General features: G+C 45.9%; 1 protein-coding gene across 1 annotated transcript; it reads left to right on the top strand.

The window, feature by feature from the left end:
• Positions 1–50,315: 50,315 nt before the first annotated feature.
• Positions 50,316–221,934, top strand: SFRP5 (secreted frizzled related protein 5). Its single transcript, XM_088482769.1, has 3 exons — positions 50,316–51,050; positions 120,390–120,467; positions 221,098–221,934. Exons 1-3 carry the CDS (start codon positions 50,534–50,536, stop codon positions 221,448–221,450), a joined length of 948 nt encoding a protein of 315 aa, XP_088338895.1. The 5' UTR covers positions 50,316–50,533; the 3' UTR covers positions 221,451–221,934.
• The last annotated feature ends 66,424 nt before the right edge of the window (positions 221,935–288,358 follow it).

Here is a 288,358-nt window from a genome sequence, read left to right as displayed (position 1 = left end):
CGCAGCGGAAAGTACAATGACTTTTTGCAGCTAATTGAATATGGACCCTAGCCTGAATACTGTTAAAGTTGGAGAGCGCTGCTACACATACTATACATTGGTTTCTACAGGGAGGCTTCAATCCCTAAACAATATAGCTGCCAACCCTACGTCTGCGCATTCACAGCACCATTTTGTTGGAGCGCCACTTAGTTAAGAGAGCCCTGTGTATTACTGCTGATCCATGATGATAGAGACGTTGGTACCACTTGCATCCTGCACAGCTAATTACATACAGTCACCATAGAGCTGCTGACCTGTATTCTCTACTCAAGCTCTGGTCCATGCAATGAGTGTGTATATGTATTGGGCAGCACAGACGATGTAATGGTTAGTGTTACTGCCTCACAGCGCTGAGGTCATGGGATAGCTTCCCACTATAGCCCTAACTGTGTAGAGTTTGTATATTCTCCCTATGCTTGCGTGGGTTTCCTCCGGGTACTCCGGTTTCCTCCCACACTCCAAAAATATACTGGTAGGTTAATTGGCTACCCTCAAAATGGACCACAAGTGTGTATGTGTGTGAGCATGTGTTAGGGAATATAGATTGTAAGCTCCACTGGGGCAGGGACGGATGTGAATGGGCAAATATTCTCTCTGTAAAGCGCTGCGGAATATGTGTGCGCTATATAAATAACTGGTAATAAATAAAATAATAAATAAAAATATGCTCCCTGTGCATGTGTGGGTTTCCTCTGGGTGCTCCGGTTTCCTCCCACACTCCAGAAAAAATATACTGGTAGGTTAATTGGCTCCCAACAAAATTGACCATAGTGTGTATGTGTGTGAGCATGTGGTAGGGAAAATAGATTGTAAGCTCCACTGGGGCAGGGACAGATGTGAATGGTAAGATATTCTCTGTAAATTGCTGTGGAATAGTGTGCGCTATATACATAACTGCTAATAAATAAATAAATAAATATGTATAACTGTGAGGACGGCTGTACATTTCACATTTCTGCTGAATATACCACCCCACTGGTTAAGTACTGGGCTGTTCATTGACTCACGGCATCCGCTGGTGTGTACCTACACTCTGCCTACTGTACACACATATTCCAACAAATACACTTTGTATATAGCTGTAGACTTATTAAGATGCACATTTTGAGCAAGATAGACGCCCAGGACCAGGGTGCACCGGGAGAGGCTAGTTGGCGTGACATTTGCTACAATGTATGAGTAAACATCTGTATATGGGAGAGTGTATATAGGCCCTGATTCAGAGCCGGACGCTCTGACCAGAGCGCTCGCTCTGAATCAGGGCCCACCTCCATAAGTATGGAGCGTCCTCCTGGACGCTCGTATAGCTGTGGGTCACCACCCACAGCCTATACGAGCGTGCAGGATGATGGTCGCGATGGTCTTCCCCATCGCGACCATCGCCAGTGCGAGCAGAAGCCTGCGGTTGAGTTTCTCAACCGCAAGGCCAGGAGTGATTTTGGCTCTATCAGAGCCAAAATCACTCCCACTGACATCACTAGTGATGTCAGTGGGGCCGGCTTCTGACGGTAGGCGTTCCCTTGGGAACGCCTCCGTCTGGCAGGCACGCCCCCGGCACGCCCACCAAAGGGGCGTGCTGTCAATCAGCATCGACAGCACGCCCCCTTTGATCAGACACAACGAGCGAAGAAAAGTCCTTCGCTCGTCGCGTCTCGCGCATGTGCACGACGGAGCTCCCTCTGTCGTGCGCATGCGCAGTGCACACCATCGACCCACTTGCGAGCGGACAGCCGCTCGCGAGTGGGTCTGAATCAGGCCCATAATTCATACATAACAGTTGCACAGCTATCAAGATGATTGCAATGTCTTTACACGTCAGTTTCTGAAGATAACACAACATGACAATGAAAATGCAACAATGTGTTTCTCTTTGTATGTAATCTGCACTGCATATTATATCTCTGCAATTGAGTTCTAGTGCAAAGTATCAGCTACTGTATGCGATCAATCTATTGTACACAATCAGTGGCTTCTGCGTTGGATTGTGTACTATACAGAGCGATACAGAACTAATCCTAACCTATTGCCCCTCATTGTAAGCAAGCCCTACATTATTAAAACAATGGATGTCACGCTTTATAAATGAGATGGTCAAAAGGGCAACCAATCTGATGGATTCAAGAAGCTTTGCTATCTTAAAAGGTTATCTAAACTCCTACAGTTCTTCAATACCGGTTTCCTCCTGCCTTTCCCCGTCAGACTTCATTTAACAGAACAGGAGACATCTTCAGTATTATAAACATCAGATGGCGAAACTTCCCGCATGAAGTTCCCATGAGACATGTATGGTCCTGCACAGTAACCGCCTACTTGCCACCCAAAAATGCCCATTTCACGCAAAAAGAGATTCGTCAACGGATAGATACTGTAAATTTACAAATGTTATGTTAAGGTGCATACACACGGTCAGATTGGTCAGATGAACCCTTGAACGATTTGAACGATTTGATGAATGATTTGACCAACGATTTGAACGATTTGAACTACGAACAGTTTCTGACTGCATTAAAATGAATGGAATCGTCCAAATCTGACTGCAAACACATTAGATGTCAGATATCGTTATCTGACAAGTGGGAACGCGCATCGTTCATCTGACAAACATGTCAGATATGTCAGATTTTCCTTCAGATATGAACAATTGAACGATTTTTAAAATCGTTATCGTTCAGATCTGAAGAAAAATCTGACCACGTGTATGCACCATAAGCTTTGTATACTTTTTTTTTTAGGGGGGGGGGTTATTTCCTGCCTTTGGACCCTGAGATGTCACGAAGATGACTTCTGATTGGTTGAGTGCTGCAATCAGCCAATCAGGGGCAAGGTATAATTTCTGTGTGTCTAATTCTTAAATATTTGGACAGAACTTCTTACTCGGTAATCCTTAAAGCAAATGAAAGATGTTGGTGCTGTATAAACAAGAGTGGAAGAGTACATCGACAGGCCCCATAGCAATCATTTGAAGAAGGGTCTTGCCAAGCCACTAGCCAGGCTACTGTACATACACGAACCAGCCTCTGCTTTTGCATCGCTGGACCTCCTTTATCTCTGTGCCCCATATTGCTCACCTGTCATGGTTCCATCAATATCTACAAATAAAGTAATGAATTGTCTCTGATTTGCAAAATAGACAAAAAATCGCCAAAAAAAAAAAAGAAAAACACCAAATCTATACTTAGTAAATTTAACACTAAGGGGGAGATTTAATAAAGCTTGGAGAGAGATAAAATTGGAGATAAATAGCACCAACTTATCAGCTCCTAACTGTCACTTTACAAGCTGTGTTTGAAAAATTACAGTTAGGAGCTGATTGGTTGGTGCTATTTATTTCCAATGTTATCTCGATCCAAGCTTTATTAAATCTCCCCCTATATCTCTCATCTTAAATCTTCCCCACCTGCAGTGCAAGATGGTTTCGCCAAGGTGCAAATTGCTCCTTTTTACTGCTTTTTTGATTGGCTTCTAACTGTGCATCGTGAGGAAATGATGCATAAAGTTGACAGATTTTAATTCAATCCTACATTACTTTATTACTTTGTCTTCCAACACAACAAATGAAAACTCTCATCTGTACATGCCATTAAAGCTACACTGCTGCTCAGTGCTTACTAATAAACATCTCGCTCTTCCCATCTAGCCAGAGAAGATGGCGTTGCAAATGCTATATGCAGATATTTTTCACAAGACTCTATTGGTTCTTTAATATAGAACTGAGAAAGTAATGCCTTTTTCACGCGTGCAAATTTGTCATTGCAGCTTGTGATCGGTCCTCTATCTTCCTTACTTATTGGCTTTTGGCAAGAGGGATGAGCTAACTGTATTAGTAAAATAAGTTTCAGTAGGTGGTCGTTCAGCTTTGTGATCATTGATATGGTGGTGCTGATTCTGTGTAACACATTGCTGACTGCTTTGGTGTCTTTTGCTAGTAGCACGTCTGCAACTTTATGCAAATGCTGCTGCTATCCCTTCCCTGGTGTGCACCCGTGCGTCTGAATGCACAAGGACTGAGACGCCCACTTTGAGTATCTTTGGCGCTGATATACAGCTTGGGGCGTCTATAGGCGCAACCATCTGTCACAGCATCGAAACTTGCACAAGTCCCATACTAGGCGCAGATTCTCCATCGGATTATGGCCTCCAGTGGAGATAGTTGTGCGTCTGAATTCGCAAGCACTGCGGTGACTCGCCTCTAACACACCCATAACACGCCCATAAAACAGAGCATCTTCGTGTGCCCGCTGAGCCATCTCGCTGTCGCTGCCACATACATTTTTAAGACATTTCTGAGACTGTGCGTCTCAATTGCGACTCTGTGTGCACGGACCCTGAATGCACGCGCAGAAGAAAAAAAATCATCACTGAACTACATCCATCATCGGCAAAACATCTGACTCACAATCAGGTCCTGGATGTACAGTGCTAATGTTACCCAACTCATTGCTAATTAACCTTAACAGTTATTCAAGGTTATGACAGGTCGATTGCAATGTTTTTCGATGGTTTTACCAATGTGATGTCGAAGCTGGATAATTGGCTGAGACAAGATCAGCTTAAAATTAGATCGTAAAGACGCCATCTTGCGACTGGCCGCAAGATGCCATTTTAGAAAATGAGATCGCAAGACGCCATTTTGCAAAAGGCCGCCCAAGCGCCATTTTAGGTAAACTCACACTTAAGTACATATGGCGATATTACTATTAGCATCATGTGATTGCATCTTTCACCATTTCTCATACACACATTAATACGCACAATTGCGCTGTTAACTAGTCGCATATTAGCGAATGCATAAGATCCTGTATGAAAACGCTGTTTATTAGCTTCATGCGCACGCATCTGCCCCAAGTTAACTAGCGTCTTTATATCAAACCCCAAATACTTACACAGTACATATTCACATAAAAGGTCTCATAAGCTTTAAAGTATAAGATTCAAGTTTGTTCATTTATTATAATTGCTGAGAAATAAAGGTTATTTGGTAGCTAAGATGATAAGTAAGTAAGTCATGTTTGATATTATACTGATCAGCACTCTTTCAACAGCATTTTGATATCGTCATTGTGAAGATCGCAACATACATTCTCAATTTATGGACCACAGAGACTTAAAGCACCGAAATGTACATTATATGACCAACTGTTAGGATGTGCATGAGGCAGGAAACCAGAGACAACCAGTTGTTTGAGGCTGGACTGTGTCTATTTGAATCAACCTGTTAAATGCTCTGCAACAGATGCATCCTCCTGGGAACCAATGGCATCAGCGACAAGACTCTCTATTGTGTTGTCTGTTTCTGTGAGAGTATAAACGTGTGTGTTGTGACCCCAGTCTGAGTCTTCTTGCTGAATGCTGATAGATGGGGGTTTCTTGCTGATGCCTACATCTGGCCCAGAGCGCTGCGTATGTATAACTTGGATCTGTATAATTCTTTGCGCTAAATTGTACTTAGATCATAGCATGTAACTGACTACTTTTACTTGAAATATCACTTTGTGCTTTGGAACCACAGGTAAAAGGTCTGGATTCTTTATTTACTATATGACGGCGTACGCAAAATAGCGTAATCCTTAGAGGTTTATATAGGCAGGATATTAGAAGGTATAGGCAGGATATTAGAAGGTATAAGCAGGAGTGTATAGAGGTTCTAATTCAATATCCTTAGTGAGCTCTGGCATGCATTGGGTAAAAAGTCTCCACTATGATGAATATACTCTCTGAAATATCTTTTGCATAAATACAGTAGGGGTAGATTTATGTAGCAGTGAAAAGGGTGGAGAAGTGTGCCAGTGGAGACGGGCGTCTTTAGAGAGGAGAGACCCTCCTCTCTTCCAGGGGCCGGAAGCCGACTGACCCGGCTGGCTGACCACCAAAGCATTAGTAGATTCTGGGCACTAGAGTGTGCCCGGAGTCTACAACACATGTGCAAAACGCCTGCAAAATGTCCGCCACGGCCATTTTTCCGGCTTTTTGTACAGCGCTGACACCTGGCGCAGAACCTCGGAGAGGTAAGTTTTAAACAATATGGGAGCAGGGTGTGCGGTGCGGGCCCCCCCTGAACCCGGGGACCCGTGTGTACCGCACACACTGCACCCATTATAGATACTTCCCTGAGTGGAGACGTTGCCCATGGCAACCAATCAGCTTTGAGGTTGCATTTATCAAGTACATTCGATAAAATAATAGGAGCTGATTGCTTGCAATTAGTAACTTCTCCACTGGCACGCTTCTCCATGCTTTTCACTGCTTCAGAAATCTACCCCATAGCCGGTAACAATATTTGCTCTTTTGCCAAAGCAATTTGCATTCTATGGTATTCTGGACCTCATTCAGAGCCGGACGCTATTTGCGCTCGCTCGTTCAGAAAAAGAGGCTGGCTATTTAAATTGAGCTCTCGCTCTTTGCGGTCTGTTGACGCCTCTATGTCTGAGCGAGCGTCCAAAATATGCGCTTGCTATTTTGTAAAGACGCCCCTTGGCCGCTCGCATCATACGTCATCTCTGCTATTTATTTGACTAATCGAGTACATCGAAAGGCGTATGAACTGCTCGCTATTCTTGTGGTAGCATTTTCCTACCACAATCATGCGAGCAGTTCAGGCTAAAAGACAACCAGGTGACGTGGTCGATGACGCTGCTTTGTTAATTATGCACACCCTTAAAACGCCCGTTTTGACCGTTTGGCATGTCTGCGTTCGGATCTCCACTCCCCGTTTTCAAGCTCCTTCCCCTGTTACCACTCACAAACGCCTCATCCTGTCACTCAAATTACAAGCCCCTCGCTATTTTGCGAGCACACGATTTCCGACCGCACTGACTGGTTGGCGCATGCGCATTACGACCCATACGCATGTGCAGATGTGCGAACATCGCTCAGAGCGAGCGAGCGGTCGCTTACGAGCGGCTCTGAATCAGGGCCACTGTGCTGACCGTCAAATCCAGGGACTTTGAGCAATCAATGGCTATTTAGAAAAATCCTAAGTATGTGGAATGGGAAAATCCATCAAACCGACCGTTACATTGCAGATTCTACCTTCTTGCATCTGACAATTTCTCATCTATCTGCTGTAAGCTGAGCACATCGCCAAACTACAGTACCACATACAAATAAATGTATTGCGTTTAAAAAGCAAGGCGAGGCTATATACATAATCAGACCCTGTATTAATGAAACGTTATTTGGAATGCAGTGTAATATAGCAGCTTGCCTTAGTCACGGGGAGAGCCTGATGCAATGAGTTTGTCATTCATCCATAGCAGTTGTTTCCTATATTCTGATTGCGAGACTGGAATTTAAAACTTTGTTACCTGCATGTTTCATTTAAATACATTCGAAGTAAACAGATGTCTCCCTGACAAACGATTCTATTATTCGGACCATTGGAGTCTGCAAATACACGTTAAAAGCAAAATTCAATTTTGTAGGTCAGTCTCCATTACTTTTCAGAGAAAAATAAAATAATCTTTCCCTTTTTTTATTAATCAAACCAGCAACATAAAAGGACTTTCACGCTGCATTTGCTTTTAGTTACAGCCAATGCAGTTTTCATCTTGTTTTTACCACCCACTGACACATGCTGTACTGTAAATAGTAGATTCTTTTACATTGACCGTTAAAGGAAAACAAAATCATAGTGTGATACATTATGTTTATGGGAACTCTTGCATGGGATGCTTTTGTATGATTTAAAATTATAGCTGTCTCATTGCGTCATGCTACATTCCAGTCTCTCTCCCAGTCTTACCTCAAGCCTAGAAATGTTGTCAAAATATTCTCTTTATTTAACAAAACTATTATCTAATCTCTCATCATCTCCCATCTTGACTACTGTAACTTTTTTCCTATGCCATCTTCAACCCATCTTAAATGCTACAGCAAAACTGCTAAAATTATCTTCTCTGCTCACTTCACATCCTCTGCACCACTTAGCAATTCCCTACACTGTCTCTTACCTACAAAACCCTCAACAACACTACCCATTCATACATCGCACCTGATACTTTAGGTTAGATTTAGGCTATTGGAAGGGGGGGTGGTTAGGGTCAGGCACCCCCGGGGGAGGTTAGGGTTAGGCAGCCCCCCCCGGGGGACAGGCTTAGGCTGCGGGGAAGGAGGGGGGCTAGGTTTAGGCACTTAGGGGGGGATTAGGATTCGGCACTTGGGGGGAGGTTAGGGTGGGGGGGGGAATTAGGTTAGCGAGACTTACCTTAGGGACGATCGGGATCTTCACCCTTGTCGGGCTGCCGCTGTCGGGATTTGAACCGCCGGCCACGCGGCCGGCGTTAATACCTACTACACCCCCCTCTACCAGTGGCGGGCTGGGCCGGGGGGCAGGGTGCCATGTGCCCCCCGGGCCGCAGCGTCATGCGTGCCGCGGGCTGGTGCAGTCTGTGTCACTGTGACACAGACTGCACCGCGTGTGTAGCGCTGACCGGACGGAGTTCGGTCAGCGCTACACAAGTGACAAACACACAGCCGCCAGCTCCGGCAGCTGTGTGTTTGTTGTAAGCAGCCGCCAATGAGAGTCTGTCAGACTCTCATTAGCTGCTGCTGCTGCGCCCACTGCGGGAGCCGCTCCATCTTCCGGCTCCCGCAGTGGGCAATGGGAGAGACATCATGATGTCATATGACGTCTCTCCCATAATGCAGAGTGGCCCGGCCCGGGAGGACAGACGGAGGAGCAGATGGCGGCGGTGGGAGCGGGGATTCGGGTAAGTGTTTTTTTTTATTTTGTTTTTTATATTATGTGTGTCTACTGGGGGGGGGTCTGGCACTACTGGGGGCACTACAAAGGGGGGGACTACTACTACTGGGGGCACTACAAGGGGGAGGGGACTACTACTACTGGGGACTACTACTACTGGGGGCACTATAAGGGGACTACTACTACTACTACTGGGGGCACTCCAAGGGGGATGGATGACTACTACTACTGGGGACACTACAAGGGGGAGACTACTACTACTGGGGGCACTACAAGGGGGAGGAGACTACTACTACTGGGGACTACTACTACTGGGGCACTATAAGGGGACTACTACTACTACTACTGGGGGCACTACAAGGAGGGTCGGGGACTACTACTACTGGGGACTACTACTACTGGGGCACTATAAGAGGACTACTACTACTACTACTACTGGGGACACTACAAGGGGGGTGGGGACTACTACTACTGGGGGCACTACAAGGGGGAGGGGACTACTACTACTACTGAGGACACTATAAGGGGACTACTACTACTACTACTGGGGGCACTACAAGGTGGTTGGGGGACTACTACTACTGGGGACACTACAAGGGGGGGACTACTACTACTGGGGACACTACAAGGGGGGGACTACTACTGGGAGCACTACAGGGGGGGACTTCTACTACTGGGGGCACTACAAGGGGGGACTACTACTAATGGGGGCACTACAAAGGGAGGGACTACTACTACTGGGCACTGCAAAGGGGGGGACTACTACTGGGGGCACTACAAAGGGGGGGGCTACTACTACTGGGGGCACTACAAGGGGGGGACTACTACTGGGGGCACTACTGGAGGCCTGCATAAGGGTGTTCTCTCCTGTGGCACATGGGGGCACTGCATATGGGCACTGCGACAGGGGGCTGCCCTAATCTTTATTTTTACCTTACATTAATCCCATATGGACCCGCCTCCTCCCTGGAACACTTGAGGGGGGGCGCCGTAGCACGCATATTCTTCGGACACCCTGGCTACACGCTACTCCTCTGCCAGGGCCGCCTGCATGCATTTGCCCCCCAGGCTAAAAGTTGCCAGCCAGCCCCTGCCCTCTACCATCTTCAATTCAATTCCTCTTATTGGAAAATATACATCTTTGTTCAGGCATCAAACACAAAGGAAAGATTGTGAGATAAACTTTATGTAAACTTCATAACACGGAGAAATAACAAACAAGGATCAACAATGGCCTGCACAGTTGGTGTAATGGTTAGCATTACTGCCTCATAGCACTGAGGTTTCATGTTTGATTCCCACCACAGCCCTGAGTGGAGTTTGTACAGTAGATTGTCCCTGTGCTTGTGTGGGTTTCCTCTGTGTGCTCCAGTTTTCTCCCACAATCCAAAAATATATTGGTAAGTTAATTAGTTCCTGACAAAAATTAATCCTAGCATGTATGTGTCTGCATTAGGGATGAGCGGGTTCGGATTTCTGAAATCCGAACCCCCCCGATCCGAGTCGTATCCGAGTCAGGCTCAACTTTTGCCGCCTGACTCGGATCTGAAATTGAGGCAAAACGTCATCATCCCGCCTTCCGGATCTCGCGGATTTTGGATTCTATAAAAGGTCCCCGCGTCTGCGCCATTTCTCACTCCGGCTGTGGACAGTGAAGAGGGAGGGTGGGAGCTAGGGCTGGCTGGGTTGTGTTGTGCTGCTGTTGTCCATAGGGGCTGTGACCACTCAGTCCATAGGGGCTGACTGGGCTGTGTTGTGCTGCTGTTGTCCATAGGGGCTGGCTGGGCTGTGTTGTGCAGTCAGTTGTCCATAGGGGCTGTGTCCACTCCAAAGTCTATAGGGGCTGGCTGGACTGTGTTGTGCAGTGTCTCATAAAGGCTGTAGTCCTAGAGGGGTGCTGTAGTGTTGTCCAGGAGGTAATCTGTGCATCAGGGGTGCTCCCCCAAAGTGCACTCCAAAAAAATATATATATTTTCCCTGTGTTTGTGAATTGTGTGCGCAGTAGCTGCACGTGCATCAACAAAGTAGCGCCAAGCGTGCGCCCGTGTCATAAGTAAAGGTCCGGCTGGCTTGTCCGTTAAAGGGTGCTGTAACCCCCAAAGTGCACTCCAAACAAAATAAAAAAATATTTTCTGTGTTTGTGAATTGTGTGCACTGTGGCTGCACGTGCATCAACAAAGGAGCAGCGCCAAGCGTGCGCCTGTGTCCCATAAGTAAAGGGCCGGCTGGCTCATCTCTTAAAGGGTGCTGTAACCCCCAAAGTGCACTCCAACAAAAATAAAAAAATATTTTCTGTGTTTGTGAATTGTGTGCACTGTACGTGCATCCTCAAAGCAGCAGTGCCAAGTGTGCGTCTGTCTATTAAAGGGTGGTGTAACCCCCAAAGTGCGCTCCAACAAAATAAAATAATCTTTTTTTCTGTGTTTGTGTGTGAAATGTATGTGCAGTAGCCGCACCTGCATCCTGAAAGCAGCAGCTCCAAGCGTGTGTCTGTCTGTTAAAGGGTGGTGTAACCCCAAAGTGCGCTCCACAAAAAATAAAAAATTCTTCTTTTTTTTCTGTCTTTGTGAATTGTGTGGGCTGTAGCCGCACCTGCATCCTCAAAGCAGCAGCGCCAAGCATGCATCTGTCTGTTAAAGGGTGGTGTAGCCCCCAAAGTGCACTCCAACAAAAATAAAACATTTTCTTCTGTGTTTGTAAATTGTGTGCACTGTACGTTCATCAACAAAGGAGCAGCGCCAAGCGTGCGCCTGTGTCCCATAAGTCTATTAAAGGGTGGTGTAACCTTCAAAGTGCGCTCCACAAAAAATAAACAATTCTTTTTTTTCTGTGCTTGTGTGCGAAATGCGCAGTAGCCGCACGTGCATCAACACAGCAGCAGCGCCAAGCGTGCACCTGTGTCATAAGTCAAGGGCTGGTTTGGACATCTGGTCCGGACTGAAGGACGTGCCAACAATTTCTGACATGTCTATTGTCACTGCATATGATACTGTCACCACTGACAGAATGGTGGAGGATTACATTGGTGACAGCATCCAAGTAGGGATGTCAGACAGTCCATACCTGTACTGGCAGGAAAAAGAGGCAATTTGGATGCCCCCCTCCAGTGTGTACTCCGAAAGAGTGTTTAGTGCAGCCGGGAACCTTGTCAGCGAAAGGCTTAGGAGGTTACTTCAACAAAATGTGGAGAAGATGATGTTCATAAAAATTAATTATCAACTCTTCCAGGGAGACCAGCCTCCAGAACGTACAGAGGGACCTGTGGTGGTGGATTCCAGTGGGTATGAATTAATACTCTGTGAGGATGAGGATGTACACAACACTGAAGAGGGTGAAGAATCAGAGGATGAGGACGACATCTTGCCTCCATAGAGCCAGTTTGTGCAGGGACAGATTAATTGCCAGCTTGTTTTGTGGGGGCCCAAACAAACCAATAATTTCAGCCACAGTCGTGTGGCAGACCCTGGCGCTGAAATGATTGGTTTGTTAAAGTGTGCATGTCCTGTTTATACAACATAAGGGTGGGTGGGCTGGCTGAGCAGTCCGGGATTGGTTATGCTTTTGGGGAGGCCCTACGTAATTTCTTTTAACATTTAACCATTTTTTTACAGCTACAACACACAAGAAGCCTTCACATATATCACTGATATGTGCAGGCTGCTTTTTCGGGAGAGTTTTGCAGAGAGAAGACACTCCAGTCTCAGGTGAGTAATCTCCTTCAAAACTTGATACTCGGGGGAGATATCTCAATCTGCTGCAACATCGTCCAACTCACTCTCAGCTAAACTCACTTCTTTGTAAATTTGTGAGTTTCAGGAGCCTCAAATCACCCGAGTTTCGGCGATGCTAATCAAGTTGAAAAAAAAAAAAATTTCAATCATACTCGATTCTTAGTATATTTACCCCATAACATCTACTTATTCCTGCTACAATGGGCCATTATCAAACTACAGATGCCTTTCCCTGGCGATCTATCAAGCCCGGACTTTTACAGACATAGGGGGAATCAACAAATCAGGGGTGTGGAGGTACTAGACCCAAGTATCATTAAGGTTTAATAAACTGAAAAATCACATTTGGGAGGATAATTCTTTAAACAATACCATTTTACAACTAGACCATCTGCTACACCATGCTATATTTTTTTGTACACCCCTTACATACATTATACAGTATGTTATCCCACACACCTAACCCCAGCAACGATGCCTCACTACAGTACATTGTAAAATTTTGAATCAGAACACAGGGGCAGGACTAGAGGCACACTAGGAGTGTGGCCATGTCAAAGTAGGCTTGACCACACCTCCTGTGCTCATGCTTAGCACATCTATTGGACACTCCCAACCTCCGTCAGCTCCTCCTAAAACACCCTTGACTAGCTGCATGCATCAGAGACAACTGCCTCCGCTGAGTGCTGCACCAGCTCACAACATATCTTTCCAAATTCCTGCAAGCTGAGACAAGCATGGACCTGTGTCCTGTCAAAAGTAAGATAGCTGGGAGGCAATTTCACCCCTTACCATATTAAAACTAGAGATGTGCGTGGACCTCCGTGTTTTGGTTTTAGCAAAACCACCCTCAAGTGTTTTGATTCGGATTTGGTTTTGGATTTCTTTAAAATTGACAAAAACAGCTAAAATCATGTCATTTGGACCTGTTTACATGCAATCCAAAACCGAGATTCGGTGTTTAAATCCAAGTTCTAAACTTACAGCCGACCCGAACTGGGACTCTGGCCCTGATTCAGAGCCGGACGCTCTGACAGAGCACTCGCTCTGAATCAGGGCCGTCCCTCTGAATTTAAGAGTGGCCTCCTGGCCGCTCGCACAGCTGTGGGTGACCACCCACAGCTATAGCGAGCGGCCAAAATGATGGTCACGATGGTCAAGCCATCGCGACCATTGGGCTTGCGATGAGACCCTTGTGGTAGGGTCTCGTCTGCCGCAAGCCCTGGAGTGCTTATGGCTCTATCAGAGCCAAAAGCACTCCCACTAACATCACTAGTGATGTCAGTGGGGCCGGGCCCAGATGTCTGGGCAGCCACAGTGGGGCTGGGTCCAGTTCCATCTGGGCAGCCACGCCCCCAGCACGCCCACCAAAGGGGGCGTGCTGTCAATCACCATCGACAGCACGCCCCCTTTGGTGCGAGACCCATAACAACGGCTTGGCCATCGTTATTCGGGTCTCGCGCATGCACACGACGGAGCCGCCTCCGTTGTGCACATGCACACTTGGCCAACATCGACCCGCTTGCGAGCGCTCAGCGCTCGCGAGCGAGTCTGAATCAGGCCCTCTGTTCTACTCGGAACCCCAAAAGTGATCCGAGATGGGACTCGATTCAACTCGGTACCCATAATTATAACCATGTACATACTCTAACACACTTATTATAAACCCTGCTACATAGAAACCCTGCTACGTCATTTCCATGCATTAATACCATCCTGCTTACCCCCTACACACTATCTTATTATAACCCATGAAGAAACTCAATCATTTCAATTGGAATTAATTTGTCTGTGCCTGTGCTTCCCACAGACAATCAGGCAGAATCCCCCTCTCAACATATGTCATTTGTCAACTTTATTCTGCACTTAATCAGACTAATAGTTCATCATTCTATTTTTACCTTTCAGCCATTGATTTACAGACCAGAAGGATATCTGTAATTCTAATGACGTGCTTTTGACAAAGGGACACTGCTCCAGGAGAGTAAGCTAGGTTACTTTGATTTTTGCTTGATTAAGCACAAAAAGAATAGGTTTTTAAAACAAGTTTTGTCCTTGCAATTGACATTTTAGTGATGATTAATGAACATTTAAATTTTTGTCTTCTGGCAACATTTCTAAATGCCATTGAAAAGGTTTCTGTGCTTGTCAAGTGTTTTATGAAAATTACAAAAAAAATAATAAGCAGATTAGACACAGAGCTCTCGGCTGGCTGCACGAGCAGATTAAACAAGCAAAAATATTCAAAAAGTAAATGTGTCAATGGTTCAGTGTATCTCTCTGAAAGTACCAGAAGGAGATTATGGAGCAGATATAACAAGATAAGCCTCCAGGACCACATGGGTGGCCCTCTAACCTTTAAAAAGGCCGCACATACCCATAGGGGTATATTTACTTAAGTGCAGGAAGTGGAGGTGTTGCCCATAGCAACCAATCAGATTTTACTTATCATCTGTCTAGCACCTCCTAGAAGATGATGAAATTGCAGGTTATTCAGAGTGGTCCAAATGCAGGGATCCGCCAACTTGAGATGGATCTCTTCAGAGCCGACCCTAGCCTTTTTGTCTGGTGCGCCTAGCAGATATATATATATATATATATATATATTGCTGCAGTAAATGGCAGCACTCAGCGTCTCCGGTGAACAATTTTTTCAATTTACTAAATGTAAAAAATAGTTCAGAGGCGCTGAGTGCTGCCATTTACTGCAGCTTGATGTTGGAGCTATATGCTCCTAGGAGGGCACCAGCGCACTGAACAAACATATGGAAGTGAGTGCCGGGGATTAGGACTATTTGTTATATATTGGATTAGGACTATTTGTTATATATAGGAAGGGGGGGGTGGGATTTTAGGGGGCCACCACAATCCAATTGACTGGTGCCCTCATGAACCCTAATCCAGGCCCTGCTGTTCTGCCTGTGTGTGCTAGCACTGTCCCTTTGGAAGTGGTAAGGTGTGACAGCACACGGAACAGAGGCGGTACCGTGCTACTCTGGGCATGATTCAGAATGGATAGCAAGTCTGCGGACGCACGCACCTGGCCGCTGCGAAATTATGTAAATGAATGCGATTGCACCGTGAAGGCAGCGCTATACCAAGACACCCACCATCTTATAAAGGGTATACAATCGGGGAGCCGGCTTCCCGACTGCTTTATCCCGGCGTGGGATAAATGACCGGCGTCTATATCTAGACGCCTGTCATTTCCCCGACGCCGGGAGACCGGCGCCCGGCATCACAATCGAAGGGATGAATGGCGCCGCAAGCAGACAGCCGCAGGGGGAGAGGGTTAGGTTTAGGGCACCCAGGGGGGACTTAGGGTTAGGCTAGGGGGAGGGAGGGTTAGGGTTAGGCACCCCCGGGGGGACTTAGGGTTAAGCACCCCCCAGGGGACTTGGGTTTAGGCAGCGGGAAAGGGGGGGTTAGGCACTTAGAGGGGGAATTAGGGTTAGGCACAGGGGGGGGTTAGGCACTTAGAGGGGGAATTAGGGTTAGGCACAGGGGGGGAGGTTAGGGTTAGGCACCCCTAAGGAGGGTTAGGGGGGTTAGGTTAGATTAGCTGCTACTTACCTTACCACGATCGGGATTTCCAGCGCTGTCAGGCTTCCGCTGCCGGGCTCTGCTGTTTTGTCGGGCTGCCGCTGCCGAGATTCGAACTCCCGGCCATGCGATTCCCTTCTAAAGCCGCCCACCTCCCATTACATACATCCGCTAGTCAGCGAAAACATTGGCAACATCGAGTAACATTGGACCCCTGTCGCCATCTATACCTCTGGCTGTGTATGCTGTAGCAGGGGCTTAATTATAAACGCCTCTGTAATGGCGTTCAAACGCACAGGCACGGCTGCGTTCCTTCGATCACCCCCCCCCTCTTCACCCCCAAACGGCACTTCCTGTCAATCCTTTCTCGATAGCTCTGTGTATCCGCTGCATTCGCTTTCACGCTCTCAGCGGCCGGTTCGCGCGTGCGAGATGTGGTGCATGCACAGAACGCAAACATCGACCAGGTGCGTGTATAGGATGAATCAGGCCCTGTATAGGATGCATGGAGGGCTTGTGAATTCTTCCATATCACTTGTCACCCCTTGCAGTCCTAGCTCTGGCCCCTCGTACACCATTTACAGTAGGTGCGCACCTTCCATACAGGCCTTGGGTTGCGAACATATTTATTATAAAGTGGCTCCGTATTTTGAAGCATGTGTTGTAATTTGTGTTATTAGTGTCCTATATAATATTACACTCACAGACACATGTATACAAATGCCAGACATTGCACCCACCCTCTGGTTATGTAGACCTTGCTACTAGCTGCAGACATGCCAATTCAGTTGCCAAGGGAGGAGCTGGGTGAGGGGTTGGAGGGCAGTCCTCCTTCAGCAGACCTACGGATGGACCTTTAGCCAACACTTAAAATATAATTTTGGGGCGGAGCTTAGCGCAAACCGGGGGCGGAGCTTAGCACAACTGAGGATGGACTGCCTGCTGATGGAGTTTCAAATGACCTAGGGGCAAAGCTTCAAGGTATGCGGGGCTTCCGGCGGCAAAGCTCATTACATTTCTGGCATGGCTGTCAATGACAGCCTCGGCCAGGCTGACCGCTGCGCATGGAGGGAGATGAAGAGCCATGGAATAGATGGCCTAGGCATTTGCTTAGAATGCTTATGCCTAGGGCCGGCTCTGGATCTCTTACACCAAGTTTAGGGCTGGTGAAAATTCCAGCTAATAATTGTGATGGATGCTTTCACCATGGGGTGGATGGGGGTGGTGTTACCACTGTTCCCGGAGCCTCTTCCTGGCCTTGTTACATGTGGACGCTATCCGTTTTCGATCCCCTTCTCCTTCCTATGGGAAGGAGTCCCGGGCTGCGAAGAGAGATCCATTTGGATCACTCCACACCTGTCCGGATCCCTCCGTCGGCTGCTGAGTTCTTTGTGAGCATGCATGAACCCAAACTCACGCATGTGCACTAGCACTGCGAGTCAGACTCGTCAGTGCTAATTTTCACTGCTGCGGAAGTAGTAGACAGTCATAGCGAACACGGGCACAACTGATCTTTGTATGTTGAATTGCTTCAGTATTTTATCACCCACCACTGTTACTCACAGCGAGTTGGATACTAAAGGGCAGTGCATTGTTGAACAGTGGCGTAACTAGGGCAGAGCTAGCGGGGCACGTGCCCTGGGCGCCGTGGGACCAGTGACGCGGGGGGGGGAGGGAGGCGGGGGATTGCTGCCGGCAACGGTACCGGCCCGTCCTAGTTAGCCAGTGTAGTGCCGACCGCAGTGAGAGCAGTCAGCACTACACATTTACACAGGACCGGCGCTAGGCTTCCCAGCTCCAGTCCTGTGCTGCACAGCCAAGCCCCTAGTTACTCCACTGTTGAATAGACCCCCAAAAAAGACCTGAGTGGTCCAAACGTGTTGGTATGGAGTGCCTGATGGTTTCATCTTTTATTGGTTTGTGAATTGTTACCATTATGTGCTGGTTACATTTTTAAGGATCCTATTCATTGCCAGGGGACAGGGGGCCTCCGATAATAAAGTATCCAACCAATTGTGAGTAGCAGCGGCAGATACTAAATCACTGGATCAATGCAACATTGCTCCGGTGCTGAAACAGCTGATCCAAAGATCAGCTGTCCCCACTTTCCCTATCACTGTTACTTCTTTAGCAGTGAAGATTAGTCTGACTCGGCAGTGCTAACACGCATGCATGAACTTGGGTTCCCATATACGTACAAAGAACTCTGCGCCTGGTGGAAGGAGCTGAACAGTGGGCCTCATTCAGAGCCGGACGCTCTGACCAGAGCACTCGCTCTGAATCAGTGCCCTCCTACCTTAAAATGGAGCGGCCTCCTGGCTGCTCGCATAGCTGTGGGTGACCACCCACAGCATATGCGAGCAGCCAAAAAGATGGTCGCGATGGTCAAGACCATCGCGACCATCGGGCTTGCGACGAGACCCTTGTGGTAGGGTCTCGTTGCCGCAAGCCCTGGAGTGATTTTGGCTCTATCAGAGCCAAACTCACTCCCACTGACATCACTAGTGATGTCAGTGGGGCCGGACTCAGACGGTAGGCGTTCCCATGGGAACGCCTCCATCTGGCAGCCACGCCCACTAAAGGGGGCGTGCTGTCAGTCACCATCGACAGCACGCCCCCTTTGGTGCGAGACCCATAACGACGGCTTGGCCGTCGTTATTCAGGTCTCGCGCATGCGCACGACGGAGCTCCCTCCGTCGTGCGCATGCGCATTGGGGGAACATCGACCTGCATGCGAGTGTCCTGCGCTCGCGAGCGGGTCTGAATGACCCCCTGTGTTTAATGCTCCATATGTTGGGTACAGGATCATCGAGTGCTACATTTGCTCACCACATCTTGCTCCATCTAGCAAAGAGCCTGTTGCCCAATGCTTGTCCCTGTTACTTGTTCTGTGGTTTTATAGTTATTTTTGGAATTATGCTATGTGTGAAGATAGCCAGTAGGACATCAAATGGAATCGGTATGAAATACCGACAGTTAGGATCGTGGCGGTCAGAATCCTGACGCCGGGATCCCTACAGGGTTAACATACCAACACTTGTTGGTCGGTATGCTAACCCTCCCCCTCCCTCTTTGGTGCCTAACCCTAACCTCCCCCCCTAGTGCCTAAACCTAATCTCACCCTCAACACACCCTAAACCTAACCCTGTCCCCTTAACGCATAACCCTAACCCTCCCCCTAGTGCCTAACCCTACTCCCAACCCGTTACTTACCTTAGGCATTCCGGTGGTCGAGATGCCGACGCCGGGATTCTGACCGGCACCGCTGTTCTGGCGCCGGTAATGTAAGCGTCGGCATCCCGACTGCCAGGATTTCGAACGCATTCCCATCAGATGCCCTGCATTGATGCTGTATTTATTGATATTCCCAGTTCCCCCCCCTGACTTGGGCATACATCCTCATAGCTTTAAGCTTTCATGCACAGGGCCCACCTTCCTCATGTTCAAACCCAGTATCTACCAGTGCTCTTTTGTCTCTGGTTTACTTGTCCCTTTCACCAATTCTATGTGTGCTCACCCTTCATTGGGCACAGAATCAGACTGGCCCACAGGTGTACAGGGACAATTCCTATGGAAATTACACCAGACTTATCCCTCCTGCCAATCAAAGTGGGTGGTCCCCTACTTTATAAAGCTGCCCTGTTCCGAGCATGACCTTAATTGTTGGCCAAGACCCTCTGTGGTGGCTACCCACACTCCTTAAGCATGGGCCCCAACCACTGCATTCCCTGGTGGGTCCTTCATGCCCCAGTCTGACACTGGTTGGGTAGAACTGCCTTCACCTCCCAGTGACCCACCTCCTTATGTCTGTGAAGGTACAGTGAGTTACCCTCATCTACGTCCTATCTAATTAATCGGTTTATTGCTCTATGTTGTTCAATTTACCTCTACTGTATGTATGAGATGTCAAGTTTTACAGTTACTTTGTATATTCCCTGTGAGCCATTATGTGGTGTCTTAAAAATAAAAGAAAATAATAAGTTAGAATATATGGATTTTTCTCAACGATAAGAATTGCCCTAAAATATCAGTGTATGTATATCATTGTGGAAATACCTGTGTTTATCCTGTGGCATTTGCCACCCAACTGGGGGTCAAGTAATGTAGACCCTGTGAGTCATCTGAGCATTTAGCTATACAGCATTTAAATTATATTTCTAAATACAGGATGTTAAATAGAGAAGTGTCAATATGCCCACATGATGACTTTGCAGGGTCCTACCCTTAAGAGATGATTTTGATACATTCCAAGACCTTGTGATTGACTCTTATGGTGGGTACACACTGGGCGATATTACTGAGCAACTGCACGATTACGACATCGAAATCGTGCAGTCGCTCAGTAATCGTGCACACTTATGTTGGAAACGACCAGCGATGCGCACTCCTGCTGGTCGTTTCCGACATTGTCCATCGCCTGAACATGCAGCACAATCTGACGATAACGACAGATTGGCATGTTCAGGAATGATGGACTGTGCCTGCACTGAATGACTGATTGTTCAGTGCAGACACTACAGGGGATCAGGAACGACAGTACAATTACGATGTTGTAATCGTACTGTCTTTCCTGATCGCCTAGTGTGTACGCACCTTTATTCGATTGTCTAGTTAACCAGAGAACAAAGGATCCTGATGATAGGTAGTTATCATTTGATACACATACTTTTGTACATGATAGAGAAATTATAATTTACTCCAAAAAATAAACTTTTTACCTCCGTCTCGGAAGTATGTGTAGATATATTTATAATCAGGGGACTTAGGTCTATTATGTGTAAAATAGAAACATTTATCATTTACAGAAACCGTGTAATAACTTATGACCTGATTCAGAGATGGACGGAACTGCAGAGCCGCACAGAAGAGGCTGCGCAATTCTGTCCATCTAACATGGAAATGCAGCAGGAGGTGTCTGTAGGAAACACGCACCTCCTTGCTGCATCTGCGATCCCAGCGCTGCGACCTTTGGCTAGGTTGCGGTAGCTGAAGCTTACCGCTGCCTGACCGGGCCCTGGCAGCTTGCAAGACCAGGAAATCTGCATCCACCGATGCAGACCCTGACCTCGTCTACGTTTCCAGGAACGCTGCCCAGGAATGCCCCTGCTCTGCCTCACAAACGCTGCAGCATGTCAAGCTGGGGGGCACTGCGAGTGGACTCGCAGATGGAGGGCAGTACATATCCTGCGCATGCACAGTTATCTAACCATTCAGTTAGCGTACATCTCTGAACCTTTACTCCCCACATTACACTAGAGATGTGCGCTGGGCCATTTTTGCTGGTTTTGGCTCTAATTACGTCGGCTGGTTTTTGTTTTTGGATTTTTTTCCAAAAATTGGCAAAAAAGCTAAAATCACATAATTTGAGCTTTTGTTTGTTCATAGAGTATTAACCTCAATAACATTAATTTCCACTAATTTCCAGTCATTTTGACCACCTTACAGCTCACAATATTGTTTTCATCCAGTTTAGGCTAAAAGGTTGCACCGAGCTAGCTGGCTGACTAAGCTAAGCGACAGCAGTGGTCGGCACAAATGTGGCAGTTCAACTTCAAACATGGCACATCTAGGAAACAGAGTTATTTTTTTGAACTTGCAGCTTGGTTCAAACTTCGTGGAGTCACAGGGCTTATATATGCATGTGAACAAAGGGTGTGATTAAGAGCTGCTCGCAAAAAGCGAGCGCTCGCTCAGAATTAGGGCGGCCTCTTTGTTTTAAATAACCCAGCCTCCTGGCCGCTCACTAAGCTGTGGGTGACTACACACAGCTTTAGCGAACGGCCAGGTGATGGTCGCGATGGTCGCGGCCATCGGGCTTGTGATGAGACCCTTGTGGTAGGGTCTCGTCTGCCATAAGCCCCAGTGAGCTTCCGGCTCTAATAGAGCCAGAAGCTCACTACTGACATCACTCGTGATGTCAGTAGGGCCGCCCACAAATGGCAGGCCTCCATTTGTCCAACCACCCCCCCAACCCGCCTACAAAACGGGGCGAGCTGTCGATCAACCACCCCGTTTGTAGCGAGCCCCTGAGCGAGAGAATTTCTCTCTCGCTTCGGGGCTTGCACACATTGACACGCCATTGACCCGCTTGCGAGCGCATAGTGCTTGCGAGCGGGTCTGAATCAGGCCCAAAGTGCACTAGGGTAAAGCGCACCAAACAGTACAAACAATAGAATTTAACTATATATTTTTTTATTTTTATTTTTTTGATAGCGCAGCTCAATTCAAACTGTGAGGAGCCACCGGGCTTATACAGTATATGCACATAATCAAAGCGCACTAGGGTAGAGCACACCAAACAGTACAAATAGAATTTAATTTATCTATTTATTTTATTTTGAGTTTTTGATGTCGTAGGGCTTATATATGCATGCGAACGTATTTACTGATGGACACAGCACAGCACTGCATCCCCTATACACATTGACTAAGAGCAGCACAGCCACTTGTGAGTCTGGACACAGCACAGCCTATACAGCAGAGTACAGCACAGCATACAGCAGCGTACACCCCCTATACACATTGACTAAGAGCAGCACAGCCACTTGCATACACAAATGCCGATTGAGCGATTGTTTGGCATTGCGCATACATATAAGCCGCACTGTGCATGCGCAGCTGTTGTATTGCGATTACGTTTGCACAGAGGATTTATTCACAGAGTGAGTGACAGGTAGTCAGCGTTTGGGGGAGGTAATGGGGGGTGGCTAGAGAAACACAGGCGTGTCAGGAACATTTAAACACTGTTTTCCGGGCATGCATAAATTAGCCACTGCGTTCTTGCTTGCAGCAGGAGAGCCCTCTGCGTGTCTGGAGACCCGCTGTGTCTGCGACAGATTAGACCTACTTATCAGGCTGGTGGCTGTCGGATGTGCATTCAATGTTTCCTATGTTTCCGGTTTTATGTGTGAGCGGCGGATGTGAGATGCTTTCGGTCTCTATGCGCTGGATAGCATGGGGAGTCATTAGCATATTTTCGCAATTGTGATCTGTGAAAGAGCACAACTGCTATTGCATTTGGTTGCACACATGAATCAGGCCCATTATGCACAAATCCGCCTTGCCTTCTCACACTAAACTGTGCTATCTCTACCTAATTCAATTCAAATAAGTGATAATTACCTCACATTTGCTTTTTTGCAATTCAATAACAAGTCCTCTCTGGGGGTTGGGTATGAAATACCGACGGCTTAAAAGCCGACGGTTCAAATCCCGACCTTGGAAGCCCGACAGATCAAAATCCTGACGCAGGCTGGTAAGTATATTTAGCCCTCCCCTCTCCCACCCTAACCCTCCCTTGGGGGGGGGCTAACCTTAAGGGCCATATTCAATTTGGAGCGAAAAGTCAGTTGCCGGACTTTTCGCCGTCATTGGAGGTTTTCCCGTCGAAAACTTATCGCACGCGTCCCCATGTATTACCGGATTCAATTCCAAATTGGCGAAAGAGGGGACCCGATGAAAACGAAATCAGCGAAAAGTCCTGTCGTTTTTTGGGGAAATCAGCCTGACAAAGATAAAGATGCTCTGACATGGGGGTTCACTATGGGTACCCCCGAAAAAGGTATTTGAGGTCTTTGAATGGTCTCAATATGAGCTATTTAGCGTCTTTGGGAGAGTGGTGAAAAATAGCATTTAGCAACTTTTTTGAGCCAAAATAAGTAGTCCCATCAAATTTGGGGTACATGAAAATGGGTGCAAGCATATGTAAAAATCACTAAAGTTAATCATTAAAAAGTGCCAAAAATGCACCTTCAGCCAACACCTGCAATAAAAAAAACCTCCCCCATACTTGCAGACCCTCCCAAAGGCTATTTCACTAGTTTTTTTAAGTTGTACAACCACTTTGAAATTTCTCACCCACTTTTTCAAAGTGCTTTTTTAGGGTGTCCTTTGTGGGGTTTGTTAGCGTTTTTTGACGCAGTTAGCATTAAGGGGGGGTGTAAAAAGGGTGCAGAGTGGTTTACGTACCTCTGCACCCCAAACCTGCACTTTTGTCCACCGGGTATTCATAGGCGAAAAACTTTATCGCCTATTACATTGCATTGCGTTGTTGCACCGGCAAAAAGACTCTAAAATTGAAATCGGGGATAAGTGAAATCTGCGAAAATTACGTCCCCCCGTGGTGCCTAACCCAAACCCTCCCCTCCCTGCACCTTAAACCTAACCCTCCGAGGGGGGGTGCCTGACCCTAAACCTCCCCCCTGGTGGTGCCTAACCCTAACACTCCCCTTCCCCTATCCTAAACCTAACCCTCCCAGGGGCGTGCCTAACCCTACGTTCCCCTGGGAGTGCCTAAACCTAACCCTCCTCCCGTGGCTAACAGCTCACAGCGCCCGGCATACCTACGTTCAGTATGCCGGTTTTCGGGATTTGGCATGGGGCTCATGATAGGCATCTGTATTTAGATGCCTATCTTTAGTCCCGGGCCGATCTTTCAGTGTGGGGATTCTAGCAGTCGGCATTACGACCGCCAGCATCTTGACTACTTCCCCTCTCTGGAATAGAGCAAAATACAGCTAATTTGTGTTCAGACTTTCAGAGGTGTTTTTATTTTCATACCCTATTAGATTATAGAGTATAGTCTTCTAGGGGCCTATTCATCATCACTTAATTTCTACAAAAGCAGTTGAAAATTAACATTTACAAATTAAGTTATCCGGCTGTTCATTAAGAAGGTAAAGAAGGAGATATCACAGATATCTTTTGCTTACCTTCCTCTCCCGGTATGGCCCGCTGTCCCCATACACTAGTATCACAGATATCTCCTACTTACCTTCCTCTGGCGGAATGGCCCGCTGTCCCCATACACTAGTATCACAGATATCTCATACTTACCTTCCTCTGGCGGAATGGGCCGCTGTCCCCATATACTAATATCACAGATATCTCCTGCTTACCTTCCTCTCGCGGAATGGCCCGCTGTCCCTATACACTAGTTTCACAGATATCTCCTGCTTATCTTCCTCTGGCGGAGTGGCCGCTGTCCCCATACACTAGTATCACAGATATCTCCTGCTTACCTTGCTCTGGCAGAATGGCCCACTGTCCCCATACACTAGTATGACAGATATCTCCTGCTTACCTTCCTCTGGCGGAATGGCTCACTGTCCCCATACACTAGTATCACAGATATCTCCTGCTTACCTTCCTTTTGTGGAATGGCCCGCTGTCCCTATACACTAGAATCACAGATATCTCCTGCTCACCTTCCTCTGGCGGAATGGCCTGCTGTCCCCATACACTAGTATCACAGATAAAACCTACTTACCTTCCTCTCGTGGAATGGCCCCTGTCCCCATACACTGTATCACAGATATCTCCTACTTACCTTCCTCTGGCGGAATGGCCCGCTGTCCCCATACACTAGTATCACAGATATTTCCTACTTACCTACCTCTGACGGAATGGCCGCTGTCCCCATACACTAGTATCACAGATAGTTCCTGCTTACCTTCCTCTGGCGGAATGGCCCACTGTCCCCATACACTAGTATCACAGATTTCTCCTACTTATCTTCCTCTGGCGGAATGGCCCGCTGTTCCCATACACTAATTTCACAAATATCTCCGGTTTACCTTCCTCTTGCGGAATGGCCCGCTGTTCCCATACACTAATATCACAGATATCTCCTGCTTACCTTCCTCTGGCGGAATGGGCTGCTGTCCCCATACACTAGTATCACAGATATCTCCTGCTTTCCTTCCTCTCGCGGAATGGCCCGCTGTCCCCATACACTAGTATCACAGATATCTCTTGCTTACCTTCCTCTCCCGGAATAGCCCACTGTCCTCATACACTAGTATCACAGATATCTCCTTTTTACCTTCCTCTGGCGGAATGGGCCGCTGTGCCCATACACTAGTATCACAGATATCTCCTTTTTACCTTCCTCTGGCGGAATGGGCCGCTGTGCCCATACATTAGTATCACAGATATCTCCTGCTTATCTTCCTCTTGCGGAATGGCCCGCTGTCCCCATACACTAGTATCACAGATATCTCCTGCTTATCTTCCTCTTGCGGAATGGCCCGCTGTCCCCATACACTAGTATCACAGATATCTCCTGCTTATATTCCTCTGGCGGAATGGCCCACTGTCCCCATACACTAATATCACAGATATCTCCTGCTTATCTTTCTCTGGCGGAATGGCCCGCTGTCCCCATACACTTGTATCACAGATATCTCCTGCTTACCTTGCTCTGGCGGAATGGCCCACTGTCCCCATACACTAGTATCACAGATATCTCCTGCTTACCTTCCTCTGGCAGAATGGCCCGCTGTCCCCATACACTAGTATCACAGATATCTCCTGCTTACCTTCCTTTCGTGGAATTGCCCGCTGTCCCCATACACTAGTATCACAGATATCTCCTACTTACCTTCCTCTGGTGGAATGGCCCGCTGTCCCCATACACTAGTATCACAGATTTCTCCTACTTATCTTCCTCTGGTGGAATGGCCCGCTGTTCCCATACACTAATTTCACAAATATCTCCGTTTTACCTTCCTCTTGCGGAATGGCCCGCTGTTCCCATACACTAATATCACAGATATCTCCTGCTTATCTTCCTCTTTCGGAATGGCCCGCTGTCCCCATACACTAGTATCACAGATATCTCCTGCTTATCTTCCTCTTGCGGAATGGCCCGCTGTCCCCATACACTTGTATCACAGATATCTCCTGCTTATCTTCCTCTGGCGGAATGGCCCTCTGTCCCCATACACTAGTATCACAGATATCTCCTGCTTACCTTCCTTTCGTGGAATGGCCCACTGTCACCATACACTAGTATCACAGATATCTCCTGCTTACCTTCCTTTCGTGGAATGGCCCGCTGTCCCCATACCCTAGTATCACAGATATCTCCTACTTACCTTCCTCTGGTGGAATGGCCCGCTGTCCCCATACACTAGTATCACAGATTTCTCCTACTTATCTTCCTCTGGCGGAATGGCCTGCTGTTCCCTTACACTAATTTCACAAATATCTCCGGTTTACCTTTCTTTTGCGGAATGGCCCGCTGTTCCCATACACTAATATCACAGATATCTCCTGCTTATCTTCCTCTTTCGGAATGGCCCGCTGTCCCCATACACTAGTATCACAGATATCTCCTGCTTATCTTCCTCTTGCGGAATGGCCCGCTGTCCCCATACACTTGTATCACAGATATCTCCTGCTTATCTTCCTCTGGCGGAATGGCCCTCTGTCCCCATACACTAGTATCACAGATATCTCCTGCTTACCTTCCTTTCGTGGAATGGCCCACTGTCCCCATACACGAGTATCACAGATATCTCCTGCTTACCTTCCTTTCGTGGAATGGCCCACTGTCCCCATACACTAGTATGGGGACAGATTTCATCAAGCTCCAAAAATGCTATATTTTCGGAGCTTGATTATGGGAGTATTCGCCATCTTCAGATGGCGAGTGCTCCCATCCCGGGTTGCGAAGAGGGATCCTTTCGGATCCCTCTGCCCCTGTACGGCTCCTTCCACCAGACGTCTGGGCTCTTGTGCACATGCAGGTCACGCATGCGCACTTGTCTCACTGGTCCGAAAGGAGCAATGAAGCAGCTCGCGGGGACAGTTGATTTTTGATGAATTGCTCCAGCGTTTGCAGTGAGTTAGGACCCCGATAATTAACATTATGAATAGACCCAATAGACAGGCTTTTATTTGTGCACAGATTATGGAATCTAATAGCATCTATTATGTTATGTTTCAAAGATAGTGGCACTCTAATCTCACAAAGTGTCTGCTTGTGCTCAGTGCACAGTAGTGAACCTGCTTTAAGTATATAGTATTATGGGCCTGACTAAGGGCCTGAATCACTACGGATTGCAATATTGTGTACACTGCGATAGCATGCTAATCCACTGTGATCACAATGCAAACTCAGCCCGACATAAGGACATCCACTTTACCTTACAGACATCCATAATGTTTAGCAGAATAGCGAAACCATCGGTACAATCGAGAACCATCGCAGCCTCACGCACACTTGCACAAGCTCTGACATTACTCAGAAATTGCTAACAACCACGCCCGCTAGCAGACTTCACACTGCGTATGGCATCGCAGTGGATAATTTATGCATGCCCCTGCAACGGCATGCGAACACACTGGCACGCCTTCATTTGCCCGACCACCCCCCACCCACAAACGGTGCTTGCTGTCAATCACTCAGCAAGGGGTGTGCGTAGGCTCTGTGATCACACAATAGTTTGTGCACGTGCACTGCAAAGCATACGCATGCGCAATATGACACAATCGGCCGATTGCGTGCATATTAGCAACTGCGATCCAAGCTGAATCAGGCCCTAAGACTGCGTGCAATACCAATTTTGTTGCAGTCAATCGATTTCTTGCGACAGTGCGTGCTCGAAAATCCCTAAAAACTTGTATTACACAGTGTGCGAATGAGATGCACTGTATCAGAAGTGTTTTGGAAAAGAGCCAGGCGTTCCTGGGCGGTGACTGGGAGGTGGCTAAACAGACGCGCAGAGATGGTCCGTCCAATGGCGTGTTATGGGGCTGGTGCAAGTTGAGATGTGCGAAGGATGGTGCCGTCTAAAGTCACAGCAGGTGGTATTACAGCGTGTACGGACACTGACAGTGGGCATCTCAGTCCTTGCTCATTTATATGCATGGATGTACATCAGGGAAGGGCTTTGTAGCTGCATTTACATAAAGTCGCAGATATGCAACCACCAATCAACTCAGCCGCTGCCGTGTCCACCTCTGTGTCAGGGCCTATGTCATCTCACCTACAGACTATGAACAAACTTCGACATCTGCAAATGTCTCTGCTCTGACCGCTCTGCCTGACCGCTCACCCAATGACATCATATGGTGCCCGCAGTCACGTAAGAGACAGCTGTCCACAACTTATTTTGTATTTTGATGTCCACATAGTAAAGATCAACAGATAGGATTTAACTTTAAAGTGGAGCTGTCTAAAAATGAAGAATAATAGCACAGCCTAAGTAAAATGCAATATACTGTACTGTACAGTCATACACACCACCCTGCATAGAACCAGCTATAAAGCTACATCCTTGGGTAGATGTACAAAGCCAAATATAGCATTCATTTCGGTTCCCATTTTATATCCATCGGTCAAAGCCGCTGATCATTGGCATACGCACCACTGAGCGTACGCAGAGACCACTGTTGTGTATGGGGTCACTCCCATTTGAGCTGGTGACAGAAAGCCATGGGCGTTACTGGGCTGTTATGGGAAGCTGCCTGAAGTGAATGCAAAAAAGAGGCCGTCTTATGGGCATGTTATGGGAGTGTTGCTGGCGTGTCAGTGTGCGTGGCCACGTTCTCAAACGCAGATCCCCAACCACAGAGGCCATGTTTAGAGGAGTTTCAGAAGTAGACACTGCGCCCTGATGTAGTAGCCAGCGTCTCAAAGTGCTAGGACTGATATGCCTGCTTTCCAGCATCTCTTCGATGCCATTGGCAATTCTTTAGAAGCCAACATCAGTGCACCAACATCGGTGCACCAACAACACTATGGCAGATGCTGTTTTTCCATCTGACGATGGCCTCTGTGGCTGCCGCTGTGCGTTTGGGAACGCAGCAGCTTTCGCTGACACGACCTCGACACTCCCATAACACACCCATGAGATGTTCACTTCTAGTCACCTCCCAGTCACCGCCCAGGAACGCCCATCACCTTATCACCCCATTTCCGTTACCATGTTCTGATGTGCAACACATGCGCTGAAGGAGTTTTCAGAAATTTTCACGCGTGCGCAGTTGCAAGTGATCGCTAACCTACGTGAGCAACGCCATTGCGTACAAATTGCGTGCATCTCAGAATCAAGCCCTAGGAGTTTTTTGTGTGTACATGCCAAAGTTTGTGCATATATAACGTAGTCAACTATTATAGTTTTTCTAAAAATCTTTGATTGGATTGGACGGTAAACTGTAATTATTTCGATACTTTAAATAGTTCCAATAGGACCCCCACATGTTAAATAATTGGGGAGAAAAATTCCCATATCAGGAGAATTGTTTATGCAATTCAAAAGTAAAAAATCCCGACAATAGAACAGATTTCCAGGTAGTGTAGTCATTGAGCTGGTAGAAGGTTAAATATGTAACCGATTAATAGAGGATGATCTCACTCCATTCTGCGTAACACAATCATATGGACCCCATGGGTTGAGTGGCTAAGGCCTCCTTATTAGAACCCTTTGTCTCCACAATGAGACAGGATTCCGTCTGCTCTATTTTCCATGTTACATAAAGTCCCTTTATATTAGTTCCTTTTATTTATATAAAAAAAAACTGCAGCTGAACCAATTGCTCCGTATTAAATTCTGATCTCTTTCTATTCGTCTCCTCAGGTTTGACCTTTTGTGAGATATTTGATGTTGAAAACTTTCTATCCATGCTCCATTCCGCCCCACCTTTTGATGAGTTTGACAGATAAATCAATGCGAGCTGTAAGTCTTCTCAGATTTCCACAATTCGGATATAAAACGCATCTGTGGTAAATTATAAGAGAGGAACGGCTTTGCCTGAGGAATAGCAATGGAATTCCCTGGAGGGCTGTAAAAAGCAATATCGCCGATACTGCAAGTTTGAAATAAAATTGCAACCCGGGAGATGTTTCTTTTTAAACTTCATTTCTTTAATGAAAATGTATTTGTAAGGGAAAGCGATGTAACGCCATGTGCTACTGCGACATAAACAAATGACTGCGGCGATCTAACGTTGCTCCAGTGTAAAAACACATCAGTTATGGTCTTATTGCAAAATATAAAATAAATATATAAATCATAAATCCTTAATTTGACTATTGCCACGTACGTTAAGTGTTAAAGGTCCAGTATTGTCACTGTCCAGTTATGGACGAAGGGTCTCATTCAGAGTTAAACGCTATGCCGGTTTTCACAAAATTGATCGACTATCAGTGGTCTGTGCATGCGCCACAGCCGAATTGCGAAAGATAAGTGAATGAATTGCGATCACACTAGCTGTGAGGATTCACTCACAATTGATTGACAGTAAGAGACCATTTTGTGGGTGTCTAAGGGGAGTTCCAGCCAAAACACGGACGCGTCGGGCTGTTTCCTGGGCGAGTACTAGCCAGCGTCTGCGATCGCGCACACAGAGAACAAAGCTCCAGCGTCTCAGTTACTGCGGCCATTCTAAGTGACCACATACTCACTCGAGGAGTCAGTGTTTTCAGGATCTGAGTCCAATACCGGGTTTGTGTACGCAGTTGTGGGAAGCTGTGGAGGCTCCGGTGAGCGTCTCAATGCAAATGTCGCCGGCTGATGCATTTTAGCAATTGTTGAACGGCAAAATTTGCAAATGCGCTTGCAGTAGCATACAACTCTGAATTAGACCTAATAAACGCTAAGCCCTTTCACACATATAGCTATAAAAAAATGTGCATTATAAACGTTACGCATTGGTTAAACACTCCCAAGAGATCATACTGCACCTTAGACCATTCAATACATTTACAGATGAAGGTTTTTTCGGCACCTAGTGATCCAGGAAATAAAAAAAAGTGCATTGTGCGTCCAATACGTGCGTTCACACTAGAGATGAGCGGGTTCGGATCTCAGAGATCCGAACTTAGCAATCCGAGCTGAGATCCGAGTCGGCTCGGGTTTTCCTGCCTGACTCGGATCTCAAAACGAGGCAAAACGTCATCATCCCGCTGTCGGATTCTCGCGGGTTTTGGATTGTAGAAAAGGTCCCGCGATCGCCGCCATTTTCATTCTGGAGAGTGAAGAGGAAGGAGGGGGCTGTGCTTTTACTGTGTGTTTAAGGGGCTGGCGACTGTTGTCACTTGTCAGGGGCTGGCTGCTTAATGTCCATCCATACTGCATAGGGGCTGGCTGTTGTCCACTCCGTGCATACTAGGGCTGGCTGCTGGGCTGGGCTGTGCCTGTTGCCCATAAGGGCTGTGTTACTCTATATACTGTACTAGGAGGAGCTGTGCTGTAGACAGAAGAGGGGGGCTTCAGTGGCTCCTGTGCCACTGCAGTCCATAAGGGGTGCTGCTGTGTTGTCCAGAGGGTGTTCTGTCCATCAGGGGTGCTCTTCGCCCCCAGTGTGAATAAAATAAAGAAATAGTTTTTTTTCTGTGTGTGTGCACGTTAGCCACACTTATCAGCAGCGTAGCTGCGCAGGGGTGTTGCCTGTGTCGTTTATCAAGGGACTGCTGCCTCGTTCAGGGTGTTCTCCCCTCCCCAAGTGCCAAAAAAAAAATTAATCCAATCAATCAAGGTGATTTTTTTTCTGTGTGTGTGCGCATTAGCCATGACATCACAAACGCCTCAGCTGAGATTTGCATAAACATTTTCAAATGGTGAAAAAAGAGGATATGGTTACAAAATGGAATAAAGCAGTTAAAACTGCGTTCTCTGATTATAGTGTCCCTACTCCCTACCCATGGCCCCTCTACCTGAATTTCAGCGAGTCAGAGGGGCAACTCCATGCAACCGTATTCCTGTAGCCCAGGTCAGAAGAGTAGTAGGGGGTGTAGTGACATGGGCTAAAATGGAGCTCACATCCACTAAAGTGGACAATGAATCCCCAATCTAACAGGGAGCACAGCTGTAATTTATACACAACACAGGATGGGGTGACGATATACAGTAGGCTTGGGTGATGGTATAATCTGAGGTGATGTATACATCATCTTCTTCACACAATATTAATTTGTCCCTGCTGGAATCCACCATTACAGGTGCCTCTATAATTTTTGCACCTAATTGACGGTAAAGGACTTTCTCGTAGAATTTGTAGCTCATGTTGATGGACATCATCTTTTCCACATTTTGGGGAAGTAGTCTCAGGCCAATCACTGACAAGGTTCCTGTGCTGAAAAAGGTGGGCAGTTCTGTAAAGCAAAGGCAGTTTATGTAAGGGCCTTCAAATTGCCTCTTTTTCCTGCCAGTAGTTCTTTACATCTCTTCAGATCTGTGTCCGTTGGGAAGACAAAACAATGTCTTCATCCCTTCAGGAATGAGAATCCACTCCCAGCAGCAGGCATAGTGCTCAAGAATTCTCAAGAAAGACACAACGTAAGACTTAAACCTTAAATCTGAAATGTTGCATTTGGTGCTCTGTTCCGCTTGTCCACATATCTGCTCTGTTTAAGTGGACAGTGGGTACAACCGCAGTTTGAAGGCCACTAAATGTGAGCATGTGGTAAGGAATATAGATTGTAAGCTCTACTGGGGCAGGGAGTGATGTGAATGGATAAATAAAGTGCTGCAGAATATGTGTGCGCTTTATAAATAACTGGTAATAAATAATAAATAAATAACTATGTTTTTTGAATGTCCCTGTACAGGTTGGGAAATGCTTTTCATGTGGAAGCTTTGCAAAGGATTATTTAACAGTCAATTGTTTTGGAAAGCAGTAGCACTCTTCCTGGTACCCTTCTGGGATGAAAATCCACTCCTAGCAGCAGAAGCAGGTGAGGGATTCTCAAGAAAGACACAACATAAGGCCTTAATGGGTAAATTTAATTTACTAAAGTGAGAGTTTTTAGAAGTGAGTTTTAGAAGTGATGCTGCTTGCCCATAGCAACCAATCAGATTCTAGCTATTATCGTCTAGAAATTGCTAGGTAAGTGTTAAGTAGAATCGGATTGATCGCTATGGGCAAAATCACTTCTAAAACTCACTTGTAAAAACTCTCACTTTAGTAAATTAAATTTACCCCGGCTTATGGGCACATTCAATTAGGTGCGAAAAGTCCTGTACTTTTTGCATGCCGGACTTTTCGCCGGCATCGCTGGTTTTCCGTGCGGAAAAGTATTGCTCTCATCCCCGCTAATCCCCGTATTCAATTACAAATCAGCGAAAATGGAACCCGGCCAATTCGAAACCAGCGAAAAGTCCTGTCAGATATGGGGAAATTAGCCTGACACCCCCCAAAAGATGCACTGACATTGGGGATCACTATAGATACCCCCGAATAGGCCTGCTGAAGGTATGTAGGGTACTTAAATGATCTCAATAGCTGCTAATTTGCGTCTTTGCAAAAGTGTTGAAGAATAGCATTTAGCAGATTTTTTTTGCAGAAAATAAGTAGTCCCAGCACATTTGCTAGCATATTTTGAAGTTGCTAAAGTGAAGTTTTAAAAAACTTTAAAATCCACCTGCCGCAAACACCTGCAATCTTAAAAACATCTGGGGCATACTTGGGGACCCCCCTGGAGTCTATTGCGCTAGCTTTTAAGTTTGTCCCCCAGCTTTGTTTTTTTTCGCCCACAAAATGAAAGTACTTTTTTGGGGTGTTCTTAAGTTTTTTTTTTACTTTTTTTTGACACAGTTTACCTTTGGAGGGCTGACCAAAGGGTGCAGAGTGGTTTCCGCAAGTTTGCACCCCAAAACCCCAATTCTGCAATTTTTTCTGCCAGCTTTCATAGGCAAATCTTTTTCACCTATTCCAATGCATTAACTTTCCGCACCAGTGAAAAGTCTTTGGAATTGAATACGAGGATAAGTTTTCACCTGGCGCAATGACGTCACCGGTGAAAACTTTTTGCCGAAAACGGCTTATCATGGTTAATTGAATATGCCCCTTAATCTTAAATCTTGCACTTCTCCACATATCTGTGTTGGCTAAGTGTCAGTTTGGAGGCCACTAACTAACTATGTTTGTTTATTATTGTCCCAGTTAGTGCTGTAACATACAGTCAGGTGCATAAATATTGGGACATTGACAGAATTTTCATATTTTGGCCTCTATTCACCACCACAATGGCTTTGAAATGAAACAAACAAGATGTGCTTTAACTGCAGACTTTCAGATTTAATTTGAGGGTATTTACATCCAAATCAGGTGAACGATGTAGGAATTACAACGGTTTCTATATGTGCCTCCCACTTTTTAAGGGGCCAAAAGTAATGGGACTATCAACTCAAAAGCTATTTCATGGACAGGTGTGGGCTATTCCCTCGTTATGTCATTATCAATTAAGCAGGTAAAAGGTCTGGAGTTAATTCTATGTGTGACATTTGCATTTGGAATCAGTTGCTGTCGACTCTCAATATGAGATCCAAAGAGCTGTCACTATCAGTGAAGCAAGCCATCATTAGGCTGAAAAATCAAAACAAACCCATCAGAGAGATAGCAAAAACATTAGGTGTGGCCAAATCAACTGTTTGGAACATTCTTAAAAAGAAAGAACGCACCAGAGAGCTCAGCAACACCAAAAGACCCGGAAGACCACGGAAAACAACTGTGGTGGATGACAGAAGAATTATTTCCCTGGTGAAGAAAAACCCCTTCACAACAGTTGGCCAAATCAAGAACACTCTCCAGGAGGTAGGTGTGTATGTGTCAAAGTCAACAATCAAGAGAAGACTTCACAAGAGAGGATATAGAGGGTTCACCACAAGATGTAAACCATTGGTGAGCCACAAAAACAGGAAGACCAGATTAGAGTTTGCCAAACAACATCTAAAAAAGCCATTACAGTTCTGTGACAACATCCTATGGACAGATGAGACAAAGATCAACTTGTACCAGAGTGATTGGAAGAGAAGAGTATGGAGAAGGAAAAGAACTGCTCATGATCCAAAACATACCACCTCATCAGTGAAGCATGGTGGTGGTAGTGTTATGGCGTGGGCATGTATGGCTGCCAATGGAACTGGTTCCCTTGTATTTATTGATGATGTGACTGCTGACAAAAGTAGCAGAATGAATTCTGTAGTGTTTCGGGCAATATTATATGCTCATATTCAGTCAAATGCTTCAGAACTCATTGGACGGCGCTTCACAGTGCAGATGGACAATGACCCGAAGCATACTGCAAAAGCAACCAAAGAGTTTTTTAAAGCTAAAAAGTGAAATGTTATGCAATGGCCAAGTCAATCCCCTGACCTGAATCCGATTGAGCATGCATTTCACTTGATGAAGACAAAACTGAAGGGAAAATGCCCCAAGAACAAGCAGGAACTGAAGACATTTGCAGTAGAGGCCTGGCAGAGCATCACCACGGATGAAACCCAGCGTCTGGTGATGTTTTTGCGTTCCAGACTTCAGGCTGTAATTGCCTGCAAAGGATTTGCAACAAAGTATTAAAAAGTGAAAGTTGGATTTAGGATTGTTTAGTTTGTCCCATTACTTTTGGCCCCTTAAAAAGTGGGAGGCACATATAGAAACCGTTGTAATTCCTACACCGTTCACCTGATTTGGATGTAATTACCTCAAATTAAATCTGAAAGTCTGCAGTTAAAGCACATTTTATTTGTTTCATTTCAAAGCCATTGTGGTGGTGAATAGAGGCCAAAATATGAAAATTCTGTCAATGTCCCAATATTTATGCACCTGACTGTAATTCTGTAACATTGCCATCATTTATTTTACAATACAATAGTTTGAAATAGTTTAAAAAATACTTATATTTATTGTATTTAATCACCTTTGCTACAGATGTTTTTCGTGGTCTTATGCTGAGGTCATTTATAGACTTTTTTTTATTTACTTATGGCTGAAAACACACTTTTCAAATGTGAATTCACTTTGATACATTCGATTGGAAAGTCCTTTATTATCACACGGTGAGAAGTGATAATTTTAGCATGAAAAATGCAATTAATAATTACAGAAGAGCAGTTTGGTTTTGCTAAAAACTGAACACACCCGAACTTTGAGATTCAAAGTGGAACGGGGTCCCAGCTCGGATCACTTTTGGGGTTCCGGGTAGAACCAAATCCCGGCTCGAGTCTACCTGTAAGTTCAGATCTTGGATGTAAAAGCTGGATCTGGGGGATTTGGATTGCATACAAGCAGGTGATGATTTTAGTTGTTTTTAATCAATTTTAAAGAAAAACAAAAGGGAACCATGGGGTTCCACACACATCTCTAATAATAAATTAATACATCTGCCTCTGAAAGGTCTGTTAATCTTTCACAATACTAATGCTTAAACTTTCTTTATACTTTCTTTATACATTACTTTGGCAAAAAGTTTGTGCTTAATATTTCATTAGTAGCTATGCTATGGGAGCCATATATACTGTAGGAAAACAGCACAGCCCTTGTGTTACACTGCTGCACCTGTCTGGGAGCTCTGTGCATGTACATCAGGAAAATCGATTTCCGAGGTGTGATATAGGGGGCTTGCCTGCCTCACTTGTGCCCAAACCATGGGAAGCTGCAGTACATCTAAGCAGCACTGCTTACAGCTGTCTCTACGGTCAAATCTAGCCCAAGTCAATGCTTACTAGTGATTCAGTATATTATGTCGAGCTTAATCGTGTCAATATTAACATGTAATAATGTTGACATGATGCCGACATAGCTGTCAGCATGTCGACACTGATAAAATGTCAACATGGTCAGAATGAGGTGGAAGCAGACGCGGCCGTGGCTTTATGCCAATGCCCCCGCCGCCGATACTGAGCATACTGATATGCCCACTTGCAGCGGTGCTGATCCGTCACGGTATCGTCAGACGCCACCATTGGACGCACCATCGAAACATGCATCCGCCCTATGGCGGGTGTAATTTCTCCATCTGAACATTCATAATGCCGACACCACATAGTCAAAACTAGAATGCCGACATGGTTCAGCATATGGACAGGCCCTCATGTGGACATCCTCAACATGTTCACTATGCCGATATCGGAAATGTCATTATGTGAAACATAAACATTCTCGTTTTGCTAATGTTTGGGCCACTTCTCCGCCTGTCCTCCTTAGAGGGTGGCTAGTGCTGAGCAGTGTGGATGACGCTGTGTTTCTCCAGTAAGGTATGAGAAACAATACTCGCGCTGGAGAATAACAGGTCACTCTGAGATAACAAGGTATTACCAAACAAATACCAAGGAATAACATCTTAGTAAGTAAGTATGTGTGTGAACCTCTTGACTGCTCTCTGGGTCTGAGTTAGGAATAGAGTTAGATAGAGGAAGTAAAAGTCCCCATACAGTACAATAGAGATGGATCGCTGCAATTCTGTAATCGGAAACGCCGATCCACCGGCCGGAAATGCCGACCGGCGGCCATCGATGTTCCGCGATCCATCGCAGGATCAGTGAAATTCTACGTGTTAACTTTCCACGATATGCCAATCACGATAATTTTTTGATCGTGATCGGCATATCTGTGAAATCCAGCGATCCTGCGCTGCCGGGTTGCAGGATCGCAACATTGCGGCAATCTGTCGCTGATGTATGGGGCCTTTACTCTGTACCTGGACAAACCATGCTGCAATACAAGGGGTGCAAATACATGTATTATGTTTGCATACAGGGTAAACACTGGCTACTTTTGCATGTAGCCCACAAAATGTTGAACAGCTTTATTTTTACACTGCCATTGAATTTACATTTCAGTTTGGACCCTCCCAAATCTAAATCTCTCTGCACGTGTTACATCTGCCCCCACCTGCACTGCAGAATGGTTTTACCAAGATGCACAGTCAGTTACTAGCTATTAGAGTCCTTGCATTTCAATCGGTCCTGCGACTCTGTACACACACATACTGTAGGATACATGCGCTGTGCGACTTTTTGGGGATTAAGACTAGAGATGTGCGGTTCGGTTCTACAGAAATCCGAATCCACCTGAATTTCGTGAATCCGGGTAAATCCGGGTCGTGGTTCTGATCTTTTTGCGCTTCGGAATTCGGATTTGAAATCTGAAATTCGGGTTTTGGATTGCATAAATTTACATGATTTTAGCTGTTTTTAAAACTTTTTATCTATTTTTTATTTAAAAAATCCAGATCCAAAACCAAAACACTTGAGGTTGGTTTGCAAAGCCAAATCCAGATCCAAAACCTTGAAGGAGATACAGATCCAAAACCAAAACACGGGGTCGGCGCACATCCCTAATTAAGATGCATACACAGCAAAACAGCCATAATTGTTTTGAACATCGCCATTGCGTGTGATGTGGAACCAGGCTCACAATCTCTTCCTGACATTCTCAGTTTGCCATGACCCACACAAAGTTTCACTTAAGATCTTGATCTACTACACTATGATTGTTTTATTTTCTTTATTTTCTGGTTTTCTTTTTCCGGTAAAAATTAAGAGATTGAAGAGAACAGCAGGTGCTCGACAGACTCAGGAGATCCACATTCATACTAGTAAGACGTTGGGGTAGGTCATAGCCTGTGACTTGTAGTCATCGGCCAGATCCCAGAGAGTCTGGCCAATGTTTTAGGGCCCTATATTATTTTTACTAAAAATAATAAAAAAATTGTTTTCACACCCTTTTCACATTATTTTAGTATCACATATACAGTATGTATTAATGGGCAATTGGAGGAGTTTTCATGAAAAACGACCCCAATCTCTTCAATTCGCATATTTTTAGTAAACAGATCGCATTTCCTATACTTTACTAAAAATCAATTGTAAAAAAATACTGGGTGAAGCCCTGTGATAATAACGCCACCTTCAGATGACATTATCCAGGACTTTCCCCATGTTCCCTGCATCCTGCTCTGACAGGTAATGCAGTGCTGGGAGCCGTCTCTCCAGCCTCATCCCCAACTGTGTCTCCCAGTCAGCCTCCAGTCTCTGCATCCTTACCTGTGTCAATCCAGCACCATCCCTGTCTCCAGCCAGCCACTCATCTCCCCTGTGTCTCTCAACTTAATCACCCCCCCACCTGTGTCTCTCAGCTTTATCTGCTCCACTGTCTATCTCAGCTTCATTCTCCACCCTGTCTCTCCCAGCCTCATTCCCCAGCCCCTATGTCTTTCAACTTCATTCCCCAGCCCCTGTGTCTCTCAGCTTCATTCTCCACCCTGTCTCTCCCAGCCTCATTCCCCAGCCCGTGTCTCTCACCTTCATTCTCCACCCTGTCTCTCCCAGCCTCATTCCCCAGCCCCTATGTCTTTCAACTTCATTCCCCAGCCCCTGTGTCTCTCTGCTTCATTCTCCACCCTGTCTCTCCCAGTCTCATTCCCCAGCCCCTATGTCTTTCAACTTCATTCCCCAGCCCCTGTGTCTCTCAGCTTCATTTTCCACCCTGTCTCTCCCAGCCTCATTCCCCAGCCCATGTGTCTCTCAACTTAATCACCCCCCCACCTGTGTCTCTCAGCTTCATTCTCCACCCTGTCTCTCCCAACCTCATTCCCCAGCCCCTATGTCTTTCAACTTCATTCCCCAGCCCCTGTGTCTCTCAGCTTCATTCTCCACCCTGTCTCTCCCAGCCTCATTCCCCAGCCCCTATGTCTCTCATCTTCATTCTGCAGCCCCTGCTGCTCTAAAATTCAGTCCCAGCCCCCTGTCTCTCAGCTACATTCCCCAGCCCCTGTGTCTTCAGCTTCACCCCCCACCCCACTTCATCTGCAGCACCCCACTGCCCGACACATGTCTCTATAGCCCAGCCCATACTTACATGCTGCCTACTGTTCCTCCTCCCTGGTGGCTCAGGTTTCTCTCTCTCTGCCTGTGCACTGCTTACAACAGTGGCAGAGACCAATTAGACACATGCACGGGGCACCCAAGGTTCATGAGGGGCCAGGGGCCCTCTAAATCTTGGGGTCCGACGCAAGTGTCCACTTTGTACCCCCCTGCCGCTGGACCTGACAGTGTATACTGCACAGTTGCTTATCCCTGCACTAGAGCAGTTTGCCTCTAGCTCAGTTGGTAGTTGGTACAATCTGAAAGTTTAGTGACAGGGAAGACATGTCAGGCCCTCCAATGTGACCCCTTCCACCAGGTACAATTCTCTGCTCCTGGACGTCCCACTTCCAGGGCCGGATTAAGGGTCACATGGACCAGGGGCTGAAAGTGTTCAGCGGCCTATTATGAAAAGCAGGGGAGCTGTGACCAGTGCTTTGTGGGTGTGGCCTGTAACCCCAAGGACGTGGACAATGTTATCATTTTGTGAGGAAAATAGAAATACAATTTTAAATATTTATGGTTTATGGCCGACCATGTGTCCAGCTGGTGGCTGATCAGTGTCATGCTGTCAGAATGATGGGCCTACTTTTATGTGAAGGCCTGGAGCTGGAGCTCCATCCGCCCCATTGATAATTTGGCCTTGCCCACTTCATTTCTGATTGCAGCCACCTGTGGTGAACTACCTGTAGTTAATTGATGAGAAGAGTGTTTTAATAAACACAGGTGACTGCAATCATAAGTGAAGTGGGAAGTCCAGGAGCAGAGCATTTTGCATATGGTGGATGGGTGTGCCATGTTCCTTCTAGAATGCTGCATATCACTAAAATAGCTTCTGAATGCTGCCATTCCCTGACCCGAGAAACACAGACGTTAGATTTGCTAGTGTGACACCTGGGTTGTGATTACACAGCCAGCAACACCTCTGACTATACGACTATGACTGTGTTGTGTACAGTATGTGATGTTAAGTGTGCGAATTTACACAAGGTAAAGTGTACAATATAATGTCTATAGCGGTTTAGTGTAAAATGCAGCTGGATGGCATACTGTACAGTAGCATAGAAATGACAAGTGGTGGGAAGTTGGGAGCAATTTATTGAGTTCAGCAGAGTTCCTTAAGAATATTGAACTTGAATTGCTGTGTCTTAATTTAATACTGGGTGTGCGTCTTTTGGCCAATGCTGGTAACTCCAGTACTACTGTATAGTGTAATGAATGACAGGTTCTGTCAGCCAATCAGCAGACGACACTACAAAAGCTTTGTTGACTATTTGACGCATGCGCTGTGCAGTTTAGGAAATGCGACATCTGGTGGACAGAAAGTTGTATTACACACTCCGGCTTTTCCAGCGCTTCAGTTTGTTATGCCTTACTGCAGCATGATGTGATATAGAACGGCAAGCAGCGGCACGGCAGGGCGAGCCACATGGCGTATGGAGCAAAGATGTAGCAGGACACATCTGTATGTAGTCATATTGACATTCAGAATGTCAGCACCAGAATGTCAACATGGTCGTAATGTTTACATGGGCATTATGTCGACATTGTACATGTTGACAGCTACAATGAAAATACAGGTTTAGGATTAGGGTTAGGCTGCAATTAGGGTTAGGGTTAGGCTGTGGTTAGGGCTCTAACACTAGAAAAAGGCTATGTTAACATTCAGCTCATAACGACATTCTGATGTCGACATTCTAAAAGTCAGCATAACATACCAGTGTTGGACTGGGGCGTGACGGGCCCACCAGGGGAATGCAGTGATTGGGGCCCATTCTTAGGGGTGTGACCAGCCTGCAAATTGGGTCTGGGACCCTTAAAATATATTGATATGGTAAATATTGCTAGTGAATGCATAATAATGTACCAGACTCAGAGCCGTAACTAGACTTTTTGGTGCCCTGTGCCAGAAAGAGCATTGGCGCCCCCTCATTTTTCAAAGGGACATAATGCACCCAAAAAAGGGCCATGGCTTCATGGGGAAGGGCCAGGGAAGAGATAGGAGAGGCCAGGAGATGCTGGGGATGATATAAGAGGAAGCTATAAGCAAGAATGATAATAAACAGAAGTTTGACAGGCCCAAACAGCGCCCCCTGCCCTGCGGTGCCCTGTGCGATGGCACTGGCCGCACTACCCTAGCTACGGCCCTGACCAGACTAATAACAGCAATACATTGTAGAAAATATACCAAAGTCCTGTGCAATAAAATACAAGTGCACAGTCTGGAACCTGATCCCTTGAGGAGGGGGTGGGCCCTCAAGCAGTGGGGCCCACCGGGGGTTTCCCCTGTACCCCTGTGGGCCAGTCCGACCCTGTAACATACCACACCTTACTGTACAATTCCAGAGACACTGCTGCTGTTACTCCCCCCCCCCGTAACAATTGGACATGATCATGATTCAATTAAATTGTATTGTACTACTCTCCAATATATTATGGTTGTAAACAAGCCATTAAACTGTATACAATGTATTTTTCTACATCACCATGCCTGAAGCAGCGATCACTACCAGTGCTGACGGGGCTGTGATGCTTCTAAGCTGTGGAGATACGAGTTATTGGACAGCTACGGTTGGAAGAATCGTGGACTTCGCCTGTACAGAAATGATCACCATCGGAAATAAGAGGGACAACTCACAGGGAAGGGGTCTGGGTCTACACGAGGGTTTATATTGCTATAAGTGTCCTAAAGCCCAAGGAAATAAAATAGACTGTGAAACTGGAAACTACAGAAGTATTGGCAACTTTTTGATGGTTGTAAACTTTTTTGTAGGTGGCTATTGCCATGTCCATATGCTACAGTAGGTTTTATAAGGTAAAAGCGTTTACGTGTTAGTTCTTTATAGCATCTGCCTAAGTGATCTCCCCCCATGTAACCTTTCAGATTTCCCCATATTCAGCACATGCATTTCCTCCCCTGGTCATGGATATTTACGCATTAACATGACTTATTAGCAATTGAACTTTTAGTGGTTCCATCCCTTCATCTGATGTTTTATAGCTTACACTTCTCTCCAGCCAAGAATACATCCTCACTTTGCCAAAAGAGTAAAAGTGTTTCAGCGTCGACGGTTCCTCTTAACCCCCAAACTAACAAATCAAGCCCAATATGATAATAGGTCGGTCTGCCAACAATGTCTCTCCATGTCCACAGCAAGAAACTGAAGATAACAGACCAATGGAAATTGTGACAAGTGAAAACTGATGGTAAAACAATAAGATGTTTTCTAATGTCTTTGACAGGCAGACGCATACTCCTAGCTAACAAGAGAGATACAGTTATCAGGGAGAGAGATTGTCAGAGATCCCAGGAGATAAAACACTCTTCTGAGTAAGTATCTGGAGCTTACCAGCAAAAAACCTTCCTGGCTGGGGTCTGAGTCACTACATTACGGCAGTCAGGTCTCTAATTGTAAGGTAGCTTTAGGGACTTGGAACATTCCCTATACATACCAGTATACAGATAAAGTCTTCCCAGCTGAGCGCTAAGTTGTACATGCTTGATACTGATTGGAATGTAATCCTAGATCATAAAAGCTTCAGTAAAACGGTATTGTACAGTAAATTGGAATTATTTCCAAATTAATTTCTCCTCAATCTTGCTAAACTTTTCTCCGCATATATGTGAAGGCAACACCGACAATCGTATCATACTGTACCCGTTTTATCTACAGTATGGTGGTTATTGTTATTGATTATTAGCGTTATTATTAATATTATTATTGTTTGTATATATATAGCACCAATCATATTTCATAACACTGTGCGATATCTATATAATAATCGAGGATTGTATGTCCTGAGATTAACATACGTCATTGGAGGCGGGGGTGCCACCCTCTGTCCTCGGGCGCCCCTCCTGGTACAGTAATGGCTGGCACTACAGGGGAAAGAGAGAAGAGAGTTGCGCCCAGGGTAAATGTAGTGGCGAGGGCGGAGGGTGGAGGGAAGAGGATAGACCCTTCAAACCAGCATTCGCATAATACTAGTAATATATAATCATTCACATCAGTCCCTATCCCATTGGAGTTTCCAATCTAAATTATCTACCAGAAACACCAACACATACTCTAGGGTGTAGTTTTACACAAGACAATTAACTTAACAATATGTTTTAGGAGTGGGGGAGGAAAATGTAGAACCTGATGGAAACCCACCAAATATGGACAGAACATACAAACTCCCCACAGATAGGGCTCTGGTTGGAATTTAGCCCATGACCCCAGTACTTTAAGAGAGTAGGACTAACCATTATACCATCTACATGAATGGCAGTAATTCCCCTTAAATATATAATAGAAGACGACTATATTGTTATGTTTAGGCATTTTAAAGCCACATTGTGGCATGATTTGCCATAGATGTGTAGGGGGAAAAAAAATCAAAACGGCTGCAGACTTTCAGGTTTCACACCTCTGCAAACAGAATAATAAAGTGCCCGTAAGTGCAAAATTTTATACAGTTCATAGCTTTGTCGCATAGTTCCGGGCGAGGTGCCAAGTATCCGTGACACTGATAAATTATACCTTGCTCCGTATTATTTTGTAAAGCGAGGAAACCCCCAAAAATTAAACGTTCATTTATAAAGCATAAAGGTACACATTTATAAAGGAAGCAAACTAATGTGTGTAAATAAATCATCTGAATTGGAAAACATAAATCTGTATGACTCAAAATAAAGGCAAGCACAAACAACACTTGCCGGTATACTTACTGATGGTGGATTTTGTTAGATTTTGGGTTTTTGTTCTATTTGTAGTCGATTTTCATTCGTTTTTACAAATTGGATATTTACTTGATGCAAAACCTTATATAAAATCGACTCTAAATCTAATAAAACTATTACTGATACTGTAAATCACCCAAACGATAGACCTGCCTGAGGCAGAGTTTGGTAGAAACACTGCACAGATCACTATGATCTATGCAGGTCTCTCAGGGTTAAAAGAAAATGTTGTGGGGTCCCCCCGAAATCTGTAACCGGCACTGGACCTTTCAGCCTGGTCTGGTCATGGAAAATCAGGGGGAAAAACCAGCGTGGAGCTCCCTCTATTTTCCATTAACCATCACCGGGCTGCATCAGCCGGGGGGATTACACAATAGCAGAGAGACACACAATATGGGGTCCCCCTGCCATAATGTAATCCCATCCCAAAACTGGTCAGCCCGGGGCTGGCAATCCTCAGAAAGTGGGAACCTCAAAAATAAAAAGGGTCCCCCCTCCAGATGATCAACCAGCCTATTCCCTGCATTCCTGGTGGTGACAGGAGCAGGGTAAATGTGTTAAGGTCAGAAATTATATTGTTCTTTACAGTGGGTCTACAGGTCCCAACAAGCCTGCCCTGGCTTAGAGAACCACAAATACCAGCAGGGCCAGACAGTTAGTGGCCACTGACACCTGTACCCCACTGTGAAGGAAATATAGAAAAAAGACAGAACACACATACCAAATGATTTAACCCTTTATATTACACACACACTACAGGGCTGGTTGATCTTCAGGAGGAGGGTACCCAATTTATTTTTGAGGTCCCCACTTTCCAAGAATTGGCAGCCCTGCGCTGACCAGTTTGGGCTTGGTTTACATTATAGCTGGGGGACCCCTTACTGTGTGTCTCCCTGCTATAGTGCAATCCCCCCAGCTGGTTCTGCCCGATGCTGGTTAATGGAAAATAGGGGGAACTCCACACTGGTATTCCCCCGATTTTCCATGACCAGACCAGGCTGAAAGGTCCAGGGCTGGTTATGAGTTTGAAGGCGAACCCCACCACTTTTATTTTTTTTATTTTTAACTCTTCGTATGTCTTTTATATTTGTTTGCATTCGTGTTTTACATTGTGTTTGCAGACTGCTTTGAACTCTATGCATTTACACAGGCCAAATACGACTTACATCGAAATCGATATTTAAAATTGACTTCAAAATCGAATGTTAGTACAGTAAATGTGCGATTCGGACAGTGAAACACAAAGTCGATTTCAGTCGACTATGAAATAGAGTACAAAATCTACCTTGAGTAAAAATACCCCATAGGGCCTAATTGAGACCTGCACGCAATGTCAATGTTCATGTAGTGGAGCGATATTTTGTAACTGCACATGTGCAAAAATTTCTGGAAACCCCTGCTGAGCGCGCGTTACGCTGTGTGTGCCCACAAAAGGGCTGTTGCCATCGGGACAGTCGGTATGAAAAATGATGGGGATTCCTGGACGGTGGCTAATAGCACGCACAAAAATTGTCCGTCCAGTGGGCGTGTTATGGGAGTGACGCAAGCGCGTCAATGCAGGTAGCTGCGTTCACAGACGCAGGCATTGGGGGCCTATGAATTCTGCCCCCATACTAGCGTATGGGGATAGCCGGGCCATTCCACAAGAGGAAGGTATGTAGGACATATCAGTGTATCAAATTCAACTCACTATTGAAGTTTCTGCATAACATCAAACAATTTAGGTTTCCGCCTGCTGAATAGTGGAAAGTTAAACAAAAACCCAGGAGGATTGAAATTGATTAGATTACAAAACACAAAAACATTGTTATACATTTCAGGGATTAAATCTCTCACTAATAAACCCTTTGATTAGATTGATCTTCACCTTTCGGAGCATGTGGCCTCAAAATCAAGGCACACACTTACATTGTATTCACGTAACATGTGAAAAGACACTTTCTCCCTATGGGAGCAACATATTTTTTCCTGAAAGGGCTAAATCGGTATATACAGTATTTGCAGACGATAGAGTTCTTTTTACTTTAACCCTAAACAACAAAAAGTTGCCAGCAGCAAAGAAACTGCTATCAGCTGCAATAACCCCATTATATGGACTTTTTTTGCTGGCGTTCGCTGGATGCCTGCTTAACAAGTATTGTAGGATGGCGAACAGATAAAAAAAATTCTAAAAACATAATTAAAGAAAAAATAATATTTGAGTACAGCATTTTTTAATGTCTGAGATTTTTTTATATTTCTTGAATCTATTTGTAAACTTTTTTTTTACACGCATGATTAATTTATTTTTTAATAATGGAGGTGATTAGGATTTTTTTTCATTGCTACAATAAGCTAATAGTCTTACCCTGTACACACAGTAAAGGGAGCCGTTTTGATAATGCATCCTGTAAATCATTAGCAATCAGTGACGCTAGCAGTGTCGGAACTGGAGCATGGCGGGCCCACTGGGGGAATCCAATGGAAGGGGCCCATGTTTTGGGGTGTGGTCAGTTCCTACAGCGGATGAGGCCAGCCCCCACAGAGGTTTGGACAAACATTAGAGACCATGTAACTGACCCTCTAATAGAGTAACAGTGTTTAATTTAAGTGCACAGTCTGGAACCTGACATTAGAGCAAGTGGTGGGGCCCTCAGGCAGTGGGGCCCACCGGGGATTTTCCCTTTACCCCTGTGGGCCAGTCCAACCCTGGACGCTAGTGACAGACATCATGCTGCTGTACAGTGAGTTTGCAGTTCCACACAATGGCTGTCTCTGGGCCTGATTCAAGATTGTACGTAAAGCTGATGGTTTGCGTAGAGTTCCGGTGATTGAAGATCTGCGCATGCATAGGATCTGCACTGCGCATGTACAGATCTCCTTCGCCTCAGTGTCCAGATGCCACAGTCTTATTGACCTTTAACCTTCACTTTTTTTTATCCCTTCCCGCCTCATCGGCTCCCTTCCTCCTATCGCCCGTTACCATCTTACCCATCTCTTCACCATTTCTCTTCCATCAGGCTCCATCCCCTCTGCCCCCTTGTCTTTCCCATTCTTAAAACCACTGTTGACCCTGATGGTCGCTCTAATTACTGCCCCATTTTTGTCCTCCTCATTGCGCCCAAGCTCCTAGAGCAGATTGTCTACAACCGTTTTACCACCTTTCTTTCTATCTACTCCCTGCACAACATACTTCAGTCTGGCTTTTATCCTCTCCACTGTACAGAACATGCCCTCACTAAAGTAAGTAATGACCTTCTTGCTGCCAAATCTGAGGGCCACTACTCTCTGCTCATTCTCTTGACCTCTCCATTAATTTGGACACCTCTCTCCTGCCTCTCTAGCCACTCTTTCCCTGTCACTTCTAATTACTCTACTTCTCCTCTTCCATTACTAGTTTGTGCCTCCCCTCCACCCCCTCAAGTCTTCTGTTCTTAGCCCCCTTCTATTCTCCATTTATAGTTCATTCTTATAATAGCACATCAAATATTATGTCCTCCAATATCATCACTATGCCGATAACAGTCAGATCTACCTCTCCAAGGGGCCTATTCATCATGTTAATTATCAGACTCCGAATGGACCCCGATAATTAAGATCTTAACTGCAGCGGCTGCCGGAGCAATACATCATTGCTCCGGCGCGGTGGCAGCTGATGTGATATCAGCTGCCCCCGCAAACGGCTTCACTGCTCCTTTTCAGTTCCTTTCACTGCTCCTGTCGGAGCAGTGACGGTGGTGTGCATGTGCGACCTACAGGTCATGCATGCGCACAAGAGCCCCGATATCCGGCGGAAGGAGCCGGACAGGGGCGGAGGGATCCGAAAGGTTAGCACTGCAGCTAGTGGGCATCTCAGTAGGAAGATCATTGGCAGAAGCATTATCAGAAAGGTGCTGCCGCATCTGTGCGCACCTTTGAATCAGGCCCTATACAGTATGTACTAACAACTTATTAGCCATTTGAAAGAATAACGCACATGAAATAACTAAGTTAAATAAAAACAAACATTATTTTTGCTGGACATCCATAGTAGGGTTCACCTGGTTTGCCAGCGCTCACTGTAAAACACCACCATTGTATTTATTATTGTTTAGCAGGGTTTGGCAGCTTTGCTCAAACATCGTAGACACTTTAGGAGTGACCTGTGCCAATTGTGTCTTTCCCCACAAGATTATGGAGCCTGTGTCACTCAGCAATAAGACAGTATAGTGAATAGCTGGCCTTACCTATACCTTTTGGCGACGGTCATCTTTTGAGTGATATTGTCAGAAAGACTTTGCAGAAGGTGGCAAAGGTTCTGGCAATCTCCTGGAGTAGGAGCAGGCAGTGTCGGCAAGCATATCGAGGAGTTCATGCACACTACAGATTTGCAATCACTTTCTACCTGTATGACCACTGCAGAGCCCCATGAAGCCTGCCAAGCCTCAATTAGCCGGGTTCCACTGCATCAAGCAGTAACTGCTCAAAGCAAAGTATCAAATTCCGAACTTCTAACATGGTGAAATGTCCCGTGACGCACCCACTAGACTAGCACCAACCCTATAAGTGGGACAGAACAAACCCCTTAAGCTCCAAAATCAGATTGGCTTTATTCTCTCTATAAAGGCAACGCTTTCTGTGCTAGTGTACTTGTACAGGTATTTCAATTCTAATTAGTCTGTACAAATTTCTTGGCAACAAGTTGTCGTGCGGCCACATCGTTGTATAAATGGAATAAAGAAAAAAAATTGCAGACTGTTAAGAAAGGAACAAAATTCTTAAAACAGGAAGTAATTTGTCACGAAATCTGCTCCTAGAATGTGTAGAGCATATAGAATGTAAACTGAATGGGAATAAGTTGTAGAGGAGTCTGATGACTGCGTGATAGCAGCATGTGCACTACCCAGGACGACATACAATGCAGGACATAAGAAACCCGTGACAGAAGACTAGTGGGGAGGATGATTACAGGTGAAAGTGACTCCAGAATATGTAAGCCTTTATTGTAGAAGATGGTATCATCTGCACAGAAGGAGAGACCTGTAGGACTGTCAAATACAGTCAGGCTTCTGAGCCCAAGCAGCAGGCGGAGGCTTGGCCACTGTAGACAGGCTGCTGGCTAATCCTTCAGGGCTCACTTAAAAGATTAGAGGTGGGTGGTGCTAAGATTCCCTGAAATGGGTAAGGAGTTTGGAAGCAGGCAAACAAGCAGAGACTTAATTCACTTCTTGTGCAGCACACAAGCTCCAGCTGTCTCTTCTTGCAGCTGCACAGGGCAGAGAGAGAGGGTCTTACTCTAGGAAAGGAGTAACGAGAAAGGATAACTTTTTTTTTTCCCAATGTTTTTTTCACTCATTATACTTTGACTTCATCCTGGAAATCTAACAGAAAGCAGAAGTTCTCTTCGGGCACATTTATGAATTGAGTTTAAAGAGCTGTTTTTGCCAGTTTGGGTGCAGCCATGCGGTTCCAGTTGAACACTGTGGCTTGTGTCAACTCCTTGCTCTTTGGGTTCATCCTCTGGAGTTCCGCAGAAGAATACGACTATTATAGCTGGCAGTCCGACAACTTCCAGAACGGGCGCTTTTACACCAAGCAGAGCCAATGCGTGGACATCCCCCAAGATCTCCATCTCTGCCATAACGTGGGCTACAAGAAGATGCGGTTGCCCAATTTGCTCGACCACGAGACAATGCCGGAGGTGAAACAACAAGCCAGCAGCTGGGTGCCCCTGTTGGCGAAACGATGCCATAGAGATACCCAACTCTTCCTATGCTCCCTGTTTGCGCCCATTTGCTTGGAGCGACCGATTTACCCCTGCCGCTCGCTGTGTGAGGTAGTGCGCGACAGCTGCGCCCCAGTGATGGAGTCTTACGGTTTTCCTTGGCCAGAGATGCTGAACTGTAATAAATTCCCTCTTGATAATGACCTCTGCATCACTGTTCAGTTTGGCAGCAAGCAAGTTACTCAGCCACCAGGTAACCCAGAAATATTTACATTTACTTTTTGCAAAACATTTTTTTCCTGCTTGACTCTAAAAAGTTCTAATAGGTTGTAAGAGTAAGATTTAATGCCAATCTGTATTGCCTATTGAGGAAAAACTGTGACGTTGGTGTAGTTCCACCAATGAACCTGCTTTAACCATTAAACACTAGCCCTTGGAAAATCAACAATAATTCATTGATTTGCAACAATTGTTGAAACATACTCCATATCTCAGTTACCTTTGTCCTTTTCTCCAGACTGTGTATTCTCTCTGATAACTTGGAGGATATAGTTCTACTATGCAAAGATACAAGTGTTCAGCATTTAATAATGACACATTGTTGATAAAGTAGTCGCCACAGAGACGATCTGATATATATTTCAGTGCAAAATTGTCACATGTATACATTTATTTATTTATTATTTATCACCAGTTATTTATACAGCACACACGTATTCCGCAGCGCTTTACAGAGAGAATATTCACCCATTCACATCAGTCCCTGCCCCAATGGAGCTTACAATCTATATTCCCCAATTCATGTTGGTAGCTGCTCAATCACTTCAGTAATATCACTCAGGTGCATGTTAGGGAGGGGTTATTCTATACAAGAAACAACAAAAAGTAATCCCCCCAGCACTCCGAATGTAATCAGCAATAAGATTACATGGTGGTAGATAATTCAGAGATCTCAGTTGCATACTGTATATTTGCAAATATATTGCTAAGCCTCCAGGCCACGTCACGGCTTCTCAGATACTGGAGGTCCCTAATACTAGGTCAAAGTCAGGGGCGCAGAACCCCAAAAAGCCGACAAAGGCCAGCCCCAGGGAATAACACCAGTGAAAGACTAAAGTGTTAGTGTTAATAAGTTAACAGTTATTTATATAGCACACACGTATTCTGCAGCGTTTTACAGAGAGAATATTTGACCATTCACATCCGTTCCTGCCCCAGTGGAGCTTACAATCTATATTCCCTACCGCATGCTCACACACATACACACTAGGGTTAATTTTTGTTGAGAGCCAATTACCTACCAGTATATTTTTGGAGTATGGGAGGAAACTGGAGTACCCGGAGGAAACCCATGCAAGCACAGGGAGAATATACAAACTCCACACAGTTAGGGCCGTGGTTCCATGACCTCAGTACTGTGAGGCAGTCATGCTAACCATTACACCATCTGCGCTGCCCCACCAGACATCACCCCGATGTTCAATACCATAATCAATTTTTCTCTCATTTATCTGTGCCCTGATTGGATGCGCAGAAAAATTCGCGAAAATATTGGTCTTGTGCCTACACCCAACTTTTCCACCACCACTCCGAGCACACTGCCGAGAATTGAATTGCTCCCTAAAGAGTCTTGTTTTTTTATAACCAATTCTTTAAGTACAATACGGGAGATCCAATTAGTAACTTGTATATCACAGCTAGACATAGATAAATGCCTTTAATAGCAGTCTGCCTTGGAATTTTAGGATCTCTTACTGTTGCAAAACTGTTAAATAAACTTCATCTGTTTCTGTCAATGAAAGGACAGTGCTCCGTGGCAGGGATCGCATACAGTTAAAACTTTTTTTTTTTTCAATAATAATTGAAAAAATTAAAACCCTGCATTCCTGAGCTGACATTATTCGCTGGATAGATAAGCGAGCAGACAGCTCCCAGGAGACTCAGGCGAGCAGAATATTACAGTTGTACAGAACTTAAATGCAATGTCAAAACTTTAACTATGAACTATGCTTGTACTGCCCCCCCTCCAAAAAAAAAAATTTAGAAAAAAATAAATTAAAAAAAATCAGTGAAACCGCAGGAATTAACTTTGAAATGAAAAAAAAAAAAGCATTGCACGAGAAAATGTCACTTACACCAAACTTCATGTATAAGAACAGGGAAAAGTACTGTGGGGCTAAGCAGCAACATTTCTTATCGCAGCATGAATGGAGATGTAGGGTACGCAATGTTTGGACTTTATCGTCCATGTGAGTAGATACAAAAGTTGGATAGAAATTAGAAAATAATATAAATTAGACTCAAAACAGAAGCATAACACAAACACACAGCTGGGAAAAGTTTTGCTATTGAAATGATGGTCTTTCAGCAAACATTACCCGTTCTCTCCAGATATTAGAAACGTTTGTAGAAAATCCTTAGATAAACTCTGCAGAATAAAAAGATTTGAAGAGTTTCTTATAATACAAGTTTGGAGAAGAGTGCATTAAGCATGCAGAGATTTTCTCACTTCTTAAAAAAGCTCATTGGATTATTGAACATCTGTACTATAATTAGTATATACACTCTTTGTCATAAGCACCCTGAGGAAAGTGGGCGTGTTCCCGCTGAAACGTCGGTGATGTATAATGTGCTGAATATTGGTTGAATATATATATATATTTTTTTTTTTACATATGAGACCCTAAGTGCCATCTATTTTTGTATATATAAAATATATAAAACATAGCTAGTAATTAATGATTGTAAAATTACATGTTTCATTGTATATGTACTTCATATGTGCATGAAGCCTTTGGGCAGCTGGGTTACAGATATAAATATAGATTAGAATTATATAACAATAAACTAAATACTGTATTGTTAATAAGTGAGGTACCCCCAGAAACGTTCTCTCTTCCCTAGACATAGGAGAAAGACAGAATAGGAGAGACTTTGTGTATTATTATTATCACTACTGATATTCAGGCAAGTCAGTGCTTATTGTGACCTGCTCTAGTGCCGACCCAGATGACCGACATTGATGTTTTTAGCTCCATGACCGCAATGATCATTGTCATGTGTATGTGGTCATTGTTTGTCTGCACTGCAATGGACCCTATGTGACTTATTGTCCCTCTCCAAACAACCTGATCCTCCACATGTCGGGACGTACAGAGAAGGGGTCAAACTGCTGGATTTCTCTGCAACATTTAATAAAAAGTAGCAGTTCTACATATGAGACATGAAACTTGTGCCGACACTGCTCGGCACTATAGGCAGAATGTATTATAGAATTGAGGTGCGCAGGTGACCAGTAGATCTGCTGCTCCAGGGATATCGATTGGTCTCAGTGACGTTCAGCCTGTGTTGTTCACGCAAGCCAGTATAATTTTGCTTTGGTAACTTCAGCGCCACAAGTATCATGGTAATGTATAAATCCCCTTCATGGAGAGGACCCTGACGTTATCAGCCAATGTCCAACGTCATTCCCTACCATCCAAGTGGGCATAGAGGGGGGGAATATAACCATGTGGCAAGCGTAGCGAGCCCGAAGCGTGGCAAGTGCAGCGAGCCTGCGAGGAGACAAGTTTTTTTTTAAGTGGGGACAACTTACTTGTTTAGTTGGCCTTCATGGGCATGAACTGCACTTCCACCCTCACTCACATCACTTCCAGGTCCCTAGCATGAAGGGGAATTAAGCTCTACCCGAGTGTCATGGCTCAGCAGGTTTGTGATGAAAAGGATCAATGACTATATGGATATTGTGCAGCAGTTTTCTGTTGCATTTCATTTAGAATGCAAACGGAGAACTCTCATGTGACCGAGCATAGAGAACGTCCTCAAAAAATGGTTTGATCAAGCTTTTTTCATTGGGCTAAATACACAAACTATGATGAATATGAAATACTGTAGTTTCTCATAAGATACCAACTTACGGGAGATGCAGGGGTGAGTGGAAACAGGAGGGGGGCACAGCCTGATGATGTCATTTGTGTCATCAAGAGGAGCAAGGCTGTGATGCTGCTAATTATGTCATCATGCCTCTGCCCAATCAGGGTCCACTGTAGCTGGCAGAGCTTGAAGATGTCATTTGCGCCATCACAGCACATGCCAGCCCACCTTGTTTGTCTCACCATCATTTGGGAGTCTCGTTGACCTTCCAGAAGACTAGACAGCCATGAGATAGATTTGTCTGCAAAGTGATTCTTGCACAGCTTGCAGATTGCTCCAATGAAAATATCTCTGCATGTTTATTGTATAGCACCTCTAAATATTCTTATTATCTATCATATGTATGGCGACAGCAGGTGTCCTCAGCGCTGGACAGGGATTGCATCTTCTCTGTATAGAGCACAGTATTCATTGACGATTTAAAAAAAAAAAAATCTATATATATATATATATATATATATATATACACACAGTATATATATATATAATTTTTTTTAATCTAAACATTTTTTTTTTAGATTACTATTGTTTTATAACGTCACTTTAGACGGCTCACCCATGCATATGTCCGCTAATACCAAAACGGCAAAGTACTAAGTTGACCCTTTCCAAATTAGACCATTATCCCTGGTCTAATTTGGAAAGGGTCCTCTGTCTTGCTGAGTGATATTTAATTAATTGAGGTAATACAACTAAGTCATACAAATAAATCATTTATTGTTGCTCCCTAAAATTGTATCCATAGAGCAGTTCAGGAGCGTTTCAAGACTAAAGGCCCATGTGCAGATGCCCCTCCCTGAAAGACATCGCGCCAGCGCAAGCACTATAGAGTCTGGCACTCTGTCAGAGGCTACGGTGCATGCACTGATTATAGATACGGAGCTGGAGCAGTCCAGTGTCATATCCAACAGCAATGAAAATACACAATTATACCCGGTAGTTCTAAACATCCTGGTGCTGAGATAAGACAGGAATCAGGCACTCGGCAGTATATGTTTCACCCAAACTCCTTGTACAGGGAGAATTTGCATATTTGCTAGTGTGCAATTTTGCATACCTTGTGATGTTACCGACCCAACATTGTGTACTGTACACTTGACTTGCTATTCGTCATTAGTGTGCGCTTGTGCCTATTGTATATTTAGGGCCTGTTTCTGAACCAGACGCATTGCCGAAATATATGCAGTTTGAGCGATTGTTAGCCATTTCGCATGCTTGAAAGCCATATTGCGCCCGCGTAGCGATTGTTTTGCGATCACGCACAGAGGATTCCTTCGCAAAGTGAATGACAGGCAGTCAGCGTTTGGGGGAGGTATCGGGGGGTAGTTAGTGAAGCGCAGGCTTGTCAGATCATTAAAATACTGTTTTCTAGGGGTCCATAAATTAGCCACTATTTTCATCACAGCGGATCCCTCTGCGTGTCTGGAGACCCGCTGTGTCTGCGGCACCTTAGTCTTGCTCAGGAGGCTGAAGGTCACCGTATCTGCGTTTTATGTTACAAATGTTTCCAGGTTTTGTGCATGAGTTGCTTTCAGTAGGCGTCCCTTATCCCTGGACGGCTAGTGGGTCATTAGCATATTTTCGCAATTGCGTTCCATGAGGAATCTCAACTGTGATGGCATTTGTGTGAGGATCTGAATCAGGCCCTTAGTGCACAAGATACATCTCCAAACAGGTGTATCTAACCTTACTTGCAGGTCCGCGTAACCTGAATTGCGCTGAGACGCACCTCACTAACATTTGCCTACACAAGGATTCCCATTAACGCCTTTAGTCATAAGTGCTGGTGCGATGGAAATGCATAGTGTGCTCAGGACCCTGGACATGCTCCGTCAACCGGTATACGTCGAAGCCCGCGTCAGCCTCAGATTGCTTTATTTCCGTTCCTTTATATTATATATCCATTACTTAGCTCTGAGTCACATCTAAGGGCAATGAAAATAAAGATTTACACCCGTTAGATATAAAGATCTTGATGAGAAAAAAAAGCTAAAAGTTAAAAGTCGTTTTAATCAATGTCTCCTATATTTTCTTGCCATTGGTCACATTCCCTAACAAAGGCCAGCAGGAAGCAGTGATTGTTACAAGTTAAAACACTCCAGCTTATACCCCTTTTCCACCTAAATTCCGGGTCTGACCCGGAGTTGGAACAAAGGCCCTCATTCAGAGACGGTCGGATGATGCAAGCGGTCGCTCAGAAACTGGGTGGTCGCTTGCATCCTGACCGGCCGCCTCTGTTTCGGTCGTTAGGCTGTGAGTTTACACCCACAGCTCTAACGACCGCTAGGGTGATGGTCGCGATGGTCATAGATCATCGCGACCATCGGGGCTTACGACGAGACCCTAGGGTAGGGTCTCACTTGTCGTAAGCCCCGGAGAGCTTCTGGCTGTCAGAGCCGGAAGCTCTCCACTGACATCACTAGTGATGTCAGTGGGGCCTCCCCCAAACGGTAGGCGTTCCCATGGGAACACCTCCATTTGGGCTGCCACCCCCCCGGCCCGCCTTCCAAACGGGGCGCCCCCTTTGGAAAGAGACCCGCTACGACCGGCGCTGTCGGTCGTAGCGGGTCTCACGCATGCGCACGAAGGAGCCGGCTCCCTCGTGCGCATGCGCACTGGACAAACATCGAGGCGGCCATGCGGTCGTAGACCGTACGGCCGCCTCTGAATGAAGCCCAAAGTTCCTATACGGATCAGACCCGGAATTTGACCAGCGCCGACTCGGGATATTCCCGTGTCAGCGCCGCTCACACCGCAGTCGGGTCTGCATAGACCCAGCTTTTGCGGAGTGAAAGTGGCCGCTTGGAGATGATGTCATCTCCAAGCGCCACTGAAGCCGGACCAATCGGCCGGCTAGCAGCGCACTCCAGGTCATCGTGACCCGGAGTGCGCTGTTCTCACAGCAGGGTTTCACGGGTTACGCCAGTGTCAAACCCTGCTAGTTACCTGGGTTGGATTGCCGGCGATCCAACTCTCTCCCCTTTTACACCAGGGAGCTGCCCAGGTTAACCCTTCAAAAACCCGGGTTTTAGCTCCAGTGTAAAAGGGGTATTAGAAGTTTCTCTCTGTTCTCAAGAGACAATTAAACTCATATACCCTCTTCCTATAAAAAAAGGGAAAAAACCCTTTGTTTTAGATATGTTCAGTATTTATTCACTATTTATATTTTCACAACACAAATGTAAAGGAACTTTAGGTATTTCAGGGATCTCTCTGAGATGTACTGTACCAGCTTAATGGAATTAATGAGATAATGACCGTTCCGATCAGAACATCATCATTGTTAATTTATTTACCCCCTGCCTCCAATTTTCACATCTTAGGAAAGTTTTAGTGTAAAGCTGCATACACACACAACGATTTTGTTACCAACGATTTTATGAACGATTATCTGTCAGATTTTTTAAAGTGTAATGAACGATTTTTTTGAACTACAAACGATTTTTGCATATTAATTTAATGAAAATCGTTGAGTTGACAAGTCTGACGGAACTACAAACTACAAACGTGAACGCGCATGAACGATAATCGTTCATCGTTTAAGTCAGAAAGTGAACGATTTTTTCAAACGATTATCGTTAAACGATATCGTTTAACGATAAAAGTTCAAAAAATCGTTGTGTGTGTATGCAGCTTAATTGTTCACTCCTGTACTACTTTGATGTGGTTAGCTTGGTCGTACTTATCAACCCAATAAGTTGTGTTGATCAGCGTATTTCAAATGTATTGAAACTACAATAACATCATTGCAGGAGTGTAATTAATCAATAACCATGCTTTACAGGGCTGTGTCATATTGAGGAAACCCTCACTGCAGGTTTCTCTGCTAGGGGCATGTTTATTAATTAATGGGTCTCCCGATAATTAAAATTTCTTATCGCTGCTATTCGTGGCAATAAGAAATTAAGATTTGTCCTAATGTATGGTGTGAGAAAGAAGCCCTTCCCTGCAGTGTGTAAGAAGTGCTCTTCACTACTGCTTCGGGCACTATTACGCAAGCGGGAGTGAAAAGTGGCGGAGAGGGATCCCTAGGGTTCCCTCTCCTAGTAATTTTTGTGATATCTATGGGGGCTGCATTTGTGAGTGGAAATGGGAGACTGCAGCAGACATCTCTGATATCTGCGGTTTTTCCCTGACATTCAAGGGACACTTATTAACTGCCAGTACCCCCCTCTCCCCGAAAATGGGTATACTGTACTGTGACTAGCCCAGTCTGTCAATATAGCCCGACTGTAGCTTTTATGGAGGGACCCCACGTTGGTCTTCCCCTCCGCAACAGCGCAATAGTGGCAACCAGCTCAGGTTATGAACGCTGGTGAATAGATCGATTTGCTTTTTTTTTTTTGATGGTGGAGTTTTTAACTTCTTTGAGCCGTATTCAATATGAGCCGAGCCGCGATACTTTTTCACGGCCCAGACTTTCCGCCTACTTCGCCTGTTTGGCAGGCGGAACAGTATCGGGCGCGTGCACGCTTTACTCAGTATTCAATATGAAAGTAGGCGAAAACGGCACCCCGAGAAATTGAAACAGGTGGAAAGTGCTGTCAGATTTGAGGAAATCGGTCTGACACCCCCCAAAAGATGCTCTGATATGGGGGTCCAATTTGGCTTGCTGAAGGTATTTGGGGTTTTTAAACGGGCTTAATATCTGCTAAATAGCGTTTTTCAATACGTGGTGCAGAATAGTATTCAGGAGTATTTTTTCCTGAAAATAACTAATCCCAGCAAATTTGGGGTACTTGAAAATGGGGGTCAGCATATTTAAAAGTTGCTAAAGTGTAGTTGTAAAAATCATGAAAAATCCACCTGCCGCAAGCTCCTGCAATCAAGAAAACACCTGGGGCATACTTGGGGACCCCCCCAGAGTCAAGTTCGCTAGTTTTTAACTTTGTACCCCAACTTTTTTTTTCGCCCCCTTTTTTGGGGGGTCCTTAAGTGTTTTTTGAAATTTTTTTGACACAGTTTACCTTTTTCAAACATCAGCGTTACTTATTCTTGTGTTCTTATATGTATGTGAGGGAGTGACTATCCCAATTTATAGTAGCTGCTAGTAAAAACTCATTCCAGCACCTGTATATACCCACCAGGGTAATTTCCTACCTTTGGGGGACTGTCTGAAGGCTGCACGGGGGTTCCCGCAACGTTGCACCCCAAAACCCCAATTCTGCACTTTTTTCTGCCTGCTATTCATAGGCGAAACTTTTTCGCCTGGTACATTGCATTGACTTTCCGCCTAGGCGGAAAGTCCTTCAAACTGAGGGTCTCATTCAGACCCGCTCGCGAGCGAAGGACGCTCGCAAGTGGGTCGATGTTACCCAAATGCGCATGATGGAGGCTGCTCCGTCGTGCGCATGCGCGAGACCCGGCGAGCGACGGGGAAGCCGTCGCTCGGGGTCTCGCACCAAAGGGGACGTGCTGTCGATGGTGAGTGACAGCACGCTCCCTTTGGTGGGCGTGGCTGCCCAGACGGAGGCGTTCCCATGGGAACGCCTACCGTCTGGGTCCGGCCCCACTGACATCACAAGTGATGTCAGTGGGAGTGCTTTTGGCTCTGATAGAGCCAAAAGCACTCCGGGCTTGCGGCAGACTAGACCCTACCGCAAGCCCGATGGTCGCGATGGTCTTGACCATCGCGACCATCTTTTTGGCCGCTAGCATAAGCTGTGCGTGGTCACCCACAGCTATGCGAGCGGCCAGGAGGCCGCACCAATTTTAGGTAGGGCGGCCCTGATTCAGAGCGAGCACTCTGGTCAGAGCGTCCGGCTCTGAATCAGGCCCTGAATACAGGGCAAAACCAAAACAGGCGAAAATGACGTCACCTGCGAAAAAGTTTCGCCAAAACACGTGAAAATTGACTTTTCGCTCCAAATTGAATACGGGCCTTTATCTTTATTTTATTTTACTTCCCGCGTAAAAACTATTTGAAGACAGTGATTGGTGTGTTTAGCGCATGATAACAAGTTTAATATGGTAAGCAAGTAAGCAGAATTTTGCAAATGGTAATGAAAGGTCTTTACGTAACAAGATTTGTGTGCCATTGTAGGGTTATGACCTTACAATATATGTCTATACTGCTCTTCTGTCTGCCTGGGAAACGTGTGCAGGTCAGAGCTTCCTGTAGACTTGAGGCTTCTACATATTAGTAACAGATAAATATTGTTAGAGCTTCCCCATGGAAGCAGATACCGTTCCCTGTTTGTATCCGTGTTCCTAAACATCCGAGCACTGGGAACGCTGCTGAATTGTAAAGGATGCGGCCACGGGTCCCTGGTGTTAACAGGAATCTGACAAGCCCGGAATATTTACACTTTTATTGCTGAAGTGCCTGAATCATGCATTTTTCCCATCCAGAGAGATCTGTGCGAGATGCTGAAGGAAAACACAGACAAAGCCCAAGCAATATACTGTGTCATGGAATGCCTCCTGTGTTATACAGCCTAGCAGAACAGATGTGCATCAGATAGGTCATTCCTATTACCGTTTGCCAAATGTAGCCAAGGGAAACACGCAGATTAGATGCGACCTAGGCTACATTTCTACCACGCAGAATGACAAGCACGGTATGGGCCTGATTCAGAGATGGGCAAAGACGTGGAAAGCGGCTGCGACTCTTGTCGGTCGGCCATCTGCGGCTTTATGCAAATGTCGTTACAAAGTCCTTCCCCGGTGTCCACCTGTGCGTATAAATGTGCAAGGACTGAGGCGTGCACTTTCAGCAACCGTAAACGCTTTTATAGTATACAGCCCGAGTATGGCCACCAAAGTGAGCGATTGAGGGTCTGTGTAAGCAAACACTACAATGACGCGCTCGCTACACTCCCATAATGCGGCCCATAAGACTACTTATTTCCTTGCGTCTGTTTTGCCACCTCCCAGTCACTGCCCAGGAACACCCAAAGCTTTTCAATGACATTTCTGATGTCAATCGCAACAGCGCCTGTGTGTACACTCTGTGTAATGCATGCACCACAGGAGTATTTAGCATACTTGCCAACTCTCCCTCATTGTCAGGGAGACTCCCTGAAATAGTAGCAATCTCCCTGTCTCCCTGAAGAGTCTAGCAATCTCCCTCATTTCATCCTTACCCCTATTATGAAGCTGTTATATTAAAAAACAGAGATATATACAGTCAAATGGGATCATTAGTGTCATTTCCTTGCATTGATTATTATAAGACACAATGATCCCTATGAATTTCTGAAAAGTATTAGAGTGTTTTCATCAACAAACAGATCTTACTAACTGCTTTTGGGCTGGTTTACATTTGGATGTATGTCAGGTTTAGGACACACCTCTCAGATTTATCAGTACACGCCCATCACATGAATGACACGCCTCTCAGATCTATCAGTACACGCCCACTGTAACACGCGCTCATAGGTGCTGCTTTCACACTCTCCCTGAAATGCTTTTTCAAAAGTAGGCAAGTATGGTATTTAGTGGCTTTTGCACCTGCGCAGTAGCAAATAGAACTCTGCATATATCGCCATTGCATGTAGCTCTGAATCAGGCCCTATGCTACAACCTGCACTAAACTAAGCCTCATATGGAAGAGAAGCGACTAGTGGGACCGTCTTGGCAGTGTCGTGGGCATGTTGCCAGAGATACGCCATATTTGTGCGTATACTGGGCGGACATCTAATTCAGATGCATCGCTTGCACCCAGTATGGGGTAGGTGTAATTGCAGATGGGATGCAGTCTTATTACCGGCGGTGGCCGGAATGCCAGCTGTCGTAATCCCGACATGGGACTAAAGATAGGCGTGGAAATCCTACAGCCTATCTTTATCCCGACGCCGAAATCCCAACAGCTGCCATCACGCACGCAGGTAAGCAAGCGCTGTTAGATGTTGGCCGCAGGGGGGGGGGGGTCGGTTTAGGTTTAGGCACCCCAGGTGGAGATTAGTGTTAGCATCCCCCTGGGAGGGTTAAGGTTAGGCTACAGGGAGTTAGGCACCACTGGGGGGAGATTAGGGTTAGGCGCTTCCCCGGGTTAGGTTTAGGGCGCAGGAAGGGGGGTTAGGCACGACCGGGGGGAGGTTAGGGTTAGGCACCACCAGGGGGGGAGGTTAGGCACACTAAGGGAGGGTTAGGGCTGGGGGGGGGGGGAGGGGAGGGTTAAGGTTAGGCTACAGGGAGTTAGGCACCACTGGGGGGAGATTAGGGTTAGGCGCTTCCCCGGAAGGGTTAGGTTTAGGGCGCGGGAAGGGGGTGTTAGGGTTAGGCACCACCGGGGGGAGGTTAGGGTTAGGCACCACCGGGGGGGGAGGTCAGGGTTAGGCACCACTAAGGGAGGGTTGGGGGGGGGGGAGAGGGTTAGGGTACTGACCGGCCCCTAACGGGATTCTTCATGATCAGGCTGCTGGCGTCGGTGTTTTGACCACCGGCATCCCATCCATCAATATATCATACGGATTCCATAGCGGATACCAGGGATGACAGCTGAGCTAGGTGACGGAAACAACTGGGGTGGTACAATGCCTATGCGTTAAGCTGTACGTATAGTTGATATAGCATTCTGTTTGCAATCCATCCACATTGTGAATGCTGCCATCTACGGACCTACTCACAGCTCAAAATCAGGCTCTTTGTTATCACTCGCACTACTCAGCAATTACTGACAGCCATACAATACTACAAACTACACTACGCCCTACACAACATGACGCCACACGCACACACAACACTGACACACATAAAACATTACAATCTATAATGTACTCCACCAGTGTACCATACCTTTTAATAATCCTACATAAAACACTGTCACCAAATTGTGCATTATAATAACATGCCACGTGCCTTATCTATTAGGGATGTAGTCAGGAAGCCGGCAGTCTAAATACTGACGCCTATCATTAGCCCCACGCCCGGCATACCAAACATAGATAAGCCGGGCATCAGGAGCTGTTAGTCGTTAGGCACCCCCAGGGGGACTTAAGGTTAGGTACCCCGCCCAGGAGGGTTAGGCTATGGGAAAGAGGGGTTAGCATCAGACACCCCCGGGGGGAGGTTAGGGTTAGACCCCCCCCGGGGAGGGGTAGGTTTAGGGTGGGGGGGGAGATTAGGGTTAAGCACCACTAAGGGAGGGTTAGGGGGGGAGAAGGGTAGGGATAGGGTTAATACTTACCCCAGGGACGGGCTGGGCCGGGGGGCAGGGTGCCACCTGCCCCCCGGGCCGGTACAATTTTAGCATTCCAGGGCCGCCAGGCTGCGGCAGGCAGAGGATGCTTCTGCTCCTGCCCCAGCTAAAGAGAGATCCTTCATCCGAGTAGCAGGGGCTAAAAGAAAATGGCTGCCCCCATATCAGGCTACAAAAAGATGGCCGCTGTCAGCCAATGGGGAGCCAGGGTTCCCTACCCAGAAGCCCAAGAGGCTGAAGAATAAGAAAAGGGGGCGTGGCTTATCGGGGAGCGTGTGTAGAGGAGCTGAAAAAATTAAGTTTATGGCACCGCACCTATGGAGGACTCAGAGAGGGCAGAGATGAGGAGTGCCTCAGAAAGGAGGAGATCCTGCTTCCTGTCTTCTCCAGCCATACCAGGTAACTGGAGGTTAGAGTGGGGCACAGATGCATAAACTTTGCAGGGGGATGTTTTTTTGTTATTTAAAATATGTGTGTGCTCATTACATGTGTCTGTATTTTGTGTGTGCATGTGTGTATATATATATATATATATATATATATATTTGCCAATATACATGTGTCTGTATTTTGTGTGTGCGTATATGTGTATATATATATATATATATATATATATATATATATATATTGGCAAAAAAAAAATTGGGTGGTGCAGGGTCCAGTTAATCAATATTGTAGAATCCTTTCCAAAAGCTCCATCAGGGGCCCTGGTGCGGACAAGACCAGCACTCTCGTATGTTAGAATCAGAAAATTTCTTTATCTCCATTGTATTTTTTCACATAATGGAACAAAATGAGTAACCTGAGTGATTCTCCCTGGGGTTTCACCATCCTACCCAGTTACTGATCCCAACAGCTGTTTCCATTGTTAAACAGTCTTCAGGGGAATATCAACCATAGAATGCTGGTATAGTCTATATATACCATCCTAATTGTCCCAACAACACTCACCAGTCTGGTCATCGGGACCGATCGCACCCACCGGAACAAGTGGACATGTGCAGCTGAACCCAGGCACTGAAGTCATCCGCCGGAAGTGACGCTGGCGGTACAACAGCAGCGTCAGAGTTACCCAGCAACCAGGACACGCGGCACCGCTGGAGATGTCCGCCGGATGTAACCCCGGTGGCCCATCAACAGCGTCCATGTTACCCTGGCAACCGCATACCACAAGCCCGGAGGTAACGCGATCTAATCCATCAATGGTGCCTGATGGATTAAATAAAGAGCTCTGATTTTCTTGTTTTTTTTAGTGGGTTGACACTATACCGCCATAATATAATTTGACTATGTTTTATGCTTTCTGATTTCTATGTGGGCTAATGGATGTTTTTCCCTGATGTCTAGTTCCATGTGTATATGTTATATGTAATATTTTGATATGTATATTTTCTAATATCGGAGCTTTAGATATTTTGTGGCTTTATCTTTATGCCCTTTACTCTATATGAAGTGTATTAATTAAGGTTTTTCCATATATTTGTAGGATTAGCCCTTTATAAACTAGTGCACACCCATACATCTCTATGCACTAGAATGCTTGGTCTATTATTAATCGTTGCTCCGATATCTAATTAATAATATTTATTCCTTTATACTGTGGTTGTTTACATCTTTGCATTGATGTATATGCTGGTTGCCAGGGTGATAGATCGCGTTACCCTGGGCTTGTGGTATGCTGATGCAGTTGCCAGGGTAACGTGGACGCGGGGTTACATTCGGCGGATGTCTCCAGCGGTGCCGCGTGTCCTGGTTGCCGGGCAACGCAGACACTGCTGCTGTACCGCTGGCGTCACTTCCGGCGGATGACTTCAGTGTGCTGCCGAGTGCCTGGGTTCAGCTGCAAGTGTCGGCTTGTTCCGGTGGGCGCGATCGGTCCCCTGATGACCAGACAGGTAAGTGTTGTTGAGACAATTAGGATGGCATATATAGACTATACTAGCATTCTATGGTTGATATTCCCCGAAGACTGTTTAACAACGGAAACAGCTGTTGGGATCAGTAACTGGGTAAGATGGTGAAACCCCAGGGAGAATCACTCAGGTTACTCATGTAATGTATGATATGCTGAAGATTATTTGTATGCTGCTGGATGCTACATTTTGTTCCATTATGTGGAAGAAAATACACTGGAGATAAAGACATTTTTTGATTCTAACATAAGAGAGTGCTGTTCTTGTCTGCACCTGGACCCCTGATGGAGCTTTTGGAAAGGATTCTACAATATATATATATATATATATATATATAGATATATATATATATCGTTGGGTATGTAATCCCGGCAGTCAGGAATGCCGGCTGTCAAAAGACCGACAGCAGCATACCGATGCTGAGGATCCCGATGGGATAAGTATGCTATACCTGCCCCCTTCACCCCATAAACATAACCCTCCTTTTCTCTACTTGATCATAACCCACACTACCCTGCACCCTAACCCTCTCTACCCCGCACCCTAACCCTCCCTTCCCCGCACTCCAAACCTAACCCTCCCCCCTTAGTGCCTAACCCTGACCTCTCCCCCGCGGTGCCTAAACCTACCCCTCCCCCGCAACTTACAGCTAAGGGTGCCCATTGTACATACAATATGAATGTCAGCTGTCGAGATCCTGGCATCGGTATCTCCACTCATGTCGGGATTCCGGCACCGGTCTTCTGTCCCCAGTTCAGTATTCTGGTGCCGGGATTTCAGCAGTTGGCATCCCGATCGTAGGTTTTTTAACTACATCCCATATATATCTAATGATTGGTAAGTGCATACAACCTTACCAATTGTTCAGGCCGATGTGTCTGCGCTGGCATCACAACTTGGTGGATATTTAAATTTGCCCACCCAGTTGAGATGTCAGTCACTGGCGGACCCCTGCAGCAAGTGTAAAGGTGCCTACACACATAGCGCTGTACTCACAATCCCACGATGTGTACGATTTCCCCCTGAACTCTCCCCGGCAGCTCCCTGGCAGTCGCGAGCACGATTTGGTCAGAAAAAGCTGCCAATTTGACACACGATCTATCGTGCCTCCTAAACTATCCAGTGCATCGTGACTTGAGATTGTCAGATCTGCCCTATAGCACGGCAGATCTGAACATGCGATGTGCGACCTGGGGGGACCCGCATTGCATCGTGATCATGAGTGGGGCATATTTTACACGATCTGACGTTCCGATGCGTTGGAATCGGCCAGATCGGGTAAAATATTGCCATGTGTGTAGGCACCTTAAGGACGTTCGGCGGGTCACCTGTACACAGCCAGACGTGCCGATATATCTGTAAGATATATCGCCATCAGCTGTGCTGCAGGGCAGATGCGATATGTCTGTAAATTATGTAGTTAATAGACATATCATTTGTACACACTCACCGATCATGCTCTACAAATATATTGCCGTTCAATGGAACAGGCAATATATCTGTCAGTGTGCACCCAGCATTAGTCATATGGGGCTGGTATGTGATATATTTGTTCATAGCTCTTTGTCGTAACAATTTTTCATATTTAATTTGCTATTTAAATCACACCCACATTACGCAAACCACACCCCCAACATTGTCACACCCACTTTTAAAATTGCATTTGCTTGTGGAAAAACTGGGCCACTTGCTCTTGTTTGCCCCCCAGGCTGAAAGTTGCCAGCCAGCCCCTGTCGGGATCTCCGTCTGCCGGCCTTCCGGCGTTGGTATGTCATCCGCCGGGCTTAGGTCCGGCGATATAACATACCGATTCCATCTATTAGGTATATATAGCAAATGTTAATACATAGATATCAACCATAAATACCCACCACAAAAGTGCATCTACAGTGTTTACCAAAGAAAAAAACGAATTAGGCACTAACATCTCTACATAATAATCAATGATGACCTGTCCCATCTCCATCATGTGCAGTGGCAGCAGGTGCCCCAATGAGTCCCACTGCAGCAATGGAGACGGGACATATCAGGCCAGGAGAATCCTGTAGAGCAGGGTCTGGCACAGGGTAAGTATAGCGGTGGCATGGACAGGGCCTAGTCTGAGCTTGGGTTATTAGTAGTATAATTATACAGTATAGTAATAATCAGTTATGTACTCTACAAACCATAACTACTTAAACTTCAGCATTCCGTTGGACATTGGCTTCTTCTATATACTGAGCCTTAGCCTGGGTACACACCTAAAGATTTTCTGTCCAACCATCCAACCAGTTGATTGGTTGGAATGAAAATCTGGTAACGTATAGGAGTAACTGATGATCAGCAATTTGCTCCTAAATGCCAGAAAACAGATGAAAATGGTCGTCAGACAAGTTTGTTAAATTTTTTATCTAAATAATTTGTTCAAACAACAGTTTTTGTCCATTTTCCGGCATTTGGGAGCAAATTGCTGATTGTCATTTACTATCATACCTTACCAGATTTTCATTCCAACCAATCAACTAGTTGGATGGTTGTAAAGAAAATCTTTAGGTGTGTACCCAGCCTTAGGGTGGTATCCAATTAGCAGCGATAACCCGTTATCCAATTATCCAATTAGCCGTGGTCCGAAGCCTTCCATAGCAATTATCGCAAATTAGTTTTCACCATCTCTGAGTAGGTGAAAAGTTGTGCAAAATCCCCATTTTTGGTCTAAATTGTCGGGACTTGGTGCAGAACCCCTGGGACACCCCCCTTAATGACTAATTAGACACAAATATTTTTTTTAATTAGCTTATTTGGGCCAATAATTACATCATTAATGGGGTGAAAAATTTAAAAGTTCAGTAAAATGGATTCAAAGTAATGGGTTTGGTATTTTGGGGGACTGTATGAATAGGTCAGGTGTTTTAAACATTGCATTGCAGCAGGTGTATTTTAAAAATTTTTTAAAAGTGCCCTAAAATGACTAAAAAATATGTTTACCCCCATTTTATGTACCCCTAATTTAACTAGAGCATTACAGTACCTTTGGGCAAGAAAAAAATTATTTATAGCTTTTTTTTACTGATATAGAAAACTCCATATACAGTAACAGCCGTTTGATACTATTTGAGAACTCAAAACCATTTGATTATGGCCAATAAAAGACTTCTATACTGTTACCCAATATTAGTTAACCTTTTTTTGGGGTACAGGCTGATTTCTTCATTTTCACCTATACTTTTCACCTGTCATCCCTGCAAGAATTTCGTGCGAATGTGTTATCGTCTGTTTTGTAATAGGATTGCATGATAAAGAGGGCGCATACATGGGATAAGCGGCAACTTCGTGCGATGGGTCCGAAAAGTTTTTGCCGGTGAAAACTTATCCTTGTTGCGGCTTAGAGAGAGAGAGAGAGAAAGTGGATGGAGGTAAAGTACCAACCAAACAGCTCCTAACTGTCATGTTACAGGCTGTGTTTGAATAAATATCAATTAGGAACTGATTGGTTTGTACTTTGGGGTCTATTTACTAAGCCTTAATGGAGATAAAGTGACCGGAGATAAAGTACCAGCCAACCAGCTCCTAACTGTCATTTTTCAAACACAGCCTGTGACATGGCAGTTAGGAGCTGATTGGTTGGCAACGGTTGCGGGGGGTGTTAGAGAGGGGGCTGGATCGGACACATGTGTGGGAGAGGGGGCCAAATCAGACAGCAGAGGTCGTGGGGGTGAGAGACAGAGGGGGAATAGAGAGGGGGCAGACGCAGTGAGGAATTCTTATGAATACCTGAACTGTAAGGGGAGAAGTGATACTTTTGTTAGCGAGGCATGATGAAAGTCTACAAAAGATATTTTAAACTTGCAGCGAGTTTAAAACACAATTATCACTAGTGATAATTATGTAATGATGAATTAACCCCCAAGGCTTAGTACATAGGGCCTGATTCAGAGTTGGACGCTATTTGCGAACGGTCGTTCAGAAAAAGGGGCCGGCTATTTAAATTGAGCGCTCGCTCTTTGCGGTCTGTTGACGCCTCTATGTCTGAGCGAGTGAACGAAATATGCACTCGCTATTTTGTAAAGACGCCCCCTGGCCGCTCGCATCCTACGTCATCTCCACTATTTATTTGATTAATCGAGTACATCGAAAGGCGTCTGAACTACTCGCAGTGCTTGTGGTTGAATTTTCCTACCGCAATCATGCGAACAGTTCAGGCTAAGAAACAACCAAGTGACGTGGTCGATGACGCTGCTTTGTTAATTATGCACACCCTTAAAACGCCCGTTTTGACTGTTTGGCACACCTGCGTTCGAATCTCCACTCCCCGTTTTCAAGCACCTTCCCCTGTTACCACCCACAAACGCCTCATCCTGTCGCACAAATTAGCAGGCATTCGCTATTTTGCGAGCACACAATTTCCGTCCGCAATGACTGGTTCGCGCATGCGTATTACAACCCATACGCATGCGCAGTTGTGCGAACATCGCTCGGAGCGAACGAGCGGCCGCTTATGAGCGGCTCTGAATCAGGCCCATAGACCCCTTAGTCTTGTACACTTTTCCTAGACATCCCCTATAGAACTGGCTACGGAAACAGAAGCCACATGCTAATTCTTTCACATAGTTTAACGAAGAGATAATATATACCAGATTCAGAATGATATATCCCCTATAGTCCATTTTTTTTTTCAATGCCCATAGATTCATAATAGTAACAAAACTGGCAATTAACAGCTGATTGGATGACTGCTGTCCTATTATGGTGAGTATATAGTCCCGGCTTGTATTCTACTTCAAATGTGTATTACGGACAATGAATGAATTGACCTTTGCCTTGTGAGTCACCTAATTTCCCAAACCTTCCCCAATTAAGACAATTAGGTATTTAATAAACAATGTCGAGCTACAGCTAGATGAACTCCTGTAACTTAATATGGAAATAAAGTCCCATCTACAATTACTATCCACGGTCTTATTGTCATTGACGACATTGTCACAAGTGGATTAAAAGGCATTCAGAATATCCCCCACTGTGTTCTGCTGGCTCATAGGAAGTCTACTGATGACAATACTGGCATAGTTCTTGTTCCCTTTCTTCCAGCAGAATAGATACAAAGCCTCATTCACACCCCAAAAGAAACAACTTTACATTTATCATGACCGCAAATGACCTTTTAAAAATCATGGTCAAATAAATGAAATGGTCAAACAAACAGATTCTGAAATACTTTCACTTTTTTTCGCATTTATTATTGTTTGGCTTACAATAATATTGTTTATAAAATACCTGTATAGTTAGCTACTAATTACCCTGGACTTTCCACAGCAGTCACAGTTCCTGGTCATTTCTCCCTAACATTTTACATGCTTGTTTCTTTACATTTAATATTAACCTGCTACAGCACAGTCCGATTACTGGTTGAAATTTTCAGCTTCTGTTATTGCCATATAAGCCTACAGTACAGTACGGTACCACTTTGTCTGCTGTCCTGTATCTGTTTTTATTGTGCATTGTATGGTGTCAATTCAATTCATACTTGTCTACTCTCCTGGAACAGCCGAGAGGCTCCCAAAAATTGGGTGGTGCACCTGCCCGCCCAGAGGAGTGGGCAAGTCTCGCAAAGCTAGCCGCCAAATACAGATAAATGGGTTAAATAATGTGGGGCAGGTATGTGGATGTATAAATGATGTAGGACAGGGATGTGGATGTGTAAATGATGTGGGACAGGGATGTGGAGGTATAAATGATGTGGGACAGGTATGTGGAGGTGTAAATGATAAGGGACAGGTATGTGGAGGTGTAAATGATAAGGGGCAGGTATGTGGAGGTGTAAATGATATGGGGCAGGTATGTGGAGGTGTAAATTATATGGGACAGGTGTGTGGATGTGTAAATTATGTGGGACAGGTATGTGGAGGTGTAAATGATGTGGGACAGGTATGTTGAGGTGTAAATGATGTGAGACATGTATGTGGAGGTGTAAATGATAAGGGACAGGTATGTGAAGGTGTAAATGATGTGGGACAGGTATGTGGACGTGTAAATGATGTGGGAGAGGTATGTTGAGGTGTAAATGATGTGGGACATGTATGTGGAGGTGTAAATGATAAGGGACAGGTATGTGGAGGTGTAAATGATAAGGGGCAGGTATGTGGAGGTGTAAATGATACGGGGCAGGTATATGGAGATGTAAATGATGTATGACAGGTATGTGGAGGTGTAAATGATGTGGGAGAGGTATGTGGAGGTGTAAATGATGTGGGACAGGTATATGGAGGTGTAAATGATGTGGGACAGGTATGTGGATGTGTGAATGATGTGAGACATGTATGGTGAGGTGTAAATGATGAGGGACAGGTATGTGGAGGTGTAAATGATGTGGGACAGGTATGTGGACGTGTAAATGATGTGGGACAGGTATGTTGAGGTGTAAATGATGTGAGACATGTATGTGGAGGTGTAAATGATAAGGGACAGGTATGTGGAGGTGTAAATGATGTGGGACAGGTATGTTGAGGTGTAAATGATGTGGGACAGGTATATGGAGATGTAAATGATGTATGACAGGTATGTGGAGGTGTAAATGATGTGGGACAGGTATGTTGAGGTGTAAATGATGTGGGACAGGTATATGGAGATGTAAATGATGTATGACAGGTATGTGGAGGTGTAAATGATGTGGGAGAGGTATGTGGAGGTGTAAATGATGTGGGACAGGTATATGGAGGTGTAAATGATGTGGGACAGGTATGTGGATGTGTGAATGATGTGAGACATGTATGGTGAGGTGTAAATGATGAGGGACAGGTATGTGGAGGTGTAAATTATATGGGACAGGTGTGTGGATGTGTAAATGATGTGGGACAGGTATGTGGAGGTGTAAATGATGTGGGACAGGTATGTGGAGGTGTAAATGATGTGGGACAGGTATGTGGAAGTGTAAATGATGTGGGAGAAGTATGTGGAGGTGTAAATAATGTGGGACAGGTGTGTTAGTTGTTGTATTGATGGGAAAAGGGTTTTTGAACTTGCAGATGAAAGGTTCACATGTTGTTTTTCCAACTTTATACAAACTTGTATAAACACCCTTAAATATCACTATAGAGACACTTTAATGAACCTCAAATACTGCAGACACTTTTACTAGCTGAAATACACCTGTTTATCCTGTTTCCATCATTTATTGAATCTCCAAAAATCAACCATTTCACACCATAGAACAGCATCTAATACTTTGCTTATGGCACTGATAGCCTCCTGCACTGTCCTGCTGTCTTATTTGGCACTTTTTTGGGGGGGGTCATGATAATTTCTTCACTCCATTATGTACTTCACATAGGTCGCACATAATGAGCGCAGGGCATGGAACCTGCGGTTAATTGAAAAATGGCACTAAGTATAAATAAGGTCTTACCATCGGTACAGGCACTAATGACTGGAGTGGTGAGTCTCCTCTGATCACTGCCAGAGGGTACCACCAGGGAGCGAAGTATCACTCAGCTGCCCAAACTCTTTTCTTGAGAAAATGGCGCAAAACTAGATTTTCTATCGCTGCAATAAACAGTGTTAGAACATCTAGTTATCGCAGGAGCTGGCATAGTACATCTGTTTCCCAGCAATTACTTGCCTATGTTTAATACAGACAGACAAGCCTTACTGTTGAGTGCTCAGAAGATTATATTAGCACATTCAAAGGGAAGCAATCGGGAAGCCGACTGCCTATATACCGGCAGCCGGCTTCCCGACTGTCTTATCCCGGCAAGGGTGAAATGCCAGGCGTCTAGATGTAGACGCCCGCATTTCCCCGATGCCGGGCGCCGCGAGCGGACAGCCGCGGGGGGGGGGGGAGGGTTAGGTTTAGGGCTCCCGGGGGGGACGTAGGGTTAGGCACCCCCCCGGGAGGGTTAGGGTTAGGCTAGGGGGAGGGAGGGTTAGGGTTAGGCACCCCCGGGGGGGACATAGGGTTAGGCACCCCCCTGGGGGGACTTAGGTTTAGGTAGCGGGGAAGGGGGTGGTTAGGGTTAGGCACTTAGAGGGGGGATTAGGGTTAGGCACTTGGGGGGGAAGTTAGGGTTAGGCACCCTTAAGGAGGGTTAGGGTTAGGGGGGTTAGGTTAGGTTAGTGGATACTTACCTGTCCACGATCGGGATTTCCAGCGCTGTCGGGCTTCCACTGCGTCGCACTCTGCTCCTGTCGGGCTGCCGCTGATTCAAAAGCATGTAATTATTAGTGCAGCTATGAATGGATCTGCGGTAAGAATGACTAACGAAAACATTTTTGTGGCTGGACTCATTAATACTTTTACTGTAAATTATTTTCACTACTCTGCTGGTTACCTAGATGAGTTCCAAGACATTAAACAGTCAAGAGTTTCGCTATGTGGCCAAACCTTTCAGCAAGTAGTGAAGTTTTCCAGTGCTCTGGGGGGTGACAGGACAGAGCTGGTATGATTCACAAGTCCCAGTCATACCTCCAGAATTTGTCTTCTGCCAGAAGCTACTGGTGCGTCTTAAAGTTTTACCTAGTTATCCAGATTATTACCACTCATCATTTAATTCCTATTTTCCAGTCTTGGCCACTTTGATTTTGTCAAATACTGACAGTGTATACAAGACAGATAGAAAAATTGATTACCTTCATGCTGGAAATGGTGAAAAGCCCTTGTGTATTACGTTGATTGACAGGTCTTTATATAACAATATTTTTGTGCCACGTAGGTAATATTCTTTTCTGTTAACTAACAATTTTATTGGTGAAGAAGAGTAGTAGAACCCACATTTACGAAATAGCAGTATCCCTGCAAGGATTTAAAAATAAAACTGGTCACAAATTGTTTTTGTTTTATTAATTAATTTTAAATGTATTTTTAAAATATATTTCAATATTTTATTTAAAAAATATTTCTCATCTCACTTCCATTACCACCCTCATTTCTGTCCCATTACCACCCTCATCTCAACCAATTATGACCCTCATCTCTCTCCCATTAATACCCTCATCTCTCTCCCATTTCCACCTTCATCTCAACCAATTAGCACATTCATCTCCCTCCCATTACCACCCTCATCTCTCTCCCATTACCATCCTCATCTCTGTCCCATTACCACCCTCATCTCGCTCCCATTACCACCCTCATCTCGCTCCCATTACCACCCTCATCTCGATCCCATTACCATCCTCATCTCTCTCCCATTACCACCCTCATCTCTGTCCCAATTAAACTTATCTCACTCCCATTACCACCCTCATCACTCTCCCATTACCACTCTCATCTCTCTCCCATTACCACCCTCATCTCCCTCCCATTGCCACCGTTATCTCCCTCCCATTACCGCCCTCATCTCTCTCCCATTACCACCTTCATTTCAACCAATTACAACACTTATCTCCCTCCCATTACCATCCTCATCTCTGTCCCATTACCACCCTCATCTCCCTCCCATTACCATCCTCATCTCTGTCCCATTACTACCCTCATCTCCCTCCCATTACCATCCTCATCTCACTCCCAATACCACCCTCATCTCTGTCCCAATTAAACTTATCTCACTCCCATTACCACCCTCATCACTCTCCCATTACCACTCTCATCTCTCTCCCATTACCACCCTCATCTCCCTCCCATTGCCACCGTTATCTCCCTCCCATTACCGCCCTCATCTCTCTCCCATTACCACCCTCATCTCACTCCCATTACCACCCTCATCTCTCTCCCATTACCACCCTCATCTCACTCCCATTACCACCCTCATCTCTCTCCCATTACCACCCTCATCTCACTCCCATTACCACCCTCATCTCACTCCCATTACCGCTCTCATCTCTATCCCATTACCACTCTCATATCTCTCCCATTACCACCCTCATCTCACTCCCATTACCACACTCATCTCTCTCCCATTACCGCCCTCATCTCTCTCCCATTACCACCCTCATCTCTCTCCCATTACCACCCTCATCTCACTCCCATTACCACCCTCATCTCTCTCCCATTACCACCCTCATCTCTCTCCCATTACCACCCTCATCTCTTCCCATTATAACCCTCATCTCATTCCCATTATAACCCTCATCTCTTTCCCATTATAACCCTCATCTCATTCCCATTATAACCCTCATCTCATTCCCATTATAACCCTAATCTCTTTCCCATTATAACCCTCATCTCTAACCCATTACCACCCTCATTTCTCTCCCATTACAACCCTCATCTCATTCCCATTATCACCCTCATCTCTCTCCCATTATAACCCTCATCTCTCTCCCATTACCATCCTCATCTCTTCCCATTATCACCCTCATCTTTATACCATTACCACCCTCATCTCTCTCCCATTACCACCCTCATCTCCCTCCCATTACCACCCTCATCTTTATACCATTACCACCCTCATCTCTCTCCCATTACCACCCTCATTTCTCTCCCTTTACCATCCTCATCTCTTCCCATTACCACCCTCATCTCCCTCCCATTACCATTATCATCTCCCTCCCATTACCACCCTCATCTTTCTCCCATTACCACCCACATCTCACTCCCATTACCGCCCTCATCTTTCTCCCATTACCGCCTTCATTTCTATCCCATTATCACCCTCATCTCTCTCCCATTACAATCCTCATCTCTCTCCCATTACTGCCCTCATCTCTCTCCCATTACCACCGTCATCTTTTTCCCATTACCACCCTCATCTTTCTCCCATTACCACCCTCATCTCTCTCCCATTACCACCCTCATCTCTCTCCCATTACCGCCCTCATCTCTCTCCCATTACCACCCTCATCTTTCTCCCATTACCACCCTCATTTTTCTCCCATTACCACCTTTATCTCTCTCCCATTACCACCCTCATCTCTCTCCCACTACCACCCTCATCTTTCTCCCATTACCATCCTCATCTCTTCCCATTACCATCCTCATCTCTCTCCCATTACCACACTCATCTCTCTCCCATTACCACCCTCACCTCTTTCCATTACCATCCTCATCTCTCTCCCATTACCACCCTCATCTCACTCCCATTACCGCCCTCATCTCACTCCCCTTACCGCCCTCATATCTCTCCAATTACCACCCTCATCTCTTCCCATTACCATCCTCATCTCTCTCCCATTACCACCCTCATCTCACTCCCATTACCACCCTCATCTCACTCCCATTACCGCCCTCATCTCTCTACCATTATCACCCTCATCTTTCTCCCATTACCATCCTCATCTCTCTCCCATTACCACCCTCATCTCTTCCCATTACCATCCTCATCTTTCTCCCATTACCATCCTCATCTCTCTCCCATTACCACCCTCATCTCTCTCCCATTACCACCCTCATCTCTCTCCCATTACCACCCTCATCTCTTCCCATTACCACCCTCATCTCTTCCCATTATAACCCTCATCTCATTCCCATTATAACCCTAATCTCTTTCCCATTATAACCCTCATCTCATTCCCATTATAACCCTCATCTCATTCCCATTATAACCCTAATCTCTTTCCCATTATAACCCTCATCTCTAACCCATTACCACCCTCATTTCTCTCCCATTACAACCCTCATCTCATTCCCATTATCACCCTCATCTCTCTCCCATTATAACCCTCATCTCTCTCCCATTACCATCCTCATCTCTTCCCATTATCACCCTCATCTTTATACCATTACTACCCTCATCTCTCTCCCATTACCACCCTCATCTCCCTCCCATTACCACCCTCATCTTTATACCATTACCACCCTCATCTCTCTCCCATTACCACCCTCATTTCTCTCCCTTTACCATCCTCATCTCTTCCCATTACCACCCTCATCTCCCTCCCATTACCATTATCATCTCCCTCCCATTACCACCCTCATCTTTCTCCCATTACCACCCACATCTCACTCCCATTACCGCCCTCATCTTTCTCCCATTACCGCCTTCATTTCTATCCCATTATCACCCTCATCTCTCTCCCATTACAATCCTCATCTCTCTCCCATTACTGCCCTCATCTCTCTCCCATTACCACCGTCATCTTTTTCCCATTACCACCCTCATCTTTCTCCCATTACCACCCTCATCTCTCTCCCATTACCACCCTCATCTCTCTCCCATTACCGCCCTCATCTCTCTCCCATTACCACCCTCATCTTTCTCCCATTACCACCCTCATTTTTCTCCCATTACCACCTTTATCTCTCTCCCATTACCACCCTCATCTCTCTCCCACTACCACCCTCATCTTTCTCCCATTACCATCCTCATCTCTTCCCATTACCATCCTCATCTCTCTCCCATTACCACACTCATCTCTCTCCCATTACCACCCTCACCTCTTTCCATTACCATCCTCATCTCTCTCCCATTACCACCCTCATCTCACTCCCATTACCGCCCTCATCTCACTCCCCTTACCGCCCTCATATCTCTCCAATTACCACCCTCATCTCTTCCCATTACCATCCTCATCTCTCTCCCATTACCACCCTCATCTCACTCCCATTACCACCCTCATCTCACTCCCATTACCGCCCTCATCTCTCTCCCATTATCACCCTCATCTTTCTCCCATTACCATCCTCATCTCTCTCCCATTACCACCCTCATCTCTTCCCATTACCATCCTCATCTTTCTCCCATTACCATCCTCATCTCTCTCCCATTACCATCCTCATCTCTCTCCCATTACCACCCTCATCTCTCTCCCATTACCACCCTCATCTCTCTCCCATTACCACCCTCATCTCTTCCCATTACCATCCTCATCTTTCTCCCATTACCATCCTCATCTCTCTCCCATTACCACCCTCATCTCTCTCCCATTACCACCCTCATCTCTCTCCCATTACCACCCTCATCTCACTCCCATTACCACCCTCATCTCTCTCCCATTACCACCCTCATCTCACTCCCATTATAACCCTCATCTCATTCCCATTATAACCCTCATCTCTTTCCCATTATAACCATCATCTCATTCCCATTATAACCCTAATCTCATTCCCATTATAACCCTCATCTCATTCCCATTATAACCATCATCCCTTTCCCATTACCACTCTCATTTCTCTCCCATTCCAACCCTCATCTCATTCCCATTACCACCCTCATTTCTTTCCCATTATCACCCTCATCTCTCTCCCATTACAACCCTCATCTCTCTCCCATTACCACCCTCATCTCTCTCCCATTACCACCGTTATCTCTCTCCCATTACCACCCTCATCTCCTTCCCTTTACCATCCTCATCTTTCTCCCATTGCCACCCTCATCTCTCTCCCATTACCACCCTCATCTCTCTCCCATTACCATCCTCATCTCTTCCCATTACCACCCTCATCTCATTCCCATTACCACTCTCATCTCTCTCCCATTTACCACCCTCATCACACTCCCATTGCCACCCTCATCTCTCTCCCATTACCACCCTCATCTCTCTCCCATTACCACCCTCATCTCATTCCCATTACCACCCTCATCTCTCTCCCATTACCACCCTCATCTCATTCCCATTACCACCCTCATCTCATTCCCATTACCACCCTCATCTCTCTCCCATTACCACCCTCATCTCTTCCCATTACCACCCTCATCTTTCTCCCATTATCACCCTCATCTCTCTCCCATTACAACCCTCATCTCTCTACCATTACCACCCTCATCTCACTCCCATTGCCACCCTCATCTCCCTCCCATTACCACCATCATCTCACTCCCATTACCACCCTCATCTCACTCCCATTACCACCCTCATCTCCCTCCCTTTACCACCCTCATCTTTCTCCCATTACCACCCTCATCTCTCTCCCATTACCACCCTCATCTCAATCCCATTACCACCCTCATCTCTCTCCCATTACCACCCTCATCTCTTCCCATTACCACCCTCATCTTTCTCCCATTATCACCCTCATCTCTCTCCCATTACAACCCTCATCTCTCTCCCATTACCACACTCATCTCACTCCCATTACCACCCTCATCTCACTCCCATTACCACCCTCATCTCACTCCCATTACGACCCTCATCTCCCTCCCTTCACCACCCTCATCTTTCTCCCATTACCACCCTCATCTCTCTCCCATTACCATCCTCATCTCTTCCCATTACCACCCTCATCTCATTCCCATTACCACCCTCATCTCATTCCCATTACCACCCTCATCTCACTCCCATTACCACCCTCATCTCATTCCCATTATCACCCTCATCTCTTTCCCATTATTACCCTAATCTCATTCCCATTACAACCCTCATCTCACTCCCATTACCACCCTCATCTCCCTCCCATTACCACCCTCATCTTTTTCCCATTACCACCCTCATCTCTCTCCCATTACTATCCTCATCTCTTCCAATTACCACCATCATCTCCCTTCCATTACCACCATCATCTCCCTCCCATTACCACCATCATCTCTCTCCCATTACCACCCTCATCTTTCTCCCATTACCATCCTCATCTCTTCCCATTACCTTCCTCATCTCTCTCCAATTACCACCCTCATCTCTCTCCCATTACCACCCTCATCTCTTCCCATTACCATCCTCATCTCTCTCCCATTACCACCCTCATCTCACTCCCATTACCACCCTCATCTCTCTCCCATTACCGCCCTCATCTCTCTCCCATTACCACCCTCATCTTTCTCCCATTACCATCCTCATCTCTCTCCCATTACCACCCTTATATGCCTCCCATTACCACCTTCAGCTCTCTCCCACTACCACTCTTATATCCCTCTCTCATTACCACCCTTCTTTCTCTCCCATTACCACCCATCTACCTTTCCCATTACTACCCTCATATCTCTCCCATTACCACCAACATATCTAGCTATCTAGTAGAGAGACTGAGAATTTTGGTGACATGAAAGAGTGATGTTGGTGTTTCAGCAGATCCCTTCCACCTCTGGGGTTATCATTTTGCCACCTGGGCCAGCTATGATATTACAAGGGTAACCCCACATGTACCTAATCCCACTCTCACAAAGAGCTCTCATCACCTCTTGAAATCCTGTCTCATGAAAATAGTGACTGCAGACAGGTTCTGAGAAATATGAATTTTAGTGTTGTCAAATGTTATGTGAGGGACACCCAGAGGTGGATCTAGAGGACGTGCTTCAGGATTGAAGCTGAGAAGCCATATAATGGCATCTTTTGAGGTGGGTGATCTTGTTGGATGGAGAGCTCTTTTACTATGCCCAGGTGAAGGAGCCAAATGAGGAATCAGATTGGTGAATAGGTGCCTTATCACTTATATTAAATCTTATTTTTGCTTATTTAACTCCTCAAGTTCTTGCTAGGGAACTCACAGTCTTGATGGGTTTCTGAGCAACCAGTCTGATTTGGCACAACTTAGTCCAAGGAGTGTAAAAGTGGTAAGGTGTTCACCATGGTTGTTCCATGGTTCCAGGATCAAATCCCACAGAATAATTCAGTGCCTTTTTTTGCAAAATCATGACATTAAACTTATAACACTACTCTATGGACAACAGTGTTTAATTGATAAGCTGCGTTTTAATTGCAAATTGCTCCTTCATTTATTCCAGCACTTCTACAGCAATCTGTCCACCTATTCTCCACTGTGGGACAACAGAGATTGTTCAGTGCCTGGCTATACAACGATATTACAAATGCATTAGATTAACATGTTGCTTTTTTACATTTGGTCTTTTTGAGGTTTCTTTCTATTCTCAGGGTGGGTACACACCTGCACGATATCGGCCCGATTTGGTAGATTTAACCAAATCGGAACGACAAATCAGGCATATCGTGCAGTGTAAGATAGGGGTTTAGTTTATGTATTAATTAAGGTGTCTGGAATTTAATACATAAAAGGTATATAAAGTATATGGTGTGGTTTATATGTTTCCCGCTGTGAGACACCTTATAGTTCTGTAGGAAGGGTGTTCTTTAAAAATAATGCTCCACAGATAGATGAGAGACCTGGTTGCAAAACTTGAGGCAGTGTGTTCCTATGTTGTCTTATTAGAGTCTCACATTAAGGGGTCTATTTACTAAGCAATGTTAGGAGACAGAGGCCCTGATTCAGAGCCGGATGCTCTGACAGAGCGCTCGCTCTGAATCAGAGCCGTCCTTGATTTTTAGAGCGGCCTCCTGGCCGCTCGTATAGCTGTGGGCGAGCGGCCAGGAAGATGGTCGCGATGGTCAAGACCATCGCGGCCATCGGGTTTGCGACGAGACCCTTGTGGTAGAGTCTCATTGCCGCAAGCCCTAGAGTGCTTTTGGCTCTAACAGAGCCGAAAGCTCTCCCACTGACATCTTGTCAACTTGTGATGTCAATGGGGCCGGCCCCAGACGACTGAACACACACATGCTTGCAAACACGATTGCATACACCATTGGAAGACACGATTCAGTCAAACACGATTCTTAGTAAATATGTGAGTTTAAAAAAAAAAAAAAAAAAAAGCTCACTCGTGTCAAGCGTGTTCAATACTCGGCCAGACACGATTTTTAAATTTGCCCCTATGTGTCTAACTCAGAATCAGGGCCAAAATGTGCTTTATAATTTTAAAAAAATGGATGATTTTGTTCCGTTATGGCTTTTCTGCATCAATAAGCAATAAGCATGCATTCTGATAATCAAGCAGACAGCAGACCAGTGCATGTCCCAACAGATACTCTGCAATTTAGATTGAAAGAGAGATGATCAACAGGGGCCCTGAAGTGTCAATCACACAGAAAGGGGATATGAGAGTCTGAGCGCCTGACACAATGATAACGGCACTGGGTTCTCAGCACTCAGCAAACACCGCATTCTATCACCACCCAAAGGCTTCTCCTGGGCAGGTTACATTTTACAGTTATGTTCCCTCTTATCGGCACATTCAGATTATGCGGCAATCACAATTAGATGTACTCTAGCTGCCTGGATGGAGCATTTAGCTCAGGAAAGATTATTGAGGAATGACAAATAGGAGCTGATGTTACACAGGATGTGACCAGCTTCATTACTTTAGGATACATAACATGCATCACTGTGATAACTTGTTTCCCTTTGCATACAGACAAGTTGTCAGGACTAATGAATAAACAGGCCAGAATAGAAGCAATGAAGAACTATAGATCATAGCATACGAGGCGCGGGTGTTGTAGAAGAGATAGACAGTACAAAGGTCGACAGTGTCTAGGTAGACACCAGATGTTAGACAGTCAGTAGGTCTACAGGGACAAAAGGGCGCCAAGGACAAAATGTTGACACACTAAATGTCGACATGTATAAAGGTCGACAGGTACAAACGGTCAACAGGGTCAAAAGGTCGACGAAAATGGTCGACACATTTTTTTTTCTAACCCTAATCTTCACCCTATCACACCCCTTGGTGCCTCACCCTAACCATCCCTTCTAGAGCCTAACCCTAACCCTCCTTCCTGGTGTCTAACCATAACCGTCGGGGTAAGTGCCTAACCATAACCGTCGGGGTAGGTGCCTGACCCTAACCATCCCTTCTAGTGCCTAACCCTACCCCTCTGATAAGTGCCTACCTAACCTTCCTTCCTGGTGCCTAAAGGGGGGTATCCACTAGACGATAAAGTTGAACGATTGAACGATAATGATAAAATCGTTATATAATCGTTCAAACATCGTTTGAACATCATTTGCAAATCGTGCAGTAATTGTTTCTAACGATGTACGATGCGCGCTCCCGCTGGTCGTTTGATCGTCTCCTCCATCGACTGAACATGCAGGTCAATTTCACTTGATTGCTTGCAAATCGTTTACACATCGTTTACACATCGTTCAAGCTGAACGATCAAACGATGAACCACTATCTGCCCGCTATAGCTGAAAGCTCTCAATCACAGATTTAAACAACATAGTTTATCGTTAGATCTTTTGCAAATCGTTTGCAAATCCTTTGCAAATCTTTTACAAATCTTTTGCAAATTGTTCAGAGTGGAAGATCATATTTCAAGGGAAACTTCAAGGGAAAATCGAGGTTGGACAGGGATAAAATCGTCTAGTGGATGCCCCCTATAACCCTAACCGTCAGAGAAAGTGCCTAACCCTGACCCTCCGATAAGTGCCTAATCCTTAAAAAAAGCGTGTCGACCATTTTTTGTGTCGACCTTATGACCATGTCGACCATTTGTACCTGTTGATCTTCTTACATGTTGACCTTTAGTGTGTCAACCTTTTGCCACTGTCGAGCATTTGTCCCTGTCAACCTATTGACTGTCTAACATATGGTGTCTATCTAGGCATTGTCAACCTTTTTGCTGTATCTAGAGTCCGGAATCCCTGAGGCACAAAACCAGCCTGAGCCAAAGTTTTTTGGTAAGCGGGAATAGATTTTGGTGCCCCTCAGTGGAACTTCATCCTAGCTCAATCATTCATCGCGACCCCCCTCTCCCTTACTTACACTTACCTGCATGCTCCGGTGATGATCTCCATTCCTCCGGTCAGGTGATCTCCCATACTGCACTGGGGCCCGATCACCTGATGACCGGGCAGCAGTGCCCTGTGGGAGACCAGCTGACCGGAGGGGAGACATCACTGGAGGCCCGATCACCGCTCCCTGGAGTCAGGCAAGTCATTATTTTTGTACTTTTTTTTTTTTACTTTTTTTTACAGTAATCAGCTTGCGGTCTGTTTAGACCACACATCTGATCACTGGGGCCGACTCCCGACTCTGCTCTCCCTGTTAGAGCAGGGCAGGAGGCCGGTAACCGGGGGAGACCCTGGATAACGCCACCTCCATGTGGCGTTATTATCACAGGGCTTTACCCGGTATTTTTTACAATTTATTTTTAGTAACTTTGGTCGGATCACATTTCCCATTACAGTTATGGGAAATGCGATCTGCTTTACTAAAAATAAGTGATACTTAGGGGTTGGAGTAGAATTTTACGAATTCTACTCCAATTGCCCTGTAATAACTATAGGTGATACTAATATAATGTGAAAAGGGTGTGAAAACACCCTTTTTCACATTATTTTAGTAAAAACAATGTTGATAAATAGAGCCCATAGTGAGGTGCTACCTGCTGAGACTTGTAGTGCTGCAAGCATAAAGAGACAAATGCAAGTGCACACTCTAACCATGCTGAACCTAATAATATAACTGCTAAATAGCATCAAAGAGGTTCTTTGCATAATAATGGCTATGTATGCAGTAGTATCCAGTTTAAATGACATGCATTGTACAGCTTTGTAGTCAGTTTACATTCTTTAACATTAGAAGCTGAATTCATAAAGCAAGGTTTCTTTTTGGTTTATGTTTTTTGCATCCAACTCACATAACAGCCAAAGGGCCATCAGAAAATTTACCACGGCTTAACCCAATATGAAAATCAGCTGTCCCAGCCAGCGGCTTCACTTCTACTTTCGGAGCAGTGAATCTTTTTACTGCTGGCGAGAGCAGTGCGCATGCGTGACTTATAGGTCATAAAAATGCCTGTAAGGTGATTTATACCTTCATATACCTGTCCCATTTATTCTGCTTTTTTTGCAGAATATCACCCCAAATATGTCATGTGATGATTAGCCAAATGATGCTATATAAAAAAACTTTGAAATGCTTTATTAAAGAGGTGTGTCCCAGAACTTCTGAACCAAGTGTCGACATTTTTACCTTAAGATAGGGACTTTCCCCTTCTTTTCACCTGCTCAGAGGCTCCAAACAATTATATCCCATTGAGAAGTAGGTTAAGTTAACGCGGCCTTTTACTTGAATAGCAAAAAAACTTTATCTGACTGCATTACCGCTGTTTTATTGGTTAACGCTGCTAATTGATTTCAAGCCAAAGTGGTCTAATTCTTTTTAATGAATAATGGGTGGCACTAACTATTATTCTTTATCACTATAAATAACTGCAATAAAAGCGGTGACACTACATCATGTAGAACCACCACTATTTAATGTAATGTGATATTTACTTATTTACCTTTCGCCATAAGCATAAAACTGCGGCAAAAGGAAGAAGGATGGGACATCACAGGGAAAAATGGGTAGTACCAATGTTTTCAAATTGAACAAAATACATTGTTTAGTCCTAAACATTGGCTTGAAAACACAGATGGTTAACACTCCAAGCAAGAGATTTCAACACAAAACCTACACAACCATATTAGTTCACTTAACATATGAGCTATCATTAATAGTGTCATTTGTGTGGCACTATGTCATTCAGTTATATCCTCCAGTATTTAACACACACATTGCTCAGCATACCATACATGACTCAAACTCTCAACCTTATGTACTACAGTCAGACACCTAATGCCATGGAGGGAAGTGTTCCATGGTGTACGTACAGCAAGTGACCCTGTATTTAAACACACACATTGCTCAGCATACTATACATTACTCGAACTCTCAACCTCATGTACTACAGTCAGACACCTAATGCCATGGAGGGAAGTGTCCCTCATGTTACGTACAGCAAGTGACCCTGTATTTAAACACACACATTACTCAGCATACTATACATGACTCGAACTCTCAACCTCATGTACTACAGTCAGACACCTAATGCCATGGAGGGAAGTGTTCCATGGCGTACGTACAGCAAGTGACCCTGTATTTAAACACACACATTGCTCAGCATACTATACATGACTCGAACTCTCAACCTCATGTACTACAGTCAGACACCTAATGCCATGGAGGGAGGTGTTCCATGGCGTACGTACAGCAAGTGACCCTGTATTTAAACACACACATTGCTCAGCATACTATACATGACTCGAACTCTCAACCTCATGTACTACAGTCAGACACCTAATGCCATGGAGGGAGGTGGTCCATGGCATACAGCAAGTGCCCATGCTCTGTACTGCTTTGGAGCCCTCAAATGTTGGGAGGTATGACATAACTGTGAAAAATAGACGTACTATTTGTAAGTTTAAACCATTGCAGCGAAGTAGATCTTTGTAGTGTGCAGCCACATACTATACTGTACATGTAGCCACAGACTACATAAATCTGCTTAGCTGCAGTGGTTTAAACTGGCCATTAAACTAGCTTCATATAGTTTTAATTACTAGGCTTTCTTTTTAGGGGTCTGTAGAATTGGCTTTAAAAAGTAATAGGGGTTTGCATTTGGAAGCAGTTAATGTTTGCGCTTTGTTATTAACTATTCATGTTCTACAGTCAGACACCTGCATAGGAAGACTGGTAATTAAAACTATATGAAACTACAGATGTGTCCACATAGTTTTATCCTCCGTGCGCTACAAGTCGCGTTACACCTAGGGGTGTGCACCGTCCACTTTTCGTGTTTTGTGTTTTGGTTTTGGATCTGGATCTTTCTTCGTGTTTTGGATCTGGATTGGTTTTGCCAAAACCACCCTTCCGTGTTTTGGGTTCTGGGTTTTGTGTTTTGGATCTGTATTTTTTTTTTAAAAAGCATAAAAACAGCTAAAATCACAGAATTTGTGGGTTTTTCTGCTCCTATGCAATTATTAACCTCAATAACCTTCATTTCCAGTCTATTCTGAACACCTCACACCTCACAATATTGTTTTATGGCCAAAAGATTGCACCGAGGTAGCTGGATGACTATGCTAAGCGACACGAGTGGGCGGCACAAACACGTGGCCCATCTAGGAGTGACACTGCAGTGGCAGACAGGATGGCAGTTTGAAAAACTAGGCCCCAAACAGTACATACTGCAAAGAAAAAAGAGGTGCAAGATGGAATTGTCCTTGGGCCCTCCCACCCACCCTTATGTTGTAGAAATAGGACATGCACACTTTAACAAACCAATCATTTCAGCGCCAAGGTCTGCCACATGACTGTGGCTGAAATGATTGGTTCGTTTGGGCACCCACAAAACAAGCTGGCAATTAATGTGTCCCTGCACAAACTGGCTCTACGGAGGCAAGATGTCGTCCTCATCCTCCTCATCCACCGATTCCTTGGATAAAACAGGAAAAAGGGATTTAGGTGTCCCTGGACTGCTTACGGTCTTAGCCAAAGTTTCTGAACTTGACAGTAACTTTTTATGAATGCGCTGCAGGTGACGTATAAGGGAGGATGTTCCTAGGTGGTTAACGTCCCTACCCCTACTTATTTCACCTTTACATATGGTACATATGGCAAGACAGTTGTTGTCCGGATTTGGATAGAAATATTGCCAGACCAAAGAGGTGGAATGTTTGGTCTTCTGCCCAGGCATGACCGTGATGGGCTTTTTCATCCCACGGACAACAACTGTCTCCCCCGGAGCCTGATTTAAACAAACCACATAACCATCAGAACCCTCCTCGCCAACTTCCTCCTCAGTGCCAGCTACACCAGTATCCTCATCCTGTTGTTCTTCAACAGTGACATCTTCAATTTGCATATCAGCAAGTGGACTGTGGGTGCTCCTTTCAGCACTTGCAGGAGGCGTCCAAATGGTGGAAAGAGCCACCTCTTCCCGTCCAATGCTGGGAAGGTCAGGCATCGCAACCGCCACCACACTTGGACTCTCCTTGGGGATTTGTGATATCTTCTTAGAATGCACAGATCTTCGCTGTGCTTTTGCCAGCTTAACTCGTTTGATTTTTTTAGCGGGAGGGCTTCCATCGTCATGTGACGCTGAACCACTAGTCATGAACATAGGGAAAGACCTTAGCCGTTCCTTGCCACTCCGTGACGTAAATGGCATATTGGCAAGTTTACGTTTCTCTTCAGATGATTTAAATGTTTTTTTCAAGGTCATTTTCCTGAACTTTGCCATTTGGGATTGTATGTGCCCTCTACTATGACATTGGGCATCGGCCTTGGCAGACGACGTTGATGGCATGTTATTGTCTATGTCATGACTAGTGGCAGCAGCTTCAGCAATAGGAGGAAGTGGTTCTTGATCTTTCTCTATTTTATTTTTATCGGAGAAAGTTTGGTCCTCCATTTATGTTATGTCGATTTGATATATACGTGCGGCTAAGGCGCACACAAACACAGAAAATATTTTTTTATTTTTGCTGGAGAGTAGTGCACTTTGTGGGTTATACCACCCTTTAAGAAATGAGCCAGCCGGCTCTTTACTTATGGGACACAGGCGCACGCTTGGCGGTGCTCCTTTGTTGATGCACGTGTGGCTACTGCGCACACAATTCACAAACACAGAAAATATTTTTTTATTAGGTTTGGATTGTACTTTGGGGGTTACAGCACCCTTTAACGGTCAAGCCAGCCGGCCCTTTACTTATGACACAGGCGCACGCTTGGCACTACTTTGTTGATGCACGTGCGGCTACTGCGCACACAATTCACAAACACAGAAAATATTTTTTTATTTGGTTTGGAGTGTACTTTGGGGGTTACAGCACCCTTTAACGGTCAAGCCAGCCGGCCCTTTACTTATGACACAGGCGCACGCTTGGCACTACTTTGTTGATGCACGTGCGGCTACTGCGCACACAATTCACAAACACAGAAAATATTTTTTTATTTGGTTTGGAGTGTACTTTGGGGGTTACAGCACCCTTTAACGGTCAAGCCAGCCAGCCCTTTACTTATGACACAGGCGCACGCTTGGCACTACTTTGTTGATGCACGTGCGGCTACTGCGCACACAATTCACAAACACAGAAAATATTTTTTTATTTGGTTTGGAGTGTACTTTGGGGGTTACAGCACCCTTTAACGGTCAAGCCAGCCGGCCCTTTACTTATGACACAGGCGCACGCTTGGCACTACTTTGTTGATGCACGTGCGGCTACTGCGCACACAATTCACAAACACAGAAAATATTTTTTTATTTGGTTTGGAGTGTACTTTGGGGGTTACAGCACCCTTTAACGGTCAAGCCAGCCGGCCCTTTACTTATGACACAGGCGCACGCTTGGCACTACTTTGTTGATGCACGTGCGGCTACTGCACACACAATTCACAAACACAGAAAATATTTTTTTATTTGGTTTGGTGTGTACTTTTGGGGTTACAGCACCCTTTAACGGTCAAGCCAGCCTGCCCTTTACTTATGACACAGGCGCACGCTTGGCACTACTTTGTTGATGCACGTGCGGCTACTGCGCACACAATTCACAAACACAGAAAAAATATTTTTTTTTAGCACTTGGTGGGAGCACCCCTGATGGACAGAGCACCCCCTGGACAACACTACAGCACCCCTTTAGGACTGGGACACTGCACAGGACTTTGGAGTGGACACAGCCCCTATGGACAACTGACTGCACAACACAGTCCAGCCAGCCCCTATGGACTTTGAAGTAGTGGACAGAGCCCCTATGGACAACAGCAGCACAGCGCAGCACAGCACAGCACAACACTACTCTGCACTACACTACACTACACAGCCCAGCCAGCGCTAACTCCCACCCTCCCTCTTCACTGTCCACAGCCGAGTGAGAAAATGGCGCCGACGTGGGTACCTTATATACGATCCAAAACCCGCGAGACCCGGAAGGCGGGATGATGACGTTTTGCCTCGATTTCAGATTCGAGTCAGGCGGGAAAAGTCGAGCCTGACTCGGATCGGCCTTGGATCGGGGGGGCTAGGGGGGGTTCGGATTTCAGAAATCCGAACCCGCTCACCTCTAGTTACACCTAAAGTGGGAGCTCAGTGTGACTCGGAAGCGCCGAACGTCTTTTCGTACGACTTTTTACTTTCAAATGCGTCTTATTCGCAAAAGGATGTGAATAGGTAGTGCAAGCAGCTACTGCTGATTAAAATGATATGCGGCATGCCTATGTTCTGTGTGTGACTGCGGGTGTATCTGCATGCGATATGCTACGTTACAGTGTTACAGCCGCAGACACTATGGGGTCAATCCTATTAGGTGCGAATTGCGAGTAGCTTGTTTCTTTCTTGAAACCCAGACACTTCACAGCAAAGCGCGCTCCCGAGAATTCTCCAATTCAATAAAAAATGCCTATTCGCAGATTTCGCACTACTCGCAGTGGAAGGGTGCGAATTGACTGCCAAATGAGATTTGCGAGAAATGCATGAAAATGTGGGGAGACTATCCTGGACCCCCAAAATGGATCATTTCATTAGCAGGACCGTCTAGAAGACTGTTTGTGGGCATTAGGTAGGTACTGTAGGTTTTTAAGTGATGTCTAATGGCTGATTTGTGTGTTTGTTTTTACATGCCAAAAAATTATAAAAAACAAACTTTTTTCGTTTAATCTCAAACGAATTAAATGAAAAATGCAAAAAAAAGTAGAAAAAGGGGTGATTTTGGGGTACTTTGAGGGGTGCCCTCAAAGTACCCCAAAATCACCCCTTTTTCTACTTTTTTTTTGCATTTTTCATTTAATTCGTTTGAGTTTAAACGAAAAAGGTTTGAGCTATTGCAAAAAAAATGATAAAACATTTATTTTCAAACTAAAAAACTTATTGTAATTAACTTTGGGGTGCCTAAAATAACGAAAAAGTTGATTTGGGGGTAATTTGAGGACATTTATTTTTTTACCCCAAAAAATGACATGTAATTCTTGGACTAATTACACGGATAGGAAACTTCCTCTGGCCTAATTAGTCATTAGGGGGGGGGGGGTGTCCAAGGGGTTTAGCACAGTATCCTAACATTTTAACCTTAAAATAAAGCTTTTCTTTTCCATCTCTCAGGGAGGTGCGAGTGGAAAGTTGCAAATTCAGTCTGACTGGTTCAGTGCGAGTTGCTAATTGGATGTGCTCATTCAAAGTGAAAATCGCAACTCGCACCTCGCAATTCGCACCTAATTGGATTGACCCCTGCAACGTAGCGATTCGCATGAAGATACACCCGCAGACGCACACAGAATATAGATATGCCGCATATCATTTCAATCAGCAGAAGCTGCTTGTGCTACCTATTTGCTGTGCGAATAAGACGCAGTTGAAGGTAAAAAGAAGCACGAAAGACCCTCTGCATTACCGAGTCACGCCAAGCATGACGCGACTAGAAGGGCTGTTTAATGCGCAAGGAGGCTAGGTGTATAAGGGCACAGCTGTAACTGCAATGGTCAGTTTAAACCACTGCAGCTAAGCAGATTTCACTAGCGCACGGAGGGGGGGTTTCTAAGTACCCAGAACCCCCCCCCCCCCTGACCCAGGGGCAAACGCAGGATTCTCAGGGAGGGGTTTCCATTATAGATGTCTACACACACACACACACATATATAAGTAGGTGCGCGCGACAGAGGCCCCCAGTAGTAGTCCCCTCCCTATGTAGTGCCCCTTATATAGTGCACCCAGTAGAAGTCCCCTCCCTATGCAGTGCCACTTATATACTGCCACCAGTAGTAGTTCTCTCCCTATGCAGTGCCCCTTATATACTGCCCCCAGTAGTAGACCCACCTATGCAGTGCCTTATGTGGTGGTCCCCCCTATGCAGTGTCCCTTATATAGTGCCCCAGTAGTGCTCCCCCAGCAGTGCCAGAGCCCCCAGTAGTGGTCCCCCATATGCAGTGCCACTTATATTGTACCCCCAGCAGTATTCCCCCCATGCAGTGCCCCTTATTTAGTGCCCCCAGTAGTGCCCAATAGATAGTACCCCCCAGTAGTGCCTCCCCCCAGCAGTGACCCCCAGCAGTGCCAGTGCCTCCACTAGTGGTCCTCCCTTGAAGTGCCCCCAATATAGTGCCCTCCAGTAGTGCCTCCCCCCAGCAGTGCCCCTTACATATACAACGAAAAAGACACAAACAAAAAAAAAAAACACTTACCCAAATCCCCGCTCCTGTGCCCGCCTCCGTCCGTAAGCCGGATGGTGGAGCCCGGCTCCGGCAATGCTTCCCTCTGTCTAGCTCCCTCTGGGAGGGCTGTGTGCATGGCACACAGCCCGTCCACTGCCAATTCAGCTGGCAGCGCTTCCGTGTCAGGTGATATGAAAGCCACCTGACGCGGAAGCGCTGACATCTGAACTGGCAGGGGCCTGGCCGGGCAGCGCCGCGCAGCCGATCGTGGGTGGCCCAGGGATGGTGCAGAGATGGAGACAAGGCTGTCTCCATCTCTGGGTACTTAGAAACCCCCCTCCGTGCGCTAGTGTGACCAACCAATATTTTTTTTTATTCAGAGATGGAGACAGCCTTGTCTCCATCTCTAAACCATCCCCGGGCCACCCACGATCGGCTGCGCGGTGCTGCCCGGCTTTCATACCACCTGACGTGGAAGCGCTGCCAGCTGAATCAGCAGTGGACGGGCTGTGCGCCATGCTCACAGCCCTCCCAGAGGGAGCTAGACAGAGGGAAGCATTGCCGGAGCCGGGCTCCACCTTCCGGCTCACGGTCGGAGGCAGGCACAGGAGCGGGGATTCAGGTAAGTGGTCATTTTTTTTTGTTTGTGTATCTTTCGTTGTATATGTAAGGGGCACTGCTGGGGGGAGGCACTACTGGAGGGCACTATATTCGGGGCACTTCAAGGGGGGACCACTAGTGGAGGCACTGGCACTGCTGGGGGTCACTGCTGGGGGGAGGCACTACTGGATGCACTGGCACTGCTGCGGGGAGGCACTACTGGGGGCACTGGCACTGCTGGGGGGTACTATCTATTGGGTACTACTGGGGGCACTAAATAAGGGGCACTGCATAGGGGGGAATACTACTGGGGGTACAATATAAGTGGCACTGCATATGGGGGACCACTACTGGGGGCTCTGGCACTGCTGGGGGAGCACTACTGGGGCACTATATAAGGGACACTGCATAGGGGGGACCACCACATAAGGCACTGCATAGGTGGGTCTACTACTGGGGGCAGTATATAAGGGGCACTACATAGGGAGGACTACTACTGGGGGCAGTATATAAGGGGCACTGCATAGGGAGAGGACTACTACTGGTGGCAGTATATAAGTGGCACTGCATAGGGAGGGGACTTCTACTGGGTGCACTATATAAGGGGCACTACATAGGGAGGACTACTACTGGGGCCTCTGTCACGCGCACCTACTTATATATATGTGTGTGTGTGTGTAGACATCTATAATGGAAACCCCTCACTGAGAATCCTGCGTTTGCCCCTGTGATTTATGTAGTACTAGCGCAGTACCCGGCTCTGCTTGGGTGAAAGTCGGTGATCTGTCTCTCCCTAGGCAGCCAGGTCTCCCTCCCTCAGTGGGCCACTCTCTGGTGATCTCTGCCACTTGGACACCTCACCAGCTCTCTTGAATTTAGCCACGCCTCCTGCACAGGAACCACCTCTAGGGACTTGTACTGAGCCGTGCCTCCTGCACAGGAGCCACCTCTAGGGACTTGTACTGAGCCGCGCCTCCTGCACAGGAGCCACCTCTAGGGACATGTACTGAGCCGCGCCTCCTGCACAGGAGCCACCTCTAGGGACATGTACTGAGCCGCGCCTCCTGCACAGGAGCCACCTCTAGGGACTTGTACTGAGCCGCGCCTCCTGCACAGGAGCCACCTCTAGGGACATGTACTGAGCCGTGCCTCCTGCACAGGAGCCACCTCTAGGGACTTGTACTGAGCCGTGCCTCCTGCACAGGAACCGCCTCTAGGGACTTGTACTGAGCCGCGCCTCCTGCACAGGAACCTCCTCTAGGGACTTGTACTGAGCCGCGCCTCCTGCACAGGAACCACTTCTAGGGACTTGTACTGAGCCGCGCCTCCTGCACAGGAACCACCTCTAGGGACTTGTACTGAGCCGCGCCTCCTGCACAGGAACCACCTCTAGGGACTTGTACTGAGCCGCGCCTCCTGCACAGGAACCACCTCTAGGGACTTGTACTGAGCCGCGCCTCCTGCACAGGAACCACCTCTAGGGACTTGTAGTACTGAGCCGTGCCTCCTGCAAGGGAACCACCTCTAGGGACTTGTACTGAGCCATGCCTCCTGCACAGGAACCACCTCTAGGGACTTGTACTGAGCCGCGCCTCCTGCACAGGAACCACCTCTAGGGACTTGTACTGAGCCGCGCCTCCTGCACAGGAGCCACCTCTAGGGACTTGTACTGAGCCGCGCCTCCTGCAAGGGAACCACCTCTAGGGACTTGTACTGAGCCGCGCCTCCTGCAAGGGAACCACCTCTAGGGACTTGTACTGAGCCATGCCTCCTGCACAGGAACCACCTCTAGGGACTTGTACTGAGCCGCGCCTCCTGCACAGGAACCACCTCTAGGGACTTGTACTGAGCCGCGCCTCCTGCACAGGAGCCACCTCTAGGGACTTGTACTGAGCCGCGCCTCCTGCAAGGGAACCACCTCTAGGGACTTGTACTGAGCCGCGCCTCCTGCACAGGAACCACCTCTAGGGACTTGTACTGAGCCGCGCCTCCTGCACAGGAACCACCTCTAGGGACTTGTACTGAGCCGCGCCTCCTGCAAGGGAACCACCTCTAGGGACTTGTACTGAGCCGCGCCTCCTGCACAGGAACCACCTCTAGGGACTTGTACTGAGCCGCGCCTCCTGCACAGGAACCACCTCTAGGGACTTGTAGTGCTGAGCCGTGCCTCCTGCAAGGGAACCACCTCTAGGGACTTGTACTGAGCCATGCCTCCTGCACAGGAACCACCTCTAGGGACTTGTACTGAGCCGCGCCTCCTGCACAGGAGCCACCTCTAGGGACTTGTACTGAGCCGCGCCTCCTGCAAGGGAACCACCTCTAGGGACTTGTACTGAGCCGCGCCTCCTGCAAGGGAACCACCTCTAGGGACTTGTACTGAGCCATGCCTCCTGCACAGGAACCACCTCTAGGGACTTGTACTGAGCCGCGCCTCCTGCACAGGAACCACCTCTAGGGACTTGTACTGAGCCAGCCCCTCTGTTCTCTTCAATGACCGCCCTCTGGTATTCTCATCACAGGACAGTGCTGCAGCCTCCCCAGATGACGGGCAGCTCCACTAATCACCACACATAATGGGTCCTTGAGCAGCGGGTACACCAGCGCTTGTGTAATGGGTCTCCCCTGGTGGCAGCTGCCCTCTTTGCTGCAGGCTCTGACCTCCTCTCACTGCTCACAGCAATAGATCCTCTTCGGAGCATAGGGGTGAAAATAATTTAGAATTGCAGAGAGCTGTTCAGGGGACCCCTCTCAGCAAAGCCCCGCTCGCAGCCCCCCTGACAACCGATCCTGATGATCCTTAGTTGAATACCTGCCTAGAAAAATTACCTACACAATGGTGAAAAACGCATGACAATCGGTGCAGTCGTTGCAGAGTTTGTCGCAATCGGACAAACAAATGGACTTTCTCACTTATAAGATATATAGATGTAGCTGCATGTATAGTGTGGCTGCACATAGATCTGCTTAGCAGCAATGGTTCAAAGTTACAATTAGTACATCAATTTTACACAGTTACATCAGAACTACCAATATTTGAGGTCTCCAAAGCAGTACAGGGCATGGCATGGGCACTTGCTTGCTGCATGCCAATGAGGCACCTCTCTCCATGGGGTGTGGCAGTGGAACACCTTCCAACCCACCACAATTGGGACGAACATTCTGATCGCAGGATGACAGGACAGTCCTAAAAAATCAGAACTGTCCTTCCAAAGTGGGCTGTTGGGAGATATGGTTATATTGGTTGAAGAAAGACACAGGTCCATCCAGTTTAGCCACTCACAAACTCCAATTATTGTGTATGCCAGTGCTCGAAGTGTGCCGGTATGAAACAGTGTGTCATACCGGCACTTTACTTCGGTACCTGACCGGCGCTGGGACTGTCACTGCCCAGTCAACAGGCTGTTTAAATTTGGCTCCGGCCATGAGCCAATTACTAGGGATGGCCATCGACCATCGATGTTTTCAAAACATTGATGGTTGCTGGACAATGTTAACTAGTTATGCCATTGATGGATGATCAGGAGCCTATGTTTTTTTTGTTTTGTTTTTAGTGGCATGAGGCGTCCGCAGCAGATGTGACCAACGAGGGGGTGCAAACCATCAATGGTTCACCATAGATGGTTTGTGTGCCATCGACAGTAATCACCGATGGGCCCATCTATGAACACCCCACCGGTAGCCATCCCTACCAATTACGGCTCGCAGAGCAGCGACGCGGTCACCGGAGCTGAGCGCAGCACAGCGAGACGAGGTGTGGAGTTGTGCTGTGCAGTGTGGTGTGAGGTGTGGTGTAGTATGCTGTGTGGTGAGGTGCGGTGTGCTGTGCTGTGAGGTGTGTGTACTGTGAGGGGAGGAAGTGGGAATATGATAATATCAGGGGGTGCTAAGGATTTGGGCCTGCCTAAGTAAAGCCCCCCTGATATTTCCATACCCCCATTTTAAATTTTCCACTTCGATCACTGTTGTGCACCCATCTAGAGGAAAGCAATGTATACTTTAAAGCTAAACAAAGAACCGCAGCCATATGGATGTAAAATCCAGGACAGAAATCAGTTGGAAGGAAAGAGGAGCAAAAGGATCTGAGCGCAGAAGAACAACATGTGAAAGGCGCTGTATGCAATGAGAATTTATAGCTGCAATGTTTGATTCAATTTAAACTCCTGGTAATTCAGAATAAAGAAATACTGTATATATAGCCTAAATGAGACTTAAATATGTGCTGAGATCTAATATTATAGTAGCGCCTTTAGAACAAAATGACACCTTCTAGAATATTTGAATACTTCTTTCTTGGGACTGCCGGTGATAAAGCTGTCGAATTTGCATTAAAAAGTCATACGGGTTTGCATTCGGAAGCAGTTAATGTTTGTGCTTTATTCTTAACTATTCTTTTATTGCTAGACTGGAACTATAAAAGGCATCGGTACGCAACAAGAAAACCCATTACACTGAAATAGTCCCACTGTGACACAGTCCGTCATTAACAGCCAAATTAATTCAATGTACAATAGCAAATAATCTTTGTTGTGATACAATTTTATGAACCACTGGCTGAGGAAATATTTCAACTCCTACATGAGCAAAACTAGAGACAACTCTATCGGCTCTCTGGCAGCCGTACATGCTCGCAGTCAAAACTTTTCTGTCGAATTATGAAAGGAAATAACGCTCTTAACCAAATTGGCATACATGCCTACCCTCCAGGAAGACGTGGGAGGCTCCCGATATTTTGGGTAACCCCCCCATACCAACGGAAGGGTAGGCACTTCTCCCGCAGGTGGTGTCACCGAATAGAAGCCTATGGACTTCTTATCGGGATGCTCCAGACTGGGATCCCTCCCATCACCCCACCCGCCAGAGGGACTTCTGGGTGTTAAACTCGGAAGTCCCTCTGCCCGGCAGCATCGTAAAGGACAGCTCTTATTGGAAGAGCTGTCCTTTGTGAAATTCTTGGTACATACCGCAGTAGTAAACTGCGGTATGTACCCGAAATCAGGGGGGATGTACTGCATCTCTAATGCAATGCTTAGTACATCCCACCCAGTGTCTTGAGCTGAATTACAGTGAAGGACCCACTTTCGAAAAATAATTGGGTCCTGGTGGGTGCACTCTACTACCAATGACAGCTGAGATGCACAGCAGACAATAGTATCTGGTAGTGTTCCTGGTAGGCTGCCTGACTTTAAGAGACTCTCTGCCCACACCCTCAGCGCTCTACCCTACCCTCGGTCTAGCGGAAACACTAATCCGACTGCAATGCGCTGCGGACAATGAGATCTTGCCCTGTCTCCCTCTCCAATAGACGGTGAAAATGTCACGTGCTGTGTATGGCTGGGGGAGCCCCGGGAACTTTCTGTACCGGGGCCCAGGATATCTCTTGGCAGCCCTGCTTAGACCTCCATGTTGAAGCTCTAAAGGACTGCCACAGCACTGCTGGTTGGCTCCTGCCCTGCATTCTGGACTCCTCCTGCACTCAGATATCTGTGGGACCTGAAGGTCAAATCCCCCAGCTGTTGGTTCCCACATGACAGCAAGGGGTCCTGAATCCACAACTGCTTATACAGTTTTGAAATTCTTACGCACTAGTTGCTGAATAGCAGGGCCGGTTCTAGACCAAGTGAAGCCCAGAGTGAGATTTTTGTTTGGTTGCCCGCTCCCCCCCATACACATACTGCCCCCATAGCTTCACACGCACACACACTGCCCCCAAATACTCACACACACACGCTGCCCTCTTCACAGATCACTCTGCTCCCACCTCACCAATCACATTGCCCCCAAACACAGGAACCCCCTCCCAGATCAAACTGCCCACACACAGAGACCCTCTCACACATAGGCAAACGCAGGAGGGGTTTCCGACTGCCTGGAAACCCCCCTCCCCAGCACATACCATGACCACAGTAGAAATAGTATTGTAATAGAATTTTACTAGTGCTACATGTTCTTCTCATTATCTCAAATTAAATAATTAGCACCACCTGTGGATCTTTTAACATGTATCAGCCAGTAACAAATAACCTGTGCACCAACTAGGAGATCTGATAAACGTGCACTGTTAGGGGTGCACTGCTATAGAACCCAATATGTACATATATGTCCAGGGAAGTGCTAGGTTCTTCTGCTGCTCCTTCAGGCTCCCGGACTTGCTCCAATGCTCTGGAATGATGCTCACATCTAAAATAAAAACATTCAGCTTAGGCAGGATGGCCATACTGCCGCATCAAATGGCTTACTGTGATCGCTGGTCCTGTATATGCTGGAAATATGACACACAATACACATTGTATGACGCATATTAAAGCTGGATAAGTGCTAATTATTCCCTCTTCATGGACTGGCCACACTCACAATATCAAGCATTTGTAAACCCCCTTCTAGAAATCATACGTTTGCCACTGTCACAGACCACACTGCTCCACCTCAGAGATCACACTGCTCCTACACACCGTACACAGCCCCGCTCACAGATCACACTGCCCCAACACAGTCTGCTGCCATTTGTGGGCGGGAAGGGGATGGCTATGGCCACTGTTTCCCGCAACTGAGGCTTGACCCCATGGGTCACCTTAGCCGGCCAATGTTCCTGCAGGGTGGGCCTGATTCAGCAGTGCCCGCGAAGCCTTGCCCAGAGTTGCCGACTTCTAGCTCCCTCCTTCCGGGAGGGAGCTGTCGGGTGTCCTCAGCAGGGGGCTTGTCACATCAAAAGGGGCGTGGCCCGGAACATGATGCGTCAACGGGGGTGGGGCATGGGCGTGACCACACGATCACGGCCCCGCCCCCTCTTCACAATGCCAAGATAAATGCGTCACTGCCCCCCCCCCGCTGCCGGGGATTATACTATATTCGCGGGGGGCCAGATGGATCGCCGGGGACTGGGAGGCATGCCTGCCTTTCCTTTCGGGCTGGGAGCGGCACCCGATTTTCGGGAGGCCCCCGGCCAAATCGGGAGGGTAGGCAAGTATGGCCTTGCCCCCTTTCAGAAAAAGGCGTGTCTTGAAATCAGTGGGGTCCAACGGGGAATTACCCAGCTCCCCGGCAGCCCAGTCCAAGTCTGTCCCACCCTGCGTCTCTTATTTGCAGATAAAGAACAAAGGAAGCAGTACAGGCAGCTTGGTTTTGTTAGCATTGATGTTAAATATATAATTTTATGACTGAATGTAACCCAAAGTCTTAAGTAGAAATTGGTCTTTAAATATTTTCACCCATTTTCACTGCCCTATGAGGGGAGGGATTGTTCAGTTGCCACCGTGTCCTAGCCATAAACTATATAGTCTACCAAACTGAAGAAATTACATTGTGCATCAATAATATTAAAGATTCAGCCCTCCCTTCCTAATGTCTCTGTGTTTAAATCTCCCTTATTAAATCTTGCATTAATAGCCCACAGATTATTTTACATATGTTATGCAAGGTTCTAAAAAGCATCACAAAAGGCCAATATTTGTGCAGTTCCATGTGATCAGTACAGTAGCTTTTTAACTGTGAATACATATTTGATCTGAACATGTAACTGTAATCTGAGCTAACAATCTCTGGGGTCGTGGTACTAAAATACCAGAGGCAAGATTTATAATATTAGCAATGAATGCAATGTGTAAAATAGCTGAAAGAGGTGACCAGAATATAATTATAGGCCTAAGGAGACACTGAGCAGTATACTGAAATTCCACACATTGCCTGAGCTACAACAGATTAGGGCAGTGGTTCCCAAACTTTTGAATCATGGCGCCCTAGAGTATCAGCATTGTATACACGGCACCCCTAAGCCAAAAGTTTGTTATTGATAAATTCAGAATAAAATGTAGTTAAGTACTGTAGTAAAGTGAAGTAAATTGTCCTTACCTGTCATCCTTAGGGAGTAATAAAGCATACTTGCCTACCCTCCCGATTTGGTCGGGAGCCTCCCGAAAATCGGGTGCCGCTCCCGGCCTCCCAGAAAGGTAGGCAAGCCTCCCGGTCCCCGGCGATCTATCTGCCCCCCCCCCGGCGAATACAGTACAATCCCCGGCAGCGGGGGGGCGGTGACGCGATTCGCGCTGAATCACGTCATCGTGGCCCCGCCCCCTGCTTCACAATGCCATTTATCTCGGCATTGTGAAGAGGGGGCGGGGCCGCGATGACGCGATCACGCTGTCACGCCCATGCCCCGCCCCCATTGTCGAGTCATTTTCTGGGCCACGCCCCCTTTTGATGTGACACGCCCCCCTGCTGAGGACGCCCAACAGCTCCCTCCCGGAAGGAGGGAGCTAGAAGTCGGCAAGTGTGTAATAAAGTCAGTTTCGCAGCGCGCCCAATAAGTGGATGTGTGTATAATATTAAAAGGGTGCTGCTTAGGATAATGGGCTGCGGTCTTTTCTGCCTGCCCTCTTAGGGAACCATAAATGGTATCGATATCCTGTCACTGTCATGTTTAAACGGTCCGGCGTCTAACATACCGCAGACATATCGGGGCTCCAGCCATGCAATTAGCCGCTGTCAGCAAGAACACAGTGGCTAATTTATGCATGCCCCCAGAAAACAGTGTTTAAATGGTCCGACGTGCTTGCGGTTCTCTAGCCATCCCCCGTTACTTCCCACAAACGCTGACTCCTGTCACTCACTTCGCGAGTGAATCTTTTGTGTGAGCGTAAATCACAATTCAGTCACTGTGTGTGTGCCCAGTGCGGCGTACACGCATGCGCAATGACAAATAATCGCTCAATCTGCGTAAATATCGACATTGCATACATCTCTGGATCAGGACGATATATCTGTGAACGAAGCTGCTCACAGATATACTGTACAGTCTTGCATCTGCCACGCTGCATGTGTACACACGATCAAGCGACCGAATGACATATCGGGCACAGAATCCATGGGATATGGCATCACAAGTGGGCTGGCCTATTTAAATGGAGTCTGCTGGGCCGACATTTCAGGTGAACGATTAGTAAGTGTGAGAGCACAAGATCATTTCTGCATAAACCTTACCAATTGTTGGATCGGTTGTCCGGTCGTTTGGACGGCCGATCCGTTGGCGCAGTGTGTATCCCACATTAGAAGCATATTTATCAAAGCATATTTGCAAGATATAACCCAAAAATGCCAGTTTTCTGGTGGTACTCTTAATTATTAATTACCACCCAGATGGATGTACAGGGGACTGCAGCAGATATGTTTTTGATCGCAAAATCAGCCCCCATTTATAAAATGCAGAATATACCAAGTTCCGGAATGCAGAGTAAATCCTATTGGATCCAATGTCACTGTGTCAAATAAAGGTACATTCTGCTGAAAAAAGAATCATTGCTGTGATATGCGGCGATAAAGTTTCTTCATTTTCGGGGTCTGCCGCAAGTCTTCATAAATATGCCCCATATGGGGGTCAATCTTTCTGGTGCAACATGTGCACATACCAGTACATATTGCAGACTCAGATCGAGCATGTAGGTGGTTTGTGTACAAAACTTGAATAATTTGATGATATTATGTCTAATTACTAAGGGGGAGTACATATGTAAATTATTGTAAAGGGTTTAATTATATTGTATTACATTGAATGGGGTTGTTACGATGATGCTGAAGTAAATAACAGTTTTCATGGAAGGGTTAATTATTGATGAGAGAATTATATTGTAAAGCAATCAAAAAAACTCTGTATTTTATGGCGGTCACTGCAATTCTCTCTGTAGTATATGGCGGTCACTGTAATGTTCTCTGTATTATATGGTGGTCTCTGAGATGTTCTCTGTGTATGGCCATTATATGGCGGTCACAGTAATGTTCTCTGTATTATATGGTGGTCTCTGAGATGTTCTCTGTACTACAGTATATGGCTGTCACTATGATGCTCATTGTAATTTATGGTAGTCACAGATACTGTATCATATGGCATTCACTGTGATATTCTCTGCAATATAAGGCAGTCACTGCAATGCTCTCTTATTGCCGGTCACTGTGATGCTCTCTGTATTATATGGCGGTCATATACTGTAGGTAGTACAGCTAGGGGCCTAATTCATAGATGTACGCTAAAGCATTCACAACTGCAATCTCTTATGGAGTTGCTAAAATGTGTTAATGCCTTCAAAAGCTTAACTGAGCATAGTGACGTCCACTGCGGCCTTCTCATATACGTCCCATGACACGTACCAGCGTAAACATCAAGAAAACATCAAGAACATCAACACAAATTAGGCAGTCACGCAGCTTGTAAGTCAAGTCTGACCAGCTGCAAACACTGCAGCTCTCCTGACACACAGAGAGGTCTCATGCTGTGAAGGAGATCACAGTGACTTATGCACACCCATGAAACGGCATTTAAATGGTCCGGACATGCCTGCCTTTTTCTAACCCCACCCCTATTAAGGGGCATTTTAAGAGAGGAGGGGGCCCGTGTGCAGACTCATGGGCCTATTCATCAACACTAAAATGACAGTTTTAAGGAAATTTTTCCTTAATTACCGTATTTTATTATTCATTAACACAGGATATATCACTGATATCTCCTGGTTAAGTCCGCCTGCATTAATTTCCACACTCCACATACATTAGTACATTAGTATGGGGATGTAGAAATTAGGCTATTCATCAAATTCTGAAACTTATGTATTTTCGGAATTTGATGGTGTTACTATACGCCACTCTCAGGTGGCGTATAGCGGGATATACAGTGCATCTGGAAAGTATTCACAGAACTTTACTTTTTCCACATTTTGTTATGTTACAGCCTTATTCCAAAATGGAATAAATTCATTTTTGTCCTCATAATTCTACACACAATACCCCATAATGACAATGTGTAAAAAGTTTTTTTGAGATTTTTGCAAATTGAATTAAAAAAAAACTAAGAAATCACATGTACATAAGTATTCACAGCCTTTGCCATGAAGCTCAAAATTGAGCTCAGGTGCATCCTGTTTCCACTGATCATCCTTGAGATGTTCCTACTGCTTAATTGGAGTCCACCTGTGGTAAATTCAGTTGATTGGACATGATTTTGAAAGGCATACACCTATCTATATAAGGTCCCACACTTGACAGTGCATGTCAGACCACAAACCAAGCATGAAGTCCAAGGAATTGTCTGTAGACCTCCGAGACAGGATTGTCTTGAGGCATAAATCTGGGGAAGGGTACAGAAAAATATCTGCTGCTTTGAAGGTCCCAATGAGCACAATGGCCTCCATCATCCATAAATGGAAAAAGTTCGGAACCACCAGGACTCTTCCTAGAGTTGGCCGGCCGTCTAAACTGAGCGATCGGGGGAGAAGGGCCCTAGTCAGGGAGGTGACCAAGAACCCGATGGTCACTCTGTCAGAGCTACAGCATTCCTCTGTGGAGAGAGGAGAACCTTCCAGAAGGACAACCATCTCTGCAGCAATCCACCAATCAGGCCTGTTGGTAGAGTGGCCAGACGGAAGTAACTCCTTAGTAAAAAGCACATGGCAGCCCGCCTGGAGTTAACCAAAATGCACCTGAAGGACTCTCAGATCATGAGAAACAAAATTCTCTGGTCTGATGAGACAAAGATTGAACTCTTTGGCGTCAATGCCAGGCGTTATGTTTGGAGGAAACCAGGCACCATGACAATACCATCCATATAGTGAAGCATGGTGGTGGCAGCATCATGCTGTGGGGATGTTTTTCAGCGGCAGGAACTGGGAGACTAGTCAGGATAGAGGGAAAGATGAATGCAGCAATGTACAGAGACATCCTGGATGAAAACCTGCTCCAGAGCACTTTTGACCTCAGACTGGGGCGACGGTACATCTTTCAGCCGGACAGCGCCCCTATGCACACAGCCAAGATATCAAAGGAGTGGCTTCAGGACAACTCTGTGAATGTCCTTGAGTGGCCCAGCCAGAGCCCAGACTTGAATCCAAATGAACATCTCTGGAGAGATCTGAAAATGGCTCTGCACCGATGCTTCCCATCCAACCTGATGGAGCTTGAGAGGTGCTGCAAAGAGAAATTTGCGAAACTGACCAAAGATAGGTGTGCCAAGCTTGTGGCATCATATTCAAAAAGACTTGAGGCTGTAATTGCTGCCAAAGGTGCATCAACAAAGTTTTGAGCAAAGGCTGTGAATACTTATGTACTTGTGATTTGTTATTTTTTTTTAAATTAAATTTGCAAAAATCTCAAAAAAACTTTTTACACGTTGTCATTATGGAGTATTGTGTGTAGAATTTTGAGGACAAAAATGAATTTATTCCATTTTGGAATAAGGCTGTAACATAACAAAATGTGGAAAAAGTGAAGCGCTGTGAATACTTTCCAGATGCACTGTACTTACCTGCTTTCAGCTGGGCAGGTCCTCCTTCGGCTCCCTCCGTCGTTCCGGCTGCTGCGCTGTGTGCTCTCTCATCCGCAATGCTGCTGCTGCCGGGTAGTATCTCCCCTCGGTGACACTTGTAAGTGCAGCTAATTGAAGAAGCGCTTACAAGTGCCACCAGGGAACGGTGGGGAGACGCTACCTGGCAGCAGCAGCAACATTGCGGCGGGGGAGAACATAGAAAAGTTTGAAATTAAATAAATAAATAAATCTTCAGCGTAAGGTCTGGGTCCGCAGCGGCAGCCTTTGACAGGCTGCTAGGTAAGTGGGTGTAGCAGGGTATTTTGGACCCATACAGAATTACCGCAGCTGTAGTCAGTGCTGCGCATGTGCTGCTTTTCATGAACGTAGGGGGCCCATGTGCCCCGCACACCTTGCCCCCTTTTTCACCTCCAAACGCTGGCTACCTGTCACTCACATTGCGAGTGGTTCCTCTGTACAAACGTAATCGCTGTGCTTGCGCAGTGCGGCTTCGCAAACAATTGCTTGATCTGGGAAATCATTGGCTTTGCGTAGACCCTGAGTCTTTGCCCCGGGGTAACAGAAAGGCTAGCTTCACCCCTGATTAAACCACTAGTAAATAACAGCGGTGAAAATAGAAAATGTACCCTCTTTCCAATCTGTGCTTTTACCTATGAGAACATAATGAATAATCCTCTAGTCCCCAACAAACTATAACATCTCATGTGACAAACAACATATATGTTGTTCACCCAACAATTAAACCTGAAGAAGCTATAGAAGAATAAGACCACAAAACGATTCATTCATGTGTACAACCACATTTACTGTAGCAGCAATAACTTGTACAGTACTAATTGTTTTGTGTAATTACTGTATCGGTATCACAGATCATGTAATTAATTTTGTCCACTCTTCCTTACAATGCTGCTTCCATTCATTGATGTGTGATGGCAATCAGCTATGTGCACCTCTCCTTAGAGTCACTCCAAAACCATGATTCTTTAATATTTCAGCAGTACAAGTATATGGATTTGCTGGTGTGCTTAGGGTTACTGTCCTTTTGCACGATTCAGTATCAGGCAAGCTTCAGCTGTCAGACTGATGACCTTAGAATTTCCTCTAGCATCCTCTGGTATAGTTCATGGTATTCGTGAATTATCCAGGTCATGTGGTTGTAGTACTGTATAATAACCCCAAATCTGCACCCCTCTGCCACCATGCGTGACATTTGTTTTGTGGAGGCTCTTGCAGTAATACGCTGGGTATAATGTAATACATTTCCCTTATATTCTTTAGAGGCCTTTGGATTTCTTAGTTTCTTTTGTGTTGAAATACTGTATTTTAATTTTTTTAAATTAAAAACAAGTAAATATTTTTCTGTTCATAGTAAAAGTATCATTTATAAATGTATTTGGATGGAGGCGGACGAGAAGGAGGGGAGGCTGGTGCTCCAAAAATTGGGTCAAATAGTGAAGTACATTGGTTCAAATTATCTTCTTTACTGATATGGATCCAGTATGGTTGAATGCATTTTTCGCACGGGTGTCACATATTTAGTCGACATTCATGAAGTTGATATGTTTAGAAAGTCGACATTTAATGTTGACATTCACAAATTACGACACTGACATATTGTTAACAGTCACAGTCAGAGGCCCATTTACCAACAAGTTTTATCATATGCAACGAGTGTTAAAACTTGTGGCGTATGATAAATGGTGATCCAGCCAATCAGCTCTCAACTGCCATTTTTCAAACAGGTGACAGTTGGGAGCTGATTGGCTAGAGCACCATTATCATACGCAACAAGTTTTAAACTTGTTGCTTATGATAAAACGACGTTGATAAATTAGGCCCATCTCTAACCTTAAAGTTGAGTGTCGACTTTCTGGCTGTCAACATTATGTCAGGGTCATCATTGTAAATGTTGACATATATGTCAATATTCTCAACATGAATATTGACATTCAGACTATGTTGACATTTTATTGACGACATTCTGAATGTCAACACATGTCTTCTTCATGTTGGCTTAATTTTTGTTGAATGAATATTGACAAGTAAAATCTGTTTAAGTTCCTTGTCACATTTTAGTAGATTTATAAAATGTTGGTGATAACTAGATGACGATTATGGTCTCGAAATGTAAAAACCTAGTTTTGGTGGTTTTCATGGCTTTGTCCTACAAACACATCAAAATGCCAGCTCTGCCTCCCGTCATTTTGGCACTCTACTTGACAATACAAAAACTTCGAAAGTATGAGGTCATAACATACTACAAGCTACTGCTAAAGGCTAAAGGATAACTCCAGTACGACAAACCAGTTACAGATTATTAGGAGCTGGCTGGCTTTACCCCAAGGGCATAGTCCATCCGATTGGCCCAATGTGTCACCGGCAGAGAATGAATGGCCACTCCATGGAGAGGAAGTGCCTACTGTAGTATAAAAAAGCATTATGGCCCTCTCTTTTCGAACAACTGAACAAATGCTCTCTCTGTCTGCAAACCAGGGAAGGCCCTCATACATGCAGCCTCTCCATCTGTTAAATATAATTTTAACAGATGTTCCACAAAATAAAATATATTTTATTCTTGCATGTGGAAGTAACATTAGGTGCCCAGTCCAAAATAATTTTTCAACAGCCTGAGCTGCCCAACACCGCCAGTCAGATCATGCTAAATACTGCATCCTTGCCAATGCTGGCATTTTCACGTTCAAACATGCGTTTTTAGGATAAGCAAATGCATTTATTTAAAAATGCCATAAAACCTCACTTGCGCTGCAGGGCCACAATTTTGTGACTTCAGAAATGTTGCTTATTACTCCTTTCATACCCTTTTACACCATAGTTGCCGACTTTCTGGCTGCTCCTTCCGAGAGGGAGCAGCCAGATCGGCAGGACAGGGGGCGTGGCTGGCAAAAGAGGGCGTGGCTGGGCGGATGACTGCCGTTTGTGGGCATGACGGGGGCAGGGTCAAGTGGTCGCGTCAACGCCCCCCCCTCCCCCGCTGCGGGGGTTTAACAGTCACTCTCGGGGGGGATCAGCGGCTGCTGAGAGCCTTGCCTGCCTTTCCGGGGGGCCGGGAGCTGCTCCTGATTATCGGGAGGCTCCCGGCCGAATTGGGAGGGTAGGCAACCCTGTTTTACACCCCAGCTAAAACCCGGGCTATTGCCGGGTTAACTTGGGTTGCTGGTACTGTACGTGTAAAAGGGGCCAGGGTCGAATTCCCAGGTCGAGTGACCCGGCAATCCAACCCGGGAAGCATGCAGGGTTCAACATGGAAAGGACCTGTGTAACTCTGCAGTGTAAATGGGTAACCCGGGTCGTCTGACCCGGGTCTTGCTTATAGCATGGGGAGATCAGAATTTCCCGGCGCTTGGAGATGATGTCATCTCGGGACTTAGGTGTAAAAGGGGTATTAGTAACTATCCGTCAGTAGATGATGATATGTAGGTGTGTTCTTTCCTTGGTCCCAGTCTATGACCAGACCAATTAATATAATTGTACAGTAAAGGGGAGGATGAAATAATTTCATATTACGATCCTAGCTGAGCAGGCAGCTTTCTCCCAGTGATAGCAACAATGGGATAAAGGACAGAAATTAGTAATTAAGCTGTCCCCCTTCCCACTTACCAAGGAGACCTCTGTGAGAGAACCTGCAGAGAGAACAACACTATGGGCCTGATTCAGAGCCGGTCGCTATTAGCGCTCGCTCGTTCAGAAAAAGGGGGTGGCTATTCAAATGAACCGTTCGCTCTTTGCGGTCTGTTGCCGCCTCTATGTCTGAGCGAGCGAACAAAACATGCGGTTGTTTTTTTTATAAAAACGCCCCCTGGCCGCTCGCATCCTACGTAATGTCCACTATTTATTAGATTAATCAAGTACATCGACCAGCGTATGAACTGCTCGCTATTCTTGTGGTTGGTTTTTCCCACCACAAATTTGCGAGCAGTTCTGACTATAAAATAACCCAGTGACGTGGTTAGTGACGCTGCTGTATTAATTATGCACACCCATAAAACGCCCGTTTTGACCTTTAAGCACGCCTGCGTTCTGATCTCCACTCCCCGTTTTCAAGCACCTTCCCCTGTTACCACCCACATACGCCTCCTCCTGTCACTCATATTAGCAGGCATTCGCTATTTAGCGAACAAACGATTTTCGGCCGCACTGACTGGTTCGCGCATGCGTATTACGATCCGTACGCATGCGCAGTTGGGCAAACATCGCTCGGAACGAACGAGCGGCCGCTTATGAGCGGATCTGAATCAGGCCCTATGATTGGAACATCGTGTTATCTTTGATTATTTAGTACCACACCGACATTATTAATTCAGGTCACCACAAATTAACAGTTTCAACTTTATCTTAAACTACCAATATATCACGCTGGTTAGTTACTTCAAAAATATTTTTTAAATCTATTTTTCCCTATTATTTGCAATTGGTATAAAATAGAAATGAGTAAGGGGACAGATTCAGCACCCACTGCGGTCAGCACAGTTGCACACAAGCCGGTCGCAATTGCACCAACATTGTGTGCCCGAAAATAAATATGGATTTTTACATGTATGCAGTGTTGTAGGTATCTATGTGACTATGCTGCACCTATCCATTGGCTCACACAAGTAGCCGTCACCATTATCTGTATCTGTACTTGCACCATCGCTTTACCTGGTGCAAGAGATCTGTCTGAAATCAGAAGGATCTCTGCATACACACAACTTAGCATAGACAGCAAATCTATCTGCACGCCCTCACACAACTTAGTCTACATGTGTATGCCACATTACCACTATTCTGCCACAAGTGGTATTGTGACTGAGATGTATACAACGCAGAATCACCGTTAGTTTTACGGAGCACGCAAATTTCAGAATGGACTTGCGTACAATTCTGCATCAGTCCCATTGTGCTCTTATTATGATTGTCCCCTATGTAAATTATAAAGCTTAAAGGCACCAGCATAGTGTTATTGGAGCGTCACAGTGCTGTATGGCTGTACACTACTTAGCCCAAGAGAGATTACTACATTATAATATTGACTGCAGTTTATCTTCTATCACTGTATCCTGTTATCTTTAATAAATCCTACTCTGGTTTGGAGTCAACATGTGGACTAACCGCCCTGCTTCCATCCGCTACGCACCTACCAACTTGCAGGCATCTACCAATACAAAAATCCCTAAAAATGCATACGCCGCTGCGTTACACAGAGTGTACGCACAAAGGCATTGTTGCGATCCAGACGCACGGTATAAATAATATCTTGGAAAAGTGCTGAGCATTACTAGGCAGTGACTGTAAGGAGGCAAAACAGTTGCATGGAGATGGTCTGCCTTATGGTGTGTTAAGGGAGTGTCGCGGTCGTGGCGCTCACATAGGAGACCACACATGGATGGAAAAACTGCACCTACCGTAGGACTTCTGCAAGTTTTGATGGTGCTACCGATAGTGCTTATAATGACGACCGTACAAATAAGTATTTGAGCACCTGCTGATGCTTACAGCGGACGCCTCAGTCCTTGCACATTTGGAAGTGGCGATGTACATCTGCATAAAGTCTCAGACAAGCGACCGCCAAAAGGTACAGCTGCTTCTGCATCCACCTCAGCATCAGACCTTAGTTATTGGGTCTGTGATGGTATGTAAAATCCCTGTAACAGTACACAGTGGCTGCAACTAAGAGCCAGGAGCTGCTGATCTCACCTGGAAAGGAGACAAGGGGGGATCCTGAGCGCAGAGTTTTGTCTGTCCTAAGTTCAGTGTGTCAGGGACTCCAGTACAAGTGCTGGTCTATGGCCTCTTTAGAAAATCTCCTTCACCCACTTGAGTCTGAGATGTGGGTCCTTAGTGGGAGGTGTCTGGGCATACATGACTACTCTCCCATAAGTTCCTAGTGAAGTGGGCAGAATGGGGAGAAGTTTAAAGGAGATCGGGGGTCCCCAAGTAGGGGGAGGGGCTTAATGATGTGATTCTGTCATAATCGCATCATGTAATGTGCATCATAATTCCAGCATATCCAAGACCAGCGATCACAGTAAGCCATTAAATGTGGCAGTAGGGCCATCCTGCCTGAGCTGAATGTTTTTAATTCAGATGTGGGCTCCATTCCAGAGCATTGGAGCAAATCCGGGAGTCTGGGGGTGCAGCAGAAGAACCTAGCTCTGCCCTGGGCATATATGTACATATTGGTCTTCTTATGCACTGAATAGTGTATTATACTATATTAATAACTTACCCTATTGATGGTCTATAGCATTGCACTCCTAACAGTGCATGTATTCCAGATCTCCTAGTTGGTGCACAGGTGTATTTAATACTGGCTGACACATATTAAAAGATCAACAGGGGGTGCTATTTATTTCATTTGTGATTCTGAGAAGAACATGCAGTAAAATTCTATTATTTTACAACTTCTATTGTGGTTATGGGCTGGGGAGGGGGGTTTCCAGGCAACTGGAAACCCCCCCTGCATGTGCCTATGCCAGTAGTCCCTCCTATGCAGTGCCCCCAGTAGTGGTTGCAGTGCCCCCAGTAGTAGTCCCCCCTATACAGTGCCAGTGCCCCTTACACATATAGGACAAAGACACACAAAAAAAACCCCACAACACTTACCTGAATCCCCACTCACACGCCCATCTGCTCCTCTGTCCTCCCGGCCGGCTCTGCACCAGGGGAGAGACGTCATGACGTCTCTCCCATCTCCCACTGCGTGAGCCAAAAGGTGGAGCTCATGAGTGACCTCCAGCCCGGCTCCAGCCGTGGGTGCAGCAGCCAATGACAGTCTGTCTGACTCTCATTGGCTGCCAAAACAAACACACTGCCGCCGGGTAGTAAGAGTATACTACCCAGCGCTGGCAGCCGTGTTTATTACTGTCTAGTGCGAACCACACTCCGTTTGGTCTGCACTACACTGACTTGACACCAGTGTCCTGGATCGAGGCTGGTGGCGCCCCCTGCACCCTGTCCGATGGCGCCATGGGCACGTACTCTGCTCGACCCCCCCCCCCCCTAGATATGCCACTACTTATGAGAGCTAACTATGGTCGGGTTAAATTGATTGTTGTGATGGTGTACTGTTAAAAGCTAGACAGTCAATGAGAGTTAGGAGAGGGAGTTTTTTGCAGGCTTTTAAAAAGGGGGAGTAGCATGGATTAGGCCTTTTTTGCCTGGTAAATTCCCACCCGTCCTGCTCTGGTTTTGCTTGGTGTTTGCATGGATGGCTTGTGTTGTGTTGTCCTAATCATTCTATGTTTAGGGTAATAAGTGAGGCAAACAGTGGCCATAAAAGCATACAGTATATTTGAGAGAGTGTATTGGCGGAAATGTATCTGTTTGGCGATATCACCCACATGGAGATAGCGGATACCACCCACAAGTGGGTTTTATTTTTATAAATATTCTGGTAAAGGAGAAGGCACTCATTTGCTGATCATGTTCTGCAGGGGTGAGTGCTCTAACCCCCCCTTTTGTATTGATGTTGGTTAGTAGAATCACATCATGGGCCTCTGTTTTCTCGTGCTTTAGTCTGCCACCAGAATTTGGTTATATTTACACTTTCAAATTCCATTTATCCAAATTTAGTTCTAAACCTGTTTTCATAAACAAGTTTAATTTTGCCATATCCATGTGTCCTCGGTTCCTATTCATCATAACTTAAAATTCTCTGGAGGTAATTAGGTATAGAACTCGCATGGAGTTCTACCTAATTACCAGAGGAATTCATCATTCTACCTCTCCATAACTATCTATTCCGAAAAGCTGTCATTTTTGCGATGACAGGTTTTCGGGAAATAGATACTTTTCCCTATCTGCCCTAACTTACCGCAGCTGGAAACAGTGCTGTGCATGCGCTGTTACTTCTGTAAAACCAGCGCATGTGCAGCACTGCCTACAGATGCGGTCATTTTGTGTGTGTTCCCCCAACCCCCTCCACCCTCCGCATACCTCCCTCCTGTCCCGCACTTACCTGCCCGCTGCAGCACCTCCGGCTTCGGTGTCTGCTCTGACACGTGTTCCCCAGCAGACCACAGTACAGTTTAGAAATTTTTTTTTCTAAACTTTATTGTGTTCTGCTGGGAGAACACAGTGTCTGAGCAGCCACCGGAGCCAGAGGACAGACCAGAGCGCCGGTGGAAGATGCCAGGGGACCTCACCAGCTGGAAGCAGGTAAGTCTCACCTGCTATTCGCCACCTCACAGTGGCGGATAGTGCCTCCATCAAATTCCGAAAATACATAATTTTCGGAATTTGATGAATACCGTAATGTCCATATCCCCATACTAATGTATAATGTATGGGGAGTGTGAAAATTAACGCAAGGGGACTTAACCAGGAGATATCAGTGATATCTCCTGTGTTAATACTTCATTAAATACTAAAATAACGGTATTTAAGGAAAATGTCCTTAAAAATGTTATTTTAGTGTTGATGAATAGGCCCCCTCAGTCTTTATTAGATTACTGTGGTTAAGTATACAGTGTGACAAAGAGTCTGACGCTAGACGCTAGAAGATTTAAAGGTTTTGTACTGTACTGTATAAATTAAATATGTCCAAACGCATACTTGCCAACTCTCCCTGGTTGTGTCCCTGACATAGTAGCAATCTCCCTGATTCCCTGAAGAGCCTAGCAATCTCCCTGATTTCACCTTACCCCATTATGTAGCTGTTATATACTTGGAAAAAAAAAAATCAGAGATATATACATTGGGTTCATTATTATAATCTCCCTGCATTGGTTATAAGTCACTATGACTATGTGTATTTTCAAACAAAGTTTCTCGTGGCCAGTTATATGTATGTATGTATGTTTGTATATACAGTTTGTATATATATATATATATATGTGTGTGTGTGTGGATGTAAGTCAATTTTATGACCTGCCTCTCAGATGTAGCAGTACATGTCCACTTTAGCGCGTTGCTCATAGGGGCTGCTTTCACAATCTCTCTGAAATGCTTATTTTAAAAGTAAGGAAGTATGGTAAAAACTTCATGGCTTGTGTCATGAGGACAGGCCCAAGATAAGAGAAACTCATATGGTAAATTATCCAAAATCCATATTATGTACTGTAAGAGAAATGTGATCGAACACTGCAATACGTTCAACACTGATGCTGTCATTGTTTAATTACATTCAAGGTGAAATCCCACATAGAAGTTTTTCCTTTTTTTCATACAAGTTTTGTTCCTCTAACATGAAGCTGATGATCATGTTTCCAAGGTAACTCTCCTATAACCATACTTGCCTGCCTTTTCTTTTCTCCTCCCTGGGGGAAGCACAGGGAGGAGAAGCAGGTGGGTTGTGACAGGGGTGGGGCCTGACAGTTAGCGTCATTAAGCTCCACCTCCTTCGTGGTAAATTGCTGTGACTGGTGCAAAATGAAATAGGGGGCGGGGCTAAATGACACAATTCATGAAGAAGCATATAATTAAGCCCCACCCCCTACACGGGGACCCGCGATCGCCGCAGGAATTCTCCCCAAGTGTCGATGGTGCACGAGATGGTGCGTCGATGGTGGTGTGCCAAAAATCACCAGCGGTGTTATATCGTGCAAAGTCGTAGAAAGTGGGTGTTTCAGGGCTTGCTCATTCAGACACTGGCTGCTGCGCCAGGGGGAGGTAGAAACTGGCATTTGCAAATTATCAGCAGCAACTCCAGCAACAGACGCAGGAGCTGGCGCAATAGCATCCACCTATGAATCAGGCCCATTGAAAACCTCTAGGTGAGTTGGAGCGACGGGTGCGTTCTGGGCCAATTCGACCTTCTTCGCTGTCACAGCTGGTCACTGTACATAAGGCGGAATGGCAGAACATACCGCCTGCTGCTGTCCAGGAACTTGTGGACAGTTTGCCAGGAAGGGTGTCTGCAGTAATCACTGCACATGGTGGATCTACACAGTACTGACATCAACAAAATTTCAGTGATCTATTTGCGGTCAGTGTCCAATCACTTCTGTCTATATAGTGTAGAAACTGAATGGTTACTATGACAACTTCTTGATTTTCTCTCTCTCTCTCGAAAGTTTGATACATCTCCCATTAAAACATTAATGACAGCTTGTGTCAAATACCTAAGAAAAAAAATAACAATGCTGTGTAATTTAAGCTCGGTACACACTATACGATCCATTGTGCGATATATAATTCTGTTGCAGTGTGTGTACGCAGGGCCGGCTCTGCCATTAGGCAGCTCTGGGCAGCCGCCTAGGGTTCCAGGATCTGGGGAGGGGGGCTCCACTGAGTCTGCCCATCACATAATTAAGGATGTCTCTGAGAGAGACATCCTTATTGTAGTCAATGCAGCTGGGGAACATAAGAATCCACCTCCGCACTTTCACCTTACTGATTGGTAAGTGCAGCAAAGGGTTGATTTTTGGGGCGTGGGTCCCCTGGATTGCTTTGGTTGGGTGGCTTCAGGACATCACATTATACACACTTTTTCCTTTTTGCATTTTAGCACCTCTATTGTTTGTTTAATATATATGTATTATTTTTAAGCCTCTATTTTTCACCTTCTTATATATGCAGCAGCAGCTGCTCCTATCTATCTTATACTTTCTTACACTTCACCTTCTCTCATTAGAGTGATGCCCTGGGGTGGCTTAGCTGGGCCTTTTTGGGGGTGTCCTGCGCTCTGGATTTCAACCCCAGAATATATTAGGGACCTACCCACAGAGGTTACCTGGGCGCGGTGGGTAGGCCCATAACCATGGCCATGATTATGCTAAAACCTCTATGTATTGCATAATGTATTATATATATTAGTAATGTTGGAGTTGTGCACCTGTACTTTTTCTTCTTGTGTTTGATTGGCAAGTGGGTATAAGTGATGGTGAGGGGCAGTAGGCTGAAGTTTTGCCTAGGGTGCCCAGAAACCGTGCACCGGCCCTGTGTGTACACATGATCCGTCATTCACGATGGTCGTTCATCGCATCGTCCCATCTGCTGTTCTGCACGGCAGATGGGATGAATCGATGAGCGATGCCATGATGCTACATGCAGTATGGATCAGCACATCACGCCGTCGTACACTGGATTGTGTAGTGTGTACGGCGCATGCAATGTATCCTGTCATCTAGTGTTCACTCTAGCTGACTGCGCCCTGACTGCCGCCGGAGCTAGAGAGGGCACTTCTGTGCACGTGCCCGAAAAGGGGGCGTGGCCATTAAAAAGGGGGCATGTCTATAAGACGCGTCCCCTTTTCGTCACTCTTGGGGGCATGCCCGGCACTTACGGACACGCCAGACAGCCCCCAAGCACTGCCGACGGTGGAGAATAGATCTCGGGTGCATGCGCCCAGTGTCTATTCTACTGCGGTGACTGGGTCACCGCACATTTCCCCACCCGTGGGACACTGCGACCCGCGGGTGAAGACTGTGAGGGCAGGGCACCCTGCTTTTTGCCCTTCAGAAGGAGGGCAGGGAGCTTTTTGCCCTTCAGAAGGAGGGCAGGGTGCCGCGCTCCACTAAATCAGCCTAGCGGGAACGCTATCATCGCGTTATCCCTTCGGTTGGTACACATCATACAGTGTGTACCCAGCTTTAGGCATAAGTATAGTGAGTTACAGTGTATGTAAAAGAAGCTCAACTAATTTTTTAGAGAGGATTGCACCTTATGGGTTTGTTCCAGTGTTCCTCCATTAAAGGATGTTGATAGCATTAGGCATATTTACTTTTTTTAACTTTCACATTTAACTACAATATTAAGGGGCCTATTCATTAAACGTAAAAATTCTCTGGAGATAATTAGCTTTAGAACTCTCATGGAGTTCTAGCTAATTATAGGTGGAATTCATCATTCCACCTCTCCATAAGTATCTATTCCGAAAAGCTGTCATTTTTGCGATGACAGCTTTTCGGGAAATAGATACTTTTCCCTCTCTACACTACCTTATCGCATCTGGAAACAGTGCTGCGCATGCGCTGTTACATCTGTAAAACCAGCGCATGCGCAGCACTGCCTACAGATGCGTTAAGTTTCGTACCCCCCCCCGAACCCCCCACCCCACCCCCCTCCGCTCACCTTTCCCCCCCCCCCCCCCCGACTTACCTGTCCGCGCAGCAGCCTCCGGCTCCGTCCTGCTGGTTTCCCAGCAGACCACATTTTCTTTTTCTAAACTTTCTTGTGCTCTGCTGGGGAGCACACATGACAGACCAGCCTCCGGAGCCTGAGGACGGAGCAGAGCGCCGGAGGGACTCGTCGGGGGACCTGCACACGCTGATACAGGTAAGTGGATTCTGCTATTCGCCACCTCACAGTGGAACTTAGTGGAACGCAGGGGAACTTAGCAAGGAGATATCTGTGATATCTCCTGTGTTAAGTCTGTTCATGAATACCAAAATAACGTTATTTAAGGAAAATGTCCTTAAAAATGGTATTTTAGTGTTGATGAATAGGCCCCTAAACCTCTTAAAAGGCTTGTAATCCGAATAAACACTGATCACTTGTTTTTTTACAGTGATTATTTGTCTAGGACAGATTTGAAAAGGAAGGTGATGGGGATCATTCACAACCCCATGCTGCCATTTTTAGCATTGAACATTCCCTTTACTCTCTCTTGGGTGAAACACATTGTAAAACCAATATTCTAGTTTATGGCAGCTCGGTGTTGAGTCCCTTTTACTGTATGACAGATTCAACGCTGACACCTGGAGGAGAAGCAACCTAACAAAGCACTTATAATACAAGCTCCCACATTCAAAATAATAATTACATTTTATTTTACATAAACATCACTTTAATGATATGTTAGAATTAAACTTGCCTATTCTCTTGGGATGCCCGGGAGACTCCCAAAGTATGTGGAATTCTACAGAACTCCTGGAAGAGCAGACCAACCTCTTGGGTCTCACTTACTGCCCCAGTAATGTGGGTGGTCCAGGGGCCTCATGACACAATTCATGGCGAATAATGACATGTACAATTGGGTAAGCCGTGGTGACGTAATTCATGGGACCGCATCACCAACCTGGACCTTTGATGGAGGGGACCATTAAAAAAGTCAGCAAGAAGAAGCGTCATACATTCGCCTAACGTCAGCAACTCTAGTTATAACCAGACCTGCCCAGTGGTCTCAATCCAGAGCACAAAACGAACCCAGAATCTGATGCACATCAGTAACCTTACATCCAATGGTGACTCACCATAATCGCTGCGCTGCTCACACAACAAACCTATTTAACATCCACTCTCATTGGCCCACATGCAGGTGTCTCCATCCACCCAATTGGTCTGAGAGCAGACATAGCCCGCCCCTCTACCCACCTCACACATAGAGGACCAGTGTGCTTACCCCCAATCATCGTCCGGCCTGCTCACGCCCCTTACGGGACTGCACAGTGCATGCAACACTGTTCTCTGGTTGGGGGATGGGCACCTGAGAGGGGGGCCCGTGGTACTCTGCCTAATATATCCCCTTGACAAGTGCCAGTGTAATCAGATAATCAATGTTATTCACTTCACCGGTTAGTGTTTCTTTTAAAGTTATGACTGATATATAAAAATATACTAGTTTAACGGACCCAGCATATGATGGGTTAGTTTAGTCTCCATCCCCTGCTCAGCTCTGCCCAGCTCTGTCTGGCCCGAATAACTCTCTGCTCTCCTCCGTCCATCACAGATCCGTACCAGCTCCCATTCCCACCCTACACTCCCATACTTACCACAATGGCACCAAGTCCTCTTCTTCTAAGGCTTGCACTGGGAGCCATTGGGACGCATGATTGAGGAGACGGACAGCCTTAAACAAATATATATATATACATGGGCGTGTCTAAAGTGTATGCAGAGAGTGCCATTGCTATGGGGCCCTGGACACAGGTCATTTAGTTGTCTACCAAGTTTCCAGAATTGCCTGATAAGCAATTGGGTCTGACCCCTTGTCAGGCCTAAATGGGGTGACATTCCATTTTCAGTGAATGCTGTGTGTAGTGGATGTTATAATGGTAAGGGTGGCATGTAAGGTGGCATAAGTTAAGTTGAACTGGGCGCTGTAATGTGGTATAGTATGAACTGGAGGACGCTGTAATGTGACATAATATGAACTGGGGCACTATAACATGGGACAATATTTACTGGAGGCACTATAGTATGGCAGAATATGAACAGCAAACACTGTAATGTGGCATAATATAAACTTGGGAAACTGTAATGTAGCATGAAATGAAGTGAAGGCATTGTGATGTGGTATAATATAAATCGGGAGCACTGATATGTTGCACTGTATGACACGTGGGCATTACAGTGTGGCATAATATGAAATGAGGGCACTACAGTGTGGCAAGAAATTAACTGGGCCCCCTACTACAATGTGGCATTATATGAACTAGAGGCACTGCAATATTGACATAATATGTACTGGGGACCCTGTATGGCAGAATGTGAATTGGGGTACTGTGTGGCATAATGTATACTGGCAGCACTACAATATGGAATATTGTATACTAGGGCACTACTATGGGGCATACAGTACAATGAAGTAGGCCACTACTATGGGACATTGAATTAACTATGGGACATAAAATTAACTAGGACACCAATATCATATGTGTGTATGTTATTTCTTGCTCCATTATAGTACATATTTTTTATTAGAATGTTATATAATGAGACCAGCAGATTTCTTAAAATAATAAAATAAATATATCAGTATGAAGATGACGCCCTACTTTCCACTCACCTAACAGCATGTCATTATTTTTTCTCATATTTCTAGAATGATTATTTTCTATTCTGCAGCCTGACAGACTTGCACAGGCAGGAAACAATATGCCTCTTACATTAGGACCACCAAAATGCCAATAGGTTGGGAGAAAGTTTAGCAAATTATTTTCAGATGAATTTACTCTGAAAGTTGTGCACTTAAAAGCAAGTTAAGCGACCTTTTATTTGGCACAGCTCTCGTCTCCTGTGAACACATTAAGTAAATTGATATACAATAGCCGTGCAAGGAGTGCACTGCAGTCTGTGCCATGCATTATGAATAAATGACTGCTAATATATTATGCTGCCAGCCAAGCTCATTCTCACCAAGATTTTTCATCCAGCAGAAACCTGCAGCAAAGATCTGGTCGTTTGTGCAACACGACGCAGCCGTTTTAGGATGGTTATTATAAACACCAGGCTTTCAATATTTGTGTAATTATACTGATTTGTTCCTTTCTTACAGTAACCAAGATATGCACTCAGTGTGAAATTGAGCAGAAATCGGAGACCATGAGGGTTCAGTATTGTGCAAGTGATTTCGGTAAGTGGATCATGACACTGGTGGTCTCATATAGACCAACTGTCCAACCCAGATCTTTCAAATCTATTTTTGCTCTCACCCAAATTACACCTAGAGATAATTTTTCAGTTTTTAATTAATAATGTATTTGCTACTAATGAATCTACTATTGCCTGCATTGTGCATATTAATATTTAAGGGTCTATTTATCATTTTGCGGTGATAGAAAGCAGAGGCGTAACCAGCAGGGCTGCCAAGAGAAATCCTGGGCCCTGGTACAGCAACTTCCCAGGGCCTCAGTATGTTAGGGACAGGGCTGCACCTCTCTGAGGGCGTGTCTAGCATATGAGAAGCACCCAACCATAATATATACACACACACACAATTATATATTGTGATGTCTTGGGGTTAATTAGCACGGTAGAGGGTGGATTGGTGCAGTGTTTAGGTGCTTAATGAGGGTCCACACACAGGTTTCCAGCATACAAATGAGCATGGTGCTTTACTTCAGCATGGTAGTCAGGAAACAACAATAAAATAATAAACAACCTAATCCTCTCTTAGGGCACTATCTCACTTCTTGAGCCCTCTCTATAAGGGTGCAGCTAGTCTGCCAATACAGTCTCTGTAAATGGGGGTCCTTCCTGCAACATGCAGAATTGGACCCTGGCCTGATATAGCTTCCTTAGCCTGCAGCCTCGCTACTTTATAGTACCACAGTCTGAGAGTTTGATGTCTCCCCTTGCCTCCTGCAAGAACTGAACCCAGGCCTTCTGGCCCCCAGTGGCTCTCTTAGCTTCACTGGGCTCTCCTGACTTCTACAGTCTCACCTAGACTGTCCCCAGCAGCCTGACTGGTCTGCCTTCTCATCAGCCCACACATGAGCTCTCTCCACCAGGCAGCCATTAGCCATCTTTCCAAAATGCTTTTCTAGTCTGTGTGGGCGGACCTCACCTGCCCCACACAGAATCAGCTGCTCACCAGTGCCATCTCTGGTGAAACTGCCACAATATATATATATGTATATATACATATATATATGTATATATACATACATTATATACTGTATGTGTATATATATACATATATATATATATATATATATATAGTGCATCCATCACCATTTGTGTATATAATATGATATAACTAATATCCACTAATGGTGATGCATGCATTATATATATATAAATTATATAGCATTTATAGATTCCGATAAAAATCAATAAAAAAATCAACAAAAATCGATAAAAACTGCTAAAATTTCCGAATCCAAAACCCGAGTTCGGTTTTTAAATCCAAGTTCCAAACTGGCAACAGATCCGCACTTGGAACTTGGTTGGAACCAGGTCACAAACGTGAAACTAAATCTTGACCCAGTTTTACTCAGAACCCCTAAATTTGGGTATGTTCGGATTTCAGATATCCAGAGCCGCACATCTAATAATAATAATAGTGATTACATGTGGAATATGCTTCAACTGTGAAGGAAATATATGAACTGCAATAACTCACTTTGGGTTTAGAAACTTGTAGATATTTCTTGATTGTGGTATTACTGTAAATAAAAGTTGGGATGAAATCATTTGCCATTTGTGATGGCAAGCAGGGCCATCAACAGGAGTGTGCGAGAGGCGTCCACGCGAAGGGCCCTGTGGGCGGCACCTTCGCTCCCCCATGTCACCTGCACGTGGCTGGCAGGGTACCTGGAACCGCACTATCTACAAGGGATGCCCTGATCAGGCACCGTGCAGCCTGTGGAACTGCCCTTAGGATGCTCCGGGCAGTGCTATACTTACCGGAGCCAACGCTCCCCTCCCCCAGACGTGACATCATGACGTCACACGTTTACGGGCCAGCACAGGTCGGCATAGAGCCCAGTTACGGCACTGATGGCAGGCATATGGCTACCACTGCATTAGGCGTTATATTTTGTTTCTTAAACTCTGGGGGTCATTCAGACCCACTCGCGAGCGGCAGTACGCTCACAAGTGGGTCGATGGTCCCCACTGCGCATGCGCACGACGGAGGGAGCTCCGTCGTGCGCATGCGCGAGACCTGGCGAGCGAAGGACTTTCCATCGCTCCGGGTCTCGCACCAAAGGGGGCGTGCTGTCGATGTTGATTGACAGCACGCCCCCTTTGGTGGGCGTGCTGGGGGCGTACCTGCCAGACGGAGGCGTTCCTATGGGAACGCCTACCGTCTGAAGCCGGCCCCACTGACATCACTAGTGATGTCAGTGGGAGTGATTTTGGCTCTATCACTCCCACTGACATCACTAGTGATGTCAGTGGGGCCGGCTTCAGACGGTAGGCGTTCCCATAGGAACGCCTCCGTCTGGCAGGTACACCCCCAGCAAAATCACTCCTGGCCTTGCGGTTGAGAAACCCGACCACAGGGTTTCACTCGCAAGTCCGATGGTCGCGATGGTCAAGACCATCGCGACCATCTTGTTGGACGCTCGTATATGCTGTGGGTGGTGACCCACAGCTATACGAGCGTCCAGGAGGACGCTCCATTTTAATGGAGGAGGGCCCTGATTCAGAGCGAGTGCACAATTATAAAATGTTAAACACTGAGCTTTTAAAATTAATGTAGTTCTACAAAAAAAACTTCAAATGCACGTGTGATGCTGAAACGATCTTAAGGGGTTCCTTTTAGAATGGCAATCCTGCAGACGTACTACCTTCTTTTCAGAACTACTGTACATGTGCTGAATTAATCAGAGTATATTAAGATTTCTGAACGCTATACAACGACTGGGGAACATTTCATTAAAACCACAGAAGTGAAATATGTGGATATGATGAGTGAAGATTATTCACTGTCATATTAAATCTTCCGACATGTGAGAGGTGAATCATAAGTTGTTAATTTGCTCCTGGAAGGCAGAATTTGACAGCTAATAACGCACTGCGTGTAGTTGAAATAAAAGCCTTGGGATATGTATGTACAGCGAGTGATAAAATCACCATACTTGTTTTTTTTCGGGACCAACATCTGCCTTACTTATTGCAATCCTTGGCTGTCAATCTCTATTGAATGGAAAATTCTTCGGTTGCATACTTCTGTGATATTCCGTCCACCATTCTAACACCAGGCTCCAAACAGGTTATATTAAAAAAATTGTCCCTTAGCACAGTTCATTAAATGTTACATTTCTAAAAAAAAAATATTGTAGTGGCCTATTTATAATATGTGCTAAGACGCAATTATCTTCCTATGTTATTAATTTTTGGACTTTATTACATTACAAAACAGAAAAAAGCTTTAACGACCAATCAGCTCAGAAAAATAAACAAACCAAAATATAACGGAGGTTTGGGCTAGAACCGACGGCACATAAACTTCTTGTCAGGGATAGAAGGGGTTAATAAAGTTAAAGATGTTTGTTTGAAAGCAGGTGGGCAGATGTGATAGGGCGATAGGTTAGGGGGCGTGTCATGTGAGAGGGTGTGGTGATAGGATGAGAGGTTAGGGGGCGTGTCATGTGAGAGGGTGTGGTGATAGGATGAGAGGTTAGGGGGCGTGTCATGTGAGAGGGTGTGGTGATAGGATGAGAGGTTAGGGGGCGTGTCATGTGAGAGGGTGTGAGGAATCTGCTGTTGTATAATCTGCCTCTTTGAATTTGATCGCCCACCCTCCCTCGACTACTGTGTCGGCTTTATTTCATAGCAGGGAAACGGCAATATTGAAGCGTCCATCTTGCGGCAGTATGAGCGGTGCGCACCCCTTCAGTGCGCTGATTTCACCCTATTGGGGTCAGCGGCACCTCTCGACCGAGCAGGGTGAATGGTGCATTGGCATGGATGTTGGGGCCGCATCACTTGCTCTGAAAGGGATAGTTGGCCCTTGCAAGTTGTAAGTTCACACTTACCCTTGTCTGGGACAGTTGGCCCTCACAAGTTGTGATATCCTTTTGGCCTAAGACAAGTGGATGCTGGTTATTTGCCATTCTTTCTCCTGCCACCATACCTACCATGTAACTAAATAAAGCTGACCAATTAATTTAAACGGCATAACTTGGTCTCGTGTGTTTATTTTAGTTAAATTTAGTTTAAGTTTATGGGTCACATCTATCATCTGACGATAGAAAGTTTAAACAAATGGTATAAAACTAGCATTAGTGCCCTGAAAGGAGGACGAAGGTAAAACAAAAATGAGGATGAACTGAGGGAGGAAATGGTGAGGGACATAGGGCCCTATATATCAAAATCCGCATCTCAGAGGAGGATGGGATGTGAGAAAATCGCCAGGATTTGCAATGCGATATTTGACTACATTGCAAATATGTATAAAATATCACATGCAGGGAGAAATCGTGCAAAGCTCTGTTCCTGCGAATCCTCTCTGCACACTTTTCAGGATATTTCTCAAAAAAAACCTAAATATACCCAACCTCCAGGAACCCTGCTTAACGCCATCTTCAGATGGCATTATTAGCACAGCTCCCCCGTATTTTTTCACAATTAAATTTAGTACATTTAAAGCAGATTGCATTTCCCATTGCAAGTATGGGATATGCGATCTGCTTACTAAAAATATGCAAATTTAAGGGTTGGGGGGAGTTTTTTTTTCAAAAACTCCTCCAATAGCCCTTTCATACACTGAGGTGAAACTAAAATAATGTATAAAGGGCGTGAAAAACCCATTTTCCCATTACTTTAGTAAAAAGATGATTGATAATTAGGGCCTAGTTATTAAAGAACCAAATACAGTCAAACAGATGTTTTTGGAGAATTGTTGTATTATTTAATATTGGGTTATTTAACATAAAAGTAAACCTGAAAACATCAGAAATAGCTAGAAAGCCTCTCTATTTTCATTCACATAAGCAGTCATCATAGCCATCTATGGGGACTGTGAAAATGGGCAATTATGAAAAATTGGCAATAAAATTTTTTTGTTATCACTACGATGTATTGTGATAAAAACTGATTAGTGTAACCAGTTACACTAGTTACCAGTTACTGTATAATGTAAATTGGCCTCATAATATTCTTGGCTCTACTTGACAGAATACCTGGGACTTCTGGAAATTCCATTGCTAAAATATCATCAATCTAAAAGTTGACACTTTAAAACCTTTACTGTTTTCAGAATTATGGCCGGCACACACTAGACGATATGTAAATGGATCAGAAGAGATTTAGAGAAAATCGTCTAGTGTGTACCCTCTATGTCGCTGATGATGCGCGCATCCGCGTGTTGTAAGCGGCATCGCCCGTTGGACCTGCATGCAGGTTCGACGGTCGACATCGTTAGCAAGGGCCATGCTGCTGGATGCAGCATGGCCATCACGATGTGTGTATGCACTTGCCGATGCCGGGACCCCGCCGGGTCCTGTTGCTTGTGAGATTGTGCTGGGTAAACATAGTTAAATTTGTACCCACCTTAAGTGTGTTTTGGCAAAAAGAGCCTCCACACAGCAAATTAATCCTTCTTTTGACCAAGGACCCTTCCGAGGACAGAAAGGTTTATTTTTGTATGTGGCAAATAAATCTGTTGCCCTCTGTGCTAATCCATGAGTGCCCCCTTATTGGATGATTTTAAAGATATGCTTGAGTTAGACCCCTTAGACTTATAGGGAAGCTTCCTCCTTAACCTTGGTTATTAATATATACATACTGTATATAGTATCCTCCCTAATGGGGTTATTAATATATACATACAGTATATAGAACAACAATTTCTCACCTGTAATGGGTCATTAAACAAAGAGTTATTTTTTTGCCTAGAAAATGCCATTGTACCGACTATCCACTTAGCTTCAGATATATGGACAAGCACTACTGGTCACACAATGCCAGCTCATTCACAGGCAGGCTACTCTCTTTATCACTGGCTTCACTAAGAAGCATACTGGTGTCAATCTATTGGAAAAACTTATGGATGTGATAGCAAAATGGCTTACCCCATTAAGACTTTCCTCAGGATTTGTCATTTACAATAATGGAACTAACATTGTACGAGCATTATGACTGGGTGAATTTCAACACGTACAATACAATGTTTAGCATACACAATGAATTTGGTGGTTCAGAATTTTTTTTAAAATGACAGGTCTGTGCAGGAGATGCTGGATGTGGCCCATAAAATTTCTGCCCATTTTCGGGCATTCAGCAACCACATGTAAAAGATTGCAGCAGTTGCAAGAACAGTTCAATTTGAAATTCCACCAACTGAAGCAAGTGTTATTAACCAGGAGTAATTCCACCCTTTATATGCTTCAATGACTGGAGGAACAGTAACAAAACATCAAGAGATACAGATCAAGCCATGATATACAGTACTGAGAGGGGGCACATGTTACCTTACTGCAGCACACTGGAGAATACTCTTGGTTTTATGCAAGCTACTGAAACCATTTGAAACTGTAACCTATGAAGTGAGTTCAGACACTGCCAGCCTGAGGCAGATCATACCCATAATTAAACTACTGGAAAAGCAGGTAGAGAAGCTGAAGAAGGAGATGAAACTAAGAGATTCCAATAAGTATATTGGACTTGTAGATCAAGTTCTTTATTCACTTTGCCAGGACCAAAGGTTTTGCAACATTTTGCATTTAGATTAGTACATTTTGGCAACCATGCTTGAACCTAGGTTTAAGTCCAATGTAATATATTTCTTCCAATTGACACAGATCTTAAGTGATGCAAAGAGCTCCTTGCAAGCATGTTGTTAGCTCAAGTGGCACATGACACATTGCCTGCTTCAGTTTCTCCTGCAAATGCTACTACCAGGAAAAAACTGACCTTTTCCAAGAGAGCTACTCATGATGATGAGTCAACTCAGCACACCAGAGTGAAACATCTTGTAAGGATTAAAGGAAATGCCCGCACCTCTACTGTGACTCAATCTGATACAGTAAGCATCAATAGAATTGTGGATGATTACTTTAGTGATCATTTATAAATTAGTATCTCACACAGGTAGAATTCATTTTGCCTACTAGTTAGAGCTACAGACAGCTCTAAATAGGGAAAAGACAAATGGGAAAGCACAGGCTATATACTGAAATAAAAACACTCTGTAGAAAAGATGGACATCCCAAAATGTACAATGTTAAAGATAAAATGAAAACAGATCCTGCTAAGGATAATCTAAATAAAGTAAATATAATCTATATAAAATCAAGGATTGTTAAGGGAAATAGATGAGTGAGTATAGAGAGGGATCAAAGGGGGATAGAGAAGAGGAGAAAGGAGGGGGTGCTATAGAGAGAGAGAGACAGAAGGATTAATATATATATATTTATATATGTGTATACAAAAGTTCCATAGATCGGCACTCCAATAAAATGAATTGATACAGTACCCAGGAAAAGTCTATCTGCTTTATTGGAGTTTGGGGGTTTAAGAAAAAGCCTGATAATGGGTCCTGGGGGTGTGGATGTGAGAGGAGAAGGGAGGGCTCCATCCACAGGGCCGTTTCAGGTGTTTGACCTTCCAGCCTGAGAGCAGGCTGATTAGTGATTGCACCTGGAAGAGACTCATATAAGCTGTGTTAGGGTTTGGCTCAGGGTCTCACACCTGGGGAGAGCAAGCAGGCAGGCTTGTTCAGAGACACTGTGTTATACTTATTGTATAACATATGCCTATGATTGTGGTGGGGCCAATATTCCCCAACATTTTTGAGAGATGGAATCTGTTGTTTAGTTAGTGCCCAGACGGGCTAGGATTTATTTTTATTATTTCTGTTTTTATACTGCACAATTAAAAACTAGCTATGGCTAGCTTGCATGAAAACCTGGACTGGTGTGCTGTTTCCTGGCTGCTGTGTGTTTTTAGGTGTCCATCTACCCCAGGAGTGGGACCTCTTATCCCGATTTTATTACAAGAGATATAGACCACGCATAGCTTTTCAAGTTGTAATTAAAAGAAAAGTGCTTTACTGTCAGCATATGAAGGAAAATAACTTATGCCTAGTCCCCATTCAGGGCACTGACTCACTTCTTCATCCCTGATTAACCTTGGGCAGCTAGTCTGCAAATAAAGTCCAAAGTCTCTCTCTGCTTCCTGCAGAGTAACACTGGTATAGTTAGCCTTGGCCTCTGGCTTCTCAATTCTCAGCAGTCCTGCTTCCTCTAGCAGGTTAACACAGGCTCCAGCCTGGTCTTTAGCACAGTTGCATTCTCAACACAGTCTTTTAGAGGTTTAGGATTCTTCCTACCTCCTGTAGGTCTGAACCCTGGCTTCCTAGCCACCAGTGGCTTCCCAGCACTCACTGGTCTCCAATTGAAGTCCCACCTGGACTGTCTGACTGCTCCAGCCCTCCCTGGGCTCTGTGCAAAGGGCAGCCATTAGGTGGGCTCCTACACTCCCTTTCTACTCTGTGTGGGTGGATCTCTGCTGTCCCACACAGAGGCCCTCATTCAGAGGTGGTAGCAAGAAGTGATCACTCTCTCTGAATGAGGGTGGCCGCTTGATTTTTTAAGTGCGGCCTCCCGGTTGCTAGCTAAGCTGTGGGTTACCACCCACAGCTTTAGCAACTGACCAGGATGATGGTCGTGATGGTCAAGACCATCGCGACCATCGGGGCTTGTGATGAGACCCTAAGGTTGGGTCTCGGCTATCGCAAGCCCCAGGGAGCTTCCTGCTCTGATCGAGCAGGAAGCTCCCCACTGACATCACTGCTGATGTCAGTGCAGCCACCCACAAAACGGCAGGCGTTCTGTCAGAAACACCTCCGTTTGTGTAGACACCCCTCTGCCCCGCCTACAAAATGGGGAGAGCTGCCCCTTTTGTAGTAAGCTTCAGAGCGAGAGAGTTTTTGGCTCGCTATGGGGCTTGCGCACGCGCATTGCGGCCACTGCACGTGCGCAGGGCCTTAACATCGACCCGGTTGCGAGCGCTCAGCGCTTACAACCAGGTCTGAATGAGACCCAGAATCTGTTGCTCATCAGCTCCATCTCTGGTGATCCTGCCACAATGCACACATATATATATATATATATATATAGTGAACAGCACTGTTTATATCATGCTGAACATAGGGCCTCATTCAGGGATGTACAAAAACCTGATGGTTTGTGAACATCTCCGATGGTGGAAGGACTGCGCATGCTTCCAGTTTCTCCAAGTTTTGAGGCTGAGAGCGGATGGCACTGGCCTGCATTTCTGTAAACAGGGGCATGTTGCCCCCATTTTGTGGGAGTGCCAAGGGCAGGATCTGCATCGGAAGACGCAGATTTCCTGGCCTCGGCTATGCAGGTTATATGGCCATTCTCTTACCCTTTGGCTTTCTCAGTTGGCCAATGCTGCAACCATGGCGACCGATGGTTGTGATGGTGGTCCGATGCTGCATCCGCGGCAATCGGATCTGCAATGCTGCGTCCATCTCTGAATCAAGCCCATAATAATTACAAGGTTTAAGGCAAAGCATCAGCCCTTTCACAAGTGAACAAATTCGTAACACAAAATAATGACTCATAGTAACTTATTTCACTAGAGGTTGAGTCTACCATATCCAAAATGCTTGGGACCAGGGGTATTTTGGATATCGGAAAAAAGTTTGTGTACATACATGAAATTAATTTAGGTTTCATATAGACCTTATACACACAGCCTGAAGGTTACTTTATACTATATAATTAATAATTGTGTGCCTTAAACAAAGTTTGTGTACATTGATCCATCAGAAAGCAAAATTGAACCATCAGATTTCACTATCTCAGTCATGTTAAAAATTTTCTGTATTTCGGAATATTCCATATTTCTGAATATTTGTATATGGGAGACTCAACATGTATTAGTTACAGTGTAGGAAGGACAAGTTAACAGACTGGCCCTCGTCTGTATGTGTACATGTATGTATGTAGGTGTATGTAGGTGTATTTGTGTATGTACGTAGGTGTACAGTATATACTGTATGTGTATGTAGGTGTATTTGTGTATGTACGTAGGTGTACAGTATATACTGTATGTGTATGTAGGTGTATGGTGATGTATGTATGTGTACAGTATGTAGGTCTATGTATGTATGTATGTAGGTGTATATATGTGTATGTAGGTGTATGTATGCATGTATGTATACAGCTTACTTGCCTACCCTCCCGATTTGGTCGGGAGCCTCACGAAATTCGGGTGTCGCTCCCGACCACCCGGAAGGCAAGGCAAGTCTCCCGGAACCAGCCGCAGCCATCCCGCACCCCCCGTTGCCGGCCACTTTGTATGCAGCCCGGGGGATCAGATGACGCGATTCGCGTTAAATCGCGTCATCGAAGCCCCGCCCCCCACAGTACAGTGCCTGTATTACGGGCTCTGAACAGCGGGGGGCGGGGCCACGATGACGTGTTGAGCCGCCACGCCCCCCGCTCTGCCCACCTGCTGTGAAAAGAGTGTCGTCCAGGCTGTCCGCTCCCGGAAGGGACAGCCTAAAGGTAGGCAAGTCTGGTATACAGTATGTAGGTGTATGTATGTATGTATGTATGTAGGTGTATATATGTGTATGTAGGTGTATATATGTGTATGTAGGTGTAGGTAGGTGTATATATGTGTATGTACTGTATGTAGGTTTATATGTGTGTATGTACTGTAGTTGTATATTTATATATATATATGTGTGTATAAATGTGTATGTAGGTGTATGTAGGTGTATATATGTGTATGTAGGTGTATACCTGTATGTAGGTGGGCTTTCCTCTTGGCTGTCCTCTATCTAATGTATATAAATTATGAGAGCGCTCATAGGGCCTGATTCAGAGCCGGACGCAATTAGCGCTCGCTCGTCCAGAAAATAGGGGTGGCTATTCAAATCAACCGTTCGCTCTTTGCGGTCTGTTCACGCCTCTAGGTCTGAACGAGCAAACAAAACTTGCGGTCGTTTTTTGAAAAAGTACGCCCCCTGGCCGCTCGCATCCTACGTCATGTCCGCTATTTATTAGATTAATCGAGTACATCGACCAGGGTATGAACTGCTCGCTATTCTTGGGGTTGGTTTTTGCTACCACAATTTTGCGAGCAGTTCTGGCTATAAAATAACCCAGTGACGTGGTCAATGACGCTGCTGTATTAATTATGCACACCCATAAAACGCCCATTTTGACCTTTAAGCACGCCTGCGTTCGGATCTCCACTCCCCGTTTTCAAGCACCTTCCCCCGTTACCACCCACATACGCCTACTCCTGTCACTCAAATTATCAGGCATTCGCTATTTTGCGAGCACATGAATTTCGACCGCACTGACTGGTTCGCGCATGCGTATAACAATCCGTACGCATGCGCAGTTGGGCAAACATCGCTCGGAGCGAACGAGCGGCCGCTTACGAACGGCTCTGAATCAGGCCCATAGTGTACTGTGTACTGCCTCTTAACCCTTCAATAAGAAGCCAAATTACTGTGTACATTTAATAAAGAAAGATATGTCTATCTGATAACACGTTCCAATCTTTCAAATTCAGGGATCCAAAACACTGGTCACCGGGAGCATAACCTACAATAACCCTATAAACACACTATGGTGCAATACCACCAAACAACATACATTTTTATTCAAAATGGGAGGAACTCAAACTATGCTCACAAGGGAAAAAGCAATATCGGATTATCTGACCCCCACCTCAACATCTGGAAGGATCTCCAAAATTCTAAAATATATATATGTGTGTGTAAAAATAAATGAGGAGTGCAAAGTCTTTGTTATTACCTTATGCAGCGCAACTTCACACAAATGGCCTGATTCAGCAAGGATCGCTATTCTGCTAATACGCACGCAACGCAGTTGCTAATATCAGCGGTGAAATGTAAATGTTTTCATTTGCATTGCGATCTCTGCCTAACATAAGGACGCCCACTACCCCTTAATCACATTCATATACTTTGGCAACATAGCGAAATAATCGGTAACATGGAGTAACATCAGACCCATACGCACAGTTAAGGGAGGGTCAGCCCTCAGTCAGGAATTGCTAACTTCAGCGCACGCTATGAGGCCTCAGGCTGTGTATGGTATCGCAGTGGATAATTTATGCACGCCCATGCAACAGCGTTCAAATGCACTGGCACGCCTGCGTCCGGCTGACCACCCACCTGTTACCACCCACAAATGGCACTTCCTGTAAATCACTCTGCGATGGGTCTGATGGGTCTGCGTAGCCGCTGTGGCCGGTTCGTGCACTGTGATGCATGCGCACACACAGTACGCATCAATCGTCGGACTGCGTGCGTATTAGCAACTGCGTTCCTTGCTGAATTAGGCCCAATGTCAGAGATGGACATTTGCCATTTAGAAGACACACAATAGACCGGATGTACTGTGGCCCTGATTCAGAGTCGGACACTCTTTCAGAGCGCTCGCTCTGAATCAGGGCGTTTTTGGTTTTTTAGGTGCCGGCCTCCTGGCCGCTAGCATAGCTGTGGATGACCACAGCTTTTGCGAGCAGCCAGGTGATGGTCGCGATGGTCGCGACCATCGGGCTTGCAATGAGACCATTGTGGTAGGGTCTCATTCCCGCAAGCCCCAGTGAGCTAATAGAGCAGGAAGCTCAACTACTGTGATGTCAGTAGGGCCGCCCTCAGACGGTAGGCGTTCCTTTCGGAACGCCTCCGTTTGGCCAGCCACCCCCCCTCCCCACCTACAAAACGGGGCGAGCTGTCGATCAACATCGACAGTCGCCCCGTTTTGTTGCGGGCCCGGAGCGAGTGATTTTGCTCGCTCCGGGACTCGCACATGCACAGTGCTCACTGCCCGGCCATCGACCCGCTTGCGAGCGCGTCTGAATCAGGCCCAGTATACGGTATACATTCCACAATCACACTTCAAACTTCTAAAAGCAGAGATGCCCCTTACACAGGACGAGTTCTACAATTACATTTCACAATTAAGATATACAGTAGGGTAGGGTCTCCAGCCACCCTTCCAATTTATATGCGCAGTTTCCAATTACAGAAATATTACTGAAGTGAAGAAGCTTTCTGGGGTCATCCTTCATGCTTGAACGCTTAACTAATGTTTTGTTACTTGATAAAGGTTGTTGATGTCAATCAAACATTAATTGCCAGCGATGCAGTGACACATATCACATTGGAGACTGCATTGAGAATTTAAATGTGATACAGTGTATAGCCAAGCTAAACCATTATACAATTCTTGCTCTATGACTAGTGGATTTGCTAATGATTCATGGAAGACTGACATCATAGCCTGTGGGTCCCATCCAATATTGGCTGCATGAAGCAGCTCCTGGGGATTCTAATAGGGACAGGAGAAAATTAGTATTACGTAAAGGACACTGGCAGTGTAGTATTAAGTGTGTGCATGCCTATTCTCCTGGATTTTGGGTCGTTCTTCTGCACTCCTGGGAGAGTAGAGCAACGGAAGTGGATAGATCCCATTCTGTATTTGTACCCTGACGTCATCAGTTACTGTCCAACGTCATTCCCTGCTATCCACGTGGACATAGAGGGGGAAGATAAACCCTAATGGACTGTGTGGCAAAATGTGTAAGGAATGGATTTGTACTGTGTGGCATAATGTGTAAGGGGGGAGGGATTTGTACTGTGTGGCATAATGTGTAGGGGGGAGGGATTTGTACTGTGTGGCATAATGTGTAAGGTGGGGAGGGATTTTTACTGTGTGGCATAATGTGTAATGGGGGAGGGATTTGTACTGTGTGGCATAATGTGTAGGGGGGAGAGATTTGTACTGTGTGGCATAATGTGTAAGGGGGGGAGGGATTTGTACTGTGTGGCATAATGTGTAAGTCGTGAGGGATTTGTACTGTGTGGCATAATGTGTAGGGGGGAGGGATTTGTACTGTGTGGCATAATGTGTAAGGGGGAGGGATTTTTACTGTGTGGCATAATGTGTAAGGGAGGAGGGTTTTGTACTGTGTGGCATAATGTGTAAGGGGGGAGGGATTTGTACTGTGTGGCATAATGTGTAAGGGAGGAGGGTTTTGTACTGTGTGGCATAATGTGTAAGGGGGGAGGGATTTGTACTGTGTGGCATAATGTGTAAGGGAGGAGGGTTTTGTACAGTGGCATAATGTGTAAGGGGGGAGGGATTTGTACTTTGTGGCATAATGTGTAAGGGGGGAGGGATTTGTACTTTGTGGCATAATGTGTAAGGGGGGAGGGATTTGTACTGTGTGGCATAATGTGTAACGGGGGAGGGATTTGTACTGTGTGGCATAATGTGTAAGGGGGGAGGGATTTGTACTGTGTGGCATAATGTGTAAGGGGGGAGGGATTTGTACTGTGTGGCATAATGTGTAGGGGGGAGGGATTTGTACTGTGTGGCATAATGTGTAGGGGGGAGGGATTTGTACTGTGTGGCATAATGTGTAAGGGGGGAGGGATTTGTAATATGTGGCATAATGTGTAAGGGGGGAGGGATTTGTAATGTGTGGCATAATGTGTAAGGGGAGGGATTTGTACTGTGTGGCATAATGTGTAGGGGGGGAGGGATTTGTACTGTGTGGCATAATGTGTAACAGGGGAGGGATTTGTACTGTGCGGCATAATGTGTAAGGGGGGAGGGATTTGTACTGTGTGGCATAATGTGTAAGGAGGGAGGGATTTGTACTGTGTGGCATAATGTGTAAGGGGGGAAGAATTTGTACTGTGTGGCATAATGTGTAAGGGGGGAGGGATTTGTACTGTGTGGCATAATGTGTAAGGGGGGAGGGATTTGTACTGTGTGGCATAATGTGTAAGGGGGGAGGGATTTGTACTGTGTGGCATAATGTGTAGGGGGGAGGGATTTGTACTGCGTGGCATAATGTGTAAGGGGGGAGGGATTTGTACTGTGTGGCATAATGTGTAAGGGAGGAGGGTTTTGTACTGTGTGGTATAATGTGTAAGGGGGGAGAGATTTGTACTGTGTGGCATAATGTGTAGGGGGGAGGGATTTGTACTGTGTGGCATAATGTGTAAGGGGGAGGGATTTGTACTGTGACATAATGTGTAGGGGGGAGGGATTTGTACTGTGTGGCATAATGTGTAGGGGGGACGGATTTGTACTGTGTGACATAATGTGTAAGGAGGGAGGGATTTGTACTGTGTGGCATAATGTTTAAGGAGGGAGGGATTTGTACTGTGTGGCATAATGTGTAGGGGGGAGGGATTTGTACTGTGTGGCATAATGTGTAAGGGGGACGGATTTGTACTGTGTGACATAATGTGTACGGGAGGAGGGATTTGTACTGTGTGGTATAATGTGTAAGGGGGGAGGGATTTGTACTGTGTGGTATAATGTGTAAGGGGGGAGGGATTTGTACTGTGTGGTATAATGTGTAGGGGGAGGGATTTGTACTGTGTGGCATAATGTGTAAGGGGGGAGGGATTTGTACTGTGTGGCATAATGTGTAAGGAGGGAGGGATTTGTACTGTGTGGCATAATGTGTAGGGTGGAGGGATTTGTACTGTGGCATAATGTGTAAGGGGGGAGGGATTTGTACTGTGGCGTAATGTGAAGGGGGAGGGATTTGTACTGTGTGGCATAATGTGTAAGGGGGAGGGATTTGCACTGTGTGGTATAATGTGTAGAGGGGGAGGGATATGTACTGTGTGGCATAATGTGTAGAGGGGGAGGGATATGTACTGTGTGGCATAATGTGTAAGGAGGGAAGAATTTGTACTGTGTGGCATAATGTGTAAGGAGGGAAGAATTTGTACTGTGTGGCATAATGTGAAAGTAGGGAGGGATTTGTACTGTGTGGCATAACGTGTAATGGGGGAGGGATTTGTACTGTGTGGCATAACGTGTATGGAGCATTACTACTGTTGGCATAATGTGTAAAGAGCATTACTACTGTGAGCATAATGTAAGGGGCATTACTACTGTGTGGTCATTCTGTGTAATGGGCATTACTACTGTGTGGCTTAATCTGCAAGGGGCATTACTACAGGCTTGCCGACTTTCTGGCTGCCCCTTCCGAGAGGGAGCAGCCAGATCGGCATTACAGAGGGGGGCGTGGCCATCGCGAGGAGGCTTTGCCGGCCAGGTGATGGATGTTTGTGGGCGGAGCAAGGGGCAGGACAACACGATCGCGGCATTTTGACCCCGCCCCTGCTACACAATGCCGACATTACAGGCATTGTGAAGCAGGGGACGGAGCCAAAGTGACGCGATTCGGGGTGAATCGCGTCACCGCCCCCCCTGATGCGGGATTTTCTAAGGTAAGTGCGGGGGGGTTAAGAGGGATGGGCGGCAGCCGGGAGGATTGCGTGCCTTCCCGGGAGGTAGGGAGCGGCACCCGATTTTTGGGAGTCTCCCAACCAAATCGGGAGGTTACACAAGTATGTATTACTATTGTGTCTCGTAATGTGAATAGGGTGTACTATAGTGTGTCTATGCCCTTTCCCTCCGAGAACACGCCCTTTTTTCATCCGCACACCTGCGCCGCACGCTGCCCCTGTTTACAATATGGGTTTGGGAGCACCAATGCTCTTTCTGGTACAGGGCACCAAAATAGGGTTAGGGTAGGACGAGGGGGAAAGTTAGCATACCGAACAACAAGTGTCGGTATGCTAGCCTGTCGGGATGGCAGTGTCGGGATGACAGTGTCGGGATTCAGACTGCCGACATCCCATACCAAAGTAAAATCAATCAGGTAAAATGCAAGTAATGATCTGGGCAGGGAATATACAAGAAATGTGTTGTGCTTTATCTGGCATGCTTGCTGTACATTTTTTTACAGGCAAAAACAATTGCACACTTTTTGTTTTCCAGGTAGGAGTTTGTTTGTCTTTTTTACTTCAAAAGGAAAAGTGTACCGGAACATTTGACCAATATTAATACTGTGTGGGCTTTTTAATTATATCTGTCCATATTCTCTGACATATGTAATTGTGTTAGCAAATATAATAGTTACATGATAAAGAATATTACACAGATACAGCACTGGAAACCGTCAACCCTGCTCGGCTTTACAGAAACAGCATTTTGCAAGTTTAATTTCGGATGATACATGGGTATCCAGGTTTGCCAATATTTGAAGACGTGTCTGATTTAATTGCAACAGTATTAAAAACAACAGAGGGTCTAATGCAATGTGGCATATACTGTATGTCTGGTCGCAGAGCCTAGCTTGCATGTTTCATACTTGCCGATATCCTGCTTTTTCTCTCCGGAAGGGGACAGTCAAGTGGGAGATACCGGAGATAGAATAGTGTGGAGCAGCCTGGTTGGTGGTGTGGGGGCATTGCACCACGAGCACATAATCATTGCCCCCCACTATACAAAGCCGCAATTACCGGCATTGTAGGGCAGGGCCACGATGACGTGATTCAGCAGGAATTGTGTCATCAAACTGCCCAGGCCACCCACTTAACTCGGAGAGTGGGCGGCACTGGGTGACAGCGGGCGGCCTCTGAGAGACTGGCCTTCTTTTCAGGGCGTCCGGGAGAGCCAGCACAGATTTGGGAGTTTCCCGGGCATCCTGGGAGAGTCAGGGGCGCCGAGAGGGGGGGGGGAGCGGGTACAGATTACCCGGGCCCGGGCTTCCTGAGGGGCCCGGCGCCACCACCCCTCCCTCACAGCAGCCCAGCACACAGCGTGTGCTGAGCTGCAGTTGGAGACTGCTCGTGGCTGCTGAGCAGCAGCCACAGCAGTCTCCTATGCCTGTGCGGGGGAGCGATCACACTGATCGCGACCCCCCCCGGCTTTGCGCTGGGCTTAGGGGGCTCAGAGCGCCCCCCCTCCCTCGCGGCGCTGAAATTCTATTTTATTTTTCCTTTTTGTTGGCAAGGGGGCGTGGCCACGCTTCCCACAATTAGGCCACGCCCCCTATTACCGGGGCCCGCCTTGGCTCTTGGCGGGCCTGGGGAGAGTAGGTAAGTATGGCGCGTTTCGGCATCTCCCATGTGAATGGAACTGAGGGCAATGTAGTGTTGGTCGCTAAGCATAAGTTTATATTTTGCAGCAAGTATTAGCATAGGCGTATCTTTGCACCAACTATAGGCTGGTGCAAGTGCACACAGATGATGCTGGCATATATGGATAAAGGGTGGCACATCTATGAATGTGCACCACCGTGCCTAAGGGCAACCATAGGCATTTTTATCCACGTAATACAGAAGCGCATATGGACAGTTTCCATCCAACTGAGCATCAGGCCCTGAGGCCCATCATGGATAGAACAATTCAACGGAGAACTTGAAAGGGAGACGAGAGTTCCGTCTGGGTTTGTCATACTAGCCAGTGAGGAATTGCAACTGCATTAGGATTTATCCCTGTAAGCTACATGCAGTCAACTGTTTTCATAAATCACAGCCACACATATTGTATTCATGTGCATGCAGTCAGCTCTGCTCGCCAGGAAGACTTCACAGCGGAAGGAAGCAGGCTTATTCTTGTTTAAAGAAAATATACATGTGGTTGCTGAGGGATATTGTAATGAGATCTAAATCAATAGGAAAATGACTTCCCATGGCAAAGGCCTGTGGGTGATGCCTTTTCAGATGATATACTGTAGTAATGGCAATGTCACTCAGTGAAATAATTGGATTAAGAAAGAAAACTCTTCTTAGGAAAAAATACGTTGGCTAGCAACAAAATATGATTTAAACAGAAGCACATCTCTAGCCCGGGGTCAGCTCATCCACATAGCACAACAATCTGTTATCACAGAGGCTTTGTACTGCGAGAGGAATGTGTGACTGTATTCTGATTGAGATATAGGCCAACAGGATGGGCACGAGGCACTTACTGGGGCACCTTACACTTACTGGGATTAGTCCGAGCAGGTTACTCTGTATTCATTACATTAAATCTGTTTGTTTCTAAGGACTCTATTCATTATGTTAATTTTCAAGGCCCAAATTAACATTCCATCTTGCCACCAGCGCCGGAGCAATTCATCATTGCTCCAGCGCGGAGACAGCTGATGCTGCTTTTGGAGCAGTGACACTGGTGCACATGCGTGACCTGTAGGTCACGCATGCGCAGAAGAGCCCAGGCATCCGGGGGAAGGAGCCGGACAGGGGCGGAGAAATCCGAAAGGATCCCGTTTCTGTTACATGTGCCGCTGCGGCTCTCTGCCTGATTGGCTCTCAGTCGCTATCCTAGCTGCTACGTGCAGCTTCTCACCTGTTGGTAGTCTCGTTACCTGACCTCAGCCTGATGGACCAATCACAGGAGACCTCTCCCTTCATTAGGGATTCAAGTCAGTTCCTGCCTGCCGGTGATATTACTTAGTTCCTGCACCTAGTGGAGGCTCATGTGGTTGCTGCATGCTGCGAGGTTCCTTGCTCCTGAACCCTTGTTCCTGTGTCCAGTATCCTGCCATTGTATACCCTTGCTCCCAGACTGTCCTCAGTGTCCTGTCCCTGCCAGTCCTACTCCTGTGTCCTGCTGTATTCTGCCCTGTTCCCGTGTCCATCCCAGCTACGTATCTGTGCCTTGCCAAGACCCTTCACCTTACCTTTTGTGTCACCGCCGATTTGTGTCTAGTCCCTACGTGTACCTGTGGATTCATCCTGCCAGTTCAATTATATCAACTACTGGTTCTGCTACAAACTTCAACCTGCATTCGCCTATCAGCTCAACCATATCAAGTACTGGTTCTGTTTTGGGATGTGCGCCGGACCATTTTTGCCGGATTTGGATTTGGTTCTAATTCGTTGTCCAGCTTTGGATTTGCCAAACTGCGGTGACTGGCTTTGGATTTGGATTTGGATTTGGATTTTTTTACAAAAATTTACAAAAAAAGCTAAAATCACATAAATTGGTCTTTTTTTTCTTCCTAGAGTATTATTAACCTCAATTACATTAATTTCCAGTCAATTTAGACCATATCACAGCTTATAATATTGTTTTCAACATTATTGGCCAAAGGTTGCAGTGAGCTGACTGGTTACTAAGCGACAGAGCAGCGGCACAATGACACAGACACCACAGTATAAAGCACATCTATGACACATTGCCACACAGCAGTGGCAGAAATGAAAAGTAGTGCACCCACCCAGTGGGGTACGGCCAGCAGAATCACAGTACTTGTTTAAATAGTGGGCTACGGACCAATGAGTCACAGTGCACAATCTTATTCACATTACACCGCACATAGGGCCTGATTCACATTACACCATAAAGTAGTGTCTCTTATTTATGTTACGACACACAGTAGTGCCCCTTTTACACAATGCCCACAGTAGTGACCCTTTTACACAATGCCCACAGTGCCCCTTTTACACAATGCCCACAGTAGTGCCCCTTTTACACAATGCCCACAGTAGCGGTGTCCCTTACACAATGCCCCCAGCAGTGGTGCCCCCTATGCAGTCCCCTTAGTAGTACGGTCCCCTATGCAGTGCCCCCAGTAGAATGCCCCCCAGTAGTATGCCCCCCATTAGCAGGCCCCCCCAGTAGTATGCCCCCCAGTAGTATGCCCCCCATTAGCAGGCCCCCCCAGTAGTATGGCCCCCCCAGTAGTATGCGCCCCCCAGTAGGAGGCTGCCCCAGTAGCAGCCCCCCCCCAGTAGTAGGCTGCCCCAGTAGTAGCCCCCTGTAGTATGCCCCCCTGTAGTATGGCCCCCCCAGTAGTAGTAAGCCCCCCCCCAGTAGTATGCCCACCCCCAGTAGTAGTAAGCCCCCCCAGTAGTATGCCCCCCCCAGTAGTATGGCCCCCCCAGTAGCAGGCCCCTCAGTAGTACGGCCCCCCCAGTAGCAGACCCCCCAGTAGTATAGCCCCCCCCAGTAGCAGGCCCCTCAGTAGTATGGACCCCCAGTAGCATACCCCCCAGTAGCAGACCCCCCCAGTAGTATAGCCCCCCCAGTAGCAGACCCCCCCAGTAGTATAGCCCCCCCCAGTAGCAGGCCCCCCCGTAGTATGGCCCCCCCGCACCCCCAGTAGCAGACACCCCCAGTAGCAGACCCCCCCCCAGTAGCGCCCCCGGCCCTTGCACAAGTAAAAAAAAAACTCACCTGAATCCCCGCTCCCGCGCCGTCCGCTCTGCTGTCACACGCTGAGGAGGGAGCCGGAAGACGGAGCTCATGTGTGAGCTCCAGCCGGCTCCCTCCGTGCAGCAGCCAATGAGAGTCTGTGTGACTCTCATTTTTCTGCTGTAACAAACACACAGCTGCCGCTGGCGGCTGTGTGTTTGTGTCTGTGTAGGGCAGAGCGCTATCACAGCTATCACACAATAGGAGCCCTGATGTCGGATTCTCTAGTGAGAATCCGACATCAGGCGGCCGCCGTTCGGCCCCGAACGGGGATCCGAGTCAGGCGGTGAACACTCGAACAGGGTTTGGGTGGACTCGGATCCCCAATGTTCGGAGCGGTTTGGATTCCACAGAATCCAAACCGCTCATCTCTAGTTCTGTTACAGACTCCCACCTGCATCCTGCATAGCTGGCCTGCCACAATCAAGGCCATATCCAACATTGCAGGTACAACATTATTCACACCTGCATCCTGAGTAGCTGGCCTGCCACAACCAAGTCCACATCCAGCATTGCTGCTTCAGCATTATTCCAGCCTGCATCTTGAAAAGTTGGCCTGCTACAATCCAGATCTGCATCCTGACTGTCTCTGTGCATGTCCATCTGTGCAGGTTACTTACTAGTAGGGATGTGTGCCGGATTTGGATTTGGTTCTAATTCGTCGTTTGGATTTGGATTTGCCAAACTGCGGTGATTGGATTTGGCTTTGGATTTTTTTTTACAAAAATTTACTAAAAAAACTAAAATCACATAAATTGGTCTTTTGTTTCTTCTTAGAGTATCATTAACCTCAATAACATTACTTTCCAGTCATTTATAGTCATTTTAGACCACCTCACAGCTTATAATATTGTTTTCAACATTATTGGCCAAAGGTTGCAGTGAGCTGACTGGTTACGAAGCGACAAAGCAGCGGCACAGACACCACAGTATAAAGCACATCTATGACACATTGCCACACAGTGGCAGAAATGAAAAGTAGTGCACCCACCCAGTGGGGTACAGCCAGCAGAATCACAGTACTTGTTACATAGTGGGCTACAGCCCAAGGAGTCACAGTGCACAATCTTATTCACATTACACCGCACATAGTGCCCCTGATTCACATTACACCATAAAGTAGTGTCTCTTATTTATGTTACGACACACAGTAGTGCCCCTTTTACACAATGCCCACAGTAGTGACCCTTATACACAATGCCCACAGTAGTAGTGCCACTTATACAATGCCCCCAGCAGTGGTGTCCCTTACACAGTGGCCCCAGTAGTGGTGCCCCCTATGCAGTCCCCTTAGTAGTAGGGCCCCCTATGCAGTGCCCCCAGTAGTAGTATGCCCCCCAGTAGTATGCCCCCAGTAGCAGTGTCCCCATTAGCAGGTCCCCAGTAGTAGTGCCCCCATTAGCATGCCCCAAGTAGTATGCCCCCCAGTAGTAGTGCCCCCATTAACATGCCCCCAGTAGTAGTGCCCCCATTAACATGCCCCCAGTAGTGGTATGCCCCCATTAGCAGGCCCCCAGCAGTAGTAGTGCCCCATTAGCAGGCCCCCAGTAGTAGTAGTGCCCCCATTAGCAGGCCCCTAGTAGTAATATGTCCCCCACTAGCAGGCCCCCAGTAGTAGTAGTACCCCCACTTAGCAGGCCCCCAGTAGTAGTAGCCCCCCCCTTAGCAGGCCCCCAGTAGTAGTATGTCCCCCCTTAGCAGGCCCATAGTAGTAGTAGTGCCCCCATTAGCAGGCCCCCAGTAGTAGTAGTGCCCCCATTAGCAGGCCCCTAGTAGTAATATGCCCCCCACTAGCAGGCCCCCAGTAGTAGTAGTACCCCCACTTGGCAGGCCCCCAGTAGTAGTATACCCCCCATTAGCAGGCCCCCACTTAGCAGGCCCCCAGTAGTAATATGCCCCCCACTAGCAGGCCCCCAGTAGTAGTATGCCCCCCATTAATGCCCCCTTACACACACATAAAAAAAAAAGAAAACTTACCTGAATCCCCGCTCCCACCGCCGTCCGCTCTGCTCTGCTGTATAACGCGCTGAGGAGGGAGCCGGAAGACGGAGCTCATGAGTGAACTCCAACCGGATCCCTCCGTACAGCAGCCAATGAGAGTCTGTGTGACTCTCACTGGCTGCTATTACAAACACACAGCTGCTGCTGGCGGCTGTGTGTTTGATCTGTGTAGGGCAGACCGCTATCACAGTGGTCTGCCCTACACTAGAGGAGCCCTGACGTCGAACGGGGATCCGAGTCAGGCGGGGAACTTCGGGTGGACTCGATTCCCCAATGTTCGGAGCGGTTCGGATTCCACAGAATCCGAACCACTCATCTCTACTTACTAGACTTCTGGTTTTCCAGCTAAAGGGCCCCATACATTAGCGACGGATTGCTGTGATCCCGGCATCGCAGGATCGCAGAAATTTCCCGATTTGACGATTGCGATCAAAAAATGATCGTGATTGTCTAATGGGGGATATTTAACATGTAAAAATTTAGCAATCCTGTGATGGATCACTGAACATCGATGGTGGGAGGTCGGCGTTTCCACCCGGAAACGCCGGCATTTCCCATTGCATTGTCGGATCGCGACAAACAGTCGCTGATGTATGGGCACCTTAATTTCCAGCAGCAGACTCTAGCCCAAACCTGCACCTATTTGCTTCAGCTATTAACCCCTAAATTGCCTGCTGCCATTACTCCAGGTAAAACTTTCTGTGGATTCCGGTTTACTGGGTACATCCATAACAGTTTTGTGACCCAAGACTCCTGAAGATGGCAATCAAGCTCTTAAAATATTGCATTTTCGGAGCTTGATGAATTTCTGTCCCCATACTAGTGCATGGGGAACACGGGCCTTTCCAGGAGAGAAAGATGCCCTCTTGATGAATGGCCCGATAACTTAATTAGTACAGCAGATGGTGAGAATGTTCACTTTCACCTGCTGTTGAGGAAATTAAGTGATGATGAATAGAGCCCTAAATAACTGTAAAAAAACACCTTTGAATTATAAAACTTTGCAAATATGTTACATATCAAAAGAATAGCTATGGAGGGAGATGTGCTAAGGGCCGTATTCAATTCGGAGCTAAAAGCTGTTCTCAGCGAAACTTTTTCGCCGATGACGTCATTTTCGCCGATTCCACTTTTCCCCGAATTCAATTTGGCCGACTTTTCGCCGGTGCGAAAAGTCAATGCATCAGACCCGGCAAAAAGTATCACCTAGGAATAGGTGGCGAGAAAAAGTGCAGAATTGGGGTTTTGGGGTACAAATAGAAAAAAAAACACCCAACACCCATGGGACAGCCAAGGATAACTGCAATCAAAAAATAAAAAAAAAAGACTTCAGGACACCCCAAAAAAGTACTTTTGTTTTGGGGGCGAAAAAAATAAAGTTGGGGGACAAACTTAAAAACTAGTGAAATAGTCTCCAGGGGGTTCCGCAAGTATGCCCCAGGTGTTTTTTTTGTATTGCCAAGTAGTTGCGGCAGGTGGATTTTTCATGTTTTTTAAAACTTCAAATTAACAACTTTAAAATATGCTAGCACTCATTTTCATGTACCCCAAATTTGATGGGACTATTTATTTTGCCAAAAAAACCTCCTAAATGCTATTTTTTACCCCCTTCTTAAAAACACTATATAGCTTCGATTGAGGGCATTTAAAAACCCCAAATACTTTCAGCAAGGCTATTCGGGGGTATCCCGAGTCATCCCCCATGTCAGATCATCTTTTGGGGGGTGTCAGGCTGATTTCCCCAAAAATTACAGGACTTTTAGCTGATTTTGAATTCGCCGGGTCCCGTTTTCGCTGATTTCAAATTGAATACGGGGATACGCGAGGGCGCACGTGATACTTTTTCGCACCCAAAACCTCAGATGACGGCGAAAAGTCTGGCCTCGGACTTTTCGCTCCAAATTGAATATGACCCTAACACTTGGAAAGCTATAAAGTTTAGAGAGATAAAGTACAAACCAATCAGCTCCTGTCATTTTGGAGCTGATTGGTTGGCACTTTATCTCCGTTCACTTTATCTCCATCCAAGGCTTAGTAAATGGACCACACAGCCTGTAAAGTGACAGGAGCTGATTAGTTGGTACTTTAACTCTCCCCAAGGCTTAGTACATCTACCCGATGATGAGATATAGGTTACAACTTAGGTCCGTATTCAATTTGAGGCAAAATGTCGGAATCGGCGATAATTTATCGCCGATGATGTAATTTTCGCCTATTTCAATTATCCCCATATTCAATTACAATTACTTTTCACCAGTGCGAAAAGTCAATGTAAAAAAACAGTGATAAATATTCGCCAGGCTTTAGCAGACGAAAAAAAGTACAGAATTGGGGTTTAGGGGTGTAGGCTTAAAAAAAATAGCCTGCACCCCTAAAAATAGAATGCCCCCTTAAAATGAAATGTGCAAAAAAAAAAAAATCGGGACACCCCAAAAAAATTATTTAACTTTTTAGGGAGAAAAAATAAAAATAGGGGAGCAGTGTTTAAAAATAGCGAAATAGGTTCAGGGGTATTCTGTAAGTATGCGGCAGGGGTTTTCTAGAATAGGCTATTATCGGCAGGTGCTTTTTTGCAGAATTTAAAAAAATTAGTTTAGGGACTTAAAAATATGCTAGTACCCATTTTCAGGTACCCCAAATTTGATGGGACCACTTTTAAAACGAAAAAAAAAGGTAAGTGCTCTTCTGCATCACTTCATCATTGTCGGGAAAAACACCTGCCGCGGCTATTTAAAAACCCGACTTTCTTCTGCAGGCAAAAACGGGGGTACCCATAGTGATCCCCCAGGTCTGGACATCGTTAGGGGGGTCCTACAATTATTTCCCGAAAATTCACACATTTTTTTGCCGATCAAAGTTTTGCCAGTTCCCGATTTCGCCTGCTTTGGAATTGAATACGGGGAATAGCGGGTACGAAAAGGAGGCAAAAAGTCCAGCAGGCGAAAAGTCTGGACTTTTCGCCTCAAATTGAATATGGGCCTTAGATAGAATATTATCTCAAAACCAAACTGCGTCGTGTGACAACTGCACTTATGCTGAGACATGTGGAAGTCTTTAATCCTCAGCAGATAATCACCTTGACACTCTCCCACCACTTGTAAGAGATATGATACTTCAGGGCTGTCGAGATTTGAGGACCGGTGTTTTTTTCAAACCCCCCCAACACTTATATGTATTGCAGGCTGCAGTAATGCTACTTAAACCTTATCATCCTGCCTAAGGCCGGGATGTACTAAAGGAAAGATGCGGTAAAAACCTAGTTTTCGGGGTTTTTAACGCATTTCCATATGTACTAAGCCCCGGCCGCCCTTTTATCGGTGCAGAGGGTAACGCCAGAAAAACCTGGCATTACCCTATAGAAGCCTTATGGCTTCTTACCATACCCCGCACCTGACGCTTCGCCGCCGCCCTGCAGACGCCAAGCACTGGCCCCCACTCACCTATTCTCCATGGCTGCCGTCCCATGCTCCAGCTGAGTCTTCTGCCTCCTCCTCCTAATCTTCTTCCAGGTACAGGGAGGAGGATGAGGAGCCCAGGGCTTCCTACACAGGTCACCAGCAGGAAGCTCCCGGGGCTCAGAGGGGACGGGGTCCCACGGAGACCCCCTTACCCGGCGTTGGCTGCTTCGCAAAAGGCAGCTCTTATCGCAAGAGCTGTCCTTTGCTAAACTAATTGCACACTGTATGTTAGTACATATGCGATTAGTAAGGTTGCGGTGACTGGCGGAATGGTCACCGCAACCTTAGTACATCCCGCCCTGAGTGAGTCGGGTAGTCTGTGCAAGGCACAAATATTAGGAGGCAGCAGAGGCACATATATGGGAAAGGGGCAAAGGAAAGATGGTAAAGAGAAGAGCAACATAAAGGAGGGGGCAGAGGCACAGATATGGGGAGGGGGCAAAGGAAGGAATGGTAAAGAGGATGGTGGGAAAGACTGTATAGGAGGAAGGGCTGGGGCACCTCTGTGTATGGCAGACATCTTCTGTGCAGTACATGCACACAATGCCCAGCCACTGGCAGCAGGAGTGGAGAGCTGGTAGTTGTAGAGGCAGATATAACACGGAAGCTTATCCGGAAGGGCCAGAGAGGAGGGACAACAAACACGTTAGAGGGGGACCCTAGGCTCCTAACTTCCCATAATCCATTCTGGTTTCCCCCTGTGGGGGGGTCGTGGGGCGTGGGAGGGGGTGGGGCCTGCTGTTTGGGGACGGGACCTCAGAAGCCTCGGGAGTCTGCAGCACTGAGTCGGAACGTCCAGGAGGGGAGGCGGAGCTGCGGGCGTGGCTCTCCTTTCCAGTCCTCCCTATCGGTGATGTGGTTACAGTCACTTATGCCGGCCTGTCACGTGTATGCAGCGTATGGCAGCAGTCAGCTGGCGGCCCTCCAGGGCTTACATTGTCCTGGCCCAGGGGGCAGATGGCACCCTGCCCCCTGGCCCAATCCGCCACCTGCTAGTAATCCCATTTGAATGTGTATATATATATATATTAGGGATGAGCGGGTTCGGTTCCCTGAGAACCGAACCCACCCGAACATTCGGGGATCCAGGGCGATCCGAGCCCAAGCTCGGATCTCCCTGTCTGCCCCGGATCCCTTTCCCGAGGCAAAACCTCGAGATCTGCTGTCGGATCTCGAGGTTTTGCCTCGAGCTGGCCATTTTAAAAAAAATGCCTTTGCCTTTAATGGGCAGTGCTGATTGGCTGACAGAGCCGTCTGTCATGGCTCTCAGCCAATCAGCATTATGGTGCTCATTTGCATGTAGCAAGGACTCGTGAGATCCGCGCTACATGCATCTGTGTGATTGACAGTGACACAGAGCACAGATGGGTCAGTGAGACCCGTCTGTGCTGCTGTGTATTTCAATGATACAGATGCACGCACGGACCAGGAGATCCGTGCTACTTGCATCTGTGTAATTGACACAGAGCACTGACAGGTCCGTGAGACCCGTCTGTGCTGCTGTGGTAAAAAAAAAAAAAAAACCTGTGTAAAAAAAGAAAAAAATGGCGTGCCCCCCCCAAAAAGGAGCAACCAGCCCCGGGCATTAGTGACCCAGTGCTGGGTGTGCTTAAATACAGGGGACAAACGACGTAGGGGTCCCCTGTACTTAAGCACAACCAGCACCGGGCTAGCCAGAACCAGCGCTGGTTGCCAAAATACGGGGGACAAACGACGTAGGGGTCCCCCGTATTCTGCGCAACCAGCTCTGGGCTCTGATCCGGTCCTGGTTCTGGAAATACAGGGGAAAAAAATTAGTAGGGTTCCCCTGTATGTTCCAGAACCAGCACTGGACTTTTTCTAGCGGGGGGCTGATGCCACAGCCAGGGGAGCCCTTTCACCGGGCCCCCCAGCCGCAGCATCAGCCCTGAACGCTAGTCAGCCCAGGCCGGGGATCCCTGGAGAGCTGGGGACCCCCCCCAATAAAGGGGTCACCCTCTCCAGGGCACCCCAGGCCCAGGCTGATAGCCCGGGGCTATCCCCACCACCCCTGGTGGCGGTGGGTGGCGGGTTGATTGTGTGGTGTGGTGTGGTGTAAATAAAGAATATCAAACATTGTCTTTACAAGTAGAACTGCAAGTCCCAGCAAGCCTGCCCCGCATGCTGGTACTTGGAGAACCACAAGTACCAGCATGCAGGGCATTAAGGGCCCACTAGTACCTGTAGTTCACCTGTAAAAAAATGTTTAAAAAAAACACAGGACACACACACCGTGACAGTATAAGTTTATTAAACATACATACACACACACACACACGTACACATACTCACCTATGTAACCTGTAGCATCGGTCCACTTGTCCGGTAAAGTATCCATAGGGGACCTGTGAAAAAAACATACTCACCATCTCCTATGCGAGGTTCTGTCCTCTTCGTTCCAAAGTAGGCATCCCCGGACTTGGCAAAAAAAAAAAAACGAAAACGTGATCCACGAACTTAGTACCGTTCTATAGAATGGTACTTCCCGAATGAGAGCTTAGCGGCGGGGTATCACCATGGAAACCCCGCTGCTAAGCGTTCATTGGCTGAGAGAGGCCATCTCCCGTCTCTCTCAGCCAATGAACGGCTCCCTCCATTGTAGTCAATGGTGGGAGCCGCAAGGTTATTAAAGTTTACCCTGCGGTTCCCACCATTGACTACAATGGAGGGAGCCGTTCATTGGCTGAGAGACGGGAGATGACCTCTCTCAGCCAATGTACGCTTAGCAGCGGGGTTTCCATGGTGATACCCCGCCGCTAAGCTCTCATTCGAGAAGTTCGTGGATCGCGTTTTCGTTTTTTTTTTTTGCCAAGTCCGGGGATGCCTACTTTGGAACGAAGAGGACAGAACCTCGCATAGAAGATGGTGAGTATGTTTTTTTTCACAGGTCCCCTAGGGATACTTTACCGGACAAGTGGACCGATGCTACAGGTTACATAGGTGAGTATGTGTACATGTGTGTGTGTTTGTGTATGTATGTTTAATAAACTTATACTGTCACGGTGTGTGTGTCCTGTGTTTTTTTAAACATTTTTTTTACAGGTGAACTACAGGTACTAGTGGGCCCTTAATGCCCTGCATGCTGGTACTTGTGGTTCTCCAAGTACCAGCATGCGGGGCAGGCTAGCTGGGACTTGCAGTTCTACTTGTAAAGACAATGTTTGATATTCTTTATTTACACCACACCACACAATCAACCCGACACCCACCGCTACCAGGGGTGGCGGGGATAGCCCCGGGCTATCAGCCTGGGGTGCCCTGGAGAGGGTGACCCCTTTATTGGGGGGGTCCCCAGCTCTCCAGGGATCCCCGGCCTGGGCTGACTAGCGTTCAGGGCTGATGCTGCGGCTGGGGGGCCCGGTGAAAGGGCTCCCCTGGCTGTGGCATCAGCCCCCCACTAGAAAAAGTCCAGTGCTGGTTCTGGAACATACAGGGGAACCCTACTAATTTTTTTCCCCTGTATTTCCAGAACCAGGACCGGATCAGAGCCCAGAGCTGGTTGCGCAGAATACGGGGGACCCCTACGTCGTTTGTCCCCCGTATTTTGGCAACCAGCGCTGGTTCTGACTAGCCCGGTGCTGGTTGTGCTTAAGTACAGGGGACCCCTACGTCGTTTGTCCCCTGTATTTAAGCACACCCAGCACTGGGTTACTAACGCCCGGGGCTGGTTGCTCTTTTTTGGGGGGGTGCACGCCATTTTTTTCTTTTTTTACACAGTGTTTTTTGTTTTTTTTTACCACAGCAGCACAGACGGGTCTCACGGACCTGTCATTGCTCTGTGCCAATCACACAGATGCATGTAGCACGGATCTCCCGGGTTCGTGCTACATGCAAATGGGCACCATAACGCTGATTGGCTTCCTGTCTGCCACTGCAGTGCCACTCCTAGATGGGCCACGTGTTTGTGCCGCCCACTTGTGTCGCTTAGCATAGTCATCCAGCTACCTTGGTGCAACCTTTTGGCCTAAAAACAATATTGTGAGGTGTGAGGTGTTCAGAATAGAGTGGAAATGAGTGGAAATTAATGTTATTGGGGTTATTAATAGCGTAGGAACAAAAAAAAGGCCCATTTTATGTGATTTTAGCGTTTTTTTTTTATTTTTTAAGAAAAAATCCAAATCCAAAACACAAAACCCAGAACCCAAAACACGGAAGGGTGGTTTTGGCAAAACCAATCCAGATCCAAAACACGAAGAAAGATCCAGATCCAAAACACAAAACACGATAAGTGGCTGGTGCACACCCCTAATATATATACAGTGCTCGAAGTGTGCCGGTATGCAACGGTATGACATACCGGCACTTCCAGCACTAGTAATTTTTTTTTTTTAAGCTTTTATCATTTCTCAGGACAGCGGAGAGCTGAGTGTGGAGGCGTGGCTTGAACGCCGAGTGGGAACATGCAGCGTGACAGTCTATCTCACAGAGTCAGGCATGCTCCGGAGCCCTGCTGTGCTGCCACCCTGTCCCCCGCTACCCTGACAACCCCTCATAGTGCCCATTGCCCGCCGCGGCACCTGGCTAGGCTCTCTCAGCTCACCGTTGCTATGCTACGGAGCCCTTCATGGTACCGCCGCCGGCCTGTGACTGCCTGTCTCCCACCTGAAAAGAGTCTGCTTCACTCACCCACTCTGGTGAGCCGTGCATGTGCAGTGTGCCTCGGCCCGCCTGTTCGTGCCCTTCCCCTGCTGGAAGATATTTGCCTCACCACACTTGCGGAGCCCTAAAATGTGCTGCCTGCTTGACTGCCTGTGTGTGCCCGTCAGGACAGCCCGACAGTTTGCCATGGTGAGTGTTGGTGCGGCTGGCTGAGCCCTGGGGCCACTCAATTGCTGGGGTTTCCCCTCCCCCTCTAAGGTACAGCATTTGCTGCCACAGCCACTGTCACCTGCACTGCTCCATGCTTCACTCCGAGTCCTCATCACTCCTCCAGATGGATCCCTCTACACTGCAACCTTTACAGCCCTCATTCACAGTCAGACAGCCTCCTCCACAGCTCTTTATAGAAGAAACTGGTGAGTAATACCAGGATTCACAGTTGTTCCTGTGCAGAGTGTACCCCACCTTTCCTGGTGTACCCCACAACCCCTGTGTCCTCACCACCTCGGTGTCCCTCATCTCCTTGGAGTATCCCGCCACTCTGGTGTTTCTCGCCTCAGTGTCCCTCACCACCTCTGTGTCTCTCACTTCCTCTGTGTACCCCGCCACCCCGGTGTCCCTCACCTCCTCTGTGTACCCCGCCTCCCCGGTGTCCCTCACCTCCTCTGTGTACCCTACCACCCGGTGTCCCTCACCTACTCTGTATACCCCGCCTCCCCGGTGTCCCTCACCTCCTCTGTGTACCCTACCACCCCGGTGTCCCTCACCTACTCTGTGTACCCCGCAACCCCGATGTCCCTGACCTCCTCTGTGTACCCTAACACCCCGGTGTCCCTCACCTACTCTGTGTACCCCGCCACCCCAGTGTCCATCACCTCCTCTGTGTGCCCCTCCACCCCGGTGTCCCTCACCTACCCTGTGTACCCCGCCACCCCAATGTCCCTCACCTCCTCTATTTACCCCGCCACCTCGGTTTCCCTCACCTCCTGTGTACCCTGCCACCCCGGTGTCCCTCACCTCCTCTGTGTACCCCACCACCCCGGTGTCCCTCACCTACTCTGTTTACCCCGTCACCCCGCTGTCCCTCACCTACTCTGTGTACCCTACCACCCCGGTGTCCCTCACCTACTCTGTGTACCCCGCCACCCCAGTGTCCATCTCCTCCTCTGTGTTCCCCGCCACCCCGGTGTCCCTCACCTCCTCTGTGTACCCCGCCACCCCGGTGTCCCTCACCTACTCTGTGTACCCCGCCACCCCGGTGTCCCTCACCTCCTGTGTACCCTGCCACCCCGGTGTCCCTCACCTCCTCTGTGTACCCCACCACCCCGGTGTCCCTCACCTACTCTGTTTACCCCGTCACCCCGGTGTCCCTCACCTCCTCAGCGTAACCCGCCACCCCGATGTCCCTCACCTCCTCTATTTACCCCGCCACCCCGGTGTCCCTCACCTCCTGTGTACCCTGCCACCCCGGTGTCCCTCACCTCCTCTGTGTACCCCACCACCCCGGTGTCCCTCACCTCCTCTGTGTACCCCACCACCCTACTGTGTGTCCCTTGCCACCTCTTTGTCACTCACCTCCTCTGTGTCCCTCACCACCTCGGTGTACCCCACCACCCGTGTACCTCATTACCTCTGTATGCCTCACCACCCCTGTGTACCTCATTACATCTGTGTATCCCATCACCCCTGTGTGCCTCACCACCCCTGTGCACCCCACCAACTCTGTGTACTCCACATTTTCCTATCGGTGTCAATGTGTGTGTGTGTGTTTTTTCATGTAAAGACTGGGGTATATTCAATTAGGTACGAAAAGCCGTTTTCGTCAAAAAAGTTTTGCCGGTGATGTCATTTCCCTAGCGACATCTTATCCCCGTATTCAATTGTGGATACTTTTCGCCTGTGCGGAAAGGCAATGCACTGGACTATGCGGAAAAGATTTGCCTATGAAAGCAGGCAACGAAAAGTGCAGAATTGGAGTTTAGGGGTGCAAACTTGCGGAATACACACAGCACCCTTGGGACAGCCCCCCATAGCTAAACTGTGGAAAAAAAATAATAAAATACTTAAGAACACCCCAAAAAAGTACTTTCAATTTGGGGGCGAAAAATACCAAAGTTGAGGGACAAACATAAAAACTAGCGAAATAGACTCCAGGGAGGTCCCCAAGGATGTCCCAGATGTTTTTAAGATTGCAGGTGCTTGCAGAAGGAGTTTTTTTTAAGTTTTTTAATACTTCACATTAGCAACTTTTAAATATGCTAGCACTCATTTTCATGTACCCCAAATTTGCTGGGACTACTTACTTTGTTGAAAACATATTGCTTAATGCCATTCTTCACCACTCATGCAAAGACTCTAATAGCAAGCTTTTGAAAAAAAACTAAAGTACCCAGAATAGCTTTATTAGGGGTACTAGAACACCCTTATGTTAGTGCAGCTTTTTAGGGGGTACAGACTGTTTTCCCCATTTATGACAGTACTTTTCACTAGCTCCGAATTTGCTGGGTGCCGTTTTCACCGATTTTTACTTGAATACGGCGATAAGCGGGGACACGCACGATACTTTTCCGCGTGGAAAACCAGCAATGACGGCAAAAAGTCCGGCATACAAAAAGTACTCAACTTTTTGCACCTAATTGAATATGCCCCTATCTGTTTTATTTTTTTTCTGTGGGGACCCATGTGTTTCTAAATTATGCTATCACTGCCAATGCGTGCATTTTTTTTTTTTCATGTAAAGCCTATTGGGGGAAATTACATTTTTCTGGGTGGCATCTAATGTAACAGGCACCTGTCTGAGCAATTCAATTGTTCGGGCACCCATTACTTTTGAAGCGCCTAGAAGCACTGGATGCGCAGCTGAACCCGTCAAAAAGTCATGGTTTCAGCACGAGAGAAGATGATGATGCAGAAGGTTACAAGGAGAGGGGAGGGAGTGAGAGGTGCAAAGAGTTATGGATGGAGGCTGACACCCCCCCATTTTGAGTGGCCACTCCCCTTGTGATGAGGCCACCCCCTTGTGACATGTGGCCACACCCATTTTTTTGTGAGTGCCTCCATACCCCCACTTCAAATTTTGCACTTCGACCACTGTATATATATATATATATATATAAGGGGTGTGCACCGGCCACTTTTCGTGTTTTGGTTTTGGATCTGGATCTTTCTTCGTGTTTTGGATCTGCATTGGTTTTGCCAAAACCACCCTTCCGTGTTTTTGGGTTCTGGGTTTTGTGTTTTGGATCTGTATTTTTTTTTAAAAAAGCATAAAAACAGCTAAAATCACAGAATTTGGAGTGACACTGCAGTGGCAGACACGATGGCAGTTTGAAAAACTAGGCCCCAAACAGTACATGCATACAGTTAAAGCAAAGAAAAAAAAGAGGTGCAAGATGGAATTGTCCTTGGGCCCACCCACCCACCCTTATGTTGTATAAACAGGACATGCACACTTTAATAAACCAATCATTTCAGCGCCTGGGTCTGCCACACGACTTTGGCTGAAATTATTGGTTCGTTTGGGCCCCCACAAAACAAGCTGGCAATTAATCTGTCCCTGCACAAACTGGCTCTACGGAGGCAAGATGTCGTCATCCTCCTCATCCACCGATTCCTCACCCTCTTCAGTGTTGTGTACATCCTCATCCTCACAGAGTATTAATTCGTCCCCGCTGGAATCCACTACCACAGGTCCCTCTGTACGTTCTGGAGGCTGGTCTCCCTGGAAGAGTTGATAATTCATTTTTATGAACATCATCTTCTCCACATTTTGTGGAAGCAACCTCCTACGCCTTTCGCTGACAAGGTTCCCGGCTGCACTAAACACTCTTTCGGAGAACACACTGGAGGGGGGGGCAACTCAGGTAAAATAGACCAGTTTGTACAGGGGCCTCCAAATTGCCTCTTTTTCCTGCCAGTACATGTACGGACTGTCTGACATGCCTACTTGGAATCTGTCACCGATGTAATCCTTTAACAGACAGACGCACGCTTGTCGCTGCTGCTTTGAGGATGCAGGTGCGGCTACAGCCCACACAATTGACAAAGACAGAAAAAAAATAAGAATTTTTTATTTTTTGTGGAGCGCACTTTGAGGGTTACACCACCCTTTAACAGACAGACGCACGCTTGTCGCTGCTGCTTTGAGGATGCAGGTGGAATCTAGACAGGATTTGGAACCGGGGACACACTACCTCCATCAATTGTCTAAATCCCACTGGACTAATGGCGGATACCGGACGCAGTCAAGGCCTCAGTTATACGTTTTGCTTCAGGATGACTGCTGTCGTACTTCATCCTCCTCCCTAAGGACTGTTGGAGGGTCAATTGTTTAGTAAAAGTAGTGGTGTTCCTACTTCCTCTCTGGAATGATGAACAACTCCCAGCAGCAGCAACAGCACTAGGAGGAAGTGGTTCTAGATCTTTCCCTATTTTATTTTTGCCGGAGAAAGTTTGGTCCTCCATTTATGCTATATTGATATATATACGTGCGGCTAAGGCGCACACAAACACAGAAAATAATTTTTTATTTTTGTTGGAGACTAGTGCACTTTGGGGGTTACACCACCCTTTAAGAAATGAGCCAGCCGGCCCTTTACTTATGGGACACAGGCGCACGCTTGGCGCTGCTCCTTTGTTGATGCACTTGCAGCCACAGTGCACACAATTCACAAACACAGAAAATATTTTTTTATTTTGTTTGGAGTGCCCTTTGGGGGTTACAGCACCCTTTAATGGACAAGCCAGCCGGCACTTTACTTATGGGATACAGGCGCATGCTTGGCGCTCCTCCTTTGTTGATGCACTTGCAGCCACAGTGCACACAATTCACAAACACAGAAAATATTTTTTTATTTTTTTTGGAGTGCACTTTGGGGGTTACAGCACCCTTTAACGGTCAAGCCAGCCGGCCCTTTACCTATGACACAGGCGCATGCTTGGCGCTACTTTGTTGACGCACGTGCGGCTACTGTGCACACAATTCACAAACACAAAAAACTGTATTTTTTAAATTTTTTTGGAGTGCACTTTGGGGGTTACAGCACCCTTTAACGGTCAAGCCAGCCGGCCCTTTACCTATGACACAGGCGCACGCTTGGTGCTACTTTGTTGATACACATGCGGCTACTGCGCCCACAATTCACAAACACAAAAAAATATATATATTTTTTTTTTTTGGAGTGCACTTTGGGGGTTACAGCACCCTTTAACAGTCAAGCCAGCCGGCCCTTTACCTATGGGACACAGGCGCACGCTTGGCGCTGCTCCTTTGTTGATGCACGTGCAGCCACAGTGCACACAATTCACAAACAGAAAAAATATTTATTTTTTTTGCACTTGGGGGGAGCACCCCTGATGGACAGAGCACCCCCTGGACAACACTACAGCACCCCTTTAGGACTGGGACACTGCACAGGACTTTGGAGTGGACACAGCCCCTATGGACAACTGACTGCACAACACAGTACAGCTAGCCCTTATGGACTTTGGAGGAGTGGACACAGCCCCTATGGACAACAGCAGCACAGCGCAGCACAACACTACACTGCACTACACTACACAGCCCAGCCAGCCCTAACTCCCACCCTCCCTCTTCACTGTCCACAGCCGAGTGAGAAAATGGCGCTGACGCGGATACCTTATATACAATCCAAAACCAGCGAGACCCGGAAGGCGGGATGATGACGTTTTGCCTCGATTTCAGATCCGAGTCAGGCGGGAAAAGTCGAGCCTGACGCGGATCGGGGGGGCTTGGATTTCAGAAATCCGAACCCGCTCACCCCTAATATATATATATATATATATATATATAACAGCTTCATAATGGGGGTAAGGTGCAATAAGGGAGATGGCTACACTCTTCAGGGAGACAGGGAGATTGCTACTATGTCAGGGAGTCTCCCTGACAATCAGGGAGAGTTGGCAAGTATGCTGCATGCAGAGCTCTATAATTCTCCATATGAGCTGTGTTACATATGCACCTGTTTTGCTATGTGTCATGGGCGGGATGTATCATGCATCGCATATTGCATGCGGAACATCCCATAACTGATCACTTGCGTAGCGGTGTTAATTAAAGCCGTGTTCATGCATAAAAAGGCATGGGGACAGCTCTTCTGATAAGAACTGTCCTTTGCGTTGTGAGGACTTCTGGGTTCATGACCTGGGAGTCCCAATGCGCAAGCATGGCCTTCGGCCCGCACATGTGCAAACTGTTGGGGGTGGAGGGATTCCTCTCAAGGGAAGTCTGGCCCTGATTCAGAGCCGGATGGTCTGACAGAGCGCTCGCTCTGAATCAGGGCCGTCCTTCCTGATTTTAGAGCGGCCTCCTGGCCGCTCGCATAGCTGTGGGTGACCACCACAGCTATAGCGAGCGGCCAAAAAGATGGTCGCGATGGTCAAGACCATCGCGACCATTGGGCTTGTGGTAGGGTCTCGTTGCCGCAAGCCCTGGAGTGCTTTTGGCTCTATCAGAGCCAAAAGCACTCCCACTGACATCACTTGTGATGTCAGTGGGGCCGGCCCCAGACGGTAGGCGTTCCCATGGAAACGCCTCCGTCTGGCCAGCCACGCCCCCGGCACGCCCACCAAAGGGGGCGTGCTGTCACTCACCATCGACAGCACGCCCCCTTTGTAGCGAGACCCATAGTGACGGCTTGCCCGTCACTATCCGGGTCTCGTGCATGCGCACGACGGAGCCGGGTCCATCGTGCGCATGCGCACTGGCCCAACATCGACCCGCTTGCGAGCACTCAGCGCTTGCGAGCGGGTCTGAATCAGGCCTCTTTGCAAAGAAGCCCGTAGGCTATGGAAACAAGTTCTGGCAGAGCTGGAATTAGGGGTCCTGGTGCACAATGCAGGCATAGTTTTACACATACTGGCACATTGCAGCCCCATTGCATTCCATGGGGGCTGCAGTGCCTGTGGTCTCCGATATCCGCTGCAGACCACTTTTATGCATGGAGTTTGCGGCAAAACTCTGAAAGTGGCAGTTTTCTGGGATTTTACCACATTTTCAGGGTTGATGCCCATAATCACTAATCAGTACTGTATATACAGTATCCACGACGCATTTTCATGAATGTGTCCTTGCTGAACTTCACCTACTGTATATGAGAATGCCCCTTCCACCCCCATTCGGCCTCTCTGGTGGTAAGTGTAGATGCAATGAATCTGCATATGATCAGGAATTGCCATCCCTGGGTGCGCTCATTTTTGGGGCATGCACGGTGCAAATAAACACAAGATGCGATCTGTAAAATGGGCGCAAGTTCAACTCTGACTGTATCAGCCCCACAAATTGTACATTTCGCCTCGGTCTATTAATTCACTCAGAGCAGATTGATACTCCTCAGTCTTAAAATATAGCTAAAGCGAAAACAAGCCAATAAAAATCAGCTTGGAGATCTAATACAGTAGAAGAGTCTGGCTCCTGTGGGATTACAGAAGTCTTTCCCCGGTTTGCACCATCATCTAGTAACTCTGGGGCTTCCTAATACTAGCCTACCTTATAAATGTAAGAAAGGAATGTGAGCAAAACCAGAAGTAGTCAAAGCATAAGCTTCTGGTACAGAGACATATACAGAGACCAGGATCATTAATAGCACTGCTTGACCTCCTCCTACTGGTGTCAGGCTAGGCAGGGATTAGGTGCGCAGCCTTGATGAATATTTCAACCATGATTAATATCAGTTATGCCCACTGCTTCCTGCACTGCAGCGCACTACGTCTTTGTGCTTAATGTCCATGCTGACAGTAAACGCTTACCGACCAGTGTTTCCTTCCTATAATGGGAGATTGCATTTGCTCCATCAGCAGATAGAGCTCAGTGTAGAATAATGCAAATCTCCCCAACTTTCCATAGTTCTACAGTTTCAACTTTTGCCACAATAATCTCTACTGAAGCCAGGGGTATATCTATAATGGGAGCAGGGTGTGCGGTGCACACGGGCCCCTGGATCCAGTGGGGCCCCGCACCGCATACCCTGCACCCATAATATCTAATACTTACCTATCCGTGTCTCAGCCCTGCACAAAACATGGGAAAACGGCCGCCGCCTCCATTTTTCCGGTGTTGCGCATGCGCAGTGAGGAAAATGCCGGGAAAATGGTGACCACGCCACTTCCAGGGCGACCTGCACTAGCGCAGCAGACTCTGGGCACACTCTAGTGCCCAGAGAGCCTGAATCAGAGGCGCTCGCAAAAAGCGAGCGCTCGCTCTGAATCAGGGCGGGCGCAGGTTTTTTTAGTTGCGGCCTCTTGGTCGCTCGCATAGCTGTAGGTTACCACCACAGCTATTGCGAGCGGCCATGATGATGGTCGCGATGGTCAAACCATCGTGACCATCGGGCTTGCGACGAGACCCTTGTGGTAGGGTCTCGTGGCCGCAAGCCCCAAAGAGCAAATAGAGCCGGAAGCTCTCTCACTGACATCACTGGTGATGTCAGTGGGGCCGCCCACAAACGGCAGGCGTTTGTATAGGAACGCCTACGTTTGTGAAGCCACCCCCTTGCCACGCCTACAAAATGGGGCGAGCTGTCGATCAGCATCGACAGCCGCCCCTTTTGTCGTGAGTCCCAGAGCGAGCGCTTTTTGTACTCACTCCGTGGCACGCGCAGTGCACATGCGCTTGCGAGCGGGTCTGAATCAGGCCCAGAGTCTACTGATGCTACAGTCGGCGGTCTACTGATGCTACAGTCAGACGCATCAGTCTGCTGCCGGCCGCCGGGGAGAGAGAAGGGGGGCCCCGGACGGGGAATGAACACAGGCCCCCTCCTCTCTTAATACGCCCCTGATTGAAGCCCATTGTCCAGTGCTTTGTGTGATAGTTCATTTATAGAAAAAAATAATGGTTTGTTTAATAATGTATTATAGAGGTGATGACGATTCTGAGTTGGGAGCAAAGCAAGAAAAAGCAGTAACTTTAAATTACAGTGTAAAAATAAAGCTGCCAAGCATTTTGTGGGCTACATGCAAAAGCAGCCAGTATATACCCTGCATGCAATAAAAATAAATGTATTAGCACCCCTTGCATTGCAACAGTGTTTCCGCCAGTTACAAATTTACTTGCTTTTTTTTTTTTTTGCTTTGCTCCTATCTCAGAATTAGCCCCAATATATTCATGGTGATTGCAATGATTTGTTGTAATAGTTGGGTTTAAATGTCAATTGCAAAATGGATCTGCTGTAGTGCTTTGAATATAATTGCTATAAGGACTGCAATAAGAAAACCAGTACAAAGGTGGGCTTGGTCACACCATTGAGAGCTTGGTCGCGCTGCTTGGACTCCGTCAATAAATGCAAAGCAGGCAGGCCATGATATTTTGTGGGTGTGGCCTCATCTCTTTGGCAGACCCAAGCCCTGGGTCGATTGGTGACCCTGGTTAACAAAACAAGCTGACTTTATATAAGTATGTGACTTGAATAAACATTTTCTGGACTGTAATAACTACAACTAGCTAAGACAGCATGCTGTACTAGTAACTACAACTCGGGGCACTAAGGGAGGTTTGTGTATCCCCATACACTCCTAAGTACAAGGGTCTAACATTACTAATGGCAGACCTGCTTATAATATACTGACTGCAAATATTATAGCATAAATACTGTCTTTTGTACCAAAGATAGGGCTGGTCCAATCCAAGCTCTGGTGATGGTGATGATGATGATGACAGTTATGAAAACAATCGTACAGAGATAAGTGTAACTCACAGATGAACATTCGCATTTAGGGGCTGATTCAGGATTGCACGTATATGCAAGCTGGCCTGCCTGGGCTTACTCAGCTGGCAGGCGGTCCGGCGCCGTCCACCATCGCAACCGAAGGTTATCCCAGTGTTAAGATCGCAAATGCAGCAGGGGGTGTCAAACAGCAGGGGGTGTCAAACAACAGGGGGTGTCAAACAGCAGGGGGTGTCAAACACCTGCTTGCATGCAGCTTTGCAATTCCATCCACTACTAAATCACCCGTTTAGTTCAAAACACACAAAACAGGAATAATTATTTTGCAGCGCAGTCCAAGATTCAAATAGGGGAACCACACCAACTGCCATCTCACACTCTGCCAAACATCACTGGCTGGGACTCATTGGCAGTTAGTGTGACTCTCCTATTTGAATTTTGGACTGTGCTGCAGCCCCACCCCTGGAGCCACCACTGCTTGTAATAGCCTTATAACGTACTTGCCCGAGGAGGAGAAGCAGGTGATAAATCTGGGCCAGAGACCTTGATCTCTGCCATTATCCAGGGATTCTACTTCGTGCCATGGTACTTTAGGCTTGTATTCCATGGCCAGTGTGTTTTCCATCAATAGCATTCTACCATAAATAGGGAGGACTACCTCCCCTGACTAGAGAAGACATAATCGAACCCACTAGAGTTAATGGATTGCAGATACGCAGGTGAGCAGTTTTTTGCTTTTATGTTTGTTGCATCTTCCATCCTGTAGTGAAAGAATTAGGGGACTATTCATCAACACTAAAATAACGGTTTCAAGGACATTTTCCTTAATTACCGTTTTTTTTTAGTATTCACGAACACACTAATATCTCCTGGTTAAGTCCGTCTGCGTTAATTTCCACACTCCCCATACATTAGTACATTAGTATGGGGATGTAGAAATTAGGCTATTCATCAAATTCCAAATATTATGTATTTTCGGAATTTGATGGTGTTACTATCCGCCACTCTCAGGTGGCGTATAGCAGGTTCCACTTACCTTCAGCTGGGCAGGTCCTCCTCGGCTCGCTCAGTCGCCCCCTGGTCCCTCCTCCGGCTCTGGCTGCTGCTCTGACACTGTGTTCTCCCGGCAGAACACAGTAAAGTTTTTTTTTTAAAATGTCTCAACTTTACTGTGTTCTGCCGGGAGAACACAGTGTCAGAGCAGCAGCTGGAGCTGGAGGCAGCTGCGGCGGCCAGGTAGGTGGGGGACAGGGAGGTGAGCGGAGGGGGGAGGAAGGGTGGGGTTGGGGGGGACAGAATTACCGCAGCTGTAGGTAGTGCTGAGCATGCGCTGGTTTTACGAATGTAACAGCGCATGCGCAGCACTGTTTCCAGATGCGATAAGGTAGTGTAGGCAGGAAAAGTATCTATTTCCCGAAAAGCTGTCATCGTAAAAATGACAGCTTTTCGAAATAGATACATATGGAGAGGAGGAATGATGAATTCCTCCGGTAATTAGGTACAATAGAACTCCATGCAAGTTAGTTCTAAACCCAATTACCTCCATCTAATTTTTAGTAATGATGAATAGGGCCCTTAGCCTTCAAACTTGGGGGTTTATATATATCAAGCAGTGAAAAGCGTGGACCAGTGGAGAGTTGTCCATAGCAAGCAATCAGCTTTCAAGTAGCATTTATGAACTACAGTCTATAAAATAATAAGTATGAGCTGATTGGTTGCTATAGACAACTTCTCCACTGGTCCACTTCTCCACGCTTTTCACTGCTTGATACATACGGGCCTATTCATCAACACTAAAATAACGTTTTTAAGGACATTTTCCTTAAATAACGTTATTTTAGTATTCATGAAGCCACTTAGCACAGGAGATATCATTATCTCCTTGCTAAGCTCCCCTGCGTTAATTTCCACACTCCCCATACATTAGTACATTAGTACATTAGTATGGGTATATGGAAATTATGGTATTCATCAAATTCCGAAAATTACGTATTTTCGGAATTTGATGGAGTTACTATTCGCCGCTGTGAGGTAGCGTATAGTAGGTAACACTTACCTGCTTCCAGCTGTGCAGGTCCCCCGGCGTCTCCCTCCGGCGCTCTGGTCCTCTGGCTCCGTCTGCTATGCTGACATTTTGTTCTACCAGCAGAACGCAATAAAGTTTAGAAAAATAAATTTGTATTTTTTTTTTCTAAACCGTTACGTTGGGCTGCTGGGAGACCACATGACAGACCAGCAGGACGGAGCCGGAGGCGCTGCAGCGGGCAGGTAAGTGCGGGACAGAATTACCGCAGCTGTAGGTAGTGCTGCGCATGCGCTGGTTTTACGAATGTAACAGCGCATGCGCAGCACTGATTACAGATGCGATAAGTTAGGGCAGGCAGGGATAACTATCTATTTCCCGAAAAGCTGTCATCGCAAAAATGACAGCTTTGCGGAATAGATACTTATGGATTCCTCCGGTAATTAGGTAGAACTCCATGCGATTTCTAAACCCAATTACCTCCCTCGATATTTTAGGTATGATGAATAGGCCCCATAATCCCTACTATTTATTGTATTGCCATTTATTTTTAGACATGTCCCATGTTTACTTCATATCAGCCTCGCGTCCTCTCCAGAAGTCCATTATCGGAAAATCTAAAGCAAATATACAGGCTTTATGCAGGGCGAGTTTTGGTTTTCATTTTCAGATTTGTTTATATATTTGTAAAGGCTGAAAGCTATTTCTGTTTCTGATTAATATGACTGATAAAGTATTTGGTACAAGGGTATAAAGTTAACATGTTCTGTTCATTATGACATTTGGCACAGAAGGGCTAATCAACCGTAATTTCCTCGGAGTCTCGAGATTTACAGCAACATGATAATTGTATAAAATGTCCAGTAATACATAAAGAATTCATCGATACGCATGATAGAGAGATAGGACGGTGATACGGTGATCTATCAAAGAGGTAATGTCATTCATTGGCTTGTTACATCTCAGGACCTAAATCAGAAATATACCAATTGCTGATATATTTACGCAATTGTTTGCCATTGCATACAAGTGTAAGCTACACTGTGCACGTGCCGCGATTAACAAGCAAATATGCTCACACCGAGTATTCACCCCAAACGCTGACTACCCAAACGCGACAGGTAATCAGCGTTTGGGGGAGTTAATGAGCGCCCCCCCAGCTGTTGTAGAACTACACATACCAGCATGCCCTGCCACAGTTTTGCGACTTGACCATGCTACAATTGTTGCAAGGCATGCTGGGATGTGTAGTTCAACAATAGCTGGAGGGCCTCTTATTGCCCACCCTGGTGTCTGAGCATCCATAAATTAGCCACTGCGTTCTTGTTTGCAGCTGAGCCCCCTACGTGTCTGGAGACTCAGTGTGTCTGCAGCAGCTTAAACTCATAGTGGTTAGTAAGACTGACTCTATGTGGAGTTTGTATTTTCTTTGCAGGTTTCATACAAGTGTTTTTTTATTGTCACACTCCAAAGACCAACTTGGAATGTAATAGCCCTCTGACAAAATTATTATTATTAATTAATTATTATTAACAGCAGCAGCGTTTCTTTGTATAATGGCACAGATTTTATAGCCCTTAACATAAATGGCATACATGAAATCAACAAACATAACAGGTACATGGGTACTCACTGTTGAGCAGAATTCTAAATACAGGAATACAATTAACAGAACAAATGACTTGCCATACAGTGAAGTTCAGCATCAGACATGACAAGGAGTAATGAGGCCGACTGATGGGGTATAGAAACTAGATACTGGGTACACAAGACCCAGCCCCTAAGAGCTTACATTGTAGGGAGGGGGGATAAAGTAGGATCAGGAGAGACAGTTTAAAACAATTACCTTCTCAAGAGCTCCTCTAGGAAAGTAGGAGACATGCCCCACTTCTTCTGGGCTTGCTCAACTATCTCTATAAATGCCTCTTCTGTATCTGTAAATCAACTTTCCTAAACATGACAGATATAGGGAAGAATTTACGAGGCAGCGGCTTCTGTAAGCCGTTGCTTCCCGGCGGATCACAGGTGAGTATTTTAAAGGGCACTCAGAGCATACATGCCTACCCTCCCAGTTTTCGCGGGCGGCTCCCGATTTTCCAGGTAACCCCCCGCACCCCCGGAAGGGTAGGCATTTCTCCCGCATTCTGCCCATTTCCTAGTGAAGTGGGCAGAATGAGGAGAATACCCGCGGCGATCGCGGGTCTCCGTGAAGGGGGCGGGGCTTAAGAGGTGATTCTGCACGAATCACAACATTTGGCCCCGCCCCATATGTACATTTTACCCAATCGCGGCAGTTTTGCCGCGAGGGGGCAGGGCTTAATGACGCAAATTGTTAGGCCCCGCCCCCATCGGCCCCCTGCTGCTTCTCTTACCCGGGCTTCTCCTGGGAAGAGATTATAAAAGGTAGGTAAGTATGACTCAGAGTCAGTGTAAAGCCCGGCGTGCTTTACACTGACTCCAGGTGCCGTTTTAAATATATATCTGCAATCCGTAAATTCTCCCCTATATCTGTCATGTTTAGGAAAGTTGGTTTACAGATGCAGAAGAGGCATTTATAGAGGTATGATTTGAGAGAACACGTAAAGTCTCCCCATAGTCTCTTGTACATATTTTAATTAGAGATGTGCGCCAGAACATTTTTGCTGGATTTGGCTTTAATTCGTCATCCGGTTTTGAATTTGCCAAACAGCCGTCACTGGTTTCGGATTTGGTTTTGCATTTTTTTCAAAAATTGACAAAAAAAAAGGTTAATATCACATAATTTGGGAATTTTGTTCTTCCTAGAGTATTATTAACCTCAATAACATTAATTTCCAGTCAATTTTGACCACCTCACAGCTGCGTGGAGTCAGACCACTTTTACACACGCGCTTTGGGGAACTACAGCATACTGGGGTGCAGTGCACAGAACAGTACAAATACAACCATTTTTACTTTATTTTTTTCAACATTTTTATTTTTTTTAACTTTTTTATTTTTTTGCTGACAAATATGGAGTCAAACTGTGAATGGAGTGAGCGGAGCCTGCGGAGTCAGTGCACCACTGTGATGGAATTAGACTAAGGGGACTGGACACATCTTGCGGATGGACACAGTGACAGCGCAGCCCCTTACAGATGGACACAGTGACAGCACAGCCCCTTAGAGATGGACACAGTGAATGCACAGCCCCTTAGAGATGGCAACAGTGACAGCACCACAGCCCCTTAGAGATGGCCTCAACCCCAGCAGCACAGCCCCTTAGAGATGGCCCCAACAGCACAGCCCCTTAGAGATGGACACAGCCCCAGCAGCACAGCCCCTTAGAGATGGACACAGCCCCAGCCAGGGCTGCAATCAGGGGGGGACTGCCGGGCCTCCAGTCCCAGGCCCGGAGAGAGAGTAGGCCCTGGTGGCAGCAGCAAGCCGACAAGGAAAATCATCAGCGCTGCGGCATGTAAACTATGGAGCTGGCGGTGAGCCAATCATAGCTCGCAGAACGGCAACCTATCAGAGCAGCCTCTCCTGATTGGCTGCTGTTCCGCAAGCTGTGATTGGCTCATGGCGAGCTCCATAGTTCACATGCCGCAGCGCTAATGCTCTCTCTCCCGCCCAGTGCATTCCTCGCCCCTCTCTCTCAGGACAGGAAGTACTATGAAAAGAGCAGGTATGTTGATTCTGCTTTGTGACCCCCGCGAGTCCAGCCAGCCTTACCTGCACTGCCCCCTTAGTCCAGCCAGCCTTCCCACCCCAGCCAGCCATCCTGCCTTCCCTGCACTGTCCCTCCATTCTAGCCAGCCTTCCCTGCACTGCCCCCTAGACCTGCCAGCCTGCCCACCCCCCAGTCCAGCCAGCCATCCTGCCTTCCCTGCACTGTCCCCCCATTCTAGCCAGCCTTCCCTGCACTGCCCCCTAGTACTGCCAGTCTGCCCACCCCCTAGTCTAGCCAGCCACCCTGCCTTCCCTGCACTGTCCCCCCAGTCTAGCCAGCCTTCCCTGCACTCCCCCCCATTCCAGCCAGCCTTCCCTGTCCGCTCCCCCATCCCCAGTCCAGCCAGTCTGCATTACCTGCCCAACGTCCGTAAGCCTCCTCTCCCCAGTCCAGCCAGCCTTCATTCCCTGCCCCACCGCACCCCAGTCCAGCCAGCCCTCTAGTTTAGCCAGCCTACCTTCCCTGCCCCTCCCACAATCCAGCCAGCCTTCCCTGAGCCCCTACCCCCTCCTAGTCCAGCCAGCTAGCCTGTCTTCCCTGCTCCAGTCCAGCCAGTCTTCCCTGCGGCCCCCCCCATCTCCAGCCTGCCTGCCTTCTCTGCCTTGCCTCTCCCCTAATCCAGCTGGCCTTCCCTGCCCTTTGCCCCCCCAAGACCAACTAGCCTTCCCTGCTTTATGCCACCCCAGTTCACTCTTGCCAGCCCAGGGCCCCCACTTGTCCAGCCTTCCCTGCCCTGTGTCCCCCCAGTAATGTCCATCCTTCCCTGCCCTTTACCCCCCCACACCATGTTTAGCATCCCTGGTTTATGCATCAATTGATGCACCACCACTGAAGTAGCTCCACCCAAGTCTGCCTTATACCCCGGGGGGCCCTACCTATTTTGTTAGTACCGGGCCACACAATTTCTGATGGCATCCCTGGCCTCAGCAGCACAACCCCTTAGAGATGGCCCCAGCAGCACAGCCCCTTAGAGATGGCCCCAGCAGCACAGCCCCTTAGAGATGCCCCAGCCCCAGCAGCACAGCCCCTTAGAGATGGACACAGCCCCATTTGGACACAGAGTGCAGCATGCAGAAGCGTCACTGGACTGGAGTGAATGTCGCTGAGTCCCTGTCATGGCTCCTTATATGCAATCCAAAACCCGTGAGAATCCGACGCCGGGCGGATGACATTCAGTCTCGAGCTGACATCCGAGCCTGGCGGAAAACCCCAAGCCAGGACTCAGATGCGCCTCAGATTAAGACGTTTGGAGCGATCTGGATTCAAGATAATCTGGACCGCTCATCTCTAATTTTAATAGCTACAGTAGTAATTTGACTATTGCCAATTTCTGGAGAAGCCCCACCTTGGAGAGGGCCTTCTCCACCTCCCCTTCAAGTCAAAGAGTAGATTCAACATGCTTTCAAGATGGAGACTTTGGCCATCCCATACGCTACCTCTACTTCCTTGTCCTTGGTAAAGTGGCTCAAGTTCCATTAATTTTGTACTGAAGGTTCCACTGTGTTCAACCCCCGAGGTCCATGGACTTCACTTCCCCCTTACTGAACCTATTGACTTACACAGTTAAGTCCTCCATCATAAATAGTCGCTATGTGTTCTTATCTACTGCAACTCTTGCTCTGCTTAAACTCGACTGACATGTTCTGGTGCATACACATGGTCCCTATTACCCATTTCCTACCCATCTGGTTTTCCTGTACCCATTCTCTGAATCTGTTTATTCATTTATTTTTTAAAAACCTTCAATGAAAACTACTGATGATGACTCCATCCATGTATTACACTAACCTTAATCCCTGTTCGTGTACAGTTGCTCAGTGGCGCACCCAAATATCGCAGCCTGAAAATAAGTACAGAAGTCACTGAGGCTGTAGAATAACACAGCTAGATGTACAGTATCTGTGAAGATGGTGGTGTATTTCCTGTCTTTCAGCAATTGTATGCATTGTTAAGAAAGTTGCTTGGAGCTGCGGTGTGTCGGCTCGAGCTGCACACACTTCTGTAAGACCAGCACTAAACAGAGCAGGAGGAAAATACTCTACAGATCCTAGAGTTGATATAGGTGGCAGCGGTATGTGATGGAGTTTAGTCCACACAGTAAATAACTTAACCAGGTCTTAGGTTTGTTACCTAGATAGAACAGGTTTACAGGATGACACAGGGTTAATGCAGCAGGTATCTATAACAGGTACACAGCACTGATATAATGCATGTACTACTGTAGATACAGCCAGGATTGTATAGGGGAATGCAGGTGGTCTGCAACAGGTGGGAGCCATGCTTGCCTACATTTGAAAAAGCATTTCAGGGAGATTGTGAAAGTAACACTTATGAGAACGGTGGTAAAGTGGGCGTGTACTTCTACATCTGAAGGGCATGTCATAAACCTGACTTACATCCAAATGTAAACGAGCCCCAAAGCAGTTAGTAAGATCTGCATGTTGATGAAAACTAGGGATGTCCAGGCTCGAATTAGTTTGGATTTTCCCGCCAAAAATCGGGTCTCAGAAAGAGGCAAAACATCATCTTTCATGGACAAACATCATCATTCCTCGACAAAAGTCCATGAAAGATGATGTTTGTCCATGAAAGATGACGTTTTGACACGATTTTTGGCGGGAAAATCCGAACTAATCCCAGCCTACACATCCCTAATGAAAATACACTGAGGGGCCTATTCATGATGTAAATTATCAGGGTCCGAATATTCTGAGTCACCTCAGCTACCGGCGCAATTCATCATTGCTCCGGTGCGGTGACAGCTGATGCGAAATCAGCTATCCCCGCGAGCCGCTTCACTGCTCCTTTTCAGAGCAGTGAATCTTTTCACTGCTCCAGTCGGAGCAGTGACGGGACTGCCCTGATGTCCGGCGGAAGGAGACGGACAGGGGTGGAGGGATCCAAAAGGTTCCCTCATCGCAACCCGGACCTCCTTCCCATGCATGCAGCGGTATAACAGTAGTGGTGCAGAGGAACTATTTGGAGTCCCTGGCCCGCGTAACGCTGTCTTTATGTGAGTATAGCTGAAGACTCTCAGGGGCACGTCCTTCTAGCATGGGGGATAGAGCTGAAGACACGCGGACACACTGCACATGGGCAATAGCACACGAGACCGGAGTTCGCACGTCCAGTGGTCCAGTGTCCTAGTGCCGGATGCAGACACAGGACAGGGCGCTCTCTCGTAACAGAAACACTACGTTGTCATTACTCATGCTGTTGATATTAGTCTATGTTTACTCTCTGCCACCTGTCTTCGTGATGAGATGCTGATGGCCCCTCGCTCGCTCGCCCCTCACTCGTGCGTCCCACTTCATGTCACTGTTCACAAATCAGAGCAGTGGGTTTATTTTGTGAAACCTTCTCTGTGATTGTTTTCATTAGGAAGAACATAATTTGTCTTTGTACAACAGCTGAGAAACGTACATTTCACACCTCCTTAACACACAAATCACTAGTAGAAGGTCAGAATACAGGATTCAGTTTTCATTAAAAACCTTCCAAAACTAAATAAATAAAGCACTTCTCATTCTTCACTGGCTGCTATCTGCACTCACCCCCTGCTTCTGTCATCTCACATTGTCTTACTTCATTACTCTAAGAGAGCAACATGAAGGAAAGCAGTGAGGGAGGCAGGCTGTCCCCGGATAGTGACTAGGGGGCCTATTCAAGATGTTAATTATCGAGGTCTGAATGGACCCAGATAATTAACACACTGACTCACCCCGGACGCCGGAGCAATTCATCATTGCTCCGGTGCTGAGAAAATCAGCTGTCCCAGCGAGCGGCTTTACTGCTACCTTTACAGGTCACGCATGCGCACAAGATCCCCGACGTCTGGTGGAAGGAGCCGGACAGGGGAGGAGGGATCCATAGGGAAGGAGCGGGTAGGGTAGCAAATGCCATCTAAAGATAGCGAATGCTACCGCAATCAAACTCAGAAAAAATAATATTTTTGGAGCTTGATGAATTCTGTCATACTAGTGTATAGGGACAGCGGGCCATTCCGCAAGAGGAAGGTAAGTAGGAGATATCTGTAATACTAGAGTATGGGGACAGCGGGCCATTCCGCAAGAGGAAGGTAAGCAGGAGATATCTGTGATACTAGTGTATGGGGACAGCGGGCCATTCCGCAAGAGGAAGGTAAGTAGGAGATATCTGTGATACTAGTGTATGGGGAAAGCGGGCCATTCCGCCAGAGGAAGGTAAGTACTTAGTAATTGCCCGACCACGACCCCACTGTACCCAGGCATTCAGCTCCCTCCTTCCAGAAGGGAGTATGAATCAGGCCCATAGACCCGTGATAATGTTGTATGTATCTCCTACGGTATGTTTATCTGTCAAAAACAGAGTAGAAGAGAAATGTTTATAATCATGGTGCATTCAGAATACATATATATTAGGGGTGAGCGGGTTCGGATTTCTGAAATCCGAACCCCCCGAGTCGCCCCGATCCGAGGCCAATCTGAGTCAGGCTCGACTTTTCCCGCCTGACTCGGATCTGAAATCGAGGCAAAACGTCATCATCCCGCCTTCCGGGTCTCGCGGGTTTTGGATTCTATATAAGGTACCCGCGTCGGCGCCATTTTCTCACTCGGCTGTAGACAGTGAAGAGGGAGGGTGGGAGTTAGGGCTGGCTGGGCTGTGTAGTGTTGTGCTGTGCTGCGCTGTGCTGCTGTTGTCCATAGGGGCTGTGTCCACTCCTCCAAAGTCCATAGGGGCTGGCTGTGTTGTGCTGCTGTTGTCCATAGGGGCTGTGTCCACTCCTCCAAAGTCCATAGGGGCTGGCTGGACTGTGTTATGCTGTGCTGCTGTTGTCCATAGGGGCTGTGTCCACTCCAAAGTCCTGTGCAGTGTCCCAGTCCTAAAGGGGGTGTTGTCCAGGGGGTGCTGTCCAGGGGGTGCTCTGTTCATCAGGGGTGCTCCCCCCAAGTGCAAAAAAATAAATATTTTTTCTGTGTTTGTGCATCAACAAAGTAGCGTCAAGCGTGCGCCTGTGTCATAGGTAAAGGGCCGGCTGGCTTGACCGTTAAAGGGTGCTGTAACCCCCAAAGTGCACTCCAAACCAAATAAAAAAATATTTTCTGTGTTTGTGAATTGTGTGTACTTTGGCTGCACGTGCATCAACAAAGGAGCAGCGCCAAGCGTGCGCCTGTGTCCCATAAGTAAAGGGCCGGCAGGCTTGTCCGTTAAAGGGTGGTGTAACCCTCAAAGTGCACTCCACAAAAACTAAAAAATTCTCCTTTTTTTCTGTCTTTGTGAATTGTGTGGGCTGTAGCTGCACCTGCATCCTCAAAGCAGCAGCGACAAGCGTGCATCTATATATTAAAGGGTGGCGTAACCTCCAAAGAGCGCTCCACAAAGAATAAAAAATTATTCTTTTTTTTTTTCTGTCTTTGTGAATTGTGTGGGCTGTAGCTGCACCTGCATCCTCAAAGCAGCAGCAACAAGCGTGCGTCTGTCTGTTAAAGGGTGGTGTAACCCCCAAAGTGCACTCCAACAAAAATAAAATATTTTCTTCTGTGTTTGTGAATTGTCTGCACTGTACGTGCATCCTCAAAGCTGCAGCGCCAAGCGTGCATCTGTCTGTTAAAGGGTGGTGTAACCCCCAAAGTGCACTCCAACAAAAATAAAAAATAATTTTCTGTGTTTGTGTGCGCCTTAGCCGCACGTATATATCAATATAACATTAATGGAGGACCAAACTTTCTCCGATAAAAATAAAATAGGGAAAGATCAACAACCACTTCCAGCTAGTGCTGCCACTAGTCATGACATAGACGTTAACATGCCATCAACGTCGTCTGCCAAGGCCGATGCCCAATGTCATAGTAGAGGGCACATACAATCCCAAATGACAAAGTTCATGAAAATGACCTTAAAAAAACATTTAAATCATCTGAGGAAAAACATAAACTTGCCAATATGCCATTTACGACACGGAGTGGCAAGGAATGGCTAAGGTTCATGACTAGTGGTTCAGCTTCACATGACGATGGAAGCCCTCCTCCCGCTAAAAAAATCAAATGAGTTCAGCTGGCAAAAGCACAGCGAAGAACTGTGCATTCTAAGAAGATATCACAAATTCCCAAGGAGAGTCCAAGTGTTGTGGCGGTTGCGATGCCTGACCTTCCCAGCACTGGACGGGAAGAGGTGGCTCTTTCCATCATTTGCACGCCCCCTGCAAGTGCTGAAAGGAGCACCCACAGTCCACTTGCTTATATGCAAATTGAAGATGTCACTGTTGAAGTACAACAGGATGAGGATACTGGTGTATCTGGCGCTGAGAAGGAAGTTGGCGATGAGGATTCTGATGGTGATGTGGTTTGTTTAAATCAGGCTCCGGGGGAGACAGTTGTTGTCCGTGGCATGAAAAAGCCCATCACGGTCATGCCTGGGCAGAAGACCAAACATTCCACCTCTTTGGTCTGGCAATATTTCTATCTAGATCCAGACAACAACTGTCTTGCCATATGTACCATATGTAAAGGTGAAATAAGAAGGGGTAGGGACGTTAACCACCTAAGAACATCCTCCCTTATACGGCACCTGCAGTGCGTTCATAAAAAGTTACTGTCAAGTGCAGAAACTTTGGCTAAGACTGTAAGCAGTCCAGGGACACCTAAATTCCGTTGTCCTGTTGTATCCAAGCACCTGCAAACCACACCGTCAACTCCCTCCTCGTCAATTTCCTCCTTAGTCAGGATCGGAAGTAGTCCTGCAGGCCATGTCACTGGCATGACTGACTCTCCTATCCGGGATTCCTCCAGAGGATCCTGCATTGCTACGCCTACTGCTGCCGCTGCTGCTGTTGCTGCTGCTGGGAGTCGTTCATCATCCCAGAGAGGAAGTAGGAACACCACTACTTTTACAAAACAATTGACCCTCCAACAGTCCTTAGCGAGGAGGATGGAGTACGACAGCAGTCATCCTGAAGCAAAACGTATAACTGAGGCCTTGACTGCTATGTTGGTGTTAGACGTGCATCCGGTATCCGCCATTAGTGCAGTGGGATTTAGACAATTGATGGAGGTAGTGTGTCCCCAGTTCCAAATCCCGTCTAGATTCCACTTCACTAGGCAGGCGATACCGAGACTGTACAGAAATGTCAGAAAAAGTGTCTTCAGTGTCCTGAAAAACGCGGTTGTACCCAATGTCCACTTAACCACGGACATGTGGACAAGTGGAACAGGGCAAACTAAGGACTGTATGACTGTGACAGCCCACTGGGTAGATGTATCACCTAACGCAGCAACAACAGCAGCGTCACCAGTAGCAGCATCTCAGAAACGCCAGTTCGTTCCAAGGCAGGCTACGCTGTGTATCACCGGTTTCAGTAAGAGGCACACTGCCGACAACCTCTTAGAGAAACTGAGGGAAATCATCGCCCAGTGGCTTACCCCACTTAGACTCTCCTGGGGATTTGTTATATCCTCCAACGCCACCAATATTGTGCGGGCATTACATCTGGGCAAATTCCAGCACGTCCCATGTTTTGCTCACACAATAAACTTGGTGGTGCAGAATTTTCTGAAAAGCGACAGGGGTGTGCAGGAGACGCTTTGGGTGGCCCGAAAAATTTCTGGCCGCTTTCGCCATTCAGCGACTGCATGCCGAAGACTGGAGCGCCAGCAAACACTATTGAACCTGCCCCGCCATCACCTGAAGCAAGAGGTTGTGACACGGTGGAACTCAACTCTCTATATGCTTCAGAGGATGGAGGAGCAGCAAAAGGCTATTCAAGCCTATACATCCACCTATGACATTGGCAAAGAAGGGGGTATGCACCTGATTCAAGCGCAGTGGAGAATGATTTCCGTGTTGTGCAAGGTTCTCCAGCCCTTCAAACTTGCCACATGTGAAGTCAGTTCAGACACTGCCAGCTTGAGTCAGGTCATTCCCCTTATCAGGCTTTTGCAGAAGCAGCTGGAGAAAGTGAAGGAGAAGCTAAGACGGAGCGATTCCGCTCGGCATGTGGGACTTGTGGATGAAGCCCTTCATTCGCTTTGCCAGGATTCCAGGGTGGTCAATCTGTTGAAATCAGACCACTACATTTTGGCCACCGTGCTCGATCCTAGGTTTAAAGCCTATGTGGTGTCTCTCTTTCCGGTCGACACAAGCCTGCAGAGGTGCAAAGACCTGCTGGTGAAAATACTGTCAGCTGAAGCGGTATGTGACACGTCAACAGCTCCTTCTTCCTTTTCTCCGGCAACTGGGGCTGCCAGAAAAAAATTTAGGTATCCTAAGCAACCCACTGGCGGTGATGCAGGGCAGGCAGGACCAAGTTTGGACATCTGGTCCAGACTGAAGGACCTGGCAACAATTTCTGACATGTCTACTGTCACTGCATATGATACTATCACCATTGACAGAATGGTGGAGGATTACATCGGTGACAGCATCCAAGTAGGCATGTCAGACAGTCTGTACCTGTACTGGCAAGAAAAAGAGGCAATTTGGAGGCCCCTGTACAAACTGGCTCTATTTTACCTGAGTTGCCCCGCTCCAGTGTGTACTCCAAAAGAGTGTTTAGTGCAGCCGGGAACCTTGTCAGCGAAAGGCGTAGGAGGTTGCTTCCACAAAATGTGGAGAAGATGATGTTCATAAAAATGAATTATCAACTCTTCCAGGGAGACCAGCCTCCAGAACGTACAGAGGGACCTGTGGTGGTGGATTCCAGCGGGGACAAATTAATACTCTGTGAGGATGAGGATGTACACAACACTGAAGAGGGTGAGTAATAGGTGGATGAGGAGGATGAGGACGACATCTTGCCTCCGTAGAGCCAGTTTGTGCAGGGACAGATTAATTGCCAGCTTGTTTTGTGGGGGCCCAAACGAACCAATCATTTCAGCCACAGTCGTGTGGCAGACCCTGGCGCTGAAATGATTGGTTGGCTAAAGTGTGCATGTCCTGTTTATACAACATAAGGGTGGGTGGGAGGGCCCAAGGACAATTCCATGTTGCACCTCTTTTTTTTCTTTGCATTATGTACTGTTTGGGGCCTAATTTTTCAAACTGCCATCCTGTCTGCCACTGCAGTGTCACTCCTAGATGGGCTACGTGTTTGTGCTGCCCACTCGTCTTGCTTAGCATAGTCATCCAGCTACCTCGGTGCAACCTTTTGGACATAAAAACACTATTGTGAGGTGTTCAGAATAGACTGGAAATGAGTGGAAATTAAGGTTATTGAGGTTAATAATAGCATAGGAGCAGAAAAACCCACAAAATATGCGATTTTAGCTGTTTTTATGCTTTTTAAAAAAAAAATACAGATCCAAAACACAAAACCCAGAACCCAAAACACGGAAGGGTGGTTTTGGCAAAACCAATCCAGGTCCAAAACACGAAGAAAGATCCAGATCCAAACACAAAACACGAAAAGTGGGCGGTGCATACCCCTAATATATATACACTCTTATAAATTAAAGATATTGTTTTTTACATTTTTGCAGCTTGTTGGAGTTACCATCTCTACTGTTTAATGAAAAAAAATACTAATGTATACAATAATATAATAATAATAGAATAATTTAATAATATTATTAGTCTTACCATACTATTCCTTTAAACCAGGACACTCATGAATTACACAGGTTCTGTGGCTGACTAAAACCAGGTGAAACGCAGACTTAAAGTCTGCCAGCAACAGAACCTGTGTAATTCATGAGTGTCCCGGTTTAAAGGGGAAGTATGGTAAGCCTAATAATATTGTATACAGGGCCTGATTCATTAGCGACCGCAACCGCGATTACATACTGCGCATGCATATGCGCGAAGGCTCCACTGCGATCACACTGCGACCCATCGCAGGGAGATTGACAGGAAGTCAGCATTTGGGGGTGGTGAAGGGGGGGTCAGTGAAATGCAGGTGTGCCAGTGCATTTGAATGCCATTACAGGGGCTAGCATAAATTAGCCACTGCGATTCCATACGCAGCTTGGGCTTTCATTGTGTGTGATGAAGTTAGCAATTCCTGAGTATGGTCAGAGCTTGTGCAAGTGTGCGTGAGGCTCCGATGGTGCTCGATGTTACCGATGGTTTCGCAGACTTGCTAAGTATTACGGATGTATGTAAGGTGAAGTGGGCGTCCTTATGTTAGGCTGCGATGCCATTGCAATAGCAATCATTAGCATATTTTCACAGTGGGTCCGCGTGCGTAATCGCAGCAGTGATCGCAATAGCAATCCATAATGAATCAGGCCCACAGAACACAATACCATCTGGCTGATACCACTTAATGGCTTGATTGTTGGATTAATCATTTAAAGCCTCAGTTTATGCAAATACAACCGCCGTAATGGTCTTTATAAGAAGTGATTTTTCTTGCATTCGCTTTGCCATAAAAATGTTATGGTGAAGAAAACAATAGATTTTACATAGCAAAACTATTTGCATTTTAAGCATATGAATTTCATTTTACCAGCATAATGTCTGTAAACAGAAAGGCTGCCAGTATCTCAGCCTGCCAAACTGTGCTGTCAGCAGTCTGGTAACTGAGAAATATAGAGCGACTCACCCTGAGTCTCTCACGAGGCAGAGAACGTTGCTGAGGGCGAAAAAAAAAAGTCACTGAGCATCAATATTCCTTAATATCACCTCTCGCCTCATCCGCTGCGCTTAGAAACAATCTGTTCACGACATCTTAAAGTATGTCTGGGGGGCAGTCCTGAGTTTTGTCAGATTTGTACAGCTCAAGACATTAATCCGTTCCACATGTTACAAGTGCTCTCTGTGTATGACCTAGGCTTTTCCCCCAATGAAGTTTGGCAAGGGACCACGTATTATTAACGTGGTGCTAGGGAGCAAAACTTTGCCCATGATAAAAAAAAAAAAATACTCTGAAGCATTTATTCATTTATTAACTATTTCCCGGCTAATGACAGTTTTGTTGGGGGAAAATGTCATGGCAGTTTCAGCTGTGAATTTTCCAGATGGCGACTTTTGATAATCTGCCCATTGTCGTCGGTTTTAAAAAGTGAATAATATTAAATGCAAAACCCCAAGTGTGTTTTGCATATGATATTATTAATGTTTTCTATTCTGTGGGCAAAACCTCTGACTATCGATGGCTTTGGTATGAAGCCATTTAGCAAATAGACCTTTCAGGCCCAACTGTCAGCCTGATTTCCAATTTGTGTATATTACAGTTCACCGACAGGTACTTGCATCTCTTTTTCGTGCCAAAGATCGAATGTGTGCGTAGACTCAGAGCAAGGGGTGTGCGACACCCTCCCCCCCAAGATATAGACTGCCTGCCCTAACCACCACCAGGAGATAGGCTACCCGCCCCTCCCACTACACCATCCGTACACCATTGCTTTTGTCTCCACCCTGTATCTCAGCGTCGGTTTTGAAAACCTTAATACCGCCAGCAAATCCACTCAAACAATAGACCTTGTTTCCATGTAGGCATCCACGGGTCTTGGAATAATAGAGAACCTGTTCCCTGGATCTTTTAAGTAGTAAATTGGAGAATGAGGGATGTGTGGAAGTGGTTATTTAAAAAAATTAAAAAAAAGCAATTCTCAGTGTCTGTGTCTTGTCTTTACATTCAAATTTTTGTTTACAGGCGGACTAATGTCCGTACATGGTGGCACTTGTGGCTCGACAGGCCGCTTGTAAAAAACAATATTATTTAACACTTTAATCACTATAACAATTGTGCCCAAAGCCCAGGGGTTGCGAAAAATAGTTGGTTATCCCTGAAGAGGGGTGACCCATCTTTTTTTTTTTTGGGGGGTGGGGGTGTTATCAACATTTGTAGGGATTACCGCCCTGTGCTGACCAGTTTGGAGCTGGTCGCCATTATGGCCAGTGGTAACCCACACCTTGTGTCTCCCTACTATAGCATTATCCCCCCATCTGGTTATTGGGATCACCTCACCGTTTCTCCCCCTATTTTCCAATACCAGCCTAGGCTCAGAGAAGTTATTGATTTTTTGGGGGGAGGGGGGCAAGTTTTTTTTTTAAATGTAACATTTCTATACTTTTAAACCTAATGAAGCCTGTACAGATCATAGTGATCTCTATAGTGCGTTTCCTTTACTCTGTCTATTGTTCAGCTTCTATTGCACATTAGTTTCAATAGTAACCTCTACCAAATAGAACACGCTACGGCGGGTTGTCATTTGGAAACCAGGGATCACCAGCAGATTCAATTTAGACACACAAAATGCTGCTTAATAAGTACTCCCAATTACACATGGAACCCGCGTCATTAACCTCCACCAACCGTGGAGCCACTCCTTGAGGTTAAGTTTCTTCAAGCGTGACCTGACTCCCTCAGATCCCTGGATGACTGTCACCTGTTGTTTATATCAGCGCTGACACCTGACTATACCTCCCATCAGCAACATCCCATCCAAGACACAAGAGCCCATCAACATGCGTTCTCCTGTCACAATCACCTACACACTGCAGCACCGCTCACAACAGAATGAAGTGATAAGGACAAACAGACAATAATAATAATAAATAATTGAAAAAAATATATAATTTTCAGGCTAATAGTGGGACACCTGATATATAATATATATAATACAGAGTATTACACTAGTGGAACGCCTGCTATATAATACAGGGTACCACAAAAGGAGTGCCAATCATGTGATTGTCATGACCAATGGGTATCACTCGCCCAGAAGGCGGTCTAGTTAAATGTGATGACTCCGCTGATCTGTGTAGAGATGTGCGGTTCAGTTTTGCTGAAAACTGAACAAACCTGTCCACAGACTAGCCCGTACTAATGGCCCTCTACAATGGAACAGGTCTCGGATCTCGGTATTCCCTGACCTTGCTATAGAGATCCAGAAAAAAAGGTCTCAATGCTTGCCAATTAAAAGGCGCCTTCGCGAACTTAATATCTCATATGCCATGATGTATCCATTTAAGCCTCGAGTAGTCACAGACGGGGAAACCAAATTCATCATGACTCCGAAAGAGGACCCCCTTTGGTTGGATCGTCGTAGACCGGCCAGGATAGCTCTGGCCAGTGACTGATACTCCAATCTTAATTCATGTTTCTGCAAGTCGCTACTAAGTAATTCCACGGAATGTATATCCTGTTTCTTGCTGTTTCTAATGTGTTGGATAGTTTTAAACGCCTAAATATAAGGGTCAGCTTACAATGTTTCGGGTAAGGTAACTTTTACTCATCTTGCCTAGTTAATTTTAGTAAAGGAATTTGGGTATTTGGGTACTAGGTATGCCAAGGTTTTGGTTGGTGTACAGGGTGGGAGAGTTCAATTGGATAGGACCACACGGTTCCTTTCTAATGGGTGTTCTTCTGTATTGTTATTGCTGTTATGTATCTGGTTTGGTTATTACAATGTCTAACATATACTATTAAGTGATGGCGTCAACTAAAATCAGTATCCTCACTTGGAACGTGAGGGGATTACATGATAAAATGAAGCGATCTTTGGTGTTTAGGCAGGCTATACTATATCATATGCAACAGATATAATTTGTTTTATGGAAACTCATTTAGTGGGTGGGAAACTATTGTCTCTGAAAAAGCCCTGGATTGGATGGGCATACTCCTCGATGCATACATCATAGAGGTGTTTCCATACTAATGCGCAAATCTGTTCCATTTTCTCTCGAACAGGTACAAAGTGATACTTGAGGTGGATATGTGTTTTTAATATGCAAGATTAACTCAATATTTTTATCACTACTGGCGGTGTGTATTCCTCCCCCTTTTTCTTACGATGTTCTTAAAAGTGTGGCTGAGTTTATGGCTTTATCACCAGGGGCGCCCACTTTGTGCTTGGGAAATTTTAATAATATCTTGGATCCGGTGCTGGATAAACAAAGTGTACCTGTTTGAGCGGGTCTGGCTTTCTGAATATGATAGAAGAGTTGGGCCTGGTCGAGATATCCTTCTGTGAAACAGTTTTCTTGGATACTCACCACTCATTGTCTAGGATTGACCTCACTCTCACTTTAGTAAATATACCCCGTAGACTTAAATTAAATACTCTAACTAAGCCCCGTAGCTCTGGGGGTTTGGCGCTTCCCCTATTTAAATTCTATTATTTCACAGCTCAATTAGCACATTTATTGGAATGGATTAATGATACTACTGATGCCTCCTTACCCGCCCTCCTATTAGAACAATCCTCATCGGGGCTTTCACCCTTACAGCTACTTTTAAGTGATAATATGAAGGTAGAAGATGTTCCGATGGTTAGACAGGCTATTCTTATTCGGAGGTTGGCTTTGTGTACAATGCAAGCAGAGGGTTGGAATCCTGATTCTCCCATTGTTCACACTCATGGTCTTAATGAACTCTCCTCATTACAAGTTAGGGAGATTTGGGGGAAATCAGGAGTAGTGTCTCTTGGACAACTGTACCTCACAGGGATTTTGAAGCCCTTCCAACAATTACAAAAATAATTTAATATACCCAAAACGTTCTTTTATCATTATCTCCAGCTTAGGCATGCTATTAGTGCCAAATTTCCCAATACTCCTCTACTGATACAAGAGTCCCCAGTCAAAGGTTTACTATAATCCTCTGGCTCTAGACCAGCAGTGTTCAACCGCTGTGCCACGGCGGCGGTCAGAGACCCGCCGGGCACATTATACAGTACTGCAGCCCGGGCTACCGCTGAGCTCCTCTGGGAGCCTCAGGTGCACCTGGGTCATCACCTGCCTAGACGCGGCGGCGTGACATCACAGGTGGCCGCCCTCCCACCAGCTAGCCCGCGCTCTCTACCGCCCGCCTGCCTGGATGCCCGTCTGCTCGCATGCTCACCCACTGCTGACAGCTCTGCAGTATGTGAGGGCCAAGTGTTTGTTTGTTTTTTTCGCTGATTAATGTGCATGATATTTCTCTGTGGGGGCCAAGGTAGTGTGTTTTATTCATGCCGTATCGCCGGATGGTGTGCCTTTGCAATTTTAAAATCTTGCTTAGTGTGCCTCAAGTTGAAAACGGTTGAAAATCACTGCTCTAGACACTTGATATCTGATCTATTCTGAATTGCTGAGTATGCATCATAATACTGACCTGTCTGTTAAACAGCAGTGGGAAGCTGATATTGGGGTAATAGCAGAAGACAGAGCCGTAAATAGACTTTTTGGTGCCCTGTGCCAGAAAGAGTATTGGCGCCCCCCTCATTTTTCAAAGGGACATAATGCACCCAAAAAAGGGCCATGGCTTCATGGGGAAGGGCCAGGGAAGAGATAGGAGAGGCCAGGAGATGCTGGGGATGAAATAAGAGAAAGCTACAAGCAAGAATGATAATAAACAGAAATTTGATAGGCCCAAACAGCGCCCCCTGACCTGTGGTGCCCTGTGAGATGGCACCGGCCGCACTACCCTAGCTACGGCCCTGGCAGAAGATGTTTGTAAGGAAGCCTTAGGTAGTCCAAGTGTAGCCACTACAGCTGTTAGGTATCAACATTTTTTAATTCACAGGGTACATACTGTATATATATATATATATGTATATATATAACACCGGTTGCTCAGAATTGGGGGCAGGTCCAACTCCAACTGCCCTAAATGCAATTCATCTGGGACTTTTTGGCATCTGTTATGGTCTTGCCCTTTAGTTAACTCCTTTTGGAAAGATGTATCTCGTATTATTGCCTCAACGGGCATAGCTCAAGACGCACTCACCCCTCTAGTATGTATTATAGCTGTAATCGATGTCATCAATCTTTGCATGATCGCTTATGCTGGGCATACACTGCCAGATAAAATGTCTGTCAGACCGACAGACATTTTATCTGGCTGCCTGCCAGCCGCAGATGTCGCCGGCATACACTGTGAGAGAAATCTCACAGTGTATTAGCCCAACATCCGCGCTCCGCCCCCGGGGGCGGAGACATTTCCCTGTTCCTTCCGTAGGAAGGAACACAGGAAATGTATGTCTGTCGGCTGCGCTGGGCATACACTGCCCGATGCGGCCGACAGTTTACCGGGTAAATATCGCATCGGACGGGCATGCTGGGCAATCCAGCATGCCCGACCGAGCAATATTTAACCCTCGGTCGCCCGCATACACGCTGAAATTATCGCGGCGATCCGCCGATATCGGGCGGATCGTCCCGATAATTGCAGAGTGTATGGCCAGCATAAGGTATACAGTATGTAGCCAGGTCATGGATGGCAACAAATGGCCCATACTTAGGGATTTGGCTGTCGCTGGTTAATGAAGCCGCTGCACATGAGAAATATGTATACAAGGCTAGAAAAGCAGAGAAAAAGTATTTTGGTATTTGGGGAAGATGGCTAGATTCACCCTATAATCGTAAAGTGGGGAGAGACTGATTTGTCTATAGCATATGGTGCTCGTTAAATGGGACAATGTTCCTTGCATTTGTATTATATATTGTTTTCCAACTAGTTGTTTCCATTGTATACTGTAGATGTAAGCCGCACCTTCTATGTTTACGAATATATATGGATCCATATGATTTACATTGATGTACCATCTTTATATTGTTTGGTTGTGTAAACAAGTATTGAGACCACACAAGCATCAATATGTATTTTCATACATACCAAAATGTCAACTTTTTGTTTATATTTGTTGTTTTTATTTATATTTGTTTGTATGTTAAAAATGTCAATACAAATTATTGAATTAAAAAAATAAATAAAACCCAACACACTTTGGGGTTCCGAGTCAAATGGAGTCCGGACTCGGATCACTTTTGGGGTTCCTAGTAGAAGCGAGTTCCGGCTCAGGTTTGCTGTTAGTTTAGAACTCGTATTTAAAGACGGTATCTCGGGTTTCGGATTGCATGTAAACAGGTCCAAATTACATTACTTTAGCTGTTTTTATCAATTTTAAAGTAAAACAAAAAAGGATAAAAAAAACACTGGAGGGTGGTTTTGCCCAAACCAAAACATGGGGGTCCGTGCACATCTCTAGTTCTTTGACACATCCTTGTCTGCCACTTTGCATACTTGTCTACTCTCCTGGGAGTCGCGGGAGGCTCACGATTTTTTGGGGACCCCCCGCACCCCCGAAAGAGTAGGCAAATCTCCCACATCCTTCCCACTTCCTAGTGATGTGGGCAAGATGGGGAGATTTTCCGAGCAATTTGCGTGTCCATAGGGAGGGGGCGCAATGTTAAATTATGTGAATCGCGGCATTAGCCCCGCACCCTCCTCATGGACCCGCTAATCACAGGGTTTCCTGTAAAGGGGCTTGCCTAATGATGGCTATAGTCAGGCTCCGCCCCCCGAAGATAAGAGCAGCAGGTCCTCTTCAGCTGCTCCCAGGAAAGGTGCAGCAAAAAGTCGGTAAGTTCTGTATGCCACTTTGTGATTAGGTGTACTGACTCCATAGCTGCTGCTCCCAAGTTCCTGAGGATGTTTCCTGTGCTTTCCAGCTCCACTGGATTATCTGTGCTGCTGCTCCACCTCCAGTGAACTCCTCTGCTCCACCAGTGTGCTGCAGTATAACCTCTAGTATACTCCTCTGCTATAGCACTATGTTGGGGTATTATCTTCAGTATACTCCTCTGCCCCACCAGTGTGCTGCGGTATAACCTCTAGTATACCCCTCTGCCCCACCAGTGTGCTGCGCCTCTAGTATACCCCTAGTAACCTCTAGTATACCCCTCTTCCCCACCAGTGTGCTATGCTAAAACCTCTAGTATACCCCTCTGTCCCACCAGTGTGCTGTGCTATAACCTCTAGTATACCCCTCTGTCCCACCAGTGTGCTGTGCTATAACCTCTAGTATACCCCTCTGCCCCACCAGAGTGTTGCGGTAGAACCTCTAGTATACCCCTCCTCTGCTCCACCAGTGTGCTGCGGTAGAACCTCTAGTATACCCCTCTGTCCCACCAGTGTGCTGTGCTATAACCTCTAGTATACCCCTCTGTCCCACCAGTGTGCTGTGCTATAACCTCTAGTATACCCCTCTGCCCTACCAGAGTGTTGCGGTAGAACCTCTAGTATACCCCTCCTCTGCTCCACCAGTGTGCTGCGGTAGAACCTCTAGTATACCCCTCCTCTGCCCCACCAGTGTGCTGCGGTAGAACCTCTAGTATACCCCTCTGTCCCACCAGTGTGCTGTGCTATAACCTCTAGTATACCCCTCTGTCCCACCAGTGTGCTGTGCTATAACCTCTAGTATACCCCTCTGCCCCACCAGTGTGTTGCGGTAGAACCTCTAGTATACCCCTCCTCTGCTCCACCAGTGTGCTGCGGTAGAACCTCTAGTATACCCCTCCTCTGCCCCACCAGTGTGCTGCGGTATAACCTCTAGTATACCCCTCTACCCCACCAGTGTGCTGTGGTATAACCTCTAGTATACCCTTCTGCCCCACCAGTGTGCTGCGCTATAACCTCTAGTATACCCTTCTGCCCCACCAGTGTGCTGTGGAATAAACTACAGTAAACTCCTCTGCTACAGCAGTATGCTGCAGTTTTATCTCCAGTGCATTACACTGGTCCACCAGTGTGCTGCCGAATTATCGCTAGTATTCTCCTCTGCTGGTCTACCAGTGTTCTGTGGTATAACCTACAATATACTCCTCTGCTCCACCAGTGTTCTGTGGTATAACCTACAATATACTCCTCTGCTCCACCAGTGTTCTGTGGTATAACCTACAATATACTCCTCTGCTCCACCAGTGTTCTGTGATATAACCTACAATATACTCCTCTGCTCCACCAGTGTTCTGTGGTATAACCTACAATATACTCCTCTGCTCCACCAGTGCACTGTAGTATACAGATCCCTCTCCTGGTAAATTGTGCATTATGTATCCCATAGGCTACAGATTCTAACATCATTTGAAGACGGCGTTAGCTGTCGGGGCCAGTCTCCACTATGCATTGCATTCCGCAGCAGCCCTATAGAAATGTATGGGTGATGTTTTTGCAGTCAAAAAACACGGGGCCCCAGCAGTTATGCTATGTTGGTGGCCGCTGTGTGTATACACAGGATAACTTCTGCTTAGCTTAATGAAGATGGAATTGCAACAGAAAAGCTAAGTGCTAGATACAGCCTACAAGACATGTATAACATGTATACAATTAGTCATAGGATAAAGGTTACATCCACAAACTAAATGGTTGTCATTTTTTTAACTTTCACATTTAACTACAATATTAATAGAGATAAAAATGGTCTTTCCTTTTTTTTAAAGCTGTATACAGAAAAAGAATGGAATTGAAGAGTGCAATTGCATGCTCCTAGTAATAATTTCTGATGTATACATTTTGCTAACCGTGTAATAGTGCCATTTTCTGCCCTGTGGTGCCTATGTCCCCCGAACATGTGACGTCATGCTGGGTGGGCTGGGTCATCGTCACCAGAACGAAGAGCACGGCCTGGAGCACAATAAGGATACAGGCTGCCTGGGAGTGTTCTCTACTGTCTGCATGGTGCAGTTCCAGACACCCTGCAAGCCAAATGCAGGTGCAACCACACTCACTTTCAGCAAAGCCACACTTACTTTCATATAAGCTCCACCCCTTTCAATGTCCATAAATAGGGACTTTCCCACCTAAATTAGGACAGTAGGGAGGTATAATATTGTACTTATAGTAATTAATGTCCACGTGTTTTTGTTATGGGGGCAATCGGTATATTACCTGCTACGAATAGCTTCATGAAACATTTGCATTTCGTCCCAAATACTTACAGATATGCCCAGCTATATCCCTGCCGCTGGCGCGGGCAAATCGCACCACGCATAGCGCGAGACATGCGCCCGCAAGCAGATATGCGCACTGCGTATGTGACCGCACCTCCATAGGAATGCAGGGTATGGCTGCAGTGCGCGCCATAGCGTATACAGACACGGGGAATTGCATGGCACGATGCCTGCGCACGTTTGTGGCGCGATCAGCCACAATGTAACTGGGCCCATCTCTATAATGTCATTACTTCATTTAAATTGAGGTTGAAGCAAGTGCTGTAGGTCTAAATATAACAGCTTCCATGGATGTTTGATTACTGACTCCAACCTACAAAAGCATCTCTCAAACATAGGACAGAACGACTTCTGCTTAAAATGTTTTACATTCATTGCCACAATAGATGCTGCCATCATTACTTTACTTTAGAGCAGATGTACTTAGCTTTGGAGAGGGATAAAGTGAAGAGAGATAAACCTCCAACCAATCAGCTCCTAACGGTCATTTTATAGGCGGTGTTTGAAAAATGACAGTTAGGAGCTGATTGGTTGGTACTTTATCGCTCTCCACTTTATCTCTCTCCAAGGCTTAGTACATGTACCCCTCTGTCATAAAGGGGTTAATTCAATTCACCACGAGTCGGTTAGTAAGTGCAGCCATATCCTGCACTTACGGTAGTTTTGAACCCTCTGATTTGTGTCTGCAGCCCCACAGTGCTGCTTACAAAGATCATATTTGCCTGCCCTCCTGGTTCAGCCGGGAGCCTCCCGAAAATCGTGTGCTACTCCCGGCTCCCCAGACAGGTAGGCAAGCCTCCCGGTGGCCGTCGACCTCTCCGACCCCCCCCAACCCCCGTGTTAACAAGAGAAACCCCCGCATCGGCACTGTATAGCGGGGACAGGGACAAAATGACATGACAGTGTGGCCACATCCCCCACTCCGCCCACAAATACCATTAATCTGTCCAGCCCCACCCCCTTTTGCTGGTCACGCCCCCCCTGCTATGCTGATCTGGCTGCTCCCTCCCAGAAGGGCAGCCAGAATATCAGAATATCGTCAACCCTGACAAAGATCCATGGTTGTGGGTAGAGAAAAATAATTGCCTCCTTTACTGTTCAGGTCAGGAACACTAAAAAAAAAATACCCAGAATTATAACAATAGATTAATAGCCCAAATAAAGGAATGGGTATGAAATACCGCCGGCCGATTCGATTCGATAACCGTCAGCGGCAGCCCAACAAGAGCAGAGTTAGAAGCAGCGCTGGAAATCCCGATCGTGTATAGGTAAGTATCTACTAACCTAACCCCCCTAACCCTAACCCTCCTTAGGGGTGCCTAACCCTAACTTCCCCACCAAGTGCCTAACCCTAATCCCCCCTCTAAGTGCCTAACCCTAACCACCCCCTTCCCCGCTGCCTAAACCTAAGTCCCCCGGGGGGGTGCCTAACCCTAAGTCCCCCCCCGGGGGTGCCTAACCCTCCCTCCCCCTAGCCTAACCCTCCCGGGGGGGTGCCTAACCCTAAGTCCCCCCCAGGGCCCTAAACCTAACCCTTCCCCCCCACGGCTGTCCGCTCGCGGCGCCCGGCATCACTACAAACGGGATGCCGGGCGCCGGTCTCCCGGCGTCGGGGAAATGCGGGCGTCTACATCTAGACGCCCGCATTTCACCCTTGCCGGGATATGACAGTCGGCTTCCCGATTGCTTCCCCAAATAAAAACCTAGGCGAGCATGAACGGAATCTGCAAAGTGAAAAAAATAATAATGTTTATATCAAACAAAGGCGCACAGAGCGTAGTTTGGATGAAAGCACTGAGAAGGGGATACAGAAGATGACCTACACCACGACAGTTAACTGAAAACAGAAATTCATCATAATTCTATTATGGACTGTTGCTAACAAACCAATTACTCACAGCATAACAAAAGAACAAATCCCGCTGAGATCATTTGTTAAATAACATATGTTTGCTTTTAAACACTCTTCATTTTAACTGATATTACAATTTACAATTAGATCTTAAAGCACCCTGAAATCAGCTATTTTGGCACATTGGAAGCTGCCATTTCGTTTGATGAATTCTATCAATTGACTTTGTCTAAATGGTTGGTTCAGCCCACTAAATAACTAACCACATTGCGTATAGGTGATGGCTTTACTGTAAAGTGCGAGGATATAAATACAGCATTTACAGTTTATTTTAAACTAACTGGACTAAGGGCCTGATTGATTACGGATTGCTATTGCGATCGCCGCTGCGATACTGCACGCAGACCCACTGCGATAATATGCTGATGATTGCAATTGCAATGCCATCACAGCCCAGCATAAGTACGCCCACTTCCCCTACTCACATGCGTAACACCAAGCCAGGCTTGCCTACCCTCCCGATTTGGTCGGGAGCCTCCCGAATATCGGGTGCCGCTCCCGACCCCCCGGAAAGGCAGGCAAGCCTCCCGGGTGCCGCCTACCCCCCCAGACTACTAGTAAAAACCCCCGCTGCGGGGGGGCCGATGACGCGATTCGCGCTGAATCGTGTCATCGTGGCTCCGCCCCCTGCTTCACAATGCCTTTTTTCCGGCATTGTGAAGAGGGGGCGTGGCCACGATGACGCGATCGTGCAGTCACGCCCCCAGCCCCACCCCCAAACAGCATCATAGCCCGGCCAAGCCCCCCACAGAATGCAGGCATTCAGCTCCCTCCCAGAAGGAGAGAGCTGAATGTCGGCAAGTATGCACCAAGCAAGTCTGCGAAACCATTGGTAACATCGAGCACCATTGCAGCCTCACGCACACTTACAACAGGTCTGACCTTACTCAGAATTTGCTAACCTCATCGCACGCAGTGAAAGCTCAAGCTTTCACACACCCCTGTCTCACCCCCGATGTCAACACCCCCAAGCGTATGGCATCACAGTGGATAATTTTTGCACTCCCCTGTAATGGCGTTCAAACGCACTGACACCCCTGCGTTTCTCCAACCAGCCCCCACCCGCCAACACCCCCAAACGGTCACTTCCTGTCAATCACTCTGCGATGGGTCTGCGTGGTCACTGCTCTGCGATGCATATGCATACGCAGTATGCAACAATCGTCGGTCTGCGTGCGTAACGCAGTTGCTATCCGTAATGATTCAGGCACTCAATTTTTAAATGTTGTGTGCTTATTTTACATTTTAACATCAGATAGATTTTGTCAAGAAGGCACCAGGGGATAGATGTAATAAAACTAAAAAAGTAAAAGTAGTGTTTCACATTATATCAACCAATCACATTCCAGCTCTCATTTATTTAGATTTTACAAGATAAATGATATCTATAATCTGATTGGTTGCTATGGGCAACACCTACACTTCTCCTTTATATAAATTTCAGTACATAAATCCCTCAGGCCTTAATCACAACATTCACGGCCAGTCAAAGTCACCTCAGCTTCATCTCCATCCAAAACAATCTCTGCCTTGCTAAGTACACTGATGACTTGCTAGTGCTAGAATTCAATGAGAGATAGGCTTCCCTTATACTTCAATTAGTCATAAACAAAGAAAAGAAAAAAAAGGGCAACTGGCTTATGTCTTAACAAATTAACAAGGAAGAGCTGCCTCGTATCAGCCTGACAGGCCGGCTCTGCTCCCAGGGCTGTGAAGGATAACTTAGTGTAGATGCCATTTCAATAAGCATCCACAAAACTCACTTATACTCATGATTCACATAGTAACGGCCTCTAGCAAGTCCAACCTGGTGAATGTGATGGAGAATAGTCACCTTTCCTAGAAGTGGTTTTATCACTTTCACATTTCATAACATCCATAAAAGGGAATAACCTTCACCAGCAACCAAACAACACAAAAGAAAAGAAACAATCAGCTTTAATTCTGACCAGGGGCATCTTGAAAGAGGAGGGGGCCCGCGTGCACTCCCTGTGCGGGGCCCCCTCCTCTCTCCCCGGTGGCCGGCAGCCTACTGCATGCGCAGAATGCCGTAAAATGGCCGTGGCGGGCATTTTTCCAGCGTTCTGTGCATGCGCAGTAGAGTCCGGGCACACTCTAGTGCCCGGAGTGTACTGCGCATGCGCAGAACACCGGAAAAATGGCCGCGGTGACCATTTTCCGGTGCTCTGAGCAGCGCAGACACCCGACGTGTGACCACTGGCAGGTAAGTATAAAATAATATGAGTGCAGTGCGGGGCCCCCCTGGACCCAGGGGGCCCGTGTGCCCGCACACACTGCACCCATTATAGATACGCCAATGATTCTGACCAAGTGCTACAGATCGCTCGTACATCGCAACAATTTGTGGGGGAAGCAATGGGGTCTATTTACTAAGCCTTGGAGAGAGATAAAATGGATGGAGATAAAGCACCAACCAATCAGCTCCTAGCTGTCATTTTTCAAACACAGCCTGTAAAGTCACAGGAGCTGATTGGTGGGTACTTTATCTCCGCCCACTTTATCTTTCGCCAAGGCTTAGTACATAGACCCCAGTATATCTGTGAATGCGCAATTTTCATTGACTAGAACCGGTGACGTAATACAGATGTTTTCTCATACACTTATACTTTTTTGCACCGTATGGCGTGAGACGATTGGCGCGAGTTAGATGCTACGGCACGTGTAGTGATTCCCAGGCTTTGGTAATTTTTCCAAAATTTTGCTTCTTAATCCATTAATAGTGTACTAAGCACTTAGGACGAGTATAGCGCATTAAGACACATTTTTAGAAAAAGTTGCATGGAGCAGCCAAGTCGCAAAGTCTTTAGCACGCCAAAAGCGATGCGATTTGAGGATAGGTTAAGTAAACGCATCTGTAGATGCATGAGGTGCTAATTAATAAACAATCAGTGACTAGTTTTAGGGAGATTTATTCAGTAGGGATCTGTTTACTAGGGGGTAAAAACTATTTTCACTGGCAAATGTGGGTGTTTGGTGGAAATAAGACTTCTCTCATCTATAATACCCCTGATGGTGAAGAGTTTTGCTGGGATTTCCCTGGCTAAAGTTTTTGGAAGCCTATCTAAGACTTATTGAGGTGGTACATGTACCACTGCAATCCCTGTATCACTATCGTTATCGCAAGACGGCAATGACAGGAATCGCCCATTAAAAAATTTTTTTTAAAAAAATGTTTAAAATTACAGCTTAGATTTAAAAAAAAATATTTTATTTTATTTTTAGATTTTTGATGAAAGTGTAACTGGGGGTACAAGGCCTGGTTTCCAGCCCACTGTGCATACGTGAACCGACAAAGGCAGGTCATGCGTGTGCAAATTCCTCTTGTAGTTAGTATGGCAAGGAGCTCAGCATCACTAGCAAAACTTTCTAAACAAATTGCAGTGATCAATGAAATTTTGGGAAAGTAAAAAAAAAATAGAGAGATTCCAGATGGGTGTGCGCTCAGGGTTAAACTTGATTAGCCACATGTATCCCTATTTAAAATTACAAATTTTATTGGGAATGTTTTAAAACCAACTAAATAGCACTGTAGGAACTCCAATGTGTAATTAGCATAGCAACCTTTGGGAAAAGCATAATTTTAGCGAAACGCGTGTCAAGTGTTTGAAGGTCATCATTTAGCCCTGGCGTGATACTTATTTCAATTATCTGCATAAATCCGCTTTGATTTGGAATTTGCCGTTCTATGTGGAGGTTTAGTAGGAATGCAGGATCCAACTTGCAGATGGCCTTAGCAAACCAACAACGGGGCAGACACGGGCATGCAAGCTAACTGTCATTCTAGCATGCTCTTGTAATTCAGAGATCTTCAGAGATAAATGTGTCTAAAGCCAGCAAATATAAATTGTTTATTTATTTATTAACAGTTTCTTATATAGCGCAGCATATTCCGTTGCGCTTTACAATTGGAAACATAAATAGAACAAAAGTGGGTAATAACAGACAGATATATAGGTAGGAAGGCCCTGCTCGCAAGCTTACAGTCTATAGAATATAAGCAACATTGCTCAACTAACAATCGAGAATGTTTCATATGTTGCCATCCTTCAATTTAAACAAGATGAGCACTAGGAAATCACAGTGATTAATCATGAGGTGTGAAATGTCCCATATGCTGTTAGCTTGCAATGGTTTAAAATACCAGGAAGATGCAGTCACAAGCTTATTATATGGTCTTCCAGGGCATAAGATACTTAGGGACTGATTCAGCAAGATCGCAACTGCTAATACGCACGCAATCAGACGATTGTTGTGCACTGCTCATGCGTATGCATAACAGTGCGCATGCGTGAACCAGCGTGCGGAACTGCGATCATAATGACTATGCAGACCCATCGCAGAGTGATTGACAGGAAGCACCAATTGTGGGTGGTGACAGAGAATGGTTGGGGAAATACAGGCGTGCCAGTGCGTTCGCACGTCGTTGCAATCATTAGCATATTTTCGCAGTGGATCTGCATGTGATTACGGAGCTGCGATCGCAATAGCGATCCTTACTGAATCAGGCCCTTAGTTCGAGCTTACAATTAACAATGCTTCATTTGCAGTCAATGTACTTTTGTATGAGCATTTTTCTGCACAGATGCACCGAGTGCAGCTCATTAAGAAACAGCGTAACAAACAGTAACAAATCATCCAACATTTAGACTACTAAACCACAACACAGCTCCTAATAAGCATATACAGAAGCTTTTAGAACACTGATTTTGAATGTGGTTATATCACATACTATATTATACTGTAGGTTTAAAAACAACACTATACAGAAAACAGAAGGCTTTCTCTGTGTAAACATATTTTTGAGACTCACAGTACTGACTACAATTAACCACTTAACTGACTATGAATTTTTTAATAGAGAAAAAAATATAGATTTTTTTTTTTAAATCAATAACATCTATTTAAATGAATGTTTAATAATTTTCATGGAAAAGTTACACCCCCCATGTCTATAGATAGATCTGATTGACCCTCTATCCTCCCCCCCCCCCCCCACCTCCCGTGGTGGTATCCAGTCAGAGGGGGAGATGTACTAACTTCTGAAAAGTGATTCATTAGAGAGGGATAAACCAGCAGCCACTCAGCTCCCAACTGTCATGTTACAGGCTATGTTTGAATAATGACAGTTGGGAGCTGATTGGCTGGTGGTTTATCACTCTCCACTTTATCACTTCCCAGAGCTTAGTACATCTGGCCCTGTCAACATTCAGAACGTCAACAGGTTCTAAATGTCAACATGAACTTTAGGTCGACAACCAATATGCAAAACTTTTACTGTAGGCACCGGAACGGAGGGGGCGGCATTTTAATTAGGAAATCAGTTCTGCACAAGTGCAGAACATTTTTTCCCTGCCGCAGGACTGACCCCAGGCAATGATTAAGTGGCCTGTGACCAGGGCCGCCATCAGTGGGGGACTGCTGGGACTGGAGTCCCGGGCCCGGACCCTGGAAGAACGGGGGGGGGGGGCGTCCGCTCCTACAGCTACTACACAGCCTGCAGCCCCACACTACGCCATTAACAAAAGCAGGAGGCCCGGCCACTGCCCGCCGTCGCCAACCCGGTTGTATTTGGAAGCTGGGCTGCTCCACCACCAGCCTACAGCTACAGGAGCAGGACAAGCTGCGGTTTCTGAGTACCGAGAAACCCCCTCCCTGACAGACCACGTTTTTTTTTGAGAGACGGAGACAACTGTGTCTCCATCCCTGCACTGAATGCCAAAGCCGTGATCAGAGCTACCGCAAATGCGCAGCAGCCCGAGAGCTCTGATCGGTGGGGCTCAAGTCTGTGCATTGTATTGGAGGAGATGGCCAAAGGGGATCTGCTGTGTATACCAAACAGTAGCAGTTCCCCGGTCCAGTCTCGAGTCTCCTACTCTCTCCTAAGCCCTGGAGCAGCGGACACTGGGCCTGATTCAGAGCTGCTCGTAAGCGGCCGCTCGTTCGCTCTGAGCGGTGTTTGCCCAACTGCGCATGTGTACGGATCGTAATGCGCGTGTGCCAACCAGTCAGTGCGGTCGGAAATCGTGTGTTCACAAAATAGCGAGTGCCTGCTAATTTGAGTGACAGGATGAGGCGTTTGTGGGTGGTAACAGGGGAAGGTGCTTGAAAACGGGGAGTGGAGATCCGAACGCAGGCGTGCCAAACGGTCAAAACGGGCGTTTTAAGGGTGTGCATAATTAACAAAGCAGCGTCATCGACCACGTCACTTGGTTGTTTCTTAGCCTGAACTGTTCGCATGATTGCGGTAGGAAAATCTAACCACAAGCACTGCGATGTACTCGATTAATCTAATAAATAGCGGAGATGACGTAGGATGTGAGCGGCCAGGGGGCGTCTTTACAAAATAGCGAGCGCATGTTTCATTCGCTCGCTCAGACATAGAGGCGTCAACAGACCGCAAAGAGCGAGAGCTCAATTTAAATAGCCGGCCCCTTTTTCTGAACGGGCGAGCGCAAATAGCGTCCGGCTCTGAATCAGGCCCTAAGTTCGACGTTTCAGTCTCACCGATGTTTATTAAGAAAATCCTGCGTTTGCCCCTGGGTCCAGTCATAATTAATCAGGGGGGGGGAATTTGGAAACAGCTGGGGAGGGCAGTCTGAGCACTTGTCTAGCTTAATAATTTTTGGCCTTACTATTGGGGGCACTACAGGGGCCTTACTACTAGTAATTTTTTTTTATTGTGTATGAATAAGGTAGTTGGGGGGGGGGCCTGCCTATTTTGTCAGTCCCGGGCCGCACAATTTGTGATGGCAGCCCTGCCTGTGACTGCCAACATTACTGCCGGATCGCACAGCATTCTGGGATGCATATTCTGGATATATAGTTAAAATCTGTCAGATGTGTCCTTACTTAATTATCTGTAAATTAGCCCCATTTAGCGCACCACGAAAAATGTAACTAAGCTGTGTCCTATTGCAGAGAATTTGCAACTGAATTTTTGTCTTTTTCAATAAAAGCACAAAGCAGGCATACTGTACTCTGGGCCTGATTCAGAACCGCTCGCGAGCGCTGAGCGCTCGCAAGCGGGTCAATGTTGGTCAAGTGCGCATGCGCACGATGAGATGATCGCTCTCAGCATACAGCCAGCCCGCTAGTTTGAGTGACAGGACGGGCCGTTTATGGGTAGTGACAGGAGAAGGACCAGGGAAACGGGGGAGCGGATGTGCGAACGCAGCATGTCAGAGCGTCAAACGCCGTTCTTTGGGTGTGCATAATTAACTTGGAAGCGTCATAGTACACATCACTTGGTTGTATTTCAGCCTGCAGTGATCGCAGTGCTTGCGGCGGGGTAGGGTCTACCTCAAGGGCTTTGTGCAGCTCCGATGGCTCTCGATGTTACTGATTAATCACACACTTCCTGGAGATGAGACGTGTGCTAAGAAAGAAAGGTGGGCGTCATTACACCAGCGTGCGTTCACTCTGCCGTCACTCTCTAAGACATAGAGGGCGTCCTTAAGCCTGGCCGTGCGATCGCGGAATTTGCATATCCACAAACTGACGGCTGCAAGAGAGTGCAGCTTAGCGAACGGGTGTGAATGAGCTCCTCAGTACACTAAGATCCTGTGTTTGTGCAGCTGCAATGTGAAGAAGACCCTATGCGGTGTGAAAAGGATGCTAAATAGCGAAAGTCCAAAACTGGCTATTCATGGTGCTGTAACTAGGGGTATGCATACCGGTGCCGTAACACAGAGAACAGGCTTCTGTGGGAGGCAATGTTGCTGCCCCACCGCCCTTGCTTCTGGCTAGCAGGGTACCTGTAACGGCCATAACGGCACTGCCATGTGTACAGCCAGGCCCGGCGATAGGGGGGGACTAGGGGCACACCTGTGCCGGGCCCTGAGGTTCTGAAGGGCCCTGAGGGCTCAGGACAGTGGCATAACTACGGAGGGTGCAGGGAGTGTGGCTGCTATGGGGCCCGGGGGCCCACCGATCGCAGTGCACTATGTTTTCCGAGGAGCGGGCGCCGGGGACGGACGGCAGCAAGCACTGGTGCGGGGTTTAAGGTAAGTAGAGTTTTTTTTTTGTGTGTGTGTGTGTGCAGGTGGAGGGGGGCATTACTACTGGGGTCACTACAGGGGGCTTACTACTGGGGGCCTTACTACAGGGGGCTTACTACTGGGGTCACTACTGGGGGCCTTACTACAGGGGGCTTACTACTGGGGTCACTACTGGGGGCCTTACTACAGGGGGCTTACTACTGGGGGTCTTAGTACAGTGGGCTTACTACAGGGGGCTTACTACTGGGGGCACTGCAGGGGGCTTACTATTGGGGGCACTACAGGAGCCTTGCTATTGGGGGCACTCAGTGGCGCCACAAGGGAGGGTGCAGGGGGTGCGGGCCGTACCTAGGTGTCAACTGCCGAGGGGTGACACCAAGGTGCAGGCTGACATTCCCCCACAGTGACAAGAGCTGGGTGCTGCACTGTAGTATTAAGTGAAGCACCCGGTTCCTGACACTGTGAGGGAGCCGGCTCTGCAACTCAAGCAGTGAGCACCCCCTGCAACCCCCCCCGTCCCCTGTAATATTAATAATGGGACCATGGGGGATCGGGATCGGCCCGCGAGGCCACGCCCCGTCCCTCGAGGCCACGCCCCTTCTCACAAGGCCACACCCCTTTGTTGGGGTGCACACGGCTTAGCCGGGCTCAAATTGTCCCTCCCCGCACCGGGTGACATCGCGGGGAGGGACGTCACTGGGGGCACTACAGGGGCCTTACTATTGGGGGCACTACAGGGGCCTTATTACTAGGGCACTACTGGGAGCACTACAGGGGCCCTTACTACTGGGGGAACTTCAAGGGGCATTACAACTGGGGGCACAACAAGGGCATTACAACTGGGGGCACTACAGGGGGCTTACTACTGGGGGCACTGCAGGGGGCTTACTACTGGGGGCATTACTTTTAGGGGTATTATTACCAGGGGGCACTGTTACCAGGAGCATCACTACTGGGGGCACTGTGTAAGGGGCACCATTACAGTGGGCATTGCATAATATATGTAACTATATGTATATGTCTATATATATGTATATATATATATATACTGTATATATATGTTTCTATATGTTGCTGGCGAAGAGCGCTCCCACGGATCGTCAGTGACATCCTCCGTTGGCCCTGCATGCAGATCCAGTGGGCGATTTAGTTAGCGGGGGCCATGCTGCCGGATGCATCATGGCCCTGGCTGTCACTGCTGGCATCTGCAAGGGTTCGAGTTCGAGGGGGGGAAACCTGAAATATCTGTGTAACGGGCCCCAAGATTTCTGTTGCTGGCCCTGTGTACAACTGCCTAGATCCTTGAAAACACTCCAAGCACTGCTGTACTTCTGGGTGCTGTCGGCAACATAATGAATAGTCCCCTTGCTAAACAAAATTATTTTAAAATAGATATGACGAAAATATTAAAAATTTCAAGGTGATCAAACTCCTACAATGGTGTGATGGAAATCTGAATACCGTGTAGACTAGATATAATACAATATTTATGTAGGAAGTGGTCACCATAGTAACCCTAAAATGAACACCCACTTGGGAATAGGAACATCATCCTACATGATATATTAATATGTGCATTCTGTAGGGTTCAGTCCGCTTTTGAAGCAGACAGAAATACGCATGCTACGAGATGGGGGAGGTTAGGTTTATGCTGCGAGATGGGGGAGGTTAGGGTTAGGCACTAGAGGAAGGGTTAGGTTTAGGCTGCGGGGGGGAGAGTTAGGTTTAGGCTGCGGGATGGGGAAGGTGTTAGGTTTATGCTGCTGGATGGGGGAGGTTAGGTTTAGGCTGCGGGATGGGGGAGGTTAGGTTTATGCTGCTGGATGGGGGAGGTTAGGTTTAGACTGCGGGGGTGGAGGTTAGGTTTATGCTGCGGGAAGGGGGAGGTTAGGTTTATGCTGCGGGATGGGGGAGGGTTAGGGTTAGGCACTAGGGGAAAGGTTGGGTTTATGCTGTGGGATGGGGGAGGTTAGGTTTAGGCTGCGGGATGGGGGAGGTTAGGTTATGCTGCGGGATGGGGAAGGGTTAGGGTTAGGCACTAGGGGAAAGGTTGGGTTTATGCTGCAGGATGGGGGAGGTTAGGTTTATGCTGCGGGATGGGGAAGGGTTAGGTTTAGGCCTCGGGGGGGAGGTTAGGTTTATGCTGCGGGAAGGGGGAGGTTAGGTTTAGGCTGCGGGATGGGGGAGGTTAGGTTTATGATGCGGGATGGGGGAGGTTAGGGTTAGGCACTAGAGGAAAGGTTAGGTTTAGTGCTGCGGGGGGGAGAATTAGGTTTAGGCTGCGGGATGAGGGAGGGTTAGGTTTAGGCTCCGGGGGGAGGGTTATGTTTATGCTGCGGGGGTGGAGGTTAGAGTTAGGCACTAGGGGAAAGGTTAGGTTTATGCTGCGGGATGGGAGAGGTTAGGTTTAGGCTGCGGGATGGGGGAGGTTAGGTTTAGGCTGCGGGATGGGGGAGGTTAGGTTTAGGCTGCGGGATGGGGGAGGTTAGAGTTAGGCACTAGGGGAAAGGATAGGTTTATGCTGCGGGATGGGGGAGGTTAGGGTTAGGCACTAGGGGAAAGGTTAGGTTTAGGCTGTGGAATGGGGGAGGTTAGGTTTATGCTGCGGGATAGGGGAGGTTAGGTTTATGCTGCTGGATGGGGGAGGTTAGGTTTAGGCTGCGGGATGGTGTAGGTTAGGTTTAGGCTGCGGGATGAGGGAGGTTAGATTTAGACTGCGGGATGGGAGAGGTTAGGTTTAGGCTGCGGGATGGGGGAGGGTTAGGTTTATGCTGCGGGATGGGGGAGGTTAGGTTTATGATGCGGGAAGGTTAGGTTTAGGCTGCGGGATGGGGGAGGTTAGGTTTAGGCTGCGGGATGGGGTAGGTTAGGTTTAGGCTGCGGGGGGAGGTTAGGTTTATGCTGCGGGAAGGGGGAGGTGAGGTTTAGGCTGCAGGACGGGGGAGGTTAGGTTTATGATGCGGGATGGGGGAGGTTAGGGTTAGGCACTAGAGGAAAGGTTAGGTTTAGTGCTGTGGGGGGGAGAATTAGGTTTAGGCTGCGGGATGAGGGAGGGTTAGGTTTAGGCTCCGGGGGGAGGGTTATGTTTATGCTGCGGGGGTGGAGGTTAGAGTTAGGCGCTAGGGGAAAGGTTAGGTTTATGCTGCGGGATGGGAGAGGTTAGGTTTAGGCTGCGGGATGGGGGAGTTTAGGTTTAGGCTGCGGGATGGGGGAGGTTAGGTTTAGGCTGCGGGATGGGGTAGGTTAGGTTTAGGCTGCGGGATGGGGGAGGTTAGAGTTAGGCACTAGGGGAAAGGTTAGGTTTATGCTGCGGGATGGGGTAGGTTAGGGTTAGACACTAGGGGAAAGGTTAGGTTTAGGCTGCGGGATGGGGGAGGTTAGGTTTATGCTGCGGGATGGGGGAGGTTAGGTTTAGGCTGCGGGATGGGGGAGGTTAGGTTTAGGCTGCGGGATGGGGGAGGTTAGATTTAGGCTGCGGGATGGGGGAGGTTGGAGTTAGGCACTAGGGGAAAGGTTATGTTTATGCTGCGGGATGGGGGAAGTTAGGGTAGGCACTAGGGGAAAGGTTAGGTTTATGCTGCGGGATGGGGGAGGTTAGGTTTATGCTGCGGATTGGGGGAGGTTAGCTTTAGGCTGCGGGATGGGGGAGTTTAGGTTTAGGCTGCGGGATGGGGGAGGTTAGGTTTAGGCTGCGGGATGGGGTAGGTTAGGTTTAGGCTGCGGGATGGGGGAGGTTAGAGTTAGGCACTAGGGGAAAGGTTAGGTTTATGCTGCGGGATGGGGTAGGTTAGGGTTAGGCACTAGGGGAAAGGTTAGATTTAGGCTGCGGGATGGGGGAGGTTAGGTTTATGCTGCGGGATGGGGGAGGTTAGGTTTAGGCTGCGGGATGGGGAAGGTTAGGTTTAGGCTGCGGGATGGGGGAGGTTAGATTTAGGCTGCGGGATGGGGGAGGTTGGAGTTAGGCACTAGGGGAAAGGTTATGTTTATGCTGCGGGATGGGGGAAGTTAGGGTAGGCACTAGGGGAAAGGTTAGGTTTATGCTGCGGGATGGGGGAGGTTAGGTTTATGCTGCGGATTGGGGGAGGTTAGGTTTAGGCTGCGGGATGGGGGAGGTTAGGTTAAGGCTGCGGGATGGTGTAGGTTAGGTTTAGGCTGTGGGATGGGGGAGATTATGTTTAGGCTGCGGGATGGGGGAGATTAGGTTTAGGCTGTGTGATGGGGGAGATTAGGTTTAGGCTGCGGGATGGGGGAACTTAGGTTTAGGCTGCGGGATGAGGGAGGTTAGGTTTAGACTGTGGGATGGGGGAGGTTAGGTTTAGGCTGCGAGATGGGGGAGGGTTAGGTTTAGGCTGCGGGGGTGAAGGTTAGGGTTAGGCACTAGGGGAAAGGTTAGGTTTATGCTGTGGGATGGTGAGGTTAGATTTAGGCTGTGGGATGGGGGAGGTTAGGTTTAGGCTGCGGGATGGGGGAGGTTAGGTTTAGGCTGTGGGATGAGGGAGGGTTAGGTTTAGGTTGTGGGGAGGAGAGTTAGGGTTAGGCTGTGGGATGGGGGAGGATAGGTTTAGGCTGTTGGGAGGAGGGTTAGGATTAGGCTGTGGGATGGGGGAGGTTAGGTTTAGGCTGGGGGATGGGGGAGGTTAGGTTTATGCTGCGGGATGGGGGAGGTTAGGTTTAGGCTGCGGGATGGGGGAAGTTAGGTTTAGGCTGCGGGATGAGGGAGGTTAGGTTTAGACTGCGGGATGGGAGAGGTTAGGTTTAGGCTTTGGGATGGGGGAGGGTTAGGTTTATGCTGCGGGATGGGGGAGGTTAGGTTTATGCTGCGGGATGGGGGAGGTTAGGTTTAGGCTGCGGGATGGGGGAGGTTAGGTTTAGGCTGCGGGATGGGGGAGGTTAGAGTTATGCACTAGGGGAAAGGTTAGGTTTATGCTGCGGGATGGGGTAGGTTAGGGTTAGGCACTAGGGGAAAGGTTAGGTTTAGGCTGCGGGATGGGGGAGGTTAAGTTTATGCTGCGGGATAGGGGAGGTTAGGTTTATGCTGCGGGATGGGGGAGGTTAGGTTTAGGCTGCGGGTTGGGGGAAGTTAGGTTTAGGCTGCGGGATGAGGGAGGTTAGGTTTAGACTGTGGGATGGGAGAGGTTAGGTTTAGGCTTTGGGATGGGGGAGGGTTAGGTTTATGCTGCGGGATGGGGGAGGTTAGGTTTATGCTGCGGGATGGGGGAGGTTAGGTTTAGGCTGCGGGATGGGGGAGGTTAGGTTTAGGCTGCGGGATGGGGTAGGTTAGATTTAGGCTGCAGGATGGGGGAGGTTGGAGTTAGGCACTAGGGGAAAGGTTATGTTTATGCTGTGGGATGGGGGAAGTTAGGGTAGGCACTAGGGGAAAGGTTAGGTTTATGCTGCGGGATGGGGGAGGTTAGGTTTATGCTGCGGATTGGGGGAGGTTAGGTTTAGGCTTCGGGATGGGGGAGGTTAGGTTAAGGCTGCGGGATGGTGTAGGTTAGGTTTAGGCTGTTGGATGGGGGAGATTATGTTTAGGCTGCGGGATGGGGGAGATTAGGTTTAGGCTTTGGGATGGGGGAAGTTAGGTTTAGGCTGCGGGATGAGGGAGGTTAGGTTTTGACTGTGGGATGGGGGAGGTTAGGTTTAGGCTGCGAGATGGGGGAGGGTTAGGTTTAGGCTGCGGGGGTGAAGGTTAGGGTTAGGCACTAGGGGAAAGGTTAGGTTTATGCTTTGGGATGGGGAGGTTAGATTTAGGCTGTGGGATGGGGGAGGTTAGGTTTAGGCTGCGGGATGGGGGAGGTTAGGTTTAGGCTGTGGGATGAGGGAGGGTTAGGTTTAGGTTGTGGGGAGGAGAGTTAGGGTTAGGCTGTGGGATGGGGGAGGATAGGTTTAGGCTGTTGGGAGGAGGGTTAGGATTAGGCTGTGGGATGGGGGAGGTTAGGTTTAGGCTGCGGGATGGGGGAGGTTAGGTTTAGGCTGTGGGGAGGAGGGTTAGGTTTAGGCTGCGGGATAGGAGAGGTTAGGTTTAGGCTGCGGGATGGGGGAGGTTAGGTTTAGGCTGCAGCGGGGGACGGCTAGGTTTAGGCTGTGGGGAGGAGGGCTAGGTTTAGGCTGCGGGATGTGGGAGGTTAGGTTTAGGCTGCGGGATGGGAGAGGTTAGGTTTAGGCAGCGGGATGGGAGAGATTAGGTTTAGGCACTAGGGGGGAGGTTAGGTATAGGCTGTGGGGAGGGAGGGTTAGGTTAGGCTTACTTACCTGGAGGCATCGGGATTGTAACCTGATCGGGAAGCCAGTGCCAGCATGATGTACCCATCACGTTCTGCGCATAGGCGGATCCCAAAACATCAGAATTTTATGTAAACCATTTGGTCTTGTACAGATCCATATCAGGGCCTATCTTGGATGCACATATACAGCTGTATATAACTTATCTGACAGGATAAAGTTTAGGAAAAATTAGTTTGCATATTTGTTTATTTTTTACCATATTTGCCTACTCACAATACGTGCTATTGACACCTCCTATAGTATTATGACTAAACACAGCCACTTAAATGTGCAGCTATTTATATCCTGCATGTGTTTTTTTTTTTTTGTATGGTTGGTATTTGGTCATTATAAGGTGAAATCTCTCTCTGGGCTCTATTTATTAACATTATATTTACTAAAATAAAGTGGAAAAGGGTGTTTTCACACCCTTTTCACATTATTTTAGTATCACCTATAGTTATTACAGGGCGATTGGAGTAGAATTCGTAAAATTCTACTCCAACCCTTAAGTATCATTTTTTTTATTTATTTTCATAATTGTAATGGGAAATGTGATCCGACCAGAGTTACTAAAAATAAATTGTAAAAAAATATCGGGGAAAGCCCTGTGATAATAACGCCACCTGGAGGTGGCGTTATCCAGGGTCTCCCCCAGTTACCGACCTCCTACTCTGTTCTAACAGGGACAGCAGAGCCGGGAGTCTGTCCCAGTAATCAGCTGTGTGGTCTAAACAGACTGAAAGCTGATTACAGTAAAAAAAAGAAAAAAAAATTGTCAAAAATTTCTTTTACTTACCTGACTACAGGACCAGTGATCGGGCCTCCGGTGATGTCCTCCCTCCGGTCAGCTGGTCTCCCATAGTGCACTGCGGCCCGGTCATCAGGTGATCGGACCGCAGTGCAGTATGGGAGATCACCTGACCGGAGGACATGGAAGACATCACCGGAGGCCCGGCTCATGCAGGTAAGCGCTAATAAGGGAGGGGGTCACGTGTGGGTCCGCGATCAAGGGAGGGGGCAGGGCTTAGCGCTGGGGGCAGGGCTTAGCACCGGGGGGGGTAGCAGCAGTGGCCGGTCGGCGCTTGCGTGGGCACTTTGTCATGGTATTTTTTGCAAAAATACCGTGACTGGTGTTCGGAGGGGATTCACAGGGACAGAGCTTTCTCGCAAGCTCTGTCCTTGCAAGGGATTTGTAGTAAATCCCTGTGATATTGCCTGAATTCGCATTATTAATATCACACTACAATCTGCATTCAATATGCAATGTTGTCCTCATACAGAGATATAAAATCTTTGTTATCACTGTATGTTGACAAATTCACCCATTAGGCCGCCTGCTGTAGGTGTGCATAGGGGTGGAGAAATCACAAGTGACGTACTGTGCAGAAGTGTAAGCCAAGTGTAAAAAACTGCAGAGATATCAGCAATTCAACAGTCAAATTTTAGTAAGGCAAAACCTAACAATGCACCAGGACTTGTGCCAGCCCCGCTCCCTTCAAACAAGTGACATTGGCACCAAATTGAAGAGCACTGAATTGGCGTATATATAATACACGGGGCCCCTGGGCCAGGGGAGCCCACACCACACACCCTGCACTATATAATTATACTCTCCTCTTCGGAGTCCCGCATCCAGAGTTTCTGCAGTAGCAGGAAAAATCACTGGGAAAATGGCGTTATGGCCATTTTGCCAGAGCAGTAGACTCAATACCAGAGCCTGCACACCACATGCAGGTGCCGTGGGGCAGCAACTATGCCGTTCCCAGGGTCCTGCATCCTGGCCAGCAGCACTGCTGGCACTCCCCTAGTTACGGCCCTGGCAAAACCATCCAGGTTTTGTGTTACCTTGCAGTGCTGCTTTAAATTGGACTGTTACCTTGAGGAAATCTCGGCAGATTCAGAATCCTGCACCTTTGTACATTTAGCCCTGAATGTCAAATCAAAGTCTGATATCACTAGAAAATGCCCCTTTCTGTGGTACAAATTTTTGTGCTATTCCCCTTCAGTACTGCTCCTTTAGTCTATGGTATAAACATTTTATGAGGGGACACGGGGCCGGTCTTATTACATATCATACTTGCCTACCCTCCCGATTTGGTCGGGAGCCTCCCGAAAATCGGGTGCCGCTCCCGACCTCCCGGGAAGGCAGGCAATTCTCCCGGCTGCCGCCCACCCCTCCTGTCCCCCCTGCAATAACCCCTGGAACCCCTGCAGTGGGGGGGGCGGTGACGCGATTCGCGGCATTTTGGCCCCGCCCCCTGCTTCACAATGCCTATTTTATCAGCATTGTGTAGCGGGGGTGGGGCCAAACAGATTCGACCGCGTGACCCTGCCCCCGCCACGCCCACAAGTGATGTCACCTGCCCAGCCACTCCCCCTTGTCCCGGCCACACACACCCCCGTCCTGCCGATCTGGCTGCTCCCTCCCGGAAGGAGCAGCCAGAAAGTCGGCAGGTATGTTACATATATGTGTTTTACACTGACCCAAGTGAGCCTAGAAATGTGTTTCTCCACTGAACTGTGGCTGGAAAGCACAAAATGCGTCCCATTAACAGCACAGGATGAGCCCCGGACTCCGCCAGCTCCCAGCTGGTACAAATATCCAGTCTTTTTCTGGAATGTAAATGGGCAAATGCACTCCTATGTACAGCAAGGATGGGTCCTGTGCATGCACCCCCTCCACCTCTTATCTAATTTCAATAATCTCGCTCAGCAGAATGAAATATCCTTTATATAACTCTGGGCACCGGTTCTATCCTCTAAAATCACCATCTCACTCTGCAAGCTCTGTAAATACAGCTTCTTAAAAAGTAATATTTGCATTTTATTCTGAATGATTACTATTACAGAGTCATAGGTCACCTTGCACAGAAAACCTTTGTTCATCTGTATATCTAAATGCCGTTATTACCGGGCAGCTACTGTATATTTCTGGGGTTGGAGCTGAGGGCGAGAGGCTTTTTTAGATATAAAAGTGACTTGTACGTAGCTGTGAATAGCGCCATGCCTGTTTTTACACTGGAGTGCCCATTGGTGTAGTAAAGTACGAGACTAAGGGGTCTAGTTACTAAGCAGTGTTAGGAGACAGAGCGAAAAGTGATAAGGTGCCAGCCAATCAGCTCCCAACTGTCATTTTTCAAACACAGCCTGTGAGATGGCAGTTGGGAGCTGATTGGCTGGCACTGTGGGGCCTATTCATCAACACTAAATTAATGTTTTTAAGGACATCTTCCTTAAATAACGTTATTTTAGTATTTATGAAGCCACTTTGCACAGGAGATATCACAGATATCTCCTTGCTAAGTCCCCCTGTGTTAATTTCCACACTCCCCATACATTAGTACATTAGTATGGGCATGTGGAAATTATGGTACTCGTCAAATTCCGAAAATTATGAATTTTCGGAATTTGATGGAGGTACTATCCGCCACTGTGAGGTGGCGAATAGCAGGTGAAACTTACCTGCTTCCAGCTGGACAGGTCCCCCGACGTCTCCTTCCGGCGCTCTGGTGCGTCCTCTGACTGGTCGGACACTGTGTTCTCCCAGCAGAACACAATAAAGATTAGAAAAAAAAAAACTTTTTTTTTTATTCTAATCTGTAATGTGATCTGCTGGGAGACCATGTGACAGACCAGCAGGAAGGATCTGGAGACTGCTGCACGGACAGATAAGTGCGGGACGGGGGGGAGGTGAGCGGGGGGGAGGAGGGGCAGGTGAGCGGAGGGGGGGACACAAATTTACCGCATGTGTAACAGCGCATGCACAGAACGGATTCTAGCTGCAGTAAGTTAGTGTAGACAGGGATAACTATTTCCTGAAAAGCTGTCATTGCAAAAATGACAGCTTTTCGGAATAGATAGTTATAGGGAGGAGGAATGATGAATTCCTCTGGCAATTAGGTAGAACTCCATGCGAGTTCTAAACCTAATTACCTCCAGGGAAATTTTAGTAATGATGAATAGGCCCCCTTATCACAGACTTATCACTTTTCACTCTGTCTCCTAACACTGCTTAGTAAATAGACCCTTAAATATCAAAACGGTGACGACTGCGGAGGTGAAACATGTTGCCCCGGCTGTGGGAGTCATACTTGATTACTCTCCCAGAGGGCCTCATTCAGAGGTGAACGATTTGTCAATGTCAGATGCAAGTGGCCAATTTTTTCAGTTTGCGCATGCGTCCAAGTTGCACTGCGCACTCCTTCCGATGGTCGCCGCCAGGGGACGCAGAACGAGTTTGGACGTAAAGAAATGCAATTTGAGTTACTGCAGGTGCCACTTTCCCTGAGGTCTATGTACAGTATTTGCAGTAGAGTGATCACCGACAAAATGGTAGAGACGCCATGTTTCTGTAGATTAATGTGTACACAATATATTCTGTGCATGCATCAGCAAGAGAGGGAGTGGCCCACATAGAGGCTACACGCGGGTCCCTTCCTCTCTTAATTCACCCCTGCTACTTAGGACATTATGGGGTATAAGTGACAGGTATTTTCGCCAGAAATGGATCGTCTTCTATCTGGTAAAATGCAAATATAATCTAGGGAAAGTTTGAAGGAATTTTTTGTTATTTAAATATTTTTTTTAAAATGAAAATACAGGTTGAGTCTCCCATATCCAAAATGTTTGGGACCAGGGGTATTTTGGATTACGGAATATTCCGTATTTTGGAATATTTGCATACCATAATGAGATATCTTGGGAATAGGACCCAAATAAACACACAGAATGCATTTATGTGTTATATACACCTTATACACACACAGTGGCGTCACAAGGGGGGTGCGGGGGGTGCGGTCCGCACTCGGGTGTCACCCGCCGAGGGGTGACACCGAAGTGCAGACTCCCCCTCTGGTGACAGGAGCCGGGTGCTGCACTGTAGAATTACGTGCAGCACTCGGCTCCTGTCACAGTGAAGGAGCCAGCACTACAAACACACTGGTCCCCGGGGGCAGCCCGCACCTCCTGGACCCCCCCGGAGACGATAAAACTAGGGTTCGGGTGCGCGGCCCCGCCCCCACATGTGAGGCCCTGCCCACTTGTCATGAGGCCCCACCCCTTTCCCCGACGCGCGCGGGTACGCCGCGCTCCTGCTTGTACACCCGCACCGGGTGCAACTAAAGGTGAGGACGCCACTGTACACACAGCCTGCAGGTACTTTTATACAATATATTCAATAATTTTGTGGCTCAAACAGTTTGTGTACATTCATGAAAATTCATTTATGTTTCATATACACCTTATATAGAGAGCCTGCAGTTAATTTTATACAATATTTTTAATAATGTGTGCCTTAGACAAAGTTTGTGTACATTGAACCATCAAAAATCAAAAGGTTTCATTATGTCAGTCATGCCAAAATAATTCTGTATTTCGGAATATTCCGTATTTCGGAATATTTGGATATGGGAGACTCAACCTGTGTTATATATTTATGGGGGGTACACTCCTTGTGGCTTGGGAAAAGGGGGTAGGCCCCGTGTGGTTTTGCAGGGGCCCCAAAACTTAGTTGCCCTGGTGCCCCTACAAGCTTTAATCTGGCCAGGCCCTCACTGCACAATGCCCAGATTTCAATTTGAAGTGTGTCCCCCTGCACCAGCTGCAGGGATCTGTGTGGGGGTGCTGGGGGATTCATGGGTATGCGGGCAGCTGGCAGCCGGCCGGGAGACTTGCCGGGAGACTTGCCCACTTTTCCGGGCGGCCAGGAACGCCACACGATTTCCGGGAGCTGACTGTCCATTCCGGGACAGTAGGCAAGTATGGCTATAAGCATCAATAGCGAACTACAGTAATTCCATCGCTGATTATCAATAATAAATAGGCCCATTAGGGTTACAACTCTGACCAGGCACAAATCAAACGTAAGTGTCATGTACGTCCCAAATGTGTTTCGCCAAGTGAGAAAATGCTAATTTCACTTTTGCAAAACATAAAAACAATATTGAAAATCAATTAAGAAATCAAGAAAAAGGCACCACAAATTTTAAAAACAAAATTCATACAGTGCCTGGTAACATTGGCAAATAAAAAGTCAATGATAACACACAACTGAAAATGCATTGTATACTGGGTTGCTTTAAAATCTTATTGATAGCTAGGTAAGTGTACATTATTGTCGTCTGTAAACGTAAAATGTTATACTCTGATTGTCTCCATGCTACACCGGGACAGAAAGTGTTACAAAATACTCCAGTGCTCCTACTGAATCAGTCATAATTGAAATATTTTGTTATAGTGTGTTTAAGTTACTTTTAATAAAATTTGCTATTTTAACTTCTATGAAAAACAGGATCATTACAGTTCTGAGAGAGTACAGACCCCATCCTTAAGTTTGATCAATGATAAGTTTTAGCTGGATTGTTTTCTAGCGGTGTTGAGCGGCCTGGTACGTTTCATGTACTTCAAAGTATGTTGTAAACATGAGTTATCTATGGAAAGCCTGATATCCTTGCCTAATTTACCTTTGAAACTCTTGTATCCAACCATAGACATGTTCCAGTCTATCATTCCTGCCCAATCATGTCAATACTGTACATCTTATCAATGCACTACATTACAATGAATCCTGATAGAGAAGGACAATCACAGAACTATGCATGGGGAAAGCTGTGGAATCTAACTTATACTTCTCAAACTTGTAGCATCTTATCTGGCGGTAAATGATGTTACATGAATTGTTTTCGGCAGGTGACGTGTTCTGTTGACCTTTGTGTATGGAGAGGAGGGTAGACAGGAGATTACGAAATGACTTCAGCTATTGAATTAGGGCCTGATTCAGAGCCGCTCGTAAGCGGCCGCTCGTTCGTTCCGAGCGATGTTTGCCCAACTGCGCAAGCGTACGGATCGTAATACGCATGCGCGAACCAGTCAGTGCGGACGAAAATCGTTTGTTCGCTAAATAGCGAATGCCTGCTATTTTGAGTGACATGAGGAGGCGTATGTGGGTGGTAACATGGGAAGGTGCTTGAAAACGGGGAGTGGAGATCCGAACGCAGGCGTGCTTAAAGGTCAAAACGGGCGTTTTATGGGTGTGCATAATTAATACAGCAACGTCATTGACCACGTCACTGGGTTATTTTATAGTCAGAAATGCTCGCAAGATTGTGGTAGCAAAATCCAACCACAAGAATAGCGAGCAGTTCATACGCTGGTCGATGTACTCGATTAATCTAATACATAGCAGACATGACGTAGGATGCGAGCGGCCAGGGGGCGTATTTTTTCAAAAAACGACCGCAAGTTTTGTTCGCTCGTTCAGACATAGAGGCGTGAACAGACCGCAAAGAGCGAACGGTTCATTTGAATAGCCACCCCTATTTTCTGGACGAACGACCGCAAATAGCGTCCGGCTCTGAATCAGGCCCTTAGCTCACAGGTTCTCAAACTCGGTCCTCAGGACCCCAAACAGTGCATGTTTTTCAGGTTTCCTCACAGAGTCACAAATGATATAATTAGCTCTGCCAGTGGAACTTTTAAAATGTGTCAGTAAGTAATGAATACACCTGTGCACCTGCTGGGTGACCTGGAAAACGAGAACTGTGTGTGGTCCTGAGGACCGAGTTTTGGATCTGTATCTCCGACAAGGTTTTGGATCTGGATTTTTTAAAATAAAAAATAGATAAAAAGTTTTAAAAACAGCTAAAATCATGTAATTTATGCAATCCAAAACCCGAAATTCGGATTTAAAATCCGAATTCCGAACCGCAAAAAGATCAGAACCGCGACCCGGATTTACTCGGATCTCCTCAGGAGATTAGATTCGCGACTCGGATTTACCCAGATTCATGAAATTCGGGTGGATTGGGAATTTCTGGAGAACCAAACCGCACATCTCTAGTTTACTACTGAACACCAGGGGTTTATATTTACTAAAGTGCACGTTTTTAGAAGTGGAGTTGTTGTCCATAGCAACCAATCAGATTCTAATTATTATTTATCTAGCACCTTCTAGAAGATAATAGCTAGAATTTGATTGATCGCTATGGGCAACGGCTCCACTTGTAAAATCTGCTTACACAATGTAGCTGGTATTACACGTGTATAACACTCTTTAGTCGATCTCCATCAAGTAATGAACTCCAGCAATTAATATGTAGAGAAAATGGATAAAACAGAATCTAGTGCATTGACATTTAAAAAGAATTTAATGCACACATATCAATAACTATATAATACAATGGCAATAAATGTGCAATAAAAGAAGTCAGCTCAGAATGAGTGGGGATCCAGAGGGCAGGGCCGTTGAGAGTGGCCACGGGCCCATGTACTGTGGGCCTGATTCAGAGCCGCTCGTAAGCGGCCGCTCGTTCGTTCCGAGCGATGTTCGCACAACTGCGCATGTGTACGGCTCGTAATACGCATACGCGAACCAGGCAGTGCGGTCGAAATTCATGTGCTCGCAAAATAGCGAATGCCTGATAATTTGAGTGACAGGAGGAGGCGTTTGTGGGTGGTAACAGGGGAAGGTGCTTGAAAACGGGGAGTGGAGATCCGAACGCAGGCGTGCCAAAAGGTCAAAACGGGCGTTTTATGGGTGTGCATAATTAACAAAGCAGCGTCATCGACCACGTCACTTGGTTGTTTCTTAGCCCGAACTGCTCGCATGATTACGGTAGGAAAATCCAACCACAAGCATTGCGAGCAGTTCATACGCCTTTCGATGTACTCGATTAATCAAATAAATAGCGGAGATGACGTAGGATGCTAGCGGCCAGGAGGCGTTTTTTACAAAATAGCGAGCGCATATTTCGTTCGCTCGTTCAGACATAGAGGCGTCAACAGACCGCAATGAGCGAGCGCTCTATTTAAATATCCGGCCCCTTTTTCTGAACGAGCGAGCGCAAATAGCATCCGGCTCTGAATCAGGCCCTGTATTCGTTACTTGTATAACTGGCATACTTTTGCATTTTGTATTTGAATAAATGAAAGCACCCAGGCTACCTGCGACTGTCCCACTTTTTTGTGCAAGTGAACTGATGCATGCAGTGTACATACCTGTTACGTATGTACAGTGGGGGATACATACTGTATGTTATTACAACGGTGAGAATGTCAACACTCATGATGTCCACTACATAATGTCATCAGGTACTCCATGACGACAGAATACACGTTGACATATTCTACTGTATGTCAGCAACATGTCGACATTGACAAAAAGTCAGCATCTTCACAATATCAACCACTAACCCTAATTCTAACCCTAATGATTTTATTGTTGTCATTTGGCTATATAGACATGTCATAGGTTGACATTTTGGACGTGTTGAATGTCGTCATTAACCACACCAACATAGTAGAATTCAACATTCTGGTGTCGACATTATTACCGTTTACATTGTCAGCGCAGACATGCTAACTACATCATTACAGTGGATGCATCAGCTACACATGAATACTGCGGAGAGCGCTTTCCGTCGTCAGAGCCGGAACAGGGCACAATTGCACCTTGTGCCAGCCCCGCTCCCATAGTGCATGACGTCATGATGTCGCGCGCATGGCGCAATTATGTTGCACAGAAGAGGGTGTGGTCGGCAACTCTGGTAAGTGTAGCGCTGACCGGGCGTCCTCGGGACGATCGTCTGCATATACTGTGCAGGGTGCCTGTCTGGAGCATCCATAGGATGCTGTGCAGGTGCCGCGGCAGGACCGGTCCAGGCACCCTGCTAGCCAGGAGCAAGGGTCTTGTGGCGGCAATGGTGTCTCTGCCTCTAGCTAGTTATGGCCATGTCCGTCGTTATAAAGCAACTGTGTTCTCTGCAGCTGCACCATCTGACAGGCATTACAGCCGCCGTCAGACTACGCCAACAATATTGTTAGTCTTTGCTCAGAGAGCGCATATTGCATTCAGCACGGGAGGTCTGTCAGCAGCCTGGTTCATGGAATATGGAAACCTGAAAAAAAAAATCTAAAAATCCCAGCATTCATGAAACTAAAATGTTTACTTACCATTTATAGTCAGTCTAAGACTCAGGAAGCTATCACCTTCAGTACTGGAGCTGTGAGGGGAGAAAAGGAATTTGGCTGAATGTGTGTTTCAAACTGAAGAGAAGTTTACCTCCACATTCCAACTATGATATGAGTGCAGTCTTTACTAATATCAGTTGGAGAACTGCTCTGGCAGCAGGCATGGAAGGTAAGGGCTAGGTGTAGCGATTACAGACCACACATTCATTCCTCCTCCTATGCCACCAGGATGGATGAATGTGAGTGGAATTGTGATGAATAGGACGGCGAGTATTTTGGATCGGCCGTTCGTGTGTGTGTGTGTTGTGTCCAGCTGGCCTGGATCAGTCTGGGATCTCACAACGGCACAAGTGTATTGGCGTGTCAGCACTGAAGATCAGGTTATTAAAGATACAGGTAATGAAAGCGAGACTTTATGCAGTATGGAGCCATAAATGTCAATACGCCTCATAGTATGCCCGAGCTCTAGCACGTCAGCCAATCACATACTAGGATTTCAAGAAGTCTTTTTAAAACATATTTATCCAATATATTTTAATTGTTTTTTTTAGACAAAATGTCCATCTGGATGCACACTTACAGTGGAACTAAACCCCACAAATAACTGAATATGTTTTTACAGGAAATAGAGAAGGGTCAGCGGTACCCAGAGCCAGATTAAAGGAGGGGGCATAAGGGCAAAGTCCCCCGGTCTGCACTGTGCAGTCTTGTGCATTTCCTAAGGGCCGGGTGAGTAGGGCCAGACCTAACGAAAAGTAGGGTTGGGCTGGATAAACAAGTGGGGGCAGTGCTGACAAGAGGGGGAGCAGTTTGGGTGGGCCCCCCGTCTTAAGTGCCCTGAGCCCAACAAAGGCTTTATGCCGCCTTTGTGGTACCATTTCATTTCTCAGTGAATGCCAGGAAAGTTCTCGTTGCAGGAGACAATAACTCAGAAGTTGCTGCTAATTGGAGCTATATTTATGTAGACCAGTGGCTTAGCATCTGGAGATCATAGTGGTCGCACCTGTCAGATCGTGCCCCAGAGGAGATGCCTGGACTGTGACCCCATTTGCTTACCTGTGTTAGTGACAACACTGGGCATTCTTTAAGGGAACTACACTGTCCCCACACATTGGCATCTGGACTCCTCTCCCCCACTTTTTAGGAATGGAGTAGACCTGGTGGTGTGGTGGATCCACTGCTGCCCAAGCTTCAACATGATTGTGTGGAGGTACTGGACCCATTAAGGGATATGGCCATCCGATGATAGAAAGATGCTTATTGCTCTGTATTACCATGGAAACGGGAGGTAATGAGCACATTATAAAACTAAGGACCTCATTCAGAGCCGGACGCTATTTGGGCCTGCTCGTTCAGAAAAAAGGGGTGGCTATTCAAATGAACCCTTTCGCTCTTTGCGGTCTGTTCACGCCTCTAGGTCTGAATGAGCGAACAAAACATGCGGACGTTTTTTGGAAAACTACGCCCCCTGGCCGCTCGCATCCTACGTCCTATTTATTAGATTAATCGAGTACATCGACCAGCATATGAACTGCTTGCTATTCTTGTGGTTGGTTTTTCCTACCGCAATCTTGCGAGCAGTTCTGACTATAAAATAACCCAGTGACGTGGTCAATGACGCTGCTGTATTAATTATGCACACCCATAAAACGCCCGTTTTGACCTTTAAGCACGCCTGCGTTCGGATCTCCACTCCCCGTTTTCAAGCACCTTCCCCTGTTACCACCCACATACGCCTCCTCCTGTCACTCAAAATAGCAGGCATTCGCTATTTAGCGAACAAACGATTTTCGGCCACACTGACTGGTTCGCGCATGCGTATTACGATCCGTACGCATGCGCAGTTGTGCAAACATCGCTCGGAATGAACGAGCGGCCGCTTACGAGTGGCTCTGAATCAGGCCCTAAGTCTGTGCCTGAAACATGCGGAAATGTCAGACATACGTTCCATATTGATTTAGCAAAGGTATAAAGCAGGTGATATCTGAGATATATCTTGCTTTGCAAGCGACGGCAGCAGGGGCGTATCTATAATGGGTGCAGGGTGTGCGAGGAACACGGGCCCCTGGGTCCATGGGGGCCCCACACCGCACACTGTGCACCCATAATATTACTTACTTCTCCGGAGTCCGACTTCAGCGCGGGGGTCCGGTGCTGTAAAACGACTGGATAATGGTCGCGGTGGCCATTTTCCTGTCATTTGCGCATGCGCAGTACAGGGAAAATGGCCGCCATGGCCATTTTCCCGGTGCCTTGTGCACACACTATAGACTCTGGGCACACTCTAGTGCCCAGAGTCTATAACTAGGGCGCTGGTCGCGCACAGTTCAGTGCGATGCCGGGCGGAGAGGAGGGGGCTCGTGTCGGAGAGTGCACACGGGCCCCCTCCTCTCTAGAAACGCCCTTGGATGGCAGTATAGAAAATGATGGGGATGGCTGTTCAACAAACCTCCAATAGCTAATGTCATCTTCAGATGTCGTTAGCTCCCTTACCCCCAATAGAGCAGCCCGGCTGGAGAGGGATCTAGCGTGGGCTGGGACTGACCGCAAAGCCCATTGCAACGTTTCTGTTGTGCATGTGTACATAAGCTATCACTTTACTTCTTACTCATCACAGTGTTGGGCTTATATTGGAGCCTGTGCCCCAGTGACTGCCGGATACATAATCCCAGAAACATTCCATGATATGCGGAATAAAGGTAATAGGGAAGATATGGGGGTTGTGTCTCAGCAATGAGGCGAATCTCTATCGGTGGGGGAAGAGGTCATGTATGTATGTATGCGAAGGGTGGCGGGATGTATTGCACCCCATATATGACATCTATGCAGCCATTACTTAACACAGGTGTTACACTGTTCATTTAGAGACAGTTAAGTAAGGGAAAGTAAGAACATCTTTAAAAACTATATATACAAAAAAAAAAAAATATATATATATATATATATACATATAGTGATAAAGGCATACATGCCTACCCTCCCGGAATTCGCGGGAGGCTCTCGATTTTTTAGGTAACCCCCTGCACCCCCAGAAGGGTAGGTACTTCTCCCGCATTCTGCCCAATTCCTAGTTAAGTGGGCAGAATTTCCGTGGTGATCGCGGGTCTCCATGCAGGGGGTGGGGCTTAATTTAAATGAGGGGTGGAGCCAAATGACGCAAATCATGAATAATCACATCATTTGGCTCCACCTCTTATTTAAATTTTAGCCAATCACAGCATTTTGCCACGAGGGGGTTGGGGCTTAATGACGCAAATCATCAGGCCCTGCCCCCGTCACCACCCTCCTGATTGTCTTACCCAGGCATCTCCCAGGAAAAGAAATATAAAGGTAGGCAAGTATGGATAAAGGGTCTGGGGAAGTTATTGATAGGATGTACATATGTCCCAGGTTCTTAACATCTGTGTGATTATCATTAGGTATTGAGCAACCTTGATTGCCGGAGCACCTGTGAAAGGCTGATAAAAGGTGTGTCAGTTTCCGTGGACAGTACAGTATCTCACTGCCTGGTGGGACAGTACAGTATCTCACTGCCTGGTGGGACAGTACAGTATCTCACTGCCTGGTGGGACAGTACAGTATCTCACTGCCTGGTGGGACAGTACAGTATCTCACTGCCTGGTGGGACAGTACAGTATCTCACTGCCTGGTGGGACAGTACAGTATCTCACTGCCTGGTGGAAAGGCTGGAGGCCTTCTGAGAGACACTGGTTTTGTTTGTGAGCTGGACAGTAGATTCTTCCACCCAAAGAAAGGGAACTTAATGTTAGCTAGAGCCGTACAGGCTAGGATTTTTTTTTATGCTTTGTTTATTTTATGCTGCCAAATAATATGAGCTGCGGTTACTTGTACCTAGGCACTGGACTGCTGGTCTGCTGGTGTACTATTGACTGGCTGCCGCAGGTTTACCCCAGGAGACAGCACACCTGAACATGATCTTGTGACAATATATATATATGGAAAACATCCAAAAATTGGATTTTCAAAAACATTTAAAAAAACAAAAATGAAGACAATTCCATAGGAACAGCTGTTGTGGAAGGACACTGCCTCCTTATGTTTGCAATTAATGGTTTCACACTACTGAGTGTAAAAGGCGAGCTGACTGCCAACGTGGGCCAAAGCTACAAGGCTTTAAGTGAATAAACTAATAAATGGGGAGAAAGTGGGAAGGGATCCAAAACTGTGGTCTACACGATAAAATGTGTATTTTTAAGTGGGATTTACTTAATGTTATGTTTCCATAAATCTTTGGTAAAACATGCCCAGCTGGCAGGGAAGACAAACCACCGACATGAACTTTCTACCATCATTTCATGTGTTCACTTATCTCAGAGGTAAAAAAAACAAAAAGCACCAGAGAAGTCTGAGTCAGCCCCCTTGCATTGAAAAAACTATGCCTGTTAAACTTAAAGACAAAAGCCCAAATACTATAATAGGTTGCAATTTGCTGGTTCCGGTGTGATTTTTGATCTGTGGTTCCCAAACTTTCTTGAAGTTTCAGTATTTTTTCCCCCTAGGTGAAAACTAGCAATTCTGAAAACATTATGAAATAAAGGCACTGATTCAGACCCACTCGCGAGCGGCTGTCCGCTCGCAAGTGGGTCGATGGTCTGCACTGCGCATGCGCACGACGGAGGGAGCTCCGTCGTGCGCATGCGCGAGACGCGACGAGCGAAGGACTTTCCTTCGCTCGTAGTGTCTGATCAAAGGGGGCGTGACGTCGATGTTGATTGACAGCACGCCCCCTTTGGTGGGCGTGCCGGGGGCGTGCCTGCCAGACGGAGGCGTTCCCAAGGGAACGCCTACCGTCTGAAGCCGGCCCCACTGACATCACTAGTGATGTCAGTGGGAGTGATTTTGGCTCTGATAGAGCCAAAATCACTCCTGGCCTTGCAGTTGAGAAACTCACCAGCAGGCTTCTGCTCGCAGTGGCGATGGTCACCATCATCCTGCACGCTCGTATATGCTGTGGGTGGTGACCCACAGCTATACGAGCGTCCAGGAGGACGCTCCATATTTATGGAGGTGGGCCCTGATTCAGAGCGAGCGCTCTGGTCAGAGCGTCCGGCTCTGAATCAGGGCCAAAGTACCTTGTGCTTACCTGTCATCCTTAGGTACAGTTATGTGGTGCAGGAAAGGGTTGGTCTTCTGCTTTTCCACATATTTTATAATCGGCAGCCGCCAGCACTGATTTTGCCTATCACAAAAGCCATAAATAATTGTATTTGATTCTGGATCATCAACCCACGGCACATCAGTTTTGCTACCACTGGCCTAGATTTAAAAGGGAAATTAGTTTTAAGGCAAAAACAACTCGGTTTTATTTTAAAACGAATTTGCCGCTTTAAATCTACCAACGATCTTGCCGAAATCATGCCAGGACCACGGTGTATTTACATATGGGCCAAAACCTTGTCTTTTAAAACAACAAAGTTTGTTTCTAAACTCCCTGCAGCTTAGGGTGGTAGGCAGTGGCGTAACTAGAGGGGTTGGGCAGGGCTTGTGCCCTGGACGCCGTCGGACCGGTCCAAGTCCATTTCAGTTAGTGTAGTGCTGACTGCAGTGAGTGCGGTCTGCACTACACAGCAAAACAAATACACCGTCGCGTAATACAAGTCTACTACCCGGAAGCAGTGTATTTGTTTTAGCAGCCAATGAGAGTCAGACAGACTCTCATTGGCTGCTGCACCCACGGCTGTAGCCGGGCCGGAGCTGACTCATGAGCTCCGCCTTCCGGCTCCTGCAGTGGGTGAAGGTAGATAAGTTATGACGTCTCTCCCATAGTGCCGAGCGGGCCGGGAGGACGGAGGAGCGGGTGGTGGCAGGTGCAGAAGTTGGGATTCAAGTAAGTATTGTTTTTTGTTGTTGTCTTTGTATATGTAAGGGGCACTACATAATGTGGACCACTACAGGGGGCACTGTATAAAGGGCACTAGTGGGGGCACTGTAAAAGGGGGACCACTACTGGGGGCACTGTATAAGGGGCACCACTATGTACAATATTAGAATACAACTAATATTGTCTTTTACATGGGGACTATAGGTCCCAGCAAGCCTCCCCTGCATGCCGATACTTGCATATACTTGTGTATACACATACAGCTCTTCTCCACAAGAGACAGGACCTACAAGGTTCCCTACACTTGTAGGGCCGCCAGTCAATCAGTGGCTGCTACTATGGTAACCAACCGCTCATTGGCTGTGAGTGGCCTGGCTGTCAATCAACAGCCAGCCGCTGATAGCCATGGCTACATGCCCATCCCACTCCCTTACTGTACTTTACCTGAGTTTGCATACCCATTCTAGCACCGATACTGGCCCCCTAGTCGTACAGTACATAGCCACAGTTTTTACCTTGAAGGCTAGAAAGGGGATCCATACAAAAGGGAGTTTTATCCCAGTCACAGAGAGGGTATTGAAAGACTCCCATCCAGCCACACCTCTGTGGCCCCTCGGAGGCAGTTCATCCATCCATACTGTGCATGCTTATGCTCCCACTAGTTGCTGTATGAAATGAATAGGAATTGTTCTTTGGCTCTAGAGAGATAATCAATGGGCGATTGTGTGACTTAACAAATTACTTTTATGAAAAATGCAAACCTACGATGCGCTGATAATTCGTACTGTGTGCTATATAATGCAACTTATATTTAGCCTCAGTCTATAATGTTTCTGTGAGTTCAGAAATATATAGATTATATAAATATAAATTCAAATATTTCTATCAAGCCTTCGAAATATTAAATTGGTGCCTATTACTTTTTGCATAGTTATTATTTACATGTTTATGCTTGAAATTATTAGCAATCACTCTACTGGCATTTACAGATCAGATTCCAGATAATAGCCCATTGAATGCAGAGGTTGGACACATATAGACACAAGTTTATGGACGGTATATATATATATGCTGGGATCAAAGTAACAGAGAGCAAAGAAACCTTACTTGGAGGTCTATTCATTTTCGTGGCTGATCATCCTCCCATATAATTTAATATCAAACTCACCACAAGCTGAGATGGTGGATACTAAAATAATGGACCGATTCAATATCACTCCGGTGTGGGGATATGCTTCTCCAAAGAGCAGCTGTCCCCGTGACACTTACCATAGCTCATTCCGGCAGATTTTTACAATCCTGGGACAGAGCTGGCAGTGTTTGTGCGCATGCACGAACTGCCGGAGGGAACGCAGTGCCGGAGGGGGTGGAGATCGGATCCCTCTTCACCACCAGGACCTCCATCCGATACTGTAGAAAGGAATGAGGCACGGGAAACCAACACCATCTACAGATGGCGTAGGTTCACAAAGGCAAACTCGCAAACTCTTCCACATATTTAAAGGGCGTAAGTGATCATGGATAGTCTATACTTGCCAACTTTTTTCATCTCTTCTCCAGTAGATGCCCAGAGAGGAGATGCAACTGGCTACTTCGGGAGTGACGGGCTCTCATGTCATTATGCCCTGCCCTGGCATAATGTTGCAATTCCCGGGTCCGTGGGGAGGGGGGCAGGAATAACTGATGTTTTTTCGCTTAATTTTACTCCCTCCCCTTCCATTCAGACTCCAATTCCCATTTTTATCTGCCCGTTTCACTAGGATCCGAAAATTCAGGAGCCTCCGGCAATTTCCGCTGTAGTAGGCAAGTATGAAATGGGCTCCTTGAACTTTCAGCTAAGTAGGCCAATTAATTTCAGCCCGTACACATCAAGCAAAGAAAAGAGGTAGAGACCATTCCATTGGAAAAGAAGTTCCAGATTATTACAATTTATCAGTTCAATGTCCACTTAAGACATGTGTGCATGTGAATGCTTGTTGTGCATTTATTAAAAATAAACTCATTAACATTTCTTTAGTACAGGGCACAATTCGGTCTTGGGCTTCCATGTGCATCTTTGTATTAAAAAAAAGTATATTTTTTTTTAATTGATCAACAATGAAAAGATGCTTTATTTTAGCAATAAAGCACTTTTTCTATATTGGTCACCCTTATCGTCATCCCGAGATTGCGATAGTGATCAGAAGATGTTGACACATTAATCTCTCTCCAAGCCGTAGTAAACCTCTTTGAAAATACCAACCAATTAGCTCCTAACTGTCTTTTTTCAAACACGGCCTGTAACATGGCAGTCGGGAGCTGACTGTTTGGTACTTTCTCTTGATACAAGGGGGATATATTTCAAACTATTGTGAGAGATTTAAGTGGAGAAGTTTATATAGCACAGTCTATAGGATGACTGAAAGAAGCTGATTGGTTACTGCTAAGGTCAACTTCTCAACTTTATCTCACTCGAAGATTTGATACATCTCCCCTACAGAATCTAATGACAATGAGAAAGCCTGGCCTTTGCTCTTGCGCCATATTGAGGCCCATGTATCATTTGCTTTCTTGTCGTGACTCCGAATAAATTGACGTTCTAGTAGATAAGGAAAATGAACAGAAACTCCAAAAAGTGTGCATTCGGCTCTCCAGCTCGACTGACTTGTGTATTTCTTTTTCAGTTCTGCGGATGCGGATTAAAGAGGTGAAGATCGAGAACGGAGACCGAAAGCTCATAGCCGCCCAAAAGAAGAAGAAAGTTCTAAAGGCTGGAAAACTGAAGAGGAAAGAATTCCGCAAGCTGGTCTTGTACATTAAGAACGCGGCAGGATGCCCTTGCCCACAACTTGACAACCTAAGTGGCAGCTTCCTGATTATGGGTCGGAAGGTGGACAATAAGCTTTTGCTCACCGCCATCCACAAGTGGGACAAGAAAAGTAAAGACATGAAGTACGCAGTGAACTTCATGTTCTCCTATCCATGTTCTGACACTACTTCTCATGGTACCAGCTCACACTTGGGATCCTTCCGCTAAAACCGATATCTAGAGAACTTTATCATGATGCCCTCACCCAGCCTTACCAAAATGGACTTTATATTTTAGCAATAGCAGTAACATAGCATACGCTGAGCTTAAAATACAATAAAGATTACTAGGGTAGTCATACTGAGCAATACAGCTGAGGGTGAAGAACGGGATGGTTACGAGATGGGAGATGGTAAATGGGGAGAGAGCGGACTGAGAAAGCAGAGCTTCATTTGAAGGATACAGTACGTTATAAAACACAAAGTTTGTGGCTTCAGAAAGGAACTGGAACAATACATTTATAAGTCTAATATTATCGCAGCTGTTGAAAGCAGTAGTTTATCATTCCCTTAGGCAACACGCATTAGGACCAGAGCCGCCACTGATAAAATAATATTAAACCATTTACAGTACAGGAGCGCTCGCTGATTTATGACCGGGCAGCAGCAGCAGCACTCTGTAGACTTATACGCTGTATGATGTGAAGTTAGAATGCCAGAAAACCTCTTCACATATATTATAAATATATATTGTTCCCACAAAGATATTTATATGATTTTTTTTTTTTATTAAGTTTTTCACTTCTATGGCACAATTCTACTGTGAAGAAAAAAAAAACATTTAAACTTAGCAGCAGGAAAGGTTTGCATATTTTGTAGATTAGTAAAAAAAAAGAAAAGAAAATTTATTTGGATGAAAGTTAAGCTGGCTGTAGACTGGCCGAGCCAGCCGCTTGTCATGACCTCCAGGCGATCAAATCTCTGTTAGATTTGTCATGGATCTGCTAGTGAGAGTCAAAGATGACCGTATTCATCAGGGGTGTGGAACCTTTTTTCTGCTGGGGGCCATTTTGATATATATAACATTATTTGTGGGCCCGATGCAGGCCATGCCCCCTCAGTGTGACATCACACAGGGGAGGGTCACGATCGCCAGTGATTACAGCAATGCCCGGAGCATCCTGAGGATGCTCCGGGGGGCTGTAAGGGCAGCGATGTGACCGTCTGAAGTATCATAAGGACGCTCCAGGCGGCACTGCTGCATAGATTCTGGCTGCAGGGTGACATTCTAGGCACCCTGCTAGCCAGATGAGGCTAGCTGAAAAAAGCCCCGAGGGCCAGACCAAATGATTCCGCGGGTCTTATACGGCCCCTGGGCCTGAGGTTCCCCATCCCAGGTATACATGGACATGGACCGCATCTACCGCTGACTGTAGCTAGGGTTCAGGAGCCTTATAAATGGTCTAGCTGGTCACCCAATTCACAGAGCGTATGGGCACCTTAGATTCCAGTAGCTGCTCAGAGGCTGCTGTGATATATTCAGCCAATTAGGGCTGTGGAAACAGCTGCGGGGCCCAGGTATTAGCCAAATCAATGAGGCATGGCCACACCCCCTCTGGGAAAAAATATGCAAAATACTAATTGTGACGCCGTCCTCCTCAGCAGCTGGTAATTAGTGCCCACCCGCCCTGCGGCCAGTGACATTGGAACAACCTATGGGAAAGAAAATAATAGCAAAAATCTTCCAAAGTCAGCAGTGTAGCTTAGGGCATCATTACTATATTAGTATATAAAGGCCAAAGACTAGAACAAATTATGCTTGAATTTAAAGCAGATTTCTGTTAATTAAACTAGGCCTAACTTGGCAATGAATTATACACACTGTATTGTACATTGAAAAATCCACTTCTTTTAAGGACAATTCCAGCCAAAACTGAACACTAAGGGCTCTATTTAGGAAAAATGGCGTAAAACAGCATAAATATATTGTCGCTTTTCTATGGTGTTCACGCTCTGCATCTCACTGCCTTAATATTAAAACGCATGCTGGGACAAACCCTGTATAAGAGGACGACAGGAGATAACTGCTCTAAGTACTGCCTTTCACAAATGTAAAAGTCGCACATGCGTAGAGCATTTGTCAGAGATTCACCATTGGTGACTCTGGTACCGCGGGAGCACTGAACTATGGGAGAAAACAGCCTGCGAAAGGTGCACATAACACCATCCACAGACGTTATGTTTTTGAGAGAATCTTCGCTCCTTTACAAATATCGTTCCTGTGCAGCCTCCATCCAAACCGATGCTGAACTGTGCAGGGAGAAACTTAAAGGTTCTGGCATCCAAAAACACTAGGTCAGCGGTAGCAAGAAGTGTCCAGCAATGTCTGTGCCTGTTCCATGTTCCCAACAATTTGGTCATTTGTCCACTGACAATGTGCTGATGGCAGAAACACGGGGTGCCTAACCCTAACCTCCCCCACGGGGGTGCCTAACCCTAACCCCTCCTTCCCCTAGCCTTCCCGGGGGGGGGGTGGCAAACCCTAAGTCCCCCCCAGGGAGTTCCTAAAGCTAACCTTTCCCCCCCTCACCGCGGCTAGAACCTAAGACAGCCGGCTTACCTTTGTGCGGTATGCCGGGTGTCTGGATTTCATTGTGGGGCTAATGATAGGCGTCCGGATTTCGACGCCTATCTTTAGTCCCATGTCGGGTTTTTAGTGTCTGGATTTCGCTATCCCGGCCGCCGGTATCCTGACTACATCCCCCTGTGATATGGCAGTTAGTAGCTGATTTATCTCCATCTACAGAGAAGCGATATATGACTTTCATAGCTAATTATCAGATATCAAACGTTTATACAAAACTAACATGGACTTGCATCAAAACACTCTAAAAAGAAAGTTGTTAAATCAGAAGAAGGAGAAAAACGTCTGTATTGTTAATATAGAAGAACCAATTGTTATTTATAATGATTAAACCAGAGTGGTTTTTCCTAAAGTTCTGTAGTGAATAAAACCAGAGAAACTGTAAAATTTGAGCCGTTTTGGGGAATAATCTAAAGAATATCAAATGCGTCTCCTAATCTTGAGTCTTGTTTGACAAGATAGTTCCAAACTTTAACAACAGTATAATGGTGTCATTAAGGAACATCTTTTTGTGTCAGCTCACAGTTTATCATCATTTGTAAGCCTGGCTGGCGTTTGTTTGGGGTGTATAAGTGTTGGAATTTCTAAATTTACAAATGTGAGATGAGCAAATTATGATTTATGAGGATACTGCTCTCCTATAAAAATGTTATATCCTAGAGATACAGGCGGCACTTTATAATCGCAGGACAGGTAAAACTCCCACAGTTTCCATACTCTGCATGTTCAGAATTGGCTCTAAAAGATTTACTTTATAAGGTGTTCAGACTTTGGCTAAACAAACTTCAGTGTTTGTAAAGATATCATTGTGTCCTCTGCTAGTCATCCATCCGAGGCTTCATGGCTTCAGGGAGAATATCTCATTATTCTAGAGATGAATCGGAGGAGGTAAAAACATAAAGCATAAAACCCGGGTACAACATCTTTTTGGATGAACTGTAATAGAAACTGTGGGCCTGATTCAGAGCCACTCGCTAGATGTGTATGCAAATTGCGTAGGCAGTGCTACCACACAGCAATGCATTAGCACTTCCAGTATTTCTTAGAGAGCGATCACATAGTGTATGCAGACACCTACCAGCCTATATTAAGACGCCCACTTTCCCATGTCCAGGAAGTGTATGCAACCATCGGTACAACGCTTGAGGTTGACCATACCCTGCCGCAAGCACTGCGAGCACTACAGTGTAAAAACCAGCCAGGTGACGTGTACTATGATGCTGTCTTATAATTATATACACCTCTAAAACACCGTTGAGATGCTCAGGCACGCCTGCGTTTGCACCTCCACTCGCCCATTTTTAATGGCCAGCCCCTGTTACCACCTACAAACGGCGTCTCCTGTCACTCACTCTGCTGGGCTGTCTATGCGCAGCGCGCGAATGCATTGTGAACTTTCGCTAAGGTAGTCGCACTCTGATGCATACGTATGCGCACAATGCACACCATCGGCAGCAGCGAGAGTTGCATCTTAGCGAGCGGGTCTGAATCAGGCCCTGTAATACGGAGACATCTTGGATGTCTGTGTTCTCTATGAAAGCACCTAGCCTGCAGCTTTGGGACTTTAACATTGTTAGTTATCTGTGAACTTCAAATGTTCAAAATTTACATTGAGGCATATATCAAATATAGAGTATACAGAGGTGTCCACCCTAGCCTGTCACCCCAGATAGACCTGTTTCACACGCCACAGGTTATACGTCTAGGTCATGTCATGCGCCAGCCACACAGTTTAGCTCCTAACTGTCACTTTACACGCTGTATTTGAAAAATGACAGATAGGACCTGATTGGTTGGTACTTTATCTCTCTCCAGGACTTTGGCCCTCATTCAGAGCCGCTCGTTAGCGGCAGTACGCTCGTTCCGAGCGATGTTTGCACATCTGCGCATGCGTACGGTTTTTAGTACGCATGCGCGAACCAGTCAGTGCGGCCAAAAATCGTTTGTACGCTATATAGCGAGTGCCTGCTATTTTGAGTGACAGAATGAGGCGTATGTGGGTGGTAACAGGGGAAGGTGCTTGAAAATGGGGAGTGGAGATCCGAACGCAGGCGTGCTTAAAGGTCAAAACGGGCGTTTTATGGGTGTGCATAATTAATACAGCAGCGTCATTGACCACGTCACTGGGCTATTTTATAGCCAGAACTGCTCGCAAATTTGTGGTAGCAAACACCAACCACAAGAATAGCGAGCAGTTCATACGCTGGTCAATGTACTCGATTAATCTAATAAATAGCGGACATGACGTATGGTGCGAGCGGCCAGGGGGCGTTTTTAACAAATAAACGAGCGTATGTTTTGCTCGCTCGTTCAGACTTAGAGGTGTGAACAGACTGCAATTTGCGAACGGATCATTTGAATAGCCACCCCTTGTTTTTGAACGAACGACCGCAAATAGCGAACGGCTCTGAATCAGGCCCTTAGTGCATAGACCTCTAAAAAACCCACGTGTTTTACAACCGTTACCATCTCATTAATGCTTAAAGACGGTTTCCGGCAAATTTTTCCCCATCTGCGTCTGGCTAGTACCTCCATGTTACCTCACAGGAACGGCCACTGCATTCCCCAAGTCTTGCATCCAAAATTGTTCCGCGTCTGCTGGCGGTAACCATCGGGAGGTATGCGCCGACATCGCCACTACGCCCAGCTCTGAATCAGGCCCAATGTGTACAATGCCACAAAATCAAGGGACAAATTAACATTATAGAGAATAATATTGTCCCACAGACACTAAGGGGTCTATTTGTCCAAGCAGTTAGCTTTAAATCCTGCCATGCCTGGCGCACTTTTACCAAGGACAAAAGGCGGTAAACAGGGACAAAAATATTTTCTATCCCAGAGGGAAGCGGCCATAGAAAATCGGTATCTTGGGGCCTATTCGATTTATAGGCTCCTACATCCTGGAAAGAAAAATTAGTTTTTACGGAAAACCCCATTAAATGTTGCAAAATACGTCAAATAGCCAAGATTACAGGAAGGTATTACAATCTGGCATTATATATATATATATATATATATATATATATATATACTCTATATCAGTGGTTCAAACATGGTCCTTAAGGCACCCTAACAGTGCCGGTTGTAAGGATATCCATACTTAAGCACAGGTGACTTAATTAGTACCTGAGTCAGTTTGATTATACCATCTATGCACAAGCATGGCTATCCTTAAAACCTGGACTGTTAGGGTGCCTTGAGGATTAGTTTGGGAACCCCTGCTTTATATGCTGTATAATATACCTATTCAGCATGGACTGTCCATGCAAAATGCAGAAAGGGTCAGGTACGTAGTTCCTCAAAACTATTTTGATCATACAAGAAAATAAAGGAATTTAAATGATGCATAAACCTATAATCAGTACACGTGATTATAAAACCTTTTATCTACATTTTAAATGAATACCATACAACTCTTGGAAAACAGATTAGTTTCCAGTAAAAAAAAAAACACACCTAAACAACATTAAAACAAATACAAATATCTGTAATCCTGCAATTATCATATATATATATATATATATATATATATATATAATTAACGTAGTCCCTTTGTCGGGAACGCTCTTTGAATTTGAATATCTCAAACACTAATTAAGATATTAATTGTGATTCTTTTGCAACAGATTTGAATCAGCAATAAATTACAGAATTTGGAATAAAATTGTATAAAATTTGATGAAAAAAAAATCGACAAAAACCATAATAAATGCTTTGGTATAGCCAAGCTGACAATGTCAAGAAAACTACCAGAACACAGAGCCGGCACAGTGACCCGGGGGAAGCGGGATAGGGGTGATCGCCGCCGGCTGCTGTTCTCACACGCTACTGAACCCGGTGCTCTTCCCTCACCTACTTTCTCCAACACGTCAATTCCAGGCTCGCAACTCCAAGCCAATCAGCTCCGGGTTTGCGCCTCAAAAGCAACGCCTCTTTTCTCTGCTTTCCACGAGAGCTGCCGGCAGCCGCTAATTGACGGGAGGCTGGGAGACGGTGAGGCGGAATAGCAGTACATTATAATGTGCATCTATAGGGGCTGAGCTTGCAATACCCCCTAGAAACGGTCCATATTGCGTCATAGTCCATGGCCAAATATATCATCGCACGTACAAATTGGCAAAATGTTACAATAAAAATATCCCCAAAAACCATAAAAGGGCGTGACCTAGCCGGTTATGTTTCACACACATCTTTTATTACCCGATTCCGTCGTATTAACATATCATCTAGCTATTATCTAGCGAAGCATTTTCCGTATGTGTGTTCTGTGTTCAAATTGGTGAAATGTTCGCCACGGGCATACTAGTATAATATAATACTATTCCCCCATCAGTAGCTTCACTACTTCCTGTTGATTTCTCGTGTGGCTCAGTGCGACACTGTCTGAAGACGTTAATAGAAAAAGTGATGAATGCAATTATTTAAAATGCAATTTAACCATTATTATTTTTTAATACTTTATTTTTATTTTTTTTAATACAGATTTTCTTACAAGGAATGGATTGTATTTCAGTACTGGCAAATGCATTTGTTATGTGATTTAAAGACATTGGGCACGATTCTATTCAGCACGATGTAAATAGCGCCGGGAGTGAGCTCCCGAAGCTATTCAATACACCGCGCTGCCAAGTCCGACTAATGATTTCTTCTCTCATCCCTCCGGGGATGAGAGAAGAAATCCGACAAAAGTCCCGGCGCGAGGCTGTTTTCTGCCCTTAGCGCCGGGAAAACAGCCTCGCGCCGGGAAGTTAGGTCGGGGAATACCCGTTATCGCGCCTAAACACCCTGTTTAAGGCGCGATAACGAGCCTTCCCCGACCTAACAGCGCGATGAATTGAATAGCTCCGGGAGCTATCTCCCGGCGCTATTTACATCACGCTGAATTGAATCGTGCCCATTGTGAAGCTAATACTAACATTTTGGTATGCGTCTCGTGTGTTAGATCTGAAAAATGCCTTTTTTTGTAAAGCAAATTATTGTTCTATAAAACCTTTATGGAATATGTCACCTGGAGGTGCTACTTTTATGTTTAAATGTTTATATTCAGATTAATTTTATTGTTTCTCTGACCAGGAATGAATAATACTGTAAGTGTGGTTATGCATCTGGCATTAACACGTAGAGAAAATATTTACTTTCTGCTACCCAATAGAAATGTGTGCTGCGTTTATTTGAGCCACCTTATAATGTAAATTCTCTTTTCAAACTCTACGCACGTTCACCGCATCGATATGGCTTATATAATGGGTGCATTGTACGTCACGACCGATTGTGAACCTTACAAAATTATTTTATACCTGTAATATTGTGTTTTCAAAGTAAATTATTTCATTTGCTAAAATAATACACTGTGTGGGCTGCTTTTTCTTAGTACAATGCCCGTGCTTTGTTTCATGGGGGAGAAGTTGTAAAGGTGGATTTAGGGCACACTTGCCTACTCTCCCAGGACTGCTGGGAACCTTGGGTACCACCCTTGGTACCCCGCAAAAGTAAGAAGGTCCCCCGGGATGGCAGCCGGCCTCCCGCGCCCGCCATGAAAGTGGCCAGTCCGGGGGTGCAATGACACGATTTGCACTGAATTGCATCATAGTAGCCCCACCTCCTGCTTAATAGTGTCAGGGACGTGGCCACGCTTCCCACAATTAGGCCACACCCCCTTCCCTCAGGCCCGGCGCCCCTGCCCACCAGTGGCTTTGCAAATCCAAGCGACTGCTTAGAAGACGCAGCATCGGAAAAAAAATCAATCAATAATCGACACTCTGAGTAACCCTAAGGTGACGCAGAATGGCTGCCGGAACTGAGATGCTGGAGCCATTTTTACTGTATACAGAATCGCACTCACAAGCATGCTCCAAAAATGGTCGCAACACCCACAAACGGCCCCTGCCCGTCAGTCACTTTGCGAAGTAATCTTCACTGTGAGCGACTCAATGAAACATGACGCAATCGCAGTGCCTGTCAGACGCATGCACAGACACCGATAATCGCTCAACTGTGTAAACATCTACATTTTGTCCATCTCTGAATCGGCCCTTAATTGGATTTGACACTCACAATACTATTAAAATAAAAAAAACATACACCAAAAAAAACAAACAATACAGGTTGTTTGTTGTTGCGTGTGGAATCGAAACAACCAGAACTGCTCAAGTAAAGTCTAATTTGTGAACATTTATGAACAAAAATGAAACTGATAATAACAATAATAATGATAATAATAAAATAGCAAAACTATAGGTGAATGTTTATGTTCTTTCTATTAGGTTTGTTGGAGAGTGTTGCCCTGCGTGTCATAGTCGCATGCTGGTAGAATAAATACTGGAGGGGAAAATGATTGGGTTCCATCCAATTTGCTCAGGTCTGCTTCATTCAGTGTTCGGGCCAAGGGAATCTAGATGTTACACTCACATGAAAGTAGATCATGCTGAACCTGGGTCACCTCAATAATGACCACAGATGAAGCTGTAGGCGGGTTTGGAACATGGCTAGATGTATTTTCTGTTACCAAGGCTAATGCCTACTTTTCCTGTTGAATTGTCTGTAGTTATTAGAGTCAAAGGGGAACATACACATCTTAAGAAGCATTGCAGATGGGACAGGAAGAATCTATCAATAGCAAACTGCATAGGATTGCATTGTAGGGAGAGGGATTGGAAGAACAAGGGGGAGATGTACCAAACCTTCTAAATAGGAAAAGTGGAGGTGTTGCTTTGGCAGATTTGATATATTTCCCCCTAAAGGAGCTGGGCAGAGGTGAACAGAGAGGAGTATGTTGCACCAGGGCCTGGATGGTGGTGCTGCATGCTTGCCTACCCTCCCGATTTGGTCGGGAGCCTCCCGAAAATCGGGTGCCGCTCCCGACCTCCCGGGATGGCAGGCAAGTCTCCCGGCTGCCGTGGATCCCTCCTGTCCCACCGCAATAACTTCTATAACCCCGGCAGTGAAGGGGGGCGGTGACGCGATTCGCGTCATTTTGGCACCGCCCCCTGCTTCACACTGCCTGTAATATCGGCAGTGTGTAGCGGGGGCGGGGCCAAAATGACACACTCGCGTGGCTCCAGCCCCCGCCCGCAAAAACGTATCACCTGGCCGGCCCCGCCCCCGTTTGCTGGCCATGCCCCCCCAGTAATGCCGATCTGGCTGCTCCCTCCCGAAGGGGCAGCCAGATAGTCGGCATGTATGTGGTGCTGGCTAGAGGCCAATAAATAAACTACTGGAAAGGAGGGAGCAGGAGAGATACAGTTGGGGGCAAACTTGGTGAATAGAGAGCCAAGAGGAAGCAAAAATGGAACCAGAGGAGGGCATGCTGCTGGCACCATGGGTGTTTGCTAAGCCCCTGGTGCTATATAGAGAGAAGCTTAGTATCGCTGCTGTACATGCACCAATGCAGTCCAACTTAGTTGCTGCAACTACCCATTTTTGGGATCCTCGGGAGCCGACATTATAAAATAATCACTATGTAGAATAAAACCATGATAAATGCCTAACACATTTGCAAAACAAAATGCAGCACGATTCCCATTTCACATACAAAGGAGAACTGAGGCATTCACTTTACAAGTGTATTGGCAGACACATTGATCTTTTATTTTAAACTAGTGACCCGCCCCGACTTCACACGGGTGCAATTTTGAATTTATGTCGATAGTCTTTTTTAACCGAGGTCTTATAAAATTGCCTTGTAGATGACATTAGTAGTTTCCCTCCTGACGCCAACATGAAAAGATTTAGTTTTGACGTGACACGCAAAAGGGCCACGTAAAGTTGTACATGATCAAAACAGTCTCCACTTAGGTCAACTCCAGCCATGTTAAGGGGTATATTTATCGAAGTTCGATTTTGGTCGATTTTGTGTTTTGGGTGATTTTGTATTCGATTTTGAGCATCAGTGAAATCGAATATATAACTGAATCCCCTTAAAAATTGAATATCATCTAAACATCTGTACTTTTACATAGACCAATATAGGATCCCCCGATTTACTAATATTCAATTTTAAATCGAACTCCAAATTCAACACAATATCAAACACAAAGGGCCTGATTCAGAGCCGGACGCTATTTGCGCTCGCTCGTTCAGAAAAAGGGGCCGGCTATTTAAATTGAGCGCTCGCTCTTTGTGGTCTGTTGACGCCTCTATGAGCGAGCGAACGAAATATGCGCTCGCTATTTTGTAAAGATGCCCCCTGGCCGCTCGCATCCTACGTCATCTACGCTATTTATTAGATTAATCGCGTACATCGAAAGGCGTCTGAACTGCTCGCAGTGCTTGTGGTTGGATTTTCCTACCGCAATCATGCGAACAGTTCAGGCTAAGAAACAACCAAGTGACGTGGTCGATGACGCTGCTTTGTTAATTATGCACACCCTTAAAACGCCCGTTTTGACCTTTTGGCACGCCTGCGTTCGGATCACCACTCCCCGTTTTCAAGCACCTTCCCCTGTTACCACCCACAAATGCCTCATCCTGTCACTCAAATTAGCAGGCACTCGCTATTTTGCGAGCGCTCGATTTCCGACTGCAATGACTGGTTGGCGCATGCGCATTACGACCCATACGCATGCGCAGATGTGCGAACATCGCTCGGAGCGAACGAGCGGCCGCTTACAAGCGGCTCTGAATCAGGCCTAAAATCCACAAAATAATAGATCTGCTTCATGCTGGCGATTTTAGCATAAGCATGTGCCAGTTACACAGAAACATGCACAGATCAGTAAGATCTGTGTATGCTTCTGTGTGAAAAGAAACTACATTAAAAGTGTAAAATCCCTTCCCCCCCCCCAAAAAAAGGGGTACCCCCCTAAAAATGTACAACCAGCACTGGGCTTATCTGACCCAGTCCTGGTTGTGAAAATACAGGGGAAAAAATACGTAGGGTTACCCCACATTTATATCAACCAGCACCAAGCTCAGTGAGCCAGTCCTCTTTTTGGAAATACAGGTACAAAATGATTAGGGATGCCCTGTATTTTCCTCTAGTTCTACTGTAAAAGACAATATTAAATGTATTTTTTGACACAATCAACCCACACCCACTGCCCAGTGATGCTGGGGATGGACCCAGGCTTTCAGCCCAGGCCAGGGCTACCCTAGAAAGAGGGAATCCCTTTATTGGGAGTCCCCATCTCCCCAGGGATGCCCGGCCTGGGCTGACTAGGGGTCAGGTTATAATGCTATGGCCGGTTGACCCAGTAATAGGGTCCCACAGCTGCGGGATTACACCCCCAAAAGAAAGAGTCCGGTGCTGGCTTTGAAAAATACGGGAGACCCCTACTCATTTTGTCCCCCATATTTCCAAAACCAGGACTGTCTCACAGAACCTGGTGCTGATTGATGAAAATACGGGGGAACCCTACGTCTTTTCTCCCCTGTATTTTCACTACCAGGACCAGTTCAGAAAACCACAATGCTGGTTGTGCATTTAGGGGGGGACCCCACGTCTTTTTTTTTTTTTTAACCTTACACTTTTAATAGGTTTTTCACACAGATACATCCATGGATCTCACTGATCTGTGCTTCTGTGTAACTGGCACCTGCTCATGCTAAAAACACCAACATGAAGCAGGTCTATTATTTTGGGGATTTTGTGTTCGGTTTAACGTTCGATTTTGACATGGGCATCCAAAACTGGACACGAAATCATTAGTCAAAATCGAACCACATTGAATTCGATTTAGAAAGGACTTACAAAATAATTTCTGTAAATGTGGGATCTTGAAAGTGATATTTACATTCGATTTGATTTGATATTGAATGCAAAATCAAACTTATACCTCTAAGTGTCTGTCAATGGGCGGGATGCATGACGCATCGTATTCGGGAAGTGATACATCCTGCCGCTCTTTGTATGCATGCTGGTATTGGTAACGCCGGTATGCATGAAGGAATGCGGGACTTCTGTGTCTATGGTCCAGAAGTCCCTCTGGCATCCTTCTGCGCATGCCGCTAGGGGTGTTGGGAGAGATCCGATTGGATCCCTCTCACAGCACTCTCCCGATAGAAGCCCATGGGCTTCTATAGGCTAACACCATCAGGAGATGGTGTTACCCACCGCCACTAAGCCCGGAATGCATCGCATGCTGAGGCCTGGTGCATAGGAGAAATGGGTCAAACTCGTGTACTCAGGGTTTGGCCACATTTCTCCCCTAGCTTCATCCCGCCCCCTGAGCTTTACACATTGTCATTCCAAATCAGACTCTTACTGGGAATTGGACTCGTTTGAAATGAAAGAATTGTTTTTCACATAAATGAAATAGGAACGGAAAAACAAAAGGAAAAACTGAAACTTTTTATCAGTACATAAATATTTCTGGAGAAACCAGATAATACGTATCAATTTCTACTTGGTATAAAATAAAGTCCATCGTTGTGATACATCTTTAGCGGTTTAGGCAGCGTAAGCCAAGAGAGCGCTCAGACGACCGTTTTTTCTTTGACTTGCTTCACTAAAATCGTCACTGCTCTGCTCTCTTGTGTCATTAATTAATGTATCATACACCTAAACCTTCCTTGACAAATGCTCTATAGAACAGTGAAAACTACATCTGTCCTGTGATTCTTGAGATTAGCCCGAACATACAGACAGTCGCCTACCAGGGACATTATTTTATACTATATATAGACACTAAAATATTATAAGACACAGATAACTGCTCCCAGAACGCTATGTGGCAGTGTGTAATGCCCATAGATGGACTATAACAGCAAACAGCAGGACATGTCAATAAGTGCAAAGATAGCAGATGCTGAAAAGAGAAGTGGTACAAAGCAGGTTTCAATACCTACACAATAACACAGGATATTGAGACTCACTACCAGCATACAGAATAAGAGAAGAGTTTCAGGTCAGATATCTATAGATATACATAGATACCGAGAATTGATGCAGAACAGTAAAATATGTGGTAGAAAGTGTAGATAGCCTTTTGGGTCCACAATGCATGGTCATTATTGCTTATTATTTTCTGTTACGAATCGACTATATTTGGCTGTATTGTACATGTATAGCCTGCACTGTGGATGCAATTTGATCACGGCAAGGGTTAAAGCAAAGGAGTAATTGCTGGACTGCAGGAGCAGTGAAAGAGACTGTGCAGTGTGGATGCTGCTAGAGCACAGCAATGGTTAAAAGAGGTGCAATTGCTGGACTGCAGGAGCAGTGAGAGAGACTGCGCAGTGTGGAAGCTGCTGGAGCACAGCATTTGTTTAAACAGGTGCAACTGCTGGACTGCAGGAGCAGTGAGAGAGACTGTGCAGTGTGGATTCTGCTGGAGCACAGCAATGGTTAAAACAGGTGCAACTGCTGGACTGCAGGAGCAGTGAGAGAGACTGTGCATTGTGGATTCTGCTGGAGCACAGCAATGGTTAAAAGAGGTGCAATTGCTGGACTGCAGGAGCAGTGAGAGAGACTGCGCAGTGTGGAAGCTGCTGGAGCACAGCAATGGTTAAAACAGGTGCAATTGCTGGACTGCAGGAGCAGTGAGAGAGACTGTGCAGTGTGGAAGCTGCTGGAGCACAGCAATGGTTAAAACAGGTGCAATTGCTGGACTGCAGGAGCAGTGAGAGAGACTGCGCAGTGTGGATTCTGCTGGAGCACAGCAATGGTTAAAACAGGTGCAATTGCTGGACCGCAGGAGCAGTGAGAGAGACTGCGCAGTGTGGAAGCTGCTGGAGCACAGCAATGGTTAAAACAGGTGCAACTGCTGGACTGCAGGAGCAGTGAGAGAGACTGTGCAGTGTGGATTCTGCTGGAGCACAGCAATGGTTAAAACAGGTGCAACTGCTGGACTGCAGGAGCAGTGAGAGAGACTGTGCAGTGTGGATTCTGCTGGAGCACAGCAATGGTTAAAACAGGTGCAATTGCTGGACTGCAGGAGCAGTGAGAGAGACTGCGCAGTGTGGAAGCTGCTGGAGCACAGCAATGGTTAAAACAGGTGCAATTGCTGGACTGCAGGAGCAGTGAGAGAGACTGTGCAGTGTGGATTCTGCTGCTGGAGCACAGCATTTGTTTAAACAGGTGCAACTGCTGGACTGCAGGAGCAGTGAGAGAGACTGTGCAGTGTGGATTCTGCTGGAGCACAGCAATGGTTAAAACAGGTGCAATTGCTGGACAGCAGGAGCAGTTAGAGAGACTGTACAGTGTGGATTCTGCTGGAGCAGACACTGGAAGATTCACAAGGAGATTTCCAGGAGGAGACACAAATTAATCTTGGAACACAGGGAAGCCAGGAATACATTACTGCTTCAAAACTCTGTGAGGTCAATTCAATTAGACGCGATGTGGGGCAAGAGCAAAAATCCACGAGTCCGGTGGTAACATCAGTGCGGTGTATAGCCGCACTTATTCACAGAATAAATCTCATCTAATTGAATTGACCCTTGTGAGTCTTTCCAGGAGAATTACAGAAGTAAAACACTGAGGCACAAGTATATCCAGGAACCAGAAGTCATAGTTCTTCTGACTAAGGGGGAGATGTACTAAGCCTTGGAGACAGATAAAGTGGAGAGAGATAAAGTACCAACCAATCAGCTCCTAACTGTCACTTTACTGGCTGTGTTTGAAAATGACAGTTAGGAGCTGATTGGTTGGTACTTTATCTCTCTCCACTTTATTCTGATGAGGGCTGTTTTTCCTTCTTTCTTGTTGTACACACAGGCCATTGCCAGCTTGTTTAATCTCAATATATCTAAAGCAAATATTTGATTTTTCATATAGCTAACATCAGGTTATACGTAACATAAATATATAAACTCGCAACGTGTTTAACCAGAATTATATACCTTTTAAATCATTTGGATAATTTCCTTTCATAAAGATAACGATGCATACAAAGTGTTATAAGTAAAATGGTTTTATATTCATCAAATCAATCTTCATAAAATCAATGCTTAATAAATTACAATATAGATGATACAAAGATGAGAGAAAGAGAGAGAGAGAGAGAGAAAAAGAGAGAGAGATAGAGAGAAAGAGTAAGAGATAGAGAGAAATGGTTGCTGAGAGTGTGAGTGGGGGTTGTTGTTAGGGCTCATATCCTATTGTTCAAACCGCATGGTCTCTGAACACAAACTCCATTTTGAATGTCAGAAAAACCCCCACTGAAATCTCCCATAATGCCATAGTTAATTAAATATGCAAGCTGAATATCATGCCAACACATCAGGCAAACACTGCACCATTTAATATTCCAACATATACAACACAAGCTGATTCCAATATACAACAATACCATCCTACAACAGACCTCATCCAGTACCCACTAGACCGTGGGGAGGGGGAAGGGCCAAAGCACATGTTCTTCCTTTGTTTGCAAGCCTCATGATCCCTAGGCAAACTCCATTTTGAAAACTCACATTGAAGACTCCCATAATGCCATGTTCTGTAATACCAATATTCTCACCCACCACAACTGTGTGATATCTTTGGACCAAAACAGTACATTATATTGTATACCAGTGTCTAATATTTTCAACTTCCATGATATAACACTGATACTAGCCTATGATTACATCCACTATACTATACAAGCTTTTCAGATACTATAACGTTGTATAATACATATAAGCTGATTCCTCTGTAATAGTTAAAATACCAGTATACAACTCATAGTACACAATTCTATCATAATACTATAAAGTATCCACCAACCACATGGACCAACTTCAATTTCTATTAAACACATGGTTCAATGGGGGAAGGGGGAGAGCACATGGAAAATCCCCAAACTATGATAATACATAACTTCACAATACTATCACAATATGGCTAGCAATCCGCAACTGCCATGGAACCACAACCAGTAGCCGAAATTGACCACTACCGAATTACAGGTTCCTTCATATTATATATCTACAGATTGCAATATTTTACCCAATTTCCATCTTAATCTTAACTACACAATGTTACAGTCAGACCACAAGAATACAACACACATTAAACCTATCTTTCTCAGACTATGCTATTGTTCAAGCACATGGGAAGGAAGGGGGAAAGAGGATACCTATAAACTTAATATATATATATATATATATATATCACAGCCAGCAATATATATAAAACTGAACCCAAATCACTGCAAACTTTTACATATCGTCTACTACAGATTAACACAAACTAAGGCATAACCAAAGCATTACAGCTTGATAACCTGGCCGTTAACAAAGATTCCACTATGAACCACAATATTAATCACTACATAAATCACTACAAACTATACTAACTACTTAATACATAAGCCATATCCCCTAAAAACACATGATTTCTACATCTTGCCTGTAAGCCATGTGTGGTAGGAGAGACAGTATACTTAGCCTCCAGGTAGATAAACAGCCAGTTTCTCCATGTCTCCAAGATATGGAGGTTGCATCTTCCTAATCTGGTTGCCACAGTCAGAGTGACCATGTCCTTCAGTTAGTATAATTGAGGTCTGGAGTCTCTTTGTGAACCCAACTCCGCCTTGAACACACCTGATAGGTATGTTCAAAAAGGGGGTGTTTCAATCCTGTTCCAACAGTGAGTCAGCTGTGTGTTTTGAGTAGCTGTTGTTTTCCCAGCCTCCCACCTGCAAGGTGTCATACCCCAAACAAAGGCCTCCCAAACCTTATTGTGTTATCTAGAGCCTTCAGGCAGGAAACTGTGGCTCTTAGCTAGGGTAAACAAATGCTAATTAGATTGTATTGTGAGCTGGTTTCTGTGGTACCTCTAAGCTCTGGGAAAATTATCACATTTCATTTATATATTTTGGTTTTAGCTGCATAAGGAATTAATATTCTATATTTTGTGATTATTATACTTTATGTTGATTTTTATATACACACTGTAACATTTCCCCCTGTTGTGAGTTCAATGACATCTGACAGTTGAACTGACATAAGCTTGTGTATTATAACTATTTCAGTGTATGTGTATGTTCGTTGATCGTACAGGTGGTGAGAAGAGAGAGAATTCAGTTTGGAGAGAATCATAACAATGTAATTTTCACAGTTCAAAATAAAAGGTAATGAAAGGGCGGAGAAGTAGCGGTCCTCTCCTGCTTCGCATATGTAGATGGAAAAAACCTTGTTTGAGTGTATGTAAGGATAAAAAATCTTTCATATGTGAACCAAACCCTTTCCTAATTTTTATTAACATTGGAATCAAAAGCCTACAGTTGTCATCTTCGCCACATGGGATGAGGACGTACTTCTGGAGTGTTGTCATCTTGGTTATCTGCTTTGGTCCTTCCGATCTGTTCCATCTGATCATCTTAGGGTTCATGTAGTCATCTGCCAGCAATATCGTCTGTCTGCAGCTGGGCCTTGTCAGCATCTAAATAAGAAATTGAGAGATATCAGTACTTTTGAATGTCTCCATCTTTCCTACCAAATCTGATGTCTTGTCTTCCATCCGATCTGTCTGCAGTCTTCACATGTCCTGTTGTTGACTTGATTTGCCTACATGGACGAAAAACAGATTCTCCGTAAGTTAGCGGTCCCTCCCACCCACTGTGATAATTTAGAATTTTGTCTGCTCCATATTGGAGTTTTCAAAAATCACATATCATTAATATTGACGAGTGTTACAGACTCAACTTTACATCATTTTCTCCACTAGGTGGCATTCAAGATCCTACAATTCCTTTGTTTTCTCATTTTCTATGAAAATCTCCAAAAAAATATCCCTAATCTGGGAAATTCTACATTTCCAACCTTCAAATACCCATATAACACCCCCCCCCCTTTTCTCCTGACAATAATCTGTGTATTAATTGTTGAGGAGAATCAGGGAAGTTTTGGGCCATTTGATCTACTTTGACCTGCATTCTGATGTTCAGCGAAAATAGAAAGAAATGTTAATGTACACAATACAGACATGTCAATATATAACTAAATCTTATCTATTCTAAACATACAAACTGTTATAGATATACCCAATTCATTTAGTAATAACAGAAAATCACCTTGTGGAACTTGTTTAAATATAAGACCATTTTAAAACAACCTTAAATGTATTTTTTTTTTATTAAAAACCCTTAGCAATTCCAGGCATTACCACCTCTACTGGGAAATGGATGTGTATTTCCCCTTCTACTACTTGTCCTCCTAGGACCAGTGAGTGTCTCTACTGGTCGCTAGAGGTAAAACATCAAAATTACAGGTGTTTTTTGGGGAAAAAACGTACATTCCGCTGAGTTACTGTCACTGCAACAATTTAAAACAGTATGATCATATCCATATTTTCATGATCTATGTCAATCCCCCTGTTCTGGTGAATGAAACCTCCACCATAGGGTTATCCATAATACTTACACCACAATTTAACTAGATTTTACAGGGATTTATAAACACAAAAATATCTTGCTTGTGCATGTTACTAACTATCACTTGGGATCTCTAAGAACTATTTCTTATGAACTGTTACCAATTACAACAGTTCCGATGTCATTTACCACATAAGTCACTTCATGAGATGTGCACAGTATTTTCAGCTCTTAATATTTCCAAGATCCTACAAAAAAAAGACCTTGTCCACCCATCTTCCAATTCCTATGAATTTGATCTGGGGTTGCAATACTTATTAACACTAGGGGATTTTTGAATCCTTTACTCCAATATACATATTTATACCATTATACTTTACCTGTATACACCTGGGATTTTAAAATGAGCAGTATTTTTTACCACCTGTCTATTTTTAACCCATATTATACCATATACAGTCTTCAGAACAATTGCATATACCATAAACATTGCTATAAGCATAAAAGTTAAATCCGTTATCACCTGTAATCAGTATCCTAAGGACGTCTCCTTATTTACTGCAGTAACGACCAATCTAGATTTCCTTATTCCTGCTTTTCATGTGATATCCCTACTTCTAAGGAACATCCCATGTCCAACGCTCTGAGTATTATGCATATCACATTGTCTCTTAATATCTATAATGTAACGTATAACGCTGTCTAAAAATCATATTTCCTGCAGTCATATACCTAAAGGAAAACAATTATTTAAACATCCTAACATCTGTGGCATCTTAAATGAAATGATCCATTTTTACCTTTATTAAAGACTTCGCCGTCCTGCGATTCAGTCTTTTCAAACTCCATTCTGCTTATCAGTATATATATAGAACGATTATTATAGGACTCATTGCAAACCTGTTATATGATCCAATTAATCACACCCTGCTTAGAAATACATCACCTGATTCTAAGCTTTACATCGGTGTCACCTATATATATCTGTCACAGAACTAAATAAATGGGTTAAACACATATACCGCCCTTTGTGAGTTCCTTAATCTATTTACAGAAATCCATATCTATCTGAGTTATGACTAGTATACAGGGTCAGACTGGACCATAGGGGTACAGAAAACATTTTTTCAGTCTGACACTGCTGGTGTATTACTTTTTCCTGTCTGTAATGGTGGAAATGAAGTCCTCAATCTTTACTAGATTGGAGAATTTATCTTACAGATCTGAGATCACCCAGCGAGAGTAGCTAATTCACGCCATTCACAGGTTCTCAGTGCGCACTTCTCTGCTCAAAATTCTTACCGCGTCGCCAAAATGCAGTACCCGCTCAGACAACTATTAAAGACATGCTTCTGTAGGAAGTAATGGTTAGAATTAAAACAACAAAATGCCTAACATAAAAACAATAATTGCTTTACCGTTATTATGGGACACGTCAAAAATATCCGTAACATCTCAGATATTCATAAGCATATCTCTCTGAACCTTGCTAACCTTTCCATACAGTTTTCTTACGTAACCTGTCCTATGCCACCAGACCCCAGACACTGGGTCATCATCGTTTATGCTCTATGCATGTATAGTGATCAAAGCTTCATGTGAGCTAAACATGCAAGCTTTCACAGGGCTGATAACCGCCCTAATATTCCTTGACAAAACATATCAAGTTCCCTGATTATCTTAAACAATGTATTATGCATATTATGCAAACCTTCAAATCATAACTGTAAGATTATATGTTGTTTACATGCGATCTAATACACAGATAATACAGTATAACACACCACATGTTATAACTTACTCAGAAGTGGATTTCTTAACCTAAAATAAATCTATCAACTGTTGTATTGATTTTTCGGAAGTACATACAAACTGCACACGGGTGAGTACATACAAACTCTACACATACAATTTTCAAATGTGGCACGTATAAACTCCAAACAGGTGAGTACATACAAACTCCCCACAGAAAATGTTCATATGCGACCCATACAAACTGCACACAGGTGAGCATATACAAACTCCACACAAAACTTTCAGTGGAAGCACGTACAGACCCCACACAGATCACGTGTACAACACAAATTTCTCAAAACTTCTGTATTGCAGCCATGTGTGTGTTCAGCAATGCTCTATATTACACAGATCCCTGTTATCCGAGATTGTGTATAAACCCCCCCTTTTGTTCACAATCAGACATTGAGAACAACAGAAGGTAATAAATACATAAAGTCATGGTTCACATTGGTGCTGAATATCAGCTCCTGTATAAATCATGATTATTCTACCAAACATCATAAAATTTGCCAATTGTAATGTTTGTGACATTCTCAGAACACACCACCTTGGAAAAATCCTGCAATACATTGCAGTACAATAGGTAAAATAATTTTACCATCACTAAGATGAATTTCCAATTTACGTTCATTTGCTTCAAATATATGAAATATTCATATTTTATCAAAAATTATTTGTGTTTGCTGCAATTAATTATGAATTCTCCAGTACTTTAAAACATGCATTGAACATGTGCCAACGTGTAATGTGTGACCTTAATGCACAAGTTTCACTGCAGATATGCTGCAGGGTGAATTAAACAGAAATAAATGGAGTGATATACCGTGAATGTATGTGTGAGAAGTGTACATGCGTGTGTGTATGGGGGGGATATATGATATACTGTATGTATATTTTAAGGGATATAAATGTTTTCCTGCACTTCCGGCAGATTAATATCTATGAATAAATTGTGGATTGCAATCTATCAGGGAAAACAATTATTTGTGTGTATATATTTGCATGTGAGAGTTGTGTACTTTTGTGTTGTTATGAATGGGGGATGGTGGAGCCTCATGGTAATGCAGCCATGATGTTGTAAAGATATCTATTGTACCAAGTGTGAGTGTGTTTATTTTTTTTGTAGTGTGTTAGTGCAGATATGATATATGCAGCACAGAAAGGGTTAATACAGGGTACCTTGAATAACCAGGAGTCACCATTGCTTAGAGCCTGCTGTTCAGTGTAACTTCAGGCCTTGCAATCCTGCAAAATACGCTTGTTGGAAAGAGAAACTGTTACATATCTTGTGCAACCATTCAAAAATGAAAACAAACATACTGTGAGAATTATAATTAAATCAGATATCGCTGGATTACCATTCTACAAGTGGCATCCTGTGTACAAACAAAAAAAAAAAAACCTAACACAAAAAAATGTGGGTACTCTCTGCTTTTTTAATTGTGGGAATTAAAATTGTAAATAGCAGCAATGATAAGTTACCACAATTATAAACAGACCTGTTCGGGGCGCTAATGATGATTTCCACAATTTTAAAAGCAGACCGGTTCGGGCGCCAATGATGATTTCCACAATTTTAAAAGCAGACCAGTTTGGGCGCCAATGATAAGGGGTGTTTTTACTTCTTTCTTGTTGTACACAGAGGCCATTGCCAGCTTGTTTAATCCCAATATATCTGAAGCAAATATTCTATTTTTCATATAGCTAACATCAGGTTATACGTAACATAAATATATAAACCCGCAACGTGTTTAACCAGAATTATATACCTTTTAAATCATTTGGATAATTTCCTTTCATAAAGATAACGATGCACACAAAGTGCTATAAGTAAAATGGTTTTATATTCATCAAATCAATCTTCATAAAATCAATGCTTGTTAAAATACAGTATAGATGATACAAAGATGAGAGCAAGAGAGAGAGAGAGAGAGAGAGAAATGGTTGCTGAGAGTGTGAGTGGGGGTTGTTGTTAGGGCTCATATCCTATTGTTCAAACCGCATGGTCTCTGAACACAAACTCAATTTTGAATGTCAGAAAAACCCTCACTGAAATTTCCCATAATGCCATAGTTAATTAAATATGCAAGCTGAATATCATATGGCAACACATCAGGCAAACACTGCACCATTTAATATTCCAACATGTACAACACAAGCTGATTCCAATATACAACAATACCATCCTACAACAGACCTCATCCAGTACCCACTAGACCGTGGGGAGGGGGAAGGGCCAAAGCACATGTTCTTCCTTTGTTTGCAAGCCTCATGATCCCTAGGCAAACTCCATTTTGAAAACTCACATTGAAGACTCCGATAATGCCATGTTCTGTAATACCAATATTCTCACCTACCACAACTGTGTGATATCTTTGGACCAAAACAGTACATTATATTGTATACCAGTGTCTAATATTTTCAACTTCCATGATATAACACTGATACTAGCCTATGATTACATCCACTATACTATACAAGCTTTTCAGATACTATAACGTTGTATAATACATATAAGCTGATTCCTCTGTAATAGTTAAAATACCAGTATACAACTCATAGTACACAATTCTATCATAATACTATAAAGCATCCACCAACCACATGGACCAACTTCAATTTCTATTAAACACATGGTTCAATGGGGGAAAGGGGAGAGCACATGGAAAATCCCCAAACTATGATAATACATAACTTCACAATACTATCACAATATGGCTAGCAATCCGCAACTGCCATGGAACCACAACCAGTAGCCAAAATTGACCACTACCGGATTACAGGTTCCTTCATATTATATATCTATAGATTGCAATATTTTACCCAATTTCCATCTTAATCTTAACTACACAATGTTACAGTCAGACCACAAGAATACAACACACATTAAACCTATCTTTCTCAGACTATGCTATTGTTCAAGCACATGGGAAGGAAGGGGGAAAGAGGATACCTATAAACTTAGTTTAAAATTTAATCGCAGCGATGCCATCTTGCGAATGGCTGCAAGACGCCATATTGAAAATGAGATTGCAAGACGCCATTTTGCGAATGGCCGCCTAAGCGCCATTTTAGGTAAACTCACATTTTAGTACATGTGGCGATAATACTAATAGCACCATGCGATTGCATTTTTCATTATTTCCCATACGCACATTAATACATACAATAGCGCTGTTAACTAGTCGCATATTAGCGAATGCATAGGACTTTGTATGAAACCGCTGTTTTATTAGCTTTATGCGCATGCATCTGCCCCAAGTTAACTAGCGTCCTCATATCAAACCCTGGATACCCACACATTACATATTCACACATAAGGTTCAATAAGCTTTAAAGTGTATGATTTAAGTAGGTTCAGTTAGTTTAAATGCTAAGAAATAAAGATATTTGATAACTAAGGTATTATACATGCTAAACCAGTCATGTTTGGAGTTGTACTGATGCGTACTCTTTTCACAGTATTCCGGTGTTATCGGTGGGCAGTTTGCATCATGCATTCCCGAGTTATGGATCGCAGAGCCTACAAGCAACAAAATGTATATTTTAGAAACAACTGTTAGGATGCTGACGAAGGCATGAAGAGGAAGACCCCCAGCTGTTAGAGGCAGGGAGAGTCTGTTTGAACCAGCCTGTTAAATGTGCCGTAACAGATGCTTCACCCCTGAGAACCAATGATATCAGCAACAGACTTCCCTTTTGTCCTGTTTATTCTGGGGGGTATAAATATGAGTGCACGAACGCTGATTCTCAGTCTTCGTGCTGAATGCTGAATGACGAGGGGTCTCTTGCTGAAGCCTATCTCTGGGTCCGGAAGCGCCTGCATATGTATACTGTACTTGGGTCTGTATAATTTCCTTTTGCACCTAAATTGTGTCTTGATCAATTGCGTGTTACTGTCTGAACTTTTACCTGAATATCACTTGTGCTTTGGAACCACAGATTCCACATCTAAGTCTTTATTTATGGTGTGACTGCATACGCAAATTAGCGTCATCCTTAGAAGGTATAGGCAGGACATTAGAAGGTATAGGCAGGACATTAGAAGGTATAGGAAGGTGTGTATAGAGGTTCTGATCCAGTATCGTTAGTTGGGGGCTCGTAGTGAAGTCACTTACCTGCTCACACGGTACATACGGTCATCGATATTTCAGCAAAGGGTGGAGTGGCCACATGCAGGGTTTGCCTGCAACTGCTTTGTGCTGAAAAATCGCTATCCGTCTCCGTGTGAATCAAGGGAGCTGACTAAAATCCAGGGACAAGAGAGGAAAAAGTTTGTTTTCCTCTGTTGATAGAACCTTATGTTTAAAGGGGTGTCACAGTACTGAGTACGTGGCTAAGTCGCAGGTTTGCGCATAGCAAAGACGCACTTTTGCGTACGCAGTTAAAAAGCCATTATGCGGTTGTGGGGTAGTCACATTATTGTGTATGCGGCTGGTCGCACAATAGCGTATACGTACTTCCGGTTGTGCTGCCACGTGTTTGAACAAAGCCATTGAGGTTTTCATTATTTTCTATTACCAATATCTGGTGTATTTTTCTGCGCAGGAAAAAAGTGTGTAACAGTGAATATTTGTTGAACAAAGTTAAGGGTATCGTATGATCCTTAAAGGCTAGGTGCAAGGGTTAGTCTAGCTGCTCGGTAAGCAGATTTACCATTCTAAACACAGTAGCAGGTGTACATGTTGTCTTTGTTGTAGAGAGGTGCGTGAGAGTAGCCGACATACAAACTCTCATAGGTGTGGAAGTTGCCTTACTAAATCTTATCCGGTTGTGGAAGTTGCCTTTTTCAAATCTTATCCAGGTGTGGAAGTTGCCTTACCAAATCTTATCCAGGTGTGTGGGCACCGCCAACTTAAATCGTCCACAGGTAAGTGAAAGTATCTTGATTGTCTTTCACCAGTTTAAATCTTTATTGAAAAGTGTAGGAGTTGTCTCAGAATGGGAGCCACGCAAACAGTAGAGATGTTAGGCAATGATGTGCTGCTAATGGAGGCGCCGATCGGATCGGCCCGTCGTATCATGCATATCAAATACGGTACATATGCAATAAGGTATTGTGATTTATGGTTTAATATGACGAGAAAGAGTGTTATACCATTTCCCAGAATTGGTAGTTTGGATAAAAATGTGTTAGACAATGTCCGGGATCACATCAGTTTGATGCGCTCCCGAGAGAAAAAGGTTAAATATTTTGAATGTTTAAAACTGTGGCAGCATGAAGGGGATGCGTGGCTTAACAATGTGCAAATGATGCAAACTAGCATCACGAGCACATTGTCAGAAAATACATCCGCGACGCTAAATTGCAATACGGGCAAGCCGCAAAATGGCGCACACGTGCGACAAGGTAGCGTCGTGGAGAGTATTGCCAGCAGTTCACGCTCACCTCCCCCACCTTATGTGGATGGAGGTGCAAGTACAGTAACCAAATATACCCATAAAAATGTAACAAGCAACTTGTACCCTCTCTTAAGCAATTATAAAGAAAATGTTCTTGATGCAGATGATGAGCCTATTGTAATGTCTGCCATTTCCCATGCTGTGCAGATGATAGCTGCTGCATCACCACAATCACGAGTGGTGCCACCATCTCCATCGGTAACAGCAAGGGAAGTGTTAATGCCCTCTGCACCCGTAGAGGAAGTTGTTCATACCATACGTAGCAGAAGCAGACCAAACCCCCAGCCAGGTAATCAGGTCAAAGGTAGCAATGCTACCGGTCTGCATCCCATTCGGACAATAACTGTTCCAAATGGAAATGCAGACGCAAACGGTATAGTGCCCACGAGGGAAGTAGTAATGCATTGTCCTTGGACAAGAGCAGAACTAAATTCCATCATAAATGATTTCCCCGATCCCAAAAAGGAATTAGCCAAATGTCAAAGATTTTTGAGAAATTTGGGTAGTTCACATGAGCCCACTAATAAAGACTGGCGTGTGGTGTTAAGGGCCTGTCTGCCAAGCAATACCGACGTGACAAAATTTATCACGGATTGTGTATTGGATGGTGACGTTCCCTTAACAGACCAAGTAAACCAAGGTAACATTTCCCGCATTGTAACTCAATTGGGTATATATTTTCCAGTAGTAGTTAACTGGAACAAAATTTTCACCATTAAACAAAAAGAGAGTGAGACTGCAGAAGATTACTGCGATCGGGCTCTGCAGGCTATCACCCAGTACACTGGGATAGAAGATATTAAAGATAGCAATCACCACAGGGGAATGATAGTTACGGTACTTGTGGATGGTCTGAAAGAGAGTTTAAAAACTCGGGTTCAGACCTCACAGCCTGGCTGGCGGGGACTTACAATAGATACCCTCATAGAAACCGCTATTGAACATGATAAAAACATCTCCAAAAAGAGAGAAGCCCAGAGCGAAAAACTAAAGGCTGTCAGTATACAAGCTCTGGAGGGAATGACGGTAACACCACAGCCAACAGACACACTTGCACTTGCACACACATTCACTTCTGAACAAGTATGTGCTCTCACTAACCCCACTCAACAACAAACACAACTCTATCCCACTAACCCGATGCAACCACAGGTCCCAGGCTATCCACCAACCTCTTATCCCCCACAATACCCTTACCCTCCCTATCCTTACCCGTATACACCACCTTTACCCTCTGCGCAAACCTCACAACACCACATGTCTTCACCCGAAACACGAACATGTTTTAACTGTAAACAATCAGGACACTTAAGTAGAAACTGTACAGTAAAAGGAGTAGGGATCTCACACCAGGGAAGACCTAGATATCCCCATAAGGGATATGCACAGAGGCCAGCAAATGTTCAGCAGGCCCCAGCTCCAATTGTAGGCGTAAATGCTTTATTGGAGAATGGTAGCCAACGCTAGGGGTCAGGTCATACCTGTAGTCTACAGATGGTCAGGTTAACGGGAAGTACTAGGGAAGAACTGGTCATGATGGTTGATGTAGCTGGTACTGAATATCCTTTTCTTGTAGACACAGGGGCGACCAGGTCGGTGATAAAATCTCCCGTTAATTTGCAGATGACCAATGAGACAGTACCAACAATGGGTGTAACAGGTAAAGTGGAACATTATCCTTTAACAAAGTCCACAGAGGTTACTATTGGGCCGTTGCATACCAGACATTCTTTTCTCCTGGCTGCTGCGGCTCCTACTAACCTACTGGGCAGAGACTTGTTATGTAAAATGGGATGTGTTATATATTGCACCCCTGATGGTTTATTTCTAGATATCCCAGAGAGAATGGTATATAAGGTGCGGGATATGTTAGATACTCAAAGGATAATGTATCACTCTACCGTTTTAAATGAAACTCCATCACAAGTAGATGAAATGTTGTCCCTAATTCCAGATTCCCTTTGGACTAAAGATGGACAGGACACTGGATTAATGGCAAACGTAAGCCCAGCAATGGTAAATTTAAAAAGCGGAAGGCAAGCTCCAAAAATTCCCCAGTACCCACTAAAGCAGGAGGTAGAACTAGGGGTTTTTCCAATAAGTGAGCGATTATTGCAACAGGGAATTTTAGTTCGTACAGCTAGTATAGCCAACAGTCCCATCTTTCCAGTGAAGAAGAGTGGTGGGAGGGGTTATAGGCTGGTACAAGACCTTAGAAGTGTTAATAAGGTAGTAGAGAGCCAATTTCCTGTAGTGCCGAATCCAGCTGTCATTGTGATGCAAATCCCTCCAAATGCAACCCATTTCACTGTCATTGACCTCTGTTCAGCTTTCTTCTCTGTGCCTCTCCATCCTGACTGTCAGTATCTATTCGCATTTACATACAGAGGTTTACAATACACATGGACAGGATTACCCCAAGGTTTCATAGACAGCCCCAGTATCTTCTCCCAGGCATTGCACGACTGTTTACAATCTTTTCAACCTGCCAATGGATCTGTTCTAATTCAATATGTGGACGATTTATTGCTATGTTCTGACTCATTTATGTCATGTTTGAATGATGCTAAACTTTTGTTACTTCATCTCTCACAAACAGGACACAAGATGGCTAAGGACAAACTACAGCCATGCCAATCCAGAGTAAAATATTTGGGACACTGCCTAACCCAGGGGTTACGACACCTTACAACAGATAGAATCCAGGCCATACAAAACATGACACTGCCGCAGAATCAGCAGCAAATTCGTACCTTCTTGGGAATGTGTGGATACTGTAGAATGTGGATACCAGGTTTTTCTATTTTGGCCTTACCTTTACAGGAATTAGTCTCTTCCTCAAAGCCCGATTGTGTCATACACACAGAGAAATCAGAACAGGCTTTCCTTAAGCTTAAGGATAGTCTGACAAGAGCTCCTGCATTGGGAATACCTGATTATGAAAAACCTTTTGATTTGTATTGTACGGAAGCCGATGGTTGTGCTGCAGGTGTCCTTACACAAAAACATGGTGATGCCAGTAGGCCCGTAGCATACTACAGTGCCCAATTGGACACGGTAGCAAGATCACTCCCTACCTGTTTGAGAAGTGTAGCAGCTACTGCTTTATTGGTGAGTAAAAGTGAGGATGTAGTATTGGGCCATGATATGATTGTCTACACTCCCCATGCTGTATCCGCTCTGTTGAACTCAGCTCACACCAGACATGTCTCCTCGGCTAGGTTCACCAAATGGGAACTAGCTTTAATCGCTCCTGCAAATATTACAGTTAAACGTTGCAGTACGCTGAATCCAGCAACATACCTACCATATGTACAACATGATGTACAAAGGGTGGAAGGAGAGGAGTTGCTGGTGGGAGGTGAGTTCAGCAGACATAATAATACGCACGATTGTATGACATATCTGAATCAGACCTTTCTGCTAGCCCTGACATACATGACATACCTTTAGAGAATGTGGATGTAACTTTTTTTATGGATGGGAGTTTTTCATAGACAAACAGACACAGGTGAATTATGTACAGATTATGCTGTTGTAAATGACATAGACACCATCGAAGCTAAACCTCTCGGTCCTCCTCACTCAGCCCAGGTGGCAGAGTTAGTAGCACTGACTAGAGCATTTGAACCGGCAGCAGGCAAATCTGCTAATATTTACACTGGCTCGAGGTACGCGTTCGGGGTGGTGCCTGATTTTGGTGCTCTATGGCGTCTGAGAAATTTTATGACAGCAGCATGCACACCAGTTGCACATTCCCGACACATAAAACATCTTTTAGAAGCAATCCAACTGCCCAAAGCAGTGGCAGTACTTAATGCAAAGCCCACACATGTGAGGATGACCCGGTGTCACTGGGCAACAACAGAGCTGACGAAGCTGCAAAATGGGCAGCAGGGTTAAAAATGTTTCCTCCAACTGAAACAATTATGTCATTTCAAACTATTGATATGCTGAAATTAATTGAGATGCAAAATTTGTGTTCAATTCAGGAAAAATCCATTTGGAAGTCCAAGTGGTGTGGGCAAGAATCCTCTGGGCTCTGGAGGGACGGACATGGTAAGCCAGTAGCCCCCAAAGCATATTACCCCAGCCTGGCTGAGGCAGCACACGGCCTGACTCATCTGGGTAAACAGGGTATGTGCAAGTTGGTGAGGGCATACTGGTGCGCAACAGGTTTTTCTTCACAAGCAGAGAAGATAGCAATGTCCTGTCTGACCTGTTTGAGAAAGAACATAGGGAAAGCGATCCTTACCGAAGCGTCCCACATTCCACCGACTGATGGACCTTTCCAGGTGATACAAATTGATTTCATCCAATTTCCACCCTGCAGGAACCTTAAGTATGTATTAGTGTGCACAGACGTATTTTCTAACTGGGTTGAGGCTTACCCAGCGGCCACTAATACTGCTGCGAAAATAGTTCAGGAATTGGTATGCACGTACGGTATCCCTAAAATCATCGAGAGTGACAGGGGAACCCATTTCACAGGTGATGTTTTTCAAAATATGTGTAAGCTGATGGGTATTAATAGCCGACTTCACACCCCCTACCAACCGCAAGCCAGTGCCAAGGTAGAGAGGATGAACGGGACTATTAAAAATAAGCTAAGTAAAATCATGGCAGAGACTGGACTAGGATGACCTTTGGTCCTACATAGCATAAGGACCACTCCTAGACCTCCTATGAATCTGTCCCCATTTGAAATATTGTTCGGTAGACAACCTCATTTGATTATAAGTCCACAGGAAGATCTAAAGGGTAACAACGAGGTAACTGTGAAGTATCTTATATCAATGAGTAAGCAGTTAAAGCAACAGCAGCAGAAACTGAAATTGTTGTCTAATGATATTTCTGAAACGAACTGTCATTATGTTGAACCAGGAGAATATGTAATGATCAGAAATCACTTGCGTTCAGGTTGTTTGACTGATCGGTGGGAAGGTCCGTACCAGGTGCTGCTGACGAGTACTACATCTTTGAAGGTGGCCGAGAGAGATACCTGGGTCCATTCCACTCACTACAAAAAGGTCAATCAACCGATGGAGAAACAAGTCGGAGACAAAGCTGATAGCGTGGATCTGTCGCTCGCGAGCTTGTTCCGGGAGGATTGAAAAGGTTGTAGTAAGATACCTGAACTGAGAGAAATTTGCAGGTCTTGTTGTGATAATGGACGGGCCTGCTGTGTTCATTTTCATATTCTCTTTTAGAGTGTTCACCATCCTGGTCAGTCCGGGGATATCCAGTGTCTGTGATGGGGGACGGATTGAGGAAACGGGAGCTGATGGCAGTGCTGATGGAGTGGAATCAGGAGGAGTGCAATGCCAATCAGGGGAGTGCCTTTCCAATCTTATTACTGTTATTGTTAAAAGAGCTGTCATTCCAGATACTCGGGGAAGGTGTGGAGGGTTATCGCCTGAAGATTCCTGTATTTGTGAGCTTTGTGGGTCCCTAGTTGATGAGAACTGTATCCAACGGTGCCAACCTAAATATAATCCGTACTGGGGTGGGTACCCTCTAGAGGATTATCATAGCATGGTAGGCAAAGTGTTAAACCAAACTGATTGCTGGGTGTTTTCACATGTGCCCCAGGGACAGCATAACGTAGGGTTGGTGCCATTTCTGCTGAATATCACGGAAATTTTAGAATTACAAAAAGGGAAAACATTGGATGGAAAATTCCTCTCATCCAAACCACCTCATTTCAAGCTCTATCAATTCCAGGTAGATAGATCACTTTTGTGTTTAAACATAACCAACCCCAATAAACCCGGGAGTTGGGAAGTGACGGGGAATAATCAGACGATGACCTTATCACAAAGAGCTGATAATGAGTCCATAAACCATGATCTGCTGCGCTCCATTAAGTCTGGTGGGAAACATTTTAGGTATCGGATACTATCGGTATACATTAAGTTCCACCAAAGAAATTATTGGTAAGGTGCCAAATGGTTATTGTGCTAAAATAATACAGCCAGAAACTTGCATGTACCAGATGGAAGAACCAGAAATATGATTGTTTGCAAGGGAAATGTGCTTAATGATAATGATGCATACCATTCCTTATGTTCTCCCTCATAATATATATTTCATCTGTGGAAGAAAAGCGTATAAATGGCTCTCCCCGAGTTCCGAAGGTTTGTGTTACCTGGGAAGAGTAGTCCCAGAAGTTATGACCCTCACACATGTTGAAATGCTGGGTATACATAAAAACACACCGTCACCATATCTTCACACACAATATGAACACAGAGGCAAAAGAAATATGGTACCTGGTGATATACATAAAGCCACTTAGTTAATCAGTGAGACAACTAGCTTTCAAGTTCTGGTCGCACCAGGATCACTCGGGGTACATTACATTTTAGATATATCCAGGAACTTGCTAAATTAATAGATAATATCACCTAGATGTACGATGACACATTCAGGTATACAGGGAGAGAATTGCAAGCGTTCAAGAAAGAACTGGTGCAACACAGGCTAGTGTTGAATTATTTAACTGCTGTTACTGGAGGGTATTGCGTAACATTGGCCACCCAATTTGGAATAAAATGTTGTACCTATGTCACCAACGATACCAGTGACCCTAAGGAGGTGATAGACCGGAAGATGGATGAAATTCTGCAGCTAAAGTGGGAGTTTCGCAAGAACCATAACACTTCAGTGGCTGAAGTAGGGGAAAAGATAGAAGGATGGGTGTCATGGCTGAACCCAGTGAAATGGTTCTCAGGTCTAGGGGAATGGGTCCAGGAAGTGATCGCCAGCATAGGCAAATTCTTAATCCTTATACTGATTGTCATCATAATAATTGGCATATGCGTCCGGTGTGTTCCTATTGTGTTGAAGTATGGAAAATGTAAAAACAGAGTGAAACGAGAGAATTAAACCCTGATGGTGGTTAGTAATGACAATATGTATACTGAAGTAAATATAGAACTGCATTACAACCCTGAACTAGGAAATATAATCGTTTGATGTATTACATTTAGACATGCATAGAATGTATTATTGAAATGTTATTCATAGAACACCACAGATGATGTAAAGTCTCAATTCCCCTTCAAGACTGCTATTATAAGACTGGTGCATTCCCACACCTTTCACATGATCTTCCAAGATCCGCGGTGTGTGTATAATAGTAGTTTTATGTCCCCACCCAGAGACATATTATTGATGGATAAAGAACCACCTTGTGCCATCCCATAATAACACCAAATAATATGTAAATGTAAGCCTAAATTAAATCCTAATAGCAGATTGTGATAGCATGTTGTTTGCTATCAAAGGGTGGACTGTCGAAGCGGAATAATTGGCTGAGACAAGTTCAGTTTAAAATTTAATCGCAGCGACGCCATCTTGCGAATGGCCTAAGCGCCATTTTAGGTAAACTCACATTTTAGTACATGTGACAATAATACTATGCACCATGCGATTGCATTTTTCATCATTTCCCATAAACACATTAATACATACAATAGCGCTGTTAACTAGTCGCATATTAGCGAATGCATAGGACTTTGTATGAAACCGCTGTTTTATTAGCTTTATGCGCATGCATCTGCCCCAAGTTAACTAGCGTCTTCATATCAAACCCTGGATACCCACACATTACATATTCACACATAAGGTTCAATAAGCTTTAAAGTGTATGATTTAAGTAGGTTCAGTTAGTTTAAATGCTAAGAAATAAAGATATTTGATAACTAAGGTATTATACATGCTAAACCAGTCGTGTTTGGAGTTGTACTGATGCGTACTCTTTTCACAGTATTCCGGTGTTATCGGTGGGGAGTTCGCATCATGCATTCCCGAGTTATGGATCGCAGAGCCTACAAGCAACAAAATGTATATTTTAGAAACAATTGTTAGGATGCTGATGAAGGCATGAAGAGGAAGACCCCCAGCTGTTAGAGGCAGGGAGAGTCTGTTTGAACCAGCCTGTTAAATGTGCTGTAACAGATGCTTCACCCCTGAGAACCAATGGTATCAGCAACAGACTTCCCTTTTGTCCTGTTTATTCTGGGGGGTATAAATATGAGTGCACGAATGCTGATTCTCAGTCTTCGTGCTGAATGCTGAATGACGAGGGGTCTCTTGCTGAAGCCTATCTCTGGGTCCGGAAGTGCCTGCGTATGTATACTGTACTTGGGTCTGTATAATTTCCTTTTGCGCCTAAATTGTGTCTTGATCAATTGCGTGTAACTGTCTGAACTTTTACCTGAATATCACTTGTGCTTTGGAACCACAGATTCCACGTCTAAGTCTTGATTTATGGTGTGACTGCGTACGCAAATTAGCGTCATCCTTAGAAGGTATAGGCAGGACATTAGAAGGTATAGGCAGGACATTAGAAGGTATAGGAAGGTGTGTATAGAGGTTCTGATCCAGTATCGTTAATATATCACAGCCAGCCATATATATAAAACTGAACCCAAATCACTGCAAACTTTTACATATCGTCTGCTACAGATTAACACAAACTAAGGCATAACCAAAGCATTACAGCTTGATAACCTGGCCGTTAACAAAGATTCCACTATGAACCACAATATTAATCACTACATAAATCACTACAAACTATACTAACTACTTAATACATAAGCCATATCCCTTAAAAACACATGATTTCTACATCTTGCCTGTAAGCCATGTGTGGTAGGAGAGACAGTATACTTAGCCTCCAGGTAGATAAACAGCCAGTTTCTCCATGTCTCCAAGATATGGAGGTTGCATCTTCCTAGTCTGGTTGCTACAGTCAGAGTGACCATGTCCTTCAGTTAGTATAATTGAGGTCTGGAGTCTCTTTGTGAACCCAACTCCGCCTTGAACACACTTGATAGGTATGTTCAAAAAGGGGGTGTTTCAATCCTGCCCCAACAGTGAGTCAGCTGTGTGTTTTGAGTAGCTGTTGTTTTTCCAGCCTCCCACCTGCAAGGTGTCATACCCCAAACAAAGGCCTCCCAAACCTTATTGTGTTATCTAGAGCCTTCAGGCAGGAAACTGGGCTCTTAGCTAGGTTAAACAAATGCTAATTAGTTTGTATTGTGAGCTGGTTTCTGTGGTACCTCTAAGCTCTGGGAAAATTATCACATTTCATTTATATATTTTGGTTTTAGCTGTATAAGGAATTAATATTCTAGATTTTGTGATTATTATACTATATGTTGATTTTTATATACACACTGTAACAATTTCTCTCCAAGGCTTAGTACTGTACATCTCCCCCCATTTAGGTTAGATAAAGTTCGGGCAATGAGTGAGTGTGATGTTTAAATTAGCCACCTCTAAGATGACTGGCCAGGATTGGTTGATTCCGCTCAGCTGTCCGAACATCCTGGAATGGGATTGGTTAGTTGCACATGGAAGTGACAGCAAGATAGTGGCGCCCATAATTCACAGTTCAGCAACCCCTGCTGCGAGGAAATGAGGAGCCAGTTATACCCCTTTCATAACCCAGGTTATTGCACATGAACGAGCAGCAACTCGGGTTACTGTGCAGTGTGAAAGGGCCCAGTTGAAATAACCCACGTTGAGCGACCCAGCATTTCAACTCGAGTAACGAGCAGGGTTGAACATGAGTTCAACCCGGCTCGCGGTGCGGTGTGAACGGGTAACCCGGGTCGAGGTGGTCCTACACTACATAATAATAGCACCTACTTTGGGTCCCGTTCACTGCACAGGGAGATCGACGCGTGTACAAATCCCGGGTGTGACCCGCCAATTGCGATTTGAAGGGGTATAACTGACCGGACCCAGTAAGTTCGAACTGCATCAAATGTGAACAAAATGATCATTAAAATCAGCGTTCCTCAAATAACACTGCATCCAAAAACTTTACAATAGTGACACTCAAAATAGTACAACAAACGTGAATTAGATATAAAAGGAATATAATTTGACAGGCGCTGTGTTACAATGAAAGAAATGTGCATATTAACGTGAAATACATAAAAAAAAACATGTGAAAACCAATTAATAAAACAAAAATGTCCCTCACCACTGCATTTGTGATAGTGGAAAGCTCTCTTTCACCATTCAATAATAATAGAACTACAAAAATGCTTACATCGGTACAGTATGGCAAATTGTGGAACGTTGAACCACAATATTAATCACTACATAAATCACTTTTGCAATCCAATTTCCAAACAGTCAAACTTGCAAAATAATAGTAATATGCAAGAAATTAAAGAATCACAAAGTGAGGTATTGTAAGGTATAAATTATAACACACAAGATAAAATGGTGTGTCAAAATATACACACATTCAAATTCAATTAAAACCCTGTAGCATCAGCATAGGAAAACAGGTAAATCACCACAAGACCATAGAGTCCCGGGATCCAGATATTCTGTAGGTGAAGCCTTTCTTCCAGATGTACTTACTGTCCACTCAGTGGTCCCCTGGAGCTTTGCTCACCCCTGCTGACGCATTTTATAAATCTTTATCAAAGTCACACAAGTGGGTGAGGCCTAATCGTGCAAGAAGCAGGTGAGTACCGCACCTGGTGACACCTCTGTGCTTCCCCATCCACAAGTATGGGGATTTCTACACGCCAACAATTCAGTAAACTGTGTATAACAGTGTATACCAAGTCCAGTCCTCAGGGACCCCCAACAGTGGATGTTTTACAGGTCTCTTCAGTATCATAACAATTGAAATTATTTTCTACTTTTGTGGATCCTTTAAAATATGTCAGCCAGTAATGATTACACCTGAGCACCAGCTAGGAGATCTGTAAAATATGGTTTACATAATGGTAGTTGCCCAGATCGATTTATAGGCCCATCACAGGTGCAGGGAAGTGAGGGGTTAATCTCGACAAGAAAAAAAACAAAAAAATTCTCCCAGCACACTGCAACTGGCCAGCAAAACAGACTTACATGCTACATAGTAATAGTAATGCAGAGATCTCAGTTACGTCCATTTGCAATATGGTAAGCCACCAACCACTGCAAGGCGTCTCTGCTTTGGTGGTCCTATGCTACATTATAACAGCACCTACTTTGGGTCACATTTGTTTGTTTTTTTCTGTTCTGTAAAACTCTTAAGGGTCCCTGAGGACTGGAGTTGGGAAACACTGGCATATTAGAGAAAAGCATAATTCCATTTCAGGATGGCGCTATGCTGTATTAAGGTGTCCGCGGCCCACAATCCAGGGCAAACGTTGTACTGTGCATGTTCTATTTCCGTATCCCACATGTGCACTACCGGTGATAGATCTAGGGTTTACCTATACACGACCTTATCTGAAACAACGTCTGTGTTTGGAGAAAAGTCCTAGCAATGGTTTGTTAGAACTTTGCCGGGGGACCAGCATACCGTAGCATACCGAGAGACACCAGGCGGTATGTATTTTATTTTTAAGTACTCCATAACTTGTAAAATGAGTGCAACAAAGCTATATGATAATTACCACTATGCACTGACAAATTTCAAGAGCAGAACCCCAAATCCAGATAAATTAATGGTAAACAAATATCAGAGCCTAGAGATGTACAATTCCTTACAAAGCGCTGCATAGTTTAGAGCTTAAACATCACTTTACACTGGAGGTTACAAACAGCCTAAGTCTATCACGATCTCGGATGTCTCGCCGGATGAAAGGTCACATGTATAAATGGCAACATACAGATTATTTACTGTAAATCAGCAGACATGACACAAGCATTTTCAGTCTGAAATTATGGGAAAGTCAGACAGGATCAAGTACCCATCACAATGTGCATGGCATTCCTTAACAAGCAGATTTACTAGGCCAATGCTTTATCATACTATTGATATATTGCCTTCCATAGGCACATCTGTGCTCTCGGGAGCCTAGAACAGAGCACCAGGGAAATACAGCTGAGAGCAGGCCGATAAACAAAGCATAGTTACCTTGTTTTACCTTTAATACCATTAATCAGTTATGTACACTCCCTTCGGCCTGTGTATCATTCACATAATCCATGCAACTGACACAAGAATGGATTTAATGAAGATAGATTTATATTAGTAGTATCGTAATACAAATTGCTGCTTCACAGATCAGAGCATTGTTTGGGGTAATTGGCAGCAGTTTTGATCATTTCAAAAGGGTTAAAAAAAAAAAAAGTAGAACGTCCCTATAATGCAGATAACTTATACTGTGGGGTAGATGTACTAAGCCTTTGAGAGAAATAAACTGGAGAAAAAGTACCAACCAATCAGCTCCTGTCATTTTTCAAACACAGGGGCTGATTCAGACCCGCTCGCGAGCGCAGGACGCTCGCAAGCGGGTCGATGGTGCCGAATTGCGCATGCGCACAACGGAGGGAGCTCCGTCGTGCGCATGCGCGAGACCCGAATAACGACGGCCAAGCGGTTGTTATGGGTCTCGCACCAAAGGGGGTGACAGCACGCCCCCTTTGGTGGGCATGCCGGGGGCGTGGCTGCCAGACGGAGGCGTTCCCATGGGAACGCCTACCGTCTGAGACCTGCCCCACTGACATCACTAGTGTCAGTGGGAGTGATTTTGGCTCTGATAGAGCCAAAATCACTCCAGGGCTTGCGGTCACCGAGACCCTACCGCAGGGTCTCGTCGCAAGCCCGATGGAGCTATAGCTATAGTTACCACCCACAGCTATAGCGAGCGTCCATGATGATGGTCGCGATGGTCAAGACCATCGCTACCATCATCATGGACGCTCGCTATAGCTGTGGGTGGTAACCCACAGCTATGCGAGCGTCCATGAGGCCGCTCCAAGTTGAGGGAGGAGGGCCCTGATTCAGAGCGAGCGCTCTGGTCAGAGCGTTCGGCTCTGAATCAGGTCCACAGCCTGTAAAGCAGTGACAGTTAGGAGCTAATTGGTTGGTATTTTATCTCTCTTTACTTATTCTTTTTTGGGCCTCATGTTTGAAAAATGACAGTTAGGAGCTGATTGGATTTATCATACGCAGCCAGTTTTATCATTTGTTTTGAGTGATAAAACTCGTTGATAAATGAGGCCCCAAGACTTAGTACATCTCCCCCTAAATCTGTGAGGAGGCTGTGGGTCAAAATTTTAGGATCTACACAAGAAGCACATTTTCAGTTTGCACCTGTAATATTCACTTTTACACAAGATACTAGACTACAATAATTAAAATCTTATTAATTCAGAAACTTTTTCCTTCATAAACACTCAGGGGTCTATTAATCATCACTCAATTTATACAAAAGCAGGGGCGGACACTGGCGGCGGGGGAGGGGAGAAGAGACACGCAGTGAGGAGATCCTTATGGATACCTCAGTGGTAAGAGGGAAAAGTATAAGTTTTCAAAAAAACTGATTCCTCAAAAAGAGCAGCTTTTCGGAAGTGATACTTTTGTTAGGGAGGCATGATGAATGAGGCGTGATGAATGAGGGATGATGAATGCCTCCAAAACATTTTTAAACTTGCAGCGAGTTTGAAACATAATAATTATCACTAGTGATGATGACTAGGCCCCGCCCCTATATAACATGTTATTCTTACTATGTCCAATAAGGATGATCAAACCATTTAGTAATATGTACCCTGCATCTCCGTACCTTAAATAACCACCATAGTAGGCTCATACAGTACAGCTCTTATTAGTTACTCTTACCAGTATTTACCATCATTTTTTAAAAACACGCACGTTAGTAAATATACCCTTAAGACTTAACCTAATCAGTCCCTTTGTATGGGTATTTGGGGAATACTTTGTGGGTCCTTACAGTACTTCTATCTAGACTAAATGTAACTTCTCCACAGGGAATAGTGAGACGACCCCAAGGCAGAGAGGGACATCCTGGGACAACCCCTTTAATCTGCAGCCTAACCATTGTTCATCCTCTAACTCAGGGGGGAGGAACCCCAGGTCCAGAGGAATCATTTGGTCTGGCCCTCGAAGCTTTTTTCTGCTAGCCTCATCTGGCTAGCATGGTGCCTAGAATGGCATCCTGCAGCCAGAATCTATGCGATTTAGATGTATGCGCAGTTTACCGATAATTGGTCAACTGCGTAAATATAGACTTTGCAGATATCCCTGAATCAGATCCTATATTCATCCCTATATCTCCTATGATGGTTACTTTGCAGCCTTCCAGATGGCCAACTGAGCAATCGTTTGTAAATTGTTCTGAGAAAATCAGTCAATGATACCTGGTTGCTCTTTATAACTAGATCTTGCATGCCCAAAATGTATTGGCAGATGCCTGCAAGTTGGTAGGTGCTTAGCAGATGTGAACAAGGAGGTTAGTCCATACGGTGGATTCAAAACCAGAGTAGGATTTATTGAAGATACACGATACAGGTGGAAGAAGATAAACAGCAGTCAATATGATCAGGTAGTAATCTCTCTTGGGCTAAGTACTGTACAGCCATACAACACTGTGAGGCTCCAATACACACAGTGACAGGCATGGGCACATGCAGACCCATTTATAGAGCCAAGTAAACAAGTCTTGCACCTGCAGTCTAGACAGCCTAACCTTTAAGTTAAGTGAACAACATTCACTTAGACATGTGATATTTATTCAGACTGATAAGTCATGCACCAATAGTTAAGAGACAGCTTGTAATGTTTAACCATTTAACTACATGTCAACGAAATGAGGGTAGCATGGTTGGACCAGGAGATAGGAGAGATCCACACCTTAAGCAATGGCCAGCAACAATGATGTAAACATTGTTTTATACTTGGAAGTGGGCTTTAAGAATATTCTTTACATGTTATTTACATGTTATTTCAAAGAGATAGATTAACAGGAAGAGGGCTAGAGATGTCCGTTAATGTCAGGTCCAAGGCAAATGAGGATCAAGCTGATGTCTGATCTTAAAATATTCACAAACTAGTGTCAATGTCTGTGTGTTATTTTTAGCAGTGAAATAAATAAGATGGACCACGACATGCAATGGGGGCTGATCTGCTGAAAGTCAAGGTCATAGGGCTCAGTGTGCTTGATTGAGGTTTTCTATGGGTATACTATCTGGCACCAGCTACTTAATGAAGCCTTCCACATGAGGGGAGGGTGGTGATTTCCAGTAATTCAGGCAAGTTTTTGATACAGGGATGATCTCTTCTGGAAGAATTTTTCAGATACTTTTTCTTTATAGTTATTGAGGAACTCTACTTCAGTACGAAGGATGCACTGGGGTCCCCCTCCTATACCCCGCCCCCGAGCCAAGGCATATCAGTTATGTAACAAGCCATAGGCTGGAGGAGGAGAAGAAAGAGAGAGAGAAAGTGTGGAACACACAAGAATCACATTCTAACCAGAAGGAGACGGAAAAACCGGTGACCAGATCAAAGCCCATCTGCAGTACAGGTGCGACAGGGCGGGAGTCCTGTGGAACCCTATGGACTAGGGTATCCACAGGATACCTTGGGATGTCCCAAAGCAGTATCATTTAAGGGTGGGACGCTCCTATGCTGAAAGGAGAATCCACTGCCCGAAGGAAGCATCCTGAGAGGCGAAGGTATGGAATGCATAATACCTAACAAAGGTATGGACAGAAGACTACGTGGCTGCCTTGCAAAGCTGAACATCCCCTTTGTTTTATTTGCTGCACACACATACATTTGCAGTATATTATTGTTAGCGCCGATAGCAACAGTTTTTCTGTTTTGTATACATTTATGGCATTAATATTGCCATGCTGCTGGTACCATGTATGATATGGGTAAAAACGAGTGCGGGCATATATCTTTTCTGTTTTGGTTCATGAATATAAGCCTCAGAAATTGCCATGCGAATCCCTCCTGCCAAAGTTTGCTTAGTGGCAGGCCAAGCCTTCTGTCGGAAGCCATAGAGGACAAACAAGGAGTACGACTTCCTAAAAGAATTGGTACGGTCAACATAAATCCTTTATTGCCCGTACCACATCCAAGGTGGCCTCACCAACCGAGAGGTCTGGAGAATTAAAGGCCGGCACTATGATTTCCTTGTTAATGTGGAAACTAGATACCACCTTTGGGAGGAAATTAGGGTGAGTGCGTAACACCGCCCTGTCCCTATGAAAAATGAGAAAGGGAGGCCGACATAAGAGAGCCCCCAATTCGGAAACCCTTCTGGCCGAAGCAATGGCCAGAAGGAATACAGTCTTAGCTGTAAGCCATTTTAAATCAACTGAGCCCAGTGGTTCAAACGGCGGTCCTTGGGGAGCCCTCAGGACCACAGCCAGATCCCAAGGAGCCACTGGTGGAACAAAGGGAGGCTGAATACGAAGTACACCTTGCATAATGGTGCAGACATCAGGAAGAGTAGCAATGCTACGCTGAAACCAGATGGACAAGGCAGAAACCTGCACCTTCAGAGAAGCAAGGCGAAGACCGTGATCTAAGCCCACTTGTAGGAAAGCCAACACTGGATATCCAGAACACCTGAGGATCATAGCCTCTAGGGCGACACCACTCAAAGAAAGTATGCCATACTCGATGGTAAATTCTTGCAGACGTAGTTTTCCGAGCTCTTAGCATGATGTTAACTACAGAGCTGGAAAAACTCCTGGACCTTAAGAGGGCTGTCTCAACAGCCAAGCCATCAAAGTCAGATGACTCAGGTCTGGGTAATGACAAGGACCCTGTGACAACAGGTCTGGATGTAGAGGCAACAGCATCGGAGTGTCTTTGGAGAGACTCCGAAGGTCTGAGTACCAGTGACGTCTGGGCCATGCTGGAGCTATCAACAAGATTGTGCTGCATTCTTGCTTGAATTTTCAAACCACTCGAGGAAGAAGGGAGAATGGAGGGAAGAGGTACGCAAACTGGAAGGTCCACCGGACCGACAGCGCATCTACCAGAAGAGCCTCTGCGTCTCTTGTTCATGACCCATACACAGGCAGCTTGTTGTTGTGTCAGGAGGCCATGAGGTCTATTTCTGGAAGGCTCCACTTGTCCACCAAGAGTTGAAACACCTCCTGGTGCAGAGACCAATCTCCCGGATGCACGTCCTGACGGCTGACAAAGTCCGCTTCCCAGTTGAGGACTCCCGGGATGAACACTGCCGAGATGGCAGGGAGATTACCTTCTGAACAAGTCAGGATGCGGGACACCTCTGCCAGCGGTGCCCAACTTCGGGTTCCTCCTTGGCGGTTTATGTAAGCCACCGTGGTGGCATTGTCCGATTGTACCTGCACGGGTTTTCCGTGGAGAACATGTTTTGCTTGCTGGAGAGCATTGACTACCACGCAGAGTTCCAAGATGTTTATTGGAAGCGCAGCTTCTGACGGGGTCCACCTCCCCTGGAACAAGTGTGGATCCATGACTGCTGCCCAGCCTCGGAGACTGGCGTCCATTGTAAAAAGGACCCAGTTTGCCACCCAAAAGGGACGTCCCCAGTTCAGGTGAGTCGTTTGCAACAACCAGGCCAGAAACAGACGAACCTCCGGAGAAAGCACAATGGTCTGCGACTTTATCCGATGGGGCAACCCATTCCATCTGGAGAGGATCAACTGCTGCAGAGGTCTGGATTGAAACTGGGCATATTCCTGCATGTCGAAGAGTTACACCATGGAGCCCAGTAACCTCATGGCTGAGTGAGTAGACACTCGGCGGCTCTGAAGGCAACTGCGTACCTTTGCCTATAATGCAGAGATCTTTTCCTCCGTCACAAAGATCCTCTGTTGTTGAGAGTCCAACAGGGCCTCGAGATGGAACATCCTCTGCGTGGGAACCAGGGTGGATTTCTTCCAGTTTATTAACCAGCCGTGATTCTGCATTACTGAGATTGTCAGTTGCAGATTAAGCTGGAGGACTGATGGAGACCCTGCTAACAACAGAAGGTCGTCCAGATAAGGCAACAAGCAGACCCCTGCAGATGGGTTGCCATCACCGCCATGACTTTGGTAAAGACACGAGGCGCTGTTGCCAGACCAAAGGACAGTGCCTGGAACTGAAAATGTTTGTTGAGCACTGCAAACCTGAGGAATTGCTGATGTGTTAAGATAATGGGGACATGCAGGTAAGCGTCCTGAATGTCCAACAACACCATGAAATCCCCAGGCTCCATCGCCAGTATAATGGAATGCATGGTCTCCATCCTGAACTGAGGCACCCTCAAGGACTTGTTGAGGGATTTGAGGTTGAGGATGGGTCGGCAAGACCCATTGGGTTTATGCACCAGAAAAAGATTGTAATAGAAACCCATGCCCCTCTGGAAGAACGGAACAGGCACTATAACTCCAGCCTGGAGCATAGAGTGCAACACTTTCTGTAGTTCCAGGGCTTTGTTCTGATCTGACGGAAGGCCTGTGGTGAAAAACCTGCTGGGGGGGCATGCACCGGAAGTAAAAGGGCATACCCCCGAGAGACCACCTCATGTACCCAACTGTCTCTGGTAGTCAGACACCAACAGGTGGCCTCCCACTCTGGGATCCCCCAAAGGGAGGCCCGGTCCATCAGGCAGAAGGCTTATCGCCCGACTTGTGGGGGGGGCATCTTGTACTCCAAGCCTGTTTCTTGGGCTTAGTAGACTTCTTGGGCCCGGCTTGTCTCGGAAAGGACTGCACTTTGGACTTACCTTGGGCACTGTAGGGTCGAAAGGACGAAGTACCAGATCCCGATGGGACTATAGCCGATGGCAGACATACAGACTTAGATGCTGCCAGAGTGGCCACTATCTTGTCCAGATCAGGACCAAACAGGACCTGTCCATTAAAAGGCAAGCATTCCAAACCCTTCTTGTAATCTGCGTCCACTTTCCAAGAGCGCAACCATAGGGTGCGATGAGCGGCCACAGCTGCCAAGGAGATTCTGGAGGTGAGGAGACTGATATCCAAGGCTGCCTCATTAATGTACGTGCTTGAGTCTCTGAGATTGCCCACTAACTCCGCCTGCTCCGCAGAAGAGTCAGAGTCCAGAGACGCCTCCAAACTATCAGCCCAGTGCTCCATGGCTCTGGCCACCCAACACACGGCCATAGCCGATCTGGGCCCAGCAAGGGAATAAATGGATTTCAAGCATATTTCAACCTTGCGATCCGTAACATCCATGGAGGGCATGGGCAAAGTAGCACTGCTCACTTTGAGAATCCACTTGCGGAGGAGATTCCCACTTGAAGAAATAATTATCCGTGAAGGGGTATGCAAAAGCCAAACGTTTCTGAGGCTGGTACCGTTTACCCGGATTTTTCTACGCCTCCTCTAAATGATCCACTAGGTGACCAGATAGAGGAAATACAGTGGCATCACCCTTAACATCCCTTGAAGAAGGGGTACAGTATTTGGATTTGGCCACAGGGGGATCGTCATCCTCAATAACCAAGGCGGTACAGACACTAAAGGCCGCTTATGAGGCCGCAATGATGACTCTCCCTGTAAAACGTCCGAAAGGTGTTGCACCGTATTGGACAAGGAATTGACCCACGCAGGCTCCTGTGAGACCTGGGAGGGCGAAAGCGGGAGACACTGGGGTACCATCAACTGTCTGGGGAACCCCTGCATGGGTGACGACACCACTGACTGCTGTGACAACCCCATCTGGGGGAACGCAGGGGGCGTCACCAGCTGGCCCACAAGAGTTGTAAGTACCTTAGCAAAACAAGCCCAGGGCGGTTCCTGCACAGGCGCAGTGACAGAAATCGGGTGTGATATAAGATAACACGCCCTACATAACCCTCCGCTAATAGTACATTACATGTGGTACACTTTAGCTGAAGAGGAAAATCACGTTCACTCTCAGACATGATGAGTGTAACAGAGTGTATGTGACTCCCCTCACAGATAAATGCTTTTACAGTGAGGCAATGAACACCCTGCAACACTGCACCACAAGGGCTTTAGCAGAGGAAGAACAGGGATAGTAAAATGGCTGACAGTCAGAAGCGCTAGCAGTAAGTCACATACAATGCAGAAATAAATCCCTGCACTACCAGCACTATGATCAACTACACAGACACAGAGCCTGGTAGGAAACAGTGCTGCATACGCTGAACTTAATCGAAGGAGAGGTATGCGGGGGGGACCCGGACCACGCTGCCACCGGTAGTCAGCATCCAGCAGCATTTGCACACTCCTTAGAAATGGCCGCCGAGGAGCAGAGAGGAGGCGGGCCCGGGGGGTGGAGCGCTGACACAGGCAGCCAGACCGCTATGGAGAGGCTCTGTGCAGCAGGGGAGGCGCCGGTTGTGAGACAGGGAAGGCGCGCTCCCCTGGCATGCAATTAACCCCTAGGACACCGGACTTTGCCGCTCAGCCACGCCCCGCTGTCCCTGGGGTATAGTGGAAGCACAGGTTAATACCTGGCTCCACATGCAGCCAGTCCCCAGGGAGCCCCCTGCCTGGGGACTTAGGACTGTGTACATCGGCGGGTACACTTCGCGGGACCCCGCCGCTTACCTGCCCCCTTGAATCCAGCCACAGTCCAGGCAATCTGGGGTCACTGCTAGCTGTGACCCCAGACACCCACCAGCATCCCCAGATCAGTACCGGCGTTCTGGTCCGGCGGGGTGGAGGAGCGACAGCATAGATGTCAGTACTGACTGTCTATGCTGTGCAGCTCATCTTGTGCAACCACAGCTGCCTTAAAGAACTTCAGGGGCCATAACAGCCCCCCTCTGTTAAAGGTGATCCGACTCCGAGCGGCCACCTACGAAACTGATTTGCCTTGGCTCGGGGGCGGGGTATAGGAGGGGGACCCCAGTGCATCCTGGGAGGCTGAAACCTTAACTCTGTGGTGTCCAATGTCTGACGTCATCGCCTACACGATGTTGTCAGTTTCTGCAAGTACGGTGATGAGGGAGGGTACCGGCGGGGAAGTGGCTCACTCATCCTGGTTCCAGGTCCGTTCATTCCCCTGGGACAGAGGACCCTTCCCCCACCCACTTGCTGCCCTGTGTGTATCCCCGAAGCCGTCTATGGCTCTCTTCCCCAGCAGAAGTGACTGCCCTGGTGTCCCCATAGGCTTCCCTCCCCGTGGCCATCTACAGCATATGCCCGCGGACCCTGCGGCGATTTCCCGCCCGTCTGCTGCTCCCCTCCTGCCGTCGGTGCTCCTGGTCTCCTTAGACGCGGTGCCGCTCACTGCCATCCCCTCTGCCTGTGGCTGTCTTAACTCTGCTGTAGAGGATCCGTGCTGCTCTCGGCGGGTCCGGGCAGCCCTTCCTCCGGTGCCTGACTGCTGCGGCTGCTGGTGTTTGGGGCCATGTAAACAGATGGCCCTCACTATTCAGTAATTGTTCCCTGTGCCGCGGAAAGCTACTGTTCACCTACCACCCTCAAGCTTCCTCTCTCCAAGGAGTCTATTTACTAAGCAGTGTTAGGAGACAGAGTGAAAAGTGATAAGGTGCCAGCCAATCAGCTCCCAACTGTCATCTCACAGGCTGTGTTTGAAAAACGACAGTTGGGAGCTGATTGGCTGGCACCTTATCACTTTTCACTCTGTCTCCTAACACTGCTTAGTAAATAGACCCCTCACATTTGCTTGAAGGGGTACAGTATGTAAGCAGCCCTAGTGCTTCAGTTAGTAAATATTCATGTATAATATTGTGGTGGAAACCCTCAGATTGCTGTGGATTGAGACAAACACAGCTCACCACCTTCTTTTTTGGCTGCTAAGCCACGCAGACTGGCAATTTTATTTTACTGATGGCGAAATGTGTATATACATGTCGGGGATTCCCTATTTCCAGCTCTGCTAGAATTTGCAAAATCACTATTTCGAAGTAGCCGCCATGTCAAGTGCTAGGTTGCAGGGGCTGCCAGATCTCTTCACACCTGTCAACACCCCATCAGACAAGTAATGCCATGGTGACATCCCAATTTACCATTCCCTCACTGGGGACATGCACAATACCCAAAGCATACCATGCAGAGTTGTCGTCAGTGTCAGTGTCAGAATTCAGAATACAGTTGCAATATTCAAAACAATGCAAACCCGTGCAACCAGAGAACATTTATACAAGAAAATACTGACCAAATTATCATTAAATACTATAGTGAATCATTTCATGGTTTTAGCAATACATTGATGTGGAAAGTAAGCTGTGAATAAAATAGGGATAAGTTTTTCTGTTTCAGCTTTCATTCACTTTTTTTATAAGTGGATTTATATAAAGGGAACACTGGGCCTGATTCAGACCCGGACGCTATTTGCGTCCACTCGCTGGCTAAAAGGGGCCGGCTATTTAAATCATGTGCTCGCACTGCGTTGCGTAAAGCCGCCCACTAAGTAATAGCGAGCGGCCGCACTATGCGCTCGAACCTGTATAAAGACACCCCTTTGCCACTCGCAACACACGTCATCTACGGCAGTTGTAGGATTAATCGGGAACATCGAGAGCCATCGGAGCTGCTCGCAGCGCTTGTAGTAGCCTTTTCCCACCACAACATTGCTAGCAGTTCAGTCTAAAGTACAACCCAGTCACGTGTGTAATGAGGCTACTTTGCTAATTATGCACACCCACTAAACGCCGTTCTGATGGTCGGGCACGCCTGCATTCGCACATCCACACCCCCGTTTACAAGCACCTTCCCCTGTTACCACCCACAAATGGCACTATCTGTCACTCAAAACAGCGACCCGACTGTGGGCTACAAGCGAGCACTTTCCCATCGCAATGACTGGTTTGCGCACGCGCATTGCGACTCATACACATGCGCAGATTGCGAAAAATCGCTCAATGCGAGCGAACGCGGCATAGCATCCGGGTCTGAATCAGGCCCACTGTTTCTTAGTAATTGGTGACTATCGCCTTTTTGCTCTTGGCAAATACTAGTCACTTCAGGCGCAGAACAGGACACAATCATCAAGTTTAAACTTGACTACAAATATCATCCTCATACATCAGGCAGATTTTGTCTCTGTTCTATATTTTACCTATTGCCATAATGATTTTTTTTCTTAATGAAAACCTTTGTGCTTGGATTTCCAAACCAACGTAACAGGGACTCGTTACTCACCCTCAGAAATCGTCTTCTCAAGTTCTAGAGCAAAAGAAAAAAAACTCAAAACTTTGATAGAATCCGTTACCTAATCCGCTGGTCACATTTGCAGGCTCGCAGCTGAGTCTGGAGTACCGGTGCCGTGTAATAGGAGATCATGTGATGCGACACACGCTCCAATTATAATTATAGATTGCATGAACTAATGAGTTAAATATATCTATAATTATTTTCATGCTACTTATAAAGTGTTGACAGATTATGCAGCGCTGTACATTGACAGAGACAAATTTATAAAAAATATATATTATATATTTTAATAATATACTATCATAAGTACAAAGGTACCTACCGTATTAAACCAGCAAAGAAGAATGTCCACTGTCTTATATATATCTTTGGCCCTCATTCAGAGCCGGACGCTCTGAGCAGAGCGCACGCTCTGAATGAGGGCCGCCCTCCATAAAAATGGAGCGTCCTCCTGGACGCTCGTATAGCTGTGGGTCACCACCCACAGCCTATATGAGCATGCAGTTTGATGGCCGCGATGGTCGTGACCATCGCGACCATCGAAACTGCGAGCCGGAGCCTGCGGTTGAGGTTTTCAACCGCAAGCCCCGGAGTGATTTTGGCTCTATCAGAGCCAAAATCACTCCCACTGACATCACTAGTGATGTCAGTGGGCCGGCTTCTGACGGGAGGCGTTCCCGTGGGAACGCCCCCGTCAGGGAGGCACGCCCCCGGCACGCCCACGTCAGGGAGGCACGCCCCCGGCACGCCCACCAAAGGGGGCGTGCTGTCAATCAACATCGACAGCACGCCCCCTTTGATCAGACACAACGAGCGAAGGAAAGTCCTTCGCTCGTCGCGTCTGGCGCATGCGCACGACGGAGCTCCCGCCGTCGTGCGCATGCACAGAGCACAACATCGACCCACTTGCGAGTGGACAGCCGCTTGCGAGTGGGTCTGAATCAGGGCCTTTGTTCCATATTAATCATTATCTGTCTATTTTGTAGCCTGGAGATTAGACACAGCAAGGAAACTCTTCACAGTCCCAGTGAGAAAAGCCCCCCCATAACCAATTTATGTGTGCCATTATAATGGATGTCATTCATGTAGACCCGTCACCTATTTATTACATTGGGTAATGTTAAAAATGCACCAATACAAAATGTGCATTAGAGAGAAGTTGCAGACAATTTTTGGCGAATATTAAAAGGAAACAATGTTGTTTCACAAAATGCAGCAACAAGATACCCACAGACTGTTCTTGAATCGCCAAATGGCACCGAAGTAAATCCTGCTCTCAGACAGACTTCCGTCACTTAAAGGGGTCTATGTACTAAGCCTTGAAGAGAGATAGAGTGGACGGAGCTAAAGTACCAACCAATCAGCTCCTAACGGGAAGCCAACGGACAAAATCCCGACGGCCGGCTTCCCGACTGTCTAATCCCGGCAAGGGTAAAATGACAGGCACCGATATCCCAACGCCTGTCATTTTACCTACGCCGGGAGCCCGACACCCGGCTTACCGATCGAAGGTAAGGCGGGCGTGGACAGCCGCGCGGGGGGGAGGGTTAGGTTTAGGGCTCCCGGGGGGGACTTAGGGTTAGGCACCTACCCAGGAGGTTAGGGTTAGGCTAGGGGTAGGGGGCGGTAGGGTTAGGCACCCCCGGGGGGAGGTTAGGGTTAGGCACCCCCCGGGGGACTTAGGTTTAGACGGCGGGGAAGGGGGGGTTAGGTTTCGGCACATAGAGGGGGGGGAGTAGGGTTAGGCACTTGGGGGGGAGGTTAAGGTTAGGCACCCCTAAGGGAGGGTTAGGGAAAGGGGGTAGAATAGGGTTAGGAAATACTTACCTTGGACGATCGAGATTTCCACCCCTGCTGAACAGCCGCTGTCGGGGAGCGACCAGCGGTAAATCATACCGAACCCGCTCCTAAATGTCATTTTTCAAACACAGACTGTGAAGTAACAGTTAGGAGCTGATTGGTTGGCACTTTATATCTCTCCCCAAGGCTTAGTACATAGACCCCAAAATGACTGCTCACCTCCCACCACCTCCAGTCACCTCTCTCCATCTTCCCCTTTCATCCAGCCCACACTGTCTTTTTTCTCTCTAGTCTCTATGGGGTCTATGCATTATATTAATTATCGGGGTCCATTCGGACCCCGATAATTAACAAACTAACTCGCCACAAGCACCACAGCAATTCATCATTGCTCCAGCGCGGAGACAACTGGGAGCAGTGGGACGCGCACAAGAGCCCCGACGTCCGGTGGAAGGAGCCGGACAGGGACGGAGGGATCCCTCTTTGCAACCCGGGGCTCCTTCTCATAGGGAACAAGCAGGCTGTGAGCGGCGAGCGGAAGCAAGCGCCATCTGAAGATGGCGAATGCTCCCGCAGTATATAAATATTGTATTTTCGGAGCTTGATGAATTGTATACTAGTCCTCATACACTAGTATGGGGACAGCGTGCCAGTCCAGGAGAGAAAAGTAAGTACTTTTAAGTGATGTCGAATAGACCCCTTTAGATGAAGTCATGTCTCTTATCCATTAACAACCCTTAAACGTGCCCCTTAGTCCTATGCCATCACATCTCCTTATCCACCTGCTCTCTCCCATTGTCTGTTCTCATCTTGGCCATCTCTTCAGCTCATCTCCCTCATTAGGCAGCGTCCCCTTTGCGTTCATGCTTGCCCTTGTATCTCCAATCCTTAAAAATGACCCTTGGCCCTGTTTTTGTATACACTTAAATATTTGCAGGACATCACTATTTACCTTCCTCCACTCTCTAAAATAAAAATAAATACTCAACAGAAAATTGATATGATCCCTTGTTAAGTGGAGATAATATAAGAAAAGTTTGGCTTTTTCTTATACTATATATAAAAATCTCTGGCACTAAAATTTGGCAAATAAAAGCTTCACTCTAGAGCTGCTGAGTCATTCAGTGCCGGGGGTGAGCCATATCTTTATTGTTCCTGGTACACTGGTCATACAGGCACCCGGCCTTGTAATTACCGATGACATTTAAGATAACGAATATAAAAATTGAAAAATATGTCTGACATCTTCTTGGGTCACACAAATGTGCGGTATCATGTTTCTTACTCTTCAGATCACATTTAAATATAACTTTAAAAATAAACATTAATTTACATAGACAATTTATGCCGTTTATTTCTAGCTGTTTATCGTTGTGTATTTCCTTAATTTTTAAGCCAATCAGATGTTACAGGATCAGGGAACATTCGCTCATCCGAGCACAATATAATTCCAACATTTTTTGTTCCTTACAATTTTCTTTGTCAATGCTTTAAAAGTTCTCTAGAAATAGGATTGATCTCTTCCTAAACCCATCGTAAGAGACAATTAATAAAATATTAGAAACAAACTATGAGGATCATTGTATGATTGTAGAGTAATATTATCATGTACCACTGCTGGTCAATGCCCTTTAATATATTGTACTTGCTTTTACCACCTGGCAGCTTACCTGGGGGGGTTTTTTCACTGACATTTATGACATCAGTACACGTACAGTAGGAACTTGTAGAAGAGGAAGCATCGTAGCTTTGCAATATATTGCAAGAAGAAGTCAATGGAATATGGTCAGGAGCTAGTAGTGCAAGTGACTGTTGGCCCTTTGTAGTTTGTGACCCGTGATGAATATACAGTAAGTAATGCGCACATCCCATGGCATGGCTTGAGAGGGTATCCACCTAGCGGGAATGCAATGGGCAGGATGCAAAATTAGAGCCCCCCCACCCACAACTTGCGGGACATTTGCTGCACATGTACAGCATTTTCATAATATAGTGGTTGAAGAACGGAAGGGTGCCCATGTGCAACCTTCGTGCGGGCCCCCTCCTCTCCAGCATCGCAGTAGACTTTGGCATTGCACCAGAGTGTACTGTGCATGCGCAAATCTCCAGGCAAATGGTCGTCGCCCCATTTTTCCCTGTGATTTCTGTCTGCAGCACCGGCCGATGCTGTAGAACTCCGGAGAGATAAATGTAAAATATATGAGCACCGGGCAGCGACATCACTGGGGGGGAGCGGGCCGCACTGGGTGACACCATCTAAGGGGGTGATCATATGGTATCACCAAACAGCACTGCAGCCCAGTAATGGATGATGCACTCACTACTGAGCATGTGCAGGGGCCATCTTGTTTTTACTATGTAGAGTGACATGGTGAGAGACAGAAGTCTCCTACTTAGCTCCTATGAGAGACCCTGGTTATTACCTGCTATAAAGTAGTTCCAGCATCCCTGCACCGCTATCCGTTTGCAGCATACACTCACTGACTGGTGAACTGTATAGAACCCCGCTCCGCTCAAGCTCTGCTCCATTCCCAGTGTACATATAAAAGTGAGTACGGCTGTACCTACTATACTTCAATAAACCAACACCACTGGTTAAGTAATTGGCCCGTTCATAGTTTGAGTCATCCGCTGGTGTGTGCCTGCACAACTCTGCAATATCAACGGCTGCATACAAATCATTTCCAACACACTTACCATAGAGAAACACAGGGGCGTAGGGAGGGCGGTTCCACTGGAGCGTGAGCTCCAGGCGCCTTACTTACCAGAGGGCGCCCTGCAGTCAGACTCTGGAGCAGCTGTCAAGTAGCTAACAGCCTGTGCCGGGTCCGCAGCAGCAGCAACAGCTTCTGTCCTGCCTTCCTGCTCTAGTGAGAAACTCCTGGTCACTAGAGGAGCTTGTGCTGAGCCCTGATTGGTGAAGCTCAGCACATGTTCATCTGACCCCAGCAGTGGGCGGGGCTACAGCAGCATGTCAACGATGAAGAACCTGCAGGGTCCACATTAAGGTAAGAGAGTTATGTCTATCACCCTCCCTGCCTGTATGTATGCGTGTGTATGTATGTGTGTATGTATGTGTGAACCTTCCTGCCTGTATGTGTGTGTATGTATGTATGTGACCCTGCCTGTATGTGTGTGTGTATGTATGAATGTGTGACCCTGCCTGCATGTGTATGTATGTATGTGACCCTGCATGTATGTGTGTCTATGCATGTATGAATGTGTGACCCTGCCTGCATGTGTATGTCTGTGTGTATGTATGAATGTGTGACCCTGCCTATATGTACGTGTGACCATTCCTGTATATGTTTATATGTATGTGTGACCCTTTATGTATGTATGCATGACCCTGCCATGTATGTAGTGTTTCCGCGAGGCTGGGCTCTGCCCACCCCACGGGTCGGGAAATGTGGGGTGACCCGGTCACCGCCGGTGAATAGATGCTGAGCGCATGGGCCCGGCATCTATTCTACCTGTCGGCAGAGCTTGGGGGCTGCTCGGCGTGTCTGTAAGTGCCGGGCACGCCCCCAAGAGTGACGAAAAGGTGACGCATCTTATAGACACGCCCCCTTTTCAGTGGCCACATCCCCTTTTCGGGTGCACGCGCGCAGCGCTAGAGTGAACGCTATGTGTGTATGTGTATATATTTACCGGTTATATTATATAGCACACACTTTTTGGGGGGGAGGGGGGCGCGGTAGAACACTCGTACTTTAGGCACCCTGGCCACATGCTACACCTCTGGAGGAACACATCCGCTTATTGTTTCATCATACATGTTCACAGTGGTTTCAGGGTCATAGGGGGAATCCCAGGGAAATCCCACCATGTGCAGTGGTTACTAAAGACACTCATAGCAAACTGTCCACAAGTTCCTGGACAGCAGCAGGCGATATGTTCTGCCATTCTGCCTTATGTACAGTGACGAGCTGTCACACTGTAGAAATTCGAGTCAGCCTAGAACGCACCCGTCGCTCCAATTCATCTCATAGGTTGGTCCCGCTGCGGAACCCTTGTGGCACCATATAAATAAAGGATACTAATAATAATAATAGATTCTCAATGGGGTTAATACCTGGACTCTGAGCTGGCCAGTCCATCTGGGTTACCACATTTTCTGTATACCGGTCCAACGTCGCCCTAGAAACGTGACAGGTGGCATTGTCGTCCTGATAAAAACACTGGTTGTTTCCGTAGACCTGCAAGTGCATTGGCCTCCCTACCAAGTGTTCTTGTCTAAACCGCCACATTAGCGGCCATTATAACTCATGTGCAGTGGTACGCATTTCGCATGTGCGGGTGTGACCAATTACTTTTGTCTACATAGTGTATTTAGAGTAGATCATTCCTGGGCGTACAGTACTGATCCTTTATTCGGCTACACCCTCAATGATTGCCAATATTGACTGAATGAAATACAGAAAATGCCGACATGGCAGCAGTGTTACTTAAACCATTTTTATAATGATGGCATTAGAACAGTAATCATTATGCTTTACTACCATGTTTACAGTTATAATGACGATACAATAAAAATGCTGTAATTAACATTACTCTAGTGTCTGCATTCTACACGCGGCACTAAGCTGTTGACATTTTGGGGGCGATTCAATTGTTTTTAATAGCCATGGCAATTAAGGGGTGCCCAATGTAGAAATTCAATTGTTTTTGGGGGGCCCATTAATTGCAAACAATTGAATTCCCCCATTTGGCTGTTGACAAAACATTGTAAATGTCGACAAAACATCGCAATCCTGAAGCCTGGAGAAGGTTGGGTTGCTGTAATGAAGGAGGGCCGGCTGTTCACTGGACTTCACTACAAGCTATGGCATTGGCTCTGGAGGTCAATAGATTATAGTAATGAATCGTACAATAAAAGAGTCATCTTTGTGAAATCCTATAAAACTTTTGTAAAACTACAGTAAATCGCCCAAAATAGTCAACTGCTCTGAAAATCCAACTAGCAGCTCTGTAAACTGAACACCCAGATACTGTACATTTTGGAACAAACAACAGCTCTGTGACCGGCAGTTTCCTTACTTTGTAATAGAGCACATCCTTAACGATACGTTTATTTTCCTGCAATATATTACTCATGCTGCTCCATATATTACCAACAACGGTCAGCTTTTGGGACTATATAAACTCCGAGCAGCGTAGAAAACACCACTTTAAGCTGTGGTAGACCACAGACATGTTTTCATCTGTCTGTTAAGCTTAGTAACATTGAAAACATTGTGTACCTTTCCTGTACGCGAGGCCAGCACACAGTCCAAACCACAAGCTCTTAGAGCCGAATTCTCCAGACAGATATTTGCAGTGATCGGGGCTCTTGTTACTCCTGCCGCAGAGATACAGAGGGATGAGCTAATGATGAAAGTATGTGATATCAGTCAACCTGCCTGTGTCCTCATCAGCAAAACACACACAGGGATACAAACTATTAAAGTAATTCCTATTTAAAATAAAGATAAAAATATTATGACTTAAAAATACAGTTAAAAAAAAAATATTATTATATTTATTTATATGTCATCGCAAAGAGTTTGTAGCACCATACAGGGAAAATGACAATAAACCCCCCACAAACAATACAATATAGTCAAGCAGACAATACAGAAGGGGGAAATTAAACAGTGAGGTTTCTATATAACTAAATAAGTGACGGATAATAATGGTGGCACTCAATGATTTATCGCAGGGAGACCAGGATATCAGAAGAGCTGTCCCAGCAAGAAGACATGATACATGCCGGCGGAATTAAAGTCTGGTAAGCCGCTAAAAATAGGGGGAGATTATCTTAATATACTATCGATATTATGAAACATCTCCCCCCGAGAGCTATATCGTACGACTAATTTGTCAATGTAAGCAACACAAGTACCAAATAGGCCCCTAGGAAGCGCAATTCAAAATGCCATGCCGACTGTGACATTGTACATGGCTGCAACAAGGATGCGATCTGATTCTAAGAGACAGGAAGTCACTGAGGGGTCTATTTACTAAGCTGTTTGATAAGGTACCAGCCAATCAGCTGCCATGTCACATGCTGTGTTTGAAAAATGACAGATAGGAGCTGATTGGCTGGTACCTTATCACTGTTCACTTTATCTCCTAACACAGCTTAGTAAATAGACCCCTTAGACTTTCTGCAGACTCAGAATTATCGTGACCGTTTTGCTTTCCATTTGGCCCCATCAACCACTATTTTCCTTGGAAATCATCGATACCCGCAGGTGTCCATATCTCCTCCGTTGCTGCTGGCTGGGATAGTGCTTTCACAACATCACAGCTCACATCACAGGTCACGAACCAACGCGTTTCACCCAAAATTGCTAAGCTGAGGTGTATTGAGGCAGAGAGACTGTATAACCTGGTAACATGTTTTAAACCTTTTAAATTCTAGTATGTACAAAACGTACATACTAGTGCTCATTTGGAAACAATTGCAAGTTTTTATTTCATTTCATTAAAGTTTTCATGCACTATGGAGTGCCCCCTTGTTCGTCTCTTTTACAGGAAGTGCTTGATATGCTTTTTATTAGAGATGTGCGCTGATCCCCGTGTTTTGGTTTTGGATCTGGATTCTTCTTCGTGGTTTGGTTTTGTAGTTTAAAAAAAATAAAATTGATAAAAGTTTTGTTAAAAACGCCTAAAATCATGTAACTTTTGCAATTCAAAACCCAAAATTCTGATTTACAATCAGAATTCTGGACCGCATGAAGATCAGAGTCAAAGGGCGAGATGCACTAACATAGTGCTCCACTTACTGCCGGATACCGCAATTGTTCTTATCACATAGGCACTAACATATTCGATCAGTACAGCAAAGGACAGCTCTCCCGATAAGAGCTGTCCTTTGCGATCTGTGCCGCCTCATGGACTTCCAGGTTTATGGCCCGAGAGTCTAACTGCACATTCAGGGGCATTGGAACGATTTTATGTTGGGGGCAACATAAAATCGTTCCTCCACTCGCCAACACCCCACCCCCAACATCAACCCCAACTTACCCATTGTGCTCCGTGGGCATGAAATCCCACCATGTCCATGGAACCGTACTTCCACCCTCACGCAATGTTGCATCCATGGCAGGCCTGGATCGGGACTGGAGGAACAGCTTCCGCGGACAGTCATACTTCAAATAATGAAATGTGTGCTTCTCTAATAAGCGGTGGGGTATTTTCCTGACACTGATATACCAGATACTTTGTGATTATTTTTTCTCCATATAAATATATATATATAGTATATATACAACAGTGTATATACAACAATCAGAAGAACAATAATAGTTTAAAACTGAATCCAGCATGCAGAACAAGAGAGGAAATGCAGTTGTATGTAAATCTACACCACTACAATCCATTTTGAATGCAGCTGCGAGGTTGATCTTTCTCACCAAACGTTCAGTGTCTGCTGATCCACTCTGTCAGTTCCTCCATTGGCTACACTCACACATAAAGCTATTAACCAAACCACACCAACGTACATCTCTTCACTTATCTCAAAATGTCTTCCAACCCGACATCTCCGTTCTGCACAAGATCTGCGTCTCTCATCCCCGCGCATTACTTGTTCCCATGCACGGTTACAGGACTTTTTTCGGGCTGCACCCACCCTGTGGAATGCCTTTCCATGCACAATAAGACTTTCCACTAGTTTCCAAACATTCAAGCGTTCTCTGAAAACTCACCTCTTTAGACAAGCCTATCAGATTCCAGAACCGCCCACCTAACCTTTTATAGCTCCCTATCTAACTCTCTTCTTATAGTAAACACCTATCACATCTTCTCTTACTTCAATTGAACATCCTCCTAACCCTAGGCCAACTTTCCAGTGTGATTGGTTTATACAGCCCACCAAGAATATCTGCAATTCGGCTGGACCAATTTGCAATATGTAGCACCTCTCCTTGTGTATCAACACTTATTTCCCTATAGATTGTAAGCTTGCGAGCAGGGCCCTCTTACCCTTATGTATGTCATGTATGTATGTCTTTTACAACCCAGTATAATGTTAATCTTGATTCAAATTGTAAAGCGCAACGGAATTTGCTGCGCTATATAAGAAACTGTTAATAAATAAATAAATAATAAATAAAACACAAAAGCAATGATGGCGATGTTGACAATATTAATAACAAAGCTACAATATAATGTACCCATATTCCTAAGATAACATGCATACTATGTAACTCTAAAATCAGTGTGACATTCCTGTAACATTACATATGCAGAGCAAACACAAATCTGTATCATTTGTTATCCCAGGAGACACATACATCATACACGGACAAACACTGCTTGTAGTTTACAGGATTCTCAAGACAAGAAATAAAATGCTTTAATAATAATAAATGAAAAGTTTGACAAAACACATTTCACTTAGAGAGAACTGATAAAGAGCAAGTTTTGAGTTTGAATATACTTGCGCCAACATATTTCTGCGATAATCATATTTTAATTGTTGGATGAAAAATGGCCAATGATGTACAATGACCAGACAGCACGAAGAAAGAAATATTTCCAGATAAAGTTATCACGTTGGCTCACTCAAGCGGTGTCATGTAACAGCTATTGGCGCAAAGGTTATGAGGAGCTTGTGTCAAGCATCACTGAACACTACATCAACGTGACTTATGGGTTCACCATTTTTAAATGCCTTTAAATTGTATTATTGGATCATTGAAAACTTTCCTTTAGCTAGTGAACAATATGGTGAATAGACTTTACTTTTTTTGTTACTTTGCTTGCCTTGTACTTTTTGTATTACAACATGGATTAACAAAAGTAATACACCCATGTAGCCTTTTAGGGCCTGATTCAGACCCGCTCGCAAGCGCATTGCATGTGCCCTGCGCGTGTGCACTCCAGGACTCACTACAAAAGGGGCGGCTGCTGATGTTGATCGACATCTCGCCCCATTTTCCCATTTTGTAGGCGTGGCAGGGGGGGTGGCTTCACAAACGGAGGCGTTCCCATGCGAACGCCTGCCGCTTGTGGGCGGCCCCACTGACATCACCAGTGATGTCAGTGAGAGAGCTTCCAGCTCTATTTGAGCCAGAAGCTCTCTGGGGCTTGCGGCCACGAGACCCTACCACAAGGGTCTCGTCGCAAGCCCGATGGTCGCAACTAAAAAAACCTTCGCCCGCCCTGATTCAGAGCGAGCGCTCGCTGCTTGCGAGCGCCTCTGAATCAGGCCCTTAGTACCCCACTGTAAAGAAATGTTGCTGATAATTGTAAAGTAGTGTCATTATCCCATTTTCACATTCCAATTTTAGACAAATTTGAACTACTAAACTTGTAAGACAAATATACAAGATTGATTTTTGAGTCAGTAATAGGGAATGATGCTGCCCCAAAACTCTTTTAGCATTCAGGCCACTTACTTTGGAAGCTGGCCAAGAGCTATAGGTTCAGGGCATTTGGTGCCATTTTCCACAACAACAGGCAGGGAGATAGTAGAATCTGAGGCACACATACACAGAAAGTCAGCCGTCTTTTCATCTCAGATGTCTACCTCCTAGTGCCATAAATTGGGATCTCACCTAACAGTCACTGCTAGGTGATTAATTCCTGATCCTATGCTGATCTCACTACTGTGAAGGTTTACCAGTTGCTCACTTCTATTTGCTTTGCCTGATGTTCCCACTGTGTTGCTGGTGTACTTACGTGGCTCTGTTTATTTGACTTGCTATCACATAACCTCTGGCTTGAACTACTGTGTACCAGAGCTTTGGATTTGAACTTGACCTTGCCTGTTCCCTATTGAATCCCTGTGCTGCTAAACTGCCTATCAAATTCTTGGACTTGAACGTAGACTTGCCTTTGCCTCCTCTTTGTCTGTCTTAAGTGTACTAGACCCTGAACTGCCTGATCATGAACTACTCCATTGGTGATACGCACATACAGATGACAGGGGCTTATTAACGCCAAGGTGGTCTATGTGCAGCAAGCCTACTTCTCTGAGTAGTGGCCCCCCCTAGCCTTGCAGTTTAGCTTGTGCCATGTCCCTTCTCCTCCGCGGAGCCATCTTCCCAGTTCCAGAGTCTTTGCTTTCACAGTGCAGTGCCATCTTCCCAGTTCCAGAGTCTTTGCTTTCACAGTGCAGTGCCATCTTCCCAGTTCCAGAGTCTGTGCTTTCACAGTGCAGTGCCATCTTCCCAGTTCCAGAGTCTTGTTTTCACAGTGCAGTGCCATTTACCCGAACATGACACATGGAAGATGACACCGTGGAAGAGGAGGGACCCACTTGTCGGCACGTAAGTATACTCATGTAAGTATACTCAGTATACTCTGAGTGCAGGGTGTATGGTGTGGGGCCCTGGGATCAATGGGCCTATGTGCACTGCACACCCTTCACCCATTGTAAATACATCTATGACAGGTGAGCCTGAGGTTATCGGACTGCACATGTGCGAGTGGCCATTGCCGTGGAGAGATACTACGGTTACCTCTCTTTTGCGAACTGTAGCCCAAATGCTACAATGCTAACGTGTTCCGTGGGTTGGCAAATTCTGCATTTTAAAAGCCCCCATAGAGGGCTACTTTTGCTAAAGAAAATGGGGGACCAGAGCTGATATCTCCATGGGATCCCTAGTAATCGCAGGGATATCCAAATATTTTTATTGTCTTAATTTCTGTGAATGATACTGAGCCTCTAAAGTAAGCAAATACATTTACACGAACTGAGTGATCGGCATCTATGTATTTGCAGAATGGGATGTTTTGCCAGCCTGCGGATCTGCTTTGTGAAATTATAATTAGACTCGATTATATATGCAGATGTATAATACGTATGGCCTTTCAAAAGTAATCTCTTCCAGAGTTTGAAGATGTTTTTCTATACTGTATGTATGGAAAACCGTAGCCAAGTTTTATCCAAATCTCATGGTGAATGGCCAATTAACGCTAGAAATAACATATTGATTGAACGTGTGTGCCAGCCATGGAGACAGATCAAGAGATATTTACAAGTTACAAATAAATGCTGGCCTATAAGACATACTCCAGGCTGTACAAGACAGATACATTCATCAACGATCAACATCGGGATCAGCCTAAATCCAAAATAAATCAACTATATGCTGATTATAGGAGAAGAATCTGCCTAAAAATAAAGTCTATTCTAAATATTTATTTTCCATATATTTCCATTAAAGACATTACATCACATTGTTACATTCCTTTGTACATTAGAAACCGAGCTGATAACGTATTCTGGATTCTTTTTTTTCCTACACAAGTGAAAAGGTTAAATGCATTCATCTGTATTTCCAAGAAGAAAACAAAAAGTTAAGTGTTCCCCAAGGTTCTCACACTTTCAGATGTTACAACTTAGAGGAGAGCATGTAAAATGACGCCGTAAGTACTACAGCTGGGGTTCCAGTTACAACAGTGGAATATTTCAAGAAGACCTGTCACTGTTATTAAAGGGGACATAGATACAACAGAGAAAACCGTAAACAGCGCTGAGAGGTCAAAATCCAACGGGAGACACAGATCCCAAATATGTAGCTGTAATATTCCAACGAAGCTGTCTTATTTTCTCATAACTCCAACATGGATTTTCTTGATATGAGAAACAAAATACAAAAAATGGGTTACATAACTGTTTAGATATACACAGTTACTGAAGGATGAGTCCACTGATTCCCAAGGTATCTCCGTACATTTTTTCCTCAACTTCCCATTGGTCACATATATGAAAGTGAAGAAAAACTCAGGATGTAGATAAAAATCACTTAGGGCTCTATTTATTAACATTATTTTTACTAAAATAAAGTGAAAAAGGGTGTTTTCACACCCTTTTCACATTATTTTAGTTTCACCTGTAGTTATTACAGGGCAATTGGAGTAGAATTAGTAAAATTCTACTCCAACCCCCAGTATCACTTATTTTTAGTAAAGCAGATCACATTTCCCATAATTGTAATGGGAAATGTGATCCGACCAGAGTTACTAAAAATAAATTGTTAAAAAATACCGGGGGAAGCCCTGTGATAATAACGCCACCTGGAGGTGGCGTTATCCAGGGTCTCCCCCGGTTACCGGGCTCCCACTCTGCTCTAACGGGGAGAGCAGAGGCGGGAGCCGGTACCAGTAATCAGCTATGTGGTCTAAACAGGCCGCGAGCTGATTGCTGTAAAAAAAAAAAAAAAAATTGAAACATTTTTTTTTTACTTACCTGAATCCAGGGACCGGTGATCGGGCCTCCGGTGATGGCTCCTCTCCGGTCAGCTGGTCTCCCATAGTGCACTGCGGCCCGGTCATCAAGTGATCGGGTCCCGGTGCAGTATGGGAGATCACCTGATTGGGAAGCCCGAAGAAGATCACTGGAGGCCAGGAGGATGCAGGTAAGTGTAATGAAGAGAGGGGGGGTCGCGGGGGTCCGCGATCGTGGGGGGGACGGGGCTTAGCGTCGGTGGGGGGTAGCAGCGACGGTGGGTCGGCGCATGCGCGGGCTCTTATTCGCGGTATTTTTTCCGAAAACACCGCGACTACAGTGCGGATGGGATCCGCAGGGACAGAGCTTTATCACAAGCTCTGTCCCTGCAAGGGATTTATAGTAAATCCCTGTGATATTGCCTGAATTCGCAATGCAAATTCACTCGGTAATATCACACTACAATCCGCATTCAATATGCGGATTGTAGTAAATAGAGCCCTTAGTGAGTGACAGTGAATTTACATTCCGTACCTGCAAAGCCTATTTCATACCATTTAAATAGAGCACCCGGGTTCTATACCATCTGTAAAGCTCATGGATTGGGCATGTTACTATCGGGTACGGATGTATTATTGCTTATATATATTTTAAACATTAAAAAGTGATTTTTTTTATCTACATCCTGAGTTTTTCTTCACTTTCATATATGTGACCAATGGGAAGTTGAGGAAAAAATATACGGAGAAAAGAAACCTTTATGAGTCTGCAACATGACTTTGGGCTCTATTTACTACAATCCGCATATTGAATGCGGATTGTAGTGTGATATTACCGAGTGAATTCGCATTGCGAATTCAGCCAATATCACAGGGATTTACTATAAATCCCTTGCAGGGACAGAGCATGTGATAAAGCTCTGTCCCTGCGGATCCCATCCGCACTCTAGTCGCGTTATTTTTGGAAAAAAATACTGCGACTAAGACCCCGCGCATGCGCCGACCCACCGTCGCTGCTACCCCCCACCGACGCTAAACCCCGCCCCCCGCGATCGCGGACCCCCGCAACTCCCCCCCTCCCTTCATTACACTTACCTGCATCCTCCTGGCCTCCGGTGATCTTCTCCGGGCTTCCCGATCAGGTGATCTCCCATACTGCACTGGGACCCAATCACCTGATGTCCGGGCCGCAGTGCACTATGGGAGACCAGCTGACCAGAGAGGAGCCATCACCGGAGGCCCGATCACCGGTCCCTGGATTCAGGTAAGTAAAAAAAAATGTTTCAATTTTTTTTTCTTTTTTTTACAGCAATCAGCTTGCGGTCTGTTTAGACCACACAGCTGATTACTGGTACCGGCTCCGGCCTCTGCTCTCCCCATTAGAGCAGAGTGGGAGCCCGGTAACCGGGGGAGACCCTGGATAACGCCACCTCCAAGTGGCGTTATTATCACAGGGTTTCCCCCGGTATTTTTTTACAATTTATTTTTAGTAACTCTGGTGGGATCACATTTCCCATTACAATTATGGGAAATGCGATCTGATTAACTAAAAATAAGTGATACTAGGGGTTGGAGTAGAATTTTACTAATTCTACTCCAATTGCCCTCTAATAGCTACAGGTGAAACTAAAATAATGTGAAAAGGGTGTGAAAACACCCTTTTTCACTTTATTTTAGTAAAAATAATGTTAATAAATAGAGCCCTTACTGATGTAAGCTTAAATTAAGCATTACTATATGCATCTTCTGCTACGTGCACTAAAGTTGTATTCTACTACTGAGCACATCCTTGGGAATCAGTGGACTCATCTTTCAGTAAATGTGTACATCTAAACAGTTATGTAACCCATTTTTTGTATTTTGTTTCTCATATCATGAAAATCCACGTTGGAGTTATGAGAAAATACGACAGCTTCGTTGGAATATTACAGCTGCACATTTGGAATCTGTGTCTCCCGTTGGATTTTGACCTCTCAGCGCTGTATATGGTTTTCTCTGTTGTATCTATGTATGTATATGAAGTGATGTTTCATATTTAAAACCAGAGCTGCTGTGAGGTATTGTGCCCTATAATTTAGTGTGTTTTTTCGTTTTATTGTTATTAAAGGGACGCCTGGCCAGACACAGGGGTCTATTTACTAAGCAGTGGATGGAGTTAAAGTGAATGTAGATAAGGTACCAGCCAATCAGCACCTAACTGTCATGTCACAGGCTGTGTTTGAAAAATGACAGTTAGGATCTGATTGGCTGGTACCTTATCTCTGTTCACTGTATCTCCATCCAAGGCTTAGTAAATAGACACAACAGACACCTAACAGAGTTCATCTGCCAACCTACAGGCTCTAAACAGGAGAACAGTTGGGTCTCACAAGACTATCTATGGGATATCAAGGTGTGCACAGTAATATGAGTGATGTTGGAATACTGTAAATATTGATGATGTGTGCAGAGGTACATCGAGACCCAGCATCATTCCAAACTGAATGCCTGAATGGAATGGAACTGTCAAAATAGCTATTCAAGCAGAAACCTTGTAGGGTGTTTTCGCACTTGAGCAATAATTGTCGCACTGCGCATGTGTCTAAGGGCCTGATTCAGCTTGGATCGCAGTTGCTTATGCGCACGCATTCGGCCGATTGTTGCGTTCTGCGCATGCGATTGCATTGTGCGTGCGCGAACCAGTCATTGCGATCGGGCAGTGACCACGCAGATCCATGGCAGAGTGATTGACAGGAAGTGCCGTTTGTGGGTGGTGACGTGGTGGGTGATTGGCTGAACGCAGACGTGCCAGTGCATCTGAACAACATTACATGGGAGAGCATTAATTATCCACTGCGCTGAAGTAAGCAATTCCTGAGTGAGGTCTGACCTGCCTTACCTGTGCGTATGGGTCCAATGTTACTCGATTGTACCAATGTTTTCGTAGTCTTGCTAACCATTACGGATGTGCATGTAGGTGAATTGGGCTTCCTTATGTAGTGGTGCGGCGACATTGCGATCGCTATGGATTAGCATACTATCGCAGTTGAACTGCGTGCGTACGCCATATTGCGATCCGTAGTGAATCAGGCCCTAAGTCACACTGCACATGCGTCAAGGTACATTACCATAGTCACTCGACTATTTATTCGCAGCCTGAATGACAGTCAGGAAGACTTTGGGGGAGGTAACGTTGAGTTGTGGCAAAAACTGCAGGAATGACGCAATCGTTGTCACATCCTGCATCTGCGATCTCGTATGCAAGAAATGGCTTCGGCGTCTCAGTCCCAACGGCCCATTCTACGAGACCATAGACTCACTCTATGGGACTGCGGCAATCAGATGCTGCGACATGTTACACAGATGCATGCATTTGCAAAGCCGCAGGTAGGCGACTTAATAAATCTCACCGTAACTATACAAATTCGACTATATGCGCAAGACCTTATAGGGTAAGAGGTTAAATGTACAGCAGCCCTTTAAGCAACCTGGGTCCCTTCCCAGTGAAAAGGATAAAAGTAAAAAAAAACCTAGAGACTAAGGGCCTGATTCAGAGCTGCTCAGTAGATGCGATAGTTCTCACGATGTGTATGCAAATTGCGTAGACAGTGCTACCGCACAGCAATGCATTATCACGCCCAGTATTTCTTAGAGAGCGCACATAGGCCCTCATTCAGAGCCGTTCGCTATTTGCGTTCGTTCGTTCAAAAACAAGGGGTGGCTATGCAAATGATCCGTTCGCACATTGCGGTCTGTTCACACCTCTAAGTCTGAACGAGCGAGCAAAACATACGCTCTTTTATTTCTTAAAAACGCCCCCTGGCCGCTCGCACCATACGTCATGTCCGCTATTTATTAGAATAATCGAGTACATCGTACAGCGTATGAACTGCTCGCTATTCTTGTGGTTGGTTTTTTCAACCGCTATTTTGCGAGCAGTTCTGAGTTAAAAAAAAACAAGTGACGTGGTCATTGACGCTGCTATATTAATTATGCACACCCATAAAACGCCCGTTTTGACCTTTAAGCACGCCTGCGTTCTGATCTCCACTCCCCCGTTTTCAAGCACCTTCCCCTGTTACCACCCACATAAACCTCATTCTGTCACTCAAAATAGCAGGCACTCGCTATATTGCGTACACATGATTTTCGGCTGCACTGACTGGTTCGCGCATGCGTACGAAAAACCGTACGCATGCGCAGATGTGCGAACATCGCTCGGAACAAGCG

This window comes from Taudactylus pleione, unplaced genomic scaffold (assembly GCF_031769625.1).
Source record: "Taudactylus pleione unplaced genomic scaffold, aTauple2 ptg000292l, whole genome shotgun sequence".
NCBI lineage: Eukaryota > Metazoa > Chordata > Amphibia > Anura > Myobatrachidae > Taudactylus > Taudactylus pleione.
This window is presented reverse-complemented; position numbering and strand designations above follow the sequence as displayed.

Bases quoted from the DNA above. Each gene is read 5' to 3' on its own strand.
- SFRP5 (XM_088482769.1), top strand. From the start codon at position 50,534: ATGCGGTTCCAGTTGAACACTGTGGCTTGTGTCAACTCCTTGCTCTTT. The intron at 51,051-120,389 runs GTAACCCAGAAA...CCTTTCTTACAG, and splicing joins GCAAGTTACTCAGCCACCAG to TAACCAAGATATGCACTCAG. The intron at 120,468-221,097 runs GTAAGTGGATCA...TTTCTTTTTCAG, and splicing joins GTATTGTGCAAGTGATTTCG to TTCTGCGGATGCGGATTAAA.